The 288,358-nt window shown below is 43.7% G+C and overlaps 2 protein-coding genes across 5 annotated transcripts; one reads left to right on the top strand and one right to left on the bottom strand.

Annotated features, from left to right (window-relative positions):
* Positions 1–53,708: 53,708 nt before the first annotated feature.
* On the top strand, positions 53,709–144,571 carry cemip2 (cell migration inducing hyaluronidase 2). Of its 4 annotated transcripts, XM_068030590.1 has the most exons (25): positions 68,376–68,723; positions 76,187–76,217; positions 85,578–85,926; positions 88,864–89,004; positions 91,744–92,302; positions 96,069–96,238; positions 98,906–99,094; positions 101,269–101,438; positions 103,181–103,390; positions 105,492–105,697; positions 108,104–108,173; positions 112,562–112,690; positions 115,064–115,152; positions 116,925–117,056; positions 120,640–120,675; positions 122,247–122,402; positions 124,139–124,316; positions 129,592–129,807; positions 131,806–132,014; positions 134,188–134,370; positions 136,165–136,384; positions 137,173–137,274; positions 139,401–139,543; positions 140,795–140,904; positions 144,341–144,571. In XM_068030590.1, the coding sequence occupies exons 3-25, from the start codon at positions 85,590–85,592 to the stop codon at positions 144,529–144,531; spliced, it is 4,146 nt and encodes a 1,381-aa protein (XP_067886691.1). In that variant the 5' UTR covers positions 68,376–68,723; positions 76,187–76,217; positions 85,578–85,589; the 3' UTR covers positions 144,532–144,571. The 4 variants fall into 4 exon arrangements, with proteins under 4 accessions (XP_067886690.1, XP_067886691.1, XP_067886689.1 ...); XM_068030589.1 differs by lacking the exons at positions 68,376–68,723; positions 76,187–76,217 and adding an exon at positions 53,709–54,135; XM_068030588.1 differs by lacking the exon at positions 76,187–76,217.
* si:dkey-238d18.4 (TBC1 domain family member 15) lies at positions 144,177–199,056 on the bottom strand. Its single transcript, XM_068030592.1, has 10 exons — positions 198,649–199,056; positions 179,914–180,099; positions 176,786–176,910; positions 174,454–174,557; positions 173,688–173,755; positions 172,396–172,542; positions 164,527–164,617; positions 155,829–155,977; positions 149,728–149,869; positions 144,177–146,674 (listed from the first exon to the last, which is right to left on the bottom strand). Exons 1-10 carry the CDS (start codon positions 198,896–198,898, stop codon positions 146,515–146,517), a joined length of 1,422 nt encoding a protein of 473 aa, XP_067886693.1. The 5' UTR covers positions 198,899–199,056; the 3' UTR covers positions 144,177–146,514.
* Between the last annotated feature and the right edge of the window lie 89,302 nt (positions 199,057–288,358).

The following is a 288,358-nucleotide window of genomic DNA, read 5'->3' as shown; positions in this document are numbered from 1 at the left end:
TTACTTCAGACCATAGCTATTTTAGATCGTATTTACTTCAGACCATAGCTACTTCAGACGTCAGTTACTTCAGACCATAGCTACTTCAGACCTCAGTTACTTCAGACCATAGCTACTTCAGACTGTAGTTACTTCAGACCTCAGTTACTTCAGACCATAGCTACTTTAGACCGTAGTTACTTCAGACCATAGCTACTTCAGACCGTAGTTACTTCAGACAATAGCTACTTTAGACCGTAGTTACATCAGACCATAGCTACTTCTGACCTCAGTTACTTCAGACCATAGCTACTTTGGACCCTAGTTACTTCAGACCATAGCTACTTCAGACCTCAGTTACTTGAGACCATAACTACTTCAGACCTCAGTTACTTCAGACCATAGCTACTTCAGACCGTAGTTACTTCAGACCATAGCTACTTCAGACCTCAGTTACTTCAGACCATAGCTACTTTGGACCGTATTTACTTCAGAGCATAGCTACTTCAGACCTCAGTTACTTCAGACTGTAGTTACTTCAGACCTCAGTTTCTTCAGACCTCAGTTTCTTCAGACCTCATTTACTTCAGACCATAGCTACTTCAGACCTTAGTTAATTCAGACCATAGCTACTTCAGACCTCAGTTACTTCAGACCATAGCTACTTTAGACCGTAGTTACTTCAGACCTTAGCTACTTCAGACCGTAGTTACTTCAGACAATAGCTATTTTAGACCGTAGTGACATCAGACCATAGCTACTTCAGACCTCAGTTACTTCAGACCATAGCTACTTCAGACCGTAGTTACTTCAGACAATAGCTATTTTAGACCGTAGTGACATCAGACCATAGCTACTTCTGACCTCAGTTACTTCAGACCCTAGTTACTTCAGACCATAGCTACTTCAGACCTCAGTTACTTCAGACCATAGCTACTTTAGACCGTAGTTACTTCAGACCTTAGCTACTTCAGACCTCAGTTACTTCAGACCATAGCTACTTTAGACCGTAGTTACTTCAGACCTTAGCTACTTCAGACCATAGCTACTTCAGACCGTAGTTAATTCAGACCATAGCTACTTCAGACCTCAGTTACTTCAGACCATAGCTACTTTAGACCGTAGTTACTTCAGACCTTAGCTACTTCAGACCGTAGTTACTTCAGACAATAGCTACTTTAGACCGTAGTGACATCAGACCATAGCTACTTCTGACCTCAGTTACTTCAGACCCTAGTTACTTCAGACCATAGCTACTTCAGACCTCAGTTACTTGAGACCATAACTACTTCAGACCTCAGTTACTTCGGACCATAGCTACTTTAGACCATAGCTACTTTAGACTGTAGTTACTTCAGACCATATTTACTTCAGACCATAGCTACTTTAGACCATAGCTACTTCAGACCTCAGTTTCTTCAGACCTCAGTTTCTTCAGACCTCATTTACTTCAGACCATAGCTACTTCAGACCTCAGTTACTTCAGACCTTAGTTACTTCAGACCTCCGTTACTTCATAACTCAGTTACTGGAGACCAAAGCTACTTCAGACCGTAGTTACTTCAGACCATAGCTATTTCAGACCGCAGTAACCTTGGACCATAGCTACTTCAGACCTCAGTTACTTCAGACTGTAGTTACTTCAGACCTCAGTTTCTTCAGACCTCAGTTTCTTCAGACCTCATTTACTTCAGACCATAGCTACTTCAGACCTCAGTTACTTGAGACCATAACTACTTCAGACCTCAGTTACTTCAGACCTTGGCTACTTTAGACCATAGCTACTTTAGACCGTAGTTACTTCAGACCATATTTACTTCAGACTATAGCTACTTTAAACCGTAGTTACTTCAGACCATAGTTACTTCAGACCATAGCTACTTCAGACCTCAGTTACTTCTGACCGTAGTTACTTCAGACCATAGCTACTTCAGACAGCAGTTACTTCAGACCGTAGCTACGTTAGACCATAGCTACTTCAGACCGTAATAACTTTGGACCATAGCTACTTCAGACCTCAGTTACTTCAGACCTTAGTTACTTCAGACCATAGCTACTTCAGACCTCAGTTACTTCAGACCGTAGTTACTTCAGACCATAGCTATTTCAGACCGCAGTATCCTTGGACCACAGCTACTTCAGACCTCAGTTACTTCAGACTGTAGTTACTTCAGACCTCAGTTTCTTCAGACCTCAGTTTCTTCAGAACTCATTTACTTCAGACCATAGCTACTTCAGACCTCAGTTACTTCAGACCATAGTTACTTCAGACCTCAGTTACTTCAGACCTCAGTTACTTCAGACCATAGCTACTTCAGACCTCAGTTACTTCTGACCGTAGTTACTTCAGACCATAGCTACTTCAGACAGCAGTTACTTCAGACCGTAGCTACGTTAGACCATAGCTACTTCAGACCGTAATAACTTTGGACCATAGCTACTTCAGACCTCAGTTACTTCAGACCTTAGTTACTTCAGACCATAGCTACTTCAGACCTCAGTTACTTCAGACCGTAGTTACTTCAGACCATAGCTATTTCAGACCGCAGTATCCTTGGACCACAGCTACTTCAGACCTCAGTTACTTCAGACTGTAGTTACTTCAGACCTCAGTTTCTTCAGACCTCAGTTTCTTCAGAACTCATTTACTTCAGACCATAGCTACTTCAGACCTCAGTTACTTCAGACCATAGTTACTTCAGACCTCAGTTACTTCAGACCTCAGTTACTTCAGACCATAGCTACTTCAGACCGTAGTTAATTTGGACCATAGCTAATTCAGACCTCAGTTACTTCAGACCATAGCTACTTTAGACCGTCGTTACTTCAGACCATAGCTACTTCAGACCTCAGTTACCACAGACCATAGCTACTTCAGACCGTAGTTACTTCAGACCATAGCTACTTCAGACCTCAGTTACTTCAGACCATAGCTACTTCAGACCGTAGTTACTTCAGACCATAGCTACTTCAGACCTCAGTTACTTCAGACCATAGCTACTTTGGACCGTATTTACTTCAGAGCATAGCTACTTCAGACCGTAGTTACATCAGACCATAGCTACTTCAGACCTCAGTTACTTCAGACCTCAATTAATTCAGACCATAGCTACTTCAGACCGTAGTTACTTCAGACCATAGCTACTTCAGACCTCAGTTACTTCAGACCATAGCTACTTCAGACCGTAGTTACTTCAGACCATAGCTACTCCAGACCTCAGTTACTTCAGACCATAGCTACCTTAGACCGTACTTACTTCAGACCATAGCTACTTCAGACCTCAGTTACTTCAGACCATAGCTACTTCAGACCGTAGTTACTTCAGACCATAGCTACTTCAGACCTCAGTTACTTCAGACCATAGCTACTTTGGACCGTATTTACTTCAGAGCATAGCTACTTCAGACCTTAGTTACATCAGACCATAGCTACTTCAGACCTCAGTTACTTCAGACCTCAATTACTTCAGACCATAGCTACTTTAGACCGTAGTTACTTCAGACCATAGCTACTTCAGACCGTAGTTACTTCAGACCTCCGTTACTTCAGACCATAGCTATTTTAGACCGTAGTTACTTCAGACCATAGCTACTTCAGACGTCAGTTACTTCAGACCATAGCTACTTCAGACCTCAGTTACTTCAGACCATAGCTACTTTAGACCGTAGTTACTTCAGACCATAGCTACTTCAGACCGTAGTTACTTCAGACAATAGCTACTTTAGACCGTAGTTACATCAGACCATAGCTACTTCTGACCTCAGTTACTTCAGACCATAGCTACTTTGGACCCTAGTTACTTCAGACCATAGCTACTTCAGACCTCAGTTACTTGAGACCATAACTACTTCAGACCTCAGTTACTTCGGACCATAGCTACTTTAGACCATAGCTACTTTAGACTGTAGTTACTTCAGACCATATTTACTTCAGACCATAGCTACTTTAGACCATAGCTACTTCAGACCTCAGTTTCTTCAGACCTCAGTTTCTTCAGACCTCATTTACTTCAGACCATAGCTACTTCAGACCTCAGTTACTTCAGACCTTAGTTACTTCAGACCTCCGTTACTTCATACCTCAGTTACTCGAGACCAAAGCTACTTCAGACCGTAGTTACTTCAGACCATAGCTATTTCAGACCGCAGTAACCTTGGACCATAGCTACTTCAGACCTCAGTTACTTCAGACTGTAGTTACTTCAGACCTCAGTTTCTTCAGACCTCAGTTTCTTCAGACCTCATTTACTTCAGACCATAGCTACTTCAGACCTCAGTTACTTGAGACCATAACTACTTCAGACCTCAGTTACTTCAGACCTTGGCTACTTTAGACCATAGCTACTTTAGACCGTAGTTACTTCAGACCATATTTACTTCAGACTATAGCTACTTTAAACCGTAGTTACTTCAGACCATAGTTACTTCAGACCATAGCTACTTCAGACCTCAGTTACTTCTGACCGTAGTTACTTCAGACCATAGCTACTTCAGACTGCAGTTACTTCAGACCGGAGCTACGTTAGACCATAGCTACTTCAGACCGTAATAACTTTGGACCATAGCTACTTCAGACCTCAGTTACTTCAGACCTTAGTTACTTCAGACCATAGCTACTTCAGACCTCAGTTACTTCAGACCGTAGTTACTTCAGACCATAGCTATTTCAGACCGCAGTATCCTTGGACCATAGCTACTTCAGACCTCAGTTCCTTCAGACTGTAGTTACTTCAGACCTCAGTTTCTTCAGACCTCAGTTTCTTCAGACCTCATTTACTTCAGACCATAGCTACTTCAGACCTCAGTTAATTCAGACCATAGCGACTTCAGACCATAGTTACTTCAGACCTCAGTTACTTCAGACATCAGTTACTCCAGACCATAGCTACTTCAGACCGTAGTTACTTCAGACCATAGCTACTTCAGACCTCAGTTACCACAGACCATAGCTACTTCAGACCGTAGTTACTTCAGACCATAGCTACTTCAGACCTCAGTTACTTCAGACCATAGCTACTTCAGACCGTAGTTACTTCAGACCATAGCTACTTCAGACCTCAGTTACTTCAGACCATAGCTACTTTGGACCGTATTTACTTCAGAGCATAGCTACTTCAGACCGTAGTTACATCAGACCATAGCTACTTCAGACCTCAGTTACTTCAGACCTCAATTACTTCAGACCATAGCTACTTTAGACCGTAATTACTTCAGACCTCAGTTACTTCAGACCATAGCTACCTTAGACCGTAGATACTTCCGACCACAGCTACTTCAGACCTCAATTACATCAGACCATAGCTACTTCAGACCTCAGTTACTTCAGACCTCAATTACTTCAGACCGTAGTTACTTCAGACCATAGCTACTCCAGACCTCAGTTACTTCAGACCTCAGTTACTTCAGACTATAGCTACTTTAGACCGTAAATACTTCAGACAATAGCTACTTCAGACCGTAGTTACTTCAGACAATAGCTACTTTAGACCGTAGTTACATCAGACCATAGCTACGTCTGACCTCAGTTACTTCAGACCATAGCTACTTTGGACCCTAGTTACTTCAGACCATAGCTACTTCAGACCTCAGTTACTTGAGACCATAACTACTTCAGACCTCAGTTACTTCAGACCTTGGCTACTTTAGACCATAGCTACTTTAGACCGTAGTTACTTCAGACCATATTTACTTCAGACGATAGCTACTTTAAACCGTAGTTACTTCAGACCTCAGTTACTTCAGACCATAGCTACTTTAGACCGTAGTTACTTCAGACCATAGCTACTTCAGACCGTAGTTACTTCAGACCTCAGTTACTTCAGACCATAGCTACTTCAGACCTTAGTGACTTCAGACCTCCGTTACTTCATAACTCAGTTACTAGAGACAAAAGCTACTTCAGACCGTACTTACTTCAGACCATAGCTATTTCAGACCGCAGTAACCCTGGACCATAGCTACTTCAGACCTCAGTTACTTCAGACTGTAGTTACTTCAGACCTCAGTTTCTTCAGACCTCAGTTTCTTCAGACCTCATTTACTTCAGACCATAGCTGCTTCAGACCTCAGTTACTTGAGACCATAACTACTTCAGACCTCAGTTACTTCAGACCTTGGCTACTTTAGACCATAGCTACTTTAGACCGTAGTTACTTCAGACCATATTTACTTCAGACTATAGCTACTTTAAACCGTAGTTACTTCAGACCATAGTTACTTCAGACCATAGCTACTTCAGACCTCAGTTACTTGAGACCATAACTACTTCAGACCTCAGTTACTTCAGACCTTGGCTACTTTAGACCATAGCTACTTTAGACCGTAGTTATTTCAGACCATATTTACTTCAGACTATAGCTACTTTAAACCATAGTTACTTCAGACCATAGCTACTTCAGACCTCAGTTACTTCTGACCGTAGTTACTTCAGACCATAGCTACTTCAGACAGCAGTTACTTCAGACAGTAGCTACGTTAGACCATAGCTACTTCAGACCGTAATAACTTTGGACCATAGCTACTTCAGACCTCAGTTACTTCAGACCTTAGTTACTTCAGACCATAGCTACTTCAGACCTCAGTTACTTCAGACCGTAGTTACTTCAGACCATAGCTATTTCAGACCGCAGTATCCTTGGACCATAGCTACTTCAGACCTCAGTTACTTCAGACTGTAGTTACTTCAGACCTCAGTTTCTTCAGACCTCAGTTTCTTCAGACCTCATTTACTTCAGACCATAGCTACTTCAGACCTCAGTTAATTCAGACCATAGCTACTTCAGACCGTAGCTACTTTAGACCGTAGTTACTTCAGACTATAGCTACTTCAGACCTCAGTTACTTCAGACCTCAGTTACTTCAGACCATAGCTACTTCAGACCGTAGTTAATTCAGACCATAGCTACTTCAGACCTCAGTTACTTCAGACCATAGCTACTTTAGACCGTAGTTACTTCAGACCATAGCTACTTCAGACCTCAGTTACCACAGACCATAGCTACTTCAGACCGTAGTTACTTCAGACCATAGCTACTTCAGACCGAAGTTACTTCAGACCATAGCTACTTCAGACCGTAGTTACTTCAGACCATAGCTACTTCAGACCTCAGTTACTTCAGACCATAGCTACTTTGGACCGTATTTACTTCAGAGCATAGCTACTTCAGATCGTAGTTACATCAGACCATAGCTACTTCAGACCTCAGTTACTTCAGACCTCAATTACTTCAGACCATAGCTACTTTAGACCGTAGTTACTTCAGACCATAGCTACTTCAGACCGTAGTTACTTCAGACCTCAGTTACTTCAGACCATAGCTATTTTAGACCGTAGTTACTTCAGACCATAGCTACTTCAGACGTCAGTTACTTCAGACCATAGCTACTTCAGACCTCAGTTACTTCAGACCATAGCTACTTTAGACCGTAGTTACTTCAGACCATAGCTACTTCAGACCGTAGTTACTTCAGACAATAGCTACTTTAGACCGTAGTTACATCAGACCATAGCTACTTCTGACCTCAGTTACTTCAGACCATAGCTACTTCAGACCTCAGTTACTTCAGACCATAGCTACTTCAGACCTCAGTTACTTCAGACCATAGCTACTTTAGACCGTAGTTACTTCAGACCATAGCTACTTCAGACGTCAGTTACTTCAGACCATAGCTACTCCAGACCTCAGTTACTTCAGACCTCGGTTACTTCAGACTATAGCTACTTTAGACCGTACTTACTTCAGACCATAGCTACTTCAGACCGAAGTTACTTTAGACCGTAGTTACTTCAGACCATATTTACTTCAGACTATAGCTACTTTAAACCGTAGTTACTTCAGACCATAGTTACTTCAGACCATAGCTACTTCAGACCTCAGTTACTTCTGACCGTAGTTACTTCAGACCATAGCTACTTCAGACAGCAGTTACTTCAGACCGTAGCTACGTTAGACCATAGCTACTTCAGACCGTAATAACTTTGGACCATAGCTACTTCAGACCTCAGTTACTTCAGACCTTAGTTACTTCAGACCATAGCTACTTCAGACCTCAGTTACTTCAGACCGTAGTTACTTCAGACCATAGCTATTTCAGACCGCAGTATCCTTGGACCACAGCTACTTCAGACCTCAGTTACTTCAGACTGTAGTTACTTCAGACCTCAGTTTCTTCAGACCTCAGTTTCTTCAGAACTCATTTACTTCAGACCATAGCTACTTCAGACCTCAGTTACTTCAGACCATAGTTACTTCAGACCTCAGTTACTTCAGACCTCAGTTACTTCAGACCATAGCTACTTCAGACCTCAGTTACTTCTGACCGTAGTTACTTCAGACCATAGCTACTTCAGACAGCAGTTACTTCAGACCGTAGCTACGTTAGACCATAGCTACTTCAGACCGTAATAACTTTGGACCATAGCTACTTCAGACCTCAGTTACTTCAGACCTTAGTTACTTCAGACCATAGCTACTTCAGACCTCAGTTACTTCAGACCGTAGTTACTTCAGACCATAGCTATTTCAGACCGCAGTATCCTTGGATCACAGCTACTTCAGACCTCAGTTACTTCAGACTGTAGTTACTTCAGACCTCAGTTTCTTCAGACCTCAGTTTCTTCAGAACTCATTTACTTCAGACCATAGCTACTTCAGACCTCAGTTACTTCAGACCATAGTTACTTCAGACCTCAGTTACTTCAGACCTCAGTTACTTCAGACCATAGCTACTTCAGACCGTAGTTAATTTGGACCATAGCTAATTCAGACCTCAGTTACTTCAGACCATAGCTACTTTAGACCGTCGTTACTTCAGACCATAGCTACTTCAGACCTCAGTTACCACAGACCATAGCTACTTCAGACCGTAGTTACTTCAGACCATAGCTACTTCAGACCTCAGTTACTTCAGACCATAGCTACTTCAGACCGTAGTTACTTCAGACCATAGCTACTTCAGACCTCAGTTACCACAGACCATAGCTACTTCAGACCGTAGTTACTTCAGACCATAGCTACTTCAGACCTCAGTTACTTCAGACCATAGCTACTTCAGACCGTAGTTACTTCAGACCATAGCTACTCCAGACCTCAGTTACTTCAGACCATAGCTACCTTAGACCGTAGATACTTCCGACCACAGCTACTTCAGACGTCAGTTACTTCAGACCATAGCTACTCCAGACCTCAGTTACTTCAGACATCAGTTACTTCAGACTATAGCTACTTTAGACCGTACTTACTTCAGACCATAGCTACTTCAGACCTCAGTTACTTCAGACCATAGCTACTTCAGACCGTAGTTACTTCAGACCATAGCTACTTCAGACCTCAGTTACTTCAGACCATAGCTACTTTGGACCGTATTTACTTCAGAGCATAGCTACTTCAGACCTTAGTTACATCAGACCATAGCTACTTCAGACCTCAGTTACTTCAGACCTCAATTACTTCAGACCATAGCTACTTTAGACCGTAGTTACTTCAGACCATAGCTACTTCAGACCGTAGTTACTTCAGACCTCCGTTACTTCAGACCATAGCTATTTTAGACCGTAGTTACTTCAGACCATAGCTACTTCAGACGTCAGTTACTTCAGACCATAGCTACTTCAGACCTCAGTTACTTCAGACCATAGCTACTTTAGACCGTAGTTACTTCAGACCATAGCTACTTCAGACCGTAGTTACTTCAGACAATAGCTACTTTAGACCGTAGTTACATCAGACCATAGCTACTTCTGACCTCAGTTACTTCAGACCATAGCTACTTTGGACCCGAGTTACTTCAGACCATAGCTACTTCAGACCTCAGTTACTTGAGACCATAACTACTTCAGACCTCAGTTACTTCGGACCATAGCTACTTTAGACCATAGCTACTTTAGACTGTAGTTACTTCAGACCATATTTACTTCAGACCATAGCTACTTTAGACCATAGCTACTTCAGACCTCAGTTTCTTCAGACCTCAGTTTCTTCAGACCTCATTTACTTCAGACCATAGCTACTTCAGACCTCAGTTACTTCAGACCTTAGTTACTTCAGACCTCCGTTACTTCATACCTCAGTTACTCGAGACCAAAGCTACTTCAGACCGTAGTTACTTCAGACCATAGCTATTTCAGACCGCAGTAACCTTGGACCATAGCTACTTCAGACCTCAGTTACTTCAGACTGTAGTTACTTCAGACCTCAGTTTCTTCAGACCTCAGTTTCTTCAGACCTCATTTACTTCAGACCATAGCTACTTCAGACCTCAGTTACTTGAGACCATAACTACTTCAGACCTCAGTTACTTCAGACCTTGGCTACTTTAGACCATAGCTACTTTAGACCGTAGTTACTTCAGACCATATTTACTTCAGACTATAGCTACTTTAAACCGTAGTTACTTCAGACCATAGTTACTTCAGACCATAGCTACTTCAGACCTCAGTTACTTCTGACCGTAGTTACTTCAGACCATAGCTACTTCAGACTGCAGTTACTTCAGACCGGAGCTACGTTAGACCATAGCTACTTCAGACCGTAATAACTTTGGACCATAGCTACTTCAGACCTCAGTTACTTCAGACCTTAGTTACTTCAGACCATAGCTACTTCAGACCTCAGTTACTTCAGACCGTAGTTACTTCAGACCATAGCTATTTCAGACCGCAGTATCCTTGGACCATAGCTACTTCAGACCTCAGTTCCTTCAGACTGTAGTTACTTCAGACCTCAGTTTCTTCAGACCTCAGTTTCTTCAGACCTCATTTACTTCAGACCATAGCTACTTCAGACCTCAGTTAATTCAGACCATAGCGACTTCAGACCATAGTTACTTCAGACCTCAGTTACTTCAGACATCAGTTACTCCAGACCATAGCTACTTCAGACCGTAGTTACTTCAGACCATAGCTACTTCAGACCTCAGTTACCACAGACCATAGCTACTTCAGACCGTAGTTACTTCAGACCATAGCTACTTCAGACCTCAGTTACTTCAGACCATAGCTACTTCAGACCGTAGTTACTTCAGACCATAGCTACTTCAGACCTCAGTTACTTCAGACCATAGCTACTTTGGACCGTATTTACTTCAGAGCATAGCTACTTCAGACCGTAGTTACATCAGACCATAGCTACTTCAGACCTCAGTTACTTCAGACCTCAATTACTTCAGACCATAGCTACTTTAGACCGTAATTACTTCAGACCTCAGTTACTTCAGACCATAGCTACTCCAGACCTCAGTTACTTCAGACCATAGCTACCTTAGACCGTAGATACTTCCGACCACAGCTACTTCAGACCTCAATTACATCAGACCATAGCTACTCCAGACCTCAGTTACTTCAGACCTCAGTTACTTCAGACTATAGCTACTTTAGACCGTAAATACTTCAGACAATAGCTACTTCAGACCGTAGTTACTTCAGACAATAGCTACTTTAGACCGTAGTTACATCAGACCATAGCTACGTCTGACCTCAGTTACTTCAGACCATAGCTACTTTGGACCCTAGTTACTTCAGACCATAGCTACTTCAGACCTCAGTTACTTGAGACCATAACTACTTCAGACCTCAGTTACTTCAGACCTTGGCTACTTTAGACCATAGCTACTTTAGACCGTAGTTACTTCAGACCATATTTACTTCAGACGATAGCTACTTTAAACCGTAGTTACTTCAGACCTCAGTTACTTCAGACCATAGCTACTTTAGACCGTAGTTACTTCAGACCATAGCTACTTCAGACCGTAGTTACTTCAGACCTCAGTTACTTCAGACCATAGCTACTTCAGACCTTAGTGACTTCAGACCTCCGTTACTTCATAACTCAGTTACTAGAGACAAAAGCTACTTCAGACCGTACTTACTTCAGACCATAGCTATTTCAGACCGCAGTAACCTTGGACCATAGCTACTTCAGACCTCAGTTACTTCAGACTGTAGTTACTTCAGACCTCAGTTTCTTCAGACCTCAGTTTCTTCAGACCTCATTTACTTCAGACCATAGCTGCTTCAGACCTCAGTTACTTGAGACCATAACTACTTCAGACCTCAGTTACTTCAGACCTTGGCTACTTTAGACCATAGCTACTTTAGACCGTAGTTACTTCAGACCATATTTACTTCAGACTATAGCTACTTTAAACCGTAGTTACTTCAGACCATAGCTACTTCAGACCTCAGTTACTTGAGACCATAACTACTTCAGACCTCAGTTACTTCAGACCTTGGCTACTTTAGACCATAGCTACTTTAGACCGTAGTTATTTCAGACCATATTTACTTCAGACTATAGCTACTTTAAACCGTAGTTACTTCAGACCATAGTTACTTCAGACCATAGCTACTTCAGACCTCAGTTACTTCTGACCGTAGTTACTTCAGACCATAGCTACTTCAGACAGCAGTTACTTCAGACAGTAGCTACGTTAGACCATAGCTACTTCAGACCGTAATAACTTTGGACCATAGCTACTTCAGACCTCAGTTACTTCAGACCTTAGTTACTTCAGACCATAGCTACTTCAGACCTCAGTTACTTCAGACCGTAGTTACTTCAGACCATAGCTATTTCAGACCGCAGTATCCTTGGACCATAGCTACTTCAGACCTCAGTTACTTCAGACTGTAGTTACTTCAGACCTCAGTTTCTTCAGACCTCAGTTTCTTCAGACCTCATTTACTTCAGACCATAGCTACTTCAGACCTCAGTTAATTCAGACCATAGCTACTTCAGACCGTAGCTACTTTAGACCGTAGTTACTTCAGACCATAGCTACTTCAGACCTCAGTTACTTCAGACCTCAGTTACTTCAGACCATAGCTACTTCAGACCGTAGTTAATTCAGACCATAGCTACTTCAGACCTCAGTTACTTCAGACCATAGCTACTTTAGACCGTAGTTACTTCAGACCATAGCTACTTCAGACCTCAGTTACCACAGACCATAGCTACTTCAGACCGTAGTTACTTCAGACCATAGCTACTTCAGACCTCAGTTACTTCAGACCATAGCTACTTCAGACCGTAGTTACTTCAGACCATAGCTACTTCAGACCTCAGTTACTTCAGACCATAGCTACTTTGGACCGTATTTACTTCAGAGCATAGCTACTTCAGACCGTAGTTACATCAGACCATAGCTACTTCAGACCTCAGTTACTTCAGACCTCAATTACTTCAGACCATAGCTACTTTAGACCGTAGTTACTTCAGACCATATCTACTTCAGACCGTAGTTACTTCAGACCTCAGTTACTTCAGACCATAGCTACCTTAGACCGTAGATACTTCCGACGACAGCTACTTCAGACCTCAGTTACATCAGACCATAGCTACTTTAGACCGTACTTACTTCAGACCATAGCTACTTCAGACCGAAGTTACTTCAGACCATAGCTACTTCAGACCGTAGTTACTTCAGACCATAGCTACTTCAGACCTCAGTTACTTCAGACCATAGCTACTTTGGACCGTATTTACTTCAGAGCATAGCTACTTCAGATCGTAGTTACATCAGACCATAGCTACTTCAGACCTCAGTTACTTCAGACCTCAATTACTTCAGACCATAGCTACTTTAGACCGTAGTTACTTCAGACCATAGCTACTTCAGACCGTAGTTACTTCAGACCTCAGTTACTTCAGACCATAGCTATTTTAGACCGTAGTTACTTCAGACCATAGCTACTTCAGACGTCAGTTACTTCAGACCATAGCTACTTCAGACCTCAGTTACTTCAGACCATAGCTACTTTAGACCGTAGTTACTTCAGACCATAGCTACTTCAGACCGTAGTTACTTCAGACAATAGCTACTTTAGACCGTAGTTACATCAGACCATAGCTACCTCTGACCTCAGTTACTTCAGACCATAGCTACTTCAGACCTCAGTTACTTCAGACCATAGCTACTTTAGACCGTAGTTACTTCAGACCATAGCTACTTCAGACCGTAGTTACTTCAGACAATAGCTACTTTAGACCGTAGTTACATCAGACCATAGCTACTTCAGACCTCAGTTACTTGAGACCATAACTACTTCAGACCTCAGTTACTTCGGACCATAGCTACTTTAGACCATAGCTACTTTAGACTGTAGTTACTTCAGACCATATTTACTTCAGACCATAGCTACTTCAGACCTCAGTTTCTTCAGACCTCAGTTTCTTCAGACCTCATTTACTTCAGACCATAGCTACTTCAGACCTCAGTTACTTCAGACCTTAGTTACTTCAGACCTCCGTTACTTCATACCTCAGTTACTAGAGACCAAAGCTACTTCAGACCGTAGTTACTTCAGACCATAGCTACTTTAGAGCGTAGTTACTTCAGACCATAGCTACTTCAGACCTCAGTTACTTCAGACCGTAGTTAATTCAGACCATAGCTACTTTAGACCGTAGTTACTTCAGACCATAGCTACTTCAGACCTCAGTTACCTCAGACCATAGCTACATCAGACCGTAGTTACTTCAGACCATAGCTACTTTAGACCGTAGTTACTTCAGACCATAGCTACTTCAGACGTCAGTTACTTCAGACCATAGCTACTTCAGACCTCAATTACTTCAGACTATAGCTACTTTAGACCGTAGTTACTTCAGACCATAGCTACTTCAGACCGTAGTTACTTCAGACCTCAGTTACTTCAGACCATAGCTACTTCAGACCTCAGTTACTTAAGACCACAGCTACATCAGACCTCAGTTACTTCAGACCATAGCTACTTTAGACCGTATTTACTTCAGACCATAGCTACTTTAGACCGTAGTTACTTCAGACCATAGCTACTTCAGACCGTAGTTACTTCCGACCTCAGTTACTTCAGACCATAGCTACTTCAGACGTCAGTTACTTCAGACCATAGCTACTTCAGACCTCAGTTACTTCAGACCATAGCTACTTTAGACCGTAGTTACTTCAGACCATAGCTACTTCAGACGTCAGTTACTTCAGACCATAGCTACTCCAGACCTCAGTTACTTCAGACCTCGGTTACTTCAGACTATAGCTACTTTAGACCGTACTTACTTCAGACCATAGCTACTTCAGACCGAAGTTACTTCAGACAATAGCTACATTAGACCGTAGTTACATCAGACCATAGCTACCATCTGACCTCAGTTACTTCAGACCATAGCTACTTTGGACCCTAGTTACTTCAGACCATAGCTACTTCAGACCTCATTTACTTGAGACCATAACTACTTCAGACCTCAGTTACTTCAGACCTTGGCTACTTTAGACCATAGCTACTTTAGACCGTAGTTACTTCAGACCATATTTACTTCAGACTATAGCTACTTTAAACCGTAGTTACTTCAGACCATAGTTACTTCAGACCATAGGTACTTCAGACCTCAGTTACTTCTGACCGTAGTTACTTCAGACCATAGCTACTTCAGACTGCAGTTACTTCTGACCGTAGCTACGTTAGACCATAGCTACTTCAGACCGTAGTAACTTTGGACCATAGCTACTTCAGACCTCAGTTACTTCAGACCTTAGTTACTTCAGACCATAGCTACTTCAGACCTCAGTTACTTCAGACCGTAGTTACTTCAGACCATAGCTATTTCAGACGGCAGTATCCTTGGACCATAGCAACTTCAGACCTCAGTTACTTCAGACTGTAGTTACTTCAGACCTCAGTTTCTTCAGACCTCAGTTTCTTCAGACCTCATTTACTTCAGACCATAGCTACTTCAGACCTCAGTTAATTCAGACCTTGGCTACTTTAGACCATAGCTACTTTAAACCGTAGTTACTTCAGACCATAGTTACTTCAGACCATAGCTACTTCAGACCTCAGTTACTTCAGACCGTAGTTACTTCAGACCATAGCTATTTCAGACCGCAGTCTCCTTGGACCATAGCTACTTCAGACCTCAGTTAGTTCAGACTGTAGTTACTTCAGAGCTCAGTTTCTTCAGACCTCAGTTTCTTCAGACCTCATTTACTTCAGACCATAGATACTTCAGACCTCAGTTAATTCAGACCATAGCTACTTCAGACCGTAGCTACTTTAGACCGTAGTTACTTCAGACCATAGCTACTTCAGACCTCAGTTACTTCAGACCATAGTTACTTCAGACCTCAGTTACTTCAGACCTCAGTTACTTCAGACCATAGCTACTTCAGACCGTAGTTACTTCAGACCATAGCTACTTCAGACCTCAGTTACTTCAGACCATAGCTACTTCAGACCGTAGTTACTTCAGACCATAGCTACTTCAGACCTCAGTTACTTCAGACCATAGCGACTTCAGACCGTAGTTACTTCAGACCATAGCTACTTCAGACCTCAGTTACTTCAGAGCATAGCTGCTTTGGACCGTATTTACTTCAGAGCATAGCTACTTTAGACCGTAGTTACTTCAGACCTCAGTTACTTCAGACCATAGCTTCTCCAGACCTCAGTTACTTCAGACCATAGCTACCTTAGACCGTAGTTACTTCAGACCATAGCTACTCCAGACCTCAGTTACTTCAGACCTCAGTTACTTCAGACTATAGCTACTTTAGACCGTACTTACTTCAGACCATAGCTACTTCAGACCGTAGTTACTTCAGACAATAGCTACTTTAGACCGTAGTTACATCAGACCATAGCTACGTCTGACCTCAGTTACTACAGACCATAGCTACTTTGGACCCTAGTTACTTCGGACCATAGCTACTTCAGACCTCAGTTACTTGAGACCATAACTACTTCAGACCTCAGTTACTTCAGACCATATTTACTTCAGACGATAGCTACTTTAAACCGTAGTTACTTCAGACCTCAGTTACTTTAGACCATAGCTACTTTAGACCGTAGTTACTTTAGACCACAGCTACTTCAGACCGTAGTTACTTCAGACCTCAGTTACTTCAGACCATAGCTACTTCAGACCTCAGTTACTTAAGACCATAGCTACATCAGACCTCAGTTACTTCAGACCATAGCTACTTTAGACCGTATTTACTTCAGACCATAACTACTTCAGACCGTAGTTACTTCAGACCTCAGTTACTTCAGACCATAGCTACTTCAGACGTCAGTTACGTCAGACCATAGCTACCTTAGACCGTAGATACATCCGACCACAGCTACTTCAGACCTCAGTTACATCAGACCATAGCTACTTTAGACCGTAGTTACTTCAGACCATAGCTACTTCAGACGTCAGATACTTCAGACCATAGCTACTCCAGACCTCAGTTACTTCAGACCTCAGTTACTTCAGACCATAGCTACTTTGGACCCTAGTTACTTCAGACCATAGCTACTTCAGACCTCAGTTACTTGAGACCATAACTACTTCAGACCTCAGTTACTTCAGACCTTGGCTACTTTAGACCATAGCTACTTTAGACCGTAGTTACTTCAGACCATATTTACTTCAGACTATAGCTACTTTAAACCGTAGTTACTTCAGACCTCAGTTACTTCAGACCATAGCTACTTTAGACCGTAGTTACTTCAGACCATAGCTACTTCAGACCGTAGTTACTTCAGACCTCAGTTACTTCAGACCATAGCTACTTTAGACCGTAGTTACTTAAGACCATAGCTACATCAGACCTCAGTTACTTCAGACCATAGCTACTTTAGACCGTATTTACTTCAGACCATAGCTAATTTAGACCGTAGTTACTTCAGATCATAGCTACTTCAGACCGTAGTTACTTCAGACCTCAGTTACTTCAGACCATAGCTACTTCAGACGTCAGTTACGTCAGACCATAGCTACTTCAGACCGTAGTTACTTCAGACCTCAGTTACTTCAGACCATAGCTACTTCAGACGTCAGTTACGTCAGACCATAGCTACTTTAGACCGTAGTTACTTAAGACCATAGCTACATCAGACCTCAGTTACTTCAGACCATAGCTACTTTAGACCGTATTTACTTCAGACCATAGCTAATTTAGACCGTAGTTACTTCAGATCATAGCTACTTTAGACCGTAGTTACTTCAGACCATAGCTACTCCAGACCTCAGTTACTTCAGACCATAGCTACCTTAGACCGTAGATACTTCCGACCACAGCTACTTCAGACCTCAGTTACATCAGACCATAGCTACTCCAGACCTCAGTTACTTCAGACCTCAGTTACTTCAGACTATAGCTGCTTTGGACCGTACTTACTTCAGACCAAAGCTACTTCAGACCGTAGTTACTTCAGACAATAGCTACTTTAGACCGTAGTTACATCAGACCATAGCTACGTCTGACCTCAGTTACTTCAGACCATAGCTACTTTGGACCCTAGTTACTTCAGACCATAGCTACTTCAGACCTCAGTTACTTGAGACCATAACTACTTCAGACCTCAGTTACTTCAGACCTTGGCTACTTTAGACCATAGCTACTTTAGACCGTAGTTACTTCAGACCATATTTACTTCAGACAATAGCTACTTTAAACCGAAGTTACTTCAGACCATAGTTACTTCAGACCATAGCTACTTCAGACCTCAGTTACTTCTGACCGTAGTTACTTCAGACCATAGCTACTTCAGACTGCAGTTACTTCAGACCGTAGCTACGTTAGACCATAGCTACTTCAGACCGTAGTAACTTTGGACCATAGCTACTTCAGACCTCAGTTACTTCAGACCTTAGTTACTTCAGACCATAGCTATTTCAGACCGCAGTATCCTTGGACCATAGCTACTTCAGACCTCAGTTACTTCAGACCTCAGTTTCTTCAGACCTCAGTTTCTTCAGACGTCAGTTACTTCAGACCATAGCTACTTCAGACCTCAGTTACTTCAGACCATAGCTACTTTAGACCGTAGTTACTTCAGACCATAGCTACTTCAGACCTCAGTTACTTCAGACAATAGCTACTTTAGACCGTAGTTACATCAGACCATAGCTACTTCTGACCTCAGTTACTTCAGACCATAGCTACTTTGGACCCTAGTTACTTCAGACCATAGCTACTTCAGACCTCAGTTACTTGAGACCATAACTACTTCAGACCTCAGTTACTTCGGACCATAGCTACTTTAGACCATAGCTACTTTAGACTGTAGTTACTTCAGACCATATTTACTTCAGACCATAGCTACTTTAGACCATAGCTACATCAGACCTCAGTTACTTCAGACCGTAGTTACCTCAGACCATAGCTACTTCAGACTGCAGTGACTTCAGACCGTAGCTACGTTAGACCATAGCTACTTCAGACCGTAGTAACTTTGGACCATAGCTACTTCAGACCTCAGTTCCTTCAGACCTCAGTTACTTCAGACCATAGCTACTTCAGACCTCAGTTACTTCAGACTGTAGTTACTTCAGACCTCAGTTACTTCAGACCTTATTTACTTCAGACCATAGCTACTTCAGACCTCAGTTACTTCAGACCGTAGTTACTTCAGACCATAGCTACTTCAGACCTCAGTTACTTCAGACCTCAGTTTCTTCAGACCTCAGTTTCTTCAGACCTCATTTACTTCAGACCATAGCTACTTCAGACCTCAGTTACTTCAGACCTTAGTTACTTCAGACCTCCGTTACTTCATACCTCAGTTACTCGAGACCAAAGCTACTTCAGACCGTAGTTACTTCAGACCATAGCTATTTCAGACCGCAGTAACCTTGGACCATAGCTACTTCAGACCTCAGTTACTTCAGACTGTAGTTACTTCAGACCTCAGCTACTTCAGACCTCAGTTTCTTCAGACCTCAGTTTCTTCAGACCTCATTTACTTCTGACCATAGCTACTTCAGACCTCAGTTAATTCGGACCTCAGTTACTTCAGACCTCAGTTAATTCAGACCGTAGCTACTTCAGACCTCAGTTACATCAGACCATAGCTACTTCAGACAGTAGCCTCTTTAGACCATAGTTACTTCAGACCATAGCTACTTCAGACCTCAGTTACTTCAGACCATAGCTACTTCAGACAGTAGCTACTCTAGACCGTAGTTACTTCAGACCATAGCTAATTCAGACCGTAGTTAATTCAGACCATAGTTACTTCAGACCATAGCTACTTCAGACAGTAGCCTCTTTAGACCATAGCAACTTCTGACAGTAGCTACTTTAGACCATAGTTAATTCAGACCATAGCTACTTCAGACATTAGCTACTTTAGACCGTAGTTACTTCAGACCATAGTTACTTCAGACCATAGCTACTCCAGACCTCAGTTACTTCAGACCATAGCTACTTCAGACCTCAGTTACTTCAGACCATAGCTACTTCAGACCATAGCTACTTCAGCCCATCGCTACTTCAGACCTCAGTTACTTCAGACCGTAGCTACTTTAGACCGTAGTTACTTCAGACCATAGCTACTTGAGACCTCAGTTACTTCAGACCATAGCTACTTCAGACCATAGTTACTTCAGACCATAGCTACTTCAGACCTCAGTTACTTCAGACCATAGCTACTTCAGACCATAGCTACTTCAGCCCATCGCTACTTCAGACCTCAGTTACTTCAGACCGTAGCTACTTTAGACCGTAGTTACTTCAGACCATAGCTACTTGAGACCTCAGTCACTTCAGACCATAGTTACTTCAGACCATAGCTACTCCAGACCTCAGTTACTTCAGACCATAGCTACTTCAGACCGTCGCTACTTTCGACCATAGTTACTTCAGACCATAGCTACTTCAGACCTCAGTTACTTCAGACCATAGTTACTTCAGACCTCAGTTACTTCAGACCTCAGTTACTTCAGACCATAGCTACTTTAGACCGTAGTTACTTCAGAGCATAGCTACTTCAAACCTCAGTTACTTCAGACCATAGCTACTTCAGACCTCAGTTACTTCAGACTGTAGTTACTTCAGACCTCAGTTACTTCAGACCGTAGTTACTTCAGACCATAGCTACTTCAGACCGTAGTTACTTCAGACCATAGCTACTTCAGACCATAGTTACTTCAGATCATAGCTACTTCAGACCGTAGTTAATTCAGACCATAGCTACTTCAGACCTCAGTTACTTCTGACCATAGCTACTTTAGACCGTAGTTACTTCAGACCGTAGCTACTTCAGACCTCAGTTACTTCAGACCATAGCTACTTCAGACCGTAGTTACTTCAGACCATAGCTACTTTAGACCGTAATTACTTCAGACCGTAGCTACTTCAGACCTCAGTTACTTCAGACCATAGCTACTTCAGACCTCAGTTACTTCAGACCATAGCTACTTCAGACCTCAGTTACTTCAGACCATAGCAACTTCAGACCTCAGTTCCATCAGACTGTAGTTACTTCAGACCTCAGTTACTTCAGACCATAGTTACTTCAGACCATAGCTACTTCAGACCTCAGTGACTTCAGAACATAGCTACTTAAGACCTCAGTGACTTCAGACCATAGCTACTTCAGACCGTAGTTACTTCAGACCATAGCTACTTCAGACCGCAGTTACTTCAGACCTCAGTTACTTCAGACCGTAGCTACTTCAGACCTCAGTGACTTCAGACCATAGCTACTTCAGACTGTAGTTACTTCAGACCATAGCTACTTCAGAACTCAGTTACTTCAGACCTCAGTTACATCAGACCGTAGCTACTTCAGACCTCAGTGACTTCAGACCATAGCTACTTCAGCCCATCGCTACTTCAGACGTCAGTTACTTCAGACCATAGCTACTTCAGACCTCAGTTACTTCAGACCGTAGCTACTTCAGACCTCAGTGACTTCAGCCCATCGCTACTTCAGACGTCAGTTACTTCAGACCATAGCTACTTCAGACCTCAGTTACTTCAGACCTCAGTTTCTTCAGACCTCAGTTACTTCAGACGTCAGTTACATCAGACCGTAGCTACTTCAGACCTCAGTGACTTCAGACCATAGCTACTTCAGCCCATCGCTACTTCAGACGTCAGTTACTTCAGACCATAGCTACTTCAGACCATAGTTACTTCAGACCATAGCTACTTCAGACCTCAGTTACTTCAGACCATAGCTACTTCAGACCTCAGTTTCTTCAGACCTCAGTTACTTCAGACGTCAGTTACTTCAGACCATAGCTACTTCAGACCTCAGTTAATTCAGACCTCAGTTACTTCAGACCTCAGTTACTTCAGACCTCCGTTACTTCAGACCTCAGTTACTTCAGACCATAGCTACTTCAGCCCTCAGTTAATTCAGACCTCAGTTACTTCAGACCTCAGTTAATTCAGACCTCAGTTACTTCAGACCTCAGTTACTTCAGACCATAGCTACTTCAGACCTCAGTTACTTCAGACCATAGCTACTTCAGCCCATCGCTAATTCAGACCTCAGTTACTTCAGACCATAGCTACTTCAGCCCATCGCTACTTCAGACCTCAGTTACTTCAGACCATAGTTACTTCAGACCATAGCTACTTCAGACCTCAGTGACTTCAGACCATAGCTACTTAAGACCTCAGTGACTTCAGACCATAGCTACTTCAGACCGTAGTTACTTCAGACCATAGCTACTTCAGACCGCAGTTACTTCAGACCTCAGTTACTTCAGACCGTAGCTACTTCAGACCTCAGTGACTTCAGACCATAGCTACTTCAGACTGTAGTTACTTCAGACCATAGCTACTTCAGAACTCAGTTACTTCAGACCTCAGTTACATCAGACCGTAGCTACTTCAGACCTCAGTGACTTCAGACCATAGCTACTTCAGCCCATCGCTACTTCAGACGTCAGTTACTTCAGACCATAGCTACTTCAGACCTCAGTTACTTCAGACCGTAGCTACTTCAGACCTCAGTGACTTCAGCCCATCGCTACTTCAGACGTCAGTTACTTCAGACCATAGCTACTTCAGACCTCAGTTACTTCAGACCTCAGTTTCTTCAGACCTCAGTTACTTCAGACGTCAGTTACATCAGACCGTAGCTACTTCAGACCTCAGTGACTTCAGACCATAGCTACTTCAGCCCATCGCTACTTCAGACGTCAGTTACTTCAGACCATAGCTACTTCAGACCATAGTTACTTCAGACCATAGCTACTTCAGACCTCAGTTACTTCAGACCATAGCTACTTCAGACCTCAGTTTCTTCAGACCTCAGTTACTTCAGACGTCAGTTACTTCAGACCATAGCTACTTCAGACCTCAGTTAATTCAGACCTCAGTTACTTCAGACCTCAGTTACTTCAGACCTCCGTTACTTCAGACCTCAGTTACTTCAGACCATAGCTACTTCAGCCCTCAGTTAATTCAGACCTCAGTTACTTCAGACCTCAGTTAATTCAGACCTCAGTTACTTCAGACCTCAGTTACTTCAGACCATAGCTACTTCAGACCTCAGTTACTTCAGACCATAGCTACTTCAGCCCATCGCTAATTCAGACCTCAGTTACTTCAGACCATAGCTACTTCAGCCCATCGCTACTTCAGACCTCAGTTACTTCAGACCATAGCTACTTCAGACCATAGCTACTTCAGACGTCAGTTACTTCAGACCATAGCTACTCCAGACCTCAGTTACTTCAGACCATAGCTACCTTAGACCGTAGATACTTCCGACCACAGCTACTTCAGACCTCAGTTACATCAGACCATAGCTACTTTAGACCGTAGTTACTTCAGACCATAGCTACTTCAGACGTCAGTTACTTCAGACCATAGCTACTCCAGACCTCAGTTACTTCAGACCTCAGTTACTTCAGACTATAGCTGCTTTGGACCGTACTTACTTCAGACCAAAGCTACTTCAGACCGTAGTTACTTCAGACAATAGCTACTTTAGACCGTAGTTACATCAGACCATAGCTACGTCTGACCTCAGTTACTTCAGACCATAGCTACTTTGGACCCTAGTTACTTCAGACCATAGCTACTTCAGACCTCAGTTACTTGAGACCATAACTACTTCAGACCTCAGTTACTTCAGACCTTGGCTACTTTAGACCATAGCTACTTTAGACCGTAGTTACTTCAGACCATATTTACTTCAGACAATAGCTACTTTAAACCGAAGTTACTTCAGACCATAGTTACTTCAGACCATAGCTACTTCAGACCTCAGTTACTTCTGACCGTAGTTACTTCAGACCATAGCTACTTCAGACTGCAGTTACTTCAGACCGTAGCTACGTTAGACCATAGCTACTTCAGACCGTAGTAACTTTGGACCATAGCTACTTCAGACCTCAGTTACTTCAGACCTTAGTTACTTCAGACCATAGCTATTTCAGACCGCAGTATCCTTGGACCATAGCTACTTCAGACCTCAGTTACTTCAGACCTCAGTTTCTTCAGACCTCAGTTTCTTCAGACGTCAGTTACTTCAGACCATAGCTACTTCAGACCTCAGTTACTTCAGACCATAGCTACTTTAGACCGTAGTTACTTCAGACCATAGCTACTTTAGACCGTAGTTACATCAGACCATAGCTACTTCTGACCTCAGTTACTTCAGACCATAGCTACTTTGGACCCTAGTTACTTCAGACCATAGCTACTTCAGACCTCAGTTACTTGAGACCATAACTACTTCAGACCTCAGTTACTTCGGACCATAGCTACTTTAGACCATAGCTACTTTAGACTGTAGTTACTTCAGACCATATTTACTTCAGACCATAGCTACTTTAGACCATAGCTACATCAGACCTCAGTTACTTCAGACCGTAGTTACCTCAGACCATAGCTACTTCAGACTGCAGTGACTTCAGACCGTAGCTACGTTAGACCATAGCTACTTCAGACCGTAGTAACTTTGGACCATAGCTACTTCAGACCTCAGTTCCTTCAGACCTCAGTTACTTCAGACCATAGCTACTTCAGACCTCAGTTACTTCAGACTGTAGTTACTTCAGACCTCAGTTACTTCAGACCTTATTTACTTCAGACCATAGCTACTTCAGACCTCAGTTACTTCAGACCGTAGTTACTTCAGACCATAGCTACTTCAGACCTCAGTTACTTCAGACCTCAGTTTCTTCAGACCTCAGTTTCTTCAGACCTCATTTACTTCAGACCATAGCTACTTCAGACCTCAGTTACTTCAGACCTTAGTTACTTCAGACCTCCGTTACTTCATACCTCAGTTACTCGAGACCAAAGCTACTTCAGACCGTAGTTACTTCAGACCATAGCTATTTCAGACCGCAGTAACCTTGGACCATAGCTACTTCAGACCTCAGTTACTTCAGACTGTAGTTACTTCAGACCTCAGCTACTTCAGACCTCAGTTTCTTCAGACCTCAGTTTCTTCAGACCTCATTTACTTCTGACCATAGCTACTTCAGACCTCAGTTAATTCGGACCTCAGTTACTTCAGACCTCAGTTAATTCAGACCGTAGCTACTTCAGACCTCAGTTACATCAGACCATAGCTACTTCAGACAGTAGCCTCTTTAGACCATAGTTACTTCAGACCATAGCTACTTCAGACCTCAGTTACTTCAGACCATAGCTACTTCAGACAGTAGCTACTCTAGACCGTAGTTACTTCAGACCATAGCTAATTCAGACCGTAGTTAATTCAGACCATAGTTACTTCAGACCATAGCTACTTCAGACAGTAGCCTCTTTAGACCATAGCTACTTCTGACAGTAGCTACTTTAGACCATAGTTAATTCAGACCATAGCTACTTCAGACATTAGCTACTTTAGACCGTAGTTACTTCAGACCATAGTTACTTCAGACCATAGCTACTCCAGACCTCAGTTACTTCAGACCATAGCTACTTCAGACCTCAGTTACTTCAGACCATAGCTACTTCAGACCATAGCTACTTCAGCCCATCGCTACTTCAGACCTCAGTTACTTCAGACCGTAGCTACTTTAGACCGTAGTTACTTCAGACCATAGCTACTTGAGACCTCAGTTACTTCAGACCATAGCTACTTCAGACCATAGTTACTTCAGACCATAGCTACTTCAGACCTCAGTTACTTCAGACCATAGCTACTTCAGACCATAGCTACTTCAGCCCATCGCTACTTCAGACCTCAGTTACTTCAGACCGTAGCTACTTTAGACCGTAGTTACTTCAGACCATAGCTACTTGAGACCTCAGTCACTTCAGACCATAGTTACTTCAGACCATAGCTACTCCAGACCTCAGTTACTTCAGACCATAGCTACTTCAGACCGTCGCTACTTTCGACCATAGTTACTTCAGACCATAGCTACTTCAGACCTCAGTTACTTCAGACCATAGTTACTTCAGACCTCAGTTACTTCAGACCTCAGTTACTTCAGACCATAGCTACTTTAGACCGTAGTTACTTCAGAGCATAGCTACTTCAAACCTCAGTTACTTCAGACCATAGCTACTTCAGACCTCAGTTACTTCAGACTGTAGTTACTTCAGACCTCAGTTACTTCAGACCGTAGTTACTTCAGACCATAGCTACTTCAGACCGTAGTTACTTCAGACCATAGCTACTTCAGACCATAGTTACTTCAGATCATAGCTACTTCAGACCGTAGTTAATTCAGACCATAGCTACTTCAGACCTCAGTTACTTCTGACCATAGCTACTTTAGACCGTAGTTACTTCAGACCGTAGCTACTTCAGACCTCAGTTACTTCAGACCATAGCTACTTCAGACCGTAGTTACTTCAGACCATAGCTACTTTAGACCGTAATTACTTCAGACCGTAGCTACTTCAGACCTCAGTTACTTCAGACCATAGCTACTTCAGACCTCAGTTACTTCAGACCATAGCTACTTCAGACCTCAGTTACTTCAGACCATAGCAACTTCAGACCTCAGTTCCATCAGACTGTAGTTACTTCAGACCTCAGTTACTTCAGACCATAGTTACTTCAGACCATAGCTACTTCAGACCTCAGTGACTTCAGACCATAGCTACTTAAGACCTCAGTGACTTCAGACCATAGCTACTTCAGACCGTAGTTACTTCAGACCATAGCTACTTCAGACCGCAGTTACTTCAGACCTCAGTTACTTCAGACCGTAGCTACTTCAGACCTCAGTGACTTCAGACCATAGCTACTTCAGACCGTAGTTACTTCAGACCATAGCTACTTCAGAACTCAGTTACTTCAGACCTCAGTTACATCAGACCGTAGCTACTTCAGACCTCAGTGACTTCAGACCATAGCTACTTCAGCCCATCGCTACTTCAGACGTCAGTTACTTCAGACCATAGCTACTTCAGACCTCAGTTACTTCAGACCGTAGCTACTTCAGACCTCAGTGACTTCAGCCCATCGCTACTTCAGACGTCAGTTACTTCAGACCATAGCTACTTCAGACCTCAGTTACTTCAGACCTCAGTTACTTCAGACCTCAGTTTCTTCAGACCTCAGTTACTTCAGACGTCAGTTACATCAGACCGTAGCTACTTCAGACCTCAGTGACTTCAGACCATAGCTACTTCAGCCCATCGCTACTTCAGACGTCAGTTACTTCAGACCATAGCTACTTCAGACCATAGTTACTTCAGACCATAGCTACTTCAGACCTCAGTTACTTCAGACCATAGCTACTTCAGACCTCAGTTTCTTCAGACCTCAGTTACTTCAGACGTCAGTTACTTCAGACCATAGCTACTTCAGACCTCAGTTAATTCAGACCTCAGTTACTTCAGACCTCAGTTACTTCAGACCTCCGTTACTTCAGACCTCAGTTACTTCAGACCATAGCTACTTCAGCCCTCAGTTAATTCAGACCTCAGTTACTTCAGACCTCAGTTAATTCAGACCTCAGTTACTTCAGACCTCAGTTACTTCAGACCATAGCTACTTCAGACCTCAGTTACTTCAGACCATAGCTACTTCAGCCCATCGCTAATTCAGACCTCAGTTACTTCAGACCTCAGTTACTTCAGACCATAGCTACTTCAGACCTCAGTTACTTCAGACCATAGCTACTTCAGCCCATCGCTACTTCAGACCTCAGTTACTTCAGACCATAGCTACTTCAGACCATAGCTACTTCAGACGTCAGTTACTTCAGACCATAGCTACTTCAGACCGTAGTTAATGCAGACCATAGCTACTTCAGACCATAGCTACTTCAGACCTCAGTTTCTTCTGACCATAGCTACTTCAGACCTCAGTTTCTTCTGACCATAGCTACTTCAGACCGTAGTTAATTCAGACCATAGCTACTTCAAACCATAGCTACTTCAGACCATAGCTACTTCAGACCTCAGTTACTTCAGACCATAGCTACTTCAGCCCATCGCTACTTCAGACGTCAGTTACTTCAGACCATAGCTACTTCAGACCGTCGTTAATTCAGACCATACCTACTTCAGACCATATTTACTTCAGACCTCAGTTACTTCAGACCATAGCTACTTCTGACCGTAGCTACTTTAGACCATAGTTACTTCCGACCATAGCTACTTCAGACCTCAGTTTCTTCGGACCATAGCTACTTCAGACCGTAGCTACTTTAGACCATAGTTACTTCAGACCATAGCTACTTCTGACCTCAGTTACTTCAGACCATAGCTACTTCAGACCGTAGCTACTTTAGACCGTAGTTACTTCAGACCATAGTTACTTCAGACCTCAGTTACTTCAGACCATAGCTACTTCAGACCGTAGCTACTTTAGACCGTAGTTACTTCTGACCATAGCTACTTCAGACCGTAGTTACTTCTGACCATAGCTACTTCTAGACCATATTTACTTCTGACCATAGCTACTCCAGACCATAGTTACTTCAGACCATAGTTACTTCAGACCTCAGTTACTTCTGACCATAGCTACTTCAGACCGTAGCTGCATTAGACCGTAGTTACTTCAGACCATAGCTACTTCAGACCTCAGTTACTTCAGACCATAGTTACTTCACACCTCAGTTACTTCAGAAGATAGCTACTTTAGAGCGTAGTTACTTCAGACCATAGCTACTTCACACCTCAGTTACTTCAGACCATAGCTACTTCAGACCTCAGTTACTTCAGACCATAGCTACTTTCGACCGCAGTTACTTCAGACCATAGCTACTTCAGTCCGTAGTTACTTCAGACCATAGCTACTTTAGAGTGTATTTACTTCAGACCATAGCTACTTTAGAGCTTAGTTACTTCAGACCATAGCTACTTTAGACCGTAGTTACATCAGACCATAGCCACTTTCGACCGTAGTTACTTCAGACCATAGCTACTTCAGACCTCAGTTACTTCAGACCATAGCTACTTCAGACCTCAGTTCCTTCAGACCGTACCTACTTCAGACCTCAGTTACTTCAGACCATAGCTACTTTAGAGCTTAGTTACTTCAGACCATAGCTACTTTAGACCGTAGTTACATCAGACCATAGCCACTTTCGACCGTAGTTACTTCAGACCATAGCTACTTCAGACCTCAGTTACTTCAGACCATAGCTACTTCAGACCTCAGTTCCTTCAGACCGTACCTACTTCAGACCTCAGTTACTTTAGACCATAGTTACTTCAGACCATAGCTACTTCAGACCGTAGTTACTTCAGACCGTAGTTACTTCTGACCATAGCTACTTTAGACCGTAGTTACTTCAGACCGTACCTACTTCAGACCTCAGTTACTTCAGACCATAGCTACTTTAGACCGTAGTTACTTCAGACCATAGCTACTTCAGACCATAGTTACTTCAGACCGTAGTTACTTCAGACCGTAGTTACTTCAGACCATAGCTACTTTCGACCATAGTTACTTCAGACCATAGCTACTTCGGACCGTAGTTACTTCAGACCATAGCTACTTTCGACCATAGTTACTTCAGACCATAGCTACTTTAGACCGTAGTTACATCAGACCATAGTTACTTCAGACCATAGTTACTTCAGACCATAGCTACTTTGGAACCTAGTTACTTCAGACCATAGCTACTTCAGACCTGTCACTTGAGACCATAGCTACTTCAGACCTTAGTTACTTGAGACCGTAGTTACTTCAGACCATAGCTCATTCAGACCGCAGTTACTTCAGACCGTAGCTACGTTAGACCATAGCTACTTCAGACCGTAGTAACTTTGGACCATAGCTACTTCAGACCTCAGTTACTTCAGACCGTTGTTCCTTCAGACCGTAGTTACTTCAGACCATAGCTACTTTGGAACCTAGTTACTTCAGACCATAGCTACTTCAGACCATAGTTACTTCAGACCGTAGTTACTTCAGACCGTAGTTACTTCAAACCATAGCTACTTTCGACCATAGTTACTTCAGACCATAGCTACTTCAGACCGTAGTTACTTCAGACCATAGCTACTTTGGAACCTAGTTACTTCAGACCATAGCTACTTCAGACCATAGTTACTTCAGACCGTAGTTACTTCAGACCGTAGTTACTTCAGACCATAGCTACTTTCGACCATAGTTACTTCAGACCATAGTTACTTCAGACCGTAGTTACTTCAGACCGTAGTTACTTCAGACCATAGCTACTTTCGACCATAGTTACTTCAGACCATAGCTACTTTCGACCATAGTTACTTCAGACCATAGCTACTTTCGACCATAGTTACTTCAGACCATAGCTACTTTAGACCGTAGTTACATCAGACCATAGTTACTTCAGACCATAGTTACTTCAGACCATAGCTACTTTGGAACCTAGTTACTTCAGACCATAGCTACTTCAGACCTGTCACTTGAGACCATAGCTACTTCAGACCTCAGTTACTTCAGACCTCAGTTACTTCAGACCATAGCTACTTCAGACCTCAGTTACTTCAGACCTCCGTTACTTCAGACCTCAGTTACTTCAGACCTCAGTTACTTCAGACCGTAGCTACTTCAGACCTCAGTTACTTCAGACCTCAGTGACTTCAGACCGTAGTTACTTCAGACCATAGCTACTTCAGGCCGTAGTAACTTTGGACCATAGCTACTTCAGACCTTAGTTACTTCAGATCTTAGAAGCTTCAGACCGTAGCTACTTCAGACCTTGGTTACTTCAGCGTGTAGCTACTTCTGACCTTAGTGTTGTATGTTTGGTTAGTCTAGCCTGGAGAGATTACTGAGTGTTTGGTAAGTATTAACAATAACTACTTTATTACATACTGTTATGACCGCTCAGGACAAAGCCCTCAATCAAAATATATGATTCTGATTGCATTGGGAGCAACACACTGTCAATTCAGTCCCTTCGCTGAGAGGCCTGCTCAGGTCGGGAAAAAAGAAACCGACCCGAACCCAACCGAACCACCGCAGACCCGGGCCTGACTCAGCCTGAGTCCCTCCAATTTTACTCCGAGCCCGACCTGACCTGAACCCACCCCGACTCGACCCGAGCCCGACCCGAGCCCGACCATCCCTTTACTCACCTTCCAAATGAGAAGCTCCACGAGCTGCAGGGCATGCGCGATGACGTCATAGTGACATCACTCGCTCACTGCGCAGACTCAGTTTCGTCCCAGACTCCCAGCTCAGGTATGTTTTTTTAATTTCAATACTTACCAGCACAGCACTTACTGTGTGTGTCTGGCCCGACCCGACACGACTCGACCTGGACTCGGCTCGACCCGACCCGAGCCCAAATGCCATACCCTGAAGATGGGCCCGACCCGACCCCAACCCGACACATGTCGTCGGGTCCCATTGGGTTCGGGTCGGGTAGCAGGCCTCTACCATTGTTCCACAGGTCGAATCATATTTCTTTAAGCTTTCCAAATCAAAGAAAGCAGCAGCCGAATTGAAACAATCTAGTAACCCCCCAATGAGGCGAACCAAACCAGGTATCTATATATCAACAAATTAACTATTTATTAAAAAAACTAAAACCTTAAACACTACTAAGATAAACCAATATCTAAAGACCTAATAAATTCTTATTTAAAAATCTCCTGCATTCGCATACCTAGCACAAAGGAAGATGCTTGTTGGAGGTCAATCATCTGAACTCCAGGACATCACTGTAGGAGTTCCTCAGGGTAGTGTCCTAGGCCCAAACATCTTCAGCTGCTTCATCAATGACCTTCCTTCAATCATAAGGTCAGAAGTGGGGATGTCCGCTGATGATTGCACAATGTTCAGCACCATTTGTGACTCCTCAAATACTGAGTCAGTCTGTGTAGAAATGCAGCAAGACCTGGACAATATCCAGGCTTGGGCTGATAAGTGGCAAGTAACATTCGTGCCACACAAGTGCCAGGCAATGACCATCTCCAACATGAGAGAATCTAACCATATCCCCTTGACATTCAATGGCATTACCATCGCTGAATCCCCCACTATCAACATCCTAGGGGCTACCATTGACCAGAAACTGAACTGGAGTAGCCTTATAAATACTGTGGCTACAAGAGCAGGTCAGAGGCTGGGAATCCTGCGGTGAGTAACTCACCTCCTAACTCCCCAAAGCCTGTCCACCATCTACAAGGCACAAGTAAGGAGTGTGATGGAATACTCTCCACTTGCCAGGATGGGTGCAGCTCCAACAACACTCAAGAAGCTCGACCCCATCCAGGACAAAGCAGCCAGGACAAAGCAGCCCACTTGATAGGCACCCCATCCACAAACATTCACTCCATCCACCACCGACGCACAGTGGCAGCAGTATGTACCATCTACAAGATGCACTGCAGCAATGCACCAAGGCTCCTTAGACAGCACCTTCCAAACCCGCGACCTCTACCAACTAGAAGGACCAGGGCAGCAAATGCATGGGAATGCCATTACCTGGAGGTTCCCCTCCAAGTCACACATCATCCTGACTTGGAACTATATCGCTGTTCCTTCACTGTCGTTGGGTCAAAATCCTGGAACTCCCTTCCTAACAGCACTGTTGGTGTACCTACCTCAAATGGACTGCAGCGGTTCAAGAAGGCTGCTCACCACCACCTTCTCAAGGGCAGTTAGGGATGGGCAATAAATGCTGGCCTGGCCAGCAACGCCCACATCCCATGAATGAATAAAAAAATTCCTCAAACTGACAGTAGTTTGGTTTTTAATTAGCTGCCCAAAAAAATGGAAAAACGCAATAAAATCTTTGCAGATCACGCTTCCGATGAACAGTCTTCTAATTTAACACAGTCCAAGTTCACTTGCAGTCTTCCAAGGTCTGATGAGAAAAGTGTCCTTCCAGAGATACGAGTTCAACGGTTCAGTTCGGCAGTTGTAGACTTAAACTCTTTTCTCCAGCGATAAACACAGCAGATCAATAATTTGTTATTTCTTTAAGGAATTAATTTGGCTTGAAGCTTTTTAGAAGTTTGAGTGAGAAACTACCCAGGGTCTAAATTGACTTAGAGAGAGCTCTCCTATTTCCTTCACGTGCTGGATCAGTCTGTCAACTGTGTGTCTCTGCTAGCCAGTTTCTAAGTCAAAATGGATACATTGAAGCCCTGTTCTCCCTCTCTGTTTGGTTGTTGCCTGGCAACCAGAATGCACCTTCACTCACTGACTTCGGAGCTTGCTGTCTTAAAGAAGTACTGATCTTTTACAGCCTTAAAGGTGCACCACAGTATTTCCCAAGGACAAATTAAAACACAGGATCATGACAATACTAAGAACTATATACAGCTTCATTCAAGTCTAAATGACTCCTCTGATGCCTTGCTGCTTCTTCTCAAGTCTTTCTCATGTGATCTCTTACATCATCATAGTGGGAGGTGTTACACTGTACCAGACATTAACCCTTTCAACCCCTCATCTCCCCCCAAGTCTTTGTCCTTTTTTTAATACTTTCATTTTTACTTTTACAATACTATCCCATAACCACCCCCCCCCCCCCCACCCTCCCCCAGTCTCTGACATCACAGATTCAATCGGTCAGGAGGCTTCTCAACTCTCCCTGATGATGTTGTTGTCAGACGCGGAAGATCAGTAGTCATTCTCTGAACTCTTGTTTCTTGACTTGGACGGGCTTCATTGAGGTTTATAGTATCTGGTGCTTTCTGAATTTCAGGTTCAACATCTGGTTCATCCAAATATACGACTTATTGACATCTTTGATAAATATGTTACGATCAGGTAAGGAAGGGTCGAAGGCTCCCCTCTTGTCTATCTCCTTGCTAGACAGCAACAAGGTTTATTTCTTTTTTTAAAGTGAATGTGCTTGCCAATTCTGAGTGTTAAACTATTTATATGCTATGATCATAAAATAATCAATTGGACAGGTTTTCTTCAGTTTAACAAAGAAAGAGGTTAGCTTTATTTTACTTAAACAGATCTAAGTAAAATAATAAACTACGTTCCAACTTTCACACAAACACACACACACACACTTGAGGTTCACACACATACACACACAAATAGGTTACAGAGTGGGGAAGGAGAAGCAGGTCGGACTAGAGTCCAGAGCAATAAAAAGGTGTATACAGTCTGTGGAGTTTGGTGACTTGGTTGGCTTCTGGCTTGTAGATGTGGACAGCAGGTTCATTGGTCCTCCTGGAAACAGCGATGTGAATGAGCTCCTTCACAGGGTTTCTGTCTGCTCCAGTGATAGACTTACGTGGTTACAACCAGCAGGAAGGGTTTGAAACTTGTAAGGTGGACTAGAGAGAGAGAGAGAGAGAGAAGGACCACCATTTAGGTCTCCTCTGATCAGTCCAGTTGCTTGTCTGCTGCAGAGAGAGAAAGACCAGCTTAAAACAGACGGAGGGCCTGTCACATGATGGCTCAGTGTGTATTTCCTCTCGCAACTTAATTAGTTCATGTCTAGGAATTCCCTTCTCTCAATCAGGGTCCCAATGTTCAAGTGGTTGCCTTTGAATGGTTCATCTCCTCCAGTTTAATATCCCATGTAATTGCCTTTAATGTCTTGTTAATGGGGTCAGGCCAGGTGCTTCCCTCCAAATTACCCAAGTCATTGGTCTGGAGGGGACTGGCCAGACAATTCGACTCCATCTCGAAGCATTGAAATGTAGGGTGTTTTGTTGCAAATTCCGATGGCCATTTTTGCTGCTAGCAGTCACCTTTTGGTCTGTTCCTTTTTTCCTTTTTTAAAAATTTAATTCAGGTTTCCAGCTGATGGATTGAAAAAAGTCATTTGGCATAGCACATGTTTGTGATAATAAAAATAAGATTTCTCCTGTTTCTTCTTATTATACCTTTTGAAGTATGTATTAAGTAAGATCTCTATTGATTATCATCTCTCTGGATGATTACTCCTTCTCTGCCTTGGTCCCTTACCTAGACCTTTTCTCCTTCCATCACCTTGGGTAGGTTCCTGATATGTATCTCCTGTTATAGGCTTGTTGCTTTCACTAAGACTTTCCCCTGTCTTGAACTCTCTGATAATCCTGGACATCTAGCCCTGGAATTAAATTTTTGGCTAGGATGGGAAGTTGTGTTTTGAGCTTCTTTCCCTATCAATAGTCCTGATGGTGCTAATCCACATAGCAATGGAGTAGATCTGTAGTTTAGGAGTGCTGTTTGAAAATCTTCATTCTTCTTTAACATTGCTTTGATAGTTCTGACTCCTCTTTCAGCTTCACCATTAGATTGTGGATATCTAGGGGAACTTGTAAGTTGTACAAATCCACAGTTTTCTGCAAAGTGCGTAAAGTAGTCTTTTGCAAATTGTGGTCCATTGTCGGAAACAATCTGGCCAGGTATACCATGTGTTGTAAAGATCTCCTTTAAAATTCAAATGGCTGTCTCGGTAGTCGTTGTGTACAAAAATTTGACTTTGATTCACCTGGAAAAATAATTAATAACAATCAGGTAGGTTTTCCCATTAAACATGAATAGATCCATCCTCAGACATTCCCACGGTCCAGTTGGAAATTGGGTCGAGATAAGGGGTTCCCTCTGGTCTGATGTGTGCACTGCTCGTACCTGGCAATGAGAAATCATTTCTTCTATGTCTCTTGATATTCCTGGCTACCACACAGACGACTGAGCCCTGTGCCCTGCATTTCATGATACCCATATGGCCCTGGTGTATTTTTTCCAAGATGTCTGCCCAGAGTGAGACCAGCATCACCAGTCTCTCATCATATACCAGCAAATCATCCACAATAACAGTGGCGCAGTGGTTAGCACCGCAGCCTCACAGCTCTAGGGACCTGGGTTCGATTCTGGGTACTGCCTGTGCGGAGTTTGCAAGTTCTCCCTGTGACTGCGTGGGTTTTCGCCGGGTTCTCTGGTTTCCTCCCACCGCCAAAGACTTGCAGGTGATAGGTAAATTGGCCATTGTAAATTGCCCCTAGTGTAGGTAGGTGGTAGGGAATATGGGATTACTGTAGGGTTAGTATAAATGGATGGTTCTTGGTCGGCACAGACTCGGTGGGCCGAAGGGCCTGTTTCAGTGCTGTATCTCTAAATAAGTAGTAAAGTGCTTTCTGCACTCAAAGAAGATTTTCATCACCATGCCACTGGGATGTTTCTGTGGCCAACCATGTGTGCAATATGGGCGGATACAGATGCATTCCTCATTTTGCATCTGAGCATGACTACCACCAATAAGGTTTGTTAAGTATTAGCAAGGTTTATCAGTATTAATAAGGTTTATTCACATTATTAGGGTTTATTAATAGTAGTAAGGTTTTTTAGTATTGGTAAAGGTTTAGTAGCAGTAATAAGGGGGAGGTGGTGGTGTAGAGGTAATGTCACTGGACCAGTATTCCAGAGCCCAGCTGGGGATATGGGTTCAAATCCCACCATGGTAGATGGTCAAATATGAATTCAATTCATAAATCTGGAATTAAAAGCTAGTCTAATGATGTCTACGAAACCATTGTTGTAAAAACTTATCTGGTTTACTAATGACCTTCAGGGAAAGAAATCTGCTGGTCTGGCCTACATATGACCACATGCCCACATCCCATGAATGAATAAAAAAAGCAAGGTTATTAATAAATAACCAGGGCTGCTCCAAACTCTAGAGTTCACACCCAAGATGCTTCTCATATCCTGGATAACCATTTGTGCAGGAAGTGTTGTCAGTTGCAACAGCTTGAGCTCCAGGTTGTGGAACTTTTGAGCACCAGCAGCTGGTGACACTGTGCTGCATCCACAAGGATGAGAGGGAATGGGTGACCACCAAACAGGCAGGTAGTGCAGGAGACTCCTGACTTTGTCTCACTCTCCAAAAGGTATTCATTTCTGAATACTGATGAAGGTGATGATTCATCTGGGGAGTGCAGCCAGAGCCAAGACCATGGGTGGCTCAGCTGCACATGGGGACACAAGGAAGACCAGAATGAGATGGTGTGTTGCCTCCCTGGTGCCAGGGTCAAGGATGTCACTGAGCAGCTGCAGAGCATCCTGAAGGGGGAGGGCGGACAGCCAGTCGTGGTCCACATTGACATAGGTAGAAAAAGAGATGTGGTCCTGCAGAAAATGTTTACTGAGCTAGGTAAGAAATTAGCAAGCAGGACCTCAAAAGTAGTAATCTCTGGATTACTCCCAGTGCCATGCGCAAGTGAGTACAGGAACAGAAGGATACAACAGAAGAACGTGTGGCTGTAAAGTTGGTGCAGGAGGGAGGGCTTTAGATTCTTGGGACATTGTGAACAGAATTGGGACTGAGTTCCTTGCAGGATGTTTTGCTAGTGCTGTTGGGGAAGGTTCAAACTAGTTTGACAGGGGGATGGGGACCTGAGGATAGACTCAGCTGGGACAAAATCAGAAATGAAAATGGAAGGCGGAACATTAATGGATAAATCTGGATGGCAGAGGAAACAAAGGTTAGAAAATAAAAAAAAGAGTTTGGCAATACTCAAGGGTACCTACTTCAATGGAAGGAGTATAGCAAATAAAGCAGATGAGCTGAGGTCACAGATAGACACGTGGCAGTATGATATCATAGCTATTACAAAAACATGGCTTAAGGAGGGACAGGAATGGCAGCTCATCATTCCTGGTTACAGGATTTTCAGATGAGATAGGGAGGGGGGTAAGAAAGGAGGAAGAATGGCAATTTTCATTAAAGAACCAATTACAGTTGTGAAGAGGGATGATATGTTGTAAGGTTCATCAAATGAGGCCATATGAATTGAACTAAGGAACAAAAAGGGGCAATCACACTGCTGGGAGTGTACTACAGACCCCCAAACAGTCAGAGGGAGATAGAAGAGCAGATATGTAGGCAAATCCCTGGGATGTACAAAAACAATAGGGCAGTAATGGTAGGGAATTTTAATTACCCCAATATTAACTGGGATAGTTTTAGTGTGAAAGCAATTGAGGGAGCAAAATTCTCGAGGTGCATTCAGGAGAGCTTTTTTGGCCAATATGTTGCAAGTCCAAAAAGAGAAGGCACAATTTTAGACTTAGTTTTTGGAAATGAAAATGGGCAGGTGGAAGGAGTGGCAGTGGGAGAGCATTTTGGTGGTAGTGATCATAATTCAGTCAGTTTTAACATAATTATCGAAAATGAGTTAGAGTTCTCAATTGGGGCATAGCCAATTTTACTAAGCTGAGGAGTGATTTAGCGAAAGTGGACTGGAAACAGCTACTTGAAGGTAAATCAGTGTTAGAGCAGAGGAGGCATTCAAAGGAGAAATTCAAGGGGTTGAATTTTACTAGCTTGCCACCGATCTTGATCTATATGGCAGAAAAGGAAAGCTTATGTCCAACACCGAGAACTCAACACTACAGAAAGTCGAGAGGAGTATAGAAAGTGGAGGGGTGAAATCAAAAAGGAAATTAGGAATGCAAAGAGAGGGCATGAAAGAATATTGGCAAGCTAAATCAAGGTGAACCCAAAGATGTTTTATCAATACATTCTTCTTCTTTGGCCTCCTTGTCTCGGAAGACAATGTGTAAGTGCCTGGAGGTGCTCAGTGGTTTGTGGAGCAGCGCCTCGAGTGGCTATAAAGGCCAATAATAGAGTGACAGACTCTTCCACAGGTGCTGCAGAAAAAATTGGTTGTCGGGGCTGTTACACAGTTGGCTCTCCCCTTGCGCTTCTGTCTTTTTTCCTGCCAACTACTAAGTCTCTTAGACTCGCCACACTTTAGCCCCGCCTTTATGGCTGCCCGCCAGCTCTGGCGATCGCTGGCAACTGACTCCCATGACTTGTGATCAATGTCACAGGACTTCATGTCACGCTTGCAGACGTCTTTAAAGCAGAGACATGGACGGCTGGTGGGTCTGATACCAGTGGCGAGCTCGCTGTACAATGTGTCCTTGGGGATCCTGCCATCTTCCATGCGGCTCACAAGGCCAAGACATCTCGAGCGCCGCTGACTCAGTAGTGTGTATAAGCTGGGGATGTTGGCCGCCTCGAGGACTTCTGTGTTGGAGATGCGGTCCTGCCACCTGACGCCAGGGATTCTCCAGAGGCAGCGAAGATGGAATGAATTGAGATGTCGCTATTGGCTGACCTACGTTGTCCAGGCCTCGCTGCCATCGAGCAAGGTACTGAGGACACAGGCTTGATACACTCGGACTTTTGTGTTCCGTGTCAGTGCGCCATTTTCCCACACTCTCTTGGCCAGTCTGGACATAGCATTGGAGGCCATTCCCATGCGCTTGTTGATTTCTGCATCGAGAAACAGGTTACTGGTGATAGTTGAGCCTAGGTAGGTGAACTCTTGAACCACTTCCAGAGCGTGGTCGCCGATATTGATGGATGGAGCATTTCTGAGGTCCTGTCCCATGATGTTTGTTTTCTTGAGGCTGATGGTTAGGCCAAATTCGTTGCAGGCAGCCACAAACCTGTCGATGAGACTCTGCAGACACTCTACAGTGTGAGATGTTAATGCAGCATCGTCAGCAAAGAGGAATTCCCTGATGAGGATCAATACATTAAGAGTAAGATAACTAAGGCAAGATTAGGGCCCATAAAGGATCAACAAGGTCACATAAGTGTAGGGGCGGAAGATGTTGGTATTGTTCTTGATGAATACTTTGCGTCTATCTTCAGAAAAGAGGGGGACATGCAGATATTGTAGTTAAGGAAGAGGAGTGTGAAGTATTGGATGTGATAAACAGAGGGAGAGAGGAACTGTGAATGGGATTAGCATCCTCAAAAGTTGATAAATCACCAGGGCCAGATGAACTGTACCCCAGGCTGTTAAAAGAAGCAAGAGAGGAAGTAGCGGAAGGTCTGACCATCATTTTCCAGTCCTCACTGGATACAGGTGTGGTGCCGGAGGATTGGAGGACTACTACAATTGTAATTCTTTTAAATAGGGAGCGAGGGATAGACTGAATAATTACACAGCAGTCAGTCTAACCTCAGTAGCGGGAAAAGTATTGGAATCAATTCTGAGAGACAAGATAAACTGTCACTTAGAAGGGCACAGATTAATCAAGCATGGATTTGTTAAGGAAAGATCTTGTTTGACCAACTTGATCGAATTTTTTGAAGAAGTAACAAGGAAGATTGATGAGAGTAGTGGAGTTGGTGTGGTCGACTTGGATTTTAGCAAGGTTTTTGACAAGGTCCCACATGGTAGACTGGTTAAAAAAAATAAAATCCCATGGGATCCAGGGAAATGCAGCAAGGTGGATACAAAATTGGCTCAGTGGCAGGAAACAAAGAGTAATTGTTGACAGGTGTTTTTGCGACTGGAGGGCTGTTTCCAGTGGTGTTCCGCAGGGCTCAGTACTGGGTCCCCTGCTTTTTGTAGTATATATTAATGATTTGGACGTAAATGTAGGGGACAAGATCAAGAAGTTTGCAGACGACACAAAGATTGGCTGTGTGGTAGATAGCGAGGAGGATAGCTGTAGGCTGCAGGAAGATATTGATGGTCTGGTCAGGTGGGCAGAAAAGTGGCAAATGGAATTCAACTCGGAGAAGTGTGAGGTGATGCATTTGGGGAGTTCAAACAAGGCAAAGGAATACACAATTAATGGGAAAATACTGAGAAGTGTAGAGGAAGTGAGGGACCTTGGAGTGAATGTTTACAGATTCTTGAAGGTAGCAGGACAGGTTGATAAGGTGGTTAAAAAGGCATATGGAATCCTTTCCTTTATTAGCCAAGGTATAGAATATAAGAGCAGGGAGGTTATGCTGGAACTGTATAACTCATTGGTTAGGCCACAACTTGAGTACTGTGTTCAGTTCTGGTCACCTCATTACAGAAAGGATGTAACTACATTAGAGAGGGTACAGAGGAGATTTACGAGGATGTTGCCAGGACTGGAAAAATGCAGCTATGAGGAAAGACTGGATAGGCTGGGGTTGTTCTCCTTGGAACAGAGAAGGATGAGGGGAGATCTGATTGAAATGTACAAAATTGTGAGGGGCCTGGATAGAGTGGATGTGAAGATCCTATTTACAATAACAGAGAGGTCAGTGACTGGTGACATAGATTTAAAGTGATTGGTAGAAAGATTAGAAGGGAGATGAGGAAAAGAATTTTCACTCAAAGAATGGTGGGGGTCTGGAACTCACTGCCTGAAAGGGTCCTAGTGGCAGAAACCCACAACTCATTTCAAGGTGTCTGGATATGCACCTCAAGTGCCGTAATGTGCAGGGCTACGGACCAAATGCTGGAAGGTGGGATTAGACTGGGTGACTCATTTTTTGGCTGCCACAGACACAATGGGCCAAGTGGCCTCTTTCTGTACCATAACCTTTCTATGATGCTATGATAAATTTTTTTGAACTTGCCGGCCATCGTGATGCAGTGAAATGAGAATATGACTGAATCTCATTAATAACGTAAAATAAAAGCAAAATACTGCAGATGCTGGAAATCTGAAACAAAACAGAAAATGCTGGAAATACTTAGCAGGTCTGGCAGCACCTGCGGAGAAAGAAGCAGAGTTAACGTTTCAGGTCTGTGACCTTTCATCAGAACTGGCAAAGGTTAGAAAAGAATTAGGTTTTAAGCAAGTGAAGGGGAGGGGAGTGGGGAAGAGAACAAAGGGGAATGTTTTTGATAGGGCAGAGGGAGGTTAAATAACAAAGCTGTCCTGGGACAAAGGCAAAGCGTGTGTTAATGCTTGTGGTGAAAGACAAAGCATTATTCCAGCGAAAGTGACAATAGTGGAATAATGAGCAGCTCTGACTGCATGAAAAGTAGGCACATGGTTTACAAATAAAATATTTTTAAAAAGGCCATGCTCTGAAATTATTGAACTCAATTTTCAGACCACAAGGCTGGAGAGTGCCTAATCGAAAGATCAGGTGCTGCTCCTCGACTTTGTGTTGATGTTCACTGGAACATTGGAGCAGGCCAAAGACAGAGATGTTGGCATGAGAGCAGGGGGGAGGGTGTTGAAATGGCAAGCAACCGGAAGTTCGGGGTCATGCTTTTGGACTGAGCGGAGGTGTTCAGCAAAGCGGTCACGCAATCTGCATTTGGTCTCCCCAATGTAGAGGAGACCCCATTGTGAGCAGCGAATACAGTATACTAAATTGAAAGAAGTACAAGTAAATCACTGCTTCACCTGAAAGGAGTGTTTGGGGCCTTGGATAGTGAGGAGAGAGGAGGTAAAAGAGCAGGTATTACACCTCCTGTGATTGCATGGGAAGGTGCCATGGGAAGGGGACGAGGTGGTGGGGTAATGGAGGAGTGGATCAGGGTGTCACGGAAGGAACAATCTCTTCAGAATGCTGACAGGGGAAGGGAGGGGAAGATACGTTTGGTGGTGGCATCACTTGCACGTGGCGGAAATGGCGGAGAATGATCCTCTGGATGTGGAGGCTGGTGGAGTGGAAAGTGAGGACAAGGGGAACCTAGTCGCGGTTCTGGGAGGGAGGGGAAGGGGCGAGGGTAGAGGTGCGGGAAATGGGCTGGACACAGTTGAAGGCACTGTCAATCACGGTGGGGGGGAATCCTCGGTTAAGGATAAAGGAAGACATATCGGAGGCGCCGTTGTGGAAGGTTGCATCATCAGAGCAGATGCGTCAGAAACGGAGAAACTGGGAGAATGGATGGAGTCCTTACAGGAGGCAGGGTGTGAAGAAGCATAGTTGAGGTAGCTGTGGGAGTCGGTGGGCTTATAATGGATATTAGTGGACAGCCTATCCCCAGAGATGGAGATAGAGAAGTCGAGGAAGGGAAGGGAAGTGTCGGAGATGAACCAGGTAAAGGTGAGAGAAGGGTGGAAATTGGAAGCAAAGATGATTACGTTTTCCAGTTCAGGGTGGGAGCAGGAAACGGCACCGATACAGTCATCAATGTACCGGAAAAAGAGATGAGGGAGGGGATCTGAGTATGACTGGAACAAGGAATGTTCGACATATCCCACAAAAAGACAGGCATAACTAGGACCCATGCGGGTATCCATAGCAACACCCTTTACTTGAAGGAAGTCAGTGGAGTTGAAGGAGAAATTGTTCAATGTGAGAACAAGTTCAGCCAGGCGGAGGAGGGTGGTGGTGGATGGGGACTGGTTGGGCCTCTGTTCAAGGAAGAAGTGGACAGCCCTCAAACCATCCTGGTGGGGGATGGAGGTGTAGAGAGATTAGACGTCCATAGTGAAGAGGAGGCGGTTGGAGCCAGGAAACTGGAAATTGTCAAAATGACGTAGGGCGTCAGAAGAGTCACGGATGTAGGTGGGAAGAGACTGGACCAGGGGAGAAAAGATAGAGTCAAGATAGGAAGAAATAAGTTCAGTGGGGCAGGAACAGGCTGAAACAATGGGTCTGCCAGGACAGTCTCGTTTGTGGATTTTGGGAAGGAGGTAGAAGCGGGCTGTCCGGGATTGCGGGACTATGAGGTTGGAAGCTGTAGAGGGATGATCTCTGGAGGAGATGAGGTCAGTGACAGTCCTGTGGACAGTCGCTTGATGTTCGGTGGTGGGGTCATGGTCCAGGGGGAGGTAGGAAGAAGTGTCTGAGAGTTAGTGCTCAGCCTCTGCAAGGTAGAAGTCAGTACGCCAGACAGCAACAGTATCACCCTTGTCTGCAGGTTTGATCACAATCTTGGGATTAGACCTGAGAGAACGGAGTGCAGCAAGTTCAGAGGGAGACAGGTTAGAGGGAATGACGGGAGCAGAGAAATTGAGACGGCCGATGTCTTGCCGACAGTTCTCAATGAAAAGATCAAGATTGGGTAAGAGGCCAGAGGGAGGGGTCCAGGTAGAGGGAGAATGCTGGAGGTGGGTGAATGGGTCTGCTGGTTGGGGGGAGGACTCCTGGTCAAAGAAGTGAGCCCGGAGGCGAAGGCGACGGAGGAAGAGCTCAACGTCATGCCAAGCCTCAGGGAGAGGAAGGTCAGAGGGGATAGTGAATACACGGCAAGGGGTCAGATCAGAAGGGATGGGGTCAGAGGGAAGTGAAGGGGAAGAAGGATCTGGAGAGGCATTAGTCCCCATCAACTGCTGGAGCTTGCGTTCCTCAACAGCTGAAAGGAAGAAAAAATGTTTTTTGTTAATGCGTCGGATAAGACGAAGGATGAAATGAAACTGCAGAGTAGAACAACTTTGAGTTAAGGTGAGGCGGTGCTTCTGGAGAGAGAGGTCCTTTGTGTACATGTGGTGGCGCATAGCACTGACTGTGGATCTCAGGATGTGGCGAGAACAGCAGTCCGAGGAACGTTGTATTTCTTGGAGATACCTGTAAACCTGGGTGGAGTCAAAATACGAAGGATGAAACTTCAGTTGGAATCCATGTGGAATAAGTCAGAGCCGGAGACAGTCACTAAGGAAGGAGATGTTGCTGTGAAAACGAGTTTTGGTAAACACTTTATCAAACACCAGGAGGAAAATAGAAAGCAATGAAGGTGAACAAATTAAAAGAGACAAACGAAAATCCCATCGGAGAGAAGAGCAGAACTTCTTCAAGGTAGGCATTCCTGGAAGAGAAGCGGCAGTGAATTAAACACTAAAATAAACCAAATAAATAAACATTAATGACGTTACCATCTCAGTGTATAGGATGGTTAACAATAGCTCTAAACAGTGCACCTGCTGTCGTTTGCAGCTTGTCCTGCACATATGCCGTTTCATACTTAAATCTCATTAGCCTCAACCGGAACCTTTGGATTCTCAAAGGCATTCTCCTTTTCATCAAGTAAGGAAACTAGGGGTTTGTGGTCTGTCTCTATGACAACCTTTAAGCTGATGATATAATGAGAACTTCTCGCAAGCCCACGTGACTGCGAGAGCTTCTTTCTCTATGACAGCATACCTCGTCTCAGTCTCAGACAATGCTTGAGATGCATAATAAACCGGTCTACCACATCTATCTGGCTGTTCTTGAAATAGGACTACCCCAACCCTGTAGATGAGGTGTCTGCTGCAATTGTGGTCGGTAGTGAAGGGTTACAATGCACTAAAATATCTGGCGAAATCAGCATTTCCTGATCCTTTGAAATGCCTGCTCCTGATGTGCATCCCAACACCATGCTTGAGCTTTCCTTAATAGTTCTCTTAAGGGTTCAGTAACTCACGCTAGATTGAGCAGAAATTTTTCCAACTGATTAGCCGTTCCAAAGAATCTTTGAAGATCTTGGACAGAAGTCAGAATTGGGAATTCACTAATGACGCTCGTCTTTTGTGGGCCTGCCATAATGCCATTGTTACTAACAATGTGCCCTCGGAAACAAATAGACGTTTTCGAGAATTCACACTTTTCATTAAGTGTCCTGTCTTCTTCTTGTAGATGATTCAAAACTGCTCTATTCCTCAGGTCATGTTCTTCGACAGATTCACCATACGATCATACATACATACAAACATACGAATAAGGAGCAGGTGTAGGCCACTTGGCCCCTCGAGCCTGCTCTGCCATTCAACAAAATCATGGCTGATCTGATTGTAACCTTGACTCCACATTCCCGCCGATTCCCAATAACATTTCTCCCCCTTGCTTATCAAGAATCTATCTACTTCTGCCTTAAAAATATTCAAAGACTCTCCTTCCACCATCTTTTGAGGAAGGGAGTTCCAAAGACTCACGACCCTCTGAGAGAAAAAATTTCACCTCACCTCAGTCTTAAATGGGTGGCCCCTTATTTTTAAACAGTGACCCCTAGTTCTAGATTCTCCTATAAGAGGAAACATCCTTTCCACATCCACCCTGTCAAGACCCCTGAGGATCTTATATGTTTCAATCTAGTCGCCTCTTACTCTTCTAAACTCCAGCGGATACAAGCCTAGCCTGTCCAACCTTTCCTCATAAGGCAACCTGCTCATTCCAGGTATTAGTCTAGTAAACCTTCTCTGAACTGCTTCCAATGCATTTACATCCTTCCTTAAATAAGGAGGCCAATACTGTACACAGTACTCCAGATGTGGTCTCACCAATGCCCTGCATAACTGAAGCATAACCTCCCTACTTTTGTATTCAATTCCCCTCGCAATAAACGATAGCATCTATCAGCTTTCCTAATTACTTGCTGAACTTGCATACTAACCTTTTGCGATTCATGCACTAGGACACCCAGATCCCTCTGCATCTCAGAGCTCTGAAATCTCTCACCATTTAGATAATATGCTTCTTTTTTATTTCATATGGCATAATACTCCTTTAAGGTCCTGTAGAATGTTTGACATAGTCCTTTGGAATATTTCCGATACTGATGTTATACCACAGAAATGCAGAATTGTTACAGCTCAGAAGGAGGCCATTCAGCCCATCATGTCCTCACCGGCTCTCTGCAAGAGCAATTTACTTAGTGCCATTCCCCCGCCTTCTCCATGTAACCCTGCACATTCTTCCTTCTCATATATCAGTCCAATTCCCTTTTGAATGCTTCAAATACCAAATGGTAAATTTTTAAAATAAAATCTTACAAACAGAGTAATGAAGGTTGTCAATAACCTTGACTTCTCATCCAAAGGAACTTGCCGAAAGCCACTATTCGCGCCCAGCTTTGTGAGCATAGTAATTTTGGATGATTTCGCCAAGCTTTTGTCCACTGAGGACACCAGATGAACCTCCCTTGCCACAACCTTGTTAAGTTGAGTTAAATTAAGTTAAGTCTACACAAATGCGAAGGGTACCCTCAGGTTTATGAACTGGAACCATTCCAGAGCACTTGGTAGGTTTAATGACAGGAGAAATGACTCCCATCCTGGTCATCTCTTCTAGCTGAAGTTGGACTTGCTTCATTAGTGAGTGTGGCATCTTCCTAGGCATGAAAAGATGTACAGGTTTAGCATCTTTCTGCAAAATAATACTATATTTGGTCTTAAGTCTTCCTAGACCAGTAAATCATTTCAGAAAGTCTTTTATGGAAATGACTCCTGGATTCTTGCTGCCTAACCTCTTCCACTTTTCTGATAAGATTTTGGTCTCTACAAGCTCCTCTCATTAAAATAGAAAATTCTTGATTCTGTAGAACATGCAGTGTTTCCAATATCTGCTTTCTCTTGTACTGGAGTGTTGCCTGTAGCTTTCCCTTGGCTTTCAGTTCAATCCCTCCTGGACTATGTAGCTGAGTTTCTGTTGGTTGCAGGCAATGCATTGATAACTACAATAATAGAGTTCTGATGAAAGGTCACTGACCTGAAACGTTAACTTTGCTTCTCTCTCCACAGATGCTGCCAGACCTGCTGAGTATTTCCAGCACTTTTTGGTTTTATTTCAGATTTCCAGCATCTGCAGTATTTTGCCTTTATTACATTGATAACTACAGTTCATTGTCTGATAAAATGTTACACTTGCTTCAGTGTCTAGTTTAAAGTTGGTGATATGTTGATTGATATATCTGCAATCCAGAATGCATGATTAGGGTCATTGATCTCCCCAAGGAAGTTTTCTGATTTCTCTTCTGATGGAGATTGTTCAGCTTCATTAATAGCTCTATGCGCGAAGATGTTTCCTGTAGAACCTGTGAAAGTAGAGACGCATCTTCCCAAAATGGCCAACTTTCCTGCAGTGAAAGCATTCTGCTTTGTTTGCAGGACACTGCTCACATCTGTGGGTCTTTTTGGTGCCACAGCACTGGCAGGGTTTCATGACGTCATGCACTTTCCCTTCCAAGTGTACCTTCTTTTCTGGTGTTTATTTTACAGTCCTGTGCTTAAGGAACTGTATGATCATTGGAGGTTTCCTGAACCAAGGTTTTTTTTCACCTCTCAGGATTGCTCTGTTCTGCTTTCAGACCTCTGCTTGTCTCACCAGCTATATTGCTGTATCTCAGGTGAGGTCTGCCTTAGACTTCAATAAATCTGATAGGGATTCATCAGCAATACCTACTACAATGCAATCTCATATTCATTCTGATTTTAGGCCTCCATATTTGCATCCTTCAACTAGCCTGTAGAGGTCATTAATAAGGTTCACCTGGTTTCTGGACCCTTCTGTTGAATTTGGCCCTTTCTAGAATCTTGATACTCCTCAGGTTGAAATAATTATAAAAGGCTTTTAAAACTTCTTTAAATTTATCTGATTCTCATTAATGCCTTGTCTTACAATAACATCAACTGCTATTGTTCCTATCGAATAAAGTAATGTGTTGACTTGTTCTGCTCCAGATTTGCTGTCTAATTTTGAAGCAATTCTGTACCTCAAAAAACTTTTTCTCCAAAGTGACCAGTTTTGAGTTTGATTTGTTCCTTCTGTCATGCTAGGCCCCCACTTGCCAAGAATGAGGCACATTAATTTTGTCATGAACATTGATTTTAAACTGTTACTGGAGTGAAGAAAGGACTTGTCAAACAGATCAACTGTGGCTGGAAAAGACATTCGCCTATTAACAGACAGTGTTTGAAAGGACAAAGCAGCCATTCCCTAACACATTCAACCCACAATGGACTTCTGATCACCAAACGTTGAAGGTGGGGAAGCTCGCATTCCAGGTTAACTGCTAAGATGGCTGAATACACAAATGGACATGGTCAAACCAGCTATTCACATGACTAACGTGCTGGGCAACCTGAGTTTTTTGAATTTGTACCAACAGTTTGGGAAGAAAGCAGTTTGCTCCTGGACTGTTAAGATCTCTCTCCTGTCTACTCCCATCTCTTTCTCACAAGCCTCTGAATCCACTGAAGACTCATGAACCCCAAGAGAGAAAAGTCTGCAGCGAACAAGGTTTAAGAAGAATACTGGGCCCCAACGAAAAGAAAGATCTACCGACAATCAAGGACTCTACAGTGAGCTTGAAGAACCGTAACAACAACTCTTCAGATATTACCTCAAACTTTTCCACTTTATTTTTCTTCTGCTCTTTTCTGTCTCTATTTGCATGTGTGTATCGCTTTTGCATGCTAACGTGAGGGCGTCGTGTATCCGTAGGCGTTAACTGAATTAGAGTTTAAGTTCAAGTTTAATAAATTTCAACTTCTCTTCGTTAAACCTAAGAAAGCCTGTTTGTGCTGGTTTCTTTGCCTTATAATTGGAAATCAGTGAACAAGGATTCACCAAAGGGGAGCTAAAGACATGGTGTGTTTAAAATTAAACCCTGTTACAGTAAGACCAGGTAAAGGCTGAAAGGGAACCCCAGACCTCTTTCTCACCTGGTCGTAACACTTCCATGAGTCCAAATTTCTCTGGTAGCATAAAGTTAAGATCCATAGTTTTTCTAAGCTTCCTAGGTAGTTTATTTTCTGATTTAAATTTTTAAATTTAAATTGTTTAAATTATTGGAAGCTTTCCTGTGCTTCAGCCTCGCTCTGATTCCCACTGCGATCATCATCTTTCCCCGAGAAATCTCTCTGCTAGACTAGGAATTGAGCATTGTTTGAATAATCTCTTCACTCCCTTCCCCTGGAATATTGAGTATTTGCAGTCACATTTTTTTCTTGCTGCCTCGCGGTCGCCTCAAGTAATGGCGCCGACCTGGGATCCGCCCTTGCTAGGTATTTGGTTTTCCTGTGCTGCCTGCCTAGTGCACTATTAAAAACAATTTTCTACCCTTTTTAAGGGTTTCTCACCAGATCCCCAACCATTGCTTGGTTCTCCAACTCGAAGTCTGTGACCGCTGGACCGGGATTTTGTTTTCACAGACCACCACGCCTCTGTGGTGCAGCCTGAATGCCTGTGCAAGCTAATCCCCTGACTCTCCATGCCTCTTCTTCGTCCGCGGTGCAACTCTGTAGCTCCTCACAACCTCTTCCCGAGTTCTGTAATTTTGTGGTTATGGCACCACTTTTCTCAGATCTGACTTTCCAACCTTTTTTCCAAAGTTTTCTGGGTGTTGCAAGGCAAGAACGACCACTGTTCACCATGTTGTATGTTTGGTTAGTCTAGCTAGGAGAGTTAATGAGACCTTGGTAAGTTTTAACAATAACTAGTTTATTGCATACTGAAGAACTATATACAGCTTCATTGAAGTATGACTGATTCCCCTGATGTCATGCTGCTTCTTCTCCTCAAATCTCTCTGATGTGATCTCTTACATCATCATAATCGATGGTGTTACTCACACTGTCCCAGACATTCACCCTTTCAAACTCTTATACTACAATTACTACTTCAGACCTTAGCTACTTCAGATCTTAGTTACCTCCCCATTTTCTACCAGCTTCTCTCAAACACTATGTCTCTTCTGTTTTGAAGTTGTTTTATTTACTTTTGTCTTCCTGATGACTTTTCCCAACTTGTGTATTTGCTCATCTCAGCCAGTATCTATCTTTGTACCTATAACCACACCACTAATCCCATTTCCAATATACCTTCTAATACATTTGATAATATGTTAGACATTTTCTTATGAATATAGTCATAGTGTCATTTACAGCATGGAAGGAGGTCATTCAGCCCATCGAGTCTGTGCCGGCTCTCTGTAGAGCAATCTACACAGACCTCTTCCCCCACTCTAGGCTGGATTTTACCTGAGGCGGACGGGAATTCGTAACCTGCTTCCGCCTAACCCAGGGATCCGTCCCGTATTTTATGGGTCCCCGGCCTTTAATTGTCCCGAGGCGGGACTTCCACCCACTTGTGAGAGGAGGTCCCGCCTCAGTGAGCTGCCGGCTAATCAGCGGGCCGGCAGCGCTTAGTCCCAGCAGCGCCACTGGGAATGGTGGCCACTGCTGGGACTGCAGCCCAGCCAAAGCCATGGATCCAGGAGTGAAGGTAAGTAGGGGTAGCCTCACCAGGGGGATTGGTCCTTCCTTGGTGAGGCTGGAGTGGTCATTTGGGCAGGGGGGGGGTGTTATCTTGGGTTCCGGGGGCGGGTTGTGCCTGATAGCCATGCCCCCCAATCCCCCAGGGCACAGAAAGGCTGGCACTTATCACTGGGTGGCCTTTCACGTCCCCAACACACCCACTTGCCATGGTTAAATACCCTTGGAGGCGGGCATGGGCCCTTAAATGGCCATTAAGTGGCCACTTAAGGGCCTTGATTGGCCTCGGGCAGGCAGGCTGTTTCCCACCCCCTGCCCGATGCCGTAAACTTGGACGAACACAGAAGCGGGGCGGGTAGGCCTCCCGAGCCTCTCGCTCAATTTTACGTCGTCCCCATGCCACCATTCGACCTGCTGGGGCGGCATAAAATTCAGCCCTCTATCTCCATAGTCCTGCAAGTTTAGTTTCTTCAAATGCCCATTCAATTTTCTTTTAAAATCATTGACTACCTCCTCTTCCAGCACCCTCGTAGACAACGAGTTCCAGGTCATTACCGCTCGCTGTGTAAAAATGTTCTTCCTCACATTCCCCCTGCATCCCTTGCCCAAAATTTTAATCTGTATCTCCTCGTCCTTGTACCATCAGCTAATGGGAACAGCTTTTCTTTGTCTACCTTATCTAAACCTGTTAGAATCTTGTACAACTCTATCAAATTTCCCCTCAATCTCTTTTGCTCCAAGGAGAACAATCCCAGCTTTTCCCACCTTCTCTCGTAGCTAAAATCCCTCATCCCTGAAACCATTCTGGTAAATCTCCTCTGCACCCTCTCAAGGACCCTCACATCCTTCCTAATGTGCGGTGACAAAAACTGGATGCAATACTCTAGTTATAGCCTAACCAGAGCTTTATAAAGGTTCAGAATAACCTCCTTGCTTTTGTACTCAATACTTCTATTGATGAAGCCCAAGATCCCATATGCTTTGCTGACCACTCTCTCAATATTTCCTGCCACCTTCAAAGATGTATGCATATGCATGCCAATGTCCGTCTGATCCTGCACACTCCTTAGAACTGTGCCATTAAGTCTATATGGCCTCTTCCCATCCCTTCTGCCAAAATGCATCACCTCACACTTCTCTGTATTAAATTCCATTTGCCACTTGTCTGGCCATTCTGTTAGTCTATATTAAAATTATGTGAGTCCTGTGGCTGCTTATCATTTAAGGTTCCATGACTTGATTTGGGTCATTTTAATCAGTTCATAAAAGTGTTCAAAGAAAATGAAACAAAAGATACAAACTGTTTTTTAACACCCTCATAGTTTTTTTCTCCTGGGTTGTCCTGGAGATTCGCCTTTAGTTTCTGGAGACTCCAGGACAATTCTGGAGGGCAACTCTAAATGAGTAGATTGAGAGGACTGTTGCTGAGCATGGTAAAATGCATTGTACACAAGCCCAGTACATGAAAGGGTTTACGTGATTGTCTGCTGGGATTTCGATGGCCTGAATGTGGCTGGGTGACCTTGGAGTGGGACCTTATGGGATCCACAAAATTCACTTGAAGTCTTCTGTGATCAGTGATACCAGTTTTTTAATGGGGAAAAATTGAACAAATTGCATTATAAACTTACAACACTGTTAATTGTATAGTAATTGAGTATTCAGGTTGTGGGCATTAACTGGGTATTCACCTGAACTCCAATATATAGGATCAGACTGAAACTGTAGTTGTTGGGTTTGGAGGTGCATGTTTGTAATGTGTATCTCCGTAAATACAAGGTTATAAGTGTGTAAAGAATAGGCTCCAATTCTTTCCTTCACCGGCTGGCTATCTGGAATACAACAACACTGCAACAAATTCTTAATTTACATGGACTATCCATTCTCCACTAGTCATGCCTCTTCTCTATAGAGCACTTGCATTTGTCCTGGTACCAATGGAGCAATGTTACATATTGGATTGACAATTGTCTCTTCAAACAAAAGACTTGTATTTATATAGCAACCTCAGATTGTCCCAAAGTGCTTTACAGACAATGAAGTACTTTTGAAATGAAGTCACTGTGTAATGGAGTGGATGTTGCAGCCAATTTACAGCAAGCTCCCACAAACAGCAATGTGATAATGCCCAATTAACCTGTTTTTGTGATGTTGGTTGAGAATAGATTTTGGCGAAGACATTGGGAAGAACTCCCCTGTTCTTCAAATAGTGCTGTGGAGTCTTTTATACCCATATAATAGGTCAGAAAAGGCCTCAATTTAATGTCTCTTCTGAAAGACAGCATCTCAGACAGTGCAGCACTCCCTCAGTACTACACTCAATGTGTCTGGATTTTGTGCTTAAGTCTCTGGAATGGGAATTGAACCCACAGCCTTCTGACTCAGAGGTGAGAGTGCTACCCACTGAACCACAGCTGACACATTTAGTCAATTACCGGCGTGGCTTTGCAATGGCTATGGGTTAAAAATCTTTTATTCTTTTCGTTTGTGGGATGTGGGCATTGCTGACTAGGCCAGCATTTATTGCCCATCCCTAATTGCCCTTGAACTCAGTGGCTTACTAGGCCATTTCAGAGGGCATTTAAGAGTTAACCACATTGCTGTGGGTCTGGAGTCATATGTAGGCCAGAGCAGGCAAGGATAGCAGATTTCCTTCCCTAAAGGACAGTAGTGAACCAGATGGGTTTTTACAACAATTGACAATGGTTTCATGGTCACATTAGACTAGCGTTTAATTCCAGATTTATATCTGCAGCTAATTTGATTCTCACTTAGTTCTGGTACATGATGACAGGATTAAGGCAATTGCAGGATGACTATTTACAAAAAAAAAGTTCATGGCCAATATAGTGTGTTTGCTTTGTGATTAGTGGGGGAAATAGTTTGCAAGAGGAAGCGTTAGTACGATGCAGGACTCCATCCTGAGTAGGTGCCCTGTCAGGGGGATGTTATCTGGAGTAAGATCCTGTTGACAGAGACCAGGAGCTGTTGGAACAACTTGATATTATTCACCCTGAAAAATTCTCCTCTAGATCCAAGAGAAGGAGGAGGAGCACAGGACAGTGTCTTCTCTCCTTCTCCTACATAAGAAACAGATAACAATGAGTAGAACAGCACAAGTTCCTGCAGCTTAAGCAGCAAGAAGCTGCTGAGAGGGAAAGCTTTATTCCCTGAAAGAGTTGCTGAAGTTGAACTCAGTTAAGTTGTGAGGAGCTACAATGATTTAAAATTAAGTGAGACAGTCTTTATAACAGCATTTTAAATTGAGGAGGCAAAAAAAAAAGCACAATTTTGATTTGCTGAGTCTTTTAAATCAGCCAGTTGCAGGAGATTAAATTATTTTCATTGAAACACAGAAGGAAGTGGGTTGGAAGCCAAATCTGAACTCTCACTGCCTTCTCCTGAGGATCAGTCTGCTCTACTCAAGCCCTGAAGTCAACTCGCACAAACTCTGAACAGCCCTCTCTGATCCTAAGGTAAGTCTTTGCATGGCAAACGTATTTTCTGATGCTTCAATGGAGATGAAGATCTTCTGGTTTCATTTCTTTTCATTTGTAAAAGCTTCTTTTTTAATTGCTGGCTTGTTGGCAATTGCCTGGGCAAATAAGTCATCTTAAACAAGCCATTTTTATTATATTAGTGGCATACATGGCAAGCTTTTTGTCATCTGTCCTAACACCTCCTTATGTGGCTCAGTGTCAAACGATGTTTGATAACGGTCCTGTGTAGGACCTTACTGTAGTAAAGGTGCTACAAAATGCAAGTTGTTGTTGAAACATTGGCAATAATTATAGGACAGGATGAGAGAGTGGTTAATAAAGCCTACAGTATCATCGGCTCTTTTAATAAGGGCATAGAGTACAACAGCAAGGAGGTTATGTTGCACTCGTATAAGACACAAGTTCGGCTTCAGCTGGAGTACTGCGCCCAGTTCCGGGTGCTGCACTTTAGGAAAGAGGTGACGGTGTTAGAGAGAGTGCAGAAAAGATTCACGCGAATGGTTCCAGGGATGAGGAACTTCAGTTATGAAGATAGATTGGAGAAGTTAGGACTGTTTTCCTTGGAGAAGAAAAGGCTGAGAGGTGATTTGATAAAGGTATTCAAAATCATTAGGGGTCTGGACAGAGTAGATAGAGAGAAACTGTTCCCACTCGTGAAAGGATCAAGAACGAGAGGGCACAGATTTAAAGTAATTGGTAAAAGAAGCAAAAGTGACACGAGGAAAAACTTTTTCTCGCAGCGAGTGGTTAAGGTCTGGAATGCACTGCCTGAGAGTGTGGTGGAGGCAGGTTCAACTGAAGCATTCAAAAGGGAATTAGACTGTTATCTGAAAAGGAAGAATGTGCAGGATTACGGGGAGAAGGCGGGCGAGTGGCACTAGGTGAATTGCTCATTAGGAGAGCCAGTGCAGACATGCTGGGCCGAATGGCCTCCTTCTGCACTGTGACAATTCTGTGATTCTGTGATTTTTATATATTAAACTCTGCCTGTGTTTCTTCAACAGAAAATCTGATTTCCACCCACATAAATCTGCAATCCATTTTTTTTTGTTGTTGGCCTGTAACAATAAAGCCCACCCAAATTTGAGATTTTGGGCTTATGTAATTTACACAACTCCCTGCTGTCTCATTGTCCAACTGTAATAAGTTTTCCAGGAAACTATTGGCAATGTTACCCATTGCCACATAGATACTGCATGTGATACATTCCCAGCTCAGTTTAAAAAGTAACATTTATATAATACATAAAAAAGACTATACATTTGTTTTCTGAAATTATTAGAATGAAAACAAAATCTGCTTTTATTGCGTGAGGTGCTTGCTAGAACTTGAAACCAACAGTGTTTTAATCAAATTCTCTTGATCTCTCAAATATTTTTTAGTTGGGGAATCAAAGCTCAATACATTAAGTAACATTGTAAGACAATTAGTAGTACAAATAGTTCCTTAATAGAGCAGGATATACTGGCCTTGGAGGGAGTGCAATGCATATTCAGCAGAATGATACGAAAAGATTAAATTATGAGGGCCGGTTGCATAGACTAGACTTGTATTCCGTCTAGTATAGAAGACTAAGGGATGATCTAATTGAGGATGTTAAGATGATTAAAGGATTTCATAGAGTAGATAGAGAGAAATTATTTCCTCTGGTTAGGGGGAGGGGGAGTCCAGAACAGGGGGCGTGGGGGTGGTGGTGGGGGGGGGGGCAGAACTTTAAAATTAAAGTCATTGAGTCATTAAGATGCAGAAGGAGGCCATTCAACCCCTCGACTCTATGTTGGCTCTCTGTAGAGCAATCTAGTCAGTCCCATTCTCCCACTCGATGCCAGTAGCCCTGCAAGTTTATTTCTTTCAAGTGCCCATCCAATTTCCTTTTGAAATCATTGATTGTCTCCAGTTCCAGCACCCTCATAGGCAGCGAGTTCTAGGTCATTACCACTTGCTGCGTAAAAAAGTTCTTCCTCACATTCCCCCTGCATCTCTTGCCCAAAACCTTCAATCTGTGTCTCCTCATCCTTGTACCATCAGTTAATGGGAACAGTTTTTCCTTGTCAAACTTATCTAAGCCTGTCATAATCTTGTACACCTCTATCAAATCTCTCCTCGATCTCCTTTGCTCCAAGAACAATCCTAGCTTCTCCAACCTAACCTTGTAACTAAAATCCCCCATATCTGGAACCATTCTGGTAAATCTCCTCTGGACCCACACAGTCTTCCTACAGTGTGGTGATGAGAACTGGATGCAATACTCTCGTTGTGACCTAACTAAAGCTTTATAAAGGTTCAGCAGAACTTCCCTGCTTTTGCACTCAATGTCCTGCCACTTTCAAAGATCTGTGAACACTCTTTAGAACTGTGCTATTAAGTCCATATGGCCTCTCCCTAGCCCTTCTGCCAGAGTGCATCACACTTGTTAGTATTAAATTCCATCTGCCACCCGTCTGCTCATTCTGCTAGCCTATCTATGGCCTGTTGCAGTCGATTTATATCATCCTCACTGTTTGCCACACCTCCAAATTTGGTATCATCGGCAAATTTTGAAATTGTACTCTATTCCAATATCCAAGACACTTATATCTATCAAAAATGCAGTGGTCCTAGCACTGAATCTTGGAGAACACCACTGTGTACCATACTCCAGTTGGAAAAACAATCATTTCCCATGACTCACTGTTTTCTGTTCTTAAGCCAACTTTTTCTCCAAGATGACACTGACACTCCTATTTCATGAGCCTCAATTTTGTTAACCAGTCTTTGACGTGCTACTTTGTCAAATGCTTTCTTAAAATCCATATAGACACCATCCATTGGATTCCCTTCATCAACCTTCTCTGTTATTTCATCAAAAAATTCAATTAGATTAGTCAAACACGAACTACCTTTTACAAATCTATGCTGGCTGTCCTTAAATAACTTAAACCTCCCCAAGTGCCTGCTGATTTTTTTCCCTGATTGTTGTCCCTAAAAGCTTACCCACCACTGATGTTAAACTGAACAGCCTGTAGTTCCTAGGAATGTCCTTACATCCTTTCTTGAATAAGGGTGTCACATTTACCACTCTCCAATCGTCTGGCACCTAGCCCGTATCTAGGGAAGTTTGGAAGATTATGACGTAACCTTCTGCTATCTCCACTTCCACCTCCTTTAATAACCTGAATACAAGCCAACTGGACAAGGTTACTTATCCATTCTAAGCATAGCCAGCCTTTCCAGCACATCCTGCCCATCAGTTAGAGTGAGGTCACTCAGGGGTGATGTCAGGAAGCACTTCTTCACACAAAGTGTAGTGGAAATCTGGAACTCTGTCCCCCAAAAAACTGTTGAGGCTGGGGACGCAACTGAAAATTTCAAACCTGAGATTGATAGATTTTTGTTAGGCAAAGTTACGGAACCAAGGTGGGTAGATGTAATTAAAATACAGATCAGCCATGATCTCATTGAATGAACGAACAGGCTGGAGGAGCTGAATGACCTATTCTCATTCCTGTGTCCCTTTATTTGAATTGTCTGATGGATAGACCACCTCAATCCCTCATATATCAACAGTGTTTTGTTTCTTTTAAGCAGGTGATGGGTCATTTCCTTTGTTTCTATTTGTCAGATCAGCTGCAGTAATGGAGGATAAAGAGAGGTGAGATTAAATATGGTGCAAACAGGAGCATTGTAAGCACGTTGTTCTGAATCAGAACAATTAACCATTAGTCTGCTGAGAGGTCCAGGGAACTCCATATTCCCTGGGAAAGTCAACGCTTTAAATTTGCAGCTCAATTCTGTGACTCTAAAACAAATTCTAATATTTCAGTGAAGCACTGAAGAATCATCAATAATAGCTTGACTGTCGTAATATTAAACAATATGCATTTAAGTTGTTAAAACATTTTAACATCCATCTTGCCCCCACATTCTCTATCCTATATTTTGCATCTAAATTTTAATTTCACCTTAAGTCTTCCAAACAAAATAACCCACTGGTATTTTGGCAAAACGCAAAATACTGCAACTGCTGGGAATCTGTAATAAAAACAGAAAATGCTGGAAACACCCAGCAGGTCTGGCAGCATCTATGAGGACAGATTCAGAGTTGAGGTTTCAGATGAAAGATCATCGACCTGAAATGTTTTGCTTCTCTCGCCACAGATGCTGCCTGACCTTCTGGGTGTTTCCAGAATTTTCTGTTCATATCATTGGTAATGACTGCCATTATAGAAACTGCCTGATTTCCATTTCCAAAATGGAAATTCTTACAAATGGGAAAGCCTTACATGAGAGGCTTCCAGCACCCATGAGAGGTTAGTTTGGCCCTTCATATCTGTGGTAGCTTTTTGCTCTAGCAACCTAAAACTAACCTCACTGCTCTGCTCTCACCCAATGGTCCCATGCCTGTCTCAAAATGTATCCACTCCTCTATCAAAACATGCAATGGTCTCTGCCTGAACCAGCGGCAAAGCAATCCACACTTCAACCATTCCCTGCATGAACAAAATTCTCCCAGTATCTTGTCTTTCCTTAAGATTATAGCTTCCCAACCTGACACCATCTTATTCATTTTACACTGTATTATCCCTAACAGTGAATGTTAGGAGGCAACTTCCCCATATATGGTGTTATGACTGAGGTGGGAGGAGTGCACTGTCTTTTCTAGTTCCACTTCTCCACAGGTCACAACGTATATTTAAATGTTTACCCAGTTACTGATTTGGTCAATCATATACTTTACTCTTTATCCCAGAATAAAATACACCAACCAGGTTTCTTTAATAAATAACAAACTTATTAGTTTATTATAAAACAAGACATACCCAGTAACAAAACAAAGCATTAACACACAGATTGAAATATGAAAGTTCCCTTTTATCTTAGCCCCTCACACACACACACATCCACATACCGGTTGACTAAACAAATAGAGATTTTCTCTTTAGAGATCTGTTACAAACAAAAAAGACAAAAAAGAATACTTTGGCCAAATACCTGCTAATTCCTGAAGAAAAAAAGAGAAGATATGGAAATATGTCAGTTGTCCCTTTTTGGTTTGGCATCCCAAATATGCATAGATGGTTGTCTCTGGGATCTTCCTACAACAGTTCTGACAATGTTGAGGATCAGTTTGGCAGGCTTTCCGGAAGAAATGTAGCAACTGGGGTTTCTGGTGAGCTTTTCAGGAGGAATTCAGCATCAATTTCTCTATTTCTTACATTCGCTTCTAAGAACTTCTCAAAGAGGTGGAAAAGCTGTCAAGCTTTTCAAACAGATGGAAAAAGGCTGAGCTGGGGTTTTGTCCTTGTCAGGTTGATTCTTAAACTCTTTTCAGACCACTGTCCAAACCCCAACTGACTGTCCAAAACAATCTCAAAAGTCAAGACCCGACCCCTATAAATCTTGACCTGTCACTTCTCTGTAAACATCTCCCCTTAGTCCAAAAAGCCGCTGTTGAGTATTTATCTGAAGACAGGTGGCTTCCAGTAAGGGCTGTTTACAAACCAAGTCCCCTCAGTGTCCTTTCAATGACCCCCAATGAAAAGAAATCCATGGAATCCTTTTCAGTTTTCCCAAATAAAACAATGTCCATAATTCTAAAATGTGAGTCCTCAAAAACATACTTAGCAAAAAAATATGAAAGTACCATCATAACAATGGTATTATAGCCAAATAGCCTTCAGATATAACAACAACTTGCATTTATGTAGCACCTTTAAGAATCATAGAGATATAGAATGGTTAAATCACAGAAGGAGATCATTTGGCCTGTCAAGCCCATGCCAGCTCTTTGCAGGAGCAAATTACCTCATTCCACTCCCCTGCCCTTTCCCCGTAGCCTGCAAATTATTTCTCTTCAAATGCTTATCAAATTCCCTTTTGAAGGCTGCAATTGATTCTACCTCCACCATACTCTCAGGCAGTGCATTCCAGATCCTAACCACTCACCACGAAAAAAAAGTCTTCTTCATGTTGCCTTTGGTTCTTTTTTTCTCAACCCTTCCGCCAATGAGAACAGTTTCTCTCTATCTACTCTGTCCAGACCCCTCATGATTTTGAACACGTCTATCAAATCTCTTCTCAACCTTCATTAAGGAGAATAGACAAGGCTTCTCCAATCTATCCATGTATTTGAAGTTCCTCAATCCTGCAGCCACACTCGTGAATCTTTTCTGCACCCTCTCTAAAGCCTTCACATCCTTCCGAAAGTGCGGTGCCCAGAATTGGACACAATATTCCAGTTGAGGCCGCGTCAGTTTTATAAAGGTTCAGCATAACCTCCTTGTCCACTTGTTAATGCAGTTAAATGTCTCAAGGCGATGCATAGGAGTGACTATCAAGCAAAATTCAATACCGAGCCCTGTAAGGAGATATTAGGACTGATAGCTGTTAACATTTCACTGTTAGTTAACCACCTTCCTCCTGTGTTTCACAACACATTCTGAGTAAGCGCTTTCTTTTGAGCCTTCCAAAGAACGGTTGAAAACCATGCTTCTTTATACACTGTATTTTGCCTACATCAAAGGAACATGTCACAAGGCCTCATGATGTACTTGTTCCTGAATCCTTTGAAAAGTCTATTTACATAAACAGCTTAGTTGTTTACTTCAAAGTTATTTTGCTGAGACAAGACTTCCTGACTTCACTGTTCTCGAATCCTTTGAAGAACAGGCTTTAGTAGCCATTGTCTTTCTATACTATCTTTGCCTATCTTTATCACACTCGATGCCATTCCACTCACTTATTTCCTTGCACAAGCAGTTCTTGTAGATAATACTCAGACATTTGCAGCAGAGGACAAGCTATACTTTCTTCTCATGGCATTTTGAAGTCGTCCTGTTTATATTGGAAGACCTGTTGCTTCAAGATACAAGGAAGTTTGATTATTAACTCTTAACTCCCAATGTTGCCTAAAAGCTTGGTCAAAGATGTAGACTATAAGGAGAATCATAAAGGATGGGAGAAAGTCCAAGAAGTGTAGGGAGGAAATTCCAAAGCTTCGGGCCTTGGCAGCTGAAGGCATGGCCACCAATGGTGGAGACATTGAAATCGAAGATACACAAGAGGTCTGAATTGGAGGATGTGGCGATCTCAGAGGGTTGTCGGGCTGGAGGAGATACAGAGGTAGGGAGGGGGGTGAGGCCATGGAGGGATTTGCAAACAAGGGTGAGAATTATAAAGGGGAGGTGTTGCCTTTCTCCAGCAGGGATTATTGGATGGCAATCAGGAACAGGGAAACTGGCTAAATTATTTTCCCAACTGTACCCAGGGTGCTCTGGCTAATGATAGTCTAACAATTGCTGTACCACCTGAGATCAGTCAACTCAAAATGAAGACAGACAAAGGAAGGTATTCCAAAAGTGATCAAAAGAATACAACCACTTGCGAGTTAGAGTTGCCAACTCCGGTTGGCCATATTCCTGGAGGTGTCATCACATGACCTATGTTCTCCAACCACCCCGCTACCACCCCCACCCCCCACCACACATTTGCCATTGGTTGCCGAACATGTCAATCCTCATGGTGCACCACCTTCCTAGCCAATAGGAAAGTAAATAGAATCGTCATTACCTGATTGGATGATTCTTTGCTGTCAGTCAAGCAACTGTTTTTGACCTGTATCCAATATATTAATCACTCATAAACAGAAGTGTTCAAAGAATTTTTGTTAGAAGAAGAACACAGTGCCCTATGATATCACTCCTATGTTACTTGCAGCAGTGTCCGAGAGATTAATGTTTAATTCCAGGAGACTCCAGGGCAATCCAGGAGGGTTGACAACTCTTACTGTGATGGCATGCTGCTTTGGACTTGCACTGCTGTCAGGAACGCAAGGTGAAACCATCTTTCTTGGTGGTGCGTGCTGTCCTTGGCAGCACCTGCACAGTAAGTCATACTTACCTGGCAGGGACAGACCATGATCAGTGGCCTTTGATCCTGTTCCAGGTAGCTTTTGAGTAAAATGGCTGTAACCAATTCTAGAGCTTCAGACCAGGGAGTGTGTAACACCGTTCAGGTGGTGGTGACGGATAATAAAGGAGGTGCACCTGTTGACCATACCTACTTCATTAAGAAAATCCTTATTGATTGCTGTGGATTCCACGCTGCGGACATCTTCTGCCTGCAGGACTTCCCCAGCAGTGGACATTTCGATATGACTTTCAAGAATGCGGCGAGATGCATCAAGTTCCTGGAGGTGTTCAAGGAGAGAGGAAACCAGGCACCGCTGTCAATCCGCATAGTGGAGCCGTCGCAACGTGACCGGTTGGTGACAATTCACCTTTATAACCCCCATTTTCCTGTGGTGGATATACTTACGTTCCTCGCCAGGTACGCTGAGGTGGCCGGCGGCAGCACTGATGTCAAGGACCCCTTTGGGATTTGGACCAGCAAGCGGCAGGTCAAGGTGACCTTGAAGGTCAATGCCAATGGAAACATCATCCACCCTCCCTCCAGCTTCGCTAATCAGGGGAAGTCGAGGCCTCTTGGTCTATGCAGGGCAGCCCAGAGTTTGTTGCACCTGTGGCAAATCTGGTCACGTGGCAGCCAACTGCAGCACAGTCGTCTGCAAGAACTGCAAACAGGAAGGCCATCAGACCAAGGACTGTAAACAGAGTAAGTGCTGCAACCTGTGCAGTGAGGCAGGTCACCTCTACAAAACCTGCCCCAAACACTGCCTCAGTTATGCTCAGGCAGCAAGGTCCAAGGAAAGGCCGGGAGAAGGAACGGCGAATGCGTCTGGTGCTGGGAAGGAGACAAACAACCCTCTCCACAGCGAGGAAAGTCTACCTGAGAAGGAGAAGACAGGGGAGGCAGCTGCATCCAGCAACCCAACACCTACCCCGTGCTCAGAAACCCCTCCTCTGCAGTCAGAATCAATGGAGGAGGAAGCAGATGGACAAACTGGTCAGTGGCAAGTGGTACAAAGGAAACCAACAAAGAAAAAACCTCCAAAAAAGGAACAGGCCACCACCCAAACCAGTGGCAAGAGGAAGCTACCGTCTGAGACAGACTACAGCAGCTCCTCCTCATTGGACGAGGAAGGGCCGGAACGATGGCACCTGCAAAAGAAGCAGCAGAACCCAAAGGAGCTGGAAGATAAAGCTCCCCAGCCCCCGGGCACTGGAAGCTGTGATGGGCCCAGCGCGCCCCAAACCCAAAGCGCCGAACCTAGTGACATGTCCAGCGCATCCCAGCTCCGGGACACCGAGAACAAAGATGTTTTCGAGGAGGAACAGAGGGGAAAGGTACCAACAGCAGAGGACAACCCAAGCCTTGCTGTCTACAAGACACCCCCGATGTCACCCCAGCGGAACAAACCCTGCATGAGAAACCAGGAGGGGTTTCTGAGCCCAACGAACGTGAAGCAGCTTGCATACACTATGGGTATGCAGGAACGTACCAAAGGACTGGGACTAGCAAGGACAAATGGTGTGGGAAGCAGCAACTAACCTAAAAATGGATATAACGATTGCTTCAATTAACATGCGTAGCATTAAATCCACTGCGCAATGTGTTTCAACCTTGGACTACCTCACCATGGTCAAAGCCGACCGACTGTTTCTGCCGGAGGGTGGAAACCTGCACCTCAGCAATTACAGGCAATGGTTACGATGGTGGTCTCACGGGCCATCTTTCTGGTCAGGGGGTAATGATTCCCGTTCCTCCGGCCTGGGTATTCTGCTGCGGGGAGGTAACTTCACCATATCCGACGTTAAGGAGGTGGTGGGCAGTTGCCTCCCCTTAGCAGATGTAATGTATAACAACGCTCCGCTCCGGTTGATCAATGTGTACACCCCGGTTCAATGCAGTGAGTGGCTGACCGTCTTCCTGCAGCTCCCACTGCTGCTGGTGACGTCCAGACCGGTCATTCTAGGCGGTGACTTCAACTGCATCATCAATGCAGCTGGACGATCCGGCAGTGACAACAGCAAACTGGACGCTACGTCCAGATTCCTAATGGAAACAGTAAAAGATGCCAAACTGCACAACGTCTTCAGCAAACCTTCAGACGGAGTGCAGCGCAGATACACCTGGTCAAGAACGGACAGGTCTGCCCGTTCCAGGATTGACTTCCTGTTTGTGTCCCGTGCTGTCACGGTCAGGTCCACCGACGTCAAGCCTGTGTTCTTCTCCGACCATTGCCTCTTACTGGCCGACTGTCACTTACAGGATGACCAGCGGGTTGGCAGGGGGACATGGAAACTCAATGCTACACTGCTAACCTCAGAGAACGTTGAGGAACTCAAAAGGGATTACAAAGGTTAGAGAACCGTGAAACCCCTCTTTGAGTCTCCAGTTCACTGGTGGGAGGCGATCAAGGAGAACATCAAGAGGTTCTTTATCTTCAAAGGTGTTCAGAGGGCGAGAGAGAGAGACAGAGGGAAATGTTCCGACTCCAGAAAAGAATGCAAAATCTGCTCCGGCTGCAGTCGATGGGGGTCAAGGTCAAGGAGGATCTCAATGAGGTGAAGAGCCAGCAGGCCTCGCTCTTTGCCATGTAGGCCTCCAAGATCATCTTCCGATCCAGAGTCTGCTTCATTGAGCAGGATGAGATGTGCTCATGTTTCTTCTTCCAAAAGGTACATAGAAAGAGCTCTGTTATCAGCAGCCTGAAGGAAGAGGATGGCTCGGTAACATCTTCGTAGTCTGACATACTAAGGATCAGCAAATCCTTTTATGCTGGGCTGTATGACGCGAAGCCCACAGACAGCACGGCCTCCCAGTCCTTCCTGTCATCTATCACAGAGGTCTTAGATGACAGCAGGAGGGAGAGACTGGACAAGCCACTAACTCTGGACGAGCTGACAAAGGCCGTCAAGTCCTTCAAGACGAGTAAAACTCCTGGAAGCGATGGCTTACCGGTTGAGTTGTATTCGGCCCTGTGGGACTGGGTCGGCCCAGACCTGCTGGAAGTATACGAGAGTATGCTCCTGGCCGGCAGCATGTCAGAATCCACGAGGAAAGGCATCATTACCCTTATCTACAAGCGGAAGCGGGAGAGGGCAGAAATCAGAAATTAGCGGCCCATCTCGCTGCTTAATGTTGACTACAAGATTCTGTCCAAAGTCATCGCCAGTCGAGTCAAGTCTGCTCTGGAGTTGGTGATTCACCCTGATCAGACCTGCACTGAAGATCTCTGATAGTCTCGTGCTACTCAGGGATACGATCGCCTATGTACGGGACAGGAGGGTGGACACCTGCCTCATCAGCCTGGACCAGGAGAAGGCTTTTGACAGGATATCGCACACATACATGATAGACGTGCTGTCCAAAATGGGGTTTGGGGAGGGAATCTGCAATTGGATCAAACTGCTCTGCACAAACATCAGTAGCACAGTCTCAATCAATGGGTGGGAATCGGAAAGTTTCCCGATCCAATCTGGAGTCAGACAGGGTTGTCCTCTCTCCCCTGTCTTGTTTGTTTGCTGTATTGAACCCTTTGTTGAGTCTATTAGGAAGGATGCGGGCATAAGAGGGGTGACAATCCCAGGCAGTGGAGGCACTCAGGTTAAAACCTCCCTGTACATGGATGACGTCGCCATCTTCTGCTCAGATCCGTTGTCTGTTTGCAGACTGATGAGCATCTGCGACCAGTTCAAACTGGCCTCGGGAGCCAAAGTTAACCACAGCAAGAGTGAGGCCATGTTCTTTGGGAACTGGGCTGACCGATCCTTTGTCCCCTTCACCGTCAGGTCAGACTACCTGAAGGTGCTGGGGATATGGTTCGGAGGGGCCGGGGTGTGCACCAAAACCTGGGAGGAGCGAGTAGCCAGGGTACAACACAAGCTGAGCATGTGGGAGCAGCGATCTCTCTCCATTGTGGGTAAGAACCTGGTCATCAGGGGCGAGGCACTTACGTTGTTGCTGTACGTGGCGCAGGTCTGGCCCATACCCCACTCCTGCGCTGTGGCGGTCACCCAAGCCATTTCCGCTTCATCTGGGGATCCAAAATGGACCGGGTCTGGAGGGACACGATGTTCAAACCTCTGGATAAGGGCGGAAAAAATGTACCCAACGTCGCCCTCATTTTGATGACCACCTTCATGTGCGGCTGCATCAAGCTGTGTGTAGAGCCCCAGTACGCAAACTCCAAGTGTCACTAACTGCTGAGGTTCTATCTGTCCCCGGTGTTGTGAAGGATGGGCCTGGTCACATTGCCGCGGAATGCTCCATCCAGTTGAACCATACCGTACCACCTATCCTTCGTGGAAAAGTTTCTGCGGAAAAACATCTTTGACCACCAATCCATCAGGCAGTGGTTCTCAAGGCCCTGCGGGAAAAGGAGATGGTGGATCCTGTCGGATGGTTCCCTGAGCAGACCGCCAAAGTCATTTGGCGGAATGCCTCATCACCAGAACTTTCAAACAAGCACCGAGATGTAGCTTGGGTGTGGTTAGAAGGGCCCTCCCCGTCAGATCCTTCCTGCATGCCCAGAATCTCTCCACCTCTGTCTGCTGCCCCCTAGATGGCTGTGGTGGGGAAGAGATGGTTGCCCACCTCCTTCTGGAATGTGCCTTTGCAAAGCAGGTGTGGAAAGAGATGCACTGGGTTTTGTCCAGGTTCATCCCAAGCAGCTCTGTAACACAGGAGTCTGTGCTGTACGGGCTGTTCCCAGGGACGCACACCGAGATAAACATCAACTGCTGCTGGAGGACCATCAATTCGGTGAAAGACGCTCTTTGGTCGGCCCGAAACTTGCTGGTCTTCCAGTGCAAAGAGTTGTCCACGACAGAGTGTTGCAGACTGGCACATTCCAAGGTCCAGGACTACATGCTGAGGGACGCACTAAAGCTTGGGGCAGCCGCGGCAAAAGCTCAAAGGGGAAAGACCACAGTGTAAGGTCCTCCCGCCAAAAAGTGAACTGAGGGGCTGGATCCATGGAAAACCCCTCGGGCTGTATCGGGAAAATATGGGCTTACTGCAAAATGTACATGGCATGTAAAATGAAATGGAAGGGTTGTGTGGCAGCTCACTCCTGTATTGAAGAAAACGGATCTCCTTTGCACTCTTTGTAATGCTAATTTGGTGGTGTTTTGAACTGTTTTGTAATGTATTTTTTACTGATTTTTATGAATAAAAAAGAACCTCCACAGTTTTGTCTACATTCCTGAGCTGTTGTTGATTTTTGACTCGCCTGTCAGTGTAAATGGTTTGTGACTATTGCCCAAGTTGGTTTGTTATAGGGAAAATGGGGGCATAAGTTCAGAGACAGATGGAGGCTGGCCTTTCCATAGTGCTGGTTTGGCAGGTTACTGTGTGTGCATGTGAAGAAAAAGAAACTTGCATTTATGTGACGCCTTTCACAACTTTAGGATATCCCAAAGTGCTTTACGGCCAATGAAGTACTTTTTTTTTCGAAGTGTATTAATGGAGGAAATGCAGCAGCCATGACATGTGCATGGCAAGCTCCCGCAAACAGCAATGTGATAATTACCGATCATTTTTTCAGTCATATTGGTTGAGGGATAAATATTGGCCAAGATAGCTGGGTAAACGCCCCTGCTGTTCTTTGAATAACGCTGTGCGATCTTTTATCTCCACTTGAGAGGGCAGATGGGACCTAGGTTTAATATCTCACCCAGAAGACAGCACCTCGGACAGTTAAGCAATACTGGCAGTGGGAGTGTCAGTCTAGATTTTGTGCTAAAGACCTCATTTATACCACTTAAATAAAAGCAAAATACTGCAGATGCTGGAAATCTGAAATAAAAACAGAAAGTGCTGGAAATACTCAGCAGGTCTGGCAGCATCTGTGGAGAGAGAAGCAGAGTTAACGTTTCAGGTCTGTGACCTTTCATCAGAACAGATTAATCTTTAATTCCAGCAGGCTCCAATGCTTACTGTAAATGGTTTTAGACAATTGCCCAAGTTGGGATGTTATAGGGAGAATGGGGCTATCAGATGTTCTGATGAAAGGTCACAGACCTGAATTGTTTTTTGCCTAAGAGCAAGACCATAAAGCCTTAAATGATCTAAAGTGACTTTGTTTAAACTTTCCATAAAACATAAGTAGAAATAACACAATTTATGCCCAAGACAAGGGAATAGTTGTACAAAGTGGGGTAAAAGGAAAATGTTTGAACGAGGCTGGTTTTTCTTAAGATGCCCATTAGAGGTCGTCAACTACACACTGCTGGTTGTAACCCAGAAGAGGAGAAAAGATTTTACAACTCTCAGCGAGCAAAAAAGTTGATGACGCTGAAGTGAAACTCCACCTTATTCCTGTCGCTGGTTTAACCCAATCTGAGCATTATTCACTTCCTTTCTCTGTGCATCGTTGCTGACTCAGTGCAAGGCAAGTGTGTGGGCAGGAAAGTAACGTTTGGGAGGTTTTTTTGCGAAAGGAAATCTGCTGAAACACATTGGGAAGTAAAGCTTTCGGCTGGAGCTTGTAATGTAGCGGCTGCAGGACCTGCAATAGACGGTGATCAGAGACGCTCCAGCCCCCAACAAACAGCCACAGGCGCACCAGGGGCTTCCTACAAGATGCTACAAGCGATGTCCCAACCATGATGACTCGTAATTCTTGGACACATCCTCTATCTATGTGTGCTTTTAAATAGCTGTACGTTTTTTAAAAAAAGGTAAGGAAACTTCCCCCCACGCCCCAAGTGACAAACTTTGAATGTTTTAATGGACTTGTTCCATAGATACAAGGTAGGAGCTGGGACTTCCCCCTATGCAGAGAGAAAACATGTTAGTTTTTCTTTAAGTGAGAGTAAATTTCGACTCCTTCCTCCCAGAGTCAGGGAGGGGTGTAGGAGGGTAGACTTAAAGCCAAAGAAAACCCCATGTTTAATGGCTCTCCCCTCCCTCTCAGCTGTAATGTTGCCCATCCCCCTCCACTGACACTGACAAGTCATCCAGTAAATCGGGAGAAACTGTTTCCAATGGCAGCAGGGTCAGATACCGATTTAATGTCATTGGCAAGACAGCTAGAGATAAAGAGGAATTTTTTTAACGCAGTGAGTTGTGAGCTGGAATGCACTGCCTGAAAGAGCAGATTCAATAGTAACTTTCAAAAGGGAATTGAATAAATACTTGAGGGGGTGGAATTGCGGGCTATGGAGAAAGGGCAGAGGGAGTGGGACTAATTGGGTCGCTCTAAATAAGATCTGGGGTTTAATTCCTGATATGTTCTGATTTAGCTGTGGCTCCATTAATAGCACACTTGCCTATTAGTCAAAAGGATTTAGCTTCAAGGCCCACCCCAGAGACTTGAGCACTTTCAGTGTTGTACTGAGACAGTGCTGCTCTGTCGGAGGTGCCATCTTTCAGAACAGGTGTTAAACCCCTTGCTTGCCCTTCCAGAACTCCCGTGACACTATTTTGAAGAAGATCAGGGGAGTTCTCACCAGTGTCCAGGCCAATATGTATCCCTTAATCAACATTACAAAAACAGATAGAAACAAGAAATGCTGGAACCACTCAGCAGGTCTGGCAGCATCTGTGGAAAGAGAAGCAGAGTTAACGTTTCGGGTCAGTGACCCTTCTTCGGAACTGACAAATATTAAAAATGTCACAGGTTATAAGCAAGTGAGGTGGGGGTGGGGCAAGAGATAACAAAGGAGAAGGTGTAGATTGGACAAGGCCACATAGCTGACCAAAAGGTCATGGAGCAAAGGCAAACAATAAGTTAACATTAGCATATTGTTTGCCTTTGCTCCATTACCTTTTGGTCAGCTATGTGGCCTGGTCCAATCTGGACCTCCTTTGTTATCTCTTGCCCCACCCCCACCTCACTTGCTTATAACCTGTGACTTTTCTAATATTTGTCAGTTCCAAAGAAGGGTCACTGACCCGAAACGTTAACTCTGCTTCTCTTTTCACAGATGCTACCAGACCTGCTGAGTGGTTCCAGCATTTCTTGTTTTTATTTCAGATTTCCAGCATCCGCAGTATTTTGCTTTTATTACAAAAACAGATTATCTGGTGATTATCACAGTCTTATTTGTGGGAGCTTTCTGTGCGCAAATTGGCTGCCCCATTTCCTACATTACAACAGTGACTACACTTCAAAAAGCACTTCATTCACTAGAAGTGCTTTTAGATATCCTGAGGTCATGAAAGGTGCTATAGAAATGCAAGACTTTCTAGTTGATCTCAGATGGTGGTGTGAATACATTATATGCTGCCCCAAAGGAGGGAAGAGGTGGAAGTGGAGAATTGCCAGGGTTCTTGCTCCTGATCATTGTCCAGTAATGTCTGCTGGGGTAGGTGTGTGTATAGTTGTCGGGTGAGGACAGAATCAGGGTCGGTTGTGATAATCCCCACCGTTGAAACAGTTACTGACCCTCACTGTCCACACCTGCAGATAAAGAATGGTCACTTTTCTCACTATCCTCAAAATGAGGCAACAATACAAACATCAAAATCATTGGGAAAAGCACAACTTCATTAAAAAACTAAAGGTTTTGAAGGTTAAAAAATAAGCAAATGTGATTGGTGACAAATATCATATAATTGTCCATTTCTTTTATTTATTTAAAACCTGGTGATTTATTCCAGTTACAAATTTCCGAGCTGCACTAGATAGATTCTTGGGCTCAGTGTCACTACATTGGCGTCAGCAGACCACGTATGCCCTACGATCAGGAGTTTACCTTTGCTGCACAATATTGAGTCATACAATAGTGTAATCTGGGTGGGGTGGGAGGGCCATAACAATGAAACCCTTTGTTTTGTGCCCTGGATTTTATAATCTCACACATGGCCCAGGTACACAGCTGCTACTTTCTGGAAAGCAGCCCTGAGTTAATCTAATAAACTGGCTTCTTTTACATGCGACGTAAACAATATAGTTTTCAGTGAATTTTAATCTATTTCATGAAGCTTCTTGTAACCTCATTCTAGCCTGTTAATGGGCTAAATTTACTTTATAGACTAGCAAACTCCCGCAACTAATTGACCCTAACCTTAAAAGAGAGTGTTATATCTCTCTCTCCTTCGTCATAGAGTCATACAGCACAGAAACAGGCCCTTCGGCCCATCATGTCTGTGCCGACCATCAAACACTTAACTATTCTAGTCCCATTTTCCAGCACTTGGCCCATAGCCTTGTATTCTATGGTGTTTCAAGTGCTCATCTAAATACTTCTTAAATGTTGTGAGGGTTCCTGCCTCTACCACCACTTCAGGCAGTGTGTTCCAGATTCCAACCACCCTCTGGGTGAAAATTTTTTTCCTCAAATCCCCTCTAAACCTCCTGCCCCTTAAGTCTATGCCCCCTGGTTATTGACCCCTCCGCTAAGGGAAAAAGTTTCTTCCTATCTAACCTATCAATGACCCTCATAATTTTGTATTCCTCAATCATATCTCCCCTCAGTCTTCTCTGTTCGAAGGAAAACAACCCTAGCCTTTTCAGTCTCTCTTCATGGCTGAAATGCTCCAGCCCAGGCAACATCCTGGTGAATCTCCTCTGCACCCTCGCCAGTGCAATCACATCCTTTCTATAGTGTGGTGCCCAGAACTGTACACAGTACTCCAGCTGTGGCCTAACTAGCGGTTTATGCAGCTAATCTTGTGCTCTCACTCTCTTTCTGACTATTTCCACCCCAGGCTTCTGCAGGCTGCCTTCTCCAGCTTGACACAAAACCAAAGCGTTGACCTCTGACCCTGTCCCAGCTCTCTCTCTCTAATGTCAGCGATTGATCAGTTGAACTTCCAAAGGGACCTGCTACTTCCCTCCTCGGCAGCAATCTTCCTGTGGTGCTCACGTGAATGAAGCCGATCCCAACATTATGGCTGAATTTTTTATAGCTCGCCACCGAGATCAACAGTGAGCTTCAAAACCGGCGCAGCACACATGCGACGTGTGCCGTGGAGCTGCCGCGATGCTTTGCGCGGTAGCGCATTAACATGGAGGGGGTGAACCGCCCTCCCCCGATGACGTAAAGGGGGCTGGCACACCGTCCCCAGCTATGGCGTCTGGCGTTATTTTTAAAGGGCTTCAGACCCTTCAGTTAGAGTTACATTTTTAAAGGTACCGGTGCCCAGAAAATTGAAATAAAATGTGAATATCACTTTGAATCCCCTCCCCCACCCCATGCATACTCAATGTATTAATTGCCCTCTCCTCCCCCCAAAAAAATGTTTTGCTATCTCGAACTCCACCCCCCCCGGCCAAACTTTATAAACTTTGACCCTCAACCCCTTCCCACCATCCCCACAACCAATAGGAACAGTTTCCCCCCCTCATCTCACCTAGAAACTTCACTCCTCCCCCCTCCCCATCACCGGCCGGAGTATCAGTGTGGGACGGCAATTGGGACAAAGTGTTTATAATATTCATTGTAATTTATTTAAATATTTAAAGTAAGGCTCCACCGCCACCAGTAAAATGGGGTGGGGCCTTCCCAGTGTCGAAGCCCCTGGAGGGCGCCTCCTGGAAGTATTTTCTGGGTCCCCCAGCCATGACCCTTGCGTTGGGGAGGGGAGGGCTGGTAAAATCCATCCCATATGTGTTAAAATTACCCAAATGTATTAACAAACGGCATTATTCATAGTTTGCAAGCCAAGCAACTCTGCTAACTGCTTTGTTTTGCTTTCAATTACTGGATTAAATATGCTTTCTCAGATACCTAATGAGTGGTGTGAATTTGGCTGCTTCTGTGCTATATTTACCTTTCCTGGGCTGGCCTCCCACCTTCCACCATCCATAAACTTAAGCTCATCCAAAACTCCAAAGACTGTATCCTAACTCACATCAAGGACCATTCACCCATCACCTCCTGTCCTTACTGACCTCCATGGACTCCTGACTGGCAACACTACGATTTAAAAATTCATATTCTTGTTTTCAAATCCCTCCATGGCCATGAGATGGGCTAACAGCACAGACCAGGTACTAAATCTGGAGCAGAGCTGTTTTTTAAATTCATTCTTGGGTTGTGGGCGTCGCTGGCTAGGTCAGCATTTATTGCCCATCCGTAATTGCCCTTGAGAAGGTGGTGGTGATCTGTCTTCTTGAATGGCTGCAGTCCTTAAGGTGTCAGTACACCAACAGTGCTGTACGGAAGGGAGTTCCAGGATTTTGACCCAGTGACGGTGAAGGAACGGCGATATAGTTTCAAGTCAGGATGGTGTGTGACTTGGAGGGGAACTTGCAGGTGGTGGTGTTCCCATGCATCAGCTGCCCTTGTCCTGTGTGTGGCACAGTATTGGACCATGCAATATACTTACCCAGTGAGGGATTTCCGGTGCCATCAGTCAAATCCTATTCTGCCAGGAATATAGGAACAGGAGGAGGCCATTTAGCCGCTTGAGCCTTTTCTGCTATTCAGTAAAATCATAGATGACCTGTGACCTAACTGCATGTATCTGCCATTGCCTCATATTGCTTAACATCGTTGCTTAAAATAAATCTATCATTCACAGATTTAAAATTAATAATTGATCTAGCATCAACTGCCAATTGCGGAAGCAAGTTCCAAACTTCTACCACTCTTTGCGTGCAGAAGTGTTTCCTAATTTGTCCCTAACCAAAGTAGGGAGAAAATCCCAACAGGTCATTGTCATTGAATTTCAGGCCACAACTGAATCTTCCAGCACTTTTCCTGCTGCTTTTGAGCTTCTCAAAATGCAATTGCATTACAGTCCTGTGATTTACTACTGTATTTCTAAATTATTGCACCTGACAGTGATCATCTCAGTGCCACGAGGGAGGGCAATTTAATGTGATCATTTCATGATTGGCAATAGTCTTGCAGTAATCTCAGTCAAAGTTAAATGCCACAGTAAGGTTCTCAAAATAGATGATGCAGGTAAAGCATTAACTACTCTTGAACATGTGTTTCTCAGCTGCTGGGTTCATGGAAGTGATATATCAAGAAAGCCAATTAATCAAGAATTAAAATTTAGGTCAATGAATAGATAGATATTGGAACACTTTCATCTTTGGGAGCAAAGGAAAATATGCAGATTTTCTGGATGAGTAATTTACCTCCTTCATATCGAACCTCTTGTGCATCCCTAATGTCCATCGCTGCACTATTGGTGGCCACACCTGCCTGGGCCCTAAGTTCTGGAATTTCTTCCCTAAGTCTCTATCCCTTTCTCTCTTCCTTTAAGTCACTCCCTAAAACCTGTCTCTGACCAAGCTATTGATCACCTGTCCGACTATCTCCTATGTGGCGAGGTGTCAAATTTTTTCTGATTACACTCCTGTGAAGCATCTTGGAAAGGTTTTACTTTGTTAAAGGTGTTATATAAGTTTTTGCTGCTGTTGAGTAGAGTCTGATAGATGTATTTATACTTTGTCTACGGAAGGAATAGCCTCGATGGACCAAATGATCTTTGCATGTGTCTTGTATTCAGTAATAACTCTTTCAGAGAAAGGAGTACTTTACTGGTGAGGGTGAATTGTAGGAGTTTTTCAGTTGAGTGAAAACCAGATCTGCCTGTGTGTGGACAAAGTACTGTTATTAGAGATACATTTTCTAAGAATATATATCTGCTGTAAATGTTCCTGGTAATCAACTTCTGATTAAAATGATGCAGCATAGAAGGAGGCCATTCCGCTGATTGTGCCTGTGCTGGCTCCTTGCAAGAGCCAGTTTGTCTCATTCCCCTGCCCTTTCCACATAGTCCTGCGAAAATATTTCCCCTTCAAGTATTTTGCCAATTCCCTTTTGAAAGTTACTATTGAATCTGCTTCCACCACCCTTTCAGGCAGCACATTCCAGATCACAAAGCACTGCCTAAAAAAAAATTCTCATCTCCCCTCTGATTTTTTTTTTGCCAATTATCTTAAATCTGTGTCCTCTGGTTACCGACCCTCCTGCCAGTGGAAACAGATCCTCCTTATTTACTCTAGCAAAGCCCTTTGTGATTTTGAATGCTTCTATTAAATCTCCCCATGACCTTCTCTGCTCTAAGGATCACAACCCCAGTTTCGTTAGTCCCTCCATGTAACTGATATGCATTTTACACTGAGTTTAATTAACCAAACCCAGCAAAAGATCCTAATGATAAAAATGGTATTGGACCTATTTGGTCACTGTAAAATAGCAGCCTTCCTCATCATAAAACCTGCATTATTAACATCACAATTCAAGTCTTTCACTGTGCAGTCAGGATAGGGAAAGCCTGGCTGGCTTTCTACCTGCTGTCTCGCTACCCAAGGGATGCAAAGTCATTTTTATTGCCTTGCTACCTTTCCAGCTGAGGGAAACTGACTCAGGACAGACCACCTACAAACTGTAAAAGCAACATACTGTCGATGCTGGAAGTCTGAAATAAAAGCAGAACAAGCTGGAAACCACTCAGCAGGTCTGGCGGCATCTGTGGAGAGAGAAACAGAGTTAACGCTTCAGCTCAATGACCCTTCGTCAGAGCTGGAAGAAGTTAGAGACTTAACCGTTTATAAGCAAGTACAAAGCTAGGGAAAAAGTTGGGGAGGTGACCTCAATGTTGAATTCAGAAAATTCAGATTATGATCAATACTTCCTCTAAGCTGTGCAGTCATGCAGCAAACCGGAAGTTCCAATGCAGGCTGCACAAAAGTGGGTCCCTTTAAGGTACTGTGCAAAAGATTTGAAAGGCCCGAGCACTTAAACAAACAGTACAAAAATAAATTAGAGGGTAGGTTGATTATAACCATTGCTCCCATTTCTTGGACTGCAGTTGCTGTAATGATTCTGCCGCTGCCATTTACACCTGCTCTAGACCCATCTTTTGTCTCTTTACTTGTCCCATTACCATCTCCTTTTGCCTCACACCATCATTATCATTTAATCTCTTCTGCCTTCCTTCCTTTTTTTGTTCTTCCCCACCCCCCCCCCCCACCCCTTCTCTGCCGCTGTACTTGCTTAAAACCTGTTAGATCTCTAACTTTGAAAGGTCATCAATCTGAAACGTTAACTCTGTTTCTCTCCACACAGATGCTGCCTGGCCTGCTGAGTGTTTTCCAGCATTCTCTGTTTTTATTTCAGTTACACATTCTACTTCCGTAATGAGCCTTTGCTATATACAATTGTACTTTTCTAAAATGACTTTGTCCTTCACGGGTGTTCCTGCTCATGTTCACTGCCAATGGCACTTCTCACAGACGTCAAGGAACCGCCTGAGAGCTACCTTGAGTGAGTATTTGATTTTCCTTCGCTTTGCTTTGAAGAATTAGCTCATGTCTCATCAGTTTTGTCATTCTAAGCCATGACTGAAGGCCGTGTTCTGAAGTGTAGGTTCTTTCAGATTGTGGCACACTGTGCTGAAATTCCAAAATGCTCTGGCATTGCATTGCCTGAGAGTGGCAGGTTTCATTGAATCAATGTATCACTGCTCTTTAGGAAAGATTTCAAGGCCTTAGAGAAGGTGCACAGGAGATTCATTAGAATGATACCAGGGATGAGGGACTTCAGTTACGTGGAAAGACTGGAGAAGCTGGGATTTTTCTCCCTAGAGCAGAGAAGGCTATGGGGCAATTTGATAACATTGTTCAAAATCATGAGAGATTTTGATAGAGTATATAGTGAGAAACTGTTTCCAGTGGCAGAAGGATCAGTAACCAGAGGACCCAGATTTAAGGTGATTGATGAAAGAGCCAGATATGAGATGAGCAGAAAGAAGTGACTTTCAAAAGGCAATTGGATAAAATACCTGAAGGGGAAAAATTGCAGGGCCATGGAGAAGGAGTAAGGAGTGTTAGGACTAATTGAACGACTCTTTCAAAGAGCCAGTTTAGGCATGAAGGGTCTGCTTCTGTGCTGTAAAATTCTACGATCTTAGTCTGTAAGGGTTAATATTGCCCTGTTTGGTGTCCCTGATTTCAGCACTTTTTTCTTATTCTGCACAAAGGTAAATCACAGTAGAATCCAGGGTTTTAATCTTTGAGAAGCTGGTGTGTTTGACAGAGATAAAAAGCAGTGTGTTGAGAGCTGAGTTCAACAAAGGAAGTGAAGCATATCTGCCACCAAAATTCTGAGCCTCTGGTTTGCTGGGGTTTTGAATGGTGGCCACAATCCTATAGATTTGCTGCTGACAGCCGAAGCTGCTAAATTGGAAGATTTATTATGGAAACTCCTTTATCACTCCAGATTGAAAACGGAAAAAGGTAGTAATTATCTAACTGCTGCTTTCAGTGAGGGGGAGCACAGTGCAGGGCAAGTGTCTGACAGCTGACAATAGCTTCTGACCATTTAAGGGAAGACCACCTGGAAACATCAAAGGAAGTTGCTACCATATAAAACCGGTTTTATGTTGTGTTGGCTGAAGCAATGGTTTCTGTTAGTGTGTCTCTGATCAGGTGTAAGCACGCATTGCTTTTTTTTTGCATAGTTTCCAGTCAATTACACGTGATGTGTTTGGGCTGGCTTTCCTTTTTCCTCTCTGTCGGCAGAAATTCTTGAATGGAAATCTGTTAACAATAAGGACTGTGTTGTTTTCGAACAATTTCCACAATGATGCTCTTCAGAAATTACTGTCCACATGATTAGCTTTTATTGTGTTTTTAAAAAAAATTGCAGTTTATGGAGTTTGCCTTCTGCTGTTTAAGCTTGTGAAGGGAGTGCTGTACATTTTAATTTTCATTTACTGTAAAAAATGAGTTATAAAACAGAAGTTAATGTTGATTTCCCCTGCCCGCTCCCTCTCCAAACCAAATTGGTACAAGATGTTTCCACTTGTGGGGTAGTCCAAAACTAGGGCCATAAATATAGGACAGTCACTAATAAATCCAATACGGAATTCAGGAGAAACATTTTTACCCATAGAATGGTGAGAATGTGGAATTCGCTAACACAAGGAGTAATTGAGGTGAATACTTTTTTTTATTCATTCATGGGATGTGAGCGACGCTGGCCAGGCAAGCATTTATTGCCCATCCCTAATTGCCCTTGAGAAGGTGGTGGTGAGCTGCCTTCTTGAACTGCTGCAGTCCATGTGGGGTAGGTACACCCACAGTGCTGTTAGGAAGGGAGTTCCAGGATTTTGACCCAGCGACAGTGAAGGAACGGCGATATAATTCCAATTCAGGATGGTGTGTGACTTGGAGGGGAACTTGCAGGTGGTGGTGTTCCCATGTATTTGCTGCCCTTGTCCTTCTAGTTGGTAGAGGCTGCGGGTTTGGAAGGTGCTGTCTAAGGAGCCTTGGTGCATTGCTGCTGTGCATCTTGTAGATGATACACACTGCTGCTACTGTGCTCGGTGGTGGAGGGAGTGAATGTTTGTGGATGGGGTGCCAATCAAGCGGGCTGCTTTGTCCTGGATTGTGTTGAGCATCTTGAGTTTTGTTGGAGCTGCACCCATCCAGGCAAGTGGAGAGTATTCCATCACACTCCTGACTTGTGCCTTGTAGATGGTGGATAGGCTTTGGGGAGACAGGAAGTGAGTTACTCGCCTCAGGATTCCTAGCCTCTGACCTGCTCTTGTAGCCACGGTATTTATATGGCTACTCCAGTTCACTTTCTGGTCAATGGTAGCCCCTAGGATGTTGATCGTGGGGGATTCAGTGATGGTAATGCTGTTGAACGTCAAGGGGAGATGATTAGATTCTCTCTTGTTGGAGATGGTCATTGCCTGGCACTTGTGTGGCGCGAATGTTACTTGCCATTTATCAGCCCCAAGCCTGGATATTGTCCAAGACTTGCTGCATTTCTACACGGACTGCTTCAGTATCTGAGGAGTCGCGAATGGTGCTGAACATTGTGCAATCATCAGCGAACATCCCCACTTCTAACCTTATGATTGAAGGAAGGTCATTGATGAAGCAGCTGAAGATGGTTGGGCCTAGGACACTACCCTGAGGAACTCCTGCAGTGATGTCCTGGAGCTCAGATGATTGACCTCCAACAACCACAACCATCTTCCTTTGCGCTAGGTATGACTCCAGCCAGCGGAGGGTTTTCCCCCTGATTCCCATTGACCTCAGTTTTGCTAGGGCTCCTTGATGCCATACTCGGTCAAATGTTGCCTTGATGTCAAGGGCAGTCACTGTCACCTCACCTCTTGAGTTCAGCTCTTTTGTCCATGTTTGAACCAAGGCTGTAATGAGGTCAGGAGCTGAGTGGCCCTGACGGAACCCAAATAGTATAGATGCATTTAACAGGAAGCTAGATAAACATATGAGGGGGAGATGAAAAGAAGGATATGCTGATAGGGTGAGATGAAGAAGGGTAGGAGGAGGCTTGTGTGGAGCATTAACACTGACATAGATCAGTTGGGCTGAATGGTCTATTTCTGATGTGAATACAATGTAATTCGATGTAAAGCGATGAATTTTAAATAGATTGTCAGTTTTTAAAAGCCTGAGACACAGTGTTTCATGAACTAAACACATGGCATTCTGGACTGTACAACAGGGTTTGCATTAAAACTAGAAAAATTTATTTGTTTTGGAAAAAATGTCCAAAGTTTAATTTAAGAATGTTTGAGGTTGGGTAGAGTTTCTGTTTGTGTAAAAGGCAACTGATACTAATGTATCGCCTCAATAACTTGCATAGAATTACACCGAATATACAAAAAAGAAATGGGCCATTCAGACCAACTGGTCCATACCGGTGTTTATGCTCCACTCAAGCTCCTTCCATCTTTTCTCATCTAAATCTGTCAGTATAACCCTCTATTTCCTTCTGTTTCATGTGATTGTCTAGTTCCACATTCTCAGGACTTGAAAATTGGATTTTAAAATAAACTTACTAAACTGCCATATTGGTCTACTTGTGCGATCTGTTCCTAGAAGATATCACTTCAATAATTTTAAGGAGTGTATTACAGGTTATGGAACCAAGATGGGTAGATGGAGTTGAGATACAGAGCAGCTATGATCTAAACAAATGCAGTGGAAAAGGCTGGAGGGACTGAATGGTCTCCTCCCATCCCAATGTTACCAGAACTGCTCTTGTGATTTTGATGAAACTTTGAGTTATTTCCTGCCCCTATCCTTCAATTCCTTTGTGTGCAGACATGCTGAGATCAGCCACTGTGTCAAACCATTTCCTGCAAACCTTTTGTACTTAAAACATTGTTGACTCAATAACTTTTATGACTCCTGTTTTTCAAAGAAACCTGATAAAAGGCTTTTCCCTCAACAGAGGGCTGTTTTTTTTCTCAGCTTATTAAAAAAAAGATCTGCAGCTTCTGGAAATCTGAAACAAAAATAGCTGGGAACGTGGTAGGATAGTCAGCATCAGAGGAGGGAAGGAGTTAAGTTAATTTTTCAGGCATTCATCCCTTTGCCAGACCTGAAAATAATACATGATGAACAAACAGTTTAATAGAATTGGAGCAAAGGAGAGTGGAAGGATTAGAACATAGGAACAGACGGAGGCAATTCAGTCCCTCAACCCTGTTCCACCATGCAATGAGATCATAGCTGATCCGTGACCTAACTCCATATGCCCGCCTTTGCCCCCATATCCCTTAATATCTTTGGTTAACAAAAATCTATCAATCGTGGATTTAAGATTGATTTAGCATCTCGTGGTCTTCCAGAAGAGCCTGTGGGAAATAGTGACCATAATATGAGAGAATTTTATGTTTGGAAATTATATAGTTCATTCTGAAATTAGGGTCTTAAATCTGAACAAAGGAAATTATGAAGGTATGAGGGGTAAGTTGGCTATGGTGGATTGGGAAAATACACTAAAAGATTTGACAGCAGACAGGTAATGTCTGGTATTTAAAAAAGTATTACATGCTCTACAACAAATATACATTTCTCTGAGACACAAAAAGCCAACAGGAAAGATGAATCTACTGTGGCTGACAAAAGAAGTTTAAGATTGCATTACATCACAGGAGTGACCTATAAGGTTGCCGAAAATGTGGTAAGCCCGAGGTTTGGCAGCAATTGTAGAATCCAGCAAAGGATGATCAAGAAACTGATAAAGGAAGAAAAAAGAGAATATGAATGCAAGCTAGCAAGAAACATAAAGGCAGACTGTAAAAGCTTCTTTAGGTATATAAAAAAGAAAAGATTAGCCAGGACAAATGTAGGTCAATTACAGACGAAGACAGGAGAATTTATACTGGAGAATAGGGAAATGGCAAAGAAACTAAGCAATTACTTTGTGGCTGTCTTCACAAAGATACAGAAAATCTCCCAGAAATACTAGCGAAACAAGGGACTTGTGAAAATGAGGAACTGAAAGAAATTAGTATTAATAAAGAGGTAGTATTCAAAAAATTAACTGGATTGATGGTTGATAAATCCCCTGGACCAGATGAGATACATCTCAGAGTGTTGAAGGAGATGGCTATAGATATAGTGGATGTATTGATGGTTATCTTTCAAAATTCTATAGATTCTGGAAAGGTTCCTGCAGACTGGAAAGTAGCAAATGTAACCCCACTATTTAAGAAAGGAGGGAGAGAGAAAAGGGGGACTACAGACCTGTTAGTTTGATGTCAGCAGTAGGGAAAATGTTAGAATTTATTATATAGGTTGTGATAACTAGACACTTAGAAAATAATGATATGGTTAGGCAGAGTCAACATGGATTTATGAAAGGGAAATCATGTTTGAAAAATCTGTTGGAGTTTTTTTGAGGATGTTACTTGTAGCATAGATAAACGAGAACCAGTGGATGTGGTGTATTTGGATTTTCAGAAGGCTTTTGATAAGGTCCCACACAGGAGGTTAGTAAACAAAATTTGATCACATGCGATTGGGGGTAACATACTGGTATGGATTGAGAATTGGTTAACAGCCAGAAAGCAGAGAGTGGGAATAAATGGGTCATTCTCAGGATAGCAGGCTGTTACTAGTGGGTACCGCAAGGATCAGTGTTGGGGCCACAACTGTTCACAATCTATATAAATGATTTGGATGTGGGGACCAAATGGAATATTTCCAAATTTGCTGATGACACAAAACTAGGTGGAAATGTAAGTAGTGAGGAGGATGCAAGGAGACTTCAACGGGACTTGGACAGGCTAAGTGAATGGGCAAGAACATGGCGGATGGAATATAATGTGAATAGGTGTGAAATTATCCACTTTGGTAGGAAAAACAGAAAGGCAAAGTATTTCTCAAATGGTGAGAGGTTGGGAAATGCTGATGTCCAAATGCTGATGTCCAAAGGGTCCTGGGTGTCCTTGTTCATGAGTCAAAAGACAGCATGTAGGTGCAGCAAGAAATTAGGAAGGCAAATGGTATGTTGGCCTTCATTGCAAGGGGTTTTGAATACAGGATGAAGAAGTCTTTCTGCAAATGTATAGAGCCTTGGTGAGACCGCATCTGGAGTATTGAGTACAGTTTTGGTCTCCTCATCTAAGAAAGGATATACTTGTCTAGAACTAGGGGACATAATCTCAGAATGAGGGGTAGGTTATTCAAACCTGAGATGAGGAGGAATTTCTTCACTTAGAGGATGGTGAATCTTTGCAATTCTCTACCCCAGAGGGCTGTGGAAGTTCAATTATTCAGCAGGTTCAATACAGAAATCAGTAGATATCTGATACTAATGTCATCAAGGGATACGGGAATAGTGCAGGAAAGTGGCGTGGAGGTAGATGATCAGCCATGATTGGTGGAGCAGGCCCGAGGGGCTGAATGGCCTACTCCTGCTCCTATGTTCCTTATTATGTTCCTAAGAGAGTTCTGAACTTCTACTACCCTTTTGTAGAAGTATTTCCTAATTTTACTACTGAAAGGCCTGGCTCTAATTTTAGACTACACTTCCTAGTCCTTGACTCCCCAACTGATGAAAATAGTTTCTCCCAATCTATCCTATCTGTCCCCCTTAATATGGAAGCTTTGAATTTATATAAATGGTCAGTTTGTTTCCTATTCTACTCCTCCTTCCCCTCCCCCACAGCCCCTTCCCCTACCCTGTGAAGAATTGGATCGCCATAGTCATTAGTGAGATGCTGCAGAATCAGTCAGTAGGCCAGCACAGTGTGTTGCAAATTGGGTGAGCCAGGAAACCTCGATAGCGGGATACTGCTGTACATTGTTGTTGCTGGGTTTTTTGGCCCTCGATAATCCTGCAGCTGGTGGGCACCATAGCCAAGACCAACAATAATATGTAGAGTCATTATGTTGGAAGTACTTGCCTTGGGGCACATTTAACACATGTTGACTTGGTCCAGATTGTTTTGCCTTTGTTTTGGACAGGCAGATGACTGGTTATTTTAATAACTATTGCACTATCTAATTGACCTTGGTGGATTGGGGAGGTGCCCTGCCCATCCATGTTGCTAAGTCCCAGATTACACATCACCCATGTGCTCACTGACCTACATTGAATTCTAGTCTGGTTAAGGCCTTGATTTTAAAATTCTAATTCCTTGGGCTGAATTTTATAAGCCCACTGCCAAAATTGGTGGTGCATGAAAACAACGTGCCGCATGTCGCGGAGCCACCACAATCCTAAGCGCGGTGGCTCATTTAAATAGCCGGGAAAGGCCGCCCTCCCGCCAGCGATCACGTGGAGGGGCCGGGCTGTCCGTCCTCGGCAATGGTGTCAGCTGCCAGTGCACAGGCGCCGATGCCATTTTTAAAGGGCTTTGAGCTCTACTGGGAAATTTAAATATTTAAAACACAAGTAAATAGAAATAAATAGACATTTCTTCTGCACCTCTCCCACCATCCCCCCCCCCCAATCACAATTAAATTAATTACTTGCCCACCCCCAAAACACTTACCTTGACCACCTAACCTTCATCCCCCCCCAAAAGTGCATAAATTTTAATCTAAAACCCTTCCCACCATCCCCTACGCCAATGATGTTACTTTGACCCAGTTTCCGCCTCTCGCCCCCCTGCTCTGAAAAACATGCCTCCTCTCCCCCCACCAAACAAGTGTTCCACCTCGTTTCCCCGGATGGCGATTGAAGGCGCGGGCGTGCCAGCCAGCAGCACAAAGATCGCAGCGGGACAGAAGGCGGTGCTGTAAGTATGATTAATGCATTCATTATCATTTATTTACATAAACAAATGGGGGCCCCGTAACCGAGCTGTAGTGGGGTGGTGGGGGTGGGGGGGTGGTGCGGCCGCCACGAGGCCTTGCTGCCGCCGACAATATCGGGCCGGGCTCTCCCAGCATCGTGGGTGCTTGGCGGCCCTCTCCCTGAGGCATTTTCTGGCCCCTCCCCTGGTCACGAAACCTGACATCGGGAGGTCTGTAAAATCCAGCCCTTTGTGTTCAAATCCTCTCATGGCCTCATCCCTCCCTATGTCTGTAATCTCCTCCAGCCCTACAACCCTCCAAGTTCTCTGCAATTCTCCAATTCTGGTCTCTTGTGCATCCCTGATTTTCATTGCTCCACCATTGGCAGCCATACCTTCAGCAGCCTGGGCCCTAACCTCTCGATTTCCCTCTCTAAACCTCTCCGTCTCTCTACCTGTTTCTTCCTTTAATATCTCCTTATATGGCTCGGTGTCAAATTCTATTTGAGAATGCTCCTGTGAAGCACCTGGGGACATTGTACTACATTGAAGGTGCTATATAAATGCAAGTAGATATTGTTGTAAGTAGTCAAGCAGGCAAACAAAATCTTTGCATATTCGCCTCTGAATTAAAAGGTCTTGAGTTCAGGTTTCATTCCAGTGATATGAACACAAAATCCAGGCCGCCACTAAGCACCATACTGAGCGAGTGCTGCACTGCTGGAGGTGTTGTCTTTAAGATGAGGCATTAAACCGAGGGCCCCCTCTGCCTTCTTTGGGTACAAAGGATCCCATGGCATTATTTGAAGAAGAACAGGGGGATTCTTCTGGTCAATATTTATCCCTCAACCAATGTCTAATACAAGTGGTCTGGCCATTTATTTGATTGCTGTTTGTGGGAGCTTACTGTGCACAAATTGGCTGCCGCGTTTGCTTATGATATAACAGTGATTACAAATCAAAAGTATTCAATTAGTTGTAACAGGCTTTGGCATATACTGAGATTGTGAAAAGTGCTACAGAAATGCAAGTCTTTTCTTTATATTCGACAGTACAATGTTTAGTGATATTTATTTTAGCAGAACTCTACATTTGTACCATCTGTTGAATTGCTTTTTAAGGACTGACTAATGAATACCCTTTAGCCATCTTGGCAGTTCACAGGACAATACCCGATGGGCTGTGTTACAGTAACTGTCCCTGCCTTAGTCAATCTTGTGAATAGCTGGAACAGGATCAGTGGCTCTTTGCTTCTAAGTGCACCGTCTGCACTGACTTTTGGTCGCATTTCCTTTCAATGGAATATCTTTCCTTTGTGTACATTACAGCACTGGTTCATTGTCAGAGGAGCAGTACAAAGACTATATTGTTCTTTCAGCCCACAGGCTGGAATGGGCTGTCTTCTGAGCCACACTGTGTGTTGACCAATGCTTTCAGCACAAGATGAAAGGAGTGGAGCAGAATAGAGCATGGAAGCTCCATTAAGATTGCAGCCTTAGGGTCAAAGCAACTCTAGCATTGGCACGCTGCAAACAAGTGATGGCAAAGATGAAGAGATTTTGCTGATACTTTTTCAACCTTCCTTTTCCATATGCTTGTTTCATTCTCTGCAGCTAACTGGCAACATGCAAGTCGATGGAAACAGGCCTGGTCGCTCCCTCCCATATACTCCAGCTCCGAACGGGAAGCGTTGCCACTCCTCTGGCTATGTCCCTGGGAGAGTGATGCCTGTCCGGCCGCCACCTGCTCCCAGGGTGGCCGATTCCTCTGTTCAGTGGTCCTCCTCCAAAACAGACAATCAAGCCACCTTTATCTCCAGAGGAAATGATCAACGTCGGGAGTCCAAGGACTCAAGGAGAAAGAAAGTGAAGAGTAGCTACATATGTGTTGGTATCTGCGTGGGTATATTGCTTATTGTGCTTGCCATTGCCTTGGGCACAAAACCCAACATCGAGCGAGATGGTAAGTGTTCGATCAGGCATGTGGTCTTTGCAAATGTATAGAATCATAGAATGGTTACGGCCCATCGAGCCTGTACCAGCTCTCCGCAAGAGCAAGTCAGATCGTTCCACTCCCCTGACCTTTCCCCATAGCCCTGCAAATTTTTTCCATTCAGGTGCTTATCCGATTCCGTTTGAAAGCCATGATTGAATCTGCCTCCACCATATTCTCAGGAAGTGCATTCCAGATCCTAACCACTCGCTGTGTAAAAAAAAAATAAATGTTTTTGCACGTGCTGTCATTGATTCTTTTGCCAGTCACCTTAAATCAGTGTCCTCTAGTTCTCGATCCTTTCACCAACAGGAACAGTTTCTCTCTATCTACTCTGTCCAGACCCCTCACGATTTTGAACGCCTCGATCAAATCTCCTCTCAACCTTCGCTACTCTAAGGAGAACAACTCCAGCTTCTCTAATCTAACTTCATAACTGAAGTTCCTCATCCCTGGAACCATTCTCGTAAATCTTTTCTGCACCCTCTCTAATGCCTTCACATCCTTCCTAAAGTGTGGTGTCCAGAATTGGACACAATATTCCACTTGAGGCCAAACAGTGTTTTATAAAGGTTCAGCATAACTTCCTCGCTTTTGCACTTGTTTTTGTACTATTGTACAACAAATGTTGATTTACTGTCTGTAGTTCAGAGGCTGATAACTACAGAAAAATGTTAATTTTTTTTTTGTTAATTGTGTAGCACTTGTGTAGGGAATCTATCCCTCTCCCTGGCCACTGTCTGAGGTTGAAACAGACTGTACATAACCATGGCATCCTCTTCGATCCTGAGATGAGCTTCCAACGCCTTATCCACTCCATTACCAAAACCACCTATTTCCACCTCAGTAACATTGCCCATCACCGCCCCTGCCTTCTCTCATCTGCTGCTGAAACCATCATTTGTTACCTGTAGACTTGACTATTCCAGTGCTTTCATGGCTGACCTCCCACCTTCTGCACACTTGAGCTCATCCAAAACTCCACCATCCATAGCCTAACTTGCACCAAGTCTGTTCACCCATCACCCACTGTGCTCACTGACCTACACTGGTTCCCAGTCCAGCAATGCCTCCATTTTAAAAAGTTCTGACATTGTTTTCAAATCGCACCCCCCCCTGCATGGCCTCACCCCTCTCTAACATTCTTCAGTCCTGCACCCTCCAAGATCTCTGGGCTCCTCCAATTCTGCCCACTTGCCCATCCCTGATTTTAATTGCTTCCCCATTGGCCGCTGTGCCTTCAGCTGCTGAGGTCTTAAGCTCTGAAATACCCTCCCGAAACCGCTCCACCTCTCTACCTCTGTCCTTCTTTAAGTCGCTCCTGAAAACCTATCTGTTGGACCAAGCTTTTGGTCACCTGTCCTAATATTCCCTTATGTTTACTTGGTGTTAAATTTTATTTGATAACACTCTTGTGAAGTTCCTTGGAGCATTTTTACCATGTAAGAGGCACTATATAAGGCAAGTGGTTTTTGGTGAATAATACACACTAATGTAATAAAAGCGAAATACTGCAGATGCTGGAAATCTGAAATAAAAACAAGAAATGCTGGAAATACTCAGCGGGTCTGGCAGCATTTGTGGGGAGAGAAGCAGAGTTAACGTTTCAGGTCAGTGACCCTTCATCAGAACCCTGACCTGAAACATTAACTCTGCTTCTCTCTCCCCAGATGCTGCCAGACCTGCTGAGTATATCCAGCATTTCTTGTTTTTATTACACACTAATGGTTTTGTAATCCCTTTATTATAAGGAACTTAAAAAGGGCGTTAAGGACTTCAGTTTAAAAAATACATCTGCAAGTAACTAAGACGCTTTGGGGTGGTTACTTCTTTCCATTTTATATAAATAGTTGTGTAACCAATTTCCTACTTGCCCAACCTGCATTATAAAGTCATTCTTTGTCATTCTTGGGCATTTGACACTATTCAATTTCAATTAAACAAAAACTGGAATTAGGTACAAGCTTTCTAAATAGTGTTTTTTCCTGCAGTCATGTCCATGGTTCATGTGAATCCAGTTGTGCCTTTCCTGATCAAAAAGAGAACAAAACATTTGCAGTCAATGAACTTTCTTTTTTAATATAGATCTGTATCGAAACTACAGCACAGCAACAGGCCATTCGACTCAGCCAGTGCATGTTGATGTTTGTCCTTCATATGAGCAGTAATCCTAATCCCATGTGCTGTGGTCACTGTAGTTGATAAAACTTGAAATTGTCCTTTCTTACCCCTGATATATAAACCTTACCTGACTGCAATGGTAGCATCTTAAGTCTCTATGCTTTAGTCCTTTTAGCTTACAATTTAGCTTGCCTTGAAAATTACGCTTTAGGGGTTTTACTAGATTTAACCCGAATTTTGGAACTTGTCTGGGAAACAGGGTAATTAAAAATTCTCATTGGATTGTATCAGAGCATCAGTTAGCCTATCTTTGAATCATACAGCACAAAATGAAGCCTTTCGGCCCACTGTGTCAGTGCTGGCTCATTGAAAATGCTATCCAATTACTCCCACTCCGGTTGCTCTATCCCTATAACTCTGTAAATGTCTCCCCTTCAAGCAATTATTCTATTCTCTTTGAAAGTTGCTATGGAATGTTGCTCTTTCAGGCAGCGCTTTCCAAATCATAATAACTTAATGCTTTTTTTTGAAAGAAGTCTCCTCGTCTCACCTCTGCTCTTTCATCAGTTACGTTTAATCTGTGTCCTCTGGTTATGGACCCTCCTGTCAGTGGGAATCAGTTTCCTCTTATTTACTCTGTCAAAACCTGTTACCATTTTAGAAGTAAAGAAAGTGTTTAACATTCCAAATGCTGCACTCCTGGAGTTGCGCTTTCTTTGTATTGACAATAGTGAATCATTTTCAGCAGTCGGTGACTAAGGTAATTGCTTTGCTGCAATATTTCAGAGAACTGCCCTGATCAGAACTTCGGACTTAAGGACTGGAACCCAGGACATGACAAACAGAAAAGAGTCATCATCAAGAAAGGAGATAACCTCCGACTAGTTTCATCAGCAACCGTTCATTCCGTTATCATTCAGCACGGAGGTGAGATGGCCAATTACGTTACACGAATAAGTGTCTCTGGACAACTTTTCCACAGAATAAATTGAGTGACTTCTTTGCTCATTATGTTCCTATTTCTTGTCCAAAGTTTTCAATTAGCTGTATTTAACTATTTGTTTGAATTATTGAATAATGTTTTTAATTACCATACCATTAAAAGTATATCCTTCCTCTCCACCCACAAATTGTCTACCCTGTTCTCTTGAAGGCAAAAATTGCATAGAATGTTACAACACAGAAACAGGCCATTTGGTCCAACTGGTCTGTGCTGGTGTTTATGCTTCACCCCAGCCTCCTCCCACCCCTCTTCTTCTCACCCTATCAGCATATCCTTCTATTCCTTTCTCCTTCATGTGTTTATTTACCTTCCCCTTAAATATATTTATGCTATTCACCTCAATTACTCCTTGTCGTAGCATGTTCCACATTCTCGCCACTCTCTGGGTAAAGAAGTTTCTCCTGAATTTCTTATTGGATTTATTAGGGACTATCTTATATATCTGATATCTTCTATTTATGGCCCCTAGTTTTGGATTTCCCCCATCTTCTCTGCATCTACCCAAAAAAACCCTTTCATAATTTTGAAGACCTCTCGGTCTTCTCTAGAAAAAAGAGCTCCAGTGTGTTCTGTCTTACCTGATAAATTCTCGATTTATATGGATGATACCAGAATTTATTTTTGCACTTTCTCCAGTGCTTCTATATTCTCCATGATTGAACTAGGCTCCAGGTGGCACACTGGATGCTTATGGGTAAGTTGCCGTGATTATTTTATAGCAGAGTAAATTCTTGCCACCGTCCACACATGGAGCTGCACTTTAAGAGTCTGCTGCCGAAGCAGGCGGCAGACGTAAAAAAAAAAAGCGCCCCGCCTGCACGGGCACCGGGTCACGGAGCCTCAGCGATCTCAAACATGGCAGCTCATTTGCATGGCCGCAGTGCCCACCCCCCCCCCCCCCCCACCGCGATGACGTGGAGGGGGCAGCCAGCAATGGCACGGCACCATTTTTAAAGGGCTTACAGCCCTCAAAGGGCACTTAAAATTTAAAGAGCCAGGGAATTTACATTTTCTCAAAACAGATTTAAATGACCTTTCCATGTATTTTTCCACCCCCCCCCCCCCCCCTCCACCCCCCACTCTCCACCATGGCATTTCCAAATATTCGTGCCCTTTTCCCCTCCGGAATTCGATTATTGACAATTTCCCCCCCCCCTCTCCTACAACAAATTTAGGCAACTTTGCCCTTTACCCCTTCCCATCACCCCTGCCCGACCAATCCGCATCGTTGTCACCCCGCACCCCACCTCCTGCACAAAGAAAAAATACTCCTCCCCCCCCCCCCCCCCCCCAAATGGGGATTCGAAGACACGGCATTGTCAGCCGCCCGAATGAAGATCGGTGTGGTGATTAAGGAGGCGACAGACCCTCATTAAATCAGGTATGCAAATTAGTTTACATATTGAAATGGGGGTCCTGTTGTCGAGTGGCGGGGCAGCCGCTACAAGGCCTTACCGCCACCACCGAGATCGGCACGGGGCCTGCCGCCTTCGGGGTCGGTGGCGGGCCTCCGCCGTACTGATCTTCATTGCCCCCCTGCCAACGTTCCCGACGGTGGAAGGGCTTTAAAATCCAGCCCATGATATTCGTTCTGTCTCAGCAGAGAGGTTAGTCATCTGGAGCAGGGACCTCAGCCTCAACTCCACCCCAGAGCACAGCCATTGTGGATCCCAATCCTTTCCTGATTTGAGATCAGCTATCTCAGCAGATCAAGTATTAAGCTTGCATGCCCTAGTCTGCATGGCTCTGTATCAAACCACATGGTGCACATACCCCCTGAGCCATCAAGAGATTGTCTTCCCTCACCTCCCTCTTTAAAAAAATATACTTGCTCTAAGATGGAATGTACTAACATTAACGAGACTTATGCTACACAAAATTGGCTGGATGGGAATGAGAGTTCTCATCATGTTGGTGTAATAATGCTAGCATCCATGTTAAGAATATCCATTTAGTAGTATTTCCCTCAAATTAACCAATGAAATATGATTTGCAGAAAGCTGTGATTTGTAAACCAAAGCTCACAATACAGCACATTGTTGGAGTTTAAACAGGGAACCTCCAAATTAAATCATGGGGACAGGTTGCATAGACTAGGCTTTTATTCCCTTGAGTTTAGAAGATTAAAGGGTGATCTAATTGAGGTGTTCAAGATGATTAAAGGATTTGATAAGGTAGATAGAGAGAAACTACTTCCTCCGGTGGGGAGAGTCCAGAACAAAGGGGGCATAACCTTAAAATTAGAGCTCGGCTGTTCAGGAGTGATGTCAGGAAGCACTTCTTCACACAAAGGGTAGTGGAAATCTGGAACTCTTCCCTCAGAAAAGCTGTGGAGGTTGGGATCCATAGAGAATTTCAAAACTGAGATTGATAGATTTTTGTTAGATCAGGGTGTTGAGGGTTACCAAAACAAGGTAGACAGATGGAGTGAAGATACAGATTATCCATGATCTACTTGAATGGCAGAACAGTCTCGAGGGGCTGAACGGCCTCCTGTTTCTACGTTCCTTCCTAGTTTAAAAGTATGAAACTCTTCTCTTTCTCTTCTCTGACCTCAATGCGATTGACTATAATCCCTACAATTATATCCCATCTATTTATTCAAAAGTATTTTAAGATTTTCAGTAAGCTGAGGGCGTTTTTTTTAATGTATCATTCCACAGGGGTCTTAGTCTTCGCCGACAGCGCTGATGGTTCCAGAAATATTTCCCTAAAATGTGGTTACATCCTGGTAAAGGATGGGGGGGCGCTTCACATTGGAGCAGAGAAATGTCTCTATAAATCCCGAGCCAAGGTCACGCTCTGCGGCCGATCCGATGAAGGTGAAGATGTCCCAGGGTTCGGCAAGAAGTTCATCGGGGTGGAGGCTGGGGGAACACTAGAGCTGCACGGTACCCAGAAAACATCCTGGACGTTGCTGTCCAGGAGCTTGCCCCCCTCGGGGCTGGAGTCAGGGTCCTATTTTGAGAAGCCAGTCACCCGCGGATTGAATGTCCGTGTGATCGATCAGGACACGGGGCAGGTGCTGCTGGTGGACAGGTTTGACACTCACGACTTCGCTGATGAAAGCAGCAGGCTGCAGAACTTCCTACAGTCTCAAGACTCTGGCCGAATAATCGCTATCGCTGTCAGGGACTCTGCTGCCAAAAATCTACTTCTAGAAACAAAGACGACTATTCAGGAACTTCTTGGAAGTAGATACGTTCAAGACTTAAGTTACAGGTAAGATGCAACTTAATTGCTGTTTCTCGCGAAGGGCACATGTAGGACTATTTTTAGGATTAAAAAAACTTGTTAGGAGAATGCAATCATTATTATTATTATTCGTCACTGCTGTCTTCTGTTCTCTTTATCTTCCTTTAATTACAAGACTTAGGTGTATTTTCCAATTTTCTGCTCTCATTGTTCTCTTAAGATGCAGATTGAGGCTGGGTACAGTTCCTTCTGTACCAAGTTCCCATTCATCATGTTTGAATGACCTAGAAAGTGAACTCTGACCTCTTGTCCCTTCCTGGGTTTCCATCGCTCTGTCGTTGGTGGGCGTGCCTCCAGCTGCCTGAGCCCCAAACTCTGGAATTCCCTCCCTAAACCTCTCCGCCTCTCTACCTCTCTCTCCTCCCTTAAGACACTCCTTAAAATCAGTTTTTGGTGATCTGTCCTAATATCTCCTTATGTGGCTCGGTGCCAAATTTTGTTTGATAACGCGCCTGTGAAGCCCTTTGGGTCATTTTAATGCTGCATAAATGCAAGTTGTTGGCAGGCCATGATAGTCTATCCCTTCCTAACAGCACTGCAGGTGTACCTTCACCACACCGACTGCAGCAGTTCAAGAACGTGGCTCGCTTCTCAAGGCAAGTTAGGGATAGGCAATAAATGCTGGCCTTGGCAGTGACCCTCACATCCCATAAATGAATAAAAAAAAAACAAGCTGATTCCAATTTTGTCCAGGCACGTGCACGTCCTGTAAGGGCTACTGGTTAGTGACTGGGAATGAAAACCGTGGCTGATTTTTTTCTCTCTCTTAAGCCAGCCCTACGGAGGTCAGTTGCAGCTTAGCTTGGGTCAGTTCAATCCCTGTGCACTGAACTTGGGATCAGGCTACTCTGCATGGCTATGGATGAAACCGGGTGCCACGAATATCCAGTAAGCCATTGGAGAAGTTAGGACAATCTGAGTTGGAATTGGGATTTGAAGATTACTGTACATCCTGGTCACAGAGGAGAAAGGCCATAAGAACCAGCTCACCTCATCCACGCAAACTGACATTATAGATTCTCCCTCTTTCTTCTCGCACCCACCGCCATTATCATGGCGTTTAATGTTTGTTTTCTAAATATTTCCAGGGTTTTCACCACAGTCCATTTTATGTGTCAGAGAATCGTAGAAGCCTAAAGCACACTAGGAGGCCATATGGCCCATTGTGCCTCTTTGAAAGAGCAGACAAGCTTAGTCCCACACTGCTTCTTTTTGTATGTAACCCTGTAAGTTCCTCATCCACAAGTACCTGTCCAATTCCCTTTTCAAATTATTGATGGAATCAGCTTCCACCACATTTTCAAGGAGAGTGTTCCAGATCCCGACAACTCTCTGAGTGAAAACATTTCTCCTCATCTCCCCTCTAGATCTTTTCCTCATGATTTTAAATCTATGACCTCTGGTTATTGATCGAGGGAAACAAATTTTCTGCATCTACTCTATCAAAACCTCTCATTGTCTCGAAAATCTCTATTAGGTCACCTCTTGACCTTCCCCATTTCAAGGAGAACAGTCCCAACTTTTCCGACCTCTCCTTTGTGTGAAGAAGATCCTTTTTGACTTCAGTCCTGAATTTGCCCTTCACTAGTTTTGAACCTTTGTCCATTTCTTCCAGTGTAACAGTTTTGTTGTAGTGGCATTGTGGATTTACCCCTTCTGTGTTGGTTTTTCTATCGTTCCTGTTTGTGGGAGCTTGCTGTGCGCAAATTGTCTGACGTGTTTCCTACATTACAACAGCGACTACACTTCAAAATGTACTTGGTTGGCTGTAAAGTGCTTTGGAGGGTCATCGGGTGATGAAAGGCGCTATAGAAATGCAAATTTTTTTCCGTACACCTTTTGAAGTCTCCTTTTAAGGTGGAACCCCCTGACGTCGCTCGGTTTTTGAGCAGTACATTTGAAGGGCATTGATAGTTTTGGAGACAAATGAGGTGACCACTCTGAAAAACAGGAACATAGAAATATTTATGGCACAGGAAGAGGCCGTTTAGCATGCTGTAAGATCCCAGGAACTGCAATGGAATGAATAAGTTGGCATATTTGTTTTTCTGAGCTATTGTTTGCTCCCTGCTCTTCTGGACTATGGATCCTTTAATATACATCCCCAGGGTCAACAGTACAGGCCCATGGAACCTCGCCTCAGTGGGGTTGCCAACTGTGGTTGGACCTGTTCCTGGAGGTTTAATTGCATTACCTCCTACCTCCAGCCACCCCGTCCAGTCAATCCTTTTCTCCCATCTGCAATGTTTTAATAACTAAACAAAATTGTTTGCAGAAAATGAAAAAAAATATTTTAATGGTTTTTCTCCTGGGTTTTTACTCGCAGCAATGCCAAGGAGATTAATCATTCAATTTCCCAAGACTCCAGGGCAGGCCTGGAGGGTTGGCAACTGCAGCACTCCTTCAGTACTGCCCCCTAGTGTCAGCCAAGGTTATGTGCTGGTGTGAAGCGACCCACAATCATCTGATTTAACGACCTCTATTAAGCCACCTTTTAGCCTTCCCTATTTTAGAGAAAAGAGCCCCAGCCTATTCAGACATTCCTGACCTGTATAACCTCTCAGTTCTGGTATCATCCTTCTAAGTCTTATTTGCACCTCCTCCAGTATATTCTTTTTATACTATGGAGATGAGAAAAACTGTGCTCATAAAACTGTTGAAAAGAGATTAGTTGCTGCTGGACTAAACCCCTGTATTCAAATGGCTTAGCAACATTGGTGGCCGTACCTTCAGCTGCTTGGGCCCTAAGTTCTGGAATTCCCTCCCTAACCCTCTCCGCCTCGTTACCGACCTCTCTCTCCTCCTTTAAGACTCCCCTTAAAGCCTACCTCTTTGACGAAGCTTTTGACCATCTGCCCCATTAGCTCCTTATTTGGCTTGGCGTCAAATGTAGCTTTGGAATGCTGCTGTGAAGTGCCTTGGGACATTTTTATTACATTAAAGGCAATATATAAATATAAGTTGTTGTTGTACCTTCCATTTTACACATCCTTTTTTTGATGTGGGTGAATAATTTTTTTTAAAAACTGTTTAGCTGAACGGTGCATGTTCTTGAGTGTTCTCAGCACTAATAGTCTATCCTGCATTGAAGCTGTTTGATATGTTGATTGTGTAGGTTTGCTTTGTGAAAAAAATATTACTTCAGCATTTTTAACAGATGATTGATTAATTGAAATTTTACTGTCGAGGCAGTTGACATGATGTCTGCCAATAAAGGAAACCAACTTACATTTCTGTAGCGCCTTTTATGACCTCAGGACGTCCCAAAGCGCTTTACAGCCAGTGAAGCACTTTTGATGTGTAGTCACTGTTGTAATGCAGGTAACACAACAGTCAGTTTGTGCACAGCAAGATCCCATAAACAGCATTGAGAGAATGGCCAGGTAAACTTTTTTTAATGATATTGATTGAAGGATTAATATTGGCCAGGACACCAGGGAGAACTCCCCTTGCTCTTCTTTGAAATAGTGGCCGTGGGATCTTTTATGCCCACCTGAGAGGCCTCAGTTTAATTTCTCATCCAGAAGATGACACCTCCGACTGTGCAGCACACCCTCAGTACTGCCCTGTGGACAGTGTGCTCAATTGCAGAAATGTAGTTATTTGTTTATTTTGACAGGTGTTAAGATAGCGTTCCCAGCAAATAATTAGAAGAACAGACTGAATCTTGTGATGGATAAGCCTTGGTCACTGCAGTGACTCTTGTAAAATTCTTTTCTGGTTGAATGGACAGACAAGCATGGGCTCTTGTGAGTGTGATTGGCGCTGGTAACTTATCCTGCAGCGAATCTATTCGAGACTATGAGAACCATGACACAGGCGGAAAGGCGATAGCCCGCAGGGAGTTTGTCACCGTGGACGGAGTGAAGTTTTCAGTGTCTGCCTCAAGTCAATGGAAAAAAGGTACAAAAAAAATACTGGCCTCGATTTTCGGTACTAATAGTGGTGAGGCTGTCAATGCATCCCGTTATTGCTGGATAGAACTGACAGCAACTTCTGGTGTCTGCACACCCACAGTCAGACATGGAAATCAAAAGTTTCTGTCAGTGATACCCTGTTCCCACACTGGGTGCACTCCCCTGCAGGGTGTGCAGTTATAGTCCTTGCCGATGAAATCATCATAAGAGATCGCTGCCATGTCATGTCTAGGGCTAGTTGTCTATGATCCTCGCTCTAAAGACAGATGGAAAAGTTAGAACTTGTAGAATCAGAAATAACTGAGTTTTTTTTACAGCATAATAAGTGATATACACTGATCAACAACCTCTCTGGCCATGAAAATTTAATTTTCCAAGTGTTGGGTCTCATTCCCTCAGACGAAGATTAACATTGCAAATTTTTTTAAAAATTGGCTAAAATTAATCTTTTCTGTTTTCAATTTAATATTTCTACCTTAACCCCATCTGTGTGGCCCAATCCTTACTTTGTACAATAATTTAAATGTAATTCATATTTCCTGATTTTGTTTTCTTCCGGCTTTGCTGCCTGTGTGTATCAGTGAGGATTCTCAATCCGATTGGTTGAACAGCCTCCCTATTTTATGCCCTGCTCATAGATGCTGCAGGTGTCCTGTAGAGGGGCTGAATTCAAATAGATGCCTGAAGAGTGGAAATTTCTCCTGACAAGCCCACTAAAAGTCTCTGGGCAACGGTATGTGAGCTGAGTGGCGCAAGCCATTCCTTTGCCACTCAGAGCAAGATCCGGGCCATTGTTATGTTGCTTGGCTTATGATGTTTTATTCAAGATAGCTGTCATCTGAACTGTTGATGTGACATTTTGCAGGAGGCTTATCATTTTCAACTGGTTTCTGTTCTCCTCTCTGTAAAACTTGTCAAAGTTTGGTAATATCACCCAAGTAGTTATCTTACCATTTTTTAAAACATCCACTCTTGGGATGTGGGCATTGCTGCCAAGGCTGGCATTAATTGCCCAGGCCTGGTTCCCCCCTGAGAAGGTCAGGGTGAGCCGCCTTCTTGAACTGCTGCAGTCCATGTAGTGAAGGTGTTCCCACAGTATTGTTCGGGAGGGAGTTGTGGGATTTTGATCCAGTGACAGTGAAGGAAAGGCTGATATATGTCCCAAGTCAGGATGGTGAGTGACTTGGAGGGGAGGAGTTGGAGCAGCAGGAGTAGGCCACTCGGCCCTTCGAGCCTGCTCCGCCATTCAATAAGTTCATGGCTGAACTGATTTCTCCACATTTCCACCTACTCCCGATAACCTTCTACCCTCTTGCTTATCAAGAATCTATCTACCTCTGCCTTAAAAATACTCAAAGACTCTGTTTCCACTGCCTTTTGAGGAAGAGAATTCCAACGACTCACGACTCTGAGAGAATTTTTATTTCCTCATCTCTGTCTTAAATGGGCGACCCCTTATTCTTAAACAGTGACCCCTAATTCTAGATTCTCCCACAAGGGGAAACATCCTTTCCACATCCACCTTGAAGGTGGTAGTGGTCCCACGCACCTGCTGCCCTTGACCTTCTAAAAAGCGGAAGTCATGGTTTTGGAAGGTGGTGTTGAAGGAACCTTGGTGAGTTGCTGCAGTGCATCTTGTAGATGGTACACACTGTTGCCAGTGTGCGCAGGTGGTGGAGGGAGTGAATGTCCAAGGTGGTGGATGGGGTACCGATCAAGCAGGTGGTTTGTGACCATAAGAATTATTCAGAATGGGGAAAAAGCCCATTCCTTTGTGATCGGTCAGTCCCACCTAGGCAGTAAGTGTTGGCAGCCTTGTCCAAATCTTTGATGTCCATGTCCATACATGTTGGAGCCATGGGATAATGATTGGGAGCGAGAATCTTTGTGAGCCTTTCTTTCCTCATTCCTCAGAAGATTGTTTTTATTTAAGCTGTATCGCATCCACAAAATCATTCCAAAGTGAGGATGAGCCAAGGGGAATCCACTGTCCGTTCAACCTTATAGACAGCGGACTGAGAGATTAATACCCATCAGGAAAGACCAAACAGGCTGGCGCTCTTTTCTGTAGAAAAGAAAAGGCCGAGGAGTAGTTTGATAGAGGTCTTTAAGGTTATGAGAAGGTTCAGTAGTGTAGATGTAGAGAACATGTTTCCGCTAATGGACGAGACTGGAACTGGGTGCCATAAATACAAGATGGCCATTAATAAGTCCAGTAGGGAATTCAGGAGAAACTACTTCACCCATAGAGTGGTGAGAATATGGAACTTGCTACACGAATAGCAAAGATGCATTTAAGGGGAAGCTAGATAAGAACATGAGGGAGAAAGGAATAGAAGGACATATTGATCGGATGTGATGAAGCAGGGTGGGAGGAGGCTCGTGTGGAGCATAAACACCGGAACAGACCAGTGGGCCGTATGGCCTATTTCTCTGCTGTACATGCTATGTAATTCACAATTACTGCCTGTATTGGTGTTTATGATTCAGCAGAACAAAATTGCACAGATTCACAGTTTATTTGAAACTGTCATTTTCTAATTTACCCATTTCAGCAATTTCAAAACTGCTCCCAGGAGGAAAAAAATACCAAATTGTTTGGATTATAATTTGTTTTGTGTCTCTCCCTTTCATATTCCTCCTGTGTGATCAGGGATTCCACTGTCAGAGTTCCATGTAGAAGTGTCTGGTGGTTTAATCCTGGACCTGCTCGATGAGGTAGAAGGCTGGGAGAAGGATGACCAGATTGTCATTGCCAGTACTGATTACTCCATGTACCAGGCTGAGGAATTCACTGTGCTGCCATGTTCCGAGTGTAAGAGTCGACAGGTCAAGGTCAAAGGTAAGTGAAATGGGTTACCGACAGACTGAATCGATGGACAGGCAAAGACTGGCTGGTCTATTGAGCCTACCCCATGCAATCATGATGATTGGACCATCATGACTAAACACTTCCTCCCATCTCCCTCCGCTGTCACATAATCTCCTCTGAGAGGTAGGGAAAAGCAGAGAAAGATCCCAGGGCCGATAAGGGGGGAAAAATACTCCAAAAAATTCCACAGACGCACCAAATCTCACTCAGTAGGAGCAACGGGGTACTTTTAGCTTCTCTTCTCCTGTTTGTTTTGCATTCTATTTGGGGAATGCATTCTTGGCTACAGACAAGTTATGCAGGGTGGATGCTTTTGACCTTATTCGGGTGTGGATGGCTGAAGTACGCACTGGTCAGTTTCCCCACAGGTCAGTCTCCCCACCACAGCAGATAAAGGCAGCTTGAGTTTCGGCAGGCTGCGATGGAAGGTGTTTCTCTTTTGTTGCTTGTTTGGGAGCAGCAGTCAGAGGAATTTTAGAAGCCTCGAGGGGGACGTTGGAAAGGGGTGACTGCAGGGGCCAGTATGGCTGCCCGAAGGGACCTAATGTGGGGTAATCACACTTCAGCCAGGTGCGGACAGCTGCTTGAACTACCTGAAAAAGTCAGCACGCTCAATGCAGTTTAACCAGCACCTCTGTAACTGAGCTTTTGATAATGGCAAATGGTCAGCTCCGTTGGCTCCTCCCCCATAAAAACGCACGATAACTTCCAGAAAATTGACTTTTATTTTCCTGCTTGCCAACTAAAATTCTGGGCTTAATTTTGCACCCATTTTGAACCTGTGTAATTGCAGGAAATTGACATGTGCGGCTCTTTAGCCCGTGGGGCAGAGCCATTTGAATGAGCCAAGATGCATTCGGGCACAAGGACTGATAGATGGATGTCGAAGCAGGAGAAAGTGTTCTCATGATAATGGCAGTGCCAGTCTCCCGATACGGGCGACAGTTGGGGATAAGTGAGGACAGTATCAGACAGGTAGGTGGGGGAGCAGCCAGTTATTTCTGACAGGAGCCATGGCTGGAGGTGAATGGAAATGCTTGTGCATCACCACAGTCGTGGGGAGTCCCAGGATACTTGGTGCTGATGAATAGTCCACATTGATGGGCTCGAGAAAAATTGATCTCTTCAGCCAACTATTCCCCCAGTGAATAATAAATATTGAACCACTGCTTTTTAAAAAAAAATAAATAAAAATTCTTCTCGCTCAATATTATTCTAAGTTGTGATGTATTTTAACAACAGTCATAATGCCTTCGCTATGTTATTATAACAATTCTGTAAAATCTCATGGGGGAAAGTATAAGAGCCAAAATGACCGTCGATATGCTTTTTGTTGTTGAAAAATATCACCACAGCATGTTAATATTCAAAGCACACCATTCTGCATCTGTCTGGACCTTTTATGCTTCAGCTTTTCTGTCTTGTTCTTTTGCTGCATCTTCCTCAAGCCTCTCCGCTATTCCCTTCACATCCCCTGGGATTAGTTCCATTACATTGCCAAGTAACTGATTTCCATGATTGTTTCTAAACTTGCTTAATGCTAACAGTACAGCAATAAAGAATGCACTTCTAATTAAGCATAGAGTGATCACCAAGCAGGATACATCATAGGATGTACACTATCAGTGAGGTAATAGCTTAAATCCAAGTGGAACATCTAAAGATTAAAATGTGATCGGTGGATGACACTTGCATACAATTTACCACATGGAGACAAGCCATTCAGCCCAATAGTTCCATGCTGGTGTTTAGGCTCCATATGAGCCTGCTCCTCTTCATCTCACCCTATCACCATATCCTTCTATTCCTTTCTCCCTCTGTTTATCTAGCTTCCCCTTAAATGCATCTATACTATTCACCTGAACCACTCCCTGTGTTAGCGAGTTCCACATTCTCACCACTCTGTGGGTTGAGAAGTTTCTCCTGAATTCCCTATTGGATTCATTAGGGGCCATCACATATTTATGACCCCTAGTTCTGAGCAATTCAAGCTATTTGAAAATGTCCAATTTGCATCAGAATATGGATTGGTTCTGGGGTCCGTTTCCTTTCTCAAAAGCTCAGCTCCTTGGATTATTTTGCTGACATAACATTTCTCCACATGGTTAGTCTATAGCCTGAGTCTTTATCGCCTACTTTTCCAGGAAAGGCCCAGTTTCTTCACGTTGGAGAGATTGTGGATGGGATAGACATGAGGGCAGAGGTGGGAATTTTGACAAGGAACATCATCATTGAGGGGGAAATGGAAGATTCCTGCTATGGTGACAACTGGTGTCAGTTCTTTAAGCATGACACATTTGGAGGACATCTCAAGGTAAGTCTGATTGATTGTGACAAACATTCTGTCCTTCTGAGGTTTGTCTGTAGACCTTTGACAAGATGGGATCTGACTGTAAATACAATTCTACAGCCAACATTGTAATTCATTTTCAAACGTTTATTCTCAGAGAATTTAGGAAAATGATGAGTGTTTGTAATGGAGCAATAGAGCGGCAATAGACAGCCATCAACTGTCATGTAAACTGGATTATACCAGTTTACCACATCTGTTTCATTGTTTTACCATCTATGCCATTTTTACAGTTAAGATGCTGACATAATCCTGCACAACCTCACGGGGGAATTATATCACATTTTCAGCACAGAAACAAGACATTTGACCCAACTGGTCCATATCAGCATTTATGCTGCACACGAGCCTCCTCTCACCCTATCAGGATATCCTTCTATTCCTTTCTCCCTCATGTGTTTGTCTAGCTTTGACTTAAATGTATCTATTCACTATTCACCTCAACCACTCACTGTGGTAGCGCGTTCCACATTATCGCCTCTCTCTGGGTAGAGAAGTTTCTCCCGAATTCCCTATTGGATTTATTAGTTATTTATTAAGATAGCTTAGAGTAGAGTTTGAAGGGGAAGTGACTGGGACTCATTCCCCTCATGCCACCTGCTGCAGGGGCCATACCATGGCTGAGAAACTAGTTCGCGCCTGACTTACGAGTGCAAAGCCAGTGGCAAAATGTACCCGTCGCGCTGAGACTGCTGGGCAAGAGAACCTTGCCAAATTGGCCCTCTTGTGGCATCAGGGCACTAGTTGGGCAAAAGATAAAGATCGGCCAGCGGGAACAAAAGCAACTGAAAAATCGGAGAGTTAGGGCGGGTGGTGGAATCGGATGGGGAAAGGGGTGAGATGCTGGGCAGGGGAAGATCAGGAAGGGGGTGAGATGAGGTGGGGAAGTGAGAGGGGAAGATCACGGGGAGAGGACTGGGATCAGGAGGGGAGATGGGCGATGTGCAGGACATTGGAAGAGGGCTGAATGGTGCTTGGCAAAAGCCCACAGTTTAATGTGGAGTCAGAGGAATCACTCCTGCTCAACGTTTAGGCAAGTAATTTTTTTTATTTTACTTAAACGTTTTTGGTGGCAACGTTTAAGGACTCCTGGTTTAGCTGCTCTGTGCCCAAGAAAACTGACTGCATCATGCAGAGAGAACGCTGTGCTCCGGTGCCAACCAGTGTGGGGAGGAGGTGTAAAATAGGTGTTAGGCCCCCAATTTGCATTGGCTTTGGACCTCGCTCCATTTCAGGTAAGTTCTTTGGATGACTACAGGACCCCCTGAACCAATATAGTGTGAGCAATGAGTGTACACATGCTGCACGCCATATTGGCCCTCTTAGAAACTTGTATGTTTCAATGGATCACCTCTCATTCTTCTCATTTGCAAAGATTATAGGCCCATTCTACTCAATCTCTACTCATAGGACAACCCTGTCATCCCAGGAATCAATCTAATGAACTCTTTCCCTTAAGGTTCAGCATTGAAAGGGTTTGTTGTGCTTATGGCATCATTTGAAACCTTTGTTCAGGTTTAGCTGTTCTACTGTGGAGTAGAGAATGGCAGGAGTGTCTTGGTGAGTTGTGGTTTCTGGCCACTTTCAATAGATGTAACTTAAAAATATTTTTCTGAGGTAATGACGGGAGTTGATCTCCCTTTTTATATTTCTTTTTTGGTTGGGACCCAGTGGTAATCCTTATTTGTTCCTACTTTTTGTTGAAGATTTTGAAGAATTTTACATCTGTTCATCTCTCCAATGTGGAGCTGGTGCACATGGGCCAGCAGGTTATGGGCAGTTACCCTGTGCACTTTCACCTCTGTGGGGATGTAGATGGACGTGGGGGCTACATTTCGCCAACGTACCTGAAAAGCCTTGCAATTCACCACTGTTTCTCCAGATGTGTCACAGTCCACGCAACCAATGGCTTGTTGGTAGGTATTTTTTGCCAGCTAGTCTGGAATGTTAGTTTTACATAGAATTTTTTTTTTATTATTCATTTCATGGGATGTGGGCATCACTGGCAAGGCCAGCATTTGTTAACATAGTATTAACAGCACAGATACAGGCCATTTGGTCCAGCTGGTCCATACTGTGTTTATGCTCCACATGAGCCTCCTCCCACCCATCTTCATCTCACCCTACCATATCCTTCTAATCCTTTCTCCCTCATGTGCTTATCTAGCTTCCCCTTAAATGCATCTATGCTATTCACCTCAACTACTCCATGTGGTAGGGATTTCCACAATCTCACCACTCTCTGAATAAAGAACTTTCTCCTGAATTCCCTATTGGATTTACTGAATCTTGTATTCATAGCCCCGAGTTCTGGTCGCGTCCACAGGTGGGAACATCTTCTCTACATCTACCCTATCGATTCCTTTTGTAATTTTAAAGACCTCTATACGAACGTATGAATTAGGAGCAGGAGTAGGCCGCTCGGCCCTTCGAGCCTGCTCCGCCATTCAATAAGTTCATGGCTGAACTGATTACTCCACATTTCCACCTACCCCTGATAACCTTCCAACCCCTTGCTTATCAAGAATCTATCTACCTCTGTCTTAAAAATATTCAAAGACTCTGCTTCCACTGCCTTTTGAGGAAGAGAATGCCAAAGACTCACAACCCCCTGAGGGAAAAAATTTCTCCTCATCTCTGTCTTAAATGGGCGACCCCTTATTTTTAAACAGTGACCCCCTAGTTCTAGATTCTCCCACAAGGTGAAACATCCTTTCCACGTCGACCTTGTCAAGACCCCTCAGGATCTTATATATTTCAATCAAGTCGCCTCTTACTCTTCTAAATTCCAGTGGATACAAGCCCAGCCTGTCCAGTCTTTCCTCGTAAGGCAGCTCGCCCATTCCAGGTATTAGTCTAGTAAACCTTCTCTGTACTGCCTCCAATACATTTACATTCTTCCTTAAATAAGGAGACCTGTACTGTACACAGTACTCCAGATGTGGTCTCACCAATGTCCTGTATAGCTGAAACATAAACTTCCTACTTTTGTAATCAATTCCCCTTGCGATAAACAGTAACATTCTATTAGCTTTTTTAATTATGTGCTGTACCTGCATACTAATTTTTTGCAATTCATACACTAAGACACCCAGATCCCTCTGCATCTCAGAGCTCTGCAATCTCTCACCATTTAGATAATATGCTTCTTTTTTATTCTTCCTGCCAAAGCGGACAGTTTCCCACTTTCCCACATTATACTCAATTTGCCAGGTCTTTGCCCACTCACTTTACCTATCTATATCCCTTTGTAGCCTCCTTATGTCCTCTTCACAAGTTACTTTCCTACCTATCTTTGTGTCATCATCAAATTTAGCAACCATACCTTTGGTCCCTTCATCTAAGTCATTTATATAAATTGTAAAAAGTTGAGGCCCCAGCACAAATCTATGTGTGGGCGGCACAGTGGCGCAGTGGTTAGTACCACAGCCTCACAGCTCCAGCGACCTGGGTTCAGTTCTGGGTACTGCCTGTGTGGAGTTTGCAAGTTCTCCCTGTGACCACGTGGGTTTCCGCCAGTTGCTCTGGTTTCCTCCCACAGCCAAAGACTTGCAGGTTGATAGGTAAATTGGCCATTGTAAATTGCCCCCAGTGTAGGTAGGTGTTAGGAGAATGGTGGGGATGTGGTAGGGAATATGGGATTAATGTAGGTTTAGTATAAATGGCTGGTTGTTGGTCGGCACAGACTCGGTGGGCCGAAGGGCCTGTTTCAGTACTGTATCTCTAAACAAAATAACAAACAATGCACAAACACCTGCTGTAACTTCAATATGAGTGAACCATTATCATCACCACAGTGCCTCTGTCAACACCACTTTGTACAACTGTTGAAAACTTTCCTATTGGGCAACATTCAGTTGGCTTCAGGTGTCCTTGAGACCTACTTACAGTGTGACACTCACCCAGACCCCTTTGAATGACAGATGGTGGGCGGTCTGTGTGGGAAGGTTAACTTTGATGCACAAGTCACCAGAAGGAAAAGCTAAGTTTGTTTTTGTGTTTCTGTTCTTTTTATAGATAAGAGACAGCATTGGCTATGACACACTGGGGCACTGTTTTTTCCTAGAAGATGGAATTGAACAGAGGAACATTCTTTACCACAACTTAGGCCTACTCACCAAACCTGGGACTCTTCTGCCCACCGACAGGAACGATGTTATGTGCCCCTCGATTCTTAACAATGTTTATGGCGATTATATCCCAGTTCCAGCGACTGACTGCAAGTAAATGCTGCATTTTTGGGGTTTGTGCCCATTACTTGTGTGATTTGTCCAAAAAAAGGCATATTTTTTGCATAGAAAAGAGAAGCCAGGATCAGTTAAGCAGCTTTGATCAACTGATGTGCAAAGCAGAACATAACAGTCAGAAGGGGCGATATTTGACAGGTTTTTCTGGGTTCCTGGGCGTACTAAATATATTCAATTTCTGGGAGTGGAACTTCCTGTGGACTTGCGTCAGAGGCATGTACAATTGGGCCGAGGAAACTCCGATCCAAGTGTGCTGCACTCAAATTTCCTCACTGTTCTAAGCTGGAACACATCTTGCCTTGTTACGGTGGCTCTGCCTCTGGGCTAAAGAGCTGTACGCACATATTTCCTGCAATTGCGCTGGTTCAAAATGGGTGTAAAATTTAGTTGCAGCAGCAAGCAAAGTCAATTTCTTGGTGCTGTAGTGTGTTTCATTTTTAGTGGTTGATTATTGATCCTCACTGAGACCTGATTATATTTTCTGTTCCTTTGAATGCGTTTTTACAGTGTACATTTAAGTCACATTAAAAATTGAAAAGCTATATCTAAGGTGCAACAATGACAGTTGGTTGACTTCAAACTTTAACTTTCCTACTTTTAGGAAGGAGAAACTCTGCTGCCTGAGTCTTAACTCGCACCAAGTCCCATTCACCTGTTGCCCCTGTGCTTGCTGACCTACATTGGCTCCCATTCCGGCAACAGTTAAACTTTAAAATTCACATCCTTGTTTTTATAGCCCTCCATGGTCTTGTCCCTCCCTATCTTTGTAATCTCCTCCAGTCCTACAACCCTCCGAGATCTCTGCACTCTTCCAATTCTGGCCTCTTGAGCATCCTCGATTTTAATCACTCCACCTTCAGCTGTAAGCTCTGGAATTCCTTCCTTGCATCTCTCTGCCTCTCCACCTCACTTTCCTCCTTTAAGACGTTCCTTAAAACCTACCTCTTGGACCAAGTTTTTGGTCATCTGACCTCCTATCTCCTTATGTGGCTCGGGGTCAAATTTTGTTTACTAGTCACTCCTGTGAAGCGCCTTGGTACATTTTATTACGTTAAGGGTGCTATATAACTATAAGATGTTGAAAGTGTTGATATGAACTCTGCGGTTTCCTTGGGCCCAGATTGTTTCTGCACATTTTAACATTGCGATGTATGTTAATGAGATTGACAGGCAATTTTAGTATAAGTTGTTGTCGGCAGAATGGACGGAATAATTTCATGATTAGCACTCCCCCCACCCCCACCCCCCTTCCCCCAACCCCCCGGAAAGAGAGAGAGGTTATCTGTAATGTTTAGCTAAGAAATTCTGGACATTTTTAAGCCATGTGAATATTGGGACGAGGATTACTGGCCACATATTATGGCAGAATTGCTCTACAATATGAATAGAGAAGAAAATACAGAAATAGCAGTGGGAATTCTACTGTTAGAGTTATGCTTATCTAGCTGGAATGTATACCCATGTTTTTTGCACCGTCAGCTGCCCTCTTAGGTGTGAATGACCAGAACATCTGTGAACCAGAAGCATGTGTGGCCTCAAAGGCAACATGAGCTTTTGAATCTTGGTTTAAAGTGAATCTGGGCACTCCCATGCATTTGAACTTCTGCCTCAACAGGAAAGACAAGACTTGCATTTACATAGCACCTTTCATGGCCTCATGATGTCTCAAAGCACTTTACAGCCAATGAAGTACTCTTGAACTGCAGCTCTCTTGTAATGGAGGAAAAGCTATAGCCATTGTGTGTGCAGTAAGCTCCCACGCATGGCAAACAGATGTTAAGCACAGAGCCTGACAGCATATGTAAAAGCAGGGGGACCAATGAAGCAGAGGAAACAGATTTAAGACAATTGCCGAAAAACAACAGAGGCGGAGATGTGGAAATTTGTTTTACACAGCGCGTTGTTGCGATCTGGAATGCGCTGCCTGAAAGGGCGGTGGAAACAGATTCAATAGTAATTTTCAAAAGGGAATTGGATAAATATTTGAACCGGAAGAAAAGTTGCAGCACCATGGGAAAGGGCAAGGGAATGGGACCAATTAGATAGCTCTTTCTTTCAAAGAGGCACAGTGGGCTGAATCGCCTCCTTCTGTGTTTTATCATTGTGGATGCTCAGTCGTTGAGTAAATTTAAGACAGATGTTGATGGATTTTTGGGTGCTAAGGGAATTAAGGGCTATGGGGATTGTGCAGGAAGGTGGAGTCGACGTAGAAGATCAGCCACGATCTCGTTGAATGTGGAGCAGGTTGGAAGGGCCGAATGGCCGACTCCAGCTCCTATTTCTTATGTTCATTCTATGAGGGCAGAGGTCACTTTTCCAAGACAGTAAGAAAGATATTTTTTTTTAAATATTCAGTTGCAACTCTCTTCCTTTCTCCCTCAGGGCAGTTTCTACTTTCTGGGTTGCCAATCCCAACAATCACCTCATTAACAATGCAGCTGCAGGCTCACAGGTGAGTCCTTATTATTGCTCGGCTAATAGTTACACTCTGTGGTTTCTGTATGGAGTGAATGGGGTTCATGGGGGTGGGGGGAGACTGGGAGAAGGAAACTTGGCCAATATGGTTTTGTAGTGCCCAATTTTTGGTATTAGTCTTTAGGAAGCAAAAGATGCTTCAATATAATCAGCAGCCCTGCTGGAACATATATGGTCAGATTTTACTGCAGTGCGGCATCTCGCGGTTTATGGAGTTAGACTTTTGCTTACATTCTTCAGTTCCAAAATATATTTTGTGCAATAACTTGCTGAGTGCCAGCTGATAAGAGCACGGTGAGGGCAACGGGGCATCTGGAACCTCAGTGAATGATGGGACCAACAGTCTGTCTCCTTAAACAATGAGATTTAAGGATTGAGAAAGAAACAGAGGAAAGACAGAGAAGGAAATCGGGTGAATTAGAGTCAAATCAGGTACAGAAAGAGAAATAGAGAGAGGGGAAGAAAGATCGGACTAAGAGAAAGAGACCGAGAGAGAAAAGAGAAAGTAAAAGTAAAACTAAAAGGAAATAAAATTTGACAAGAAAAAAAATCTCCAACATTAATTTATTAACTGAAGAAATGAGACTCCACATTTTAAAATGTTCACTTTCTGGACCAATCTGTTTAACCTTGGTGGTGGGGAAGCTTCTAGAAGTCATAATTCAGGACGAATTTAATAGTCACCTGGGCAAATGAGAGTTTTATTTTAATTTAATTTAATTTTTTTTATTTTAGAGATACAGCACTGAAACAGGCCCTTCGGCCCACCGAGTCTATGCCGACCATCAACCACCCACTTATACTAATCCTACACTAATTCCATATTCCTACCACATCCCCACCTGGCCCTATATTTCCCTACCACCTACCTATACTCGGGGCAATTTATAATGGCCAATTTACCTATCAACCTGCAAGTCTTTGACATGTGGGAGGAAACCGGAGCACCCGGAGGAAACCCACGCAGACACAGAGAGAACTTGCAAACTCCACACAGGCAGTACCCAGAATTGAACCTGGGTCGCTGGAGCTGTGAGGCTGCAGTGCTAACCACTGCGCCGCCCTCACAGTAAGGAAAGCCAGCATGGATTTGTTTAACTAACTTTCTGGAGTTTTTTGATGCGGTAACAGAGTGAGTTGATAAGGATAATGCTGTTGATGTGGTGTACATGAACTTCCAAAAGCCATTTGATAAAGTGCCGCACAACAGACTTGTGAGCAAAGTTATAGCTCATGGAATAACAGGGAAAGTAGCAACAGGGATACAAAATTGGCTGACTAACAGGAAACAGAGAGTAGTGGTTAATGGATGTTTTTCGGATTGAGGAAGGTTTGTAGTGGAGTTCCCCAGGGATTGGTTTCAGGACCCTTGCTCTTCATGATATATATTAGTGAGCTAGACCTTGGTGTACGGGGCACAATTTCAAAATTTGCGGATGATACAAAACTTGGAAATGTTGTGAACTGTGAGAAGGATGGTGTAAAACTTCAAAAGAACATAGCTAGGTTAGTGGAATAGGCAGACAAGTGGCAGATTAAATTTAATGCAGAGAATTGTGAAGTGATGCATTTTGGTAGGAAGAACATGGAGAAACAATATAAAATAATGGGTACGATTCTAAAGTGGGTGTAGGAGCAGAGGGACCTGGGTGTATATGTGCATAAATCATTGAAGGTGGAAGGATAGGTTGAGAGAATGGTTAATAAAGCATACAGTATCCTGGGCTTTATTAATAGGAGCATAGAGTACAAAAACAAGGAATTTATGTTAAACTTGTATAAAACACTGGTTCGGCCACAACTGGAATGTCCAGTTCTGGGTGTCACACCTTAGGAAAGATGTGAAGGCATTAGAGAGTACAGAAAAGATTCACAAAAATGGTTCCAGGGATGAGGAAGTTCAGTAATGTGGATAGATTGGAGAAATTGAGACTGTTTTCTTTGCAGAAGAGAAGGTTGAGAGGAGATTTGATAGAGGTATTCAAAAGCATCAGGGATCTCGACAGAGTAGATAGAGAGAAACTGTTCCCATTGGTGGCAGGATTGAGGACAAGAGGGCACAGATTTAAGGTGATTGGCAAAAGAAGCAATAGTGACATGAGGGAAAACTTTTTCACACAGCGAGTGGTTAGGATCTGGAATGCACTGCCTGAGATTGTGGGGGAGGCAGGTTCAATCGCGGCATTTAAGAGGGAATTGGATTGTTATCTGAAAAGGAAGAATGTGCAGGGCTACAGGGAGAAGGCGGGAAAGTGACACTAGGTAAATTGCTCCTTCGGAAAGCCAGCGCAGATACGAATGGCCGAATGGTCTCCTTCTGTGCTGTAACAATTCTGAGGTCGACTGCCAGTCACTAAAGGGGCACTCAGGCTATTAATTACCAGACTTAAATTTCTGCAGTGAGTTTACTGGGCAATTAATGTGAAAATCCAGCAAGCTCTTCAAACTAACGGAGTTTGAGGGTGAGATACTGCTCATGCAGAGCAGAGTACATTGACCAGCAAGTTCTGCTGATTTGCTATTCACTGTGTACCTTTTCCATGCCACAAGTTACTGGACGATTTACACATTAATAATGGCGAGCGCCATTATTTTGGCAGGCCATCCTGGTCCATGATGTACAAGCAGCATTCAATTTGTCGTCCTTTACATTTGAATGTAAAGGATAATTTTACGCTTGTGGCACAGAGCAGAGCATGCTGGGAGTGCCCATCCCAAAATTGAACATAGCTCACCTGATTTGTCTGCCTGGTATTCAGATTGTACTTGCACAAATCCTCCAAGGCAGCTAAAAGTACAAGTAGCTTTGAAGATGTGGGAACTAAGACTCACTACTCTTGTGTGAGATCAGGGATTGATCATGTGATAGTTTTCCTGCTTTATAGAAACTAGGAAGAGTGAGAGGTGACCTGATAAGAGTTTTTAAAAATTATGACGGGGTTTAATAGGGTAGACATAGAGAAGTTGTTTCCACTTGTGGGGGGAGACCAAAATGAGGGGTCATAAATATAAGATAGTCATTAATAAATCCAACCGGGAGTTCAGGAGAAACTTCTTTACCTACAGAATAGTGAGAATGTGGAACTCACTGCCACATGGAGTAGTTGAGACAAATAGCATAGATACATTTAAGGGGAAGCTGGATAAACACATGAGGGAGAAAGGAATAGATGGATATGTTGATGGGGTGAGATGAAGTAGGATGGGAGGAGCCTCGTTTGGAGTATAAATGCCAGCATAGACTAGTTGGGCTGAATGGCCTGTTTCTGTGCTGTAGTTTCTATGTAATATGGTTCATTAATAGCCTGGTTATTATTTCTTAACGTAAGGTGGACTAAATGGATTAGCTTTCAAGTTCCTAATGTCTTGTGATTTAACCAGGCTGGTGGCGGATCAATTGATCTTGTGATCGCTGTATTGTATATTAGAAAGTTGATGATCCCTTCTCCAGTTTGTAAATGCTGCACGGATCAGGTTTGAGGGGCTGAACAGCCTACTCCTGTTCCTATGTTCCACTGTGCAACTGAGCCATCCAGTCCAAAGAGGTCCCAGGCCCAATCTCTGGCCTTTGACTTGAACTGGGACACCAGGCAGGTCAGCCAGATTGCTACCTAATAACTCTAATTGGTTAGTGCTCAAAGTTGTATGGCGAGCGAGCAGAGGATTAGTTTGTGCGTGGGGGAGGAAAAGATGCGAACATGTATGAAATTAAGAGACCTACTTGCCTACCTCAATACAGACATTTCCCACCTGACCCAAAGCCATGTTATCTCCTGGGAGAAGCAAAAAAACAGGGAAAAACTCAGGCCAATTGGAGGGAAATTTCTCTCCAACTCTCTGATCAAAACTAGTCCAGGAGATTATTCTGGCCTGACATAGGTTACCAGGTTACCTCCCTCTTGTACAAGGTGATCTCCGGCCCAGCCAGAAACAACTCCAGCTCTCACTTGAAGGAATTCTGTGAATCTGTATCCACTACATGAGACGACAGCCTGTTCCAGAGGTTTATGGTTCCCTGGGAAAAGAACTACCTCCCAACATCTAACCTAGAATCTGGCCATGTACACCTTAAAATTGTGACCCCTGGTCCTCTCAAACCTATTCATTGAAAGATGGGTTAGATATGTGAGGAAATTGCTGATGGTGTGGGATCTATTCCTGTAACTGATGTTGGCATGTTATTTTGCAGAAAGTTCAATAAAAATGATCTTTAAGAATCCTTTCCTTCTTTAAAAACATGTGATGCTTTAAAATGTTGATTGGATACTTTTTTTTAACCAATGGCTTCAGCATTTGTAAGAATCAAATCTGTTTTTTTTCCCATCCAAAATCTTACAAGCTTACTTATTTTTTTATCTGTGTCAGGATACTGGGATATGGTACCTGTTCCATAAAGTTCCCACAGGAGACTCCCAAGGGTTGTTCTCTGAAACTAAAGCTGAACTCACCCCACTGGGCATTTTCTACAACAACAGGGTTCACTCAAACTTCAAGGTAGGTGTTCTCCTGATTCATATCAGAGAATCAGAGAATGATAAAGCACAGAAGAGGGCCATTCAGCCCATTGTACATATGCTAGCTCTTTGAAAGAACCATCCAATTAGTTCCATTCCCCCTGCTCTTTCCCCATAGTCCTGCAAACTTTCCCCCATGAAGTATTTATCCAATTCCTACTATTGAATTTGCTTCCCCTTTTAGGTAGGGCATTCCAGATCATAATAACTCACTGCGTATAAAAAAAAGTTTCCTCATGTCACTTCTGGTTCTTTTGCAATTTTAACTCTTAAACTATGACTTCAAGATAGCAGTGAAGGGATTTATTTACACAGCTATATACAGACTTTCCACAATTGCACATAAGAGCTAAAGCTTTTTTGTTTCCATTCAAATTTTTTTTTTCTATCTGAGATTGACACTCATTCTTACCTCCCTGCCCCCCCAGGGCTGCCAACTTGGATTGGCCATATTCCTGGAGGTTTCATCCAATAATCTCCTACCTCCAACCGTCCCGCCGACTCATTCCCACACTATTGGATGCCCGGCATGTCCTTCCTCATGGCGACTGGCCTTTCCAGGCCCTATTGGAAAGCGAAAAGATTTTCTGTTTCCCCAATTGGATGATTCTTGACTGTCAGTCAGACAGCCTTTATTCCTCATCTCCGATTGGTCAACTAAAGTGTTCAAAGTCAATGAATATTACGCACCTTTTTGTTAATGCCCCCGTGATGTATCTTGCGGCAATGCTCCGGAGATTAAATTTCAATTCATTGGAGACACTGAACCAAACCTGCAGGGTTGGTAATCTCCACTCTCTCCTCCATTGCAGAGTGCTTTCTGGTTAATGTGCACATGCAGCTAAAGCCTGGAGTTCTCTTTAGAGTTGGTGTCTATCACTGAAATAAAACACAGAGTATAGACTGGAGCTCAGTGAGTTAGTGAATGACCATGTGCTACTGATATTGATCTTGGCTAGAATTCAAATTTAAAAAATCATTAGGGCCATGACTTTTTCTCAGAGGTAGACCTCTATAGTCTTATTTAAACATTAGGAATATTCTACGCGTGTTACCACCTACTTTCTTTTTAATATTGTGATTTTTACTTTTTGTGTTAATTTGTTCCTATAATATATTCAGTTCCTTTTAGTTTTGTTCACTGTTCTTTAACTTTTCTCAGAATTGCAATTTACAATGTTCTCTCTTTTGCTTTTCTCCTCCCTATCTTTCCCTCCTCCCTATCCTTCCGTCACCTGTCTCGCCTCCTCCTCCCTCCCTTCCTTGTTACCATTCAGCTGAGGTTAGAAGGGAACATTCAGTGGAGCTTTGACCATTTTCTGATGTAGCTATCGAAGCTGTCGCTCCCTCCAGTTTGTCTGTTGTCTCGGGTAGAATTGGCATGACTTTCTGCAGAGTTAAAACCCCTTATCTTCCCTCCCCCATCTCCCCACATTCACACACAATCCTTTGGAGACTTGAAACAATTGCCTTCCCAATGAAAGAAAGAACTTACATTTATAATAACGCCTTTCACAACCTCAAGGCATCCCAAAATGCTTTTCCGCCAATGATGTTTTTTTTTGTTTGAAGTGCACTCTATTGTATTGTGGCAAATGTGGCAGCCAATTTTGCGCACAGCAAGATCCTACAAACAGCAATGAAACAGTAACCAGATTACTGTGTCATTTTGACTCTCTCTGCACTAATGCTTTGTCTTTCACCACACTATTAGCACTCCCTTTGCCTTGGCCCCATGACCTTCTTGTCAGTTAATCTCTCCTGCCCTCTGCCTATCACACACATCTCTTTCCCCCATACCCCTGCTTCACTTGCTTAAAATCCATTACATTTCTAAACTTTGCCAGATCTGATGAGAGGTCACAGACCTGAAATATTAACTCTGCTTCTCTCTCCACAGTTGCTGCCAGACCTGCTGAGTATTCCAAGCACTTTCTGTTATTTTATATTAGTAACCAGATGATCTGTTTTCTAGATGTTGGTTGAGAGTTAAATATTGGCCAGACGTCAGTAATGAGTTGCTTGCTAAGGTTACCATTAAAGGCCTATCCAGAAGTCCGTAGGATTGAACCATTCCAATATATAAACACTCCGACTATTCAGTCATGTTACTGAAGAAAGTTTATTTACCCTCTTCCCTTCCCGTTTGGATTGGATGGAGATTGCAGGAACTTCTGTACAATATCAAGGGCCTTCCATAGACATGGTTGTAGATTATGTAATGAATTGGGTTCACCTAGAAGTTTTAATCTTGGCTTTGTTTTGTAATTCGCATGAGAATAATGAGTAATGTTCTAACATGATAAAAAGTTGATGCAGCTTTCCTGTAATGGCTCTTGGTCCTTGTTGCTAGGCTGGACTGTTCATTGACAAGGGAGTGAAAATCACCAACGCCAGTGCTGATGACCCAAGGGAGTACCTTTGTTTAGACAACAGTGCGAGGTGAGTCGGAGCAGGAACATTTGAGAAAGGAACCAATTTTTTTCTTTTGATGTTGTTATGGTCAAGTGAGGAGGGGTCCTTGTTTGACCACAACAGTTTTAATTCTTTCTTAAAGTGGATGTCCTAGCAAATTCAGTAGGTGTTTGATTACTTACTTGTTATGATCATAACAAGAACCAATTGGACAAGTTTTCTTGAGTTTAACAAAGAGGTTAACTTTTTTTGTATCTAAGCCGAACTAATGAAAATAATAAACCACGCACCAATTTACACTCTCACACACACACACACACACACACACACACACACACACACACACACACACACACACACACACGGAGAACGGTACATTGGTTGAGTTAGAGTCCGTAGATAAAATGAGTATAAAATCTGTGGGGTTTGGTGATTCAGCTGGCTTCTAGCTGAATTCGGTGGTCCTGAGGTTGTTAATTTGAAGAGGTAGATGACTGGTGCGGTGGGTCTCTTGGAGGCAGCAATGCAGATGATTTCCTCCAACAGGGTTTCTGATTGTAGCTGGAGTATGCAAAGGTCAACAGGCAGAGTTCGAAGCTTCAAGCTGAAATGGAGGGAGAGAGAGAAAGATCCCTACTTAGGTCTGCATGGTCAAGAATCCAGAAGCTTCTCCTTCAGCTGCAGAGAAACATCAGCTTAAAACCACATGTGGGGAGTGGCTTGTCACATGACAGTCACTCAGTGATTCAAACATAGCAGTTAACAGTATTTCTTCTTGTTAAAAGTAAAAGAACAAGCAGTTCCCTTAAACTTTCTGGATCTTGGTTCTTGTTGGAGAATGAGCAGACATTTTGTCTCCCTCCTCACAAGCCTTGCAATGTAGGATACGGTGTTGTAAACTAGGTGGCCATCCTAAGCTGTCAGCAAAGTCATCCATCATCTGTTCTCTCTTAAATTTCTTTAAAAAAATTAATTCAGATCTCCAGTCAGTGGATCAACAAAGTAAGTTGGCATGACAATGTGGAAAATGCATTTCTCTGCCATGTCAGCATAAATGGAACTCCATATACGATGTAATGGAATGGAATTGCATTTATATAATGCCTTTCACAACCTCAAGATGTCCCAAAGTGCTTTACAACTAATGACTACTTTTTGAAGTTGTAATGTAGGAAATGCGGCAGCCAATTTGTGCACAGTAAGCTCCCACAAACAGCAATAATGAACAGATAATTTTTAAAAAGTGATCTTCAAAATAGCAGCTGTGGGATTTTTTACATCCAACTGAGAGAGCAGACAGGACCCTGATTTAACATTGCATCTCAAAGAAAGCACCTCTGACAGTGAAGCACTCCCTCAGTACTGGCATCAGGAGTATCAACGAAGATTTAGTGCTTGGGTCTCTGGAGTGAGACTTGAACCTACAAACTGCTGACTCAGATGTGAGAATGCAATCCACTGAGCCATAGTCATATAGTTTTGTAATGAAAACTTTCTCACAAAATGTTTTTCTTGTCAGTGGAATCCATTCTGACATTGTTTAGCTTCTTGAGCTTCCTGTGGTGCAGTCAAGTCACACATAAGTTATGTGCCGGAATAGTGTCAATTAGATGGGATTGTTTAGAAATGATTAAAGGTCATTTGACCCATTGAAGTGCACCTTTCCGGTACTCTAACTCTTCCCATCCCAGCATCCAAATGCTTTCTCCTAATGGAAGAAATGTTCTCTGGCAGAACTCCAGTTAATTCTACATGCGGTAAATTTTCAGTAGCTTTATGTTTTTACCCATTGTGTAAAGGTTCCGTCCTCACCAAGACGCTGATCCACAGAAGCCACGAGTTGCTGCCCTCATTGATCGGCTGATAGCGTTCAAAAATAATGACCACGGAGCTTGGGTCCGAGGAGGAGACATCGTATTCCAGAAAGCTGGGTAGGTTATGTTCTGGTGTCATTTCTAGTAGGCTTGAAAGGAGAGGCTTGAAGCCTCAAAACAGGCCATTCGGCCCAACTGATCCATGCTGGTATTTATGCTCCACACGAGCCTCCTCCCACCCATAGTTCATTTCACCCTATAAGCATAACCTTCTATTCCTTTCTCCGTCATGCATTTATCCAGATTCCCCTTAAATGCATCTATAGTATTCACCTCAACCACTCATTGTGGTAGCAAGTTCCACATTCTCACCACTGTCTGAGGCCATATAGATGAAAACTTAGTCAAACCCTCGACAGTCTGCCTCTATTTTTTCACATTTTCCTTGCATTGCTGGACTGAACAGGAAACTGTCTTCCAGGGTGCTACGATCCAGAAATGCAAAGTTCCTCTCCCACTCGCCAATCAGCCCAGTCCTGTCCTCGCCCAGTGCACGTACAGAACAACTTGCATTTACATCTCACCTTTATAATCTAGACAGATATCCCAAGGTGTTTGCTTCCTAGTGAGGTAATTAAACAAAGATAGATGCAGAGCCAAAGAAGATAGTAGGAGGGGATGCCCAGAAGCTTGGTCAAGGAGAGGTTGGTTTTAACAAGGGTGAAAAGGGAAGAGGATTAAGGAGGGAATTCCAGGTTATGGGGCCAAGAAGGCTGAAGGCATGTCTGCCCATGCTGGGGCAAAAAGAGAGCTGGGTGGCAGTGGGAAGGTGCACAAAAAGCTTGAGTCAGAATAACAGAGAATTCTGAGGCACTGGAGATTGGGCTGGATAAGGTTACGGAGATGGGAAAGAAAAAGAACTTGCATTTATATAGTGCCTTCTACATCCACAGGATGTCCCAAAGCATTTTACAGCCAATGAAGGACTTTTGAAGTGTAGTCACTGTTGTAATGTAGGAAACATAGCAGCCAATTTATACACAGCAAGCTCCCACAAACAGCAATGTGATAATGACCAGATAATCTGTTGTTTAGTGATTTTCATTGAGGGATACATATTGGCCAGGACACCCACTCTTCAAAATAGTGCTAGGAGATCTTTTACATTCACTTGAGACAACGGACAGGGCCTCAGTTTGAAAGATGGCACCTCTGACACTGCAGCACTCCCTCCGTGCCAGCCTTGAGTGTTGTTCTCAAGTCCTAGAGTGAGACTTGAGCCTACAACCTTCTGACTCAGAAGCAAGAGTGCAACCCCATGAGCCACAGCAAATGAGGTGGGAATGACAGGATTTTGAAATGAGAATGACCGTTTTAAGTTGGGAATGTTGGTGGATCAGGAACTCGGGTTAATCAGCAAGTACAGGCATGATGGGTAAGTGGGACTTCTCTGAGCTAAGGTACGGGTGGCAGAGTTTCAGATGAACTGAAGTTTATGGAGGATGGGAGACCAACCAGGAGGTGACATGAGGTGGATGAGGGTTTCGTACAAGCTCATGTGTTGGCCAAGCTGGGTAAGGACAGCAGCATTCCTTCTCTAATGGACTTTAGTGAACCAGTTGAATTTTCATGAAAATTTTATAGATACTAGATGCTTTCTTTAAACTGACTTCAAATTCTTAAATTTGGTGGGATTTGAGTTAATGCTGTCGAGATTGTTGGTCCAGTAACATAACCATTACACTACTTTACCCCAATTGAAGTTTTGTAATGTTGTCTCTCACCTTGTTTTAAGGGAACTGACAAATGCCACTTTAATCTTTTGGACTGGCCACAAACTCATGGAAACAATGTTAGCAGAACTACCCTTGTGTTTGTCACAGCTGTATCCAATGACTTGCATTTATATAGCCCCCTTAATGTTGTAAAACGTCCTACGGCACTTCACAGGCGCATTTAGAATTTAGAACATTACAGCGCAGTACAGGCCCTTCGGCCCTCGATGTTGCGCCGACCTGTGAAACCATCTGACCTACACTATTCCATTTTCATCCATATGTCTATCCAATGACCACTTAAATGCCCTTAAAGTTGGTGAGTCTACTACTGTTGCAGGCAGGGCGTTCCATGCCCCTACTACTCTCTGAGTAATGAAACTACCTCTGACATCTGTCCTATAACTATCACCCCTCAACTTAAAGCTATGTCCCCTCGTGTTTGCCATCACCATCCGAGGAAAAAGACTCTCACTATCCACCCTATCTAACCCTCTGATTATCTTATATGTCTCTATTAAGTCACCTCTCCTCCTCCTTCTCTCCAACGAAAACAACCTCAAGTCCCTCAGCCTTTCCTCGTAAGACCTTCCCTCCATACCAGGCAACATCCTAGTAAATCTCCTCTGCACCCTTTCCAAAGCTTCCACATCCTTCCTATAATGCGGTGACCAGAACTGCACGCAATACTCCAGGTGCGGTCTCACCAGAGTTTTGTACAGCTGCAGCATAACCTCGTGGCTCCGAAACTCGATCCCCCTACTAATAAAAGCTAACACACCATATGCCTTCTTAACAGCCCTATTAACCTGGGTAGCAACTTTCAGGGATTTATGTACCTGGACACCAAGATCTCTCTGTTCATCTACACTACCAAGAATCTTCCCATTAGCCCAGTACTCTGCATTCCTGTTACTCCTTCCAAAGTGAATCACCTCACACTTTTCCGCATTAAACTCCATTTGCCATCTCTCAGCCCAGCTCTGCAGCCTATCTATGTCCCTCTGTACCCTACAACATCCTTCGGCACTATCCACAACTCCACCGACCTTAGTGTCATCCGCAAATTTACTAACCCACCCTTCTACACCCTCATCCAGGTCATTTATAAAAATGACAAACAGCAGTGGTCCCAAAACAGAACCTTGCGGTACACCACTAGTAACTAAACTCCAGGATGAACATTTGCCATCAACCACCACCCTCTGTCTTCTTTCAGCTAGCCAATTTCTGATCCAAAGCTCTAAATCACCTTCAACCCCATACTTCCGTATTTTCTGCAATAGCCTACCGTGGGGAACCTTATCAAACGCCTTACTGAAATCCATATACACCACATCCACGGCTTTACCCTCATCCACCTGTTTGGTCACCTTCTCGAAAAACTCAATAAGGTTTGTGAGGCACGACCTACCCTTCACAAAACCGTGCTGACTATCTCATTATCAAACATAATTTGATACCGAGCCACAGAAGGAGGTATTAGAACAGGTGACTAAAAGCTTAGCCAAAGAGGTAGGTTTCAAAGGAGGAGAGAGAGGGGTAGAGAGGTCTAGGGAGGGAATTCCAGAGTTTATGGCCCAAGCAGCTGAAGCCAGGGCTGCCAATGGTGGAGCGATGAGAATTGGGGATTGGCAATGAACCCTGTAAATTGTCGTTATACTGGACGAGCTATGAACTCTTCCAAAAGCACTACTTTTTTGTCCATGGACAGTTCACATTTTAAAAGTCATAGCTTGCATTATGCTAGAAATTTCTCCTGACGATCTGAAGAAGGTGTGAGTATTCTGTTTATTTCAATGCATGATACATTCCAGATCGCTGCGTGACTGCACATGCGCGCACCTTAGAGGGAACGTTGGCACCAGGTTTCTGTCCCCACTGAAACTTTGCCTGAGTTCATAATTTTTCTTTTAATATTTCAGTTTTTCTGACAATGGAATTGGATTGTCATTTGCCAGGTAAGAGAGGCCATCTCGTAAATTTATTGAAACAGAAGTTGCCAGAAGTGCACAGCAAGAGAAATGCAGAGGCTAACATTTCATCTGTTGCACTTTGTCAGAGCTTTGTGTCTTTCCCCTTCATGAATGTGGACTGACTGGCTGAGAGCTTGCCATATCTACAGTTTTTCTTTAACTCAGAGGGTAGGATTTTCCTTGTGGTCTTCAGGACCCCAACGTCAGACTCAAATGGGGGTCAGAAAACCCAATGTGTGAGAAATAGTCACTCACCTGTGATTTTCCTCACATTGGCCAATTAATGGATGGTACCCAGGCTCTCGAGGCTGGACAGCCAATAAGAGGCCTTCTAGCTTGAAAGCAGCAACAGGATGCCAGAGCAAGTAAGGGAGGGAGAGGGCACTTCAAAATGCAGGCGTCCTCACTCCAACTTTTTGAAATTTAAAATGGAAAACAGATCAAGGAGCTGGATCACACTGTGGGCAGGGTGGGGGAGCCCGTCTGCAGGGCGGCCTGCAGCTGCTGCTGAACTCCGGCAAGCAGGGAGGGCCTCAAAGCCTACCTGGTGTGCTGACCCTCTGGTCTGCCGCCGGGAGGCCACCTCCAGGCAGCTAAACAGGTTCCCGCCACCTGCAGGGACCTGGAGGTTTTTTGGACAATCACAATTGGCCTCCAACAATAGGCCTTAATAGGGCCTTAACAAGGTGAATTGGCTACTTGCTGTGTCTGGGCAGGTAGCCCTGCCATCGCCCCATCCTGCCTTCAGGGAAATAGCCTGGGATGGGATGGAGCCGGGGAACCGCAAGCAGGCCGGCGGTGCTATATTTAGTGCCCACCCCCGACGAAGTCCAAAAGTCCAGCCCATAATTTACAATCCCTACAGTTTTACACTGTCTGCACTTATCCTGGGCAGCGGCCTATAATTTGGTGAATGGCACTGTGTTAATTACAAAGGCTGCGTTTAAAAAGTATTAAATCCATCTTATATTTCAGGCAGTTCGCAGTTTGTGCAGTTTAGATGTCACTCTTGGTGTGGGAATTGCAAGTACTGTTGACTTCTTAAGGAGTTAAGTTGTCCTTAAAGAATCAGCAATGTTTCACGCTGTGTAATTTGTAGAAACGGGCTCCCCTCTGTGATAAAAGCCATCTTTCAGTAAGTTCATGTTTGCTGGTCTTTCTTCAGAAACTGACTTTAGTGCCCATTGAGTTTATTAATACTGTCGGTTTCTGTGAGGTTCATATAACTTGCTTCGCAAGTCCATTACAGTTACTTTTATTTTGTTGACACAAGTGGTTTCACTATGAACTCTACTTATGTCTCAATATAGTAACCTGGAGCTACTGTCTCTCCACAAATGGTCGTGGAAATCTGCAACCCTCTTTTCCACTCACCCCCCCCTCCCCCCAAACAAAAAAAAGCTGTTGAGGCTATGTCTGCAGATCATTAAGTCGAAGTCTCTGGATTATGGGTCCATAACTTAACCACTATGCAACTGTACCCATACTGCAAAGTGACAAAAGCATTGGAAGACTTAATTTTGGGTTTGTATCCTAACGTGCAACTGTTTCTTTAGTGATGGAAGCTTCCCAAAGGACGAAGGTTCAAGCCAAGAAATCTCGGAATCATTGTTTGTCGGAGAAAGCAAGAATTATGGATCTCAAGGAGGTCAAAACAAATACTGGGGTGTTGGTGGGGTTGATGGGAAAAATCGCACACTGCCAAAAGACAAGTAAGGTTCTCTGATTAACGTCTGAATCCTATGAGCATATCTTGTTATGTAAATATTGACTAATACAGAAAAGAAAGGGCTTGCATTTATATAGCACCTTTCACAACCACTATATGTCTCAAAGCACCTTACAGCCAATTAAGTACTTTTTGAAATGTAGTCACTGTTGTAATGGAGGAGACGCAGCAGCCAATATGTGCACAGCAAGCTCCCACAAACAGCAATGTGATAATGACCAGATAATTTACTTTTGTGATGTTGGTTGAGGGATAAATATTGGCCAGGACACCAGGGAGAAGTCCCCTGGTCTTCTTCAAAATAGCAGCCATGAGATCTTTTACATCCACCTGAGCAAGCAGATGGGGCCTTGGTTTAACATCTCATTGGAAAGACAGCATCTCCCACATTTGGTTTAACATCTCGTCCAAAAGACAGTACCTCCTACATTGCAGCACTTCCTCAGTACTGCATTGGAGTATCAGCCTTGATTTGTGTGCTCAAGCCCTGGAGGCGGTCTTGAACCCAGAGTCTTGCCACAACAGATCTCAGTTTGTATTCTCCGGAATACAGAAGGTTAAAAGGTGATTTGATTGCTTTAAAGGTTTTAACATTTTGAGAGGAATTGATAGGGTAGGTAACGAGAAACTTTTTTCTGCAGGTTGAGGAGTCTAAGACAAGGAGACATAAGCTTAAAATCAGAGCCAGGCCATTCTTGAGAGAAGTTAGGGAACACTTCACACAAAGCGTGTTGGAAGTTTGGAATTCTCTCTCTCTCTCTCTCACAAAAAGTAGATTCCAGCTCAATTAATAGTTTTAAATCTGAGATCAATAGATTTTTGTGAGACAAAGGTATTAAGGGTTGTGGAGCCAAGGTGCGTGGATGGTGTTGAGATGATCTGTGGATGCCGGAATAGGCTCGAGGGGCTGAATGGCCAACTCCTGCTGCTATATTGCGTGGTAGCATTGATCTAGATCTAGAGCTAGATCTCTCTTGTATGATGCTGAAATTTTGTGAAGTTCTTGGAAATGCACAAGCAAAAAAAAACCCCACTGTCTCTCCTCAGGCCCTGAGCAGCATAAGAAGACTAGCCTGTTTCAACCTGCCATTTTTGTTATCCTTTCATTGGATGAGAGCATCACTGGCAAGGCCAGCATTTGTTGCCCATCCCTCATTGCCCTTGAGAAGGTGGTGGTGTTGTAACTTGCCCCTGCCGTTGCCCTCATTCTCAACTTGCTCCTGCTGATATTGTGCCTGCTAATTCTCTCAACTAGTTTTCTTTCTAATGACACATCCTGTTAAAAGCTGCACTGAAAATTAAAGTAAACCACATCTAGCTTGTGTAATCTCCCTTTACCCTTAGTTATTTAATTAAAATAGTCTTCATTTATCAAACCTTCTTCAGTTTGCATACCTTCACTGGATGCCAACTCCATTCCTCTCCCAATGTAATTGCTGAATCACTAGCTGTTAGCTCTTTCATCTTCTTCCATAGCCCATAGAAATCATGTTTCATTCAGTTCTTTAAAGACACAGTAGGTTCAAAGCAACTTTTAACAGATAGGAACTCCTGCCTTCAATCTTAGTTTTTCTTTTTCCTTTGATATTCTTACCCCAGCCTGCACTTACTATCATATGAAGTTCCCACATTTCTGTAGCAAAAATTATTACCTGTAAACCTTTTTTATTCCATCTACAGAGAAATTTTATTTATCCTCCTCTTCTGGCTTTAAAACAGGACTTTCCCCATCAGAGGATTTCAGATTTATGATGGGCCTATTCACGTCACCAAGACAACCTTCCAGAACTACATGGCAACACCAGTCCGATTCGCCAGTGCTGTAGGATTCTTTCTGAAGAACCCGTGGCAACTGAATCCCAAGAACAGTTTGTCTCTGGTGAAGTTTGGCATGAGTGTATGTCCATCTTGTTGTTTGCCGTTTTGAAATGTTTATACATAGTGTAAAATTCTTTGGAACATTGGCAAAATGTTACAAGTCAGATTAACAGACCATAACTTTACAAACAACAACTTGCATTTATATAGCACCTTTTAACATTGTTAAAATATCCCAAGGTACTTCACAGAAGAGTTCTCAAACAAAATTCAACACCAAGCATGTTGGCATCTTTCCATCTACGAAAGATGATGGACACGTAACAAACAATCCATTTAGGTGGGGTGCCTTCTCTTGGTGCACCTTTGCTGATGGCTGTGAAGACCAATCCTTGAGAGGCAGGTTCTGCCACAAGTGCTGCACATGGAGCTGCCAAGTGATGCTGTGAGTTGCTTATGGCATTGGTGCCTGTTGCCAAGCTGCCGTAGCCACTGGTCGTGGTGGTGATGCACGCCAGTGCACAGGATGTATCGCCATTTCCCTCTTTCGCCAGTTTGTGACTCCCAAGTGCAACAGTTGACATTTAGGACCTTCATGTCACACTTGCAAGTATCCTTGAAACGGCGCTTTTGGCGCCCCGCTGGTTGTCTGGCCCCGGCTACCTCACCATACAGAAGGTCCTTGGGTATGCAACTGTCTTCCATCCTGCGGACGTGTCCAATCCACTAAAGCTGCCTGTTTGATTAGTGCCCACACACTTGGGAGCTCTGCCTTTGCAAGGACTGCCATATTTGTGATTTTGACCTCAGGATATAACCACAATGCACCACAGACAGCAAAGATGGAAATTATTCACGTATGGAGATATCAGGGCAGGGGACCAAAGGCTTGGCCAAAGAGGTAGGTTTTAGGGATCATAGTAAAGGGATCTACTTCAACGCCAGGAGCATCCGGAATAAGGTGGGTGAGCTTGCAGCATGGGTTGGTACCTGGGATCCTGATGTTGTGGCCATTTCGGAGACATGGGTAGAGCAGGGGCAGGAATGGATGTTGCAGGTTCCGAGATTTAGATGTTTCAGAAAGAACAGAGAAGAGGGTAAAAGAGGGGGGGGTGTGGCATTGTTAATCAAGGAAAGTATTACAGCGGCAGAAAGGACGTTTGAGGACTCGTCTACTGAGGTAGTATGGGCCGAGGTTAGAAACAGGAGAGGAGAGGTCACCCTGTTGGGAGTTTTCTATAGACCTCCGAATAGTTCCAGAGATGTAGAGGAAAGGATAGCGAAGATGATTCTCGACAGGAGCGAGAGTAACAGGGTAGTGGTTATGGGGGACTTTAACTTTCCAAATATTGACTGGAAATACTATAGTTCGAGTACTTTAGATGGGTCTGTTTTTGTCCAGTGTGTGCAGGAGGGTTTTCTGACACAGTATGTGGACAGGCCAACCAGGGGCGATGCCACATTGGATTTGGTACTGGGTAATGAACCCGGCCAGGTGTTCGATATAGATGTAGGTGAGCACTTTGGCGATAGTGATCACAATTCGGTTAGGTTTACCTTAGCGATGGGCAGGGACAGGTATATACCGCAGGGCAAGAATTATAGCTGGGGGAAAGGAAATTATGACGCGATTAGGCAAGATTTAGGATGTGTAGGATGGGGAAGGAAACTGCAGGGGATGGGCACAAACGAAATGTGGAGCTTATTCAAGGAGCAGCTAATGCGTGTCCTTGATAAGTATGTACCTGTCAGGCAGGGAGGAAGTTGTCGAGCAAGGGAGCCGTGGTTTACTCAAGAAGTTGAAGCGCTTGTCAAGAGGAAGAGGGCGGCTTATGTTAGGATGAGACGTGAAGGCTCAGTTAGGGCGCTTGAGAGTTACAAGCTAGCCAGGAAGGATCTAAAGGGAGGGCTAAGAAGAGCAAGGAGAGGACACGAGAAGTCATTGGCGGATAGGATCAAAGAAAACCCTAAGGCTTTCTATAGGTATATCAGGAATAAACGAATGATAAGAGTTAGAACAGGGCCAATCAAGGATAGTAGTGGGAAGTTATGTGCGGAATCAGAGGAGATAGGGGAAGCGTTAAATGAATATCTTTCGTCAGTATTTACAGTAGAGAAAGAAAATGTTGCCGAGGAGAATACTGAGATTCAGGCTACTAGGCTAGATGGGATTGAGATTCACAAGGAGGAGGTGTTAGCAATTTTGGAAAGAGTGAAAATAGATAAGTCCCCTGGGCCAGATGGGATTTATCCTAGGATTCTCTGGGAAGCCAGGGAGGAGATTGCAGAGCCGTTGTTGTTGATCTTCAAGTCGTCATTGTCGACAGGAGTAGTGCCGGAGGACTGGAGGATAGCAAATGTTGTCCCCTTGTTCAAGAAGGGGAGTAGAGACAGCCCTGGTAATTATAGACCTGTGAGCCTTACTTCGGTTGTGGGTAAAATGTTGGAAAAGGTTATAAGAGACAGGATTTATAATCATCTTGAAAAGAATAAGTTCATTTGCGATAGTCAGCACGGTTTTGTGAAAGGTAGGTCGTGCCTCACAAACCTTATTGAGTTTTTTGAGAAGGTGACCAAACAGGTGGATGAGGGTAAAGCCGTGGATGTGGTGTATATGGATTTCAGTAAGGCGTTTGATAAGGTTCCCCACGGTAGGCTATTGCAGAAAATACGCAAGTATGGGGTTGAAGGTGATTTAGAGCTTTGGATCAGAAATTGGCTAGCTGAAAGAAGACAGAGGGTGGTGGTTGATGGCAAATGTTCATCCTGGAGTTTAGTTACTAGTGGTGTACCGCAAGGTTCTGTTTTGGGGCCACTGCTGTTTGTCATTTTTATAAACGACCTGGATGAGGGTGTAGAAGGGTGGGTTAGTAAATTTGCGGATGACACGAAGGTCGGTGGAGTTGTGGATAGTGTCGAAGGGTGTTGTAGGGTACAGAGGGACATAGATAGGCTGCAGAGCTGGGCTGAGAGATGGCAAATGGAGTTTAATGCGGAGAAGTGTGAGGTGATTCACTTTGGAAGGAGTAACAGCAATGCAGAGTACTGGGCTAATGGGAAGATTCTTGGTAGTGTAGATGAGCAGAGAGATCTTGGTATCCAGGTACATAAATCCCTGAAAGTTGCTACCCAGGTTAATAGGGCTGTTAAGAAGGCATATGGTGTGTTAGCCTTTATTAATAGGGGGATCGAGTTTCAGAGCCACGGGGTCATGATGCAGCTGTACAAAACTCTGGTGAGGCCGCACCTGGAGTATTGCGTGCAGTTCTGGTCACCGCATTATAGGAAGGATGTCGAAGCTTTGGAAAGGGTGCAGAGGAGATTTACTAGGATGTTGCCTGGTATGGAAGGAAGGTCTTACGAGGAAAGGCTGAGGGACTTGGGGTTGTTTTCGTTAGAGAGAAGGAGGAGGAGAGGTGACTTAATAGAGACATACAAGATAATCAGAGGGTTAGATAGGGTGGATAGTGAGAGTCTTTTTCCTCGGATGAGGATGGCAAACACGAGGGGACATAGCTTTAAGTTGAGGGGTGAAAGATATAGGACAGATGTCAGAGGTAGTTTCTTTACGCAGAGAGTAGTAGGGGCGTGGAACGCCCTGCCTGCAACAGTAGTAGACTCGCCAACTTTAAGGGCATTTAAGTGGTCATTGGATAGACATATGGATGTAAATGGAAGAGTGTAGGTCAGATGATCGGCGCAACATCGAGGGCCGAAGGGCCTGTACTGCGCTGTAATATTCTAATTCTAATTCTAATTCTAATTCTAATTCTAAAGGAGGAGAGGGAGAGGTTTAGCAAGGGAATTCCAGAGCTTAGGACCTAGGCATCTGGAGGCATGGCTACCTTTGGTGGAGCAAAGGAAATTGGGGATGCTCAAGAGACTAGAATTGGAGGAGTGCACAGTTCTCGGAGGATTGTAGGACTGGAGGAGGTTACAGACATAGGGAGGGCAGAGACCATGGAGGGATCGCAGAGGATTGTAGGACTCAATATGATGGTACATAATTATTCACAGTTAAAAGTTATTATGAGCTCTTCTGTTGTGCCTGAAAGCTGGGCTGTTTGTGCATCTCCCTTTGACTGTTCACTAATTATTTTATGCTTTGAGTATAAGAAGCACTGCTTATCATTCTTATGGGATGGTTGCTAGATAAATGCAGCCCACAGGCTTTCCATTGTTATGTGTGCCCTGTTTATTGTTTTGATTTTTGTTTTTGTTTCTCAGTTTTCTCTCCTCCCCGTCTCTCCGGGAAGGTGTTGACTCAATGCTGGAGTTAAAAGGCTTCATGGATTCTGACCTCCTTCCAGCACTACAACCAAGTAGCCATTCTAGATGGTGGGTGTTAGTAGGTCAATCCACTGTGGAGGTCATCACCACTGTATCTGAATCTGGTTTTTGGTGTGACGTTCACAGGCAAGCACATCTTCCAGCTGAAAACCCTGACAGGGCAGCTGGGGTGGGGGATGGGGGGTCGCAGGGCAGTGGAGTTGGAGGAACCCTGGGTTTAACTTTTCAATCAAAAGACAGCACCTCTGGCAGGGCAGAGCTCCTTTGGTACTGCTCTGGGCATGTTAGCCTGGATTGTGTGCTCAAGTCTATGGAGCAAAGACCATTTGGTACAGGTCAGGAGTGGAAATCGGTTGATGGTTGGTTTAATTTCTTCCCAACACCAGTCCTGGGCCATGGAAACTCAATGTAACCGCTTCCATCCCGTACTACTGACCAAAATGGGATCAGCTAACTCAATGTCGACCAAACTCGGCACCTTCTATTCTGTGCAGTTGTATATCGCACTAGGCAGTATATTAACTACTTGAACAACTGGCTATCTTCTGGGGCCATTTTGAATGACCTTTTGTGTGAAATAGTCTCAAGATCATAGAATGACCATTCAGCCCATCGTGCGTGTGCTGGCTCTTTGAAAGAGCTATCCAATTAGTCCCACTTCCCTACTCTTTCTCCGTAGCTTTGCAATTTCTTTCCATCAAGTATTCAATTCCCTTTTGAAAGTGTTACGACCGAGGCGGGAGGATGCACTGTCTTTCTCTAGTTCCGCTTCCCCACGGGTCATAACATATATTTAAATGTTTTACCCAGTTACCAATATGGCCAATTATATAGTCTATTTTTATTTCAGAATAAAATCCACCACCCAGAAGGATACTCCCTCTATACTGCTCAGCGCGTGTCAGCCTAGATTGTGTGTTCAAGTTTCCACCTGGGACTCAAACCCACAACCTTGACGTTCAGAGGCAAGAGTGCTACATACTGAGCCACAGTTGATGCTCAGACATGCTGCTTACATCAGTAATGTTCTATCTTCAACACTTTTGATTGCATTTACTGCTCAGGTATCCTTGAAAGTGTTCTTTGGCAAACCAGGCCCGTGGTTTGAGGGCTGTGATCTCGACGGTGACAAGAATGCAGTGTTCCATGACATCGATGGCTCCGTAACAGGGTTCAGGGACACGTATGTCGGCCGCATGGATAACTTCCTGATTCAGCATCCCAGCTGTGAGAATGTCACATCCTGGTTTGGTTCAGTTTGCAGCGGAAAGTACGCTCAGGTAAAAAGAAATCGAGGGCGGGGGGAGGTGGAGGGGGATGAAATAATTTCGATATGTTTATTTCAAAGTGCCTTTCACAACCTCAGGATGTCCGAAAGTGTTTTACAGCCAATGAAGTACTTTTTGAAGTGTAGTCACTGTTATAGTGTAGGAAACATGATAATTTGCACACAGCAAACTCCCACAAACAGCACTAATGAACAGATGATTTTTTTTTTTTAAAGTGATGGTGGTTGAGGAATGAATATTGATCAGGACACAGGTGAAAGCTCCATTGCTGTGTTTTACAATAGTGGCTTTAGGATCTTTTACATTCACCCACAAGAGCAGAAAGGGCCTCAGTTTAACATCTCATCTGAAAGACAGCACCTCCAACAGCATAACACTCCCTCAGTACGACACTGGAGTGTTAGCTCACGTGTCGAGGGGGACTTGAACCCACCCTGTGCTGGCTCAACTGTGAGTGTTACCCACTGAGCTAAAGCTATATCTGCTTGCTTGCATGATCAGATTTGTACTTTTATTTTTTAAAATAACATACTTGTTGTTTGCCAAATACAAGCTGAGTATTTTGAGTCAGACACAGTCACTTGTGTTGAGAAGGCAGAGGCAAATTCTTTGATTCAACTGTTAATTCCTTAATTGCAGAAGTTGATCCCACAGAATGGTACCTTACCTTTCCACAGATTGACTCAATTCCAAGGATTTACAAGTGGAATGAGATGGCTCTGCCTTAATGTGTTGCCATAATTTCAACAGATGGTAGTTTGATGTTTTTGGTTTTTTTAAAAAAGCACTACACCCAGAGAACTGATTGAATAGGCAGTGCACATATTGTTTGGCTTCAGAGAAAATCCCTCCGTTCTTGTTTTGACTGATTTATTAACATAACTAAATTGAATTGTGTGCCCTTTTCTCTTGTATAGTTCCGAAAATGCGGATTGCTTTTGATTTACAAATCTCTTCGGAGCTCAACCTTATTGGTTTATTGAGATTTGCAAGAAGTATCACTTCATTTTTCCAGGTCAAGAAAATCAGTCAACAGAATTCCCCAGTGAATTGCACAGACTCCCCAAGCATAGGACTTGATTAATGCAGTTCGGAAACATCATCACGACAGAAACCCTTAGCCAATATGTCTGCACCAATTTAATCGGCGTGAGCTTTCCCCATTTTTGGCCCTCACTGTCCGCATTGGGCAGACACAGGAAGGCTAGGAGCAGAGTGAAGCTTCCTCTATTTTGTTCCAATTTTAGAAGAAGATCAGTTATTACATTTAGTTACTGACAAAGCGGTGTGGTTTTGTGCAGGGAGCTGGTATGTTGAGATTGACCAAACTCAACTTTAAAGTCTCGCGCTTAATATTTCTAAAGCGTCTTTCACGACCTCAAGGTGCCCCAAAGAAAGAAAGTCCTGCATTTATATGGTGACTTCCATGACCACTGGCCGTCTCAAAGTGCTTTACAGCCAATGCAGTACTTTTGAAATGTCTTCACTGTTGTAATGTGGGAAAAGCAACAGCCAATTTGTGAACAGCAAGCTCCCACAAACAGCAATATGATAATGACCAGATAATTTGGTTTTAGTAATGTTGGTTGAGGGATAAATATTGGACAGGACACTGGGGAGAACTCCCCTGCTCTTCTTCCAAGTAAAGCCATGGGACCTTTGACATTCACCCGAGAGGGCGGATGAAGCCGTGGTTTATCGTTTCACCCAAAAAAACACCTCTGCCAGTGCAGCTGTCCCTCGGTACAGCACTGGGAGTGTCAGCCTAGATTTTTTGCTCAAGTTCCTGAAATGGGACTTGAAGCCACAACCTTCTGACTCAGAGGTGAGAATGCTGCCCACTGAGCCACAGCTAACACTTAGTCTAGAAAACAGACCACTGTCCTTCATGTGTATGGACAGGGGTTTTGAAAGTGAGAAGACAATGACACTGAATCACCTGGTTATTGGGTTAATCACTGTGTCGTGATGCTGTGACTGTTGTTCCAGGTTTATATACAGACTCGCCGACCTCAAAATCTAACCATGACCATTGTAAGAGACGAATATTCCAAACATCCGATGACTCTACGCGGCATCAATCAGCGAGCAGACTTCCAGCAATACCAGCCTGTCGTGATGCTGCAGAAAGGCTACACAATTCACTGGAATGGCCGTGCACCAGAGGAAATCTTTCTGTATCTTATAAACTTCAATAAGTAAGCTACAGTTTCACATGTCACTGAAATACCTCTAAAGAGAAAGTTGTCACTTTTCAGTTATCCTGTACTGTAACAGGGCAGGAATATTTCTAGAAGTTGGTCTAATTATAAAAAAGTTTCTTTTTTAAAAATGTTATTACTTTCTGGTAAAAATGTGCTCATCCACATGAAAGGTGTTAGTTCTGAGAAACCGGGCCCAAATCATGCAGAAAAATAATGGTGTGTTAACGATGCACGTCATAATAAATGAGCAAATCGCCCAGTGGGTTCAGGGTATAAAGAGATACGTTGTGAGCTGTGAATCTGAAGAACTTGCTTGTTGATTTACTCCACTCCATCAATTGCTTCACGTAAGTGATATCTTGCCCTCAGCCTCATTTTTATTTTTAAGAACTTGCTGGATTTACACATTAATTATGACCTTCCCTCCATCATAAGATCAGAAGTGGGGATGTTTGCTGATGATTGTACGATGTTCAGCACCATTCGTGACTTCTCAGATACTGAAGCAGTCCATGTCCACATGGAGCAAGACCTGGACAACGTCCAGGCTTGAGCTGATAAGTGGCAAGTAACATTCGTGCCACATTAGTGCCAGGCAATGACCATCTCAAACAAGAGAGCATCAACCATCTCCCCTTGATGTTCAATGGCATTATCATCACTGAATTCCCCACTATCAACATCCTGGGGGTTACTATTGACCAAAAACTGAACTGCAGCAACCATATAAATGCTATGGCTACAAGAGCAGGTCAGGGGCTGGGAATTCTGCAGTAACTCATCTCCTGTCTGCCCAATGCCTGTCCACCATCTACAAGGCACAAGTCAGGTGTGTGTTGGAATACTCTCCACTTGCCTGGATGGGTGCAGCTTTAAGAACACTCAAGAAGCTCGACAACATCCAGGACAAAAGCAGACCACTTGATCAGCACCCCAGCCACCACCTTCAATAATCACTCCCTCAACCACCGATGCACAGTGGCAGCAGTGTGTACATCTACAAGATACACTGCAACAGCTCACCAAGGCACCATCGATAGCACCTTCCAAACGCGTGACCTCTACCACCTAGAAGGACAAGGGCAGCAGATGCATGGGAACACCACCACCTGCAAGTTCCATTGCAAGGCAAACACCAGTCTGACTTGGAACTATATCGCCATTCCATCACTGTTGCTGGGTCAAAATCCTGGAACTCCCTTCCTAACAGCACTGTTGGTGTATCTACACCCCAAGGACTGCAGCGGTTCAAGAAGGCAGCTTACCACCACCTTTTCTGGGGCAATTAGGGATGGGCAATAAATGCTGTCCGAGCCAGCGATGCCCACATCCCAAAAATGAGTTTTTAAAAATTGCCCATTAAACTTGCCGCAGAATGTTTGGGCTTGTAATTAAAAGCGTAATTACTCTTAACATTGCAGTAATTATTGCAGCAATGCCAATCAACCTTAGGGCTCAAAAAGTAAATAATTTAAACTGTTCAGTCTCATTCCTGGATGTGGTAAGTTCATTTTAGAGATTTTTAAAAGTTCAAGTTATTAATTTTTTAAAATGTTTTTCTTCTTACTTTTCCATTCTCTGTTTTTCACTCTCTCTTAATCCAATCTTTCTTTCTTTCTCATTTCTCTTTCTATCCCTGTTTTGACTCTAATTCACCCGATTTCCTTTTCTATCATTCCTCTGTTTCTTTCTTAATCCTTAAATCTCATTGATTGAGGAGATAGACTGTTGGTCCCGTCGTTCACTGAGGTCCCACATGCACCGTTGCCCTCATCACGCCGTGACCACTTCGCACACCCAGCCAGTTATGGCACAAACACATTTTCAAGCTAAAGGGTAGGGGAAATGTCTAAATAATGAGGCTCGCTGTGAGACGCCCCACTCCAGCAAAATTTGGCTTTTCCCTAAACTTGGGCACATAGTGCATCTGCATCAAGCACTCCATGATCAAGTATCGTGTGGTTACTGGCAGAACCAAGCTCCCTCATGTCGCATTTTCTTTTATTTTCCACTGTTTTGAGTGAAATTGCTAATTTAGTACTGAATTGGGGTCAAGCTGCTACTATGGCAACAAGTCCCCTAAAGGTTTTCCCTCACAAACCGATCTTCTGGATGTGGTCACAACCAGATTTGTTCATTGAGTTTGTGGTTTTCTGATTTCTTGTAGAGATGACTGGATCCGGGTTGGTCTCTGCTACCCACAAACCACCACTTTCCAAGTCATAGCTGACATTTACCAAAGACAAAACTCAACAGCCCACAGTGTGGAGGATTACAAAGCAGTGCCTTCTCTGAAAGAAATGCAGAATAAACCAATGGAGAGACAATACTATTTTGACAATAGTACCGGGTATGTTCCTTCTTTCCTCTGTAGCTATTTCCTGAATAATGTGCTGGATGCTTAACGATACATGACGACCGAGGAACCCATTTGGACTCGCATCTTTTTTGGGCACGTTTATTCTATTTTCCGGGCAACAACAACTTTTATATTTATAAAGCACCTTTAACATAATAAAACATCCCAAGGTGCTTCATAGGAGTGTTTATAAAGCAAAATTAGACAGCAGGCCACGTAAGGCAATATTAGGTTATTGGCTGAAAGCTTGGTCAAAGAGGTGGGTTTTAAGGAATGGCTTAAACTTGGGGCCCAGGCAGCTAAAAGCACAGCTACTAATGGTGGAGCAATTAAAATTGGGGATGGGCAAGAGATCAGAATTGGAGGAGTGTAGAGATCACGGAGGGCTGTAGGAAATTACAGAGATAGCGAGGGGTGAGGCCATGGAAGGATTTGTAAACAAGCATGAGAATTTTAAAATCAAGGCACTGTGTGACCCGGAGCCAATGTAGGTCAGCGAGCACAGGGACGATGGGTGAGCAGGACTTGGTGCGAGTTAGGATACAGGAAGCAGAGTTTTAGATGAGCTCAAGTACATGGAGGCTGGCCAGGAGAGCACTGGATGACATCTGATCGATGAAATATGTGCGCAATCTGGGCAACTGTGATGTAGAGCTGATTGGAGCAGAGGAGTTCTCTGCAGTACCAGATTAAGGAGCTGAGCAACTCAAAACTGAGGTGCTACAGTTGTTGGAAGGCTGCAATTACAGCATAACAAGTTTGCAGAGGCAGATTCCATTCTAAGTTTGGACAAGGCATTTAAAATGGTGGTGGGAGAGGGAATGTTGACAGGAAGTGTTTGCAGATGCAAATTTTAACAGAAAATACAGAAGCTATATATTAAAAAAAAATAGTGCATGTGTTTACATCTTGACTCTGATCAGGAATTAATTATGTGGTTATGGTGAACTGATCCTAAGATGCCATTATAAAAAGGATACCGAGACACTGGAGAAGGTGCAAATAAGATTCAATTGTGGCTTCCCAAAAGGAATTGGATAATTATGTGAAGAGGAAAAAATTTGCAGGACTATCAGGCAAAGGCGGGGGAGTGGGACTAGCTGAGCTGTTCTTACAGAGAGCTGGCATAGACACGATGGGCTGAATGGCCTTCTGTAACCATTCTATGATTCTACAAGGTTGATATCAGAACTGAGAAGTAATAACTCTAGGGAAAGTTTGAGCTGGCTGGGTCTCCCTTCTCTAGCGAAGAGAGGACTGAGAGATGACCTGATGGAGGTCTTTAAGATCATGAAGGTGTTTGATAGGGTAGAGATGAAGATAATGTTTCCACTTGTGTGGGGGAGTCCAAAACTAGAGGACATCAATATAGGATAGTCACTAATAAGTCCAATAAGGAACTCAGAAGAAACATCTTCACTCAGAGAGTGGTGAGAATGTGGAACTCACTACCACAGGGAGTGAATTGTATAGATGCATTTAAAGAGGAGCTAAATAAACATGAGGGAGAAAGGGTGAGATGAAGTAGGACGGAAGGAGGCTCTTGTAGAGCATTAACACCAGCATGGACCAGTTGGGCCAAATGGCCTGTTTCTGTAGTGTAGACTCGACGTAACTGGTCTTGTTAAAGGATGTGGGAAGGAAAGAGCACTTTGGAACCAATTCACTAAAAGTCCAAAGGGTAATTTTTGCATCTATTGAGAATTTTCCGCCGAACGTGCACAGCATCACCTAATGCTGCATTGAGAAAAGGAATGAAGTCTCAACCCTCCCTTCTGTCTCCAGGCTGCTATTTCTAATGCTCCAGGCACGACATAGTCGGGAAGGGCACAGCTACTGTGCTGCTCAGGGCTGCGAGCGAGTGAAGATCATGGCCACCATGCGGTCACAAGGCGTGAGCAACTGCATGTCCACTGGCTACCCGAAATATTCCACACCTCCGAAAGCCACAGTAGCAATGCCACCAAAGAGCTCGGACAAATGTGAGAACTGTGGAGCTTCTCAGGTAAGCACTTCCCCTTTTTAAATCCAAGTTAGCCAGGTAATCCTGTGCTCCTTCAGCTGGACATTGTGCATGCATTGTGGCTCAGCTGTCATCTATTACTCATGTATATTACCTTATGAAAGAAATAACTTGCATTTATATAGCGCCTTTTATGAGCTCAGCATGCCTCAAAGTGCCTTGCAGCCAATGAAGTACTTTTAAAGTGTGGTCACTGTTGTGATGTAGGAAATGCAGCAGCCACTTTGGGCATCCTGAGATCAGGAAAGATGCTCTTCGGTTAAGGGTGATCTAATCCCAAAAGTTTAAAATGATTAAAGGAGTTGATAGGGTAGATAGAGAGAACAGATTTCCTCTGGTGGGGGGGAATCTATAACAAGGAGACATAACCTTAAAATTAGAGCCAGGCCATTCAGGGGTGATGTCAGGAAGCACTTCTTCACACAAAGGGTAGGGGAAATCTGGAACTCTCTCCCCTAAAAGCTGTTGAGGCCGCAGGTCAATTGAAAATTTCAAAACTGAGATTGATAGATTTTAGTTAGGCAAGAAATATGTAGCAAAGGTGAGTAGATGGAGTTTAGATACAGTTCAGCCATGATCTAATTGAATGGCACAACAGGCTCGAGGGGCTGAATGGCCTTCCCCTGTTCCATATTCCAATCAAATTCTTACATGGGGAATAAACTGCTTAAATTTGTTATTATTTGAAAAGCATCATTGTGTGAAAACTGGATCAGCCACCGGATCTTATTCAGATAAGAACTAATTTTAGTGTTGTTTCTGTTCTGCAGCTAGTTTTTACAAGCGATCCACACAAAACCTACCTCCTCGTACAAATCCAATCCCTCAGCAAAGCGGACATCCAGCAGGACCGCAGCGAGTCCTATATTTCTGTAAGTAACCCTGGAGCTACTGCAGTCACTTTCTTTGAAAGAGGAGTGCTCAGGAAATATGTTGGGTCAGAGCAGGTGATTCAAAGAAAATGCAAGGTGACCATGAGTGGGAAAGAATATTCAGCTGTGCAAGCCTTTAGAACACACCCTCCCCTAATAATGTGCAAATAATTGTTTCTTCATTGAAAAGCTGGTATGAAAATGGATGTCCCATCATTAAAACTGATCCACATATTGACAGACATTGGGCGTTTCCTTCTAAAGATTCCTAATATGGGCTCTATGATCTTTTCTTCCTACTTTCATATGTTCTGACCTTGAAACGGGTGAAAAATCTTTTAATTAGTTTATTGTCAAATTGCAGAGTGATATTTATAATCTATCGCCTTAATGAAATTTGGTTTGTTCTGTTTGGTTTCCTGGTTTCTGGCAGCTTAAGGTGGACATGTTTATAGACACACAGACAAATAATTGTCAGCATGCTGATTTTCTTCCTAATTGTAGTGACCTTATCCCATCATTTTTTGATGTAAATCTATGTTGTCAAGTGTATAGTGTGATGCGCAGATTGTTCCCAGCATGGAACTGGAGTTTGATGACAAGAATCTTAATCAAGAGATGTCAATGGGTGTATGTCTGTGTGCATCTCTGTGTTGCGCTGATATAATAAGTGTAAATGAGAGGAGCGTCTATCCCATTGTATTTTTTTAAAATCTTGGGGTCTTGACTTGGCCAGGCGGAGTGTCAGTCGTCAGAAAATGAAAGTTTACATTGCATCTTTTAAACAACCCTTGCAAGCGTAGTTGTTTAATATTGGAGCCCCGCAATATAATGAGAGAAAAGCATTGGCGGTTTAAGGCAGAGAGAAATGGTATAATATAATTATTGATTTAAAATTTGGCCAAAATAACCAATTGGAATTGCGTATAGAGGGAGTCATTGGATTACTGTCTTTAGAGCAGATAGGCTAAGAGGAGAGTTGATAAAGGTGTTAAAAATCATGACTGGTTTAGATAGAGTAAAGAGAAATTATTTCCAGTGGCTGAAGGGTCAATAACCAGAGGGCACAGATTTAATGTGATTGGCAAAGGAACCAGAGGCAGCGAGTGATTAGGAACTGGAGTGCACTGCCTGATCGGGAGGTGGAAACAAATTCAATAGTAGCCTTCAAAATGGAATTGGATAAATATTTGAAGGAGAAAAACTGCAGGGATATGGGGAAAGAGCAAGGGGTGGGTAGTGGGACTAGTTGGATTGCTCTTTGAAAGAGCCAGCGCAGACTTGATGGCGGAATGGTCTTCTATGCTGTATTAATCTATGATTCTATGGGCAGAATACAGACCATGCCAGATCAGACTAATCTGACTTGTCTAATTGAATAATTAGTCACAGGCACTGTTTATCAGGTGTTAATGCAGCTTTATTATCCTTCATTACCCCTTTGCTAACAGTGATGCATAGGTTCCTCATCTCTCTGAAGTCTGCATAAGGCCAGTACATATTGAACTGCTCCTGTGTTACGGAACATCACTGTGAAATTTTCAAAGCTGAGGTTAATAAATTTTTAATAGGCAAGTGCTATTGAGGGTTACAGAACCAAGGCGGGTAGATGGGGTTAAGATATGTACCAACCACAATCTAACTGCATGACAGGAAAAGTTGAATGGCCTCCTCCTGTTCCTATAATTTCATATAAATACCTTGTCAATGCAGCAGTGGTGGGGGTCGAATAGTTTGTCACAATGAAGGCACTAATAATAACTATTATTGGAAATGGGTTTTGAATTGCTCCCACTGGCTTGAGATCCTGCTGTTGGCTGTGTTGCAGCAGGATAGACACCAGGCCCCAGGAGGGTGAGAGAAAATCAGTGACCTGTGGCTGGGATATTGTTTTGTATCTCCTGGTGTCCAACTCCAGAGTGGTGTTGATTAGAGCCTGGGATCTCTTGGCCTCAAGAAGTACATGGTGCAGTTAGATTAGTGCACTCGCAAAGAGGAAAACCAGAACGGGTTCTTACACTTTCCTAAAGCCCAATAGAATGTTTAAGGAGAAACACTAACAGACAGCTCTTCACATTAATCTATAATATCAGCTTACAGTGTAATAACGAAATGCTTCTTTTTAGGTGAATGGCACCAAGTTCCCATTTCAAAAGGGATTTTTCATGGTGACGGTTGATGCCTGCAGTGGAACAGTTACCAAAAATATATCATTTACCAAAGCTGATGCAACCATGGCCAAATACCTAAACACTGGAATCTCTCAAAGGTAGGACAAAGAGAAAGTGATGTTGCACTTATTTGCTTTAGAGTGTGGAACTGGACAAGTTGTATTTTTAATTCATTCTTGGGATGTGGGCATCGCTGGCATTTATTGTCCATCCCTAATTGTCCTTGAGAAGGTGGTGGTGAGTCACCTTCTTGAACCACTGCAATCCCTTGTGGTATAGGTACACTCACAGTGTTGTTAGGGAGAGAGTTCCAGGATTTTGACCCAGCGGCACTGAAAGAACGGCGATGTATTTCCAAGTTAGGATGGTGAGAGTTGGAGGGGAAAATAGAGATGATGGTGTTCCCATGCACCTGCAGCCCTCATCCTTCTAGTTGGTAGAGGTTGCAGGTTTTACTTGGAAGTAGGACAAGAGGAGAGAGCAGTGCGCAATCTCAGAGCGGTACAAGCAAGAGGCTACATTCAGTTTCATCTACTTAACATAGTGGAACACCTTTAACACAGTAAAACATCCCAAGGCACTTCACAGGACCGTTATCAAACAAAATTTGACACTGAACCACATAAGAGATATCAGGACAGGTGACTGAAAGCTTGGTCAAAGAGGTGGGTTTTAAGGAGTATCTTAATGTATGAGAGAGAGGTAGAGAGGCGGAGAGGTTTAGGGAGAGAATTGCAGAAATTAAGGCCTAAACAGCTGAAGACCTAGCCCCCAGTGGTGTAGTGATTAAAATCAGGGATGTTTAAGAGGCCAGAATTGGAGGAACGCAGATATCTTGTAAGGTTGTGGAGCTGGAGGAGATTACAGAGATAGGGAGAGGCAAGGCAATGGAGGGATTTGAAAGCAAGGACATAAATTTTAAAATGGAGGCATTGCTTAACTGGGAGCCAATGTAGGTCAGCAAGCATAGGGAAGAGGGCTCAACAGCCCTGCTTCCATTGAGGAAAATGAGATGCATGGTTTAATCTCACTGATACCAGTTGGGTGGGTCAGGCAGTACTTCTTCATACAAAGGTAGTAGAAATCTGGAACTCCCAAACAGCTGTTGAGTCTGGGGGTCAATTGAAGATTTCAAAACTGAGATTGATAGATTTTTGTTAGGCAAGTGGATTAAGGGATACAGATCCAAGGTAGGTACATTAAATTAACATCCAGAATAGCCATGATCTAACTGGATGGCGGAACATGCTCAAGGGGCTGAACAACCACCTCCTCTTCCTACGTTCCGATGCAATTGTGTGTCACATAGCTTTGCATCTGTCAGTAATAGAAAGTGTTTCCTTTTCCAGATCAATTATTTTATTAGGTTCAAAAGACACAATTAGTGGAGACGTTGATGCCATTTCTGAAAAGCTGGTCCCGCTGGGAACAGCAAAACCTGCACAGCTTCACAAAAAAGGTATGTGTCTTCGGCCCTTCACAAACTTTTAAAAGCAGCATGCCAATCTCTCAATGTGTAGAGTATGTTTATATAACTTTGGATTTCTTCATTCATGGGATGTGGGAGTCCAGCATTACCCATTTCTAGTTTCCCTTAAGAAGGTGGTGGTGAGCCTGCAGTCCGTGTGGTGTAGCTACACCAACAGTGCTGTTAGGGAAGGAGTTCCAGGATTTTGACCCAGCAACAGTGAAGGAATGGCGATCTAGTTCCACATCAGGATGGTGTGTGACTTGGAGAGGAACTTGCAGGTGGTGGTGTTCCCATGTATCTGCTGCCCTTGCCCTTCTAGGTGGTAGAGGTCACGGGTTGGGAAAGTGCTGTGAAAGAAGCCTTTGAGTTCCATTATTGCCGCCTTTATCAGTTATATCTAGACAAATCTACTGTCGAGTTTTATCCATGGTACATTTTTTTCCCCCTTTTGGTATTTTGAATACAATCACAATTTTAATTAAAACAAAGCCCCTAAACGTGACAGTGGAATGGAAACCTCACGGTAAAGGCGATTTACAGTGGGATGGATTTCCTGGTGCTCACCTTTTGCGATTCAGTCTGCTTTGAGCTCACATGCACTCGAAGCTGGAATGCCGGGTTCTCAGAATCTTCTGGGTTCAGCCCTAATTAGATAAGCAGAGTGAACTTCTGGCTTAGTTTGTCGTATGCCATCCTGAAGTGAGGTGGTAACCTTGGTATGTTGTTCAAAAACTACATGAAAGAATTCTCTCTTCCCAACATTAACACTTGAATTTATATAGCGACTTTCACAAACTCAGGACATCCCAAAGTGCTTTACAGCCAAAGAAACACTGTAGTAAATTTGGAAATGGGAGAGCTAATGTGCACACAGCAAGCTCCCTCATACAGCACTATGATAATGACCAGATAATCTGTTTTGCTTTGGCTGCATTTGCTGACAATGCAACCAGTAGGTGGCGCAGTACTGGCATGTGTGCACATGCAGTCTCACCCACTGAAACTTCACTGTATGCAACATCTCAGGCAGCTGCAAGTAATAAAGATGGCGCTGCTCAATTTGACACAAAAAAAGTAAACCCAAACCCCACCCCCCCATGACTGTGATCGCTGCTTCTCTTTGCCACTCCTCCCGTGTCTATCTGCTTGCCACACGCTCCCCGCCTCACCCCCCTCAGCCATTCGCTCCCCACCTTGCTCCATCACCCCCTCAGCCGCTTGCTCCACCCTCGGCCACTCACTTAACCACCGCTTCGCCGGCACGATTGAGGCAGGGATGGCAGGAGGGAGTGGGGTACTGTTGGGGGAATGGAGGCAGCGATCATGGCTATTATGTCTTGCTTGGTGATGTCTGCAAGCGTGCACAGATTCATACTGGAAAGCTGGCAACCGTTCGGACGTACGGATGATGTTGGTAGTCGCTCTGTGCGTTGTCAGGAGATACTTTTTTTTTTAAAGTGATGTGGCTGAGGGATAATATTTCCCAGGTCACCTGGATAAATTTCCCCCCTGCTCTTCCTCAAAACAATAGCTGTGGGATCTTTTATAACCACTTGAAATACAGAGGCTCTGCCTGCCCTAACACCCCGTTTGAAAGATAGCACCTCCAACATTGCAGCACTCCCTCTGTGCTGCATTGGGGGTGTTAGCCCAAATTCTGTGCTCAAGTCCCTGAAGTGAGACTTGAACATTGAACCCTTTTGATTCAAAAGCAAATGTGCTACCCATTAAGCCACAGATGACATCTAACTCAATGTTGTACCCAACCTCAATCTCTTCCTCTTGCCCCCAACCATTACCACACCAGAGCAAACAATGTAGATATCAAAGCAGCTTTTAATGTTTGTGAAGAAAGCTGCCTCTGTGTGTTGGCTGTTTTGAGGAATTCACTATTATAAATTCAAATATAAAATGACTCAGCATAACATTCTAATGCTGCTTTGAATATTTGGAATTAGTAAATTTGCATAAAATCTTTATTTGCAGCAGTAAATTGATTGCTAAATTGCATTTGAGGCTTTTAAGATGTGCACTAGGTCTTAGGAAAGGCAAAGTGCCATTAATTCTGTGATGGTACAAGAGAATACCTGATAATCAAAGTGGGAAACAGAATGTGTATTGATTGACATAATCACATCATTTTAATTGCACACAAATTTCAAATGGAAATAATGGCTCCAGGCTGAAAGAGTTGATACCCGAGAACAAAGAATAGAAGCCAGTGATGTATCTAAGGCAGCCGCCCTTAGCAATAAAACCTGAATAAGCTCCTCTCTAATGTTCCATAAGATACATGATCAAGATATATTGGAGCAATTTCAAGGCTATAATCTCATTCAAGCATTCAAATGGCAGATACAAGCCACTAGAGGTTAGACAGTCTTGATTTTTGATGCAATTTTAAATCCATTTGATGAAATTATTGCCTTGTATGCACTCCCCACGGTCTCTTATTAACACCCTGTGGTTTTGAGCAGTACTAGAATTAATTTACAAATCTATCAGGTCTCTCCTGATATTGCTCCTGGATACTCTGGGGTAGTTTTGCTGCTAAACTGGCTTGTTCCTTTTTAAGACCTTTGCTGCTGTTGGTTCCCTCCTTATAACTGTCCCTGCACTTCCAGTCTCTCATCAGCATCATACAACACAGAAGGAGGACATTCAGCCCATTATGCCTGTGCCAACTCTCTGAAAAAGCTATCCAATTAGTCCCACACCCCAACTGCTCTTTCTCCAATTCCCTTGTGAAAGTTACTACTGAATCTATCACCCTTTCAGGCAGTGTATTCCAGATCACAACTGTGGGTGTGAAAACAAAAATCACATCTCCCCTTCCCCCACCCCCCCACTGTTTCGCAATTTATTTTAAATGAGTCCTCTGGTTATTGACCTTCCTGCCCGTGGATGCAGTTTCTCCCCATCTACTCTATAAAAACCCTCCAATCTCATTCTTTTCATATTTTTTTTTTTTAAGTCTCCTCTCTTGTGTTAGCCTCCACAATTTTGCTGCTTGAACCTCGTAAATAAATGTTGCAAGATTTATGAATGTATAGATATGATTCCTTTGTTTTTTATTTTACATGAAATTATTCTATTGTATATAATTCTGATTTAAAGTTCTTTCTTTGATTTATGGAAAAGGCATTACACATTTGCAGAGGTTTTAAGAGCCATAACTTGTGCTTGAGAAATGAATCAACTCCTGCCTGCTTCAGTTATGTACATATAGTTAAGAAAAAAAACAATTGAGCCAAACCCAATTTCTCAAAAAACCAAAGTAGGAGGTTTATTTTTCCCAAGGTTAGCTGTTTAAAAGAGCACCAAAATTCTCTGCTTTACGTGATAACATTTACAGTATTCTCTCAGCACGATAATGATTCACATTTGAATGCTGCCCGCGTGACATTACACTTTTTTTTTGCAGAGAGCATTGCTTTCTTTGGATATAAAGGGGAATTTAGCCCATCATGGACCAGGCTCTACAGCAGCCCTGCTGGGCAGGGCCTGCGACGCTTGGAAAAGTACATTCCACTCCAACTGCAAGACTATGGCTGTACTAATGTTACCAAACCTCAAAGAAAGGAACTGGAACTTTTACAGAAAGCTTTACAGTGAATACCAATTTGAATAAATGTGAACTAACTTATTTTATTAATGCTGGTTTTATAGTCTCTTTTTCCCTCTCCTATTTACACCTTTCTATATCGCTCCTTTCTCTGTCCTCTTCCTCCTCATCTCTCTCTCCCCTTTCTATTTTAAGAAAGGTTAGATTGATAAAGATACAAAACCATGTGTTGAGTTGCATTCCTAAACTGAGTGAGTGCAGTTTTTACAGAAGTATATCTGGCTTTTTAAATCTGTTTCTGTTCATCCTCATGTGGAGCTGGGTGGATTACATCACTTTACGTCCTGAGCCAAATTACACACAGTTTTCTGCTGATGGTAATTGAAAAATTCATGCCAGTGAAGGGTGGGGCACTATACAAAATAGTCACCAAGAAATCGAATAGGCAATTCAGGAGAAACTTCTTTAACCAGACAGTGGTGAGTGTGTGGAAGTTGCTCCCAAGTTGAGGTGATTAAATAGATATCCTGAAGGGGAAGCTGGATAAACATGTGCGCATAAAAGGAATAGAAAGATATGCTGATAGGGTGGGAAAAGGCTCGTGTGGAGCTTAAACAGCTCAGACCAGTTGGACTGAATGGCCTGTTTCTGTGCTGTATATCAAGTGTAATTCTATGGGTCATGTAAATTCAGTAAGGAGCACAAGAAATGAACTGAGACAGTGTGTAAAATACAAAATGGCAGATTTAGAAGCGATGGTAATTAGTGGGCTAATAGATATAGCAGGAGTACTCAGAGGCACTTTCTTTCAAATGAGACGTTAAACAGACGCCATGCCTGCCCTCTCAGGTGGATATAAAAGATCCTACGGCAATATTTTGAAAAAGAGCAGGGAAGCTCGTCTCGTTTCCTGGTTAATATTTATCCCTCAAGCAACTCCTGCAAGATGATCTGGACATGATCTCATTGCTGCTTGTGGGAGCTTGCTGTGCGCAAATTGGCTGCCCATTTCCTTCACAAAAAAGTACTTAATTGGCTGGACCAATGAGAGCTTTGGGGCATCCTGAAAGTCAGGGAAATTAGGTTTTTTCCTTTTGTCCAATTAAGTGGGCAGTAATAAGAGTACAGTGTGTTAGCTGAGTGGTTTGGATACATGATACAAAACGTTTTCGGAGTTCAAGAAGGATGGGTCAATACCAAGATCACTTTTTAATTAACATTATTCAATAACAATAATAAAAGATTGATTCAACATGTTCTTTTACACTGCAAATTTTTTAAAAGTGAAATGCTTTTATGAATGCAGGCTTCTCATAGCCTACTGAAATATCACTGGCTGGGGCTAAATGCAGTTGATGAAACATTCATACTGGTGGCGGTGCAGTTCATTAAAGTACAAAGGCGCAAAGTGGTAGAACGGAAGTTCTTACCCAGCTGCTGCATACACGGCACTCCCAGTCTCAGCTATGCTGTTACAGGGACTGAGCCGAGGAACTTCCTCCGAGTGACGGACAATCACCTCAGGGTTCCTCTTCAGCACCTCTTGTCTTGAGAGAAGCCTTGGTAGGACCAGCATTATCTGACCACATGCACTCCCCCTCAGCTAGGGAATGTTGTAAGGTACAGCGAGACCCAAACACAAGGGAAGGGCAGAAATCATCCTGGAAACAGCATCTTTTTATCATGGCAGGGCAGAAGGCTCCCTATTTACAGATCAGTGCTGATTGACTAACCCAACAATGGAGTTCTCTTGAAAGAGATTGGTCAGACTGGACTTAAGCAGCTACAGTTAGAAACATGCTGCATTTTATAAAGGGAAAACAAAATTGCTCAACTCAAGACTTTTATGGATGGGATCTTAATACTGACCAACGAACTGGGCTTAAAAATACAATGTAAACATCAAAAGTTTCTACAAAGGCACATTCAGTTTTGGAGATTGTTTTGCTTCAATGAGTCCAGTCCCTGAAACGTACGCAAGAGCTTCTCCTCACTGGTCTTAAACTGGATGCGATCAGTGACATTATAGCCTGTCAGGAGAACAAATCCATCAGCTTAAACCCAAAGAGACCCTTTTTCTTCTGCTCCGTACAGAGTTTCTTGAAACAGTCCAACACAGATTTGTTGCAGTAATTGAAGAACGCCTGCTCTGCTCTTTCGAGAATATTGTTCAAGTTCAGCATTCCCTGCAAGCTAAAGGTATAGAGAGTGTGGTGTAACAAAAATAATGAACAAGTGCACTGTAATTGTACAAACTGAGACATTGCTCAGGAGGTGGCCAGCTGGTATACTCATCTGCTAACGTGGCAGAATAGTCATTCTTCTTTGATCCAGCTGGGATTCAATACTAAAACAGTACTGGATCAAAGTCAGATGGTTTCAAATTATTCAATTAGTTTTTTTTTAACAACCTTGGTTGTTAATTGGGAAATCTGACCCCTAACTATACAAATTTTTGCAAACCAAGAGTAAGTTTTCAGGGAGATTTTGGTGCCAAGAGTTTGTGTCTGTTTTTGATTTCCAGGAATGGTTGATGCTGACTTTGTATCTTCGCGAACTTCCCATGGAGAGCAGAGTGAAGTTGTGGGAGGATTCCCAGGCTGATTAACAGCCTGACAGATCATGACGTGAATGCTGTAATCATCTTTATACCAGCTGATAGAGAGTTTAGTCTTATATGGCGGCAGGGTTTTACTGGCTCCCATAACCAAAAGAATGGGGAGTGGGGAGCCACCCACACCAGATGCCAGCATCCCGTTGGATAGAGATATCAAAATTCAGAGGGTCTTCACTTGTCAGGACCATCTGGAGTGGGGTTCGAACCTTGCACCCTCTCTTAGAAGTGGAAATGTTACCACTGAGCCACAGGATTGCTCCTGATGACTGTTGTGTTCAGTACAGAAATCGGAATGGAAAGTGCTTCATTTTTCCCTGATCTACTCATAAGTTGTTAAATAAGATGATAGAAACTGGCCGGTGCAGTGGTTAGCACCGCCGCCTCACAGCTCCAGTGACCTAGGTTCAGTTCTGGGTACTGCCTGTGCGGAGTTTGCAAGTTCTCCCTGTGACCACGTGGGTTTCGGCCGGTTACTCCAGTTTCCTCCCACAGCCAAAGACTTGCAGGTTGATAGGTAAATTGGCCATTGTAAATTGCCCCTAGTGTAGGTAGGTGGTAGGAGAATGGTGGGGATGTGGTAGAGAATATGGGGTTACTGTAGGATTAGTATAAATGGGTTGTTGGTCGGCACAGACTCGGTGGGCCGAAGGGCCTGTTTCAGTGCTGTATCTCTAAATAAATAAACAAGTCACCAGTGATTCTCAGTGAGCATCCGGTTTCTATTCCTCACACAACACAGTCCCCTTTAATCTGACACTCATGGGTTAGCCAAGAGACAGAAGTCAGTGCTGACTGGGTATGGGTCATTCCGGTTATCATCTCTTTTACACAGAATTTACAGCTGCACCCCTAACCAAGCTGTTCCAGTACAGCTACAACACTGGCACCTATCTATCCGACAATGTGGAAAATTGACAAGTTATATTCTGTCCACAAAAAGCAGGACAAATCCAATCTGGCCAATTACCGCTCCATCAGTCTACTCTCGATCATCAGCAAAGTGATGGAAGATGTCCACAGTGCTATCAAGTGGCACTTAAACAACAACAACCTGCTCACTGACGCTCAGTTTGGGTTCCGCCAGGGCCACTCGGCTCCTGATCTCATTACAGCCTTAGTCCAAACATGGACAAAACAGCTGAACTCAAACTGATATCAAGACAGCATTTCACTGAGCGTGTTAAAGTCAATGGGAATAAGGGGGAAAACTCTCCACTAGCTGGGGTCAAACCGAGCATAAAGGAAGATGGTTGTGGTTGTTGGAGGCCAATCATCTCAGCCCCAGGACATCATTGCAGGAGTTCCTCAGGACAGTGTCCTAGGCCCAACCACCTTCATTTACTTTGTCAGTGACCTTCTCTCCATCATAAGGTCAGACGTGAAGCTGCTCGCTGACACTTCCACAAAGTCCAGTTCCATTCACAACTCGTCTGATAGTGAAGCAGCCCTTTGCCAGCCTACAATGGGACCTGGGTAGCATTCAGACTTGGGCTGGCAAAAAGCAGGCAACATTCATGCCACAGAAATGTCAGGTAACGAGCATTTCCAACAGGAGAAAGCTAAGTCATCTCCATCTGACCAAAAACACCACTGTGGTCGAGTCCCCCACCACCAATATCTTGTTTGGGGGTGGGGTGGGGTGGGGTGCAAAGGAGCGCCAGAAACTGAACTGGACCAGCAAGAGCAGGGTAGTGTCTGGGCAATCTGTGACATGCGGCTCACCTGATTCTGCCTACAGCTTCTTCACTATTTTCAAGGTTCAAGACAGGAGGGTGATGGAATACTCGCCACTCATCTGAATGCACACGGCATCAATATTCGAGAAACTCTATCCCATCCGGGACAGAATAGTTTGCTTGATCAGTGCCCGTCACTGGACTCAATATCCATCCCCTCCACCACACACTGTGGCAGCAGTATAGACCGTTTACACGATGCACTGCAACAACACCTCCCTCCCCCGTGATCTCCCTCTACTACCGTGAAGGTCAAGAGCAGCAATGATGTGGGAACAAAATCACCTCCAACATCCCTGCCAAGTCGCATACCATCCTGATTTGGACATATGTTGCTTCACCCTCACTGGGTCAATATCCTGGATTTGCCCAGTTCAGTGTTGTGGGAGCACCATCACTACAATGGCTCCAGTGGTTCAAGAAGGCAGTTCACCACGATCTTCCCACAGCAAGAAACGCTTGGAGTCACTACACACCCGAAGAACAAATTAATAAAGGATTTGATGTGTAACATACGAAGTATAATATAATAATGAAGAAAGCGTTTACATCTCGATAATAGGCTTAGAGGGATTGCCTTCAGGAAAGCTGCCTAAAAGTCAGGCTGTGTTTAACAAAGGCTGTCCCATTCCCTGTAAGAGATATCCGGAGGTCAATCAAAGGCTAATTGCCATTGATCAGGGAAGTTTCTAGGTTATAACAAGAAAATCTGCAGCAAAACCGCTGCCCACCTCCAGCAATCGGGTCCACTACCAACATGCTTAAGGCATACTGCTGCACATCGTTTAATTCTAAATGCTAAGCACTTAGCTCAGGTAAAGTCAATCTATTGCCCTTGGTGTTGTTAAAAACATCGTGATTAAAAGAGAGAGAGAGGGGGTTTGTATGTTTACCTGTTTGTAAACTGGACGAGTTCCACTTCATCCGAGCATTTTAATAGCAGCTCCTTTTTCTCCAGCAAGATTGCGGCACAGATGAAGAGCTCAAAGGTGTAGTCATTATTGGCCAACGGCAACTCAGGCCTAATCTCACCTTCTAGTTTCAGAACAAACAAACAAATGGTGTTGAACAGCAGAAATATACTTTATATGTCAGGCAACGTTTTCAAAAACACCGGTCAGTGCTATTTATTTTAAAAGGAGTGTACAGATTTGCTAAAATTTAGAGACTTTTTAAATTGCCAAATTTTTAAAATTGCTACTGCCACTGCCAGACTTTAGGAATGGGAAAACTGGCAGCAGATGTGATTAAATATGGGTAACTGTGCAGTGATATATTTCAGGAGAGAAATCAAGGAATGGGACTCAGTACAGACACGATGGGCTGAATGGCCTCCTGTTGCACCGTAACAATAATAATCTTTAATAGAGCGGAACACTATTACTATTTATTGTACAAAAGGTTGTAGAATTATAGAATGCAGCTTAAAATCAGACTGTTCTGTTCATCTAATTTTCTTTTGCAGCAAGTTTTAATCATCTGGAATGCAGGCAAAAGGGAATTGGATGCATGTTGCAAAGTAAAAATAGCTGCAGGACTATGGGGAAACAGCAGGGAGGAGGAGTAATTGGAGAGCTTGTTCAAAGAGCTGGCACAGGCACGCTGGGCCAAATGGCCTCCACCTGTACTAGATGATTCTATAAATCTTTCCCCCATTTTATTACCAGCCACCGAGTCTAGCCCTGCATTCCTACCTACTCCCCCACAGCCTTCAAGATACTATTCAAGCAAATTCCTTTGGAAAGGAGTAAGGGATTCCAACAACAGTTTGTGGCAGAGAATTTCACCACCTGCATAGAATCCTAGAATGATACAATACAGGAGGAGGCCACTCAGCCCATCACACTTGTGCTGGCTCTTTGGTACAGCTGTCCCAAATAGTCTGACTCCCCCACTCTTTCCTCATAGCCGAGCAAATTTTTCCCTTCAAGTACTAATTTAATTCCCTTCTGAAAGTTACTACTGAATCTGCTTCGACTGCCCTTTAAGAGTGCATTCACAACAACTCGCTGTGTAAACAAAAACTGTTTGCTCGTGGAGTAACTGTGTTCAGTTCTGGGCACTGCACCTCAGGAAGGATATACTGGCCTTGGAGGGGGAGCAGTGCAGATTCAGAATGATACCTGGGGCAAAAATTGATAAATTATGGGGACAGGTTGAGGACAAGGGGACATGATCTTAAGATTAGAGCTAAGCCGTTCAGGGGTGATGTCAGGAAGCACTTCTTCAAAGGGTAGTGAAAACCTGGAATTTTCTCCCTAAAGGGTTCTGGATGCTGGAAAAATTCTGCGTTCAAGATTGAGGTTGATAGATCTGTGGTAGGCAAAGTTTCCGAAGTATGGAGCAAATGTGGGTAAACAGAGTTGAGGGGCAATCAGCCGTGTTCAAACCGAAGAGTGCAGCAGGCTCGAGGGGTTGAATGGTGTATTCCTGTTCCAATGTTCTTGAACTATAATTAATCATAAATACCACTTGGTTCCTTGCTAATTAAAAGTGGCTTTGCAGGTTGAGGCCAATATCTTGCACCAGTTTACAGAAGGCCTGTATGGAACTGGATTATAACGAGCGGTACTCCATTAAAACGACAGTGCATCCTTGTATCCAACAACATGTTGAGGGAGAAATTCTTCAGCCAAGAAAGGTGCAAAATCTGATAATGTCCTCCAGTGCAAATACCAGTTGGCTAATTCACAGCCAAATTAAGAAATCAGAAAGAGCAAATTTGATAAGGGAGATAGGGACAGGTATACCGTCTGGAAGCATGGGCTTAAAATGATTTGGCAAAAGGCGCTGGATTTTCCTGTAATGTACTGCAGCTACTGTGTCAATTCTTCAGAAAACTGTGCTGCTTTCATGTGGTGCCCACAGTGTAACAGCAGTAATCTCCACATGATTCAATTTAACAAAAGTAACGCAGTATTCATTTCAGGGACTTTCCCAGCCCATGAGTTCAAGAACACATTCTCAGAAAATGTTTCAACTTGCCTTTTGCATTAAAATTGGATTTAACTTCATTTTCCAAACAAAAGATACAAACCACCAGCAGAGAAGATTACTGAAACAATTAGAGATTGAACAAAGAAGCAGGATGTCTCATGGCCAACTGCAGAACTACAGGAATGGATCCATTTCAATATCTAGCCCAGATAATGCTCTTCACTTTAGCTCCCTTTGTACAAACAGAATGTTCACCAGTCATAAACGGTGTGCATTACACCGAAGACAACAGCTTTCAAGTGCTGTAAAACCGTACCCCACATTCCGTAATTATGGCTGTAAACCCTATCCCACACTCGGTAATCACTGTTGTAAACCCTATCCCACGCTCGGTAATCACTGCTGTAAACCCTATCCCACGCTCGGTAATCACTGCTGTAAACCCTATCCCACACTCGGTAATCACTGCTGTAAACCCTATCCCACACTCGGTAATCACTGCTGTAAACCCTATCCCACACTCGGTAATCACTGTTGCAAACCCTATCCCACACTCCATAATCACTGTTGTAAACCCTATCCCACACTCCGTAATCACTGCTGTAAACCCTATCCCACACTCTGTAATCACTGCTGTAAACCCTATCCCACACTCCATAATCACTGTTGTAAACCCTATCCCACACTCCGTAATCACTGCTGTAAACCCTATCCCACACTCTGTAATCACTGCTGTAAACCCTATCCCACACTCCGTAATCACTGTTGCAAACCCTATCCCACACTCCATAATCACTGTTGTAAACCCTATCCCACACTCCGTAATCACTGTTGCAAACCCTATCCCACACTCGGTAATCACTGCTGTAAACCCTATCCCACACTCGGTAATCACTGTTGCAAACCCTATCCCACACTCTGTAATCACTGTTGTAAACCCTATCCCACACTCGGTAATCACTGCTGTAAACCCTATCCCACACTCTGTAATCACTGTTGCAAACCCTATCCCACACTCGGTAATCACTGTTGTAAACCCTATCCCACACTCGGTAATTACTGTTGTAAACCCTATCCCACACTCGGTAATCACTGTTGCAAACCCTATCCCACACTCCGTAATTACTGCTGTAAACCCTATCCCACGCTCGGTAATCACTGTTGCAAACCCTATCCCACACTCCGTAATCACTGTTGTAAACCCTATCCCACACTCGGTAATCACTGTTGTAAACCCTATCCCACACTCGGTAATTACTGTTGTAAACCCTATCCCACACTCTGTAATCACTGTTGTAAACCCTATCCCACACTCGGTAATCACTGTTGTAAACCCTATCCCACACTCCGTAATTACTGTTGTAAACCCTATCCCACACTCCGTAATTACTGTTGTAAACCCTATCCCACACTCTGTAATCACTGCTGTAAACCCTATCCCACACTCGGTAATCACTGTTGTAAACCCTATCCCACACTCGGTAATTACTGTTGTAAACCCTATCCCACACTCTGTAATCACTGTTGTAAACCCTATCCCACACTCGGTAATTACTGTTGTAAACCCTATCCCACACTCTGTAATCACTGTTGTAAACCCTATCCCACACTCGGTAATTACTGTTGTAAACCCTATCCCACACTCGGTAATCACTGTTGTAAACCCTATCCCACACTCGGTAATTACTGCTGTAAACCCTATCCCACACTCGGTAATCACTGTTGCAAACCCTATCCCACACTCCGTAATTACTGTTGTAAACCCTATCCCACACTCTGTAATCACTGCTGTAAACCCTATCCCACACTCTGTAATCACTGTTGTAAACCCTATCCCACACTCTGTAATCACTGCTGTAAACCCTATCCCACACTCCGTAATTACTGTTGTAAACCCTATCCCACACTCTGTAATCACTGCTGTAAACCCTATCCCACACTCTGTAATCACTGTTGTAAACCCTATCCCACACTCTGTAATCACTGCTGTAAACCCTATCCCACACTCGGTAATCACTGCTGTAAACCCTATCCCACACTCGGTAATCACTGTTGTAAACCCTATCCCACACTCGGTAATCACTGTTGTAAACCCTATCCCACACTCGGTAATTACTGCTGTAAACCCTATCCCACACTCGGTAATCACTGTTGCAAACCCTATCCCACACTCCGTAATTACTGTTGTAAACCCTATCCCACACTCTGTAATCACTGCTGTAAACCCTATCCCACACTCTGTAATCACTGTTGTAAACCCTATCCCACACTCGGTAATCACTGTTGTAAACCCTATCCCACACTCGGTAATTACTGCTGTAAACCCTATCCCACACTCGGTAATCACTGTTGCAAACCCTATCCCACACTCCGTAATTACTGTTGTAAACCCTATCCCACACTCTGTAATCACTGCTGTAAACCCTATCCCACACTCTGTAATCACTGTTGTAAACCCTATCCCACACTCTGTAATCACTGCTGTAAACCCTATCCCACACTCGGTAATCACTGTTGCAAACCCTATCCCACACTCCGTAATTACTGTTGTAAACCCTATCCCACACTCTGTAATCACTGTTGCAAACCCTATCCCACACTCGGTAATCACTGTTGCAAACCCTATCCCACACTCCGTAATTACTGTTGTAAACCCTATCCCACACTCGGTAATCACTGTTGTAAACCCTATCCCACACTCGGTAATTACTGCTGTAAACCCTGTCCCACACTCGGTAATTACTGCTGTAAACCCTGTCCCACACTCGGTAATTACTGCTGTAAACCCTGTCCCACACTCGGTAATCACTGCTGTAAACCCTGTCCCACACTCGGTAATCACTGTTGTAAACCCTATCCCACACTCGGTAATTACTGCTGTAAACCCTGTCCCACACTCGGTAATTACTGCTGTAAACCCTGTCCCACACTCGGTAATTACTGCTGTAAACCCTGTCCCACACTCGGTAATTACTGCTGTAAACCCTGTCCCACACTCGGTAATTACTGCTGTAAACCCTGTCCCACACTCGGTAATCACTGCTGTAAACCCTATCCCACACTCGGTAATTACTGCTGTAAACCCTGTCCCACACTCGGTAATTACTGCTGTAAACCCTATCCCACATTCCATTATTACTGCTGTAAACCCTTTTGTGTACTGATTGCAACAACATACTGCAGCAGAAGACTTCCCAATCGAGTCATTCCAATTCTCTGGGGATACTGATTTACCATGACACTTGGTTTCACTAACTACAGACACATTCTGGTCCCACAGCCAAGTGGCTCGTCTTAATACATGCCTGAACATTGAGTGTTGTTTGACTGTGCTTATTATCACACCCTCTTTTGATCATATCCTGAATTGACATTTCAGCTGGGGCCACTGGACAGTGATCAGTAGCAGGAATCCTGGCTAACTGTTTCCCTGCTGTCAAGAGAACCACAATGCCAACTGCAGCCTCCTTATCACAGATTTGAGCTCACTGTGGGTGCTTCGTGTTTTCTCAGAGAGTAATGAGCCTTTGGAATGTGTTCTCAGCTGGTGTGATGGGTGCTAACTCTCTGCATTGAAGATGGAGCTGGATTGGGGCAGAGATCACATCATATTGAAGGTTGTATCTTTAGAAAGAGCACTTGGTTCATGCAATTGTCTGGTCTGGTTTCGATCATCTGGGAAGGAGGGTTGGGAAGGATTTTACAGAATATTTATTCCCTTACTGGTCTTGAGCTTTTTCTTTTTTTTTGACTGAACCAGATTCCCTGGCTCCAGGAAGGTTGTGAGGGAGGATGCTCCAGCCATCATGAGGTATGGGACAGGCTTGTTAGACCAGCTGGATTTATTCTGCCCATTGTGTGCCCAGATTGCACTGGAGCTACCAGGGAACCAGGGGCAGGTGGAGTATTAACCGTACACGGTGTGACAGGGTGGGATGCAGTATTTAACATTTGACAAATAAGCAGAAACTTATTAGTGCAGATTGCATTTGTGTTTTGATTATCTGACAGCATGCTGACACAGTCAATTTTGCATTTGATTTCACGGGGTACTCACCTTCCCTCTGGAAATGCGACATTCGCTCCGAGTCACGCGCCCTTTCTGCCTCCAGCGAGTTTAGCTCGAGGTGGTGACTGCTGAGGATCTCAAACAGACGGATTGCGTCGCTGTGCTCAAACTCCCGCTGAAATCCCAGAAGCAGCCACCTGCCAAGAGGGAAGGCAGTCCCAGAGGGACCATGAGTGGAAAAGGCTGTTATCCCACTTTTATTAAAACCATAATTACAGAGCCTTACATAGAATTACATCGAATTTTACAGCACAGAAACAGGCCATTTGGCCCAACTGGTCTGTGCTGGTGTTTATGCTTCACATGAGTCTTCTCCCATTCCTCTTCATCTCACCCTATCAGTACATCCTTCTATTCCTTTCTCCCTCGTGTATTTATCTAGATTCCCCTTAAATGTATTTATACTATTCACCTCAACCATTTCCTGTGGTACCAAGTTCTACATTCTCACTACTCTCTGGGTAAAGAACTTTCTCCTGAATTCCCTATTGGATTTATTAGTGATTACCTTATATTTAAGGCCCCTAGTTTTGGTCTCCCCCACAAGTGGGAACATCGCTACATCTACCCCATTGAAGCCTTTCATAATCTTAACAATCTCAGTAACAGTAGAAGTGGATCTGCTTCCAGTTTATTAATTATCAATAAAAATGCATTATGGCAATCATGACTTTCCACTTGCCTGGATGGGTGCAGCTCCAACACACTCAAGAAGCTCGTCACCATCCAGGACAAAGTAGCCTGCTTGATTGACACCCCATCCACCACCTTAAATATTCACTCCTTCTACCACCAACACACAGTGGCAGCAATGTGTGCCATCTACAAGATGCACTGCAACAACTCGCCAAACCTCCTTCGACAGCACCTTCTAAACCTGCGATCTCTACCACCTAGAAGGACAAGGGCAGCAGATGCAGGGGAACATCACCACCTGCATGTGCCCCTCCAAGCCACACACCATCCTGACTTGGAAATATATCGTCATTCCTTCACTGTCAACTGGGTCAAAAACCTGGAACTCCCTTCCTAATAGTACTGTGGGTGTACCTGTACCAGCTGGACTGCAGCGGTTCAGGAAGGCAGCTCATGGGCAATTAGGCATGGATAATAAATGCTGGCCTTGCCAGCGACGCCCACACCCCATCAACAAATAAAAAAATTCCATACTCAAAAGATCTTTTTTTAAACCCTTCCAGCACCACAAAGATTTGACATGCAAAAACATCTTTGTATTTTCATGGTTTATCTCCAAGGGAAGAAAGGAAACAATTTTAAATATAGAAAAGACAGCTGAACGAGCATCAGATCTGGTAAAAAAAAAGTTGAACCAAGTTTGAAAAATAATAATGGAAGAGGATAACCAGCCAGAATTTCATCCCCCCACAACGACTAAAATCCAGTTGGTTGAGGCTGGTAGCACGACAATACAAATATTTGAGTAGCTTTATGAGTATAAAATTAGTGCAGTAACAGTGCCATGGTATGCAAGCGGAAAACTTAAAAATGCGGCAGGCCTAAGGAGCTAATTATTTTCTTACACCTGTCGGCAGTATGAGGGCTACTTTTCCTATTTTAAGAAAACAGTCAGTCCTTTCCCCGTGTTCTTTGAATATTCAACCACAACAGTGAAAGCTCTTCAGTGGACTGACGCTTGTTATTAACCTCCCACGAAGCCCGTTAAACAAATGAGCTGGTTAATGCGCTCTGTCACAGTACGCAGCAGTCAAGCCCTCAATTAGATCTGCAATCAAACTCAGGCTAAAGGTTTATTATTGCTGTTAAGGAAGTGGAAAGTGAGGGTGAACAGAGGGTCTGCTCCCACTATGTTTAACAATGCCAGCTGAATAACAAAAGAACTTTTTTTATATATTCAAAATAATTTTGTTTTGAGGGCATGTGGTTTGATCTTACATCAAATACCAGGTTTTTAAGGCCTTTCAGGACCTGGATGCACAAAGTGCTCTGATCAAATCCCTCTCCAATTTTCTGAAATACAATAGAACTCCTATTAGCTAGGTCTTTGGTATGATCTGGATTGCATTGCCCGCACAGGTGTTGGAAGCAAATTCAATAGCGTCGTGCAGGGAAGGAGCCGTGATGAAATAAACAATGAAATGGAAGAATTTTGAATTTAAAAAGTCAACTGTTAAACAAAATCTCAAGAACCTGGACACTTGAATCACAGTCAAAATGGAGTAGCAGTCACATGACCCCTCCTGTACTGGGAATCTATAAACTTCTCTGCAACAATGAAACATGTTAATCTCGTCTGAAATAGCTCTGGGAAAAGCCCACTGAAATTGAAAGGAGCACCTTTGCATATTGATGACTCCTAACTACATGAGTTAACCAATTGTCATGCCAAGAATGAGGCACATTAATTTTGTCATGAACATTGGTTTTAAACTGTTACGGGAGTGAAGAAAGGACAGATCAGTCGTGGCTGGAAAAGAAATTTGCATATTATGATTGGAAGGACAAAGGACCATTCCCTGACACATTCAACCCACAATGGACCTTGATCACCAGGTATTGTGTGTAAGAGGAACATTCCAGAGACTGCTAAGGTGATACAATCCAAGATGTGGGTTAGACCAGTTAGTCATATGACTAACCTGCTTGGAAATCTGGGGTTTTCTGAATTGTACAGACAGTTTGAACTCAAAGAATTTTTGCTCCTGGACTGAGAAGATCTCTCCTGTCTGCTCCCATCTCTTTCTCATAAGCCTCCGAATCCACTGAGAAGACATGGACCCCAAAAGAGAGAAGTCTCCTAGAGCGAACAAAGTTTAAGAATAATACTGGGCCCCAACGAAAAGCAAGATCTACCTACAATCAAGGATGCTACAGTGAGCCCGAAGAACCATAACAAAAACTCTTCAGATATTGCCTCAAACTTTTCCACTTTATTTTTTCTGCTCTTTTCTGTCTCTATTTGCATGCGTGTATCACGCATGCATGCTAGCGTGGACATGTCGTGTATCCGTTGGCGTCAACCGAATTAGAGTTTAAGTTTAATAAATTTCAGCCTTTCTTCTTTAAACCCAAGAAAACCTATTTGTGCTCGTTTCTTTGCCTTATAATTGGAAAGTGGTGAACAAGGATTCACTAAGGGGGAGCTAAAAACATGGTGTGTTTAAAATTAAACCCTGTTACAGTAAGACCAGGTGAAGGCTGAGAGCGATGCCTAGACACCTTTCTCAGCTGGTTGTAACACGAACAAAGGGTTCTAGAGACAGGCTGACTCACAGCGCAAACCAAAAATGAATAGGTGTGAAGTAGCCACATCGTAACAGAATGGTACCCATCCAGACATCAAGATTCCACATTCTGGTCCATTGTGTGGTCACGCCAGGGGAGAAGTTCATGTGTTAATTAACAGAAACTCTAATGTGATGGTTGTTAACCTTAAAAGGTAACCCTCTGGAGAGAGAGAGAGAGAGAGAGGGGGGAAAAATCAAGCCAATACCTTCAGAAAGCAGTTCAGCAAGAGGCTGTGGAAAGAGATCAAGCTGAGCAAGAAGCCCTGCTGCTAATTCTAACCTTCAACTTGCTGCAGCAGAGAACTTAAAGTGACCACCACCTGCAGTCTTAACCACCTGAAATCTATAACACCTCACCAACTTCAAGACTACAGGTCTGCACCTTTCAAAGAGACTGTCCTCCTTAGAAGATTCAACAGGTTTACCGTAAACCTACCTCACTTTGAACTACATCCTACCCTTTTCTCTCTATCTATTCTTGTGTGTGCGGGTGTGTGAGAGAATGAGGTTGCGACCATTTCAGGAATGGTGTAAAAATAAGTTTTCTCATAGGTTGAAAAAAAGCCTATCATTTGTTTGTTTATTTGACTCTAAAAAAACACACAGGGACTAACTCACCATTTTTAACAAAACACCATTGCAGTCAGTTAGGAGGTGAACAGTGGGAACCATCCACACCCCTTTCCACCTGTCCGTAACAGTAGTAACGGTCAAATAGGAACTGGATGTATTCTTGAAAAGATAAAGTGGGCTGGGCTATGGGGAAATGAGCAGGGCTAATTGGATAGCTTTTTCAAAGGGGCTGGCATTGATGTGTTGGGCCAAATGACCTCCTTCTGTGCTGTATGATAACTAACCTGAATGTTTTTTTTCTAGCTGTCTACACTGCTGTGTTAGAGGGATACTTATTTTGAAAATTGAATTCATTTCACTTGAAAAAACCCAAGCTTTTTCCAACCCCCCCACACAACACAACTGCACAAATTCCCCAATCATGATAGCAACACAGGTACATCGGTATGCAGAAATTATGAATGCACAAACATTAAAAATAATGAATGTATAGGAATTCACTGGAAGGGCTATGCAGAGATCTTGAAATAGAAATGCACCACTCAACTGAACTTGTGTTTCAAAGACTGACTGGTGCAGTAGGAACTGGGCTCCATAAACAAACAAGCACTTAGTAAAGAATTGCTCAAAATCAACCCATTAACAATTAAAATAAGTCTCACCTCCATTTGGCTTGCAGGCTCAAAGTCAGTAAATAATACGTAACTGTTATAATATATTAAAACTTGTGAATGTGGAGGTGCTGTGAATTTTTAAAAAAACAATCCTACGATGGGTAATATATCATTTGGGATGGGAATTGCCTTGGAGCCACTCCACTGTCGTGACTTCACTACAACAGGTTTTCTGTCTCACCTTCCGGCGAAGTTACGGCAGGAATGGGAACAGCTCCAAGGAAAGATCATGTCAATAAATAGGAGGATTATCAAAGTGGTCCAGAATCTGGTATAAGGATCTAAATCAGACCTCAGGACAGTGTCACTGGGTTATTTCCCCTATGGGTTACTGGCAATATCCGACTTGTATATGGGGGCTGACCTTAAGATGAAGAATGACGAGGTGATGGCCAACTACTTAGAATTTTACAGCACAGAAACAGACCATTCGGGTCAACTGGTCTATGCTCCACATGAGCTTCCTCCTAAACTATTTCATCTCACCCTATGGACATATGCTTCTATTTCTTTCTCCCTCATGTATTTATCTCGCTTCCCTACAATGTATCTATCCAATCACCTCAACCACTCCCTGTGGTAGTGAGTTCCACATTCTCACCACTCTGGGTAAAGAAATTTCTCCTGAATTCCCAATTGGGTTTAATGGTAACTCTTTCATATTTATGACCCCTCGTTTCAGATTCCCCAGAAATGTAAACATCCCTATGTTTACCCTATTGAACCCCTCCATAATTCTGAAAGACCTTTATTCTGCCCAGTTCTAGGCACTGTATTTTAGAAAGGCTGTGAAGGCTTTAGAGACAGTGCAGAAAAGATTTACAAGAATGGTTCCAGGGACAAGGGACTTGAGTTAGGTGGATAGAATGGAGAAGCTGGGGCTGTTCTCCTTAGAGAAGGTTGAGGGGAGGTTTGATAGAGGTTTTCAAAATCATGAGGAGTCTGGACAAAGTCGATAGAGAGAAACTGTTCCCATTGGCAGAAGGCCAATAACCACAGACAGATTTAAAGTTGTGGTTAATGGATGTTAGTCGGGCTGGAGGAAGGTGTGTAGTGGAGTTCCCCAGGGATCAGTGTTGGGATCCTTGCTTTTCCTGACATATATTAATGACCGAGACCTTGGTGTAGCGGGTACAATTTCAAAGTTTGCAGATGATATGAAACTTGGAAGCATTGTGAATTGTGAGAAGGATAGTGTAGAACTTCAAAAGGACAAGAACAAGTTGGTGGAATGGGCAGAAAGGTGGCAGATGAGGTTTAATGCAGAAAAATGTGAAGTGATTCATTTTGGTAGGAAGAACATGGAGCGACAATATGGAATAAAGGGTACAATTCTAAAGGAATTGCAGGAGCAGAGGAACCTGGGTGTATATGTGCATAAGTCATTGAAGGTGACAAGACAGGTTGAGAAAGCAGTTAATAAAGCATACAGTGTTCTGGGCTTTATTAATAGGGGCATAGAGTACAAGAGCAAGGAAGTTAAGTTGAACTTGTATAAGACACTAGTTTGGCCTCAGCTGGAGTATTGCATCCAGGCGCCATATTTTAGGAAAGACATGAGGGCATTGGAGAGAGTACAGAAAAGATTCATGAGAATGGTTCCTGGGATGAGGAATTTCAGTTATGAAGAAAGACTGGAGAAGTTAGGACTGTTTTCCTTGGAGAAGGCTGAGAGGTGATATGATCGAGGTATTCAAAATCTTGAGGGGTGTGGACAGAGTAGATAGAGAGAAACTGTTCCCACTCGTGAAAGGCACAGATTTAAGGTATTTGGTAAGAAAAGCAAACGTGACCTGGGGAAAAACTTTCACGCAGCGAGTGGTTAAAGTCCGGAATGCGCTGCCTGAGAACGTGGTGCAGGCAGGTTCAATTGAAGCATTTAAAAGGGAATTAAATAGTTATATGAAAAGGATGAATGTACAGGGTTAAGGGGAGAAGGCAGGGGAATGGAACTGAGGGAATTGCTCTTTCAGAGAGTCGATGTGGACATGATGGGCCGAATGGCCTCCTTCTACACTGTAACAATTCTGTAAAGTGATTGGCAAAAGAACCAAAGGCGACATGAGCAAAAACTTTTTTTTTTAACAAGGCAAATGGTTAAGATCTGGAATGCACTGCCTGAGGATGCGGTGGAGGCAGAATCAATCACGGCTTTCAAAGTGGAATTGGATAAGCACCTGAAGGGAACAGAAATTGCAGGGCTAGAGGGAAAGGGCAGGCAAGTGGGACTAGCTAAACTGCTCTTGCAGAGAACCAGCATGGGCTCGATGGGCCAAATGTGCTGTAAACATTCTATGATAGGTCACTCCTTAAGTCTTTGCTTTGCTATCACAGAGTTCAGAAGGTAATTAGGAATTTCACCCATAGACCAATTGATATGGACTATGCCCTCCCTTCTAGGGAAAAGAGCCCCTGGCTGTTCAATATTTAATGACAGTTCTAACCCCTCAGCTCTGTTATCACCCTTCACAGACTGTACAAATGTTACTCTCCAAACTTATTCAACCACTGAAAGGCTGAACTAAGAACAGGAGCAGGCCATTCAGCCCCTCGAGTCTATTCCACCATACAATTAGTTCAGAGCTGACCTGTGTCTTAATTCATTTACCCGCCTTGCTTCCATAACCCTCGATACCCCTTGCCTAACAAAAATCCATCAATCTCAGTTTTGAAATCTTTAATTGACCCCAGCCTGAACAGCTTTTTGGGGGAGTTCCAGATCGCAGCTACCCTTTGTACGAAGAAGTGCCTCCTGACATCACCCCTGAGCAGCCCAGCTCTAATTTTAAGATTATGCCCCTTGTTCTGGGCTCCTCCACCAAAGGAAATAGTTTCTCCCTATCTACCTCATCAATTCCTTTAATCATCTTAAACACCTTGATTAGATCACCCCTTAATAACAGATAAAATAGTCTGGATGATACACTTTCCAACATCAGCCACCATTATGCCACCTCTCTAAATAGTGTTGAGACTTAATTGGTGTTTGAATGAGGGCAGCTTTGCTGGGAGCTGATGACATTCTTAGGAATCAGGTTCATTGGGGCTGAATTTTATTTTGCTCATTGGGGAGAAAGGAGATTTTCACCTCAGCACAGTAAACAGAGGGCTGGAATCCCAAAACCAAGCCCAGTATATTGTGATGAAAACTGCACCTGCCAAAAAATGAGATATTATTTCGTCACATGGAACATTATTTTTGACCTGTTACTTGAAATAACTTTTTTTTTATAAAGATCACTATAGTAGCTGAAAACATGGCTGCACATTTGCATTCTAAAAGATAGTTGCCTGAAGACAATGGGAGTGCCTCGCTGATTCAATTAGCCAGATGGATTTTGATCAAGAGACATTGAATGTGTAAGAGCCAGCATTCCACCACCCGCACCCCGCCCCCCCCCATCCCCGCACTGAGAGTGTCTGCTAAGCTTGAAGGAATCCACAAAGTCTCACAGGCAAGGCTGCTCTAAATAAGGAGCTAGTAACATGACTAACCTGCTGGCAAACCTAGGGGTTGTTTGAATTGTGCCACACAGAAAGGAAGAGACTGCAATCTGAAGACAAAAGAGAAAGAAGGTCTCTCCCAGTCTCTCTCTCTCTCAAGCAAAGTTCCAGGGACCCATGGGAGTAACTTAAGCCTCAAGACAGAAGACCAGTGAAACAAGTTTGAAAGTGTGCACTAGGCCCCAAAGAGAACTGCAAGACTTAACTTCAAAGACTTTACATCAAACCCAAAGCCAGTAACTGAACTCTAGCTATAACTTCAAACCTTTCCTCTTTTTTCTCCTCCTCTGGCACAATTTGCATGTGTGTTTATTGCATATGCATGCTAGCGTGGTTGCATCGCGTATTCTTAGTAGTTTTAACTGAATTAGAGTTTTAAGGTTAATAAACTTACACCTTTCTTGTTTAAATCTGAGAAAACCTGTCTGGTTGATTTCTTTGCCATTACAATTAGAGCAATGAGCAAGGACTTGGACAGGGAAGCTAAAACACAGTGTTGCAAAAAGCTAAACCCTGTTACGGACAAACCAGGAAGAGGCTGGGGGAGGGGGGGGGGGTCCTAAACCCCTGCCTCACCTGGTCATAACAATATGATAAAAATTAGGCAGGTCAGTCAGCATCTGCAAAGAGAAAAGTAGAGGTGGTTACGAGTGGCTATCGTTACCTTACCTGTGACAGAAGGTGAGGCCATTCATATCATCCCTCAGGAGGTGAGCGTAAAGCTGCGAATCCAGTTCCTTTAGGAGCTGCTCCTCTAGTCCTGGACACACATGAAGTACTTTGCAGTCAATTATCGCAAACAAAATTAAAACTGAAAGGTTGTGATCAAAATCAGGTGTTAGCTTGTCAATAAGAGCCCCTCATAGAGGCAGGCTATGTTAAATGATGCACAGGAACAGTAGGAGGCCATTCAGCCCTTCGGGCACATTCTGCCATTCAAATAGATCATGGCTTTTCTGTGTCTTGACTCCATCTACCTGCCTTTGGTTCCATGACCCTTAATACCCTAAGAAAAATCCATCAAACTCAGTTTTGAAATTTTCAATTGACCCCCAGCCTCAACAGTTCTTTGAGGGAGAGAATGCCAGATTGTCAGTACTCTGTGTGAAGAAGTGATTCCTGTTATCACCCCTGAACAGCTTAGCTCTAATTTTTAATTATGCCCCCCTGGAATCCCTGCATCAAAATGCAGCCCACACTTGAGCGAGCAAAATAAACCCAGAATGAAACAATCCTCTTGATCATAAATTAACAAAATGTATAATTTCTATTCCCACCACAAATCCCACTGATCCCTGGCCAACAACACACATACTATTTTCTTCCCACCAACTCCTGATTCACCCAAGGTTATGGGTCCACAGGCACCAACAGTACCTCATTACCATGCTCAACTCACCATCATTCACACGTAATCCCAGACAAGGAGGCCTGAATTCTCATGGCGGGGGATATGGTGCACATGATCTTGAAAGATGGCAGCATACCCGGGGAGTCTGGGAACACAGACTTCTGAATAAGTGTGCCTGAAATCCCACCCAAACCCAGCCATGAAGATCAGATAAAATGAATTAAGATGGTGAAGTGATGCTCAAAGGAAAAGAAAGGGACTTCTTTGGCACTGTCTCTCAGACTGCACAGTCTGATTTGGACTTGTATAGGATATACAGCACAGAAACAAGCCATTCATCCCAACTGGTCCATGCCAGTGTTTATGGTCCATATGAGGCTCCTCCCACCTCTATTCTCCCTCATGTGTTTATCTAGCTTCCCCTTAAATGCATCTATGATATTCACCTCAACCACTCCATGTGGTACAAGTTCCACAATCTCCCCGCTCTCTGGGTAAAGAAGTTTCTTCTGAATTCCCTGTTGGATTTATTAATGACTATCTATGGCCCGTAGTTTTGGACTCTAGCACAAGCTCTACATCGACCCTATCAAGCCCCTCCATAATCTTTAAGACCTCTATCAGGTCGCGTCTGTGTTCTGTTTTCTAGAAAAATAAAGAGAGAATACCATTTAACATTTATGACTGATTCTCCTTTCTTCACCCACACCCCTACCCTCAGGCAGAGAACAGAAAATGTTCACTGATACTGGACTCCAGGACGTGGTTGCATTTTCTTTAAAAGACACATTCCCTCTCTGTTGGAGAAATTTGTTCCATCTCATTATTGCTCTTTAAAAAAGCCCCCCACTATTCACTCAGATCAATGTCTGTGGGACGACAGCTTAATGGTTAAAAGCACCAATTTGAAACATAAACAGCAGAGAGTTTGGAGTCTTGGGACTGAACCAAATTCAAATCTATTCATCACATTTAATTAGGTCTCAGCATAGTCATTAACAGGAACAGGTCACAAACAGGAATCATTTCAATTCCATTAGGTTCCCATTTCTACAGTTGGGAACATAGTCAGAGCTATAGATCACACAAGATCAGATGGCAGGTTGTTCAACCTTGCCCGTCTAAAGGCGAAGACCAAAGTACGGAAAGTCCTCATCAGGGAACTCCTCTTTGCTGACGATGCTGCATTAACATCTCACACTGAAGAGTGTCTGCAGAGACTCATCGACAGGATTGCGGCTGCCTGCAATGAATTTGGCCTAACCATCAGCCTCAAGAAAACGAACATCATGGGGCAGGACGTCAGAAATGCTCCACCCATCAATATCAGCGACCACGCTCTGGAAGTGGTTCAAGAGCTCACCTACCTAGGCTCAACTATCACCAGTAACCTGTCTCTCGATGCAGAATTAAACAAGCGCATGGGAAAGGCTTCCTCTGCTATGTCCAGACTGGCCAAGAGTGTGTGGGAAAATGGCGCACTGACACAGAACACAAAAGTCCGCGTGTATCAAGCCTGTGTCCTCAGTACCTTGCTCTACAGCAGCGAGGTCTGGACAACGTATGGCAGCCAAGAGCGACGTCACAATTCATTCCATCTTCGCTGCCTCCGGAGAATCCTTGGCATCAGGTGGCAGGACCGTATCTCCAACACAGAAGTCCTCGAGGCGGCCAACATCCCCAGCATATACACCCTACTGAGCCAGCGGCGCCTGAGATGGCTTGGCCATGTGAGCCACATGGAAGATGGCAGGATCCCCAAGGACACATTGTACAGCAAGCTCGCCACTGGTACCAGACCCACCGGCCGTCCATGTCTCCGCTTTAAAGACGTCTGCAAACGCAACATGAAGTCCTGTGACATTGATCACAAGTCGTGGGAGTCAGTTGCCAGCGATCGCTAGAGCTGGCAGGCAACCATAAAGGCGGGGCTAAAGTGTGGCGAGTCGAAGAGACTTAGCAGTTGGCAGGAAAAAAGACAAAAGCGCAAGGAGAGAGCCAACTGTGTAACAGCCCCAACAACCAATTTTATCTGCAGCACCTGTGGAAGACTCGGTCACTCTAGAATTGGCCTTTATAGCCACTCCAGGCGCTGCTGCACAAACCACTGACCACCTCCAGGCACTTACCCATTGTCTCTCGAGACAAGGAGGCCAAAGAAGAAGATGATATATAACATTCTGCTGGGTCACACTTATGCCAATACAGTGCAGCCAGTCTCTGGATTCTGGCCTCTTCAGCAATCCCAATTTTAATCGCTCCACCTTTGGCAGCCGTGCCTTCAGCTGCCTAGGCCCTTAGCTCTGGAATTCCCTCCCTAAACCTCTCTGCTCCTCCCTCCTCCTTTAAGAGGCTCCTTAACACCTAGCTCTTTGGCCAAGCTTTTGCGCACCTCTCCTAAAATCTCCTTACATGGCTCGGTGTTAAAATTTTGTCTGATAATGCTGCTGTGAAGCGCCTTGGGACATTTTTCTATGTTAAGGGTGCTATACAAATGCAAGTTGTTGTTTTGGTGTGGATCGGTTGAAAACTTAACCTTGGCATTTGTGCACATCGACTGGGCATTAGCTGGCCCCGGTGCTCACACAAGGACACTGCTTTGTTTGCACGCACTGGCCAGTCAGAAATATCTGGGCATGCATTGAAATACCAGCGTTCAACTAACTTACGCTGAGACTGGCCACACAATGTGGGCTTTAGGTGCTCACACTTAAACTGCTCTCCTGCACTGGCCAAGTACAAGAGCATTAGGTCAACCACAGGCCCGGATTGGAAACAATTGTTTTCTTGACATGGTCTGCCCTTTCAGATGAAGCAGCTACATGGAGGTTTGCAGTCAACATTGGGCATAAAACAAGGGACCCAAAAACCTAACTATGCCCTCAAGTGCATCATGGCGTGATTGGGTGGTTTTGCCAGGATTGTGTCCACCAATGCTAATCCTACCAGAGTTTGAGGGGTCAGTGGGAAGGGATCTAGCCTGCATGGGCTAGGTGGCTACAAGCACCATTAGTGATGCATCTCTGGCCCAACACTGGGGTGGGGAAATGGGGACAGTGTCTGGTCTAGCATTCCCGGACCCTGGCCACCAATGGGGCACACTTTCGCTTGTTGGGTGTACCAGCCTCCAGAGATGTGCCTGCTCCCACTCAGCCAATACATTGGGAACACCTGGCATATAGAGATTAAATGGAGGCCACATCTGCCCTCTCAGGTGGACACAAGAAAATCACATGGTGCTATTTTGAAGAAAAGCATAAAAGTTCCCTAAGGTGTGCTGGCCAATATTCATCAAAAGACTTGATAATTTTGAACACTTCTATTAAATAGATACTGAGACGTCGTTTCTCCTGGCTGGGGAGAACATGGGGGCACAGTCCTCAGGATAAAGGGGCCAATCATTTAGGACTGAGATAAGGAGAAATTTCTTCGCTCAAAGGGTTGTGAATCTTTGGAATTCTCTACCCCAGAGGGTTATGGATGCTCCAACAGTGAGTATATTTAAGGCTGAGATAGACAGATTCTCAGAGAATCAAGGGATATGGGGAGCAGGCGGGAAAGTGGAGTTGAAGCCCAAGATCAGCCATGATCTTACTGAATGGCCGAGCAGGTTCGCCAGGCCGGAAGGTCAACTGCTGCTCCTATTTCTTATGTTGTGTTCTATAATCTTGTCTTAACCTTCTCTGATCTCAGGCGAACAATCCCAGTTTCTGCAGTGCCTCCATGTAACTGAAGTCCCTCATCCCTGGCACCATTCAGGCAAATCTCCTATGCACTCTCGCCAAAGTCTTGTTATCCACTAGTTTCACAGGTGTGATGAGGAAGGGCATTGTCTTGAGTCAATTAACAGTGATAAAAGCAGAGTACTAAACATCTCAAACCAGCATGGCATGGATGTTGGACAGGAGGTGGCAGCAAAGTGTCAAAATCTGTAACATTGAAATAACAGCATTACACAGAAAACCCACCAATTAGAATCACAGTCACATAAAAAGAAAGTATGCACCAATACTGAAGCAAAGACTTAGAGTAATTGGAAAAGGAATCCTAGCAGGGATGAGGAGATGCTGGGGTTGCTCTCCTTAGAGCAGAGGAGGTTAAGGGGAGATGAAGGCTTTGACAGTTTCTCCTCATTTACTGTTTCCAATGACAGGAGGGTCAGTAATCAGAGGACAGAGATTTAAGGTAATTGGCAAAAGAATAAGAGGTGAAATGAGGAGACTTTTTTTTAAATGCAGTGAGTCGTTGTGATCTGGAATACGCTGCCTGAAAGGGAGATGGAAGCAGATTAAGTAGTAACTTTCAAAAAGGAATTGGATAAATACTTAAAAAGGAAAAACAGTTGCAGGGCAATGGGGAAAGAGAGGAGTTTCTGGGGGGCGGGGGGGGGTGGGGTTGCTAGTGGGACTAACTGGATAGCTCTTTCAAAAGAGCTAGCACAGACACAATGGATCAAATGGCCTCATTCTATCCTGCAACATTTCATGCCTAACAGACCTTTCCAGGACACAAGTTATCTATCTAAAATTCACAATCTTAATCTGTTTTTTGGTGGTGCTGGTTACATAGAATCTATAGCACAGAAACAGGCCATTCAGCTGAACAGATCCATGCCAGTGTCCATGCTCCATACGAGCCTCCTCCCACCCTATCAGCATGTCCTTCTATTCCTTTCTCCCTTATGTATTTAGCAAATTCCCCTGAAAACTACCTCTGCTATTTGCCTCAACTATTTTCTGTGGTAGTGAGTTTCACACTCTCACCACACTCTTGGTAAAAAAAAAAAATGCTTCCTGAATTCCTTATTAGATTTATTAGTTGACTATCTTATATTTATGGCCAGAGTTTTGAAAGTGGAAATTACTTCTCTATATTTACCCCATCAAAACCCCTTCATAATTTTAAAGACCTCTATCAAGTCATCGCTCTGCCTTCTGTTTTGTAAACGTAAGAGTGCCAAGCCTGTTCCTGGGCCCCAACGGTGCTTGCATTGAGCATCGTTAAGTGTCTCAGGGTGAGATTTAAAATTTAAAATGAACAGCATGAATGATGCCCGTACCTGCCTGAAGTGACGCCTGGAAATTCAAACAGCCAGCAGAAGGAAGATCCAGATCACCCCGCCCCTTGCAGTGAATGGGACCAGAGAAAACTCAGTCATTTACAGGTAGAGAGCATATCCAGCATTCTGAAATTTCACAGCAATCCTGTGAACTTAGAATTCACAGTTTTCCAGCCATACCTATCAGTGTAAGAATTGGCTCTGGCATTTCTCAAGCTCATTATTCACACGGCCTGGACTGGTGCTGAGGGGACCCTGGTAAGTCTGGAATTCAGAGAGAGAGATGCAGCTAGGGAGGAGAAATAAAAGAGATAGAGACACACAATACAACAAAGGAGAGATAGAGAGGCAAAATAACTCCCAAACAAGAAAATGAAAATTAAGGTCGCAAAAGCAAAGTGAGGACAAAAGGCCTACAGAAGGGGAGAAAAGATAAAAAGGTCAATCTTTAATGGAAAAAATGCTTATGCTTACGTTGTCAGTCACGGCTTAGTGGCTTGCATTCTCGCCTCCAAGTCAGAAGGTTGTGGGTTCAAGTCCCAATCCACAGATTTGAGGACAAAATCCAGGCTGCCATTCCCAGCGCAGTACTGAGGGAGTGCTGCACTATCACAGATGCCATCTTTCAGCTGAGATGTTAAACCAAGGCCCCATCTGCTCTCTTAAGTGGACGGCACAGCACTATTGGAAGAAGAACAGGGGAGCTCTCCCTGGTTTCCTGGCCAATATTTATCCCCTCAACCAGTATACAAAAAAAAAATCTGATCATTTTCACATTTGCTGTTTGTGGGAGCTTGCTGTGCACAAATTGGCCTCCACATTTCCTACAACAGTGACTATACTTCAATAAAGTTCTTCATGGCTGTAAAGCACTTTGGGAAGTTCTGAGGTCATGGAGGGACAGATACAAATACAAAAGCAAAATACTGCAGATGCTGAAAATCTGAAATAAAAACAGAAAGTGCTGGAAACACTCAGCAGGTCTGGCAGCATCTGTGGAGAGAGAAACAAAGTTAACGTTTCAGGTCGATGACCTTTCATCAGAACTGGCGAAAGTTACAGATGTAATAGGTTCTACGTGGGTCAAATGGGGAGGGTGCAAAAAGAACAAAAAGGAAAATCCATGATAGAGTGTAAGACAGGGGGGCATTAAATGATGAAAGAGTTGGTGAGGCGGAGCCAAAGGGAGTAGTAATGGGACAAATAAAGAAACAAAAGATGTGTCTCAAGGAGGTGCAAATGGCAGAATAATGAACAGCTGCAGTCCGAAAGCAAAAACAAGACGACCGAAACATGCAAAGAAAGGGGAACAAAACGGGGCGGTAGAGATCACAGTCTGAAATTGTTGAACTCAGTGTTGAGCCCAGAAGGCTTCAAAGTGCCTAATCAAAAGACGAGGTGCTGTTCCTCAAGCTTGTGTTAAACTTCATTGGGACACTGCAGGAGGCCGAGGACAGAGATGTCAGGTGTAAATACAAGTTCTGACTTTCCTCTCGACTATCGATTCCCCCCTCAGCATTCTTTGCAGCCTTCTTGCATATTTACACCTTTCATTAACAAAGCTTCAGAATTTCTTTCCATAGTTGACTAGGTGCATTGCCACTGCTTGCAAAAGGAAAGATCTGATCTAGAAGGAGCACTGCAACATTTAAAAATGTATTCATGCAATCAAAGAGGATACAAAATAGGAAAAGTGAAACTGCTGTGTCTAAACAGGCGCCAGATGGAGCCAGTTTGTTCACTTTCACAATTTCTTTAGGAGGATTATATTTCCACATAACAGCAACTGTGCTAGCAGCATTCTCAGAATGCCACTCAATGCATTTTCTGTTCAACTTTGCTGCCTAACCTATACCCTCTGTGCACCTACAGGTAGCAGTTTGACTTGCAAGAGAACAACAGTCTGCATTTATATAGTGGCTTCAACAGAGTAAAATGTCCTAAGGCACTTTGCAGGAATATTTTCAGATAACATTCGACATCCAGCCACGATATATTAGGACCACTGACCAAAAGTTTGGTCAAAGAGGCATGTTTTAAAGAAGAGTCTTAAAGGTGGAGAGTGTGGTGGGTAGATAAAGAAAGGGGTCTCAGCCCAAATTTGAATGTACGGTTAAAGTGGACTTACTAATTTTCCTTATCAAGCCTTCTTCTTTGAAGTCATAAGAAATTTTCTCAAAATAGAAGGTACAGCACCAGTATGCGTCCACCTCAGAATCCAGAACCTCCAAGAAGCGACTAACAAGGTCATTCATGCCTTGAGCGTAGCCTACATCTAAAACGACAGGGCAAAAAAACATTTCTTAGAGAATACATATTGTACACATCTTGTTAAAAAGTTATTTTTAGATCAAAAATGTTAATTATCTAAATTGATTACGAGGTCCTTTTTGAAGGCAACTATAGAATGACAAGAGAGAAATCTGGCTCATTTTTTTAATTCATTCATGGGATGTGAGCGTCGCTGGCAAGGCCAGAATTTATTTCCTGTCCCTAACTGCCCTTGAGAATGTGGTGCTGAGGTACTTTCTTGAACCGTTGTAGCCCGTGTAGTGTAGGTACATCAACAGTGCTGTTAGGGAGGGAGTTCCAGGATTTCAATCCAGCGATATAGTTCCAAGTCAGGATGTTGCGTGATTTGGAGGTGAACTTGCAGGTTCACAATGTTCCCAATTCTGAAGTCTAACTTCAGGATCCCACTACAAATCCCATTAACTTCTTACTTTTTTTAAAAAAGAAAATTAAAATTCCCTTTTAGGTCCCTTTCCAATGGGACAATATCCAGTCCAGAATGTTTATGATGGAAAAATTACAGACTGATTGATCCAATGGTCGTGGGGAGTTATCCATTCTCTCAATCTATTTCATTTTTATTAAATGCAGCATTTACTGATCAACAAATAGCAAGGGTCTTACAAATAGGCAACAGCTCATTTCAAATAAAACTCAGTTAACTTTATTAATCCAATACAAACTTATTTGAAAAAATGTAATTATAGTTTTTTTCCCAAACATTTAGCTCTGTTCCCCCTACACGTCTCTCTCTCTCTCTCTCATCCTCACACTGGTCTCACTCTTATTTTAAACTTTATTTCTGGCTAGCACGCTATTCTGAGCTTTACTCGTAATTTGTTCTGCGTACTTTGCTTTTCTTTCCGAGTTTTCCGTCATTTGAAGAAATTGCCATCTTCTGTAATCAATTGGAAACCATACACATGGGTCACTGTTTGCAGGAGCTTGCTGTGTGCAAATTGGCTGTTGCAATTCGTACAACAGTGACTACACTTCAAAAGTATTTCATTGGCTGTAAAGCAATTTGGGACACACTGAGGTCATATAGAGCGCTATATAAAGGCAAGTCTTTCGTTTTCTATAGATGACCTGAGTAAGCAATACCAAGAAGGGGAGCAAATGCGTTACCTGGATGAAATGCAGCAAAAGTGATGAGTATGTCCCTCAACACCATTAAGTTGATCACACCTTCATTTCTAGAGAACAGAACAAGCATTATTGATAAATACGCGACCAGACCCGGCAGAGAAACAGAACCTGAACTTCTGAAAAATGCAATGATTGGCACATCTGAACTGTGAGCAGTTCTGGGCACTGCACTTTAGGGAGGATATATTGGCCTTAAGAAGGAGTGCAGCATAGATTTACCAGGATGATACTTGGACTCCAAGGGTTAAATTATGAGGCGAGATTACACAAACCTGGCTGTAATCCCTGGAATTTAGAAGGTTACGCGTGATTTGATCAAAGTTTTCAAGATTTTAAGGGGAACTGATAGGGTAGATTGAGAGAAACTTTTCCACTGATTGGGAGCTCTAAGACCAAGGGACATAGTCTAAAAATTAGAGTCAGACCTTTCAGGAGTGAAATTAGGAAACACTTCTCGCACAAAGGGTGGTAGAATTTTGGAACTGTCTTCCGCAAATGGCAATTGATGCTAGATCAACTGTAAATTTTAAATCTGAGTTTGATAGATTTTTTATTATTAAGGGGTATGAGGCAAAGTGGGTATACAGTTACATCACAGATCAGCTATAATCTTACACAGTAGCACAGGACTAAGTGGCCTATTCCTGCTCCTATGAATGATCTGGTGGCAAATCATCTGCAGGATAGGATTTGAAAGCAATCAGTCCTCCTACATATGTACTAGATTTAAAAAGTATACACTTACTGATAGTAACCTAAGACTCGTTCAGTTCTTGGCACATCTTTATCAATGATCCTAATCGCTTCATGCAGTTCATGTACATTGATTCTCTGACGGTCCACATAAACCTAGAAAATAGTTCACAAAAATATTCATCTTTACGTCATCCCATGAATAGTTTACTGTCATACTTCCATTAGATATTTCTCCACTGCATTGCTGGATCAAACAATTTGGGCAATACGTGGACAGACTGGAAAAGTTGGGATTGTTCTCCTCAGAGCAGAGAAGGTTAAAGGGAGATTTAAAAGAGGTGTTGAAAGTCATGAAGGGTTTTCATAGAGTAAATAAGAAACTTTCAAAAGGGAATTGGATAAATAAGTGAAGTGAAGAAAATTTGCAGGACGATACAGAAAGAGTGGGACTAATTGGACAGCTCTTTCAAAGGGCCAGAACAGGCACAATAGGCCGAATGGCCTCCTTCTGTGCTGCAAGATTCTTTGATTCCATGATTAGAAGTGCCAATGTTAGAACAGCAAAAGTCAATAGTAACATGTGTAGGCTAGATTTACATACAACCATTCCAATGCCGCACAAACCTCCCTCGCATTAACAGATTGGGACTATTATAAAAACTTGCTTATAAGCAGATGAAGCACAGTAACTCCAGATACTGTCACTTGTGGAAGTTTTTTTGTTTTAAATGCCCAGGCTTTCTGAGGGAAACTTAAATACATACAAATCTGTGTTTAAAGTTCCAACGCGAAACTCCAGTTGGCAAAGGCCCAACCTGCTCAACCTTTCTTCATAAGCCAAGTCCTTCATCCCAGGAATGAGTTGAGTGAACCTTCTCTGAACTGCCTCTAATGCAATTATATCCTTTTTCAAATAAGGAGACCAAAACTGTACACAATACTCCAGATGTGGTCTCACCAAGTCCTGTACAGCTGCAGTAACCCTTCCCTACTTTCACATTCCATTCTCCTTGCAATAAATGCCACATTCCATGTGCCTTTCTAATCACTGCCATACCTGCATATTAACGTTTTGTGATTCATGTACCAGGACACCCAGATCCCTCTGTACCACTGAGTTCTGTAATCTCTCACTATTTAAATAGCATACTGCTTTTCTATTCTTCCTGCCAAAGTGGACAAGTTCACATTTTCCCAAGTTATACTCCATCTGCCAAATTTTTGCCCACTCACTTAACCTATTTATATCCCTTTGTAGACTCTTTACCTCCTCTTGACAACTTTCCTACCCAATACGATTGCCATTGCATCTGACATCTGTAACTGAGTGAAACTGAAATGACCTAAACATCTGGGCAAGTAAGTTCTACTCAAAATACAAACAGAAAATACCAGAAATGCTCAGCAGGTCAGGCAGCATCTGCGGAGAGAGAAACCAGAGTTAATGTTTCAGGTTGATGATCTTTCATCACAACTCAATGGTGGCCTCAAGGTGGTAGACTCAGCTATGGTGAAGCCATTGGAAGGTCATGGGGAAATGGCTGGGTTTTCTCTTGTTGGAAATAATCATTGCCTGGCACTAATGTGGCACTAAAGGTCATAGACCTGAAATCTTAACTCTGTTTCTCTCTCTACAGATGTTGCCAGTCTTGCTGAGCGCTTCCAGCAATTTCCATTTATATTTCAGATTTCCAGCATCCGCAGTATTTTTACCTTTCATGTAGGTTCCACTCTAAATGTTTTCCGAATGTTTTCTTTATCAATAGTGAAAGAAAATGAGAGCGAGAACACTTGGACAGGAAGTGGAGGATGTTCAAATTACAAGAAAATCATCTTGAGAGTTGTCCATTTCAGCTATAATTTTAAGGGGAGCAATAAACCTGTGGAATCCACGCTTCCATACATTCCCTAATGGCTGTGCAGGGAGAGACATTGGCAGAATGGGGAAAATGTCTCCTCTGCACTTACCAGCAGAGAAAAATTTTAAAAACATTTTTGAAAAAGCACTTTGAAATTCTATCAGCAGTCTTTAATCTGTGATGCTGGCTACCGTAGCTCACTAGACATTAAGTTCCACCACCCATAGAACAGATTATTGAAATCACAGGTTTCTGATGTTCCCTCTTGAGCACGAACATTCATTTACTGCATCATTAGAATTGCACAGTCAAAGAATTTTCCAGCGCAAATGGAGGGACAGATCAGCCATGATCTAATTGAACACTGGAACAAGCTAAAGGGGCTTAATGGCCTCCTCCTGTTCATATGTTCCAGGTATTCTTTTAACTGTGGCCTAACCTATAATATTATATAATCATTACTATGTGCTAAAGAAACACTGGTGCAGTTTCAGCAACTCACTTGCCATTTACGAAACCGACCTTTGCCTGCAGCTCTATGAAGGTCAACTGCTCACTCTTCTCCTCCGATAGATCCACTTCCTGCCCTTTAAGGTTGCAGGCAACACCAGTTTGTTGATAAGCAAGGGCTGCTTCATAAAGCTCTGCTACAGGGACAAATACCAAAGATCAGATCAGCACATACCCTCTACTCCAGAAATAAAACAACATCTAAGGGTGCCATTCCACTGGTGTGGTAACAGCTGCTGAAAATGATTTGGAGCTAGTAACTCAAATCCAGTACGGTGTCTTCCTGTGGTAGGGTTACCAATTGTCTTGATTTTAAAATTCTCATCCTTGTTTTCAAATGGCCGGCTCCCCTCCCCTCGCACTATTGCTGTGACCTCCTCCAGCCCTGGAACCCTCCGGGATATCTGCACCTGCCAATTCTGGCTTCTGGAACATCCTCGATTATAATCGCTCTATTATTTCTGGCTGTGCCTTCAGCAGCCTGGACTCTAAGGTATGGAATTCCCTCTCTAAACCTTGCTGCCTCTCCACCTCTCTTTCCTTCTTTAAGATGCTCCTTAAAACTTGCCCCTTTGACCAAGCTTTTGGCCACCATGCCTAACATAGCCTTATATGGCTCTGTGTCAGTTTATGTTTGATAACGCTGTTGGAAAGCGCCTTGGGATGTTTTACTATGTCAAAGGTGCTTGCAAGTTTTTGTTACTGATTGCCATGGAGTCTCCAGGAATAGAAGATTAATCTCCTGGACAGTGCTGTGAGGAACACCAGGGAGAAAAATCAGTGCGACATTTGCAAAAAGCAGGTGTCTTTTTACATTTTCCCTGAACACTTTTGTTCATTAGTTATACAAATCTTGGAGCCGTTTGACAGGGTGAGGCAGTTAGATGTGGGAGATCACATGATGAAGCCATCAAGAATATGTCCAGCCAGAGTTGGCAATCATAATCTATAGGCAGGGCAATGGACTAAACCCATTGGTTCTTGCTAAATACTAAAAGGTTTCAAGCACAAGTTTGAACATTCATTAAACAGTGCAAAACCAAAGTGGTTACCAGATTAACTCCTGGAAAAGGATCTCGCACCACTCCACTGAAGCAAGTTCAGGTGATCAGAATATATAGACTCCATCACTGTAACGATTGCTTCACGTCGAGAGAGATATTATGGGAGAGGATTTTAAAATTTTTTTTAAAAATTCATTCACGGGACACAGGCATCGCTGGCTAGGACAGCATTTTTTTCCCATCCCTAATTGCCCTTGAGAAGGTGGTGGTGAGCTGCTTTCTTGAACTTTCTTGCACTTCGTATGCTGTATGTGCACCTACAGTGCTATTAGGAAGGGAGCTTTTGACCCAGTGACAGTGAAGAAACGGCGATATATTTCCCGGTCAGGATGGTGTGTGGCTTGGAGGGGGACTTGCAGGTGGTGGTGTTCCCATGTGCCTGCTGCCCTTGTCCTTCTAGGTGGTAGAGTTCGCGAATTTAGAAGCTGCTGTCGAAGAAGCTTTGATGAGTTGCTGCAGTGTATCATCCCTCCAATCACTCACTATAGAAACATCAGAAGGACCTGAACTTGCTAAAAACTTAGACTATAGTATCTACAAAGTAAGTCATTGTTATGGTGCAGAAATTCCAGGAAATTCTGGCACGAATGACTTATCCCATGTCCTAACTTTCTGGGAATTTTGCACTGCTCCAGAGAGACGCTCACCAAAAGAACTGAACAGCTAATTATCGTAGCTCTGCCCTTCATTAAAAATCAATTGCAGGATCAGGTTGGCTGAATTAAAACCACTAGGATCAGCAGAGATACTTAAACCATTACAGAATGGTGCTGGAAGGCTCTAAATTGGTGAAGTATTCAACTGCTTACTAGGTTCCCTGACAGCAACATTTTTACTGACTTGTTCGAAGAACTTCATTGAAGTCATTAAAAAATTTTACAAATTTAATTTCAAATCTAAGGTTATTGCGGAAAAAAAACCATAGGCGGCAATGAGGAGAATTTTTCATTACACGGCGAGTTGTTGTGATCTGGAATGTGCTGCCTGAAAGGGCGGTGGAAGGAGATTCAATAGTAACTTTCAAAAATAGAACTGGATAAATATTTGCAGGGGGGATATCTGCAGAATGGGCAACAGCAGGAGAGTGAGATTAATTCGATAGGTTTTTCAAAGAGCTAACACTGGCATGATGGGCTGAATAGCCTCCTTTTGTACTGTAAAATTCTATCATCTTAAACCTCAATTAAGTAATAAAATAAGTCCGACAGCAGGCATGTTCTTATTTTCTCCTGATATTTTTAGATTAATATTTATTGAACTTATGCGCTAATCATGGATTGCAACTGGTAATGAAAAATGCCTGGGGATCGGCCGCATTTTGGGAAATAACCCTACACATATGCATCCCTTCTGAATACTGATTTATATATTTATACTGTTTTACTATAGACTTATCAAAATTAAGCCTAATGCAGACATTTTGTCTGTATAGACCGCAACCCATCCCATTGCAGCAAAACATCCTTGTTAAATGACCAGTTACTCTGTTCTGTGTCAGTCCCCGGTACGTTGGGTGTGTATCAGACCCGGTCCCCTGCTATACTCTCTGTCCCAGATGCTCCATTGCCATCACCACGCTGTTGTCAACTCACACTTGGGGTGTGTATGGGGGGAACAAAAGTCGAACTCACCAGGCACGCTCTGTGATGCCCCACTCCAAAGTCCAGGCCGATATCTTTCCTCCATTTTTGACAGCATAGTTTAGGGGTGATAGTGTCAGGATAAGCATATTTAAGACTTAGACGAGGAGGAATTTCTTCACTCAGAGGTTTGTGAATCTTGGGAATTCCCTAACCCAGAGTGCTGTAGATGCTCAGTCCTCGAGTACATTCAAGACTGAGATTGAGAGATCGCCAAGGGAATTAAGGGATATGAGGACTGGGTGGGAAAGTGGAGTTGATGTAGATGATCAACTACGATCATAGTGAATGGTGCAGCAAGCTCGAGGGGTTGACTCCTGCTCCTAATACTTAGGTTTAATTATTCCCAATGCAACTCTACAACAAAGCAGAACTTAAAAAGAAGCTTCGCAATGCTTCAATTACGATACATGGGCACAGTTGGGGCAGTACTTACTATCAGTCTCGTCCACCCTCATCCTCCTGCTACTTGGCACCAGGGACTGCCATCTACACTTCATCATCTTATAGCGGACATAGAGCTCCAACGCCAGCGTCTTGCGCTCTCGAGTTGTGGAGGTGCAAGGATACATCCCGAACAGAAACTTCCACACCTCCTTACGAATACTGGGATCCACGCCGCCTGAGATGCAGTATGAGAACAAAACCCTGAGTTATACTTGCTTCCCAAAAACCTTGGAATACAGGAGGCATTGGCAATCTTAAACTCTAGTTTGCAACAAGTGTCTCGTGGTCCCTATTAAATGTCCTTTCAGATCTCAAAGAAGTTGGGGAATTCCTCCAAGTAACAGATGGGGACTGGAGAAATAATCTAGACTGCGTCGCTACAGGATGTACTGAGGTTTATTCCAATGCTACAGCATTTGATATTATTTAAATTGGACTTCTTTAAAAAAAAAGTTCTGGAAAGAAACCATTTGCATTTATATAGTGCTTTTCACAACCTCAGGACCTTTACAGACAATGTAATACTTTGAGCATATTCACTGTTGTAGGAAAGATGGCAGTCAATTTGCACACAGCAAGCTCCCACAGACAGCAACATGTAAAACAACCAGATCATTTGTATTTAAGTGTTGGTTGAGGGATAAATACTGGCCAGGACACCAGGAGAACTCACCTCGTCATACTTTACAATAGTCCCGTGGGACCTTTTGCATCCACCTGAGAGCAGATCTGAAAGACAGCACTTCGGACAGGGCAGCATTCCCTCAGTACTCGCATCTGGGAGTGTCATCCTAGATTATGGGGCTTGAACCCACAATGTTCTGACCCAGATTTGTGAGTACCACCCACTGAGCCACGGTTTACACACTTATAAAGGTTTTTGAATCGCAACTTGCATCCTTTCCATCTCCCATCAGTATCTGTGTGCCTCTGGTCTTCACTCTACTAACTTCCCTGGCTGCCATCTCATTGAGCTAGATGCGGAACTTGGGTGCAGAGCTCCAACATGTATATCTTCAGCAGTGGTCGCTGGGTAGCAACCAGAGGTGGAAACCCTGGTTGACTTAATATATTTCTGGACTAGATTTTACAAAAAGGGTAGGCAGGTTCTTGAGAAGGTGAAAAAAAGATTTATAATATTGATGCTATACTTGAGAGGCTATAATTATCAGGAAAGATTGAACAGGCTGGGGCTCGTTTCTCTAGAAAAGGCTGAAGGGGTGGCCTGATGATGCTCTTTAAAATTATGAAGGGTTTGATAGGGTAGATGTAGAGAAAATGTTTCCATTTGTAAGACAGTCGATAATTAGAGGCCATAAATACAAGATAGTCACTAATTAATCTAATTGGGAATTCAGGAGAAACTTCTTTCCCCAGAGAGTGGTGAGAATGTGGTTCTCACTACCAAATGGAGTGGTTGAGGTGAATAGCATAGATGTATTTAAGGGGACGCTGGATAAGTACATGAGGCAGAAAGGAATAGAAATATATGCTGATAGGATGAGATGAAGAGGGGTGGGAGGAGACTTGTGTAGAACACAAACACTAGTAGGGAGCAGTTGGGCCAAATGGCCTGTTTCTGTACTGTAAATTCTACGTAATATTTGTATTTGCCCTAAGTGCACATCACCTTTATCTAAATTGACTGCTGCATTTCCTACATTACAACAGTGACTACACTTCAAAAAGTACTTCATTGACTGTAAAGCACTTTGGGACATCCTGAGGTTATGAAAGGCGCTATAGAAATGCAGGTTCTTTCTTTTGCACCGATTGAGAGTGACTAGACATCAAAGCGGTGACCTTCACGGCTTGTGACATTCGGCACCGCTCAATGGAGCCGATATTCTGAGTTAACACCATTGATGGAAAGCTTTGCTTGCGTGAGGCTCATATTGGAACAACTACAGCGGCACCACTGACAAACTTACATCCATTAAAGTTAATGGACAGAAAACGGTGGGTAGCAGGGCTACAATTTACTGCCATGTGTAGGTGACGTTTGAGGCTCTCTCTGGTTGAGCGAGCCTGTAAAATTGACCATTATTTATGGTAACATTCAAGTGCTTTCAAGTTTTCTTCACCTGAGCTGCAGCTGTTGAAAATGCTGGATGTAAATAGATTTATGGGCAGCACAGTGGCGCAGTGGTTAGCACCGCAGCCTCACAGCTCCAGGGACCCGGGTTCGATTCTGGGTACTGCCTGTGCGGAGTTTGCAAGTTCTCCCTGTGACCATGTGGGTTTTCGCCAGGTGCTCCGGTTTCCTCCCATATCCAAAGACTTGCAGGTAATAGGTAAATTGGCCGTTGTAAATTGCCCCTAGTGTAGGGAGGTGATAGGGAATGTGGGATTACTGTAGGGTTAGTATAAATGGGTGGTTGTTGGTCGGCACAGACTCGGTGGGCCGAAGGGCCTGTTTCAGTGCTGTATCTCTAAATAAAAATAAATAAATTTCTTTCTTAAGTATTGGGAGATTTTTCACTTGAAACTTCTTTTTAAAATTCTATAATGTACCTTACCCTCCAATGCAGTAAAAAGGAAAAGATTTGCCTTTCTATAGCGCCTTTCACAGCTTCAGGGCATCCCAAAGTGCTTGACAGTCAACAAGGTACTACTGAAGTGTAGTCACTGTTGTAATGTGGGAAACGCAGCAGCCAATTTTGTGCACAACAAGCTCCCACAAACAACACTGTTGGTTGAGGGATAACTCTTAGCCAGGATGCCAATTTGTGTTGTGGGATCATTTATGCGTACCTGAGAGGGCAGACGGAGCCTTGGTTTAATGTCGCACCTGAAAGGCAGCAATTCTGACAGTGCATCACGGAGCGTCAGCCTGGATTTTGTGCTCAAATCTCTGAAGTGGGACTTGAACCCGCGAGCTTCTGACTCAGGGGCAAGAGTGCTACCCACTGAGCCGCAGCTGATGGTATCTAAAAGTTACAAAGACCCCGAAGCAGCCTTATCTTTTGATGAAGTTGAGAACGTCTTCATTCTGTCCCCATCTCATGAACTCTTACAATTCAAGGTATTTCCTAACTCTCACTATTCAAGCTTGCATTAAAGTCACTTTTCATTGACAGCTCCACCCTCCTAATGGAATTGACACCTTTAGGTAAGATGTTGATGGTGGTGTTCCAGATAATTAATTGTGCGTGTCAGCAGTGGCTTAATTGGTAGCACTCTCACCTCGGAATCACAAGTTTCAAGTTCCACCCCAGGACTTGAGCACAAAAATCAAGGCTAAGACTCCAGTGCAGTACTGAGGGACTGCTGCACTGTTGGAGGCGTCGTCCTTCCGATGAGACGTTAAACCCAGACTCCATTTGCTTGCTCAGGTGGATGTAAAAGATCCCATGCACTATTTCGAAGAGCAGGGGAGTTCTCCCCAGCGTCCTGGCCAATATGTATCCCTCAATCAACGTAACAAAAACAGATAATCTAGTCATTATCTCATTGCTGCTTGTGGGATCTCACTGTGCATATACTGGCTGCTGCGTTGCCTGCATTACAACAGTGACGGCACTTCAAAAAGTACTTCATTGGCTGTAAAGTGCTTTGGGACATCATGTGGTCGTGAAAAGTGCTATATAAATGCAAGTTTTAAAAAAATAATTATATCTACCAAGAAACTGTGCATTAGAGCTTGCCTGGGTTGCTCACTCTGCACTAATATCCTTTCCTTAGAAGCAGAATACCAGCTCAGGATCATACTTTTCAGACTAAAACTACCAGTCCAATTTATTTACAATATTTAGAATTACAGGCACGCAGAATGAATATAGCAGAAAAGACATCCAATACTTATATACTGTTTGAAACTGTTCTGAAAATAAGCTTGCCAAAAAAACTGAACTGTCCTCTTCAGAAACATTGAACCGAGCCTTTGAAGATCAAAATGTGGTTATGTCCCTGCCTGAGAAGTCACACCTCACCACCGCATGCGGAAAACAAGCGCGCAGAGCGAGGAACTTTTAGAATGGGAAACCAGCTGCACTTACACCACCCGCACACTTGGCTTTCAACTCAGCCGATCAAAGGCATTTACAGATGGTTTTAAATAATTATAGCCCTCGGGTTAACATGCTTGAAGTTGCTACTCTTCAGGTAGATCTAAACTGCATGTCAAGCAACTTTATGACAAGAACAACTGCTAGTGACATCAAGCGTCTGAAAGCTTCACAGACAACCAGTATTTCAAAGACATTGAGTGAATTCCTGATTATCTCCTCCTCCGCCACCACAACCCCCACCCACCCAAGGCAGCCTAATTAATCCCTAAAGCAAGGTACAGATCCCTAGAAAGTATTTAAGTATTGTTTTAACTAATTGCTGCCCACACCAAGACAAAAGAGTTGCTTTCAGGAAGCAGCTAACAAGTTTAATTAAAAAAGAATCGGATAGAATTAACAGCACAGAAACAGGCCATTTGGCCCAACTGGTCTGTGCTGGTGTTTATGCTTCACACAAGCCTCCTCCCACCCCTCTTCATCTCACCCACTCAGCATACCTTTTTATTCCTTTCTCCCTTGTGTGCTTATCTCGCCTCCCTTTAAATAGTTATTCAGCTTCCCCTTAAATATATATTATATGCACATATATGTATGCATGCAGCCTAACTAAAATTTCAAAAGGACATACAATAATACAAAGCCTTTTTGATAAGAAGGAGGAGACAGTTCTCATTTTGTCACTGTTCTATCAAAGACTCACGAGTTTCATGCCATTACGGTTTATTCTAATAGATTCCATAGCTGGAGGACTAGGAATAATAATTACTACACAGTTCTGCAGTGTCCTTACTGATAGACTGTTCTGTACGGAATGGACTTTGTGTACAAGGATTGAGAAGGACAGTACGCCCTTTCAGAACTGAAAATTTTAAAAATACTTATTTCTGACAACCCCCCCAGGCCAAATTACATTAATAATCAAACAGCTTTCCTCTCCTCTAGTTTAACGGTTGAAGAAATTGAAGGAAATTAAATGTTAAAGTAAGCTTTTTTTTGACTTTTGTTGGCATTTCTTTCACCTGCCTCACAGTGATCTCGCACATATCAAATGGACATTATAGACCAGCCTTACACCTGAACAAACTGCTCTCTCAAAGCTGTGCCCTTCATTTCATTTCCCCCATGCAGGATATGGAAAATTGTTTTTAGTTTTTCACTGAATTCAATGGATGATAACGGGATTCCACATGGAAACACATCTGTCACAAGGCATGGTAACCTTGGCCACCGTATCTACAGAAAAAGACTTGCATTTCTATAATGCCTTTCACAACCTCGGGACATCCCAAAGGGTGTTACAGCCAATGAAGTACTTCCGAAGTGTAGTCACTGTTGTAATGTCAGAAACACAGCAGCCAATTTGCACACAGAAAGATCCCACGCCAATGAGGTAATGACCAGTTAATTAGTTTTAGTGATGCTGGTTGGGGGATAGATATTAGCCAGGACACTGGGCAGAACCACGCTGCTCTTCGGAATAGTAGCCATGGGACCTTGTACATCCACCTGACAGGGCAGATGCCTCATCCGAAAGACGGCACCTCTGACAGTGCAGCACTCCCTCAGTACTGCACTGGGAGTGGCAGCCTGAATTTTTGTGCTCAAATCTCTGGAGTGGGACTTGAACCCACAACCTTCCGACTCAGAGGCAAGACGGCTACTAACTGAACCACGGCTGACATTTACAGACTGGGGTCACAGTGCCGGCCTTGGCAGGATAAAACAAACAGGATGGCATTCAATGACCTCTGCCACCAGCTTCAAGACTTTTGGACGGGTAAATAGGGGGAAACTGTTTCCAGTAGCAGAAGGGTCAGTAACTCAAGGGCACAGATTTAAGGTAATTGGCAAAAGAACCTGAGGGGCGATAAGGAGAATTTTTTACACAGCAAATTCCACTGAGGTGGAGTGCAGGCTTAACTGTGTTACTTCTACATTTTTAAAATTAATATAATTTGTTTAGAGAATTCTACATCATTTATGATATGCCGTGGCTCAGTGGTCTTAGAAAGTCATGGGTTCAAGTCCCATTCCAGAGACATGACTCCAAATCCAGGCTGACACTCCCAGTGCAGAACTAAGGGAGACTGGACTGTCAGAGGTTTTAAAACCAAGGCCCTGTCTGCACTCTCAGTTGAACATTAAAAATCCTACGGCATTATTCCAAAGAAGAGCAGGGGAGTTCTCCCCAGTGTCTTGGTCAATATTTACGCCTCAACTAACATCACTAAACTGGGATCTTGCTGCACACAAATTGGTTGCTGTGTTTCCTACAATTCAACAACCTGCATTTAACATATTAAAACGTCTCGAGGTGCTGAAAAGAGCATTACCAATAAAAACATTTTTGACACCAAGCCACTATAAGGGGATATTAGGGCAGCTGACCAAAAACTTGGTCAAAGACGGAGGTTTTAAGCAGCATCTTAAAGGGGGAAGAGAGAGAGAGAGATAAAGCGGTATAGAGTTTTAGAGAAGGAATTACAGAGCTCAAGGGACAGCTGCCAAACCAGTAAGAGGCCAGAAATGGAGGAGCACAGAGATCTTGGAGGGCTGGAAGAGGATACAGAGATAGGGAGGGGAGAGTCTGTGGATGGAATTGAAAACAAGGATGAGGATTACAACAGTGTCTACACTTCAATAATGCTTCATTGGCTGTAAAGTGCATTGGGAAGTCCTGAGATAGTGAAAGGCGCTATCGAAATGCAAGTCCTTTCTTCTTTCTTTCAATATTGTAGCTGTGGAAATTTACCAGAAAACCTGCAGCAATCCGAGTATTGTGTAATGTCCTGATCTTTGCCGGATGCACAATCATATCTCAACTAAACAAACAGCTAATTATTTAGTCACATCTTTTACCATTGGGCTGCACACCCTTTCTTACAGCCAGGCTGCATGGTTTTCACTGTGCAAGTGAGATTGTGTGTTATCTCGCACAAGTTGTCTCATTTATTCAAAAGGAGATTGAGTCACTGTCCAGACACAATGTGATTTGTAAACAGACACAGTTATCGTCCTTGTGGGTATGCTGTAAGATACAATAATATTTTGCAAAGCCGGGTGCACAACTTTTGAAACAAACACTGGTTCGGCCTCAACTAGAGCATTGTGTCCAGTTCTGGGCACCATACTTTTGGAAGGATGTTCAGGCATTAGAGAGGGTGCAGAAAAGATTCAAGAGAATGGTTAGAGGGATGAGGAACTTCAGTTACATGGATAGAATGGAGAAGCTGGATCTCTTTCACAGCCACTGACTGGATTGCTTTCTGAAGGTGTTGGCTTGATCGCCCCTCTTGCTCCGGAGGGCTATCTTTTTAAAGATAAAAATTCATTACATTAGAGTTTCTGTTAGAAGACACATGGCTCGCTCCCCTAGTCTGACCACACAATGGACCAGGATGTGGAGACCATAGCTATTGATTGATGTCTGAATGGGGATCCTTCTGTTAATACAGTGCTATTTCACACATATTCAATTTTGGTTTGTGCCTTGAGTCCATGAGTCTCCAGAATGTCTTTGTTAGTTAATTCATGTTGATAAAAGTTATTAATGCAACCGTGCTCTTTTCAATTTCAAAGGTGTTCCCCCCCAGAGCTATTTCAGATGAGGTTAACAAGTTCCATTCTTGTAGACAGGTCTGTTGATTTCTAGTACAGGAGGGATCAGGTGACTGCTACTCCATTCTGACTGTGGTACTAGCGTCTATGTTCCTGTGGTTTAGTTTAACAGTTGATTTTTTTTTTAAATTCATAATTCTTCCATTTCATTGTGTATTTCATCACGGCTCCTTCTGCGCATGACAACGCACATTATTCTTTAAAAGCTGCTGTTTACCACTCCGTTTTCTGGATGCTCTCCCAGCCCTAAAGGGGAAAAGTCCATGCAGACCACTGAACAAAAAAAACCCACACATTGCAGCTCCACGCAGGTAGACTGAACACTAAGCTGTGATAACCCAGGGGTACTGTAATCACAGAGGACGAGGACAGAGAAACAAGCCCCTCAGCCAAACCAGTCTGTGTTGGTACTATCCTCCATAAGAACAGTAAACCTAATCCCATGTGCCCGCTCTATTCCCAAATCCTGTTCTCTGACTATCTTTCCAATTGCTTAAAGGTAGTACATGGGGTGCAAGACACACGAATGGAAGCAACAAAAAATGGCCACCTGCATTCCACGGACATTCAGTGCACAAGCATGGAAACAAGATTATCACAACAAAAATGCAAAAATAAGTTAACTTGATCCTGTGATACCTTTTCAAGGAACTGTTAAAATAAGCAACCTACAGAGGAAAATAAGTATTAAGAAAATAAGTAGCACTAGGATAAGAATTCTCATCTCTTCTAAAAGGATAGCACACAATTTCTTCCAGAAATAACAAGGAGCTCCTACCTGAAACATGAATGTAGGTTTACTCTTTTCAGAGTTAATGAGACCTGCTGGGTTTTTTTTCGTTTTTATTTTAAATTTGCTGCTTGCTTCCATTTTGAACACTTTAGGCGTCAGTGTGACTCAATGGGTAGCACTCTTGCCCGATTCAGATGGTTGTGGATTCAAGTCTCACTCCAGAGACTTGAGCACAAAATCTCGGCTGATGCTCGGTGAGCAGTACTGAGGGAGTGCTGCACTGTTGAAGGTGCCGTTTTTCGATGTCCTCTCAGCTGGCTGTAAAAGATCCCACAAGCACTATTTCAAAGGGGAGCAGGGGAGTCTCCTGGGCCAACCATCACTAAAACTGATAATCCAGCCACTAATATAAAATAAAAACAAGAAATTCTGGAAATACTCAGCAGGTCTGGCAGCATCTGTGGAGAGAAAAGCAGAGTTAATGTTTCAGGTCAGCGACCCTTCATCAGAACTACCAGCCACTACTTCATTGCTGCTTGTGGGATCTTGCTGTGTGCAAACTGGCAGCTGCGTTTCCTCCTTACAACAGTGACGATGCTGCAAAAGTACTTCATTGGATGCAAAATGCTTTGGGAAGTCACAAGGTTTTAAAAGGCACCATATAAATACAAGTCTTTTAATGTTGCAGAACAGAAAACCAGGATACGCAAGAGAAAATGGAAGCCCAGAAGCTATGTACTATCAGCTTTACTTATCTCACTAAAGCATGAAAAGCTAGATTTTACTTCTGATCCACAGCTACTGCAACTCCTCATTCTTCCTTGTCCAGTGTTATGTTCCTGGCATCCGGGTTTTTAGATTCAGAGATACAGCACTGAAACAGGCCCTTCGGCTCACCGAGTCTGTGCCGACCATTAACCACCCATTTATACTAATCCTACACTAATCCCATATTCCTACCACATCCTCACCTGTCCCTATATTCCCCTACCACCTACCTATACTAGGGGCAATTTATAATGGCCAATTTACCTATCAACCTGCAAGTCTTTTGGCTGTGGAAGGAAACCGGAGCACCCGGAGGAAACCCACGCAGACACAGGGAGAACTTGCAAACTCCACACAGGAGCCTAAATGAATTTAAGGGGATGCTGGATAAACAAAGGAGGGAGAAAGGAATAGAAGGATATGTTGATAGGATGAGATGAAGTTGGGAGGAGGCTCGTGTGGAGCATAAACACCAGCATGGGCTGAATGGCCTGTTTCTGTGCTGTAGACCCAATGTATGGTTGACTTTAGAGGAGCAACACCTTCACGATTTGATATTGTTCAGTTTTATAGGAATATTCAAGATGACAAAAAACCTGAAAACAGGAATGAATCTATCGTCAGCTGTGCATAAAATTGTTCAATTGCAAGTTCCCCAGATGTGACTCTTACAGGAGGAACACTTCTGCTCAAATCCAGCAACAAGTCTGCATAAATTACCATCATTTACCAGACTGTCGACACAGAGCACCCAAACCATCTGCTGCGAGACACATCCTTCTGTCAACACATTCCAAAAGCTGGAGACTCTAAACTACCATCATTATGAGGAACAGTGGGAAAGGCACAAGTTTTCTGTCCGTTGTCAGTCGCAAGCTACGTTATTTGCATGCCAGTCAGAAACAGAGAGAGATGCATAATTAAATGATCATGAGTTACTTTACCCTTGCTAGTTTTATTTATTCACAGTTTCCACTTCCTTTCCCCTCAGTCTGCTGCCCCTCAATACTATATGAATATGTGAGGTGTGAAAATACTGTACTTAAAGAGCACTTTCACACTGCCTCTTTTTTAAAAAAAGGAATGACATGACTTCATTGTCTTAAAATTCAATATGTAACCTCAGTGGACAGAGGATCTTTCAATTCCACTTTGATAAAATAACAAGAGCGTCCATAACATACAACTTAAAATGACTTGTGTGGAGTCTAAACACTGGAATGGACCATTCGGGCGGATGGTTTATTTCCGAGTTATAAAATTCTGTTATGATGTAAAATTAGTATTTTTTTCCCCAGAGGATAAGGACAAGGGAGCTCGTCTTTCAATTAGGCCATTTACAATCTTCTGGGCTCAACAGTAATTTCAGTAACTTCAGATCATAACGACAGCTCGCATTTAACAAACAGAATGAGCTGATAATGGTTCTGCTGTAACCGCTTACACCTCATCTTTTGTTTCTTTAGGTGTCCCATTACCATCCCCTTGCATCATCATCCCTAAAGAACAAAGAAAATTACAGCACAGGAACAGGCCCTTCGGCCCTCCAAGCCTGCGCCGATCCAGATCCTCTATCTAAACCTGTCGCCTATTTTCTAAGGGTCTGTATCTCTTTACTTCCTGCCCATTCATGTATCTGTCTAGATACATCTTAAGAGACGCTATCGTGCCCGCGTAAACCACCTCCGCTGGCAACGCGTTCCAGGCACCCACCACCCTCTGCGTAAAGAACTTTCCACGCATATCCCCCCTAAACTTTTCCCCTCTCACTTTGAACTCGTGACCCCTAGTAATTGAATCCCCCACTCTGGGTAAAAGCTTCTTGCTATCCACCCTGTCTATACCCCTCATGATTTTGTACACCTCAATCAGGTCCCCCCTCAACCTCAGTCTTTCTAATGAAAATAATCCTGATCTACTCAACCTCTCTTCATAGCTAGCGCCCTCCATACCAGGCAACATCCTGGTGAACCTCCTCTGCACCCTCTCCAAAGCATCTACATCCTCTTGACATTTAATCTCTCATGTCTTGCACCCCAACACAGACCTTCCCATTTGTTCTTGCCTCTCCTCCCCTCTGCTCCCCCGCAACCACCCCCAGCCTTTCCCTGTACTTGCTTAAACCTGTTACATCTCTAACTTTTTCCAGTTCTGATGAAAAGTCATCAACCGGAAACGTTAACTCTGTTTCTCTCTCCACAGACGCTGGCCTGATCTGTTGAGTGATTCCAGCATTTTTTACTATTATTTCCAAATTACAGCATCTGCAGTATTTTGCTTTAAGATAACATGGGTAGTTTTCTACCAACCTGCGGCGGGGGCGGGCGAGAGGGGGCGGGCGAGAGGGGGCGGGCGAGAGGGGGCGGGCGAGAGGGGGCGGGCGAGAGGGGGCGGGCGAGAGGGGGCGGGCGAGAGGGGGCGGGCGAGAGGGGGCGGGCGAGAGGGGGCGGGCGAGAGGGGGCGAGCGAGAGGGGGCGAGCGAGAGGGGGCGAGCGAGAGGGGGCGGGCGAGAGGGGGCGGGCGAGAGGGGGCGGGCGAGAGGGGGCGAGCGAGAGGGCGCGAGCGAGAGGGCGCGAGCGAGAGGGCGCGAGCGAGAGGGCGCGAGCGAGAGGGCGCGAGCGAGAGGGCGCGAGCGAGAGGGAGAGCGCGCGAGCGAGAGAGTGTGAGAAAGGGAAAGAGAGGGAGCACACAAGCATGGGAGAGCAAGAGAGGGCAGGCCTGCACACGCAAAAAGGAGTTCACCTCCGGGAGAAAGTGATCGTGGGTTTTATACTCACAGGAACGTAGGGACAAGATGACACCATTCATTGAGATTGTGGCTCTTCTGTGACCTAAGTTCAGACACCCGTCTTTGCCCTATAAAAATCTATCTATTTCAGATTTAAAATTAACAATTCATCTCATGGCAACTGACATTTGTGGAAGAGAATACAAAACTGCTACCACCCTTTAGGAAACTCAGCTACAAAGACTCATGGACTGTCTCTCCCATGCCTGTATCTTGTTCTCCATGATTATATGCTTCAAGAAAACCATGATCATGGGACAAGGTATAAATACAGAGGTCTGGGTGCAGCCTGTAAACAGAGTGCAGATTTCAAGCTGAGTGTAGAGATTAGAGTTTGATGAGTAGCAAGTTCAGTGAAAGGAGGAGGAAGTGCTCCATTTTCTACTTTTTTAATCCTCCAGTATTTGGTTCTTGCTTCATTGCAATGGAAGGAGCTGTTTGGTGAGTACCTGGTAAGCTATTCTACTAATAATAGTCTGTAAGGTTCAGGTATGGCAGGACAACTCTGTCAAGTGGGGTGTACAGCCTGTGGCATGTGGGAAGTCATGGACGCACCAAGTGTCCTAGACAAACACATCTGTAGGAAGTGTCACTGGCTGCAGAAGCTTGAGCTCCAGGTTTCAGAACTCGAGCGGCAGCTGGAGTCACTGTTGTGCATCTGCGAGGCAGAGGACTACATGCATAGCACATTTAGGGAGGTGGTCACACCACAGGTTAGGAGCTTGCAGGCAGATAGGGAATGGGTAACCGCCAGGCAGTCTAAGAGAACCAGACAGGTAGTGCAGGAGTCCCCTGATATGATCTCACTTGCTAATCGGTTTTCCATTTTGGATACTGGTGAGGGTGATGCATCCTCAAAGGAGTGCAGTCAGAGCCAAGTTTGTGGCACCACAGGTGGCTCAGCTGCACAGGAAAGGAGGAAGAAGAATGGAAGAGCAGTAGTGATAGGGGATTCATTAGTTAGGTGAACAGACAGGCATTTCTGCGGCAGCAAACGTGACTCCAGGATGTGTGTTGCCTCCCTGGTGCCAGGGTCAAGGATGTCACGGAGCAGCTGCAGGACATTCTTCTGGGAGAGGGTGAACAGCCAGAGGCCGTGGTCCACATTGCTACCAATGACATAGGTAAGAAGGGGGATGAGGTCCTGAAAGCAGATTTTAGGGAGCTAGGAACGAGATTAAAAAGCAGGACCTCAAGAACAGTAATATCAGGATTACTCCCAGTCCCACATGCAAGCGAGCATCAGGTTAGGGGAATTGAGCGATTGAGCACGTGGCTGGAGAACTGGTGTAGGAGGGAGGGCATCAGATTTCTGAGACATTGGGACCGGTTCTAGGGCAGGTGAGACCTGTGCAAGATGGACGGGTTACATCTTAGCAGGACTGGGACGAATACTCTTGCAGGGAGATTTGCTAGCGCTGTTGGGGAGGATTTAAACTAAATTGTCAGGGGGATGGGAACCTGAGAGGGAGCTCAGATTGGAGGGAAGCAAAACTGGTAACCTGTCTGGGATGTGGGAAGCAGGAGCAAGTATTAGAGAGGATTACCAAGGTGCACAGAATACTGGGGCAGATAGCAGGAAATAGTAAGTTATTAGGTGGGGTCAGAGTAAGAGAGAAAGCAACAAAGTCTGAATCAGGGTTAACGTGCATGTATATGAATGCACGGAGTGTGGTTAATAAAGCTGGTGAGGTACAGGTGCAGATTGCCATGTGGAAATATGATGTTGTGGCTATAACAGAGACCTGGCTCAAAGAAGGGTAGGACTGGGTGTTAATTATTTTATTTTTTATTTTTTTTATTCAGAGATAGAGCACTGAAACAGGCCCTTCGGCCCACTGAGTCTGTGCCGACCATCAACCACCCATTTATACGAATCCTACATTAATCCCATATTCCTACCACATCCCCACAATTCCCCTACCATCTACCTATACTAAGGGCAATTTATAATGGCCAATTTACCCATCAACCTGCAAATCTTTGGGAGGAAACTGAAGCACCCGGTGAAAACCCACGGTCACAGGGAGAACTTACAAACTCCACACAGGCAGTACCCAGAATCGAACCCAGGTCGCTGGAGCTGTGAGGCTGCGGTGCTAACCACTGCGCCACTGTGCCGCCCAAATCCTGGACACAAGGTGTTCAGTAAAGGGAAAAAAGGGTAGGGGTGGCGGTATTGATTAGGGAGAGCAATGCAGTGCTGGAGAAAAAGGATGTCCCAGAGGGGTTGAGAATAGAATCAATTTGGCTAGAGCTTAGGAACAAAAAAGGTGCAGTTACATTGCTCAAGGTTGTCTATAGACCATCAGCTAGTGGGAAGGACATGGAGGAACAAATTGGCAAGGAAATTAAAGAGAGGTGCAAAAATTATAGGGTAGTTATAATGGGGGACTTTAATTATCCAAACACAGACTGGGATAATAGTAGTGTAAAGGGCAGTGAGGGGCAAGAGTTCCTAGAGTGTGTTTAGGAAAAATATCTACAACAGTATGTTACTAATTCAACGAGAAAGGAGGCACTGCTAGACCTGGTTGTTGGGAATGAGGTGGGCCGAGTGGATCAATTATCAGTAGGAGAGCATTTAGGGGATAGTGATCATTGTATCATAAGGTTTAGACTGACTATGGAAAAGGACAAAGAACAATCCAGGGTAAGAATAATTAACTGGGGGAAGGCCAACTTCAATGGGGTAAGAATGGAGCTGGAGCGAATAAACTGGAGTCAAAAGCTGGCAGGAAAACAGGTAGATGAACAATGGGCCCCCTTCAAAGGAGAGATAGTTCGGGCACAGTCAAGGTATTTTCCCTCAAAGGGGAAAAATAGGGCAAACAAATCCAAAGCTCCCTGGATGAAAGAAGAGGTAGAGATTAAGATAAAGAAGAAAAACTGTGCTTATGACAAATGCCAGAAAATACTATTTTCTACTAGAACCAGGCTGAATATAGAAGGTCCAGAGGGGAAGTGAAAAAGCAAACAAGAGGAGCAAAGAGAGAGCATGAAAAGAGACTGGCAGCTAACATTGAAGGAAATCCCAAAGTTTTCTACAGGCATATAACTAGTAAAAGGGTGGTAAAAGGAGGAGTGGGGCCAATTAGGAACCAGAATGGGGATTTACACATGGAGGCAGAGGGCATAACTGAGGTATTAAACTAATACTTTGCATCTGTCTTTACCAAAGAAGAAGATGCAACCCAGGCAATGTTGAAAGAGGAGGTAAGTCAGACACTAGAGAGGTTTAAAATTGATAAACAGGAAGTATTAGATAGGCTGTCTGTACTTAAAGTGGATAAAGCACCAGGGCTGGATAAGATGCATCCAAGGATACTGAGGGAAGTGAGAGCAGAGGCACTGGCCATAATTTTTCAGTCTTCCTTAGACTCGGGTGTGGTGCCAGAGGACTGCAGAATTGCAAATGTTATGCCCTTGTTCAAAAAAGGGTGTAAAGGTAAGCCCAGCAACTACAGGCCAGTCAGTTTAACTTTGGTGGTGGGAAAACTTCCAGAAAAAACAATTCGGGACAAAATCAATAGTCACATGGACAAATGCGAGTTAATTAAGGAAAGCCAGCGTGGATTTCTTAAGGGAAAATCATGTTTAACTAACTTGCTGGAGTTTTTTTGAGGAGGTAACAGAGAGGGCTGATGAGGGCAACACAGTTGATGTGGTGTACATGGACTTTCAAAAGGCGATTGATACAGTTCCACACAACAGACTTGTGAGCAAACTTGTAGCTCATGGAATAAAAGGGACCCAAGGACCTCCTGTATGGTGATGTAGCCGGGGCCAGACGACCAATGGGGACCCCAAAGCTCCATTTCAAGGATGCTTGCAAGTGTGAAATGACAGGCCCTAAAGGTCGACTATTGCACCTGGGAGTCACTAGCTGGTGAAACAGGGAAATGACGACACATCCTGTGGATTGGTGTGCACTACCACGATGACCAGTTGCTACAGCAGCTTGACAACAGGTGCCAATGCCGAAAATAACAACTCTCAGTGCCACTTGGCAGTGTCATGTGCAGCACTTGTGGCAGAATCTGCTTCTCAAGGATTGGCCTTCACAGCCATCAGCAAAGGTGCACCAAGAGAAGACACCCCACCTAAATGGATTGTTTGCTGCGTGTCCATCATCTTTCATAGGTGGAAGGATACCAACCATAACCACCCTTTATGTGCAGAAGTGTTTCCGAGTTTCACTCTTGAAAGGTCTGGCTGCAATTTTTAGACTATGTCCCCAGGTCCTAGACTCCCCAACCAGCGGAAATAGTTTCTCTCTATCTACCCTATCCATTCCCCTTCATATCTTGAAAACTTTGATCAAATCACCCTCTAACCTTCTAAATTCCAGGGAATACAACCCTAGATTTGATAATCATTCCTCATAATTTAACCCCTGGATTCCAGGTATCATTCTGGTAAATCTACGCTGCATTCCCTCCAAGGCCAATATATCCTTCCAAAGGTGTGGTGCCCAGAACTGCTCCCAGTACTCCAGGTGTGGTCTAACCAGGGCTTTGTATAGCTGAAACATGACTTCTACCCCCTTGTATTCTAGTCCTCTGGATATAAAGGCCAGCATTCCAGTAGCCTTTTGATTATTTATATACCTGTTTCATGACATTTTATTGATCCATGTACCTGAACCTCCAAGTCTCTTAGGACCTCCACTGTTTCTAGCTTTTCACCATTTAGAGAGTACCTGTTCTATCTTTTATAGGTCCAAAGTGGATGACCTCACATTTGCCAGCACTGGAATCAATTTGCCACAGTTTTTCCCACTCACTGAATTTTACTCTGTATACTTCAATGGGAATTAAAATCAGGGTGAGGGACAAAACCAACATTGCACCAATCCTCTCAGTATGCTGACAGCTGGCTGAGGTTAAAGTCAACAGCAAGAAGAAAAAATACTATTAAAACATACTGCTCACTGCAGCCGAGACTGCTTTCCACACACCCTTGCAAATGAGAAAGTTGCAGGCCTGCTGACACATTGGTTGACAACAAACTAGTTAACATCTTCGCCTCCAGAACAGTTAAGTGTGAAGCAGCTGCAGGAACTTCTGGCTTGTGGCTCACTTTACGGCTACCCTGAAGAAATGATTAAAAAGTGCAGACGTTGTATCGAGTACTGCAGCATAACTCACCAGCGTAAAAGTGTTTTCACAATTTTTGCCACACTTCGCTAAAATACATGGAAACCCTCCTCACAACAGGTCCTATTAACTGCAAAAGTTATATTGAATATATAGCACAGAAACAGGCCGTTCGGCCCAACCAGTCCATTCTGGTGTTTATGCTCCCCTTGAGCCTCTGTCCATCCTTCATCTAACGCTATCTGCATAAGGTCTCCCCTCAGCATCTGTTTTCACGAGAAAAAGAGACCCAGCCTGTTCGCCTGTTCATCCTTGCCCCGTTGGTACAACCTCTCAGTTCTGATATAAATGGTTTCTCAGAAAAAAAAAGTTTCAGCTCTGGGTTTCCAAAGAGGAAATCTTGTAATCGTGGCTTATGATATCTTGTTGTTTTAATGGTACAGCACATTACAGATTAAAAACAGTCAAATGGCACACAGCACGTTGCTAAAATCTTTGTATTACTGTATAATTGCAAACTACTTCACTATTGAACGAACAGGTAAAGGTGTTCCCTACAACGCTTCAAAAGTACTTCATTGGTTGTAAAGCGCTTTGGAGCACCCTGAGATTGTGAAAGGTGCTATACAAATGCAAGTCTTTCTATACAAATGCAAGTCTTTCTTTTTAGAATAACACTGCAAAGAATTGCTCATGTGACAAGCAAGGGCAGTTATAGTGTGCAATACATCTCACTGCTGGCAGTATCTTGATCATACAGCCTACTCACGAGCAGCTGCAGGTCTACACACCCAGCCATTGCATTTTGAATGTACCGTAACCACAAACAGAAGCATTTGCACTCGTAATAATTAAACATACTATGGGTAAGTTTATGAGTGAGCAATAGAAGCACACCCCTAATCAGGGAGAAAGTGAAGGAAGCTCAAACTAATGTATACAGAAATAGTACAGCTGTCCATTGATTTTAGCTTTGCAACCAGCACAAAGTAAACAGCCTGCAACTCCGCCCTTAATAAACCACTACTCCTGTAGTTTAACACCTGCCAACACAGGACAAATAATATTACTGTATGAGTCACTCATTACACTACAAGCAATTACATGGAACATACAGTATTTTATATTTTTCCCATTCATCTGCCATTCCTCTCATCAAGGCACCTCTCCCCTTGAAGGCATCACTCACCCCTCTCCCCTGGAGAGCATCGCTATCCTTTGCCCTAATGTGGGAGCAGAGGGGAATCATTCACCACTCTCCTCTTCCCTCAGTGATCCTACTCCTTGAAGAGCTCTCGGAGGGCAAGCATTCCCCCCCCCCCCACCACTGGAGCTAGGCCCTGGAGAACATCATTTCCCCTTGGCGAGTTCTGCCCTGGAAAGCATCACTCCCCCATGGGTTGTTCATCCCTGGAAGGCATCACTCCCCCATGGGTTGTTCATCCCTGGAAGGCATCACTCCCCCATGGGTTGTTCATCCCTGGAAGGCATCACTCCCCCATGGGTTGTTCATCCCTGGAAGGCATCACTCCCCCATGGGCTGTTCAGCCCTGGAAGGCATCGCTTCCACATGGGCTGTTCATCCCTGGAAGGCATCGCTTCCCCATGGGCTGTTCATCCCTGGAAGGCATCACTCCCCCATGGGTTGTTCATCCCTGGAAGGCATCACCCCTTTATGAGTTGTTCGGCCCTGGGGCGCATCACTCACCTTCCTTGAAGATGAGTTTCCTGAACTGAGACTCCCTGACCAGCCTTCCATCCAAGTCGAAGAGCAGTGGGAAGGTCCCGGCATTGAGCCCGGAGCATCCGCCTCTCCCCTGGACCGAGCCCGGAGCCTCCACACACCGTCGAAGCCACTGCCCCTCGCCGGCGGCAGCCGCCGCCTCCCTCCCATCCTCCCCGGGGCCTCGGCCCGCACTCTCCTGGCCGCCCGGGCTCGGGTCTCCACTCGCCTCCATCAGCTACTCCAACCCGCCAGGGAAGGAGTGGGGCTCCGGGAAGGGGCGTGGCTTCGTGGAGGCGGGGAAGGGGAGTGACCAGAGACAGAGGGTCCTCGTGAAGGAGGCGGGGCCTGAGTTAGAGGGCGGAATCGGAGGAAGGCCGGGACTTCTTGGGTCAGGGCGAGGCGGGGCTCCAGGGAGGGGCGGAGCATGTGTAGGGGCGGGGCCGGGGCGAGAGGTGGGGCTCCGGGGAGGGGCGGAGCATGTGTAGGGGCGGGGCCGGGGCGAGAGGTGGGGCTCCGGGGAGGGGCGGGGTTCGAGGGGGTGTCCGCTACACTCTGCAGTTGCCAGAATGTGCAGGGTGCTGTTGAAGCTGTTATGAAGGGGCTGGTGTCATCCATCTGCTTTATCTCTCCCTCCTACTGCTTATCTCCTTTTCACTCTCTCATCACTCCTTCCAAGCTGTTTTCTTCTTCATTCAGTCCATCTATCTGCTTATCTATTCCTTTTTCACTTCATTCGTCCGACTCCATTTCACTCAATCCATCCAACTACCTACTCTGAACATGTGTAGGGATTGTCCTGTTCCTAGGCAACTTTATCAAAGTCGAGGGTTTATTAAACTCCCACGTTGCAAGGGATGAGCCTCACCACTGAGAGGTTTTGTTATAGTTCGCTTAAGAAGCTTTTTATTTAATGTTTCTACTGCAAGTGGCCGCGACAAAGCACAATGTTGCTGTGTTTAAACCTCAGGGCTTTTGTGAAGTGTTTGTCATATCATGTTAGTATCATGTCCATCTAAACATCAACACAGAATCTATAGCACAGAAACAGGCCATTCAGCCCAACCACTCCATGCAGGTGTTTCTACCCCAAACAAGCCGCCTCCCACCTCTCCATCTACCCTTTGAACTTATCCTTTTATTTCTTTCTCCCTTAGGTGTTTATCTAGCTTTCCTTTCAACGTATCTATGCTATTTGTCTCTACTACTCCATGTGGTAGCCAGTTCCACATTCTCACCACTCTTTGTGCAAAGAAGTTTCTCCTGAATTCCCTATTGGATTTATTAGTGACTATCTTATATTTATGGCCCCTAGTTTTAGACTCCCCCACAAGTGGAAGCATCTTTATGTCTACCCTGTCCATCCCCTTCAGAGGTTTTGAGACTTCTATCAGGTCACCCTTCTCTTTTCTAGACAAAAGAACACCAGCTTGTTCAATCTTTCCTGAATGGTATATCCTCTCAGTTCTGGTATCATCCTTGTAAAACTTTTTTGCACCTTCTCCATTGCCTCTGTATCCTGTTATAATATGGAGACTGGAACTGTGCACAGTTAAGACAATTTTTTTAACTAGGAGAAAAATTTGTATGGTGGCCAATATATAGTATGATACCTTAATCCCCACTTTAGCCAAACATGACACTTGTGAATTGATTGTTCAAATCAATCACAATAATCCTTATAATACTGTGGAAATTTATTTTGTTTGCCTTTATTAATGAACAAGAGCTAAGAATGTCCCCACTATTTACTGTCTCACATAATTACAAAGCAATGCTGTTTTGATCTATAAAGAGGGAGAAACAAATCATAACATTTTTATTCATAAATAATCTAAATACAAATGATATCATTCTCTCATGGCATTAGATCAATTGCACAAAGTGTGGTGTCAGTTGTGGCTCCGTGGGTAGCACTCTCACCTCAGTCAGTAGGTTTTGGGTTCAAGTTCTAATCAGATGCTAGGCTAACATTCCCAGTGCCGTACTGAGGGAATGCTGCACTGTTGGAGTTGTTGTCTTTCAGATGAGATGTTAAAACAAGGCCTCATCTGCTCTCTCAGGCGGATGTAAAAGATCCCATGGCCACTATTTCAAAGAAGAGCAGGGGAGTTCTCTCTGGTGTCCTGACCAATAATTATCCTCAACCAACATCACAAATTGGGTGCAGGTGGTGGACATTAGGCAGGGTTTCACTTGGGCTTCTATTATTAGCAACAGATGGAACTGGGCTTTGATTTTAGGAGGTGCATGTTTGTATTGTGTATCTCTATGAATAAATGCTTATTAAAGTGTGTAAAGATTGGCTCCTGTTTTATCCTTCACCGCTGGGCTTTCTGGAGAGTAACATTGCTGTTTGTGGGAGCTTGCTGTGTGCAAGTTGGCTGCCACATTCCCTACATTACAACAACGACTATACTTCAAAAGTACATCATTGGCTGTAAAGCGCTTTGGGATATCCTGAGGTTGTGAAAGGTGCTATATAAATGCAAGATATTTCTTGCAAAGTAAATGCAATAGGATTTTGCTGTACAGCTGGTCTGAATGCCAGCTTGGTGATAACGATTAAGATCAACACTGCTGCTGCCAGAATTCTGTTTAGAAGAAAACCAATCTAAATTCTCAATCAGTTTCTGAACTTGAATCATGCAATGCAAACCTTCTCCAAGTATAATTATAACAGATATTATCCTCAATTATGGCCTTTTCATTTGAAAGTGGCCAAATATCTTTATGAATGTACAAAGCATTAACAGGTTCCTTATAAGAATTGATGGAGACCAGACAGAGTGGTTTAAAGCAAATGAAGATCAATCCACGACTGAACTTCATAGAATCATAGAATGAAACAGCACAGAATGAGTCCATTCAGCCAGCATGTCAGTGCTGGCTCTTTGAAAGAGCTATCCAATTAGTCCCACTCCCCTGCTCTTTTCCCATACCTTGGCAAATTCCCCTTTGAGTCATCGAGTCATAACTGCACAGAAGGAGGACATTTGGCCCATCAAGTCCATGCCAGCTCTCTGCAGAACAATCCAATCAGTCCCACTCCCCAGCTCTATCCCCGGAACCCTCCAACTTTATTTGCTCAAGTGCACATTCAATTTCCTTTTAAATCATTCATCCTCTCTGCTTCCACCACCCTCGTAGGCAGCGAGTCCCAGGTCATTACCACTTGCTGCGTAAAAAAGTTCTTCTTCACATTCCCCTGCATCTCTTGCCCAAACTCTGTGTCCCCTGGTCCTTGTACCAACAGTCAATGGGAACAGTTTTTCTTTGTCTATCCTATCCGAACCTATCAGAATCTTGTACCCCTATATCAAACCTCCCCTCAATCTGCTTAGCTGCAGGGAGAACAACCCCAGCTTCTCCAACCCAAACTTGTAGCTAAAATCCCTCATCCCTGGCACCATTCTGGTAAATCTCCTCTGGACCCTCTCAAGGACCCTCACATCCTTTCTAAAGTGTGGTGACCAGAACACAGGAAGATAGGAGCAGGAGTAGGCCATTCAGCACAGCAAGCCTGCTCCGCCATTCAATATAATCATGGCTGATCATCCATTTCGATGCCTTTTCCTACACTATCCTTATATCCCCTTTATGTCATTTGTATTTAGAAATATGTCAATCTCTGCTTTAAACATACTCAATGACTGAGCTTCCACAGCCCTCTGGGGTAGAGAATTCCAAAGATTCACAACCCTCTGAGTAAAGAAATTTCTCCTCATCTCTGTCTAAGTGGCTTACCCCTTATTTTGAAATTGTGTCCCCTGGTTCTAGCCTCCTACCTGCATCTACTCTGTCTATCCCTTGAGGTATTTTGTAGGTTTCAATGAGATCACCTCTTATTCTTCGAAACGCTAGAAAATACAGGCCCAGTTTCCCAATCTCTCTTCATGGGACAGTTCCACCATCCTGGGAACAAGGATTGCAATAATCTAGTTGTGACCTAACCAAAGCTTTATAAATGTTCAGCATTATCTCCTTGCTTTTATACTCAATACTTTTATTTACGAAGCCAAAGATCCCACATGCTTTGTTAACTACTCTCTCAATATGTCCAGCCACCTTTAAAGATCTACTCACATGAACCTCCAGGTTCATCTTTCCCTATAGAACTGTACTATTGCTTCTCCCTATCCCTTTTGCCAAAATGCTTCCACTCACATTTATTAAATTCTATCTGCCACTTGTCTGCCCATTCTGCTGGCCTATGTCCTATTGCTGTTGATTGATATCATCTTCACTGACTGCCACACCTCCAGGTTTGGTATTCATTGGCAAATTTTGAAATTTTACTCTGTAATATCCAAGTTTTTTTTTTATTCATTCATGGGATGTGGGCATTGCTGGCTTTGCCAGCATTTATTGCTTAACCCTAATTGCCCTTGAGAAGGTGGTGGTGAGCTGCCTTCTTGAACCGTTGCATTCCACATGAGGTAGGGACACCCACAGTGCTGTTTGGAAGGGAGTTCCAGGGTTTTGACCTAACGACAGTGAAGGAACAGAGATATAGTTCCAAGTCAGGATGGTGTGTGACTTGGAGGGAACTTGCAGGTGGTGGTGTTCCAATGCATTTTCTGCACTTGTCCTTCTAGTTGGTAGGGATCGCAGATTTGGAATGTGCTGTCTAAGGAGCCTTGGTGCATTGCTGCAGTGCATCTTGTAGATGGTACACACTGCTGCCATTGTGCGTCAGTGGTGGGGAGTGAATGTTTGTAGACGGGGTGCCAATCAAGTGGGCTGCTTTGTCCTGGATGGTGTCGAGCTTCTTGAGTGTTGTTGGAGCTGCACCCATCCAGGCAGGTGGAGAGTATTCCATCACACTCCTGACTTGTGCCTTGTAGATAGTGGACAGGCTTTGGGGAGTCAGGAAGTGGGTTACTCACAGCAGGATTCCTAGCCTCTGACCTGCTCTTGTAGCCACAGTATTTATATGGCTACTCCCGCTCAGTTTCTGGTCAATGGTAACCCCCAGGTTGTTGATAGTGGGGGTTTCAGCGATGGTAATGCCATTGAATGTCAAGGGGAGATGGTTAGATTCTCTCTTCTTGGAGATGGTCATTGCCTGGCACTTGTGTGGCCCGAATGTTACTTGCCACTTATCAGCCCAAGCCTGGATATTGTCCAGGTCTTGCTGCATTTCTACACGGACTGTTTCAGTATCTGAGGAGTCACGAATGGTGCTGAACATTGTGCAATCATCAGCGAACATCCCAACTTCTGACCTTCTGATTGAAGGAAGATCATTGATGAAGCAGTTGAAGATGGTTGGGCTGAGGACACTACCCTGAGGAACTCCTGCAGTGATGTCCTGGATCTGAGATGATTAACCTCCAACAACCACAACCATTTTGCTTAGTGCTAGGTATGACTCCAACCAGCAGAGAGTTTTCCCCCTGATTCCCATTGACTTAAGTTTTGCTAGGGCTCCTTGATGCCATACTCGGTCAAATGCTGCCTTGATGTCAAGGGCAGTTACTCTCACATCACCTCTTGAGTTCAGCTTTTTTGTCCATGTTTGAACAAAGGCTGTAATGAGGACTGGAGCTGAGTGGCCCTGGCGGAACCGAAACTGAGTGTCACTGAGCAGGTTATTGCTAAGCAAGTGCCTCTTGATAGCACTGTCGATGACACCTTCCATCACTTTACTGATGATTGAGAGTAGACTGATGGGGCGGTAATTGGCCGGGTTGGATTTGTCCTGCTTTTTGTGTACAGGACGTGCCTGGGCAATTTTCCACATTGTCTGGTAGATGCCAGTGTTGTGGCTGTACTGGAACAGCTTGGCTAGGGGCGCAGCAAGTTCTGGAGCACAGGTCTTCAGTACTATTGCCGGAATATTGTCAGGGCCTATAGCCTTTGCAGTATCCAGTGTCTTTAGTCGTTTCTTGATAGCATGCGGAGTGAATCGAATTGGCTGAAGTCTGGCATCTGTGATGCTTAGGTCTTTGGGAGGAGCCCGAGATGGATTGTCAACTTAGCATTGTTGCAAATGCTTCAGCCTTATCTTTCGCACTGATGTGCTGGGCTCCCCCATCATTGAGGATGGGGATATTTGTAGAGTCACCTCCTCCAGTTAGTTGTTTAATTGTCCACCGCCATTCACAGCTGGATGTGGCAGGACTGCAGAGCTTAGATCTGATCCGTTGGTCATGGGATCGCTTAGCTCTGTTTATCGCATGCTGCTTTCGCAGTTTGGCATGCAAGCAGTCCTGTGTTGTAGCTTCATCATTTTGAGGTATGCCTGCTGTTGCTCCTGGCATGCCTTCCTGCACTTTTCATTGAGCCAGGGTTGGTCCCCTGGCTTGATGGTAATGGTAGAGTGGGGGATATGCCAGGCCATGAGGTTACAGATTGTGGTTGAGTACAATTCTGCTGCTGCTGATGGCCCACAGCGCCTCATGGATGCCCACTTTTGCATTGCTAGATCTGTTCTAAATCTATCCCATTTAGCACGTTGGTAGTGCCACACAACGCGATGGAGGATATCCTCAATGTGAAGGTGGGACTTTGTCTCCACAAGGACTGTGCGGTGGTCACTCCTATCAATACTGTCATGGACAGATGCATCTGTGGCAGGCAGATTGGTGAGGACGATGTCAAATATGTTTTTCCCTCTTGTTGGTTCCCTCACCACCTGTCGCAGACCCAGTCTAGCAGTTATGTCTTTTAGGACTCAGTCAGCTCAGTCAGTAGTGGTGCTATCAAGCCACTCTTGGTGATGGACATTGAATTGCATTGTACATTTTGTTAACCTGAGGCCACTATAGAACACACATGGTAGCAAAGGGAAAGTGAAAGTAAAACAGAATAAAGAAGCCTTTATGCTTAACAGCTTACAGTCTCTGTCTCTCTGTCTCTACCTCATACGTTATACTGAATTCAGCTAAACTTCACTCCAGTCCCGAGAGATGCCACAACCACCACCTTTTCAAGGCAGTTAGGAATGGGCAATAAAAGCAACCTGGCCAGAATCAAGCCTCGGAATAAATATTAAGAAGGATGTGTCATCCTTGTCTCGGTGATAGCATGCTCAACTCTGAGTCGGAATATTGTGGGTTCAAGCCTCACTCCAGAAACTCGAGTGCACAATTTAAAGTGACATTTCAGTGCAGTACCAAGGGAGAGCTGCATTGTCAGAAGTGCTCTCCTTTGAATGAGATGGTGAAGTGTGGTCATGTCTGATTCTGCTCAGGTGAACATAAAAGAGTCTATGGCATGACTTGAAGAAGAACCAATTATTCTCCCAGTGTCCTGGCCAGCATTTATCCATCAACCAATAGCACTAAAAGACATAATCTGGTCATTTACCCCATTGCTCTTTGTGGGATCTTGCTTTGTGCAAAATTGGCTGCAGTGTTTCCTACATTACAAGAGTGGCTACACTTCAATTATTTAATTGACAGTAAAACACTTTGGGAGGTCCTGAGGTTGTAAAAGGCGTTATATAAATACAAGTCTTTCTTCCTTCTCAGAATCATACAGTATTTTTGGCCCATCATCTCTGTGCTGGCTCTTTGAAAGAGCTATCCATTGAGTCCCACTCCCCTGCTCTTTCCCTGGAGCCTTGCAAATTTCTTCTCCTTCAAGTCTAAAACAAATTTCATTTTGAAAGTTACTATTGAATCTGCTTCCACTGCTCTTTCAGGCAGCACATTCCAGATCACAACAACTCTCTACCTAAACAAATTCACCTCATCTCCCCTATGGTTCTTGTCTTAAGTTATTTGTGCTTTCACTGAAATGATATAATTTGGGTCTATATCTTGCTGGGAAGATTTGCTTGTGTCGTTTCAATGATAACACAAAACTTGGCCATTAAGGGGTGCTGTTGAGTATGTGAAGCAACTAAGTGACTCTACAGGGTCTGATTTTCAAGCGAATAGTTATTCCACCAAATGCTGTACAATTTCTGTACTTTTTCAGTTGTGTTTTCTTGGAATTGGAATTTTGGGCTCTGATATTTACTGGAGGAGGGAGGGTCTGGGGAAGAAAGCCTGAAACTGTTTTTTTAATTTCCTTTCCTGCCCAGAAGCCAGCCAGATTGACAGGTGGGAAAGCCAGTGATAGCAGGCCGCAGCCGGGGGCCCTTGGGTACGATCCCCGGTAACCGTAAAACCTGACAGGTTGAAGTGGGGGTGGGGGGGGGGGGGTGGAGGGGGGTGGTGGCTTCGGCAAAGAAAGCGGGGCATAAGGCGAGGGGATCAGACCCCAACAAGCGGGAGTGAGGGAATGATCTCAGGGCATAAGGCTTGCGATCATGGGTTTGGAGGGTCAAGAGGTCAGGATGATCTTGGGATAGAAGGTTACCTGCGGGGGGGGTGGGGGATGGTGTTGGGGGGAAGCACGGAAGCACTGCTGCTCCCCTGGCTCACTATGAATAGCATTTACCTGCTTGATCTGGCTGCTCCCACCTTCATTTAACTTGCAGGTTTCCTGAGCCCTACCTTTTTGACCAAGCTCTTTGACCTCTTTCCTCACAACTGTTAACACCCAGAGGGATGTCATAGGAACGCTGTTACTTCCAGGTTCCCTTCCACATCACACATTTGGATATATCTGAGTATTTCTCTGTTGTCGCTGGTCAGTTTCCTGGAATTCCCTCCCTGACATCATTATGAGACCATCATAACATGAAGACTGTAGCAGTTCCATTCACCTTGTAGTATTATGAAATTGCATTGTACATTTTGTTAACTTGAGGCCACTGTAGAACACACAAGGTAGCAAATCCAATCAGGCTCCCAACTGGGTGATGGAAATCGGGGATGTGACATATTAGGACAGGGTGACCAAAAGTTTGGTCAAGGAGGTAGGTTTTAAGTAGCACCTTAAAGGAGGAGAGAGGGGTTGAGATCTGGAGAAGTTTAGGAAGAGAATTCCAGAACTTAAGACCTTGACAGCTGAAGGCCTGGTCACCAATGGTGGAGTGATTAAAATCGGGGATGGCCAAGAGGCCAGAATTCAAGGAGTGCAGAGATCTCTGAGGGTTGTGGGGCTGGAAGAGGTTGCAGAGATAGGGAGGCCATGGAGGGATTTGAAAGCAAGGATGAGAGTGCGTGTGTAATCTCTCCCTGTCACAACTTCATTGATCCTTCACAGTTTCTAGAATTTCTTGTTATTTTTTCCTTTCTGTCTTTTCATCGATCTATTTACACAGATAGAAGGAAAGAAGGTACCAGCCCTTCGCTTTGCAAGCTGGAACGTCAGAACTATGTGTCCTGGCCTGTCGGAAGACCTTACACAAATCAACGATTCTCGGAAGACCGCCATCATTAACAACGAGCTCAGTAGACTCAATGTGGACATTGCAGCACTTCAGGAGACTCGCCTCCCCGCGAGTGGCTCTCTAGCAGAGCAAGACTACACCTTCTTCTGGCAGGGCAGGGATCCTGAAGAACCAAGACAGCATGGAGTGGGCTTCGCCATCAGAAACTCCTTGCTCAGCATGATAGAGCCTCCCTCAAATGGCTCGGAACGCATACTGTCCATTCGACTGCTTACCACCTCTGGCCCAGTACACCTACTCAGCATCTATGCTCCAACACTCTGCTCCTCACCTGAAGCTAAAGATCAGTTCTACGAGGAACTCCATAACATCATTAGCAGCATCCCCAACACCGAATACCTATTCCTGCTGGGGGACTTTAATGCCAGGGTTGGGGCCGACCATGACTCATGGCCCTCCTGCCTTGGGCGCTATGGCGTTGGAAGGATGAATGAGAACGGGCAGAGACTGCTTGAGTTGTGTACCTATCATAACCTCTGCATCACCAACTCGTTCTTTCACACTAAACCCTGTCACCAGGTTTCATGGAGGCACCCAAGATCACGTCGTTGGCACCAGCTAGACCTCATTGTCACAAGGCGAGCCGCCTTAAACAGTGTTCAAATCACACGCAGCTTCCACAGTGCGGACTGCGACACCGACCACTCCCTGGTGTGCAGCAAGGTTAGACTCAGACCAAAGAAGTTGCATCATTCCAAGCAGAAGGGCCACCCGCGCATCAACACGAGCAGAATTTCTCACCCACAGCTGTTACAAAAATTTCTAAATTCACTTGTAACAGCCCTTCAAAACACTCCCACAGGGGATGCTGAGACCAAGTGGGCCCACATCAGAGACGCCATCTATGAGTCAGCTTTGACCACCTACGGCAAAAGTGCGAAGAGAAATGCAGACTGGTTTCAATCTCATAATGAAGAGCTGGAACCTGTCATAGCCGCTAAGCGCATTGCACTTTTGAACTACAAGAAAGCCCCCAGCGATTTAACATCCGCAGCACTTAAAGCAGCCAGAAGTACTGCACAAAGAACAGCTAGGCGTTGCGCAAACGACTACTGGCAACACCTATGCAGCCATATTCAGCTGGCCTCAGACACCGGAAACATCAGAGGAATGTATGATGGCATGAAGAGAGCTCTTGGGCCAACCATCAAGAAGATCACCCCCCTCAAATCTAAATCGGGGGACATAATCACTGACCAACGCAAACAGATGGACCGCTGGGTTGAGCACTACCTAGAACTGTACTCCAGGGAGAATGCTGTCACTGAGACTGCCCTCAATGCAGCCCAGCCTCTACCAGTCATGGATGAGCTGGACATACAGCCAACCAAATCGGAACTCAGTGATGCCATTGATTCCCTAGCCAGCGGAAAAGCCCCTGGGAAGGACAGCATTACCCCTGAAATAATCAAGAGTGCCAAGCCTGCTATACTCTCAGCACTACATGAACTGCTATGCCTGTGCTGGGACGAGGGAGCAGTACCCCAGGACATGCGCGATGCCAACATCATCACCCTCTATAAAAACAAAGGTGACCGCGGTGACTGCAACAACTACCGTGGAATCTCCCTGCTCAGCATAGTGGGGAAAGTCTTTGCTCGAGTCGCTCTGAACAGGCTCCAGAAGCTGGCCGAGCGCGTCTACCCTGAGGCACAGTGTGGCTTTCGTGCAGAGAGATCGACTATTGACATGCTGTTCTCCCTTCGTCAGATACAGGAGAAATGCCGTGAACAACAGATGCCCCTCTACATTGCTTTCATTGATCTCACCAAAGCCTTTGACCTCGTCAGCAGACGTGGTCTCTTCAGACTACTAGAAAAGATCGGATGTCCACCAAAGCTACTAAGTATCATCACCTCATTCCATGACAATATGAAAGGCACAATTCAACATGGTGGCTCCTCATCAGAGCCCTTTCCTATCCTGAGTGGTGTGAAACAGGGCTGTGTTCTCGCACCCACACTTTTTGGGATTTTCTTCTCCCTGCTGCTTTCACATGCGTTCAAATCCTCTGAAGAAGGAATTTTCCTCCACACAAGATCAGGGGGCAGGTTGTTCAACCTTGCCCGTCTAAGAGCGAAGTCCAAAGTACGGAAAGTCCTCATCAGAGAACTCCTCTTTGCTGACGATGCTGCTTTAACATCTCACACTGAAGAATGCCTGCAGAGTCTCATCGACAGGTTTGCGTCTGCCTGCAATGAATTTGGCCTAACCATCAGCCTCAAGAAAACGAACATCATGGGGCAGGATGTCAGAAATGCTCCATCCATCAATATTGGCGACCACGCTCTGGAAGTGGTTCAAGAGTTCACCTACCTAGGCTCAACTATCACCAGTAACCTGTCTCTATATGCAGAAATCAACAAGCGCATGGGTAAGGCTTCCACTGCTATGTTCAGACTGGCCAAGAGAGTGTGGGAAAATGGCGCACTGACACGGAACACAAAAGTCCGAGTGTATCAGGCCTGTGTCCTCAGTACCTTGCTCTACGGCAGCGAGGCCTGGACAACGTATGCCAGCCAAGAGCGACGTCTCAATTCATTCCATCTTCGCTGCCTTCGGAGAATACTTGGCATCAGGTGGCAGGACTATATCTCCAACACAGAAGTCCTTGAAGCGGCCAACATCCCCAGCTTATACACACTACTGAGTCAGCGGCGCTTGAGATGGCTTGGCCATGTGAGCCGCATGGAAGATGGCAGGATCCCCAAAGACACATTGTACAGCGAGCTCGCCACTGGTATCAGACCCACCGGCCGTCCATGTCTCCGTTATAAAGACGTCTGCAAACGCGACATGAAATCGTGTGACATTGATCACAAGTCGTGGGAGTCAGTTGCCAGCATTCGCCAGAGCTGGCGGGCAGCCATAAAGACAGGGCTAAATTGTGGCGAGTCGAAGAGACTTAGTAGTTGGCAGGAAAAAAGACAGAGGCGCAAGGGGAGAGCCAACTGTGCAACAGCCCCAACAAACAAATTTCTCTGCAGCACCTGTGGAAGAGCCTGTCACTCCAGAATTGGCCTTTACAGCCACTCCAGGCGCTGCTTCACAAACCACTGACCACCTCCAGGCGCGTATCCATTGTCTCTCGAGATAAGGAGGCCCAAAAGAAAAAAGAAAAAAGAAAAAGAAAAAAAAAAGAAGAATTTACACAGATCATTCATGACATTTTTGTGTCAATTGAAACATAATTATTTTTCTTCACAAAAGATATTTCAGTTGTAGTATTTTGCGAAGTGCCTTTTCTGAACAATACCACTGTATCATTTAACACTAATACATTTGTTAAACATACCGCAGTGTCAAAGCAGCATTTATGTTGGTTCTTGATGAATCATTACTGTCTCTAAAACTGAGCTCTTATTTTATATTGCAAATCTACCATTGTTCATATAAAAAAAAAATCAAGATTAAGGCGATTGGCCAAAGAACAAAAGGCGACATGAGAAAGAACTTTTTTTAATGCAGCGAGTGGTTTGGATTTGGAGTGCACTGCCTGAGAGTGTGGTGGAAGCAAATTCAATCAAGGCCTTCAGAAGAGAATTAGATAATTATCTGAAGAGAAAATCCTTACAGGGTTATGGGGAAAAGGCAGGGGGGAGGGACTAGGTGAGTTGCTCTTGCAGAGAGCCAGCATGGGTAGGATGGGCCAAATAGCCTCCTTCTGTGCTGTAACCATTCTATGAATCTATGATTCTATGAAGATGAAACCAACTGGCTTAAGTCAGTGATACTAATAGTATAAAGGTATTACAATAGTGTCAGAAAATGGCAGACTACTGAAAGTTGATGCTATCTACTCACAATCCAATTGCTAATGACTTTTTCACTTCACAGCCTCCCTATCTCTGTAATCTCCTCCAAACCTAAAACCTTCCACGATCTCTGCCCTGCTCCAAATCTGGTGACGGGCACCTCCTTGATTTCCTTCACTCACCCTGACAGTGGGGACCGTGCCTTCAGCTGTCTAGGCCCTAAGCTCTGGAATTCCCTTCCCAAACTTCACCACCTTTCTCTCTCCTCCTTTAAGACACTCCTTAACACCTGTCTCGCTGGCCAAGCTTTTAGTCTGCCCTCCTACTATCTCTCGGTGTCAAATTTTCTCTGATATCCTTACCTAATAAAGATCTGTCAATCTAAGTTTTGAAATGTTCAATTAACTCACAGCGTCAACAGCTTTTAGAGCAGAGAGTTCCAAATTTCCAGATTTTTGTGTGAAGAAATGCTTCCTGACATCACTCCTGAAAGGCCTAGCTCTAATTTTAAGGTTGTGCCTCCTTCTCCTGGACTCCTCACCAGAGGAGTAGTTTCTCTTTACTTACCCTATCAAATCCTTTAATCATCTTAACATCATGATTAGGTCACCCCTTAATCTTCTATACTCGAAGGAGTACAAGGGGTAGCAATCTGATTTCTGGTCCACAGGCATGTGCAGTTCCAAACCTATCATAAACTGTGATTTTCAAACTTGTTCTCCTTGACAATAAGCGTCAAGAAAACCGTGGTCATTGGACAAGTTGTTGCATCTCCAACCGTGATCACATTAAATAATACCCCACTGGAAGTGGTTAGCAAATCCTGCTGCCTTGGGTCCATGGTGACAGGCAATCTGTCCCTTGATGCAGAGCTCAATACACGCAAAGGGAAAGCAGTTACCACCTTTGGCTGACTCGCAAAATGCACATGGAATAACACCAAGCTGACCCTTAGGACCAAGCTGATGGTTTATAAGGCCTGTGTTCTCAGCACCTTATTGTATGGCTGTGAAACATGGGTGACTTACAGCTACCAGGAAAAAAAGCTCAATAATTTCCATCTTTGCTGTTTGCAGCACATTATGGCAGGACAAAATCACAAATGTAGCAGTCCTCTCAAAGGCCGAGCTCCCAAGTGTGTTGGCACTAATCAAACAGAGGCAGCTTCAGTGGATCAGACATGCCAGCAGGATGGTAGATGGTTGCACACCCAAGGACCTTCTGTATGGTGAGGTAGCCAGAGACAGGTGACCAATGAGGCGCCCAAAGTTCCACTCCAAGGATGCCTGCAAACGTGACATGAAGGCTCTAAATGTCAACTATCGCACTTGGGCTCACTGGCTGGTGAAACAGGGAAATGGGAATACATCCTGTCGACTGGCGTGCACTATCACGATGACCAGTGGCTACAGCAGCTTGGCAACAGGCACCAATGCTGAAAACAACAACCCAAATGTCACTTGGCAGCTTCACGTGCGGCACTTGTGGCAGAACCTACGTCTCAAGGATTGGCCTTTACAGCCATCAACAAAGGTGAACCAAGAGAAGACACCCAATGGAAATGAATTGTTTGCCGCTTGTCCATCATCTTTCGTAGATGGAAAGATGCCAACGAAATAAATGTACAATTGAAGATCTGCTTCTCTGATGTGAAGGATCCAGCCCTGCAGCAGAAACAGGGGCATAACTAAATGATAAGGGGATAGTGTGGGAAGGTGGCGTTGAGGTAGAAGTTCAGCCATGATTGTTATGAATGGTAGAGCAAGTTCAAAGGACTGAATGGCCTACTCCCTCTCCTATTTCTTATGTGCTTATCTTCTTATGAGAGATTTCACAGGATGGAGCTTTGGGGGCTGCAGGCAGATTATCGAAGATTTTCATTATGAAATGATTCTGCAATAAAAAGGGGGCATAAATTAGTGTTTCAATTTCAATTGCGATAAGCATTAAAAAACTAGAGGAGCAATAATAATGTTAACTAAAAGTGACCTTCCCATCCAGCTCGGGCTGCCAACTTGGTTTGATTAGAATTTAGTGTAACTGTAAAGGGAGAGTGTCTTGATTTGTTAGCATGCGATCAAAATCACAAAAAGGGATCATATTCAAAATAAACTAATCACAACAACAGTTAACTCCATGAACAAAAATTACCACCCAGGCACACATCACCGAAGTGAAACAGTGCAGATTAACCCTTTTGAGTCATGAATGCTCTTTCTATTTTTATTTAAAGAGTTAGGTTATGAGGACAGGTTGCATAAACAAGGCTTGTACTCCCTTAAGAATAAAAGATTACAGGGTGATCTAATTGAGGTGTTTTAGGTGATTAAAGGATTTGATGGGGTAGATAGAGAGAAACTATTTCCTCTGGTGTGGGGAATCCAGAACCAGGGGGCATAACCTTAATATTAGAGCTAGGCCTTTCAGGGTGATATCAGGAAGCACTTCTTCACACAATGAGTAGTGGAAAATTGGGGAAAAAACAGCAAGTACTGGAAATACTCAGCAGGTCTGGCAGCCTCTGTGGAGAGAGAAGCAGTGTTAACATTTCATGTCTGTGACCTTTCATCAGAGCTGAGAAAAGTTAAAAAAAAGTAATAGGTTTTGAGAAAGATAAAGGGGGAAGGGTGGGAAGAAGAACAAAAGGGAAGGTCTGTGATAGGGTGGAGGACAGCAGAGATAAAATGACAAAAGATTTTATTGTGCAAAGGCAAAGGGAGTGGTAATGGGACAAGTAAAGAAACAAAAGATGAGCCCAGAGGAGGTGTGACTGGCAGGTTGGCAGCCTTGAGGTCTGATGAAAGGTCATAGACTGAAATGTTAACTCTATTTCTCTCTCCACTGATGCTGCCAGATCTGCCGAGTATTTCCAGCACTTTCTGTTTTTATTTCAGATTTCCAACATCCGCAGTATTTTGCTTTTATTTTAGTGGAAAACTGGAACTGTCTCCTGTTGATTCTGGAGGTAATTTAGTTTTCAAACCTGAGATTGATAGATTTTTGTTAAGCGGGTGTATTGAGGGTTATGGAATGAAGGCGGATAGATGTAATTAAGATACAGATCAGCCATAGTCTAACGGAAAGGCAGAACAGGCTGGAGGGGCAGAATGGACCACCTCTTGTTCCTGTGTTCCTAATATACAGGATATAGTGTTAAATTTACACATTAATCTCACAGAACATCACCTCTGTGAACTCAATTTATAATCCACAAATCACAGCAGAGCTGGAGAAATAAGGAACTTTGTGGAATGGATTCTTGAAGATTTTGAAAGGCGAGAATTTATCAAAGCTTTGTCACATAGATGTGGTTTCAGTAGGTGTGGGAAAAATAAACACTGTACTGTTGTTCTGGCTGGTTTTTCAATCAGTGAATCGCTGACAATTTAAATGTGAGCACACGCCAGTTTAAACAATGAAATGGCAGAGACAAAATGGTAATGCTGTGCTTTAGATTCTTCTGAGTCTGAAGTTCATTGCTGTGCACAGTATTAAACCATGCTTTATAACCCTCTCTGATATAATAGCATAATTATGGTCCATAAAACTGCAGTTTATGCAACAGGCATGAGTACTGCCACATTCAGCCGATGCTCCTGTAGCAAGACAACTTTCTAACTGTGGCCATCATCAAAATCATCATCAATTCTACCATCTGTGACATTTATGTACGATGTATTGTAATATATTAAAATCAGTAAGTAGTGTTGCTTAATGTTTCTCTTAGCAGATATTTTCCAAACTGCTCTATTTCTGTTAAGTTTGACCTGCTTATTGATACACAAATTAATTTCTTTTGGGAATTTAGGTGCCTTCATGCAACAACAACAACTTGTATTTAGATAGCACCTTTAACCTGGTTAAAGCATCCCAAAGTGTTAAAGTTCTGAGTTCAGCTGTCGATGTAGTAAGCTAAGTGCACTTGGTGTAAATTCTACACCGATATTTTTTCTCAGCACATCCTAGCTTCTTGACTTTATTATTTATGAATTGCTTCTGGACTCTTTTAAATCTCCAGAAGATTCTAATGGCATGTATCCACGCTGTTTAAAAAGACCAGGAAAGAACAAAACTTGCATCTTAATATGAGGCCTTTCACATCCTCAAGATGTCCCAAAATGCTTTCCTTTTGAAATGTAGTTCAAACATTGTTTTGCCAGTTATTGTGGTAGCAATCAGATTGCCTATGAAAGACAAGGCAAGAGGAGGCTTAGTCTTTTTATTAAGAAAATAGTTAGGTCAATGTATAACGTGGGTATCCTTAGATTGGTTTTATTCCATTTTGTGCCTGTTTGGAACTCATTACCACATGAAGTAGTTGAGGCGAATAAAAAAGATGCATACACGGAGAATCTAAATAAGCACATAAGAAAAGAGTAGAAGGATATTTTGATGAGGTTAGGTGAAGTAGGGTGGGACGAGGTTCATGCGGAGCACAAACACCGGCATAAATCAGATTGGATGGGGCAACCCACGCGGTAGATTGAAGTCTTCAGTGCCTGCTTAATGCCCAAAGAATGGGGTTTGTAAGATCCAATTTCTAGGCCGGACTCTCTGGGGGCAGAGACAGAGGGAGTCCTAGTTACTTGTGGGTGGGGGGTTGCTACAGCAAGGAAATGTATCTATATTTTTACATTGTGCTTAGAATCACTCTGCTGATCAGTTGGCAAGATAAATTTGGGGCCTGGACACCAAGGTTGGGGCCTTGCGATCCAGGTTGGGGCCTTGACTCCAAAATTGGGCCCTTGATGCCAAAGTTAGGGCCTTGACATCAAGGTGGGGCCTTGACATCCTGCTGGTATATGCCTGGCCTCAGATGAATCGGTGGTGTCTCTCGGATCAAGGATCATGTATCTGGGTCACGGTTACTTACAGCTACCAATAGCAAGACTTCAGCATCTCTTGGCAGCTCCCGACTCGCCTTTCATTAGTTCGGTTCCCTCAGCTTTGGAAACTCCTTGTGTTGTCAACCAAAGAGGGAGCCACAAGACCCAAGGGGCAAACACAGCAGTGAAACTCAAGAAGCATGCCTGGAAGTAGCTCCAAAATGAAATAAAATTTATTCACTTTTCAGCAGTCTGCTGTTCTTCTATTGCACAGAAAAATTCCGTGTGGGAGGGCTGTGCAATTTACTTTCAGGGTTAAAGGTTGAAGCAGACATATGCCAACATTAGAAACATAAGAATATATGATCATAGGAACAGGAGGAGTCCATTCAGTCCTTTGAGCACATTCCACCATTCAATTAGACCATGTCTGATCTGCATCTTAACTCCATCGACCCACATTGGTTCCATAACCCTTAATACTCAATATCTAAATAAAATCTATCAACCTCAGTTTTGAAATGTTTAATTGACCCCAGCCTCAACAGCTTTTTGGGGAGAGTGCCAGATTTCCACTATCTTTTATGTGAAGAAGTCCTTCTTGACATCACTCCTGAACAGCCAAGCTCTAATTTTAAGGTTACACGCCCATTTGAGTTCAGATTGGATACTCAGATGAAGGGAAAGGGACTTAAGGGAACAGGCCGGGTATATGTAATTAGGGCTGTAGCGGGTAAATGCTGGCACAGACTGTGTGGGCCGAATGGTCTGTTTCCATGTTGTAGCTTGTACTGCTGGGATATTCCTGGGAGATGCAGTTGTAACTTTGCTGGAAGGTAGTGGCAATCCCATTTGCTTTTGAGAGGATCACACAGGGACTGCATGCTAATGGGACCCCCTTTCACATTCTGATTCAACTCAACTTTCTCTCACCTGACCTATAAAGGTCATCAGTTAGCAGGTGTTCTGCAGCAACAACGCAGCAAATTGAGGATTCCACTCTTATCCTCTGCTGCACTGAGAATTCCTCACCAGTTTCAGGAAAGAAAATAAAGAATTTGCATTTATGTAGTGCCTTTCACAACCTCAGGACATTCCCAAAGCATTTCACAGCCAATGAAGTACTCTAGAAGTTCTGTCAGTCTTGTAATGTAGGGAAACGTGGCAAACAATTTATGCACAGCAAGCTCCCGCAAATGGCAATGAGACAAATGACCAGCTAATCTGTTTCAGTGATGTGAGATGAGGAATAAATATTGCCCAGGGCACTGGGAGATCTCCCCTGCTCTTCCTGCAATAGTGGCCATGGGATCTTTCACATCCACCTGAGCGGGCAGATGTGGTCTCTGTTTAATATCTCGTCCAAAACTGCAATAGCGGAGCTGCAGCAGGATCAACATACAGACTTTGATCTGCTGCAACACTCACTGACCTGTTGAAATATTTTTAGTGAACATTTTTTTTCCTGATCCTTTAAGCCTCACAAGCCACTGAGCTTGTAGTTCTCGCCTCCTCAAATGACTTGGGACTTACACAAATCCTAAGAGGACCATGTTCATGTTTTTCAGCGCTAATGCATGGAGCTCAAGCTGATTGCATGCAAGACTCCGGGGACTATTCTGCACTCATTCCTCAAACACATGGAGGGACACTTCTGGTGATCGAGATACTGTTTGCTCAGAATCCATGTTGAGCTATTGAGAGCTACATGTGAACCAGATTATTTATCTCACACAAGCTCCCTGTAGAGATTGCAGTGAGCTCAGACTAAGGCGGGAAACAACCTCAACGCCATTCCCCAGAGTTGATACTGAGGGTTATCCTGAGTCAGTTCACCTACATAACAGAACACTATTAGACCAACTGCACAATATTTGCATTGAGTCTTGATGCAAATCCGCAGAGGATTTGGACCAGCCTGATGAGAACCTTTAGCTTTGTTCATCAAGCAACAAGGTACTGGCAGTGGTGTCAGTGATAGGAGCTTATTTTAAAAATTAAAATAAAAAGCATAAAGTGCTGGAAGCAGGTCTGTCACTATCTGGAAAAAAAGACTAGTTAATATTTTGGCTAGAGCTGTTCATCAGAACTCAGGATCCAGTCCTAACCAAGGAAACAAGAACCCAACTTTCTCTTTCAGAGGCTGCCTGACCTGTTCTCTACTCCCAGGTTGTTAAAGAGGCTAAGCCTTAGTATGAGCAGCCCATTTCCAATATTACGTATTCCATTTAACCCTTTACAGCTTAAACCAAGCCAGAGAGATATGGTCAGTTAAAAGACACAATGGCCCAGATTATGTGCTCAGTGACAAAGGAGCAGGCCTCTCTGTTCTTCACAATTACAGCTTTGCGTGAGCTTTTGCATGGCAACATACTGTAATTTCAGCATGGCATCCTCCACAGGGGATCTGGGACTTGTGTAAACAGGACAAGCAACAGTGTGTCCCTTCAGCTAATCCTTACTGAGACAGGTAGGGTGGAATCTTCTTGGTCCCGTGGAGGCAGGCTTGGAGGTCAGACCAGGAGAAAATTCTGAAATAAAGGCTTGGGACAGCAGCCTGGCATGTTCCTGCCTCCGGGTGATCTTACCAGAGGCAGGTCACCACTGGCAACAGCTACCCACCCAGCAGCAGCAGGTAGCTAATTTGAATTGCCTAATTGTGAGTGATTGGGGATGCTGCCAGGAAGATCCCAGGTCAGGCCAAAGCCCAGCAGGTGCCTGGGGGTGGCTTGCTGGTGGCTGGCCAGCAGGCCCTGTACTTACCCCCACCACCCAGTCAGAGCAGCAGGGATCAGCAGGCTAACAGCTACGGCTGCAGGTCATCAACCCCTCCACAGGGGTGGCCAGGCAGCTGTGACCATGGTTTATTTTTAAAAAGTTGAGACCTCAGAATGGTGGTGCCCTCGATAAAACAGACATAAAGAAAAAAATTTTTAAATAATTTTTGCAAAATCTCCAACAAAATTAAAATCTGAAGGAATGAGACTCCACACCTGTAAAAGTTACTTTTCATTCCCAGAGAGGTTGTTTGGCAGTAATTATGACTTATAACATGGTTGAAAATTCATTTACAGCTGAATGCATCAGCCCTAACTTTTTTCTGGCATGTTTAGTGGGTATCTAGTGGGTAAATACCCCAATTTCACACCCTGCACGTATTTGGAAACCAAAGTATTTCTGCAAGGTACTGTTGTAGCAAAGCTTCTGGAGGAGCAGGACAACTCGGACAGAAACTTTCTGATTCCCATGTTTAACTGTGCAGGTACTGACATGGGAAGTTGCTGTCCAATTTACTGCGTAACAACAGTGAGCACTGACAGCCTCACCATTATTCCTGCTGCAAAGTCTGGGCCACTATCTTGACATTTCACACTTGCATCACTTCATGATTGTACCACATAGAACAAAACCAATTTAGATTGCATGATAAGTCATGCTGTCCTCAATGCTGGGAGGTCTGGTTAATCTTTTAGACTAGGATTCTCCTCTTTGGAATGGAATTCTTGTAGAGCAGGACTTTGGCCTGTCCCTCTAAATGTACCCCAACCCTTCTCCCTGGATTGGGACTCATCAGAAATACATGAGGAGTGGGGAGGCTCCTGGCACTCTACCTATGCTATGAAGTAGCACTAGCATTGCCAACTCTGGTTGGACACATTGCTGGAGGTTTCATCACATGACCTCATGCCTCCAACTGCCCTTCCCCCAGGCCCCTGCCATTGGGCATCTGATATGTCCAAACATTCAGCACCCACCTTCCCACAGCCAATTGGAAAGTGAACAGCCTCTTCATTAGCCAACTGGGTGACTCTTGACTGTCTGCCAAGCATTTCCTCCCATCTCCAAAACTTTTATAAGTAATAAATGCAAGTGTTCAATGAGAATTAAATAAAACACAATAATATATAATTACAAAATAAGGGCTAGATTCTGTGCTCAGCCTGAAGGTGGGTTTCGTGATGGTGCAGCCGGAGAATCGGAGCACAATCGCCTGCCACAGAACCTGACGCCATAATTTCAGGTTCCAATTTTCCCGGAAATAGCGAAGTGCCATGGCAGCACCTCCATTGTGTTGCAACGGAACCATACTTTAAATATGTTAATTACCTTTTTTGCATTAAATAGAATGTAATTCGACACAATCCTACCAGCTGTTCTGCTTGATGTGCAGCACTCACGCGCCTTCACTTTCCTGTTCTTGAAAAGCTGCGCCACCGTGGCAAGAGTCTGCGGTGCCTGCAAATGTTAGATAAGTTTTACATTGCTAAGCTGCAGAATTTGTTGTAACATCGGACACTACCATTAAGATTAATCCCAGAAGCGAGGGAAAGTTGGAACTCTGCAAGTGTATATTGTTGGTTGGGGGGGGGGGGGGGGGGGGGTGGTGGTGGTGGTGGGCGGGTGGCTGTGGAATGGGTGAACACTTCAATTGTATACCATTGAGGGGGGAAGGGTGTTGTCATGCAGGCCCCCATCTGCCACGAATGAGGCACATGAATTTCACCACATAGACATTACATTTCAAATTGTTGCTGTGAAGAAGAGAATGCCTGTCACAAAGGGTTGCCAGGCCCCTGGCTGGAAAGCCATTTTTACATATTAGCAGACAGTAATTGGAATAAAGGAGCTATCCCCTGCTCCAATACAATCCACAAACAGACGTGGTCAGACCAGTTAGTCACATGACTAACTGGCTGTTGCAGAGTTTGAATTGAGAGTTTTAAATTGGAGAGACAGTGTTTGAACTGGCAGAAAGCAGAATGCTCCTGGACTGAAGAAGACCTCTTGCCTGTCTGTCTGCTCCCATCTCTTTCTCATGGAACTCCAAAAACCCACTGAAGACACATGAACCCCAAGAGAGAAAAGTCTCCGACAGCGAACCAGGTTTAAGAAGAATACTGGGCCCCTACAGATCTACCTACAATCAAGAACTCCACAGTGAGCTCAAAGAACCATAACAACAACTCTTCAGATATTGCCACAAACTTTTCCACTTTATTTTTCTTCTGCTCTTTTCTGTCCCTATTTGCACGTGTGTATCACATATGCATGCTAGCGTGGGCGCGTCGTGTATCCGTAGGCATTAAGTGTGTTTAAGTTTAATAAATTTCAATCTTTCTTCTTTATCCGAAGAAAACCTGTGTGTGTACTGGTTTCTTTGCCTTATAATTGGAAAGCAGTGAACAAGCATTCACCAAGGGTGAGCTAAAAACACGGTGTGTTTAAAATTAAACCCTGTTACAGTAAGATCAGGTGAAGGCTGAAAGGGAACCCTAGACAGCTTTCTCACCTGGTCATAACAGAAATTTGGGTGCTACCCTCCAGAATTGACCCACAGACAAACGAGAGAAATTGGAAGTGGGAAGCCAAATTGTTCACAATCAAAAAAAAAACAGCAAGATTAATACAGGTTTTCTTGTGTGTGATTGAATACTAACATGTCTGCAACTGAAGCTAGTAGCTCTCCAAGCCAGGGTGAAGTAACTTGGGATAAGTTAAGAGCACTGTCTATGGAGGAGTTGAGGAAAATGGCTGAGCAGTGCGGGATCACTGTATGTGGCAAGGCTAGGAAGACTGAATTCCTAAGGCTAGTGCCAACCACTCTTCCTTTGAATCTGAAGAAGCAGAAGCAGTGTTAGAAGCAGACCCAGACAGGGTACTGCTAGCAAAGATATAATTGGAACAAAGGAAACTTGAATTAGAACAAAAAGAAAGAGAGAGGCAGGAGAAGCAGGAGAGGGAGAGCCTTCCAGAAGGAATGTGAAGAAAATGAAAGGCAGGAGAGGGTGAGAGAAAGAATATTTCAGAAAGAATGCAAAGAAAGAGAGTTGAAGCAGCATGAGTTAACTAGGGAGCAACAGAATAACCTCAGTGAAAGCATGGCCAATATGGAGGAGCATAATTCAGGGCTGGGTACAATGTTATTAAAACAAGCCCAACTAATCCCAAAATTCAATGAGGAAGACGTGGAGGAATTTTTTGTGCCCTTTGAGAAACTGGCAAGGCAGCTAAAATGGCCATGAGACCTGGTCTCTTTTACTACAAAGCAAGCTAACTGGAAAAGCCATGAAGTTGATTCCCTGTTGCCAGATGAGAGTTCATCAAATTATGAACTGACCAAAATTGCTATCCTCGGTGCATATGAATTAGTACCCGAAGCCTATTGCCAAAAGCTTAAAATCCTCAAGAAGCAAGCTAATCAAACTTATCTGGAGTTTGAAAGAAGTAAGCAGCTGGCTTTTGACCAGTGGCTGAGGGCTCTTAAAGTACAGCTCAGCTATGAGAATCTCAGGGAAGTACTTCTGTTAGAAGAATTTAAACACTCTCTTCCACTCTCCATAAAGACCCATGTAGAGGAGCAGGGGGTTCAGAGAGCCTGGCAAGCGGCCATTCTAGCTGATGAATTTGCTTTAATTTCTAAGTTGGTTTCCCAGAGGAGAACCTTCCCTAATCACCCTCACAAATCCGAAAAGGACCAAGGATGGGAGGCTAATAGGAGCCCAGGCAGTCCTGGTCGAGAAAAGGAAAGCAGGAGACACAGGGCGCCTCCTCCAGCCAAAAAAGAAGGTGCTGTGAGCAAGAGTGAGACCTGGAAACTTATGTGCTTCCATGGTAATAAAGCAGGACATTTAAAATCTGACTGCTGGAAACTAAAGGGAAAACCAGTAGGGTTAATCAGAGCACACCCACTCAGTGAAGGAGGGACACTGATGGAAAGAACAGCAGGACAAGCTGTGGTTTTAACTGCAGTAAGAGTGCAACCCAGGAAGCTTAATATGGCCAGTGCAGGAAAATTTAATAGGATTCCTGAAGGTTGTCAGGGTTTTGTGTCCGAAGGGAAAGTAACCCTTCGAGTGGGGCCAGCAAGCCCCTAGTAATTCTCAGGGACACAGGGGCCACTAGATCCCTTTTACTGGGAAAAGGCCTGACCTTTCCCCCAGAGAGAGCAGTGAACACCAGAATGGTGGCGAATGGTATTGGAGGGCAGTGTATACCTGTACCTGTACACTGGGTGCACCTGGAGTGCGACCTAGTTTTGGGACCTGTGACCATAGGGATTGTCCCTAGTTTGTCTGTGGACGGGATTGACCTGCCCCTAGATAATGATCTGGTGGGGGTGAAGGTGGTAGCTCCCCCAGTAGAGAAAGAAAGACAGCAGGAGGTCAGAGAGACAGGGCAGTGGCGGGAGACGGACCCCTGCAGTTTCCTTGAATGTGTAATGAATCAGGCCATGATCAAACCAGCTCCCCCAGAGGAGAGTGAATTGGCACTGCAGGCAGATGACCATAAGGTCGGCCTGTCTGAGACTTTCTTTGGAAAGTTAGGAGACCCAGGGAATGAATTAAATGGATTTTCCCTAGCTGAGGCTCAGCGAGCCGACACAATATTGTGAGAATTAGCACAGGCTGCCCAGTCTGAAAGTGAAGCAGAGGGAATCCCTGATTGCTACTATTTAAAGAATGAGGTACTGATGAGGAAATGGAGTTCTCCTCACAGACCTCAGAGCAAGGAGTGGGCAGTAGTTCACCAATTAGTGGTGCCGCAGAGGTACCGGAGAGAAATAAGAAGAGCCCACGAGACAATAGTGGCTGTACATGCTGGTATACAAAAGACCAAAGCCCGCATAAGACAGCAGTCTGACTGGCCTAAACTCCACAAAGATGTGCTGGAGTACTGCAGGAGTTGCCACATGTGCCAGGTTGAGGGGAAATCCCAACCTACAGTGAAACCTGCACCCCTAAGTCCTGTACTGGTGTTAGGAGGACCCTCCAGCAGAGGGCTGGTGAACTGTAAAGGACCCCCACAAAGAACAAAAGGGGACAGGCAGGCAGGCACAAGGCTGGCAAAAGTTTAGAAAGGGAATGGGAAAAAGTGACCAAGAGGGCAGGTTAAAGGAAGTCCGGGAGGAATTCCAGTTGAAAACCCCTACTGATCGTTCAGCCAACCCCGAAAAATGTGAAAGGTTAGGGCCCACATTCTCCTATGTAAATGCAGACTCTAGAAGCACCCCACCAGAGTGTCTAACAGCATTTACAGGAACCAACAGAGACAAAGAAAGACCTCTAGGGGGCAGAGAAACGGTGAGGATGATGCCTCACCTAGTCGAAGTGCCACATGGGAGTGCAGTAGAGTCTGCACAAATATCTGCAGGCAGGAGTGTCCCAGAGAACTAAGGAGAGATTGACAAAGAATCCGTCCCCACAGTCAGAACCAAAGAGAAACCACCCATTCCCCTTTTCAGACCTTAACAGGAACAAAGACCCTAGGCAGTCATGGCAATGGGCAAACTGAAGAAAAATTTCCCTGAAGAACCACATGGTTACTGGGAGGCCAAAAAGGGAAAATTAAAGCAGCACTGACACCAAGAAAAGACAATTTTAATAAGTTTTAGGATTCATGAATGAATGGGAATGAATGAGAAAAATGCATGGTTTTCTGTATCTTATATTTTATCTCAAATCTCTTAATGAAATGTGCTTTTCTCAAACCGCATTTTATTCCCCTGGGTGTGGAAGTGTCATGCAAGCCCCCATCTGCCACGAATGAGGCACATTAATTTTGCAACATGGACATTAAATTTCAAATTGTTGCTGGGAAGAAGAGAAGGCCTGTCACAAGGGATTGCCAGGCCCCTGGCTGGAAAGCCATTTTTGCTCATTAACAGACAGTAATTGGAACAAAGGAGCTATCCCCTGCTCCAATACAATTCACAAACAGACGTGGTCAGACCAGATAGTCACATGACTAACTGGTTGTTGCAGAGTTTGAACTGAGAGTTTTAAATTGGAGAGACAGTGTTTGAACTGGCAGAAAGCAGAATGCTCCTGGACTGAAGAAGACCTCTTGCCTGTCTGTCTGTTCCCATCTCTTTCTCATGGAACTCCAAAAACCAACTTAAGACACATGAACCCAAGAAAGAAAAGTCTCCTACAGCAAACCAGGTTTAAGAAGAATACTGGGCCCCTACAGATCTACCTACAATCAAAAACTCCACAGTGAGCTCAAAGAACCATAACAACAACTCTTCAGATATTGCCACAAACTTTTCCACTTTATTTTTCTTCTGCTCTTTTCTGTCCCTATTTGCATGTGTGTATCACATATGCATGCTAGCGTGGGCGCGTCATGTATCCATAGGCGTTAACCGAATTAGAGTTTAAGTTTAATAAATTTCAATCTTTCTACTTTAAACGTAAGAAAACCTGTGTGTGTACTGGTTTCTTTGCCTTATAATAGGAAAGCGGTGAACAAGCATTCACCAAGGGGGAGCTAAAAACACAGTGTGTTTAAAATTAAACTCTGTTACAGTAAGATCAGGTGAAGACTGAAAGGGAACCCTGGACACCGTTCTCACCTAGTCATAACAGGGGTGAAATCTGCAATTCTATATCGTTGATGGGGGGTGGGGGGTGGGTGGGGAGATGGGGTGAACTCTGCAAGTGGATATTGTTGAGAGGAGGGGAAGGAGGTGAACTTTACAAGTGATGCACTGTTTGTGGCGGGGGAGGGGGCAGAACTGGGAAACTGTATAGGCTGCTTTCTTTTGTCAGGGGTCCAGTGCAGGCAACTCAAATGGTATTCTGATGGTGATGATGGCTTGCACTTATTTATAGGTTGTGTGGTCAAGGTCAGGCCATACCATAGAGCTCATGCTGCAATATTGCTGAAGCAGGAATTAACACATAACTCTGCCCAGATCGGTGTACTTGACCTTTTGAAGGAATCCAAAGTTACCAGGAGCATAGAATTGGCTATGATCCACTCTGTTTTCCTGGATGCCCTTGCTGTGATGAGGCATCTCCACCAGAGGCAGGCCCAAGAGGCAGCTGCGGCCCAGGAGGATGCTCCCAGACATGATGAGCAGCAGCCACCAAGGCACAGAGTAACCCGGAGACACCAGCGAGTCTATAGGACTCAGATAACATACCCGCAGATGTCTGAGCGCCAGTGTCAGAGACAACTGTGGATGACCAGAGAGGCCATCACACACCTCTGCACACTGCTGAATGCTGATCTGCAACCAAATGGGATTTGGTGGTCACCCTATGCCTGTGGGCCTCAAAATTACTTTGGCCCTAAATTTCCACACCTCTGGATCATTCTAGGGATCCACCAGTGACGAGTGGGTTTCTCAATCCACAGTGCACCGCTGTATCATGGAGGTGACCAATGCTCTGTTGAGTAGGGCCAGCGACTTTGTCCACTACAGGACTGACCCGGAGAGTCAGTCCAAGAAGGCCACTGGATTTGGAGCCATTGCGGGATTCCCACAGATGCAAGGTGTCATCAGCTGCATGCATGCGGCCAGCAAGGCTCCCATGGATCAATCAGTCACCTTCATAAACAGAAAGGGGTTTCATTCAATCAATGTCCAACTAGTGTGCGACCACAGAAAGCATTTCCCACAAGTGTGTGCCTGCTTCCTGGGCAGCTGCCATGACTCGTACATACTGCGCCAGTACCAGGTGCCACTGCTTTTTACTCCACCTGCTCACCTTCAGGGGTGGATTCTTGAGGATAAGGGCTACCCCTTGATGATAGGTTTCTGACACTGAAGAGCGCTACAACACCTGACATCGCTCCACCCAAGTGACCATCGAGCAGGCTATTGGTATGCTGAAAATGTGTTTCCACTGCCTTGATAGATTTGGAGGAGCCCTACAGTATGCCCCAGACAGGGTTGGGTGCATTGTTATAGTCTGCTGCATTCAATACAATGTCGCAGTACGGGGTGGGGGGGCGGGGGGGAGAGCTGGTGGGGGTGGTGGCCTTGCAAGACGAAGAAGTATGGGAGCAGGACACATCCTCCAATGAAGAGGACACAGAGGGCACGCAAGAACAAGCATGCATGGGAAATCAGAGAGCAGTGATGGAGGCCCGGAATGGCGAGCAGCAAGCAAGGGAGGCAAGGCAGAGACTGATAATTGGATGCTTCCAGAATTGGTGAACCTTCAATAAATATGTTTGAAAACATAAGTCACCATTATGCATGTCATCTGAACTCCTCTGCCACCATAACAGCATGAATGGCACCACCAAACTGAGCCATTGCCCATGTGACATCTTTCGTGCAGTGACACATCATGCATATTGGCATGGTAATAATGTCAGTGGTCACTTTGGCAGTAGTGTAAGGCTTATGATGTAATTGAAAGACACATAATCACTCCACAGTGGAATGAAGTTTTCAGACAATAAAGGCTGATGATTGGCAGGAAAATGCATTGAATTAAACTATAGAACCATGGAAAAACTACAGCACAGAAGGAGGCCATTCAGCCCATCATGTCTGCACTGGCTGAAAAAACTAGCCGCCCAATCTGATCCCACCTCCCAGCACCTGGTCCGTAGCTATGCAGGTTACAGCACTTCAGGTGCATGTAGTATGTTTTTCCCTCTTGTTGGTTCCCTCAGCACCTGCTATAGACCCAGTCTAGCAGTTATGTCCTTTAGGATTCAGCCAGCCTGGTCAGTAGTGATGCTACCAAGCCACTCTTGGTGATGGACATTGAAATCCCCCACCCAGAGTACATTCTGTGCCATTGCCACCCTCAGTGCTTCCTCCAAGTGGTGTTCAACACATGACACATCTGTCTCACCTGTGAATACCCATATGTGTCAAGGTATCTTTTTAATATGTTTGCGGATGCTCCTTCGCAATGTTACCTCTACACTAGCAGCTGGACTGGCGGCAGGCTGCTGATCATGATGCCCCTTGGCTTGGGATGAATTCGGCGGTCATCCTCAGGATGCCTAAGTCCTGGTGGGCCCCAGCTGCCTGAAGGTTTCCTGCACCAGTACAGGACTGTCCTCAGGCGTTGCGGCTGCTAGAGCTAGACTTACCGGTGGAGGGGCTGAGGAGCTGGTGCCCACATCAAATCACCCTGAGGGGAGACTCCAGAAGTGGAGCACAGGCTCTCCTCCTCCCTCTTCAGGCTCGTTGGTACCTCCCTGCTCTCCAGAGAAGGACCAGGAATGGGAAAACTCTCCATGCTCCTGGTCCTTCTCTTGCTCAGCCACTGCTGAATTGAAGTCATGGCCAAGGTGAGGGTTTGCAGGTCTTGGTGCATCTGTGGAATGTGGCTCTTGATGAGGGGGCACCAACCTCTCCATGGACAAACCCATGCGCTCACATGCCTGGGACGTGGCAGCAGTCATCGCATTGATGGACTCTCCCACCATCCGCTCAAGGCTGCACATGGTCTCTGGCATCACCACCGGATGTTGCCTTCCCTCTCCCTGCAGCTCCAGCATGCCCTGTGCTGTCGACACCAAAGGCTCATCATCAGCCTGGGGCTCAGCATGGGCCTGGACACCCACAGTCCTCCGAATGTTAGAGGCCTCAGCTGTCTCAGCCTCAGCCAGCTGCTCGGGCACATGTGTGGTGGTCTCAACAGATTGTGACCCCGAATCTAATGCTGATTGGATACCTACTAAGGTGAGAATATCTGTGCTGGTGGAAGGTGCAGGAGTGTCATGGGACGGTGCATCCTCTAAGTGTAGCTCTTCCTCAGAGGACAATCTAGTGGTGCGAGACCCCTTGGGGATGAGCGACCATAATATGATAGAATTCTTCATCAAGATGGAGAGTGATGTAGTTGATTCTGAGACTAGGGTCCTGAATCTTAGTAAAGGAAACTACAAAGGTATGAGGCCCGCGTTGGCTATGACGGATTGGGAAACGTTACTTAAAGGGATGACAGTGGATAGGCAAAGGCAAACATTCAAAGAGCACATGGATGAACTTCAACAATTGTTTATTCCTGTCTGGCGCAAAAGTAAAATGGGAAAGGTAGCCAAACCATGGCTTACAAGGGAAATTAGAGATAGCATTAGATCCAAGGAAGAGGCATATAAATTTGCCAGAAAAAACAACAGACCTGAGGATTGGGAGCAGTTTAGAATTCAGCAAAGGAGGACCAAGGGATTGATTAAGAAGGGGAAAATAGAGTACGAGAGCAAGCTTGCGGGGAGCATAAAAACTGACTTTAAAAGTTTCTAGAGGTATGTGAAGAGAAAAAGATTGGTGAAGACAAATGTAGGTCCCTTACAGTCAGAAACAGGGGAATTTATAATGGGGAACAAAGAAATGCCTGACCAACTAAATGCATACTTTGGTTCTGTCTTCACAAAGTAGGACACACATATCATACCAGAAATGTTGGGAAACACAGGGCTTAGTGAGAGAGAGGAACTGAAGGAAATCAGTATTAGTAGAGAAATGGTGTTGGGGAAATTGATGGGATTGAAGGCTGATAAATCCCCAGGGCCTGATGGTCTGCATCCCAGAGTACTTCAGGAAGTGGTCCTAGGCATAGTGGGTGCATTGGTGGTCATCTTCCAAGATTCTATAGACTCTGGAACAGTTCCTACAGATTGGAGGGTAGCTAATGTAACCCCACTATTTAAAAAGGGAGGTAGAGAGAAAGCAGTCAGCCTGACGTCGGTAGTGGGGAAAATTTTAGAGTCCATTACCAAAAGTTTTATAGCAGAGCACTTGGAGAACAGTGATAGAATCGGGCAGAGTCAGCATGGATTTACGAAAGGGAAATCATGCTTGACAAATCTACTAGAATTCTTCGAGGATGTAACTAGTAGAGTTGATGAGGGGGAGCCAGTGGATTGGTTTATTTGGACTTTCAGAAGGCTTTTGACAAAGTCCCACGTAAGAGATTAGCATGTCAAATTAAAGCGCATGGGATTGGGGGTAGTGTATTGCAATGGATAAAAAATTGGTTGGCAGGCAGGAAACAAAGAGTAAGGATAAATGGGTCTTTTTCTGAATGGCAGGCAGTGACTAGTGGGGTACCACAGGGATCGGTGCTAGGACCCCAGCTATTCACAACATATATTAATGATTTAGATGAGGGAACTAAATGTAATGTCTCCAAATTTGCAGATGACACAAAACTGGGTGGGAAAGTGAGTTGTGAGGAGGATGCAGAGAGACTTCAGGGTGATTTGGACAAGTTGAGTGAGTGGGCAAATGCATGGCAGATGCAGTATAATGTGGATAAATGTGAGGTTATCCACTTTGGTAGCAAAAACAAGAAGGCAGATTATTATCTGAATGGTTATAAACTGAGAGAGGGGAATATGCAACGAGACCTGGGTGTTCTCGTATACCAGTCGCTGAAGGTAAGTATGCAAGTCCAACAGGCGGTAAAAAAGGCAAATGGTATGTTGGTCTTCATAGCGAGAGGATTTGAGTACAGGAACAGGGATGTCTTGCTGAAATTATACAGGGCCTTGGTGAGGCCACACCTGGAATATTGTATGCAGTTTTGGTCTCTTTATCTGAGGAAGGATGTTCTTGCTATAGAGGGAGTGCAGTGAAGGTTTACCAGACTGATTCCTGGGTTGGCGGGACTGATGTATGAGGAAAGATTGAGTCGGTTAGGATTATATTCGCTGGAGTTCAGAGGAGTGAAGGGGAATCTCATAGAAACCTATAAAATTCTAACAGGACTTGACAGGGTAGATGCAGGAAGGATGTTCCCGATGGTGGGGGAGTCCAGAACCAGGGGTCATAGTCTAAGGATACGGGGTAAACCTTTCAGGACTGAGATGAGGAGAAATTTCTTCACCCAGAGAGTGGTGAGCCTGTGGAATTCGGTACCACAGAAAGCAGTTGAGGCCAAAACATTGTATGTTTTCAAGAAGGAGTTAGACATAGCTCTTGGGTCTAAAGGGATCAAAGAATATGGGGTGAAAGCAGGAACAGGCTACTGAGTTGGATGATCAGCCATGATCATAATGAATGGTGGAGCAGGCTCGAAGGGCCGAATGGCCTACTCCCACTCCTATTTTCTATGTTTCTATATTGTTGTTATTCACTCGGTGACCGCAAGCATTTGCGAGCACTGCTCTGCAAGATACAATCTGAAGAACAGACATTTAGGTGTTATGGTACGCATGTAGCAATGATGACAGCATAACATTTGCATATGAAATGTAATTTCAATTCATTCTGTGTTTGGTAATCATCGCTCTCTTCAACTGGGATCCTGAACTCGACGTCCGATATGGCACATGCTCTTTGGCTCCCGGCCAACTCTAGCACCTCCTCGTTGGCCTGCGATAGAGGCCTCAGGTCGGGCACCCTGCCACCGGTCCTGGACGCCTCCCTGCTGTTGTGGGCCCTCTTCTCCTGAAAGAGCAAGGATGCAGTCATTGTTAAGTTCCAAACGTCTGTACAGCAAGTTAATGCTAACATGGGCCATTCTTCTGCTCCTGGGAGATGTCGCCGCTCTCATAATGACTGTCATGCATCTAAAGTGGGCTATGACAGAAATGAGGGAGACTGGTCTCACTTACACAGTCAGTAATCTGCTATCATTATTCTATGACCTTCCTATCATTGGAATGGCTGTGTCAACTGTGCACCTAAATGCTTGTGGGCAAGCGGATCGCAGCAAGCTATGTGGAACCGCAAAACCTACCTTAGCTGAGCATAGGAGGTCATTGACCCTCTTCCTGCACTGGACCCAGTTACGACAGGTGGCTTCACGGCTGCTAACTTCCTCGGTGATCTCTGTCCAAGTTTGCTTGGTCAGGCAGGAGGACCTCTTCTTGCCATCACTGGGGAAAAGGACCAGCCGCCTTTCCCTTGCAGCCTGGAGGAAAAACAGCAGGGAGGCATTGCTGAAGCATGGGGCCACCCTTGCTCTGACCTCTGACATTCTCAGCATTATGCCCAAGGATTGTGCTTGCTGAGATTGCAATTGGTGCTAATGTGCAGACATTTTCGATGACTGAGCTGCCGTACGATTCCAAGACAAGGTGAATGCAGGGCTGGTGCCGGCACCTGATCCGACACCAGGTGACGCTGTTCACTGCGTTGCCAATGCCGCCCCACTACATGACTGGGGAGATGGCCGGCATCATTATGGTAAGGGGCCACCTGCACCTACAAGAGTAACGTGGGGGATGGCCGACATTTTGCTCACTTGCTGCCACTCTTGGCAGTGCAAATCCAGCCCTATGTCTGGGTTGACTGTGAGTTAGTGGGTAGCACTCTCACCTCAGAGTCGGATATTTAAACACAAAAAAAACTCAAGGCTGACACTCCCAGTGCAGTACTGAAGGAGTGCTGTACTGTCAGAGGTGCTGTCTTTCGGATGAAACATTAAACTGAGATTCAGTCTGCCCTCTCAGTTGGACATAAAATATCCCAGGCCATTTTTTCAAAGAAGAGCAGGGGAGTTCTCCCTGGTGTTCTGGCCAATATTTATCCCTAAACCAACATCACAAAAACAAATTACCTGCTCATTATCACATTGCTGTTTGTGGGAGCTTGCTATACACAAATTGGCTGCCATGTTTCCTACATTACAACAGTGACAAAACTTCAATGGCTGTTCATTGGCTCTGAGGCACTTTGGGATGGCCTGAGGTGGTGAAAGGCGCTATATAAATGCTTATTTGGATGATCTGACTAAATGTGAGGATCTGTTACATTTATATTACACAGCCAATTCCTCATGAGGTGGTTCTGTAGTATGATGCAGTCCTTGGTTCTGTGGGATCCACTGCCTCTCTGCTGTGGGAGGGATTCAACATCACAAGTGATAACAGAAACAACAACTGCAATTTTTGTTTCCGGGCACAGAAAACATCCTCAGTGGGTTGAGGGTGGGGAGGGGGCTGCCGGGGAAGGGGAATAGTGGGGGGGGATCCACATGGGTCAGCAAGTGGAGAGCTGCCCTGCTGACTTGTATGGCCAGATTGTGTGCTCAGTTTGTCCATAGTCCAATGAATTGGCAGGCAGTGCTGCCTCCAGCAGTGTGGCACAACAGCCATCCCTTGGAAATGGGTTTCTGCTCCTTCGAAGAATAGTAGTTCTACATCCTTTACATTACAGGGTTGTACCTGAAGCCCGGGCGGTTATGCTGTAGTGCAAGTTTGACTCTTCTGGTCAGTTTAATCAATGCCATATTCTCAATGTTTAAAGAAAGCTTTGTGTTGCAAGCACACTGAAATGTTGTATGCTTATCTTCCGACAGGATTGTTCTGATGCAATGTCACGTTCTTCTCCCCTCCTCTTTTGAAAATGATGACTCTTACTGGGGGTTCTGCTAGCTCATTCAGATCATTGAATGATACAACAGGGAAGAAGTCCATTTGGTCCATCATGCCAGTGCTGGTTGTTTGAAAGAGCTATCCAATTAGTTCCATTCCCCTCCTCTCTCCCCATGTCTACACAATGTTTTCCCCTTCAAGTATTTATCCCATTCTCTTTTGAATAGTATTATTACATCTGCTTCCATCACCCTTTCAGGCAGTGCATTCCAGATCATAGCAAGTTCCTGCATAAAAACCTCTCCTCTTCTCCTTAAATCAGTGTCCTCTGGTTACCGACCTACCTGCCACCAGAAAAAGTTTTTCCTTATTTACTCTATCAAAACCCATGCTGACTTTTAACACCTCTAATAAATCTCCCCTTGATCTTCTCTACTCTAAGGAGAAAACCCCCAGTTCCTCTGTTCTTTTCTCTTTGTAATTGCAGTCTTTCATCTCTGGTATCATTTAATCAAATCTTCTCTGCACCCTCTCTCAATGCCTTGACATCTTCCCAAAGTGTGGTGCCCAGAATTGAACACAATACTCTAGCTGGGGCCTAACCAGTGTTTTATAAAGATTTAGCATAACTTCCTTGCTTTTGTACTCTATTCCTCTATTTGTAAAATGAAGGAACCAAATATGCCTTTTTAGCAGTTTTCTCAACTTTGTCTTGCCACCTTCAAAGATTTGTATACATTCACCCCCAGGTTCCTCAGTGCCTGCACCATCTTTAAAATTGTACCATTTAATTTATATTGCCTCTCCTCATTCTTCCTCCCAAAATGAATCACTTCACATTTCTCTCCGTTAAACTTTACCTGTCATGTGCCTGCCCGTTTCACCAATTTGTCCAAGACCTCTTAAAGTCAGCCACGAGCTTCCTCACTGTTAACTATATTTCTGAGTGTTGTGTCATCTGCAAACATTATGAAAATTTCCCCTATATACCCAAGTCCAGGTTATTAATGTATATCAAAAAGAGCAGTGGTCCTAACATTGAACCCTGAGGGATACCACTATATGCCTCCTTCCAGTCTGAAAAGCAAGCGCAACCCACTACAGTCTTCCTTCATGCAGTGTAAAGCAGAGAGATAATGTGAGGCTGAAAAGGTTATCTCATCCAGCAGTTACACAGCTCCAGTGCAATAAGAGACAGATCTTTAATCACTTCTATTAAGAGATAAATTGGAGCAGGGTGTGTTGCCTCATTTAGGAACAATCAACAGGAAGAGAGAAGGCAAAGCAGCTTTGCATGTTGTCGTTTGCAGAATCCCCAGCCACAGCAGGGTATCAGCAGACAGCACCTGCCCAGCTTCTTCATGACACTTGCTCAGCTTGCCCACATGAAGCCAATCATCTATTCTGATTAAACGAAGTATCAGGTTAGTCATTAATCCACCACCCACTAGCCTGCTGACACTTCTTTCTTATTTAACACCAATGCTCCCTAAGCCAGCCACCAGTAATGGGCACAAACGCGATTCGGGGGTAAAGGAATACTCCCACAGGACACTAATAGTTTATCAATAAAACACATACGGTCTATAAATAGTAAGTAATTTTAACACGAATTAGATTGTATGTCACAAAGGATTTGACAAATCAATTTAACATCTATTTATCTTCCAATAGAGTGTAATGTAGCAGTTAGGTTGAGGGAGGGGTTAAGGTAATGTTAAAATCCAATCCTTGTGTGACCTCCTGGAACAGGTGGCAATCACATTTTAGGGCAATTGATTTTCTTGCCGTTGAAGTGTGGCAGCACTCTGGTAAACCTCTGGAGCCAGCTTGAGGGCTAACAGCGGTGTGCCATCACATGCACAGTCCATACACAGCAGGAAGGGATTGACAGACAAACAACGGTCAAAGACATTCATTTCAACCTGTGCTACAAGTCGTCTCTTCCTCGCCTCATTCTATGGCTTTTCCACAACACGCACACACACACACACACACATGGTAGCTGCTGGTCTGGAGTGCGGTGCAACCCTAAGGAAATGGTAGCCAGGACGCCAATGAATACGCAATGATTTCAGTTCAAAGGTCTCGGCACCTGATATAATCGAGAGGTCGATTAGCAAAACAAAAAACCCGGAAACTTAAGGAACACTGGTAAGTTTCTCTAAAGCCTATCTTCATTCTTGTATTCCTGTCCTTTAAAGTCAAGGCAGCACTTCCTAACAAATTAATTATTTGATATGCATGCAATAGGAACTATGATGCTTATTGTGTTGTTTATTATATTTCTGTAACGCAAAACTCCTCAAGATTTCATATTCAATATGCTGAGTAATTTTGTTTCATTTTGATAAATATTCACCAGCAAAGTTTGCTATGGATTTTTTTTTCCCCAGGATCACAGTTTAATTGTCAATGTAAGTTTAATCAGATGTAAACTTTGAAAAGGTTTTAAACAATAGGGTTGCAATCAAAGTTTATTGCACACTTCGGCAAAGATGCACTCAAATCAAATGAGGAAGCACCTTTCCTCTTAAAGTTGGGTTCGGTCTACAGGAGATCTAGTAGGCAGGCTAGCTCCAGTAGTTAATATTGCTGTGGCATTGCACCCTATGCTCAGAATCAAACCCCAGTCATGACCAGCTTTCACATTCTCAGGACGAGGGTGGGGAGAATGGGGGAGAGGTGGTGGGTAAGACAAAGGACATTCTCGTGTATGCTTCTGAGACCTAACCAAGGTGGTTATCCACAGGTCCAGGTTGGACACAGCTGGTGTTGGAGTTGGGTGGGGGGAGGATGTGGAGTGGTCACTTTGACTACTCGTCTCTCTTCCGCAGTTATTGTCTGCACCTGGGTGTGCCTAGAGAGGAAGCATGCGATGTTCACCAATATGCTTGAGGTCTTTTCTAACTGGTAGGTACTGGATGACATAATGGACATGGGCAACAACACAATACTTAAGTTTCCTTTTGTTTTTTAGCTGTGCCTTGCCCCTAAAAAGGGTCACTTTTTTTTGGGTTTTTGGTTGATGCCACTGGGGCAGCCCAGTGTCTCCTTATGGGTTATGTAGAAGAGGCAGTGCACTCTATGGAATTGGGTAATACTTGATTTGGTTTCTAATATAAAGCATTGCTCTAACACAGCTGAAAGTCTTCTCCAGTTGTATAGCTCCACTTAAATCAGGTTATGGTTGTAAATAATTTTATTACCATTTTAATACTGCATAAATGTAAGATTAACCAGAAATGTAAAAGCAGTCATAATGTAAACTATTGTAATAGTTTCAAATTTATTGAAAAAGTTCAAATAACTCTTTGAAGTTAAAACCTCTTTATCCTAACCACTTAGGGGGCTCTTTTTATGATTTGTTAAGACTCGGGCAACCCAACATCTCCCCATCAGTTATTTTAAAAAAAGGCATTATCATCAGGAGGACTGAGGTTGACAGAGGCCCCTAATAGGTAGGGACAGAGTTTGTTGAAACTTAGAATAAAATTAGCCAACTTAAATGTCTTAAGCAAAGCTGATTCCATTTCTCAATGAGCAATTTACCATTAACAAATGTATCTATTTTACACAGAACTGATAATGCTCTGCCACATACTGCTGTTTCTCAATGGACTGCCTATACTTGATCATATAGGTCACTGAGGAATATTGTCCCATTCTCTCACTGACGGCAAGGTTCCACAGATGGTCATAACCCTCTTGTTTCACACCCCTTGTGTTTGAGCCTAAGGAGTAAATGTTGGCAGGCTATTCAACTACTGGGGAGGCAACTCAGCCAAACTTAACTGTATCTTCACCTGACATACAGATACTTCCTGCAAGGGCCAGTCGATAGAGATTGGGAATGGCTGATTGATTTTCATTCCTTTCCCCAAATCTAGGGGCTCTTGGCTTAATGATAATACCACAATGCTGCTATGGTAAAGATCATTAACTCAGCATTGATCAGGGATTGAACCTGGAAACATCAGGATTTATATAATTGAGGAGCATTTGCCACATGAGCCACCTGAAGAATATTTTAGAATCTAATTAGTATTTTTCTGCCTTAAAAGAAAGAACTTGCATTTAGATAGTACCTTTCAGAATCTCAGGATGTTCTAAACACTTTACAACCAATTAAGTACTTTTTGAAGTGAAGCCACTGTTGTAATGTAGGAAACACAGCAGCCAATTTGTGTACAGCAAACTCCCACAAACGTCAAAGTGATAATGACCCCCAGATAATCTGTTTTAGTGATGTTGATTGAAGGATAAATATTAGTCAGAACACCAGCTCTTCTTTGAAATAGTGCCATGGCGTCTTTTACCTTCACCTGAGAGGGCAGACAAGACCTCAGTTTAATGCCTCATCCAAAAAACAGCACCTCCAATAATGTAACACTCCCTCAGTACTGCACTGGGGATACCATAGTAGCTTTTACTCCTCAATCCTTCGAGTGGGATTTGAACTCAAGAGAGAAAGAGTGCTATCCACTGAGCCTCAGCAGGCTGCTTGGATGAGGAATTCCATCCAATAACAACAAACAGATGAGGTTGGTTTTATTGAATTCATTAGTTGGGTTGGGATGCCTTTATTTGCGATAAACGGTTATCATTCATAGTCATTAATTAGAAGAGAAAATTGTGATTGTTCGGTTGCTACGTGCATTGGGATACTAAGCCATGCAAGTAAGGAGTATTCCTGGTTTGATCTACAATCTGTACTGATTGTCTGATCTCATTCTGGGGAGGCATAGAGCTGTTGGGATTAGAGGAAGAAATGCCTGCTAGTTTTCCTGCTTTGGGGGCCTTTTTAGTGTTTCCTGTTGGAAAGTGTATGGATCTCAGATGTGGAGAAGGTCTGATTATGACAGAGATAGCCACAAAGTTGACTATTGTACCAATGCTGACTGCCCGTGCACACACAGCAGGATTAACCACCTGTATTAAGGTGCCAGATAATGGGCAGGCCCCATGGAATGATACCTCAGGATAAGTCATCATTTTCAGGAAAGAAAATGGAGTGGAAAATGAAAGGGAACTTCTTTTCATAAACCCAACGGAGGAGACAAAGAATTCTGTTTCCGCATTTTGGGGGTTATGTGAAAGCTGTCAGCCCAACCAATCAGGCCACTGCGGGATCTGCTTCAGTCCCCCTCAATCAACGTAACAGATGTGGAAGAGAAATATAATACCTGGAAGAGAAATCGAGAACTCATAATCTGTAAATTTATCTCAAGGAGAGATCTACCATGTCAAAGGAAGTGGTTTAATATACTGTGGGTAATGATAGCAGAACAGACATGTCTATTTGGGGCTAAGTTGCTACAGTCTTGAAACACATTTGATCTGGAATATTTCTGGACTGGAGAATGTTTCATATTTTCACTGGGCTTTTTGTGGTCACTGCCTTCACCTTGATTAGCAAATTATTTTTGCTTCCACTAAGTAAACAAAATAAGTTGACAATTTATTTAGAGGGGAATTTGCAAGTCAAAATGAATAAAACTTCTTGCAATAAAATACACTTTAAAATGATATGTTTGTTAAAGTGAGAAAAAAATTATGAAAAAAAAATTATGAATCATAATTTTTCCAACGTATTCATTTTGTGTGTGGGTTAGTGTGGTATAATTTCAACCCAGGATCTGAATCAAGTTTGGCTGATGTCATAAGTTATAGGGTCTAATTAAACACAAGTTGGTATTCAATTTATTGCGCCACCCAAAAAGGCTGGTGTAGAACTAAAAGCTCACAATGTTGTGATAAGCGTTCCACTGTTGGACTTTTTTGCTTAAGCACTTGTGGCTTAAAATGTACATTATGCACCTCATCTGTGCTATACCTCATTGAGGGGTCTTGATGCTGTTAATTGGTGAAAAACGTGTAAAAGTGCTGTATTACTCATCACTGATTAATCCAATTTTGTATTCAAATTAAGGAAGCGCACTTTCTGTAATGTTTTTAGTTTAGGAATCCAATGTAAGGTACTAATTATGAGTATTTGATGCCTCCAGTCTCTCTGTTGTCAGAGTGCTCATCTGACATTCAGTTTTTGGATGAGCCACAGTTTTCTCCAGTAAATACTAAAGCTATGGCCTTCAGCCTCCACCACAAACTCCAGACCCTACTCACTGGCGCCCTGGCCACTGTCTCTGGTTGAACCACATTGTCCATATCCTAACTTGCACCAAGTCCTGTTCACCCATTACCTCCTCTGCTAGCTGACCTACATTGGCTCCAGGTCCAGGAACGCCTCAATTTTAAAATTCTCATCCTTCTTTTCAAATTCCTCCATGGCTTCATCCCTCCCTATCTCTGTAACCTCAGAAATCTTTGTGCTCATCCAATTCTGGCCTCTTTTGCATCCCTGATTTTAATTGCTCCACCATTGGAAGCTCTACCTTCAGTTGCCTCTACCCTAAGCTCTGGAATTCTCTCCATAAACCTCTCTGTCTCTCTACTGTTCTCTCCACCTTTAAGATGCTCCTTAATATCTACATCTTTGACTAAACTTTTAGTCATCCGTCCTAATATCTCCTTAGTGGGTTGGTGTCAAATTCTGTTTGATAATTGCTCCCGTGAAGTGACTTGGAATGTTTCAGTGCTGTATCTCTAAATAAAATAAATAAATAAAGGTGCTATATAAATACAAGTTCACAACCTCAGTATCCGATTCGACATTGAGCTGACCTTCCAACACCATATCCTCTTCATCACAATAATCGGCCCCTCTATAACATTATATATCCCTGCCCTATCTCTGCTGAAGACCTCACCTACATCTTTGGCATCACCATATTCAACTATTCTAATTCCATCCTGATTGGTCTCCCATCTTCCACACTCTGCAAACTTCAGCTCACCCAATATTCTTGCTTAAGACTTGCTCACCTATTTCTGTCCATCATTGCTGGCCTATACAGGTTCCCAGTAGCCCAACTGCTTAAATTTAAGATTCCAGCGTTTAAATCTCTGAATGACCTCCCCTCTCCTTATCTCTATAACCTCCTCCAATCCCCATCACGCCATTCCTCCAATACATGCTCTCTTGTTCAACACCTCCTTTCTTCACCCCACTGCCAGCAGGCATTCTAGGCTAAAATTTTCTCCCCAAACCCCTCTGCTTCTTTGTCATCCCTCTCCCCCTTGTAATCCATCTCTAACTGAGGAACATGATAGAATATGGTAATATTACTGGACTAGTAATCCAGAGGCCTGGATTAATGCTCTTGAGCCATGAGTTCAAATCCCACCTTGACAGCTGGGGTAATTTCAATTCAATTAGTTAACAAATCTAGAATAAAATGCTACTCTCATTGGAAATATCCATGAAACTACCAGATTATCATTTAAAACCCATCTGGTTCACTAATGTCCTTCAGGGGAGGAAATTTATTTATTTAGAGATACAGCACTGAAACAGGCCCATCAGCCCACTGAGTCTATGCAACCAACAACCACCCATTTATACTAATCCTACATTAATTCCATATTCCTACCACATCCCCTACACCTACCTACACTAGGGGCAATTTACAATGGCCAATTTACCTATCAACCTGCAAGTCTTTGGCTGTGGGAGGAAACCAGAGCACCTGGCGAAAACCCACACAGTCACAGGGAGAACTTGCAAACTCCACACAGGCAGTACCCAGAATTGAACCTGGGTTGCTGGAATTGTGAGGCTGTAGTGCTAACCACTGCGCCACTGTGCCACCCAGTCTGCTGTCCTTACCTGAGCTGGCTTATATGTGACTCCAGATCCACACTAATATGGTTGATTGCCCTCTGATATGGCCACACAAGCCTCTCGGATGTATCAAACCACTACAGGCAAAAGCACTGTGTGTGTACCTACCCCACATGGACTGCAGCAGTTCAAGAAGGCAGCTCACCACCATTAGGGATAGTCAATAAATGCTGGCCTTGCCAGTGATGCCCAGATCCTAAGAACTAATAAAAATAATTGGTCACCTCTCCTAATATCTCCTTTGGGTTGATGTCCATTTTTGCCTGATTACACTTCTGTGAAGTGCCTTAGGTTGCTTTTCTACATTGAAGGCATTGGATCAATGCAAATTGTTGTAGTTAGAATCCAATTTGTATTTATTCTATTTAGACCAGTGAGCATTTTAACAGTGTAGAGGTTGGTTAGTAATACTTGTGTCTCTATGGAAACCTGAGAACTCTCACAGATAATTGGTAAAAGACTGTCTAAAAGAAAATGTCATGGATGATATTATTTGCCTGCTGGAAGCATATTTACAAGCACATTTAAATATGTTAGTTTGTATATAATTTTAAAAGTGTCACGGTACGATTCAGCCAGCATAATAAAACATACTGTAAAAATGAAAAATTAATCTGCTTTATTGTGGTCATGAATTAAACTTTAACATCAGGTGAAACTCAAGGGTCAGAGGGAAACCTTAAAATTAGAGCTCGGCCATTTGGGGGTGATGTCAGGAAACACTGCTTCACACAAAGGGTAGTGAAAATCTGGAACTCTCTCCAAAAATACTCTTCAGACTGGGGGTCAATTGAAAATGTCAAAACTAAGATTGATTGATAGATTTTTGTTAGGCATTCCATTAAGGATTACGGAACCAAAAGCGGCTAGATTGAGTTAAGATACAACTCCTGATCTAACTGAATGTCAGAACAGGCTCAAGGGGCTGAATGGCCTCCTCCTATTTCTATGAATGTGATGAGCTTAATTTTTTTCTATTTTTAACAACCAGGTGGAGAAAACATCTCGGCTCATATGAAATCTGTCTTATCGTCATCATAAAATCGTGATCGATTGGTTGAACCACAAAGTGATATCGGTGTAAGGCGTGGAAAGATCCATGGTTCGTTTGGTCCCCCATCCATCTGTAGGAGGCTGTGTTCAGGTTAGCTACTTTGGGGTGGGGTGATTTAATAAAAGAACTCTTAAGGACCTATTTTAGTATATGGTTTAGGAATTTACTGCATCTGAAAGTAACTGCAATATAATTGCTCAACTTACATTATAATTCAAACTGGAATTAGTCAGCTGCTTTATCTTGCTTTGCTGTTTGGAGCTTGCAATAAGTTACAGTTGTGTTCGAAGCTAGTTGCTTGAAAATACATGGCTTGGTGTACGTTGAGTATTGTCATAGATTGTGAATCTATTACTTACAATAGGAAATCTAATGGTATAAACACATGTTCTCCATGGCAGTCTCACATTTCTACTGAGGCTAAACTTGTGCTGTGTCACATGCCGTGGACCTGCCCTAAAAATTCAGAGTCCACAGGGTATTCTAGATGCATTAAGTGGTAACACTATGAACGCAAACCCTATATATTGATAGGTTGCAACATTTAAGTCATTGGTCTGGAATTTTCAATCAGCGCAGAAGCAATGGTGCTCATGATTGTCCTCAAAGAAAGCTTCCCACAAAAATCTAACAACCTCTGTGCATGGATTCCACTTTTCCGATGTTAGTTTGAATCTGGTGCTAAGTTAAGGGTGTCTCCAGGCATCCATCTACAGCGATGTCATCAATCAGGGCAGGCAGCCAATCACATTGAAGTATTTTCATGCACTGCAAAGCAGGAAGTAAAATGCACTGATTGTTCTTCACTTCTAAGTACATTTTACAGAGCGTGAAATAGGTGATTAAGGTAGAATTGGAAATACATGTACAAACTTTTAAAGAAATTATTTAAAAATAGGTCGAATTTTTTTTATCATAATGGAGAAATTTGACATTCCACAAATATAAAATTAGTTTCTCAGGGCCAGAAAGGCTGTTCAGCAGTAATTATGAATTTAGCATGTTGTTAAAAACCTAATTACACCTCATTCAACAAGCTGCAACTTTTTCAAGGGTTTTTGCAGTGAGACTAATGTTTTATTCCAGAAAGCCAGTCAGTGAAGGATAGAACTGGAGCCAATCTTTGCACATTTTTATATTTATTTACAGAATTACACACCTACAAGGCACAGCCACCGTTTTAGTCTGTACCTATTTATAGGGGCCTCAAGTGAATGTTCAGTTAGTGCCCACCATCTGCATACAATTAAACACAATTAATATACAACTAACAAGTAGTAGCATAAAAGGGCAAGTTCTTATCAGTTCAGTGAATTCTACTTGAGTGCAGTCTGTGGGGAGAACAGTGCACCTTATGGGAAGCCTAGAATAACTGACAGCAACTTCAGGTTTTTGTGGTTAACTGCGCAGGTGTGAACACCAGAAGTTGCTGTCCATTTCAGTGGAGCAATGACGGTGAACCGTCATTACTACCACAAAATCCAGGCTATTATGATTGAAAAATGCAGTGCATTTTTTTTTCCTCTTTCAGAACCAATCAATGAAGTGATCCAAATCTGGTGAGGGACATGTCACTGGTTGGTTCCAAGGGATGGTCGATGGGGTATATTAATGTATCAGGAGCAAAACTCCCAGTTGGATTAATCTAGTCAATGTGCACTTACCTACTTCAGACTAGCTATCAATTTTGCCAGTTACTATGGGAACGTTGCAGATGGCTGCCTAATTTATCTGCAGGTTATGTTCAATTCTGTTTGAAACCTGTTGGCTCTTAGGAAGTGCTTAAGCAGGTGGTTAGATGGATGGGTTTCACTACATTAATACAGAAAAGCAGCTTATAGCTGGAAACATTTTGGTCTGTTTGCATGAATGCAATTGATTGTCTCATCATTCTTAAGGGAACAAACACTAGAGGGTAGTGAAAATCTAAAATGCTAATTGAATAAGTCAGGACTTTTGAGGAGGAAATAGAAAATTCATTTAATTTGAATGAAAACTGAAGAGGGCCAATCTTTACTAGACAGAGATGTACTGGCATTAGGAACAGGTTCCAGATGTAGGGTTGCTAACTATAGCTGGATGCATTCCTGGAGGTTTCATCACATTGCTGGGGAGGCGGTGGTGCGGTGGTAATATCACTGGACTAGTAGTCCAGAGCCCATAATGCTCTGGGGACATGGGTTCGAATCCCACCATGACAGTAGGTGAAATGTGAATTCAATTAATAAATCTGGAATTTAAAAAAAAAAGCTAGACTAATGGTGACCATGAAACCATCTGGTTCACTAACGTCCTTTAGGAATGTCCTTAATTGGTCTGGCCTACATGTGACTCCAGACCCACAACAATGTGGTTGACTCTTAACTGCCCTCTGAAATGGCCTGGCAAGCCACTCAGTTCAAGGGCAATTAGGGATGGGCAATAAATGCTGGCCTAGCATCCCACATCCCACAAAAAGCAAAAAGAATTACCTCCCATTGTTTGTCTAACGTGTCAATTCTCACGCCACAATGCCAATTGGAAACCAACAGACCTTCCATTACCCAAGTGGATGATTCGTAGAACCATACAAACAGCACAGAAGGAGGCCATTCAGCCCATCATGCCTGTGCCAGCTCTTTGAAAGAGCAGTTGTGCTCAGTCCAACGCCCCACTTTTTTTGTCCGTAACTCTAAGTGCCCGTACTGGAGTACTTGTCTATGTACTTGCACATGTTGTTTGATACGATCCGCCAGTCTTTGGGATGTACAACCTATATATCTAGCATCACAATGGCATTGAAATTCATATATCACATTACTCATTTGTGCGATTGACAGGACGTCTTTTTGGCTTGACGGCAGCATCCTGTTAGTGGCGGTCACCACACGTGTTGCTACTGCATAGTAGCAGCGTGAAACAGCTAGCTTCACCTATTGCTCAAATTTTTGGGATATATTACCCTTGAAGGATAATGTGAGGTAGACTGGGCACTTCCGCTGTTTGCAATGGTCAAGATACAGGCTGTACCCAACCAGCCCGTGCGTGCAAAACTCAAAACTCAGTGTCCAACATTAGATGTGATTCTGCGGTTGGACAACATTTGCTAAATAATCCTCAGTGTGCTAAGAATTACGCTGACAACCAATTTAAGATTGTCTGTAGGGCTCGCAGTGTGGTGCATTTGCGCGTACTGAAAGATACGTATATTAATAAACAGGGCCCTGTTCTTTTCTGACAGAAATAACATGTACACAGATTGCACCTGTTTCAGCTAAACAAAATAATTGACAGCCATTAGCTGGTTCATTCCTCAAGTCAATGCCTTGACCAATCAGAGTCAAGCTGCCTGGTTGAAATTTCAAGCAAAGCTTGACAGTTAACTGTCAGTCACCATAAGCTGGCGCATTTTCCATGGCAACATCTCTACTAATCAGAGTTCACTTGCCAACCAATCAGCACTCCCTTCTCATACAGTATAATGTTGTTGCTTTCCTTTACATTGGTATTGTTGTGGATTGTCCTGATGAGTGCAAGATGAAAAGCTTTGGCAACATGTCTCTATTTTCAACAATACTTTTATAACTAATAAAATAAATGAAAGAAAATTATATTTTAATGTTTCATGATTCTTTTTCTTCAGGGTGTTGCTTGCAGCAGTGTCCTAGAGATCAACCTTCAAGTCATGAAGGCGTTGGCAATCCTATCCAGATCCTGTTAATTGTAATGGCCTGCCTACTCCTTTCAACTGATCTAACCTTTCTTTTTTTTACTGCAATTAGGTTCCTTTTTATTACTGCAGGCAGCTTCAGAGGCCAAGAACAGCTCATGACAGTGACAGGCAATTTAATAAGTAGCACTGGCTGTACCTCTACTCTGGAGCATCAGGCACAGTTTTTCTGTTAAATTTCACTGTTGCGGACAGCTCAGGGACAGTCATATCCCCAGCATCTTGAAGTAGCAGACTTATAATAAAAAAAAGTCCACAGCTTCAGATGGGCGAGAGAAGTTTCTGTGTTCTTTTAACATGTTGCCACATTTCACTTGCCGAAATGTTTCCATTTGTGCCCATATTATTACTCTTTCTGTCATGCAGCCTTCAGAGCTAAGTTAATTCCCATCAATTTATTACCCATTACATACATAGTGGACATAGATAATTAAAGTTGAGGTCTACGTTATGGTTTTGTACTTTATTAACAGTGCTCCTTTAAAAAGAGGGCAATTTCATTTAGTTTTAGATTGATGACACTGGGACAATCCTATGGATTAGGGTAGAAGAGTCATGCTCTTCAGTAAAATTGGGTGATACTTTATTATAAGTTTAGTATAAAGGTTTGCTTTTACAGAGCTGTGACTGTTGTATTTGATTTTCCAGTTGTGTAGCTGCACTTAAATTGGGTTACGGTTACAAATAATTTTATTACCATTTCAATGTTACATTAATGTAACATTGTCAAGAAATTTAAAATAAATGATATCTTGATGTAAACACTTAGTTTCAAACACATTGAAAAGGAGCATACACAGTCTAGAGTTAAAATATCTCTTTAAAAATCTCTTCATCCTAACCACAATGCTGCATTTGTACTTGAGGCCAATACAATGACACAGTATACTGAGAAAAAGAAAGACTTGTGTTTATATACTGTTGTGTGATTGCCATTAAGAGTGATGTCCCTTTAAGATCTTAGTATGCCAATGAGCTAAGTGCCAGGACATAATCATATGAGTCGAAGATCAGAGTCACTCTGCAACTGTAACACCCAGAATAAGGTTCTGTAAATAGTTAGCTCTGTGCTGTATATAATAGTCTAGCTGTAAATAAACCTTTTTGAGATCTTCAACCAACTGGACTCCATGCATCTCATTTATGTTGCATCAGACAACATAAAAGAACTCATTACATATAGCACCTTTCATGACCTCAGGACTTCCTGGGCAATCTGTCAAACTGAGGCCCCCTCTGCCCTCTCAGGTAAAAGATCCCATGGCACTATTTCAAAGAATAGCAAGGGAGCTATCCCCATTGTCCTGAACAATAGTTATCCCTCAACCAACATCACTAAAATAGATTATCTCTTCACATTCATAATGCTATTTGTGGGAGCTTGCTGTGTGCAAATTGGCTGCTGCATTACTTACATTGCAACAGTGACCACATTTCAAAAATTACTTCATTGCTGTAAAGCGCTTTGGGATTGCCGAAGGTTGTGAAAGGCGCTATAGAAATGCAAGTCTTTCTTTTCGATCAATTGAACAGAATCTAATTGGAACTGATGTATTCATTCATTCTTTGTGAGATGAAAATTTTCCTGGAATCAAGCAACAAGTTGTGTTTTGAAGTGCCTGCATCCAAAGAGATAGTTGCATTCAAAATATGCATGCATATAGATTCTTGCTGATGGCACGGGCATTTTCCTGCATGAGAGGCTGCGAAAACATTTTCTGGTGATCTTTTGCTTGCAACTGCTGATGGGGAAGTGCCAATTACTGTTAAAACAGGAAGCTGCCTTTGCAGCACTGTGATGATCTGTGAGTAAGCAGGACCAGATCAAAGATGACCAGTGCATATTTCATGAAGGTGTACGAGGCAGGGGGTTTGCCATCTCTATGGCTACCAGCTAGCATCTGTGAGAACTGAATTAAAATTTACTTGCTCGTTAAAGATTTATGGATTTCTTATCAGTGTACTTGCAAAAAATGACAAATTGCTGCCTTCTTGCGTGCATTTTAATTAAAGTTGTTCTTTGAGACATTGAGATCAATAAACTCAGCAGAGACCAAGGATTCAATGTAGGATCTTTCTAGTCTGTATGACCATGTTGAAGACTGCCAGAAATCTATGTGCAGCTGCTTTGGAAATGGCTATTCAGTCTCAGGACGTGAGTGTTGCTGGCAAGGTCAATATTTATTGCCCATTGTTTGTAGGTAGTCTTGCTGTTCGTCAAGGCCCAGTGTTCTTCTTAAACCTTGTTCACGTAGGAGACTTTTCTCTATTTGAGGTTCACGTGTTTTCAATGGATTCCAAAGTTGGTGAGAAACGCGATGAGAGCAGACAGGAGAGAGGTCTTCTCAAACCAGGAGCTTTGAGTTCAAATCCCTTGTTAGAAGTTCAAAGCTCAACAGCCAGCTAGTCATGTGACTAAAATTGGTCTGACCACTTCTTCTGTGTTTGTGGATTCTGATATCTTAGCAGTCAACCTGGAATGTTAGCTTCCCCAGCCCCCCTTCAACATCTGGTAATCAAAAGTCCATTGTTGGTTGAATGAATCAGGGTATGGCCCTTTGTCCCTTGTTCCAACACTATCTGTTACCATGCAACTGTCTTTCCAGTTAGGGGCTTGCAATTTTAAGTTTTAACGCTCATGTGGCAAAATCATGTGTGCCTCAGTCTTGGCAGGTGGGGGGTTTGCCTATCACCATCAATTGTGCCTCAATGCATTGTAACAGCTCACCAAGCCCCTTTAGAGGGCAGTTAAGAGTTACCCATGTTGGTGTGGGAATTGGAGTCACATAGGCTAAACTGGATGAGAAAGTTGGGTTTCCTTCCCTAAATCATAGAAAGTTTAAGGCACAGAAAGAGGCCACTTGGCTCATCGTGTCTGTGCCGGCCAAAAAACATTCCACACTTTCTAATCCCACCTACTAGCATTTGGTCTGTAGCCCTGCAGATTACGGTACTTGAGCTGCATATTTGGACTCCTTTTGAATGAGTTGAGAGTTTCTGCCTCAGCTACCATTTCAGGCAGTGAGTTCCAGACCCCCACCACCCTCTGGGTGAAAAACATTTTTCCTCATCCCTCCTCTAATCTTTCTACCAATCATTTTAAATATATACCCCCTTGTCACTGACCTCTCTGCTAAGGTAAATAGGCCCTTCACCTCCACTCTATCCAGGCCCCTCCAAATTTTGTACATTTCAATCAGATCTCCCCTCAGCCTTCTCTGTTCCAAGGAGAACAACCCAGCCTAACCAAACTTTCCTCATAGCTGCATTTTTCCAGTCTTGACAACATCCTCATAAATCTCCTCTGTAAACTTCTTGATCATGCCCCCCACATTTACGTATCCAGCACAATTACATGCTTTCTGCAATGAGGTGACCAGAAATGCACACAGTGCTCAAGTTGTGGCCTAATTAATGAGTTATACAGTTCCGGCATAACCTCCCTGCTCTTATATTCTATACCTCGGCTATTAAAGGAAAGGATTCCATATGCCTTCTTAACCACCTTATCAACCTATCCTGCTACCTTCAGGGATCTGTGGACATTCACTTCCTTTATAGCTCTCAGTATTTTTCCATTGGTCGTGTATTCCTTTGCCTTGTTTGACCTCCCCAAATGCATGACCTCACACTTCTCCAGGTTGAATTGCATTTGCCACTTTTCTGCCTATTTGACCAGACCAACAATATCTTCCTGCAGCCTACAGCTATCCTCCTCGCTATCTACCACACGGCCAATCTTTGTGTTGTCTGCAAACTTCTTGATCGTGCACCCCACATTTACGTCCAAATCGTTACTATATACCACAAAAAGCAGGCAGCCCAGTACTGAGCCCTGTGGAACGCCACTGGAAACAGCCCTCCAGTTGCAAAAACAGCCGTCAACAATTACCCTTTGTTTCCTGCCATTGAGCCACTTTTGTATCCATCTTGCTGCATTCCCCTGGATCCCATGGGATTTTATTTTTTTAACCAGTCTGCCATGTGGGACCTTGTCAAAAGCCTTGCTAAAATCCATGTAGACCACATCAACTGCACTACCCTCATCTATCTTCCTTGTTACTACTTCAAAAAATTCAATCAAGTTGGTCAAACAAGATCTTCCCTTAACAAATCCATGCTGATTATCCTTGATTAATCTATGCCTTTCTAAGTGACAGTTTATCCTGTCTCTCAGAAGATTGCAAAAATGTGCCCACTGCTGAGGTTAGACTGACTGGCCTGTAATTATTTGGTCTATCCCTCGCTCCCTTTTTAAACAGAGGTACAACATTAGCAGACCTCCAATCCTCCGACACCACACCTGTATCCAATAAGGACTAGAAAACGATGGTCAGACCCTCTGCTATTTCCTCTCTCGCTTCTTTTAACAGCCTGGGGTACATTTCATCCAGCCCTGGTAATTTATCAACTTTCAAGGATGCTAATCCCATTAATACTTCCTCTCTCCCTATGTTGATCACATCCAATACTTCACCCCTCTTTCTTAACTACAATTTCTGCATCGTCCCTCTCTTTTGTGAAGACTGACACAAAGTATTCATTAAGAACAATACCCACATCTTCCACCCCTACACGCAGGTTACCTTTTTGATCTTTTATGGGCCCTACTCTTTCCTTCGTTACCTTCTTACTCTTAATGTATTGATAAAACATCTTTGGGTTCACCTTGATTTTGCTTGCCAATATTCTTTCATGCCCTCTCCTTGCTTTCCTAATTTCCTTTTTGATTTCACCCCTCCACTTTCTATACTCCTCTCGGCTTTCTGTAGTATTGAGTTCTCGGTGTCGGACATAAGCTTTCCTTTGCTGCCTTATCTTACCCTGTAAGCTCCATGACATCCATGGCGCTCTAGATTTGGCCATCCCACCCTTTTTCTTTGTGGGAACGTGTTTACTCTGAACCCCTTAAATCTCTCCTATGAATGCCTCCCACAGCTCTAGCACTTCAAGTCGCTGTTTCCAGTCCACTTTCGCTAAATCACTCCTCAGCTTAGTAGAATTGGCCTTTCCCCAATTGAGAACACGAACTCCTGTTCTATCCTTGTCCTTTTCCATAATTACGTTAAAACTGACTGAATTATGATCATTGCCACTGCAGCACAGTGGCGCAGTGGTTAGCACCACAGCCTCACAGCTCTAGCGACCCAGGTTCAATTCTGGGTACTGCCTGTGTGGAGTTTGCAAGTTCTCCCTGTGTCTGTGTGGGTTTTCTCCGGGTGCTCCGGTTTCCTCCCACAAGCCAAAAGACTTGCAGGTTGGTAGGTAAATTGGCCATTATAAATTGCCCCTAGTATAGGTAGGTGGTAGGGAAATATAGGGACAGGTGGGGATGTGGTAGGAATATGGGATTAGTGTAGGATTAGTATAAATGGGTGGTTGATGATCGGCACAGACTCGGTGGGCCAAAGGGCCTGTTTCAGTGCTGTATCTCTAAACTAAACTAAAATGCTCTCCCTCTGCCACTCCTTCAACTTGCCCATCATTTCCTAAAACTAAGTCTAAAACTGCACCTTCTCTTGTTGGACTTGCTACATACCGGGCAAAAAGGTTCTCCTGAATGAACCTCAAGAATTCTGCTCCCTTACTTCCTTTCACACGAAAACTATCCCAGTTAATATTGGGGTAATTAAAATCCTCTACTATTACTGCCTTATTGTTCTTGCACTTCTCAGAGATTTGCCTACATATCTGCTCTTCTATCTCCCTCTGCCTGTTTGGGGGTCTATAGTACAGTAATGACATTAGTGAACCATTTGGGGTCATTCTATTGCACCAGAGGTTGACTAATGTGACTGGCTAACATGAGAATCAATAGCTAAAATTAAGTCAATATTAAACAAACTGGCAGCTTTCTTTTTTTTAGCTACCTTTATTGAGGGGCATGGTAGCCTAATGGTTATATTATTGGACTAATAATCTTGATGGCTGGAGTAATGTTCTGGAGGCATGAGTTCAAATCCCACCACGGCAGCTGAGAAATTTCAGTTCAATTAAATACATTTGGAATAAAAAGTTACTATCTGTAATGGTGAGCATAAAGCGACTGAATTGTTGTGAAAATCCATCTGGTTCACTCAGGCCCTTTCGGGAAAGAAATCTGCCATCCTTACCTTGTCTGTCCTACATGTGACTCCAGACTCTCAGCAATGTGGTTAAATGGCTTCTCAAGCCACTCAGTCTTATTCAAGAAAGTGGCTCAAGGGTAGTTAGGGATGGGCAATAATGGATGAGACAGCACCCACACCTTGTGAACAAATAAAAATAAATCTAAAGTAAAAAACATAAAATGCTGGAAATGCTCAGCCGGTCAGGCAGCATCTGGAGAGAGAAATAGATTTGACGTTTCAGAACTCAAAAAAAAAATCCAACATTGCTGGACCAGGACTTCTTGTGACTAAAGCATTGTTTATAGATCTAAATGCGATCTTTGGATAAAATCATTAATGTAGAAAGGGATTGCAATGGTGCTTTGTTGTGATTCCCCAGTTTACCCATAGACTGCCAGACAAAATTCAACTGTGTCCTTAGAGACTCTGAGCTAATGAGGGTGCTGTAACACTGAGACCTCAGTGTCAGCCATGGCTCAGTGGGTAGCATTCTCACCTCTGAATCAGATCAGTTGTGGTTTCTAAGACTACTCCAAAGACTTGAGCACAAGATCTAGGCTGACACTCCTACTACAGTACTGAGGGAGTGCTGCACTGTCAGAAGTGCCATCTATCGGGTGAGATGTTAAAGCAAGGCCCTGTCTGCCCCTCTCCATGGCTGTAAACGATCCCATGGCACTATTTTGAAGAAGTGCAGGGGAGTTCTCCCTGGTGTCCTGGACAATATTTATCCCTCAGTCAATGTCACTGAATGTCACAGAACTGTATTTCTTTTCTCCTCTGTTTGAAACAGTGTGCCTTTAAGACTCTGTTAAAACAACAGTGTACCTTTTAGGACAGAGAGCAAAGTCTAGATGTCTGAGAACAGTGTGCCAGCTGCACTTGTTACCTAGGCGACAGCATGAGTGAGGAGGTCACATGGTCTAATGTTTCAATTTAACTGTGTGGAAAAACCAGCTAAAGCCAGTTTAGAGAGATATCAGCAAAGCGTGCTTACTGAAGGACAGAGCTGTCTTTGTCTCAGCAGAAATTTTACAATGAGCTACAGGCCATGTTAATTGCATAAGGAGAAAAAACCCTTTGACGAGACCACTTGTTTTGATGGAGGTAGCAAAATTCCTTTTCTTTATTTCCAACCCAAGAAGTCTTTGCTTCAAGATTGAATCTCTCTTGACTGATTTGTGTTTTCTGGAATTCGCAGTAAAGTTTTGCCTGAGATTATCGGTTTTAAAACCTGAGTGGACCCAATGCTACACTCGTTTAAAGAACTGTTTGACCCTGCTGCAGCCGAAGTGCTTTGAATGCCTACCTACTAAGACTGCTTCATCGAATCCGTGTGGAGACTTCGAGTGGCATTTGATTATTTTTACACTAGAATACCTCGCCCATCAAGAATGTAACCCACAAAGACTAACAACCCAGTTATTTGTTCTTAAGAAACAGATAATTTTTAAAACATAATTTATTTTTTAAACTGGTTAACCATTAATTATTGAGTGTATGTGTGTGAATGGGGGAGTTAGGTTAAAATAAGAAGTTGTAAGGTCTTTTGATATCGGTTTATCTTCGTGTTTAAGATTTAGTTTTTTAATAGTTAATTTATTGTCTAAAGATACCTAGTTTGATCTGTTTTATTCTGGGGGTTAGTAGAGTGTTTAATTTGACTGTTTTCAGGTTGGGTGGGAAAACTTTAATAATATACTGCGCCCTGTGGAGTGCTGGGACTGAATTGACAGTGCATTGCTCCTGCCTCAGTCGTAACACACACAAAAAAAACAGGTTATCTGGTCATTATCATATTGCTGTTTGTGGGAACTTGCAGTGTACAAATTGCATTTCCTGTATTACAACTGTGATATTACAAAAAGTACTTTATGGCTGTAAAGTGCTTTGGGATGTCCTGAGGCGGTGAAAGACACTATATAAATGAAAGTCCGTCTTCCTTTTTTTTAAATAGCCCCTGAAGCACCACAAGATGGATGTCTTAGTGAAGCTTTTTGGTGTGCTGTGTATTAACATCTTCTGGAAGTCATAGCCCATCATATTGTATATTCTGTTATCTGACAAGTTCCATGAAGATCACATGAGTGCATGAGATGAAACTAGTAAACCGAGATGAAGTAAAGCGAATTTTTTATTCAGTTCCTTGGTGCTCTACAAATCTACCCAGCTACCTGGGAAAATGAAAATACACTCAGGGACATACAGCACAGCTAATGCTGCTAAGCCCAAAATAAAATCCAGAGTAAAAGAAAATCAAAACCCTGAATCCTCAACAGTCTTGGAAGTATAGGTGAGATGGAATATATGCACAGATTGGCAGACTAAATTTAAATGAATTGCAGCACCAGCATAAATCAGTCTGCCCTGATTTCCTGAAGCTAAGTATCTATCCCATGGGTCACAAGCTTATGCTGCCTGTCTATGGACTCCATCTAAGAAAAAGAGCCAAACACATGAAAAGCGACTAATCAACATGATCTGTTTTTACTGGTGTTGGTTGAGGGATAAATATTGGCTAGGACACCAGGGAGAACTCCCTGCTCTTCTTTGAAATAGTGGCCATGGGATCCTTTACTCCCACCTGAGATGGGCAGAGGGGGCCTCATTTTAATAGCTCATCCTAAAGGCGTCTCCTCCGGCAGGTATCTAAGCTATATTTTGCAGGTGGATATGTATGCATGTGGGAACCACTGGTCCCACAAACAAGAATAAATAGTACACAATTAGATTAGATTAGATTAGAGATACAGCACTGAAACAGGCCCTTCGGCCCACCGAGTCTGTGCCGACCATCAACCACCCATTTATACTAATCCTACATTAATCCCACATTCCTACCAAACATCCCCACCTGTCCCTGTATTTTCCTACCACCTACCTATACTAGTGACAATTTATAATGGCCAATTTACCTACCAACCTGCAAGTCTTTTGGCTTGTGGGAGGAAACCGGAGCACCCGGAGAAAACCCACGCAGACACAGGGAGAACAATGTAACTCAAGATCCCAGAGATAGAAGATAGAACGAGAATGGAGAGGAGAGTATGCATTAAGCAGGAGGAGTGAGCCATCGAGTTGGCCTGGAGACAGAAAACACATTGAAGAATGTGAGTAATGTGAGGAAGGGGTCTCAGGCTCCCTTCATGTCCCTTTCCTGGTTTGGCCATAACAGGGTTTATCTTTTAAAACAGTGATTTTAGCTTACCACCTCCTCAGCCCTTGCTCACTACACTCTAATTGTAATTGCAAATGAACCAATCAGACAGGTTTTCTTGAGTTTAAACAAGAAAGATGTAAGTTTATTAGCCTTATCTCTCTAACCTAGTTAAAATTACTACAATATGCGATGCAACCACACTCGCATGGATTCGAGAGAAACACACACACAAATAGATACAGAGAGTAAGAAAGAATTGTGGGGGGCGGGGTTTGAAGTAGAGTTCTGTAGTAAATGGAATACAGATACAGTTATTAGTGTTCTTGCGGTAGTGTCCTTGATTGAAGTGAAGGTCCTGGAATTCTCGCCGGGGCCCAGTGCACAATTCCAGACTTGTTTCTCTGGTACCAGAAGGCTGAAGCGGGGCTTTGTCTGTAGTTTTGAAGTCTAAGCCGCCACCATGGGTTCCCTGGGACTTTGCTGGAGAGAGAGACAGAGAGAGAGCGAGAGAGGGACTTTTCTTCTGCCAGTCCAGTTGCAGTCTTTTTCCTTTCTGAGGCACAATTCAAAAAGCCCCAGTCTTACTGGCAGCTAGATCATGTGACCATCTCTGTTTGAAACAGCAACTGCTGGGAGGGTTGTTGGATTTGAGAGCCTCCCAAACGTACTCACTGGGGGGGTGGGATTTTGTCTCTTACAAAGTCAAAAGCTGTCTGTGTCTTTTGATCATCGCTATTGACAAAACCCATCTCGCTAATTGAATCAGTGAGCACTCTCATTGTCTCTCTATTCAACCGTCTCTCAGCTAGTCCTGGTCTTTTCAGAATGCAAATGTGCAACCATGTTTTCAGCTGTTAGTTCTTTTTAAAAAAAAATAAGTTCTTTGTAATGTCCAGTAAAAAAGTTTCAAGTAGTGTGCCATATGACGAAATTAATATGTTTCCAGTTGGCATGTGTGATTTCTGTCACAGTAATGATTTAGAAGCTATTTGATTGATTTTTTGGCATGCCAAGTCTAACAAATAATGAATGATGCCATTAGTCTATAACTGGAATTCCCAACTATAGATCTTCAGTCAAAGGTGCTGAGTTGTCTTAATGAAAGGAGGGCGACAGCTTTGTAAATGCTGTGGCTCAGTGGGTCACACTCTTGTGTCAGAAAGTTGTGGGTTCAAGCCCCATTCCAGAAACATGAGCACAGAATCTAGGCTGACACTCAGTGCAACACTGATTAAATGCTGCACTGTCAGAGGTGCCGACTTTTGGATGAGACGTTAGACTAAGGTCCCATCTGCTCTGTGGGGTGGGTCTATTTCAAAGAAGAGTAGGGGAGTGTGCCCTGGCCAATATTTATCCCTCAGCCAACATCATGAAAACAGATTATCTTGTCATTTATCTCATTGCTGTCAGTGTGATCTGGCTGTGTCCAAATTGGTGCTGCATTTCGCTACAATAGTAACTACGCTTCGAATGTGCTTCATTGGTAAACTCACTTGATTTGTGAAATCCAGATGTTGAAACCACCCCACCCCCAATATCATGACTACCTTTCACTTTGTAAGCAAATATCACTGCTATGAAGACAGCTCTAAACTATTGCCAACGTGGAAAGTAAGACTTAGAATCATGGAATTATAGAATGGTTACAGCACAGAAGGCGGCCATTCATCCTGCTCTCCTATGCCACCTCTCTGCAAGAGCAACTCATCTAGTCCCGCTCCCCCGCCTTTTCCCTGCAGCCCTGCAAATTGTTTCTCTTCAGATAATTATCCAGTTCTCTTTTGAAGGCCTTGATTGAACTTGCCTCCACCACACTCTCAGGCAGTGTATTTCAGATCCTAAACATTTGTGTAAAAATGTTTTTACTCATGTCACTTGCATTTTTGCCAACCACCTTAAATTGGTGTCCTCTGGTACTGGATCCTTCCGCCGATAGGAACAGTTTCTCTCTATCTACTCTATCCAGACCCCTCATGACTTTCTACAAGACTTGCATTTATATAGAACCTTTCACAACCTCAGGAGGTCCCAAAGCGCTTCACAACCAACGAATTACTTTTTGAAGTGTAGTGACTGTTGTAATGTAGGAAGCATGACAGTCAATTTTCACACAGCAAACTCCCACAAACAGCAAAGTGATAATGACCAGATAAATTGGTTTAGTAATGTTTGTTCAAGGGGGGAGCTCCCGTACTATTTTTCAAAATAGCAGCCATAGGATCTTTTACATCCACATGAGAATGCAGACTAGGCCTCAGTTTAATGTCTTAATCCATAATACAGCACCTTTGATAGTGCAACACTCTTTAGTACTAGAATGGATGCATCAGTCTGGATTATGTGCTCAAATCTCTGGTGTGGGATTTGAACTCAAAACTTGATGAGATAAGAGTGCTGCCAAGTGAGCCACGGTTGATGCCACATATATATGGTCATTGAAGATGAGTTTTGTTTCTTCCTTTAACACATGCAGAACGATTTTCATTCTGAAAGGAAAATAATGAATGATTAAAGAAATTGTGACCTTGGCTGCATTTCAATGGAAATAAGCTCCTTCATTTAGAAATGTATTATCATAATTTGTGAGGAGTAGTTTTATGAAATCATTCAGAGTTCCAGCCACCAGGAGCATTGATTCCAAAGATTTTCCCTCTCTTAAAATAAATCTGTAGGGAATATACTGGGATCCCATGGGTCGAAGGTCCATGCTGAGAGTTTGAGTTTGTAAAATTATCCACTATATATATATTAATCAGTTTACTGAAATCTCTTCATTTTTCTACTTTAGTGATATTGCATGTTAAAATAAAGAACCTAGATACAAATCCTTTTCTTGATAGTTGGTTTATTCACAGAATGGAGCGTTACATATCTCTGCCACCTGCATCATCCCCCGTGTCCCACCAAGCTCTTTTTATATCCCCTCTAAGTCCTTAATTAAACAATGCCCTTCACCTATGTATCTTTAACAACATGATCAACCTACCATTAACACTATAGACCCATTTCAAACAAATGTATCAAATAGTATGGGGGCACATTTCTGTCAGAGTTTACCCCCATCTCCAGCTGGAGCTTCTGCAAAAGATCAGCCGAAGTCCTGCAAACCCTGAAGTTCTGATGGGAGATGGGGAGATTCCATGCAGAAAGTCCAGGCGTTGTCAAAAGAGCAAATTGAGGAATTTCAAAATTGTGTTAAGCAAATACTGGAACGGCTTGACACTTTTTTTTGGTTTCTCAAATTTAAAATTCATGCCCTTGTGTTCAAACACCTCCGTGGTCCAATCCCTCACTTTATCTGTAAATCTCCTCCAGCCCTATAACCTGTTGAGATCCCTACACTTCTCCAAATCTGGCCGTACGCGCATCCCCCAGTTTCCTTCACTCTGCTTTCCACTGCCGAGGCTGTAAACTGTGGAATTCCCTCTCTAAACCTCTCCGTCTCTCTTCCTCTCTCTCCTCCTTTAATATGTTCCTTAAAACTTGCCTTTTTGACCAAGCTTTCAGTGACATGTCCTAATATCTTTTTATGGACTTGGAGTTAAGTGTTATTTGGTAACACTCCTGTGAAGCACCTTCGGACGTTAAAGGTACAATTATAAATCTAGGCTGCAATGAATCAGGACTGTATGTGAGACGATAGCTAAGCATCTATCTGTGATGAAGGCAGTGCCTCCTCCTTTGTACTAAGGTGGGTGGATGTGTATTGATGCCCCCTGGGGACCAGAAGTCAGATTTTTAAAAACCTCTTGCGTTACCAACGGATTGTCTACATGAAAATATTAAGGGGCAAAAGAAAAATAAATCTACATTCATTTGAAACAAATGACGCCAGTTGCAGCAACGTGTTACCTGTTTGCTTTGTTTTTTTTGGTATATTGTTATTTCTTGTGTGGTTTAGTTATAGCCCGACAAGGAAGAATACATCCACATGCATTTAAAGCCCAAGATTTATGGGAGGGTGTGGAGGCGATTGGGGGATGGTGGGTGGTCCTGTCCAATTATCATTTCCTCCCCCTTCTGATTGACAGATTGACCAGCTGGCTGGTTGCCAGGCAGGAAAGTCTGTGGTAGAAGGCTGCAGCCTGGATTTCTTTGGGGACTGGTCCCCCAGAAATCGATAAATGTTGTGGGTTAGTGCTGGAGGGAGTTTGGACCGGCAATCAGGAGGGAGGGGTTCTAGGAGAGATTGCCAGTTTGGAGTGGATGACAGCAGAGGGGTGGTGGTCAGCGAATTGCGGCAGAAAATTAGCTTGAGTTGCTGGTGGGGAAGCACGCCTGCTCCTCCTGGCTCACAGGCAGCGTCCTCAGAAACCCTTAACCTGCCGGATCCGACAGCTCCTGGCTTTTGGAGCTGTCACGCCAACTTGCTTTGTTGAATGATAATTTTCTTTAATTCACTGACTGGAAATCTGATTTTATATTTTTAAAAGAAATTTTTTAAAAAACAGATAAAAGATGACTTTGCTGGCGGCTTAGGATGGCCACCTAATTTGAAACACTTTATCCTACATTGCAATGTGAGGAGGAGACGAACCTTCTGCTCATTCCCCAGCAAGAACCAAGACCCAGGAGGTTTAAGGGAACTGCTTGTTCTTTTTCTTTTATCAAGAAGAAATACTGCTAACCTCTATGCTTGAATCACTGAGTGACTGTCATGAGACAAGCCCCTCCCCAACTGTGGTTTTAAGCTGGTGTTTCTCTGTAGCAGCAAGGAGAAGCTTCTGGACCCTGACATGTGCTGACCCAAGTGGGCATCACAGCTTACCAAGCTTCGAACTCTGCCTATTCACTGATCACCTTTGCATTCCCTGGCTACAATCAGAAACCCCATTGGAGGAAATCATCCACATCGCTGTCTCCAAGAGACCCACTGAGCCAGTCATCTAACTCTTCAAACTAAAAGCCTCAGGACCACCGAATTCAGCTAGAAACTAGCCAAATCACCAAACTCCACACACTGTATGCCCCTTTTTTCTATGCACTCTAACTCAACCAATCTAGTTTTCCCTACTCTGTAACCTAATTGTGTGTGTGTGTGTGTGTGTGTGTGTGTGTGTGTGTGTGTAAACCTCTAATGTGTGTGAGGGAAAGTTGGCGCGTAGTTTATTATTTTCATTAGTTCAGTTCAAGAAACAATAAAGTTAACCTCTTTCTTTGTGAAACTCAAGAAACCCTGTCTGATTGGTTCTTGTTATGATTATAGCAAGTAAGTAATCAAACACCTATTGCATTGGCCAGTACATTCACTTTAAGAAAGAATTAAACCTGTTGTGGTCAAACAAGGAGAGGGAAAAGATGGACGCCCTTCGACCCCTCCTCACTTGACCGTGACAGAAGCACTGAATGCTTTTTGGAATTTGCACATTTTGAACCGCCAAAAATGATTGGTGCAGATTTATGAACTAGAAGCAGGACTGAAATAACAACATTCACTGTGCTGTACACGGTTTTAACATGTTATTTGCATTTCCTAACTTGCACTATGTCTCTAGGTTTATAAATCCCCATTTTCACTGATGAGTTAAAAGATGTCTACAGCTCAGAGATATAGGCTGAATCTTTCCAGCAAGAATGGCAGGGCGCATGCGCAAGACTTACTCCGCGGAGCTGCCATGATATTTAGCACGGTGGCTCATTTACATGGCCGGGGTGGACTGCCATTGCCCTCCCCCCACCGATGACAGGGAGGGGGCGGGTGCTCCGGCACTACTGCGCAGGTGCCATTTTTAAAAGTTTTCAAGCTCTTCCAATTCATATCAATTTTAAAAGTTTATAGGAAGTGTGAATTAAAAATGATGAACTTAATAAACGTTTCAATCCCCTCTCCCACCCCACAATGACAAAATTATTATTTACCTTCCCCCCCACCCCGCCACACAAAAAGCTATTTTGCAGTCCTGACCTCGCCCCACCCCCCCCCACAAAGTTTACAAACTTTGAACCTTACCCCTTCCCACCACCCCCTAGACCAATCAAAAAGGTTTCACCCCACTACCACCCACCCCCCCCCCACTCTGAAATACGAAGACAGAGATCCGAGGATGCGGGAGTCCCATCAACTGGCTGGAATATGGCAGCAGGACGCCGAGAGGAGCAGTTAGGTAATTAACTTAAATATTTAAATCCTGTTCCTGTCGTCAAGTGGCAGGGGGGGCTGCCAAAAGGCCTCACTGCCACTGGTAATATGGGGGCGGGGCCTCCCCGGCGTTGAGGCCTGTGGCGGGCCTCTCCCGGAGGCATTTTCTTGACACCCCCCACCCCCACCATGATCTCCAACATCAGGGGGAGCCAATAAAATTTTCCCCATAAACTTGTGTTTTAACAAGGGACTTCAGAAGAAACACTGACAGTTGCTTCAAAACACTCAACTTCGATTAAGCAAACATCTTTACCAACTTTATAGAAATTCTAAATTGGAATTCTCTCTTTGTAACATTTGCCGTCAGAAACCCTGCCAGTCAGCCCTGCCAAAGTATGAGGTGGGAAGCCTTATTTACATATAATGGTGGAGCTGCCTCTGCGGAGGAGGTTACTCAAACGTCCCAAAACCCACTGAGGTTTAAACCTCAGTGAATGCCTTTGCGGTGGGTTGGGGGTCAGGTGTTGCAAATTTTGCCAGTTTAAACCACACCCCCTCCCCCCCACCCCCATACCAACCTCCCCGCCCCCGCTCAGGACCTTCTTCCATGCTTTGTTGAAATTCTTCATATGCTTAACAGATTTTTCAATCCAGAATCTTCCTGACAGAAGGCTTTGGACAATTGATCTCGAACGAATGAACATATTGCAAGCTACCAGTGTAATTGCATAGCTGCATTAAAGGATTAGGAGGTGATGAATAGAGGGACAGCAGGCCTCTTACAAATGCTTGGTGTTTTGATGAGGTGAGTGCAGCATGTGTTCTGGTCATCATTTATCCCGACTATCATCTAAAGCTAATGAAATTTATCTCACTGCTGTTTGTGGGAGCTTGCTGTGGACATGTTTCCTACATTATTGCATCATTGTCTGTGAAGCACTTTGGGATGCCCTGAGATTGTGAAAGGTGTGATATAAATGCACATACTTTCTTTAATGGTTGGGTTTTGGGATGTGTGTTGGTTTTTAGTGTCTGCATTGGCTGCTCTGCTGGATTGTCACTTGGCCCCATCTGATAGGGTGTGGGGTAGCATTAGAGTCCTCAGTCACCTGGTGAGTTGACACTGTGATGTGTACACAGCCGCTGTACAGTCTGACCATGGGAAGATGAATGTGACAGCAGACTAAATAGAGAAGTAACATAGGCACCTCCGCACCACATTGCATGGACTGCCATTTCACAGTTCTACCTGCCAAGGTCCCAGATCCGGAAATAGTGAGGAATGAAAAAGTGATGAGGGAAACACTGATGAGAATATGTTTCATATTTATAAACGCACTTCAGCCAAACCCCTAAATTAGTATGTAAACACGTCACGTTCACCCCTTGCAATGTACTGTCCTCTTGTTTTTGGTACCGTCACGAACTCCATTCCAAGCCACCAACTCCATGCTTCTCCCTGACAACAGTCTGAGGCCAAACCAGACTGTTCACAATTTTTGTGTCATATTTGACCCCAAATTAAGCTTCCGACCACACAATCTGTAAAGTGCTTGGGCCACCTTACTACGTTAAAGGGGTTATTAGAAATGCAATAAAAACAGCAAATACTGGAAATACTCAGCAGTTCAGCCAGCATCTGTGAAGAGAGGAACAGTTAATGGATGAGCATTTAATTTACTCAAAACCCACCGATTTGCACAGAATTAAAATTGGTCCCAATGTTTCAGGTTGATCAGCTTTCGTCAGAGTTCTGATGAAAGGTCTTCGACCTGAAACACAGGCTGAATTTTCCCGTAGGCATAGGGAGCCCGACATCAGGACCATATGCGGGTCCTGAGCCTGCACTTATCTTCAAGGCGCCCGCCGGTGCGACTTGAGGTGGGCCCCTAATTGGCCACTTTCGCTGTCCAATTAAGGATGGTTGATGGGTTCCCGACGCAGGAGACCCAATCAGAGGGCTCAGAGCACTGGATGACAGGCAACCCCACCGGGAGAGGTGGTCGCTGCTGAGGCAGAAAGGCGAGCGCAAGGGTGCCTCAAAATGGAGGCTGTCTTAGAAAAAATGCTGAAAATGTAAAATTAAAGAAGGCGCACAGTTGCCATTAGTGTGGAAGGTAAACCCCTCCACAGGAATGGATTTGGCTGCGGCTGTGACCTTTTCATACTTGTGGCTCATTTATTGAGCCGGTGAGGGGAGGCACTGTTGGCCTTCCGACCTGCTGCCAGGAGGCTGTCTCCAAGTTGTTGCATGGCTCCAAACAGCGGGAGGCCGGTCCAACACTGGGAAAATGTCATCGCCGTCTGAAAATGGCCCCTTAATGGGGCTTTCATTGGTCTACTTGGCTGCGCGCCTCCATGGATAGGGTTGTCAGTTCTCATGGCAGCCCACCCATGAGCAACTTGCCAGAGGTGGGACAGCATCGGGAAGAAGTCCCCACAGGGCTTTACACTCATTTCCCAGTTCCACCCTATCTCCAAACCTGACTCCACAGGGCCAGGAAGGTTTCGGCCATGAACTCTGTTTCTGTCTTCACAGATGCTGCCTGGCCTGCTGGGTATTTCCAGCATTTTCTGCCTTTATTTCAGATTTCCTGCATCTGCAGTATTCTGCTATAGAAATGGTGGAGGTGACAGCAGTGGTGGTGGTTGTGTTTGTTACTTTCCTTTCTGTCTCCTATATTCCAGCTTCCCTCCCCACCACCACCCCACACCCCACCCCCCACCCCCCCACCCCTCTCCGATATTACACAAGACCATGCTGCACAAGATGCTAGTTTCTGAGCTGTTGCACGGCTCATACACTGAAATAACATTAGTGTTTCAAGACTTTTATTATAATGGCTCAATGTCATTGCCTCTTGTGTTATCTAGCACTTATCGGGTTGCCAGCTATTTTTGTATTGCCTGTTGCAAACATGCCTTTTCAGGATCGTACATGTGTGGATTTGATACCAATTTGAGTAGGTAGCATTTAGTAGCATTGTCCATTAAAATGAAGGGCCCCCACAAGGCAATCATTGCTCTGATGGACAGTAGGACTCTGGAACGTGGAGTACAGTTGTAACGACAGCCTAGCTTTCCTTTTTAAGGTCCTTGTTTCAGTATTCCCCATGAGGATGTGTTCAAAATAGATCCTGAGGTCAATTGGGGACTAGTTATTGCTGTTAGAAGTTTTTCCAGATTGGCAATTTCCTGCTCTGAACTTATTGTCTCAACAATCTCTCCAGGTTATCCATGTCAGCAACACATAGCAAGAAATAACTTGTTTTTTCTCTTTGATCTTTTTTTTTGCTCTGTGTGGTTAGGTTATGTTTTCGGAAAAGTCTTCTGCCGGATTGAGAAAGCAGCTTTTGTTACGACCAGGTGACAAAGGGGTCCAGGGTTCCCTCTCAGCCTTCACCTGGTCTTAACATAACAGGGTTTAATTTTAAACACACAATTTTTTTAAGCTTCCCCTTAGTGAATCCTTGTTCACTAACTTCCAATTATAAGGCAAAGAAACTAGACAAACAGGGTATCTTAGATTTAAAGAAGAAAGGTTGAACTTTATTAAACTTAAACTCTAATTTGGTTAACGCCTACGGATACGTGAAACGTCCATGCTCGCATGCACATGCGATACACATGTAGATAGAGACAGAAAAGAGCAGAAGAAATAAAGTGGAAAAGTTTGAGGCAATATCTGAAGATGGTTTTGGTTACTATTCTTCAAGCTCACTGTAAAGTCCTTGATTGTAGGTAGGTCTTGCTTTTCGTTGGGGCCCAGTATTCTTCTTAAACCTTATTCAATGCAGGAGACTTTTCTCTCTTGAGGTTCATGTCTTCAGTGGATTTGGAGTTCCATGAGAAAGAGATGGGAGCAGACCGGAGAGGCTGTGGTGAGCCAGCCAGGAGAGGTCTTTTCAGTCCAGGAGCAACAGTCTGTCTCTCTCTATCTCTCTCTCAAACTGTCTGTACAATTCAAAAAAAACTCAGGTTGCCCAGCAGGTTAGTCATGTGACTAGCTGGTTTGGCCATGTCTGTTTGTGGATTTGGCCATCTTAGCAGTCATCCTGGAATGTGAGCTTCCTCACCTTCAATGTCTGGTGATCAAATTCCATTTTGGGTTGTATGTGTCAGGGAATGGCCCTTTGTCTCCATAAGCACTGTCTGTTAGTATGCAAATGTTTTTTCCAGCCATGGCTGATCTGTTTAACAAGTCATTTCCTCGCTCCAACAACAGATTAAAATCAATGTTCATATGACAAAATTAATATGCCTCATTCTTGGCACATGGGGGTCTACATGACACTTTAAAAATAAAAATTATAATAACTGTGTGGGATATCACTACAATATTATTATAGCCTGGTTTAAGTATAAGAAACCCAACCTATAATTTTTTTAAAAACTGGTATCAGTAAAGGTGGCCATGAAGCTGTCGATTGTAAAATTCCAAATTGTTCACTTATGTTTATTAGGGAAGGAAACCTGCCATCCTTACCTAGTCCAGCTTGTATGTAAACCAGTTTCACACCAATGTGATTGACTCTTCATTGCCCTCTGACGTGTCCGAGCAAGTCACTTAGTCGGGATGGGCAGTAAATTCCGGTCTTATCAGCAATGCCCGCATTCCAAGAATAAATTTACTGTTTTAAAAAAAAAATAACCACACAAAATGATGTAACTTCTGTCGCTCTGGTGTACAGCAACAAAACATGAAACCATTGGTGTTAATTCTGCATTATAACAAATTGGAAGGTTAAGGGAAGATTTGATCAAAGTTTTCAAGACATTAAGGGGAACAAGTAGGGTAGATAAAGAGAAACAATTTCTGCTGGTTGGGGAGTCTAGGATTAGGAGGCAATGTCTAAAATTTACTGCCAGACATTTCAGGTGTGAAGTTACGTTGAAGAGTGATGTTCTACACACAACGTAGAAATTTGGAACTCTTTTCTACAAACAGCAATTGATGCCAGATCAATTGTTAAAATCAAATCTGAAATTGATTGATTTGGGCAAAGTCGGGTATATGGAATTTGGTCGCAGATCAGCCATGATCTCATTGAACGGCAGAACAGGTTCGAGAGGCTAAGTGGCCTCCTCCTGTTCCTATGTTCCTATCATATAACCCCTTTTAATCTGATGCTGGATGAGTTGATATGCAGAATAATTAAGTTGTAGTAGCACCCCCTTTTTATGACAGAAAAGTTAGTTTAATTTTTCTGATTCCAGCCGATTCTCTGTCTGCTTCAATGCGTCCGATCAAAGTAACTCATAGACCTTGGCTGCTGGATTCTTTACCTTATTCCATTTTCCTTTGATTATAATGAGGAGAGGGAAATGGCTGTTAACTGACTCCTGATGGAAAATGATTAGAAAAGTTCTGTCCACAAAAATCACGTGAAAATGCACTGTTAAATCTATGGATATGAAATGTAAAATCTAACCAGCTTTACGCCCATTGCTGCACTGAAAGCCAAGCTTGGTAAGGTCTTCTGCCTGCTTGTAATTAAAAAGCATTGCTTTCAGACTGTATTTAAATTCCAATTAAGAACCTCAGACAATAATGTCTCGTTTTCCCATTTTCTCCAACTTGAGATGTTTGTGTGATCCCTGCTGATAAGGCAATTGCCCTCTGCCTTTCATTTATGATTTACAATCATTTTAATTGCTCATTTAGACAAACTAACTCTCAGACATTTATCTGTTTCTACTGCTACTAATAGCTTACTCACTTATCAAGAATATAACATTCTGGCATCTACAGAATGGAAATTTGGGCCTTATGAAATAAGCTCTAGTTTAACCCTTACACTGTTGATTAAGCTATTGCAGAATGGTGTGTAATTTTTCATAGGTGAAATAGCAACATAATTTATAATGGCTGATTGCTGTTCTGTACGGTAATCATGGTTTGCAAACATTAAATTCTGAGGTAATTTCTGCATATGCTCTCAACATTTTGATGTTTGGAGGATGACAGGAGAAATTATCGTCAATCCCCGTGTTGAGGATGATTCTTCCTTGCTGATGGCTCGGTGGAAGTGAGATGTCAGTGTTGGCTGTCGGCTCGCCAATGGCTTATGAGCCCTATCTTAGCCTTGCAGCCGCTCCCAGTGAGGACATCAGTTTTCAGCTGGTGGCGGATTGTTGACTCAAGCAGCTGCCCTCCCTTTCTCTCTCTGTCTTGCCGTTCTGTTAGTGCATGCTCTTGTTGATTGACAGGTCATGACATTGCTTTTGATGATGGATCATCATTTTGGTCGTGATTGGGCATCTTTTTCCCATGTGTTGATACTATAGCAGATCGTCCTGGAGGCTTTCAGGTTATCTTTGATAAGCTTTCTTTGGCCCCCGTGTGAATGGGCTCCCTGGCGTAGCTCTGAGTAGAGCATCAGTTTGGGCAGTCTTAAGTCAGCATTCTGGCAACTTGTCCTGTCCATCTCAGCTGATGTCAGATTATTCTGGCTTCTATACTTGGCATATCTGTGTCTTGGAGGATGCTCATGTTTATTCTTTTGTCCTCCAACTTGATTCATAATATCCTTCTAAGACAGCGTTGATGATGTTCTGGGGCCTTGACATGGTGTCTATAAATTGTCCAAGCTTCAGCCCTGTTGGTGGGAACCACTTCTCAACAGACTTTGAGTTTAGTGTTGGGTCTGATATCACGATTCTCAAAAACTTGAGTATGCAACTTACCATAGGCTGAGCTAGCACATTGTATTTGGTGGTGTACGTCTTCATCCTTGTCAGTTTTTTGGGATAGATAGCCACCAAGATAGGGGAAGTGAGGGCCATTTTCCAACACTTCGCCATGAATCTCAATTGAAGGTGTTAGATTTGATACATTTGCTGTGGGTTGGTAGAGGACCTTGGTCTTCCTGGTGTTCCAGCAGCTCCCATGCTCTTGTAGGCTGCAGTGAATATGTCAACTATCTGATGCAGTTCTTCTTCAGAGTGAGCACTAACTTGTGCGCATCAGCATACTCTAGTTCTATTACAGAAGTGGTTGCTGTCTTGGTTTTTGGGCCTTCAGCCATTTGAGGTTGAAGTTTACCATCAGTGCAATAGGTTATTGCCGCGCCTGGGGGGAGCCTGTCAGTAGTAAATTGCAGCGTTGCTGTAAGAAAGATTGAGAATAGTGTTGGTACAGTGACACACCCCTGTTTGATGCTTGTTTTGACAGGGAAGGGGTCTGTAGTGGAACTATTGCATTATATTGTTATTTGCATATTGTCATGTAGGAGACGGTGATGTATGTGAACATAACTGGGCATCTGTATCACTGTAGCACCTTCCAAAGGGCAGTTCAATTCACCAAGTTGAAGGCTTTTGTGAGATCAAAGAAAACCATGTACAAAAGGATGTTCTGCTGTCTGCACTTTTCCTGAAATTGGTGTGCTCTGGCAGGCCGAAAGCCTCACTGGGGCTCTAAAGAACTTCCTCTGCAATTGGCGAGAGGCAATTAAGAAGTAACCCAGCTAGGACTTTGCCAACAGTTGAGAGCAATTCTATACCCCTGTGTTTGCTACAGTTCAACTTGTCTCCTTCCTTGAAGATTGTGATCATCATGGCGTCTTGAAGGTCACTTGGAATTTCTTCATTCTGTCAGAGCTTTACAAATAGGACATGTATCCTCCATGTTTCAGTACTTTTCTTTATTCATTCATGGGACGTGGGGGTCGCTGGCTAGGCCAGCATTTATTGCCCATCCATAATTGCCCTTGAGAAGGTGGTGGTGAGCTGCCTTCTTGAACCGCTGCAGTCCATGTGGGGTAGGTATACCCACAGTGCTGTTAGGAAGGGATTGACTTCATAGCAGTTAGATACAACTGAGTGACTTGCTAGGCCATTTCAGAGGGCATGTAAGAGTCAACCACATTGCTGTGGGTCTGGAGTCACATGTAGGCCAGACCAGGGAAGGACAGCAGATTTCCTTCCCTAAAGGACATTAGTGAACCAGATGGGTTTTTACAACAATCGACTATGGTTTCATGGCCATCATTAGACTAGCTTTTTTTTTTCTTCCACAGGGATATTGCCAGGATCAGAAACTATGTTGTCTTTCATCTGGTAGACAGCAGTTCTCACTTTGTCAAGTGTTGGATTATCGTCAAGCTCACTTCTGACAGGAGAATATAGAGCCATCCAATGAAGGCAAAATTAGATCCTGTGGAACATTTGTGGGAATGTTGTGGGGAGAATGGGCTGCTAAGAAATTACTTTATTTAATCAGAGTGAATATTGACACCACTGGTGTTGGCCAATGAGTTGGAGGTGGGGGCAGGACTTGAAAATATTTGAACACATGACCCAAACTACAGCAAACAGAGTGTCTCAAACTCATAACTCCAACTACAGCAGAGTCTCCCAATTGCAGCAGGATTATGCCTCTTCACTCCAAAAATTAAAGTCCAGCTCTCACCACGGTTTATTATTCATATACTAACCTGGTTTCAGCAGTTCTGGTTGCCTAATATATTAATGACTGTCCTAATCTCATGAACGGAACAGCAAAGTCTCCCGATAACGGCAGGATTATTCCAGCAAAATACAGTGAGTGGAGAATAGTTACATTAGCAAATTTATTATTTCTCCAGTAAAATACAGTGAGTAGGAGAGAGTTACAAAGTACAAATGATGTGCTTAAAATCAATCCCAGTCACTTAGAGCAGTGTGGTCTGCAGGTGTGGTTGATGGGGAAATTATCCAATCATCTCCTGCAGCCCTATTTAATGAGTCTGCCTTTATTTATTGGAATTATTGGGCTAACAGTTGTGTCCTCCTTTCTTTGACTGACTGTTCTCTTCTATGTCCTGTCTTTCCCATGCACACTCCACATACTGTTCTACCCCCATCATCATCTTCTGCAGCAGCAGTAAACAGCAAGCCTTCCTTCACTGAAACATTATAATGACTTTTGCTGGGCTCTAGCGTGGAGCTTGGCTAGATTTATCCAGCTGCCTAGATCAGGACTTGACAATTCCTATGGTCTGCTCTATGAATTTTCTTGTAGTTGTCTGAGCCTTATTGTGTCTGCTGTTCCCCGTCTGTCAGCAGAAGCCTCACTGGAGTCATTAGCCATATCCATACAGGACAACCCTGATCCCTAATCAACCATTGGGATACATGGCTCTGAGTCATGGTATGATAGATTTGTTGCATGACGCAAATGTCATATGAACGTAAGAAATAGGAGTAGAAATAGCCAAAAGGCCCATTGAGCCTCCTCCACCATTCAATAAGATCATGGCACTTCAATGAGATCACTCCTCATTCTTCCAAACTCCAAAGAATATGGACCCATTCTACTCAATTGCTCATCATGGGCCAATCCTCTCATCCTAGGCATCAGTCTAGAGTCATGGCAAGTTCTTGGGTATCTGCCATTCATGTGAAGGGCAAGGCGATTGACCATGTCCACTAGATAGACATTAATCGTTTGAAAACATTTCCTACATTGAGCAGACTGTCATCTAGGTCTTTTGAGTACCATGTGCGTTCTGACAATTGCCCTCCTGCACTTGTGGGCACCTGCTAGTCTGTAGAATTCAATAGCTCTCTTTGGTTGTTTCCATTGGGGAAGGAGATGGATTGTGTGGCTGTTCTTCTTGTTGCAGTGGTAAGCAGCTGCTTGGCTAGTATGACATTCATGCACTTTTCAGGACACGGATGAAGAGATCCGTGCTGCCCACCCAGTAGCTCCAGTGAGACACCCAATCCATTTTTATGGTCAGGCCTCATCTAAATAATTTAGGCAAGTGCACATGGGGAGCTCACCATTGCAGCAGCGGGAGAGGGCTCGGGGCTTTGCAATTCTCCATGGAGCAGATTCAGAAGTCAGGTCATCAAGGGGAACAGGGCAATCGGGGTGAGTGGAGAGCAGCAACTGAGCAGCCAGCAGTGGGGCCGCAGAGTTTTGTGGTGCCAAGGAGCATCTTCATCCGATCCCATAAAAACATCATGTGAGTAAAAAGTCAGGGGACTAGTTTCTAAGCAGTCTGCAGTGATCCCTTTTGAAGGTCTGCTGATTAGTTTGCTGAAATTTTGGTATCAATGGGCAGAGTGAACAATGCATGTTCAAGCACACACTAGCCGCCCATTCAAGAGCCATTCCTACAACCAAGTCGGGTGGGTCTCAAATAGTCAATAGGCCAGACCCGTCTTTTGTTTTTCAAATTTCAATTGCCTACCATTGTTTAGAAGAGCAGGGTGGTTTTCCCTGGTGTCCTGGGGCCATATTTATCCCCCAACCCACATCACTAAAACCAATTATCTGGCTATTATCACATTGCTGTTTGTGGGATCTTGCCATGCGTGAATTGGCTCCCGCATTTCCTACACTATAACGGCGGCTACAACTCAAAAGTACTTCATTGGCTGCAAAGTGCTTTGGGGGGCCCTGAGATCCAGAACCGTGCTATAGAGATGCAAGTCTTTCTTGTTTACTGTTGTGAATTCCAGTGTGAACATGGCAGGCGTCAGTAAATATTTTCCCTCAAAAGTTCAAGTCTGTCTCGGGCTTGTTCGATTATGGTTCAGATTTCAGTAGCCGGGTGTCTATTTACAATGCTAAACCTTAGTAAGAACTGAGTTGCCAGGGCCCAGGAACAAGTTAGGGCTCTTTTCTCTAGAAGAGAAAAGGCTGAGGGGTGACCTGATGGAGGTCTTTAAAATTATGGAGGGTTTTGATAGGCTCAGCCTAGAGAAGATGCTTCCACTTGTTGGGAAGACCAAAACTGGAGTCCATAATTATAGGATAGTAATTAATAAATTCAATAAGGAATTCAGGAGGAACTTCTTTACTCAGAGTGGTGAGAATGTGGAACTTGTTACCACAGAGAATAGCTGTGGTGAATAGCATAGATACATTTAAGGGGATCCTCGATAAACACATGGAGGAGAAAGGAGGAGAAGGTTATGCTGATAGGGTGAGATGAAGTAGAGTTGTGGTTTTTTTATTCTTTCATCAGATGTGGGTGTTGCTGACAGGCTACCGTTTGTGGCTCATCCCTAATTGCCCTTGAACTGAGTGGCTTGCTCAGCCATTTCAGAGGGCAGTTAAGAGCCAACCACATTGCTGTGGGTCTGGAGTCACATGTAGGCCAGACCAGGTAAGGACGGCAGATTCCCTTCCCTAAAGGACATTGGTGAACTAGATGAGTTTTTTTTAGAACAGTTAATGATCACTTCATGGCACCATTACTGAGACAAGCTTTCAATTCCAGATTCTTATTAATTAATTTAATTTAAATTCCATCAGCTGCTGTGGTGGGATTTGAACTCATGTCTCGTGACGTTAGCACTACACCACTGTCTCCTCCTTGTGCGGAGCATAAATACAGGCATAGACCCGTTCGGCTAAACGGCCTGTATCTATGCTGTAAATTCTATGTAAAAAATGTTCGAGTAACAAATATTAAAATTCCAACAACATTTGGCCTGAAATGTCCCGTGCAGACATTGCAATTATGATTATTTATCCAATTGTCTTAGCCTCATAGTGAACAGCTGGAGTAGACCCAGGGACACTTGATTGCAAAGCACTATTAGGCTTGTTGATCGAATCCAATCACATCAGTTGATACGAGATACGATTGCAGTTCTGGAGAAAAACAGAAAGTCCTTTTAATTTATTGCAACCTCATAAATGAATGACCTTTCTTGGCAACGCCTCCATTTTAAAATTCTCCTCCTTGTTTTCAAGTTCCTCCATGGCCTGCTGTCCCTATCTCTGTAATTTCCTTCAGCCCTCCAATTCTTTCAGATCCCGATTTTAATCGCTCCACCATTACCATCCGTGCCTTCAGCTGCCTTGTCCCTACGCTCTGGAATCCCCTTCCTAAACCTTTCCGCCTCTCTCTTTCCTCCTTTAAGATGCTCCTTTAAAATCTAGCTCCTTGACCAAGCTTTTGGTCACCTGTCCTAATATCTCCTTATGTGGTTCGGTGTCAATTTTTGTTTGATTATGCACCTGTGAAGTGCCTTGGGATGTTTTACTATCTTAATGCTGCTAGATAAATGCAAGTTGTTGTTGAGGCCCTATTGCTGAATTTGGTGCAGGCTTCTTTGATTTTGAGAGAAGTGTGCACAGCTGGCGCATGCGAAGGTGCAAATGTGAAAAATAATAAGCAATTCAGAAGGATTCAAGAACTAGCACCGTCACAGAGTAAGGGCACAGTAACAGGCTGAAATTATCATTTAGTACCAAGCTGTTATGACTCGTGTTGCTGAATTGGGAAATTCCATAGAATTTAAGCACAGGAACAGGCCATTCGGTCCAACTGGTCTTAACTAGGTGAGACAGTCATGGCTCAGTGTGTAGTAAACCTCTGAGTCAGAAAGTTGTGAGTTCAAGTCCCGCTCCAGAGACTTGTGCATAAAAATTTAGACTGATACTGCAGAGCACTACTGAGGAAGTGCTGTACTGTTAGGTGCTGCCTCTCAATAGGAGATGTTAAACTGACTCTTTGTCTGGTCTTTTGGTGGATGTAAAAGATCTCATGGCACTATTTTGAAGAGTAAGGGAGGGAGTTTTTCCCCCAGTGTTCTGTATCCCTCAACCAACATCACTAAAACAGATTATCTGGTCATTATCCCATTGCTGTTGGTGGGATCTTGCTGTAGTGACTACACTTCAAAAAGTAATTCATTGTCTCTAAAGCACTTTGGAACACTTCGAGGTCGTGAAAGACTATATAAATGCAAATATCTATTTTCTTTTTTGCTGGTGTCCATGCTCCATGTGATCAAAGTTTAAAACTATATAGAGTTTGAGGAGTGGATGCGGAAAGCGGGTCTCACAGAATAAAAGGAGGATTCCAACCACATTATCTACATGGCTGAGTGAGTGAAGCAAGCTAGACGGGGGAACATCAGCCAGATGTTGGCATCTTTGCTTGCCTCTTTTATCTCCGCTTATACAAAACCTCGAACACACTATGTCAAACAGCACCCAGGCTGTGAGCTCAATCAGTGACGGAGAAAGGGGGGGATAATAGTGTGCATTAGTATCTAGTGGAAATGCCTCTGAATTTGACTGCTTCTGAAACGGTCCAGGGACCTCTTCTGCATGTGTGCTGTCACAAAAGGCGGAGCCCTCAAGCACCCTGTACTCCAATTGCCAAATCAACACAGTGTTAGTGAGACACAGACTATGCTGGCAGTGCAGAGGTGGCTCTCGCATTTCTGCTAGTCTAACCAAGACTTCTGCACAAAGAGTGCTGAAACTATGCGAGTGAGTAAAAAGAAGTGGCGGACTCCAGGCGAGGCGGAGAAAGGGCGCAGTGTGCGGGAAGAGGGCGGAGAAAGTAGATCGAGCCGGGGGAAATTCGCAGAGTCCTGGAAGAGGTTGAGTTCAAAGCAGGGTTCGGTGAAACGGTCTGGGTTCCCGTCACAGCAGCAGCAGCAGGTGAGCTGGATGCCTTTCAGCCTGTCCAGGCTCCCCATCCTTGTCTGGAATCCAACTGCAAAGGCTGTTTGTGTATGTGTGTGTTAATCTGCAAAAAGTGGTGCGCAGATAACGGGTCATCTCTACTGCCTTTGTTAGAACAAATCATTGCCCGAAAGGGAAGAGAGGCAGATGAATTTAGCAATTAAAATGATGTGGGGTGCTCTGTATAGATTCCAAACTCTCTCTTCAGTGTCTAGTGTAGTTTTCATAACAAATTTATATATTGTCAGAATCGATCTTGTGATGACAGTGGATGTTACAAGCTGCAAAGTGACTTGCAGAGGGAAAGGAATTCTGAATCTGCATTTTGGAACATCCTGTTGCTTGTTGTTGCCTAGAGATAGTGCATCGCTTCAAAATCCTGTTGCATGCCCTTGGAAACGAAATTCTGGACATTTCCTTGGAAGCCAGAGCCTGTCAAATCATAATTATTGCCCTTTTTTGAAGAAAAGTTAGGGAAATAAAAGCTGGCATTTAATAAACCTTAGGAAAAAGTGCAATTCATGAGCTGAAGAATTTTCAAATTCCTCTGTGTACCATTCGATTTAAGATAGTCAAATTGCTGCTGGGTTTCTCAAATGTTTTTTGTAAAATCCACTTTAAAAAAAAAAGATGCCCTAAATTCATCTTGGGAGCACAAATGGAATACACTGGATAAACTTCCTCGATGTCTACCATGTATCTGAGATTGCAGTATGCATCAGAGGCAGGGAGAATCTTTGCCAGCAAGGTTGGGTAGTGCTGTGATGATTGGCAGAAAGTGCTGGTTGGTGCTTGCTCCGGGTTTTCGGAACTCCAATCACTGTGGGTTCCAGAAGGCGATGTGGGTGCAATTATAGTTCACACGTCCTGTACAGCTTCAAAAAGCAAGCAAAATAACCATTTAGCACCCTGCTTCAAGTGAATTGCACTTGTCCCCCTGTGATCACCAAAGGATCTTTGTATGCACTCATCAATGGCTAAAGTTTAATGTGTGTGTGTGTTTTCTCTCCTGCTCTGTTTCCTGCACCTTTCATTGAAAATCCTATGAAATAAACACACACTTAGTGGCTTGTAGGCTGTCCACTATTAATGTGTTGTTTTATGACTGGAGTTCCAGATTTATCCATTTAATAAAGGACAGTTCAGTATCTGATGACTGGGAATATGGGAAACATCCTGTTGCATGAAAGTTTTATCCTGGATTATTATCAGTGATATTTGAAAGAATCCTAACTGAAAGGAGATTTAGTTGAGTGTCCTGACCTCTCAGGTAGCTGTAAAAGAAGGGCAGGGGACTTCTCCCTAGTTCCTAGTCAACATGTTTCCTTCAACCAACATCTTTAAAAACAGCTGAACTGAGCATCTAATTCATTGCTGTTTGTGGGAGTTGGCTGTGTGTAAATTGGTGACTGTGCCCTGAAGCCGTGAAAGGTGTTAGATAAATAGATGTCTGTCTTTCTTTTAAATGCCAAACTAGAAAGCTAGCAAAATTTGACCAATGATTTTAAAACACTGAACTCCAACAGCCGCTAATATAAGCGACACGTGAAAGCAAATAATTACAGTAAAAGTACAGCGGGATATGGGGCGGTGGAGATGGGATGTTGGAAGGACGGAGTTACAGAACAAAGAACAAAGAAAATTACAGCACAGGAACAGGCCCTTCGGCCCTCCAAGCCTGCGCAGATCCAGATCCTCTAGCTAAACATGTCGCCTATTTTCTAAGGGTCTGTATCTCTTTGCTTCCTGCCCATTCATATATCTGTCTAGATACATCTTAAAAGATGCTATCGTGCCCGCGTCTACCACCTCCGCTGGCAACGCATTCCAGGCACCCACCACCCTCTGCGTAAAGAACTTTCCACGCATATCCCCCCTAAACTTTTCCCCTCTCACTTTGAACTCGTGACCCCTTGTAATTGAATCCCCCACTCTGGGAAAAAGTTTCTTGCTATCCACCCTGTCTATACCCCTCATGATTTTGTACACCTCAATCAGGTCCCCCCTCAACCTCCGTCTTTCTAATGAAAATAATCCTAATCTACTCAACCTCTCTTCATAGCTAGCGCCCTCCATACCAGGCAACATCCTGGTGAACCTCCTCTGCACCCTCTCCAAAGCATCTACATCCTTTTGGTAATGTGGCGACCAGAAGTGCACGCAGTATTCCAAATGTGGCCGAACCAAAGTCTTATACAACTGTAACATGACCTGCCAACTCTTGTACTCAATACCCCGTCCGATGAAGGAAAGCATGCCGTATGCCTTCTTGACCACTCTACTGACCTGCGTTGCCACCTTCAGGGAACAATGGACCTGAACACCCAAATCTCTCTGTACGTCAATTTTCCCCAGGATTTTCCATTTACTGTATAGTTCACTCTTGAATTGGATCTTCCAAAATGCATCACCTCGCATTTGCCCTGATTGAACTCCATCTGCCATTTCTCTGCCCAACTCTCCAATCTATCTATATTCTGCTGTATTCTCTGACAGTCCCCTTCACTATCTGCTACTCCACCAATCTTAGTGTCGTCTGCAAACTTGCTAATCAGACCACCTATACTTTCCTCCAAATCATTTATGTATATCACAAACAACAGTGGTCCCAGCACGGATCCCTGTGGAACACCACTGGTCACACGTCTCCATTTTGAGAAACTCCCTTCCACTACTACTCTCTGTCTCCTGTTGCCCAGCCAGTTCTTTATCCATCTAGCTAGTACACCCTGGACCCCATGCGACTTCACTTTCTCCATCAGCCTACCATGGGGAACCTTATCGAACGCCTTACTGAAGTCCATGTATATGACATCTCAGCCCTTCCCTCATCAATCAACTTTGTCACTTCCTCAAAGAATTCTATTAAGTTGGTAAGACATGGCCTTCCCTGCACAAAACCATGTTGCCTATCACTGATAAGCTCATTTTCTTCCAAATGGGATTAGATCCTATCCCTCAGTATCTTCTCCAGCAGCTTCCCTACCACTGACGTCAGGCTCACCGGTCTATAATTACCAGGATTTTCCCTGCTACCCTTCTTAAACAAGGGGACAACATTAGCAATTCTCCAGTCCTCCGGGACCTCACCTGTGTTTAAGGATGCTGCAAAGATATCTGTTAAGGCCCCAGCTATTTCCCCTCTCGCTTCCCTCAGTAACCTGGGATAGATCCCATCCGGACCTGGGGACTTGTCCACCTTAATGCCTTTTAGAATACCCAACACTTCCTCCCTCCTTATGCCGACTTGACCTAGGGTAATCAAACATCTGTCCCTAACCTCAACATCCGTCATGTCCCTCTCCTCAGTGAATACCGATGCAAAGTACTCATTTAAAATCTCACCCATTTTCTCTGACTCCACGCATAACTTTCCTCCTTTGTCCTTGAGTGGGCCAATCCTTTCTCTAGTTACCCTCTTGCTCCTTGTATATGAATAAAAGGCTTTGGAATTTTCCTTAACCCTGTTTGCTAAAGATATTTCATGACCCCTTTTAGCCCTCTTAATTCCTCGTTTCAGATTGGTCCTACATTCCCGATATTCTTTCAAAGCTCCGTCTTTCTTCAGCCTCCTAGACCTTATGTATGCTTCCTTTTTCCTCTTTGCTAGTCTCACAATTTCACCTGTCATCCATGGTTCCCTAATCTTGCCATTTCTATCCCACATTTTCACAGGAACATGTCTCTCCTGCACGCTAATCAACCTCTCTTTAAAAGCCTCCCACATATCAAATATGGATTTACCTTCAAAGAGCTGCTCCCAATCTACATTCCCCAGCTCCTGCCGAATTTTGGTATAGTTAGCCTTCCCCCAATTTAGCACTCTTCCTTTAGGACCACTCTCGTCTTTGTCCATGAGATTTAGATTTTCAGTTAGAGGTGCAGAGTTGAGGGATATAAGTACATGAATGCCTGAATGGGTTAGAAGTGCTTAAGCTACAAGCACCATGAGTCCACTTTGATCCAGGCGCACATTGCACTCAAAATTGCGAGAGTTTGAAGTTTTTTGTATATCAGTGAACATAAAATCTGTCATGAGTCGGCGCAATCGGGCAGCGTTTTAGAATAATATTTTATTAAAAATATCAATGCATTAATAATCCTTTATATATTTAAGAGTGGTAACTTGGTCCAGTTTTACTAATATAGCTGAAAATGGGTTTATCTCAAAAAATCAGCATTTTTTATTTGGTATAAGTAATCTGATTTAAATAACTGAAAATGACTTTTTTAAAAAAAAAGCCGATACAGAACTATTTATTAGTTACATTGGGACACTGTAGTTAATTTTTAGGTATTTTTAAAAAAGATTATATTTAAAAAGTGCCTATTAGTATCCTTGCAGCTAAATAAAAAAACACAATCTGAAAAAACCTCCTCAAACGCACAAATGGGCGCGATTAGTGAAAAATCGCCATGGTGATTAATTTGATTTGGGGGGTATGGGCAATTTTGGGGCAGCTTCTTGTGTGATATTTTTTAAATCAGCATAAAAGATCACAGAAGCTCAATTTGGACTGGATGTAATTTGCACTTGAAATTCCTTAATATTTTTGCACTGGTTTGGCTAATTTCAGGCAAATTGTGATGAAAAAACACTGCAACATAACGGAAACTCCAGGCCAAAATTTATTAGTTCGGGGGTTTTGGCGAATGCCTCCTTTATTTTTGACATGCTTTCCAGTACTTTGGAACATAACTTTTCTCCAACACCCCCGAATTCATGCTGCACTCTCCTTCCTCCTCGTCCTCAGTTTCTGAGGCGTTCCTCCTCCCAAAAAACACCACTTTTGGTTCCCTCTCTGCAGAGAGCTTTCTTTGACTTCACTTCCTTTCCCACTTCTCCTCCACATGACCCTGGCATTTCTACTCCTACAAAGTACTCTACTTGGCTTCTCCTTCCTCCCTTGTCCCCTTGAAAATGCTGCTATGGCATCTCCCTCTCTCCTTCACAAAGTTGCTGCTCTTGGCTTCTTCTCCCCCAGTCATTCCAACTTCTCTTCTCAACCCCCCCAAAACCTGCAGTCCCAGCTTCACTTTCTGCCACACAAAATCAGATTCCACCCTCCAAGTCCTCTCTGGGCCTCTTAGCTGCCAATGTTTGACAATGCTACTCAAGGTCTTGAAGTAAGCTGTGCTACATGTGCCAGACCCTGGTGTAAGTTCTGCTTTATGTGCAAGACCCTGGTACATTCTGCCTTGTATGCTAGATCCCACTGTATGCTGCACCTCACCAGGAGTACAGAGTCAATGGGGTGGGTGGGGATGAGGAGGTGAAGGTGAGAAGGATAGAAAGAAAGACTTGCATTTGTATCACACCTTTCATGACCTCCGGACATCTCAAAGCACTTCACGCCCAATGAAGTACTCTTGAAGTATAGTCACTGCTGTAATGTCCTGGAATCCTGTTGTACGCTTTGCCTTGTGTGTGTGGTAGCCTACCAGTGCACACTTTATTTCACGTGCCACACCCTGAGGTATGCTTGTCCTGCATGACATGCCCATTCCCCAACACCCCACCCGGTACCCTGTGAGCTGGAAAAGGGCCATAGCAATTAACCTCTGTACCCAGTTGGAGACACTTCCTGATGCTAATACCAGTCAGGATCACGGATCCTGATCTTCCACCCTTATCCATTCATAAGTCATCAAGTTTTATTGTCCTTTATCATTCCTGAATATAGTGACTTGTGGAACAGGTGCTGGTTTTCTGTTCTTAGCCAAATGCTTTGATTCTGAAAATCAACAGCAATTAAAAAGAAAGCTCTTCCATTCCCAACTCTCAACCTTCCTCCATTCTGTATGATCCAGATGGCACTTAGTGCCTGTCATTAGCACAATCCTAATTATTACTGAAAAATAAATATGGTCTATCAGTACACAAACCAAATTATTGCCCAGGGATGATTCTGTCTGTGCACTAATATAAATCATAAACTTATCTTGACCAATAGTGGATTCAATAGAATATGCAGGAACAGGAGGAAGTCCGTCAGCCCCTTGAGCCTGTCCTGCCATTCAGTGAGATCATGGCTGATCTGTATTTTAACTCCATTTACCTGTAGTGCTTCCCTGCCCTTAATTCCCTTGCATAACAAAAATCTATCAATCTTACTTTTGAAATTTTCAATTAACCCACCCCTCCACCAGCCTCAACAGCTTTTTGGGGGAGAGAGTTCCAGATTTCCACAACCCTTTGTGTGAAGAATTGGCTTCCTGACATCACCCTTGAGCAGCTGAGCTAACATTTTAATGTTATACCTCCTTGCTCTGGACTCCACCCACCAGAGGAAATAGTTTCTCCCTATCTGCCTTATCAACTCCTTTAATCATCAAGACCTCCATTAGATCATCCCTTAATCTTCAATTTTCCAGGACCTATCCTGTCCTCATTTAATCCTTTTAGCTCCAGTAGCACTCTGGTGAATCTGTGTATGTGGTAATCTCATTTTATGCAATTAACAAAATCAAATTCATAGCCGGTCGATTAGTAGCCCAAAGAGAAAGACAGATTGTACTTTTTAGGTTTAACACTTAATCAGAGGCAGAAATTTTAACCCACCCTCCTCTTTCAAATACCGACTCTTGTGTAATTGATCTGTAGAGGGTGATGATTGTAAGGGAGTAAGGGGACAAAACTGGGTAAGTGGCATTCAGTACTCTATATACCAGACACACATGAACAGTAAACTATCACAGGAGTACAAAGGCAATGAAATAATGCTGAACATTTATAAGTCACTGGTTAGACCTCAGCTGGTCCATTTCTGGGCATCACACTTTAGGAAGGATGTCAAGGCCTTGGAGAGGGTGCAGAGGAGGTTAAATAGAATAGTACAGGGATGAGGGTCTTTTAGTTATGTGGAGAGACTGGAGAAGCTATGATTGTTCTCCTTCGAACAGAGATGGTTAAGGGGAGCTATAAGCGAGATGTTCAAAATTATGAGGGGTTTTGATACATGAAGTAAGGAGAACCACTGGCGGGGTGGGGGGCGGGTGGTGGTAGATAACCAAAGGACATAGATTTGAGGTAACTGGCAAAAAAAAGAGGGAATATGAGTTTTTTTACATGTGTCATTGTGATCTGGAATGCACTGCCTGACAGGGTGGCAGAAGCAGATTCAATAGTAACTTTCAAAAGGGACTTGAATAAATACTTGAAAATGAAGTAAAATTACAGGGCTATGGGGCAGGATTGCGGGTGGTTAACGGGACTAATTGGATAGCTCTTTCAAAATTCCAGCACTGGCACGCTGGGCTGAATGGCCTCTTTCTGATTTCTATAATTCTAATCATCTTTAGACAATAGTGCTGAAAAATTGGGCAAATATCATGCCTCAGTGTTAATCCTATTGAATATTCATCAACATGAACATCTTAAATGGGAAGGTCTGTTAGGAAATCTGTTTCAAACACCTTGCCCCACTTAACGTGCCCACACTAAACCCACACTATTGCTGTTCAGATATCTGAGTAACAGAGTGACAGGGACCCATAACCAGATTTGTTTCCTCCTCCTCTCTTGCTGGGGTATAGCTGCACATTCTTCAGCAGTCCTGCCTGCACCTGACCTGATCAACATGCTCATGGAATGAACCTACATGGTAAGTACCATCAGGCTGTTTCTCCACGGGGACCATCACAGCTGAGGTCTCTTCTGCCCTCCCTCAACACCCACATACACACTTGCAGCAAGTTTTGCAGACTTGTATAGAATAAACAGTACAGAAACAGGCCATTTGACCCAACTGGTTCAGTGTTTATGCTCCACAATAGCATCCCCTCTCCCCCCCCCCCCCCCACCCCCTTTCATTTCACCGTCTCAACATAGTTTATTTCTTTCTCCCTCATGTTTATCTAACTGCCTCTTAAATGCATCTATGCTATTCACCTCAACCTCTCATCGTGGTAGCAAGTACCACATTCTCACCACTCTCTGGGTAAAGGAATTTCTCCTGAATTCCCTATTGGATTTATTAGTGACTATCTTATATTCATGACCCTTGGATTTGGTATCCCCCACAAGTGGAAGCATCTTTTATACATCTACCTTATTGAATCCTTTCATAAACTTAAAGATTTCTATCAGATCACCCCTTGGCATTCTCTTTGCTACCGAAAAAAGCCCCACCCTGTTCAATCTTTCCTGATGCGTATAATATCTCAGTTCTGGTATCATCTTTGTAAATCTTTTATGCACCTTCTCAGTGCCTCTATGTCCTCTCTACAATATGGAGACCAGAACGGTGTATAGTATTTCAAGTGTGGTCTAATTGAAGTTCACTGGATAATGATCAAAAGCAAGCAGTACCCTAGTTGATTATTTACCCCCTGTCTAGTCCAGAGTTCCCATGGATCTCGACTTCTGCCCTGGCTAGCTCTGCACAAACTGCAAAGTGAACTTGGGATCTTGCACCTATGTGGCACAGTACCTGTATGAGGGAGCCCAGCACATCAGTGCGAAAGATAAGGCAGAAGCCTTTGCAACAATCTTCAGCCAGAAGTGCCGAGTTGATGATCCATCTCGGTTTCCTCCTGAAGTCCCCAGCATCACAGATGCCAGACTTCAGCCAATTCGATTCACTCCGCGTGATATCAACAAATGACTGAACTTTGCACTGGATACTGCAAAGGCTATGGGCCCTGACAATATTCCGGCAATAGTACAGAAGATCTGTGCTCCAGAACTTGCTGCACCCCTAGCCAAGCTGTTCCAGTACAGCTACAACACTGGCATCTAACCGGCAATGTGGAAAATTGCCCAGAAACGTCCTATACATAAAAAGCAGGACAAGTCCAACCCAGCCAATTACCGCCCCATCAGTCTACTCTCAATCATCAGTGATGGAAGGTGTCATCAACGGTGCCATCAAGCAGCACTTGCTTAACAATAACCTGCTCAGTGATGCTCAGTTTGGGTTCCACTCAGTTCCTGACCTCATTACAGCCTTGGTTCAAACATGGACAAAAGAGCTGAACTCAAGAGGTGAGGTGAGAGTGACTGCCCTTGACATCAAGGCAGCATTTGACCAAATATGGCATCAAGGAGCCCTAACAAAACTGGAGTCAATGGGAACCAGGGGGAAAACACTCTGCTGTTTGGAGTCATACCTAGCGCAAAGGAAGATGGTTGTGGTTGTTGGATGTCAATCATCTCAGCTGCAGGACATCACTGCAGGAGTTCTTCAGGGTAGTGTCCTCGGCCCAACCATTTTCAGCTGCTTCATCAATGACCATCCTTCAATCATAAGGTCGGAAGTGAGGATGTTCGCTGATGATTGCACAATGTTCAGCACCATTCTCTATGACTCAGATACTGAAGCAATTCATGTAGAAATACAGCAAGACCTGGACGATATCCTTGACATTCAATGGCATTACCATCACTGAATCCCCCACCATCAACATCCTAGGGGCTACCATTGACCAGAAACTGAACTGGAGTAGCCATATAAATACCGTGGCTATAAGAGCAGGTCAGAGGCTAGGAATCCTGAGGCGAGTAACTCACCTCCTGACTCCCCAAAGCCTGTCCACCATCTACAGGCACAAGTCAGGAGTGTGATGGAATACTCTCCACTTGCCTGGATGGGTGCAGCTCCAACAACACTCAAGAAGCTCGACACCATCCAGGACAAAGCAGCCCGCTTGATTGGCACCCCATCCACAAACATTCACTCCCACAACCACAGGGGCAGCAGTGTGTATCATCTACAAGATGCACTGCAGCAACGTACCAAGGCTCCTTAGACAGCACCTTCCAAACCCGCGACCTCTGCCAACTAGAAGGACAAGGGCAGCAAATGCATGGAAACACCACCATCTGCAAGCTCCCCTCCAAGTCACATCCTGAATTGGAACTATATTGCCATTCCTTCACTGTCGCTGGGTCAAAATCCTGGAACTCCCTTCCTAACAGCACTGTGGGTATACCTACCTCACATGGACTGCAGTGGTTTAAGAAGGCAGCTCACCCCCACCTTCTCAAGGGCAATTAGGGATGGGCAATAAATGCTGGCCTAGCCAGCGACGTCCACATCTCATGAATGAAGAAAAAAAAATATTGGCTATCTACACTTCATTTGTTCATTTTAATTGAATACATTTTAATGTGGGGCTGGTTGCCAGATTTACAGTTCACATTACAGGAACTACATACATTGTACATCCTGCAAACGACTCTTACCCTTTCTATAGTTTGCCAGGGCTGAATGGGTAACACTCTTGCCTTTGCGTTAAAAGGTTCTGGGTTCAGCTCCCTCTCCAGGGCTTGAGCACAAAAATCGAGGCAGCTGCTTCAGTGTAGTACTGAGGGAGTGCTGCACTGTCAGAGGTGCTGCCTTTTGGAAAAGATATTAAACAGAGGCCCCTTCTGTCATCTTTGGTGGATTTAAAAGATCCCATGGCTGTATTTTCAAGAAGAGCAGGGAAGTTCTACCCAGTGTCCTGGCCAATATTTATCTCTCAATCACAATCACAAAAACAGATTATCTGGTCAATATCACATTGCTGTTTGTGGGAGCTTACTGTGCACAAATTGACTGCCATGTTTCTTACATTACAATAGTGACTACACTTCAAAAAAAAAAGTGAAGCATTTTGTGATGGCCTGTGGTCATGAAAGGTGCTGTGTGAATGCATGTCTTTTTGTGTGTGTGAGTATGTCATTGTGTATTAAAGTAATCGCTTCCATCTCTGTAATTATAGTCTAATGTCTGCACCAAGTTAAAATGTATAACCATGCATGAAAGTACATTTTAAAAATTGTTCATTACAATTGTAATTACATTGTTATAATAAGGATATAGAGGCAGTAGAGAAGGTGCTAAAAATGATTCACAAGGACAATACCAGAACTGAGAGAATATATTTATGAGGAAATGCTGAATAGGCTGTGACTCCTTTCTGTAGTGAGGGTGAGGTGAAGGGGGTGGGAGGCTGCATCCAGACATAGACCAATTGAGCCAAATAACCTGTTGTCATGTTATTAGTTCCATGCAAATTTATGCAATAGAAATTTGTTACGAACATTTCACTGAAGTCCTGTGATTTGATTAAAATATAGTGGTTACAATGCCCAGATTTTTTTAATGATGTAACCAATCCACGTAGGCACTCGTGATGTCCCTACATTAATCCACGCAGGGGATCTGTTCAGATGTCACTGGGCAATACCGGGACATTTTCTTGAAAGGTTCTTGAGGACTGGTTAGAAAGGGCCCTTGGGGTATTGGCAGAGATACTAAACAAGTACTTTGCATCAGTCTTTACCCTTTAAGGTGATAATCAATTAAAGAGCAATCCAATTCATCCCACTCTCCTGTTCTTTCCCCACTGCCCTATAATCTTTCCCTTCAAGTATTTATCCAATTCCCTTTTGAAAGATATTATTGAATCTGCTTCCACCACCCTTTCAGTCAGTGCATCCCATATCTTATCTTAACTCACTACGTAAAAATAAAATAAAATCTCTCCTTTTCACCTCTGGCTATTTTGCCAATTACCTTAAATCTGTGCCCTTTAATTACTGACCCTCCTGCAACTGGAAACAGTTTCTCCTTATTTACTCTGTGTAAACCCTTCATGATTTGAACACCTCTATTAAATCTCCCCTCACCTTCTCTGCTCTAAGGAGGCTACTGGACCACTATGGTTTTTTGTTCCTCTACATTAATTTAAAAAATGATTCTTGCTGCATTTGGCATGCTGCATGCAAACAGTTAACCCCCATAAAGAAAGCAACCCCTTATTAATGAATAAATCAAAAGAAATACAGTCTGCTCCATATGTCTCTATGGGGAGTCTTCACAGCACACAGTTAACACAACCGGTATACCTTAGCATGCAGAAGGAGAGTGCTTTATTTAACTCAGAAACCTAGTTGAAGAGCCAAGAGACAGGTGCATGACGAGAACAACAACTTGCATTTATATAACGCCTATAATGTAGTAAAACTCTCCAGGGCTCCAGAAGAGCATTATTAAGCACAATTTGACACTGAGCCACATAAGGAGATATTAGGACAGATGACCAAAAGCTTGGTCAGAGAGGTAGGTTTTAAGGAGCAGCATAAAGGAGGAGAGAGAGGTGAAGCAGACAGATATAGGGAGGGAATTCCAGAGTGTAGGGCCAAGGCAGCTAAAGGCATAGCCGCCAATGGTGGGGTGATGGAAATTGGGGGTGTGCAAGAGGTCAGCATTGGAGGAGAGCAGAGATCTCAGAGGATTGTACGACTGGATGGGTTAGAGAAATAGGGAGGGGTGAGGTCAAGGATGAGAATTTTAAAATTGGGGTGTTGCTAGACTGGGAGCCAATATAAGTCAGTGAGCAAAGGGTTGTCCGTCACCTCTGATTGGTGAGCTGCCTGTCCGTGCTTGTTGCAGAATTTCAAATGAGGGCCCCGACCATGAAAATGGTTCAAGCCTCTTGCCAGTGTCATTGGGCGGGAGAGGGAAAGGTTGGGATGGTGTCCATAGCTTACCTGATTTGAGTTATAATTGGCAATCAGCTCCTTTGTCTCAATCATTCATTCTTGCATTGGGGTACCATGCCACGTCAACAGCATAGACTGGACTGGATGTCCCAGTTCATTATTAGACATTAACAGACACTGTCACTTCCATTAGTCATGTGTGTTGTCAGCCATGGTTCAGTGGGTAGCACTCTTGCCTCTGAGTCAGGAAGGTTGTGGGTTCAAACTCCCCCTCCAGAGATGTATTCATAATACTTTGGCTGACATTCCCAGTGAAGTACTGAGGGAGTTCCAGCCTGTTGGCGGTGCTATCTTTTGACTGAGATATTAAGCCTAGTCCTCATCTGCATTTTCTGGAGGGGATACAAGATCCCATGGTCACTATTGGCCTGGTGTCCTGGACAATAGTTATCCCTCAGGTAACCTCACGAAAATCAGATTATCCCATCGTTAACATATTGCTGTATGTGGGTTCTTGCTGTGCACAAATTGGCTGCCTCATTTCCTACATTACAACAGTGACAACACTTCAGAAAAGTACGATAAAGCTGTTTTGGAACACTCAGAATGGCATTTAACAAATGCAAGTCTTTCTTCTTTCAGTCTGAGAATTCATGAAAGCAGTTCAATCTTACAACAATTCAGACTTTAACACCTCTGTACAACCTAATCACGCCTCCTTGAATGAGTTTGTTTTCTGTCCTACTTTCTGTACTCCTGCTGTATGGCCTTGGTCCTTCATACTATGTTACTAAATTGAAAGAGAAAAAGTTATTTTTAAAAATTTGTTCTTGAGGTGTGAGCGTCGCTGAAAAGGCCAGCGATTATTGCCCATCCCTGATTATCATTGAGCATGGATGGTAGCGTAGTGGTGCTGACACTGAACTTGTAATCCAGGACTAAAGTGCTGGAGACATGTGTACGAACCCCACCTTTGTAGCTGGAGGAATTTAAATTTAATTAATTAATCTGGAATTAAAATGCTAACCATTACCTGGTCTGCCCTTCAGATCCACAGCAATGTAAATGGCCTAGCAAGCCTCTCA

This window comes from Heterodontus francisci, chromosome 4 (assembly GCF_036365525.1).
Source record: "Heterodontus francisci isolate sHetFra1 chromosome 4, sHetFra1.hap1, whole genome shotgun sequence".
NCBI lineage: Eukaryota > Metazoa > Chordata > Chondrichthyes > Heterodontiformes > Heterodontidae > Heterodontus > Heterodontus francisci.
This window is presented reverse-complemented; position numbering and strand designations above follow the sequence as displayed.

What these genes read in the sequence shown, in the direction of transcription:
- cemip2 (XM_068030589.1), top strand. Translation starts at nt 85,590, where the DNA reads ATGCAAGTCGATGGAAACAGGCCTGGTCGCTCCCTCCCATATACTCCA. An exon ending in CATTTGGAGGACATCTCAAG is followed by an intron (nt 101,439 to 103,180) that starts GTAAGTCTGATT and finishes TTTTTGTTGAAG; the next exon opens with ATTTTGAAGAATTTTACATC. An exon ending in GGGTTCACTCAAACTTCAAG is followed by an intron (nt 112,691 to 115,063) that starts GTAGGTGTTCTC and finishes CCTTGTTGCTAG; the next exon opens with GCTGGACTGTTCATTGACAA.
- si:dkey-238d18.4 (XM_068030592.1), bottom strand. Translation starts at nt 198,898, where the DNA reads ATGGAGGCGAGTGGAGACCCGAGCCCGGGCGGCCAGGAGAGTGCGGGC. An exon ending in TCATAGAGCTGCAGGCAAAG is followed by an intron (nt 174,558 to 176,785) that starts GTCGGTTTCGTA and finishes ACTATTTTCTAG; the next exon opens with GTTTATGTGGACCGTCAGAG. An exon ending in AGGCTTGATAAGGAAAATTA is followed by an intron (nt 164,618 to 172,395) that starts GTAAGTCCACTT and finishes ATGTGTGTCCAG; the next exon opens with GACTAGAGGAGCAGCTCCTA.